Genomic DNA, 237,500 nt, shown 5'->3' on the forward strand with positions numbered 1-237,500 from the left:
AATTCTGTCAGATAGATCCGCACAACATCACATCCCGCGCCATTAAGAATTAGTTATTGCATTTCATTATATAACGTTGCATTTTAATTAGTAGTCCAATAAATATTAAATTAAAGAGCACAAGAAGCATGAAGAGGAGGAATATTTTACTGCATTTGGTGAATACTAAGTGAACAAAGAGACCCACAAAATTCTATGGAAAAATCATAGGGTCTTTAATATGGTGTTCACCCCATGACATAAGAGCTACTGCTCCTGCCTCACTTAATGAACCTGGTCTAGAGATTTGACCCTGCTGCAAAAACAACCCCATTAGGATGAATGCAACTGGTTTTCTGCAACAAAATGCCGAGTGTGAATACACCTTCAGACCTGTCGTATTAAATGTCTCTTTAAAGTGAATGCACTATTAAACCCCTTAGGTCCAGAATTCTTTAGACAGATCTCCAAATCCCCCGCATACTTAAAAATTCGGCCACCAAATAGGGGGAGCTTAGGAGCCTAATGCATACCGTTACACATTGAACGTAATATTAACACAGTATGCTATAAGCTACTGAACTCCCCCTGTTGGGGGTGCAATTATATAACTCTGTCTGGAGAGAGATAGATAGATAGATAGATAGATAGATAGATAGATAGATAGATAGATAGATAGATAGATAGATAGAGAGAGAGAGAGAGAGAGAGAGAGAGAGAGAGAGAGAGAGATAGATAGATAGATAGATAGATAGATAGATAGATAGATAGATAGATAGATAGATAGATAGATAGATAGATAGATAGATAGTTATATATATAGATAGATAGATAGATAGATAGATAGATAGATAGATAGATAGATAGATAGATAGATAGATAGATAGATAGATAGATGATAGATAGATAGATAGATAGATAGATAGATAGATAGATAGATAGATAGATAGATAGATAGATAGATAGATAGATGCGGGCGGCTCACGGGTGTCACTCCGCAACCGTCCGAGCCGCAAATCATGGTCGTGCACATGGCTACGGTCGTGTGCATGAGGCCTAAAATAAAGATAGATAGATATGAGATAGATAGATAGATAGACAGATAGACAGATAGATAGATAGATAGATAGATAGATAGATAGATAGATAGATAGATAGATAGATAGATAGATAGATAGATAGATAGATAGATAGATAGATAGATAGATATGAGATAGATAGATAGATAGATAGATAGATAGATAGATAGATAGATAGATAGATAGATATGAGATAGATAGATAGATAGATAGATAGATAGATAGATAGATAGATAGATAGATAGATAGATAGATAGATAGATAGATAGATAGATATGAGATAGATAGATAGATAGATAGATAGATAGATAGATAGATAGATAGATAGATAGATAGATAGATAGATAGATAGATAGAGCTTTTTTTCGTCTATATGGTGAATTTGAGTTGTTGAGTTGGGAAATTTCACATCACAAGTGAACCCGGGAAGCTTTGCAGGAGCAGCGATCAGGCAGAACCAGGCCGAGGTTAATATGGCAGAAAAAATGCAATGCTGGAAAACAAGAAGATGAACAGAGGAGGCGCAGGGAGGGAGGAAACCACAAAAATGGAAATCCAGAGATGGAAGGAATTGTGCTGTCAGTGGTTGCGACGAGTGGCAGTACAATGTCCTCCCTCATTAGACCTGGCGCCTCTGGGGGCCACATTTAATGCTCTGCGGGTCACTTGTTGGCATCCTATAGTGCCATTTATCACCCACAATAACACGCCTCTATGAGCAGAAAACTAGGGTGGGGGTATAGAAGCCTTTGCTGTCAGATATAGGGGAAATGTTCTACAAATATCCTCATCTTCCTAAAATAAAAGATGCTGCATGTGATAGTGAGCAAGGGCCGCAGGTATTCCTATAAGGGTATGTGCACACGTAGTGACCAAAAACGTCTGAAAATACAGAGCTGTTTTCAAGGGAAAACAGGCTCTGATTTTCAGACGTTTTTTGAGCAACTCGCATTTTTCGATGCGTTTTTCGCGCCGTTTTCGTAGCGTTTTTTACGTCCGTTTTTGGAGCTGTTTTCATTGGAGTCTATGAGAAAACAGCTCCAAAAACGTCCAAAGAAGTGTCCTGCACTTCTTTTGACGAGGCTGTAATTTTACGTGTCGTCTTTTGACAGCTGTCAAACGACGACGCGTAAATTACAGGTCGTCGGCACAGTACGTCGGCAAACCCATTCAAATGAATGGGCAGATGTTTGCCGACGTATTGGAGCCGTATTTTCAGCCGTAAATCGAGGCATAATATGCCTCGTTTACGCCTGAAAATAGGTCGTGTGAACCCAGCCTCACAGAAAAAAGGGTCAGCCATGATCCTGGCAAGGGCCGGCCTTAGGCTAGAGGGCACCCTGTGCAGCAGAATTGTTTTTGCGCCCCCTCCCATATTACATACCTTCCACACAAATAATGGCACCATATACTGTTCACATAAATAACACCTGTACGTATAAGTAATGCTACCATTTACTTTATACATAAATACGTCTGTAAAATATATACATATATAATACCACCATATACAGGACACATTAATAATACTGTACATATAAATAATACCCCCACGTACTGTGTGTGTGTGTGTGTGTGTGTGTATATATATATATATATATATATATATATATATAGAATGTTGCCATATATTGTACATATAAAGCCCAACATATGCTGTAAATAAAATTAATATAATCACTTTATACTCTACACACACATAGCACCGCTATATATTGTACACACATAATACCACTACGTATTTTTTGTATAAAAAATACGGCTATATACTGTACACATATAATACCATTATATTCACTACGCACCTATTATACTGCTGTATACTATACTCACATATAATACTGCTATATACTGCATACACCTATAATATTGTAACATACACTACACACAAAATACTGCTATACAGTCTACGCACATATAATACCACTATATACACACTATACACTCTACACGTCACAGTTTTGCCACTATTTACACAAAAGCACAGCAAAAACAGCCTTTAAATTATTGCCACAAAAATTTAATGTGTGAATATGCCCTTACAGTATCATATGTACACGAGAATCATATATATACACACATGCACACAGAATAAATATATATATATATATATATATATATATATATATATATATATATATTTATATACAGACACACACTCATACACACTTACAAACTCATACACACTTACACGCTCAAATATATACCTACACACTCATACATATACCTACACACTCATACATATACCAACACACTCATACATATACCAACACACTCATACATATACATATACGTACACATTCATATATATACCTACAGACTCATACATACACCTACATACTCATACATATACCAACACACTCATACACAAACTTAGACACTTATAACTATATATGCACACTCATACATGTACCTATAAACTCATACACACACTTACAAACGCATACATATACCTACAAACTCATGCAAACACTTACAAACCCATACATATACCTACACACTCACATATATACCCACACGCTCATACATATACCTACACACTCATACATATACCTACATGCTCATACATATACCTACACACTCATACATATACCTACACACTCATACATATACCTACACGCTCACACATATACCTACACACTCATACATATACCTACACACTCATACATATACCAGCACACTCATAGATATATCTATACACTCATATATATATATATATATATATATATATACCAACACACTCATACATATACCTACACACTCATACATATACCTACACATTCATATATATACCTGCAGACTCATACATACACCTACACACTCATACATATACCAACACACTCATACACACACTTACACAGTCATACATATATCTACACACTCATACATGTACCTACAAACTCATACACACTTACAAACTCATACATATACCTACACACTCATACATATACCTACACACTAATACATACATCTACATACTCATACATATACCTACACACTCATACACACACTTACACACTCATACATATATCTACACACTCATACATATACCAACACACTCATACATATACCCACATGCTCATACATATACCTAAACACTCATACATATACCTACACACTCATACATATACCTACACACTCATATATATATACCTACACACTCATACATATACCTACGTACTCATACATATACCTACACACTCATACATATACCTACACACTCACACATACACACTCATACATATACCTACACACTCATACATATACCAGCACACTCATAGATATACCTATACACTCATATATATACCAACACACTCATACATATACCTACACACTCATACATATACCAACACACTCATACATATAAGTACACACTCATATATATACCTACACACTCATACGTACACCTACACACTCATACATATACCAACACACTCATACACACTCATACATATATCTACACACTCATACATATACCTACAAACTCATACACACATTTACAAAATCATACATATACCTACAAACTCATGCACACACTTACAAACCCATACATATACCTACACACTCACACATATACCTACACGCTCATACATATACCTACACACTCATACATATACCTACATGCTAATACATATACCTACACACTCGTACATATACCTACACACTCGTACATATAACTACACACTCATACATACACCTACACACTCATACATATATCTACACACTCATACATATACCAACACACTCATACATATACCTACACACTCATATATATACCTACACACTCATATATATACACCTACCACACTCATACATATACCTACACACTCATACATACACCTACACACTCATACATATACCTACACACTCATACATACACCTACACTCTCATACATATACCTACACACTCATACATATATCAACACACTCATACATATACCTACGCACTCATATATATACCTACACACTCATACGTACACCTACACATTCATACATATACCAACACACTCATACACACACTTACACACTCATACATATACCTACAAACTCATACATACACTTACAAACTCATACATATACCTACAAACTCATGCACACACTTACAAACCCATACATATACCTACACATTCACACGTATATTTACACGCTCATACATATACCTACACACTCATACATATACCTATACGCTCATACATATACCTACACACTTATAGATATACTTACACACTCATACATACACCTACACACTCATACATACACCTACATACTCATACACACACTTACACACTCATACATATATCTACTCACTCATAGATAAACCAACACACTCATACATATACCTACACGCTCATACATATACCTACACACTCATACATATACCAACACACTCATACATATACCAACACACTCATACATATACCTACACATTCATATCTATACACCTATACACTCATACATACACCTACACACTCATACATATACCTACACACTCAAACATATACCAACACACTCATAGATATACCTATACACTCATATATATACCAACACACTCATACATATACCTACACACTTATACATATACCTACACACTCATATATATACCTACACACTCATACGTACACCTACACGCTCATACATATACCAACACACTCATACACACACTTACACACTCATACATATATCTACACACTCATACATATACCTACAAACTCATACACATATTTACAAACTCATACAAATACTTACAAACTCATGCACACACTTACAAACCCATACATATACCTACACACTGACACATATACCTACACGTTCATACATATACCTACACACTCATACATATACCTACATGCTAATACATATACCTACACACTCGTACATATACCTACACACTCATACATACACCTACACACTCATACATACACCTACACACTCATACATATATCTACACACTCATACATATACCAACACACTCATACATATACCTACACGCTCATACATATACCTACACACTCATATATACCTACCTCACTCATATATATACCTATACACTCATACAAGTACCTACACACTCATACATATACCTACACACTCATACATATACCTACCATACTCATACACACACTTACACACTCATACATATACCTACAAACTCATACATACACTTACAAACTCATACATATACCTACAAACTCATGCACACACTTACAAACCCATACATATACCTACACATTCACACGTATATTTACACGCTCATACATATACCTACACACTCATACATATACCTATACGCTCATACATATACCTACACACTTATAGATATATCTACACACTCATACATACACCTACACACTCATACATACACCTACATACTCATACACACACTTACACACTCATACATATATCTACTCACTCATAGATAAACCAACACACTCATACATATACCTACACGCTCATACATATACCTACACACTCATACATATACCAACACACTCATACATATACCAACACACTCATACATATACCTACACATTCATATCTATACACCTATACACTCATACATACACCTACACACTCATACATATACCTACACACTCAAACATATACCAACACACTCATAGATATACCTATACACTCATATATATACCAACACACTCATACATATACCTACACACTTATACATATACCTACACACTCATATATATACCTACACACTCATACGTACACCTACACGCTCATACATATACCAACACACTCATACACACACTTACACACTCATACATATATCTACACACTCATACATATACCTACAAACTCATACACATATTTACAAACTCATACAAATACTTACAAACTCATGCACACACTTACAAACCCATACATATACCTACACACTGACACATATACCTACACGTTCATACATATACCTACACACTCATACATATACCTACATGCTAATACATATACCTACACACTCGTACATATACCTACACACTCATACATACACCTACACACTCATACATACACCTACACACTCATACATATATCTACACACTCATACATATACCAACACACTCATACATATACCTACACGCTCATACATATACCTACACACTCATATATACCTACCTCACTCATATATATACCTATACACTCATACAAGTACCTACACACTCATACATATACCTACACACTCATACATATACCTACCATACTCATACATACACCTACACTCTCATACATATACCTACACACTCATACATATACCAACACACTCATACATATACCTACACACTCATACATACACCTACACACTCATACATATACCTACAAACTCATACACACACTTACAAACTCATACATATACCTATAAACTCATGCACACACTTACAAACCCATACATATACCTACGCATTCACACGTATACCTACACGCTCATACATATACCTACACACTCATAGATATACCTACACACTCATACATACACCTACACATTCATATATATACCTACACACTCATACACACACTTGCACGCTCATACATATATCTACTCCTCATACATATACCAACACACGCATACATATACCTACACGCTCATACATATACCTACACACTCATACATGTATAGATATGAGATAGATATGGGATAGATAGATAGATAGATAGATAGATAGATAGATAGATAGATAGATAGATAGATAGATAGATTGGTTTTCTTAGTTACATATATGAGGCAGGTGCGGATGTTTGCGGGTACGTGGGAGACTACGTCGCTTTCTTCATAAATCTGTATCTGGCATGTGGGTCTCTCCTGGGCGGTTCTATTCCCCGCATGCTGGTTACACAATTACCAGCCGTCACTAATCAGATAAACACAATCTCTTAATTACTTTCAAATAAACCAATTTCCTAAAACCTGTCTGCAGAACACTGATATGTGCGCTCAGCTAATGGGAGTATTAGTCCGGTGTCAGCATGGGTTTAGAGGATTGTTCTTTTGCATGGGTTCTGGGTGGCATCGTGGCAGAGATTAAAAATACCAGCTATAATTTCCTAATATTTCTTTCTACATCTTAACCCGTAGCCTCCCAGCCAGCATACAATATCCCCTGGAAATGTGTCTTTCTTAGGGAGAATTCAGCTGTCCCCTATGTCTGAAACTTTGCAGTCACTTTAAATGATATAGTGGGAATTGCAAAACATTGAAGGGGATGTGACAGTGGCCCCTTCATTCAGCTGATCGGTAGTAGTGTTGGGGGTCAGATCCCAACGGATTAATTATTGCTGATATTGTAAGGATCCTTAGGTGCAGACGGCCATGAAAACCTGTTGCTGCAGGGGAAATTTAGTATTACATGATGGCTATTCAAATCAATGGACGACCACATAGTACATGGATGGGTCAAATCCATCAGAGGGAGATAACCCCCCCCCCCCAAAAAAAAACATAACCAAATTTGTCCACTTGCAATAAAATTGCAGGATTACCTTGACCATTCTATCTATCTATCTATCATCTATCTATCTATCTATCTATCTATCTATCTATCTATCTATCTATCTATCTATCTATCTATCTATCTATCTATCTATCTATCTATCTATCTATCTATCTATCTATCTATCTATCTATCTATCTATCTATCTATCTATCTATCTATCTATCTCTGTTCTTATAGCAACTAACCAGATCTCTGTTGGTGTTAGTTATGAAGTCAGTGTTCCTATGATAACACTGAGCTGCCCAGTACAGAAATTGAGAAGTGTTGTCATATTCTTTTTCACACTCAGGAGGCCTGTAACTTGAGTCCACACCACCCATGATGAAAGTGATGGGGCCAACTTGATTGAGTTCATGTTTTCCATCTCCATGAAGAATACGCAGGTTCTGCGTTGAAACGCGTTGCCTATTTTTTGCAAATAAATGCTCATGTTATTATTATTCAGCCCATCGATACTTTATGTGTAGCGCTTTCTATTTATATCCTATTTTTAAATCATTTTTAATTTGCCATTCCATCTCCATGGGCCTCTAAGGAGCTGTCCCTTTGGTATTGACACACTTGCCTCTATATATGAGATGTTCGTTTGATAGAGATGCTTCTTCACACATGAAAATAATTGACATCAATTTAGAAAGTGATCCTTTAGCTCTGGACTATACGGGTTGGACACGGCACGTGTCTGTTTACAAGGATTCCAGCTTTCTGCATCTTTTGATCAGACATGAAAGTCTCTCACATATCACCAGTACTACACAGCCTTTTCCTGCCGGAGCCTCGCTCGTCCTCCCTTCAACATATGGTTGGAGTGTAAAGATGCCAATTAGATTAGTTATTTAATTATTTACAGGAACGCTCTGGCTGTGTGCCCGGCCTGGCACCTATAACGAGCAGTTTGACATTACTGGGGTGGTTGTTGTACAGGGGTTTAATGTGACGCGTTATCAGGTTATTACACGACTTTGCACTAGTAGGAACCATGTATTGGGAAGCGATTCTCAGCTTTGGCCTATTTTCGGTGAGGTGGTTTATGAATTATAGATCATACTGTATGTAAAACAATATGAAAGGATTGTCCAGCCTGAGTAACGACGTGGAACACCACCGCTTACATACATCAGACTCCCCATAGAAGACATCTTATCCTAGTACAACTTCTGCTGGCCAGACATAACCAAATATTATGGCCTAATATGACAGTCCGTAAGGCAAACCTGCCAACAGTCCGTTTTTGCAGAACTGTCCCAAGAACCGAACCACAAAATAGGCTAAGAAGATGTAGTTTTGCATAAAATGGGCGTTTCTGTCCAGTTTGGGGGTCGCTCCTAGGCTTAAAGGGTAACTAAACTTTCAAAAAACTTCTGATGTCATAGTGACAAGTTTTGATTGGTGGGAGTCCGACCACTGAGTCCTCCACCGATCGCTAAAACGAAGCAGCAGAAGCGCTTTGTTACTGATCAGCTATCCTCGGAAAGCCAAGCAATTTGTGTACGGGCTCATAGACTTTTTTTTCGAGTCCATACACCGTTACATCGTTTTTCCTAGAAAAACTGATCAGAAACGTTGCAGCTCATCGCTCACCCGAGCACTTCTGCCACTTTGTTTTAGCGATCGGTGGGGGTCTCACTGCTCGGACCCCCACCAATCAAGACTTATGACATGTCACTATGACATGTCAGAAGTTTTTTGAAGGTTTAGTTACCCTTTAAATGCCCAACCATTTTACATTCAAATGTTTAGGGGAAACTACCAGCATAGCAGATATAGCAGCTGGAAAAGCCGTCCTGTGTGTGATCATTGTGTCCCTCAGGCCTTGTTCACCACATTTTTGCTGATATTACATAATTGTGAATGGAACTATTCCTTCTATGTTGGGACTGTTGATAGGTATTTGCCATGTGTGAATGTAGGGAAGGTAATGTAAGACTCATGTAAGGATATTGCCATTCAATCATCTCGGGCCCCTCCCTTTTGTGGGCTGAAGTTTGTGAAAAGCCTGTGACATGCATGCTGCTGTACCTGGCACAGTTTGCCGCCTTTCCTGTGCCTTAGACCTGCATCTGTGGCTGTGTCGCATCCTGCTGAAAATTTGGAATGATCTATATAACTATATCTTCTGATAGATGTGATCGGGGCACATTTCCCTATATGATGACTCCACAAGGCATCATTTACCAGAGCTATTGATTACAGAAAAGACGGCAGACAGAAGGTGACAGCAGGTATACAGACCAGAAGTGACAATAGATTGGTATAAACGTATGTGAAGTTCAACAGAAAATAATCCATGTAATGACTCATATTTAGAGAGAAGATATGCTGCTGTCAACAAAAAGTCAATTAGAATGTGCAGCCATTTGATAGTTTATACCCCCTGCCCTGAGTCCAGGACATCGTTCTTACAACCTTACTTAGCATCATACGTCTACAAACGATGATTGTAAATGCTAATTATCATGTATATGGCACCAAAATGATTGAATTTTATTAACAATCAATGACAGGTCATTGTAAAAAAAACAGCGCCACTTTTGTCTATAGGCTGTGTCTGGTATTGCAGCATTTCTTTGCGTAAATCAAAGCTAACCCCTTTAAAGTCTATCTCTGTGGGTTGCACAATGTCTCCCTTTCATTAAAATAATTTTCATTCCCACACATTTTCTCATTTCTTGATTTTTTTTATATCCTGAGGCTCCATAATTTCTTCTGCTATATTCTTATGCTTTAGTAGGGGGGATCTAAACATTTCTGTGTAGCAGGGAATTATAGAACTTCCTGTGACCGCTTCAGTGTATGTAACAGGGGTATAACTGTACAGCGTACAGAGGTAGCAGTCGCATCTGGGCCCAATGGTCACTCTACCACAAAATCAAATACCAGTGTTTATTATCTGTGCTATCACTGTGTGCATTATCTTAGCTTTATTACTGTGTTTATTACCCCTATTCTCTGACATCACTGCTACAGTACTGTGACAACACAGTATTTATTATCCCTGTGCTCTGACATCACAGTGTTTATTATCCTGTACTGTGACATCACTGTGTTTATTATCCCTGTACTGTGACATCACTGTGTTTATTATCCCTATTCTGTGACATCACTGTGTTTATTATCCTTGCTCTGTGACATCACTGTGTTTATTATCCCTGTACTGTGACATCACTGTTTATTATCCCTGTTCTGTGACATCACTGTGTTTATTATCCCTGTTCTGTGACATCACTGTGTTTATTATCCCTGTACTGTGACATCACTGTGTTTATTATCCCTGTTCTATGACATCACTGTGTTTATTATCCCTGTACTGTGACATCACTGTGTTTATTATCCCTGTTCTGTGGCATCACTGTGTTTATTATCCCTGTACTGTGACATCACTGTGTTTATTATCCCTGTACTGTGACATCACAGTGTTTATTATCCCTGTACTGTGACATCACTGTGTTTATTATCCCTGTACTGTAACATCACTGTGTTTATTATCCCTGTACTGTGACATCACTGTATTTATTATCCCTGTTCTATGACATCACTGTGCTTATTATCCTGTACTGTGACATCACTGTATTTATTATCCCTGTTCTATGACATCACTGTGCTTATTATCCTGTACTGTAAGATCACTTTGCTTATTATCCCTGTTCTGTGACATCACTGTGTTTATTATACCTGTTCTGTGACATCACTGTGTTTATTATCCCTGTTCTGTGACATCACTGTGCTTATTATCCTATACTGTAACATCACTGTGCTTATTATACCTGTTCTGTGACATCACTGTGCTTATTATCTCTGTACTGTAAATTGGAAAGGGCTTGTCCAGATGGGATAAGCCCTTTGTTTATTTCTGGGACACCTAACCTTTTTTTATATAATCCTTCTCTGATTAAAAATAATAATAATTGGAATATGTTAATGGCCAGATTTAAGTGATCTTCCTATACATACTTCTTCTTATTACTCAGTCAGCAACACATCTCTGCGAGATATTAACATACCCAGCCGCTGTATATCTAACGCAGCTTTTCAGGAGTTTAGATTTACCAAATTCCATATTCATCCCCCACACATTGTTGATGTGCAGCGAGGCTTCCGTTCTCCTTTTATTTCCATTTTAAGTCAAGCGAACATGACATGTCTTTGATTAAAAATGCAAAAGACAATTTTAGTGTATGGTTCTTGTTGAGCATAAAGATGAAAATCACATTTTTTCCTGCAGAGATGCTGTAAAATAAGCAGATCCCAGAGAATTACATTGTGGTGTGTAGTAGTACAGTACAGACCATCCTCCCCTCTTCCACAATTATAAGGATCACTAGTATCCCCCTCTGTCATGTAAAATATACAAGCTGTATAAATTCATGTACAGTGAGCTCCCCCTAGTGGTGGCTGTAAATTTCCAGAATTATATAATTTATCTATTCATAAAAACAGAGTTCCCCTATACAGATATATCATGAAATTAATCAGTTCAGAATGTTTTACCTAAATACGGAATGGTGGACATTAACCATAATAAAGGTTCAGTATATTTAGCAGTCAATTCTGAAAGTTATTGTCCACTATTCCACATTTAGTTAAAACAATGTATTAATTAAATTCATAATATATCTGTATTGGGGAACGTTTTCTGAACTGATAAAATATAAAATTCCGGTTGCATGAAGCCACCACTAGGGGGAGCTCACTGCATGGATTTATACAGCTAGTGTTGAGCTCATTGGGAGCTGTATAAATCTGTACGCAGTAAGCTCCCCCTAGTGGAAGCTGCAGGTAGCTACTATGAAAGTTTCACTGCAAGCAGGGGAACAGTTCACATGCAACAGGCCCCACAGCAATTGCGGTACAGCGTATATATCCACCATTACAGGGCAGTTTTGCAAAACTGATACACTGTATTCTGTCTAGAGCAGCACATGAGGGGGCGGTGCATGACTCTTAGAACACTAAAGAGAAAATCCCTGTGTCATGCCCCGCCCCTTCAGGGCCTGCACTAGGCATGACATAATTTTAAACCAGAGTGTTCCCTTAAGAGAGACTGGAAAACTCCCTAGGGAATAATTACAATTAAAGGCTCCGATTATAATTAGCGTTCCCCTTTAAACTTTTTTTATAAGGCCTTATTTACACGAACGTGTGCTTTTTGCGCGCACAAAAAACGCTGCGTTTTTGCGCGTTGCAGTTCTGTGTGTCATCAGTGTTTGCTGCGTGGCTGCGTGATTTTCGCGCATATGGCATCCTTATGACACGCGGTTTTGAGGTTTAGAAAATTAAATGAAGGAGGTGCTTTTATTTTTCCCTTCACTTCTTGAACAACTGTTGCGCGAATCACGCGCGACACACATGGAAGTGCGTCCGTGTGCTGCGTGTGATTTTCACGCACCCATTGACTTCACTGGGTGAGTGATGCGCAAAAAACGCTAAAGTATAGGACATGCAGTGAGTTTCACGCAGCGGACACACGCTGCGTGAAAAACACGGAATGTCTGAATGGCCCCTTTGACTTACATATCTATCTATCTATCTCATATCTATCTATCTCATATCTATCTATCTATCTATCTATCTATCTATCTATCTATCTATCTATCTATCTATCTATCTATCTATCTATCTATCTCATATCTATCTATCTATCTATCTATCTATCTATCTATCTATCTATCTATCTATCTATCTATCTATCTATCTATCTATCTATCTATCTATCTATCTATCTATCTATCTATCTATCTATCTATCATAGCAGCAATTAATGGTTGTCCCTCAGCATCTGTTACACAGTTACACATTTAAGAGAAGCAAAATAAAAGACTTTACCTGACATTGATATTTTATTATGGGGGGGGGGGGGTGGATTGCTCTATAAAAGGTTTGTCTGGTTTAGAAAACCCATTTTCAAATACCCTATTAGGGAATTCTGAAGTAATACAGAGGGGCTCTCATTCTGAACCTCCATCAATTATCCGAAGCAGAGGGTGGCTACAAAGAGCGTCTCTTGCTCTGGAGGACCCAGCATGTCCTTGCATTACATAGACAACCCAATGATTTCAATGGGCACCATGTAATACTTATTTTCCCCTGTGGAGGCACTGCAGGAGAATTTAACTGCTGTGTTCCCTCGCAGATTACAGCTGATCGCCGGAGATCTCAGCAGCTAGACACCCTGTGATCAGCTTATTTTCAAGGGATTGTAAAAAAGTGGAGACCCCTTGAAGTCTGTTTTTATATTTAGCTTTCTGCTTGGGTTATGGATTGGAAGAACTTATCACCAGCTCTGCTGTGCGCGCTGTGACGACAGCTTCTCCAGACTTTGCATGTAGATTAACTGTGGTAATTTACATAAGAAGTGGGAACAGAAGCCGGTCACTGTCAGCGCTGGACCTTTACCTCCACATCTGTCAGCAGACCTATAACCTGACTTATAGGGGGGGGGGGGGGGGGGGCTAGCCATTATCCAGCACCAGAAGCCGTCTGTATTATGCTGCATAATATACCGCAACACAGCAACAAATACACCTCAAACAAGATTTGTATTAATCTCCACGACTGTGCAGATGAAAAGAGACTTCACTGGGATTAGTGCAGTGTAATAACCCAGCTGTCAAGACATAGATCGGACCCAGCAACGGTGGATTTGTCCTGCTTCCCTGAACACGAGGACAGGACGACATATAAAGAAACGAGCAAAGAAATAGAAAATATTCCAGGAGCCCCCCCCCCATATATTATAAACCCAGTCGCAGCATTATATACTGGCGATAATCATGAAAAATCTTAGTGTTTAGGGGTCCTACGGTTTTATGTAAAATGAAGGTTAATCATAGAATGGAAAGTTCTACAACTTTCTAATATACTTTGTGTTTCTGATCTCTGTTTGCAGTCACTGAATGGGAACATTCTTGTTTACATTTAAAGGGCTGAAAACTTGTACAGATGTAAGGATCGAATTACACAGTGCCGTCAAAACGCTGCCTATTGCCGACATTACTGCGAAATTGCGTAAAAGTGTCACGGTCTTACCGCAATCTCGCGTAAAAATTAAATCTTTCTTCGGCGATTTGATGACACTCTTTGAATCGACCCTAATATTTTTCACAGCTGAGCATTTGTTACCGTTCTATCCAGTCTAGATAATCCTCTCTGAGCTAAACAAATCAGCAGCGTCACAAATCTCTCCTGTCCTGATACTTTGTTACAATGTATCAGTGTAGGTAAAATGTATCAGCTGGAAGTCCAGGTGTTTAGCTTGTCTAAACTGGATACAACTGTAGCAAATGCTCAGCAGTGACGTATTAGGCCATATTCACACCTTGCTGTATTAATGTATGTGATTTTGCTGCTCTTTTGCCATGATTTTGCTTTCAGAAGCAGCCATGTTTTTAACTACTTCAGGGCTGAGGTAGATTCTCCCATTAATTGTTCTATTAGGACAACCCCTATTAGACCATTTGCAAGGAGGAACACTGGCATCAAAGGGCAACTGTGCGAGAACTGTTTGTGGGCCCCCCTTCTATCAGTAACACCTACCACACATACACATGTTGCACACACAACGGACAAGCGCAACACACACATTGCACATGTGCAGCACACAAATCATACTTGCTGCTCACACATTTCGTATGTCTCATGTTTGTATCTCATGCCCTGCACAAATATCACCAAGGACATTAAACATGCACTGTAATAAAAATTCACCAGATGTTTTTTCACAATAATGGTTTCAAGCAAGCAGAAAGCAGCTGAGACAAAGCCATGCCCCATATGTTAAGCTCCACCCATGAGGAACGCAAAAACACAACTCCCAACACAATGCAGCTGTGCAAAATCTACAGGTTGCTGCTTCACTCTACCAATACCCACAATAACATGGCTGGGGCAGCCCCTCCTCCCCTATGGACATATTGGCATCATAGAGGGATTGGTTCATTCTGATGGACCCATCAGTCTATGTATTAGATGGATGACCATTCATCTGAATGGCTGCCTGTAATACTATATTTCCCCTTTAGTGGCCACTGCAGGGGAAATGAACAGCCAAAGCAGACAAAATCAGCTGTTTGCCGGGGGTCTCATAATAAAGAGGTTGTATATGATTAGACACATGAAGGTATCACATAAAAACTCCACGTTCGATATTCAGCACCAAGATGGCAGGGGAAACCAGCAAATAACGTATAGCGCCATAGCGTGACCATGTCCCAGAGAGACATTCATTATTTGTCATATTTAATAGCTGTGTCGTTTATTTCTCTTTGCCGAGTCAGGGAGCACTCCCCATGCTGCATATATAATGCGGATATCACATAATAACTTATTACCGGCCTGTAATATATCGCCGTACAAGATTAATTTAGCTCGTACAATATGCAAATATAATGACTCGTGTTTACATTTATCTGTTTCTATATCTCTAAGCACCAGCTCCTAATTAATCATCTAATAATTTACATAGACGTCCTCAGGGTCATAAATTCCGAAAAATTGCAGCGACTTGTATGACTTAAAAACATTTTCAGAGACCCTATTTGGGAATTCTGAGTTAATAGAAAGGGGTCCCTCCTTGCAGGATGCTCATCTATTACCAGAGCAGAGACAGCTACAAACAGTGTCTCTTGGTCTGCAGGACCCAGCACGTCCATGCATTACATGAACAGCCCATTGATTTATAAAGGAACTGTGTAATACTTTCTTTCCCCTGTGGAGGCACTGCAGGGGAATTGAACACTTGCTGCTAGGTTTTCCTTACAGCTGATCACTGGGGGGTCCCAACAGCAGGATAGCCTGTCATCAGCTGATTGTCTAATTAATAGGGATTGTCCAAAGCAGAGAATCCCTTTAATTTCTTAGTCCATCCATTTACTTATTTTTTTGTTATTATTTTTACACTTTCTGGTACGGGCAGCTCCTTCTTCTTATTAGGGTTTTTCAATCTTAATAGGGCAGGGTCCTCCTCTTAGCTAGCGCTACCGGGGGATCGGAAGTCTAGTTGCACAGTCTTCTGTGATGATGATACGACTCTTTGTCATGTGACCGGCCCTGCTGTAATATATGTAATTGCTGTACTACTGATGCTGCTTGCACATAGAGTACAGCGGGATCGGTCACATGACGAAGAGTTGTATCATCATCATCATCACAGAAGACTGTGCAACTAGACATCCGGTCCCCCGGCAGTGCTATAAAAATCTATTAAAATCTCAGAATCAGCACGACGGAGGAGCGGAATGTATATTAGCGAGTGTATCACATACTGCAGGGACTACACTGATAATAATTTTTGGTCCCACATAACCCCTTTAACACCTTGTGAATGGAGCGTACGAGCGCTGATCGATGTGCTGCATCGCCGATCGGCGCTCGTTTTTCCGGCCAGAATTCGACCGTGTAAAGCCACCCTGGGAAAATGTTTTCTGGCACTTCAGTGCCACCTCTCTTTCTGGTGGATGTTGACGAAGGGTCAAAAAGTGTGAACATGTGCAATAAGACTGGATTCACACATCACGTATTTGTTGCAGATTTTGATGCAGATTTCAATTAGGTATTTTTAAACCAAAGCCCAAAGGGATTTCAAAAGGAATGGGAAATATAAAGGAAGAACCTATAGTCCCTCCTCCTGAAACCACTGCTGGCCTTGGCTCAAAAATCTTCACTAAAACATGAAACAAATACGTTATGTGTGAATCCAGCCCTAGGCCCCCTTCACAATCTGCAGATTTTGTTGCAGATTTTGTGCTTTCTGCAGAAACAACTCCATTTAGATCAATGGAACAAAATCTGCAGCGTGTGCAGGGTGCCCTAGTTTAGATATTCAGTGCAGGAGGAAGCGCTCAGTGATTCTATGATTCTTTCCAGTTACTGTATAGGAGAATGGCAAAGACAGGGCATCTGAGAAGGTACAAAGTAGAACTGTTACTACTATAAAGAGCTCTCCTCACCAGTCGGTTTTAGTAAATACTGAAGTATTGTCTATGAAATATCAATTCCAGAGCATATTTTCTTAGAACTCTGTGTTGCGCTGTCCCTCTGTTATTCCTCCTGGAAATGTATGAAAAAATTTATAAATGGATGTTATCAATCCCCTTGTCAATAGAGTGTGTCCCTGCACTGTCTGATACTTTTCTGTATGTGCTCACACTTTATAGTCTGCTCTACACAGATTTCAGTACCTCTGGCTTCATTTGCAGTATTCCCGGGGTAAAGGTATTTAGGTTCTATGTATATATACCCTGTCTATTGAGGCACTGGATGTAAGCCAATAGTGTTGCCCTTGTAGGCACCATTCCTGAGGCTCAGTGGAGCCCAATGAGTAGATCACAGTGAATTTAAAATAATAATAATAAAAAAATTATGAAAAAACCTGCGTAACTCATTTTACAGGTTTCACTATTTGAATCTTCATAAAATGGGAACTCATTTGGCAAATACTTTGCCTTACTGTTTTTGTAGAGATTTCGAGTTATTCCCTGTCATTTTCTTGATTTCTTGGTTGATTTCAAAATTCTGCAGGTTGCCGTAGGAAACAGACAGCAGTTTGGCTCCACCTCTTTGTCAGACATGTAACCTTACAGCTTAGCTCTAACTGTGTAACTGTCATCTGAGCTTCTACATTGCACTGCTATCTGTTAACAGGGATCCAACAGAACTATGAATTTAGCTTTGGATGTGAGTGGAGAAGAACAAAAGCGGACAACCACTTTAAGTGACTGAATAATTTGGCGTCATCTCAGAATAGTTTTCTGTAAGTAAACATCACTCTCAGATGTCAGAACTTAGGCTTTTTCGGCACGTCTCGCTTTTCAGCTGAGCTCTGCCATATAATTCATGTGTCACAACCATCAATTGTATTTGTCATTTTTCAGTGTTAATATGTATTTATCTGCTCAGCAGCAGCGGGCACATTCTCCTTGTTTACCTTTAGGGGGTCTTGTTTTTCTTGTTTAGGAATATTTCAGACAAAGGAGCAAAAATAAATTCATAACACAATATAATATTTTTTAACAAGTAAATTGCCCTTGTAAAAATGTTTTATTTTGCGTCTAATATCTACGTCTAATATTATTTCTGTTATTTGGTCCATTTAGTCTGAAAATAATGGAGGATGTTCAAGATCTTCATCTATTAGTGTGATTTAAGAGTGTCTCCAAAGAGCGTTTCTCACTCTGGAGGACCAGATATATCCGTGCATTACACATTGATTTCAATGAGAATTGTGTAATACTTTATTTCACCTGCGGCGGCGCTGTAGGGAAATTGAACACTTGCTGACAAGTTCTCCCACAGATCAGCAGGATATCTTGTGATCTGTTTTTCATCAAAAGAGCCCTATTGTGTCTGGTAAATATGATGGAATCTGCGATGGAGACCCCTAATGGAGCCTCCGACGTAGAGGATAGATTTGAGGATGGATTTTTTTGGATGACTTCTCTACTTACACGGTTTGTACACAGCATGTCAACAGAGTTTACTGCACATGCAGTGCATTAACCCTTCCCCCTGTGTTTAACAAGACATTGTAACAGCACTTCCCCTGTTGTTAGCATCACTGAGTAGTAATAAAATATTATGTAACTATTATATTAGGAAATTGCATTATTGGCAATTTTTAAATATATACTGCACCTACTACGGAAACTGAGAGTGAAGGGGCACCACAAAATTTTTCTACTATGCCACAATCACAGAAAATTTTAGATCATATTTCTTTTCATTAATTGCTGCTAAATGTATTGGAATAGTTATAAAGTTTAGGGGTCATTTACTTTTCCTTAGGATGATTTGGGTGTTGGGTAACTTTGTTCATTAGATTGAAGCCAGATCTGAAAACGAGTTATGCGGTCACTTTGGTCGGGTTTAAATAACCCATCGTCGAATACCCCATTAGTCAATTCTGGGTTAATATAGGGGTCCCCTATTCAGGACTCTCATTTATTACCTAGAACAGAGAAGAGCTACAAAGAGCGTCTCCCACTCTGGAGGACCCAACACGTCTGTGCAGTATATGCACAGCTTATTGATTTCAATGGGAACTATGTAATACTTTATTTCCCCTGTGGTGGCGCTGCAGGATAATTTAACACTTGCAATTGGGTTACCCTACAGATTACAGCTGATCGCTGGGGATACCTTTAAATAAAAAAGATGGTATCTAGCAGACAACCCTTTGAATGGGATGTAAATATCTTTACGACACTGTATTTGTGGGCACCAGAGAATTCTGCCGGTGATCTTACATTGGTTTTGGGTTGGCAAGGTAAAGGTACCAATGTGTGTTGGAAAACTTTATGACTTTTAGGACAATATGTGGAAGCTCTATAATTAAAAACACGATGACATAGAGTAAAATCTACATTAGTTTCCAGTTCTAAATATAAGCCCCCATAGGGCTGTACCCAGCTGGCAGTCGATCAGTCTTGAAATGCATATTTGACACAGTATCATGCACTGAATCACGCGCCTGTCCATCTTCTGTACATTATACAGCCACAGAGGAGCTCCATAACCAAGTAAGAACAAGAGGTTGCAGGCTAAGTACTCTGATCTAAGGCATGAAATACTAGGGTGACTTGTAATACCCCTGGCATCTACTCTAGGGGGCAGATTGTCATGTAGTGTCTGCAAAAGATGACATCATTGCTCTTCATACACATTGCATAACACCATTACTTACAATTTACATTTCTGTTACTATATACTGATACAGAAGATCGGCGGCTCCGTATCAGCACTGTTGCCCTTCAGCACTGGTCTGGGGGTTCAAATCACCCCCCTATTATATCAGTTGAGTGCCCTTTTTTTCCCCTATACTCCAAAATCCTGTCTAGCCTAGTAGGACTCCTTTGAAATTGACCCTAAATTGTCTATGTTTGTGATAGAGTCCAACTGGGGTCAAGATCCATGGGCCGACTAAGATTGATCTGGGCCCTTGGGCATCAAAGGTCAGGGGCCTCTCATCAACCACTACAGCCTATATACGCTTTGGGTAAAAAAAAAATGAAGGAGCCCTTATCTCTTGCATTTGGCATTGTTGTAATTGACTAAGGAGTTGTGGGTCTGGTCATGGTCCCTTAGGCACTTCCCTAATACCCAAGTGGGTAGTCCGCCCTGCTGGGTAATAATTTCATACAATATTATATTCACATTACCCAAAAAGTTATCGTTTTTGAAAGATAAGCAGCTCCTGAATCATCAGGTGCCACCACCAGCGGGTGCCAATGCCAGATAGTCATGCTTCTATGGAGATCCTGTGGCCTTACCATAGAGCAGAAGGGCCGGCGGTGTGTATTGATATGTACAGCCAATGCTTACCCTACCCTGCATTTTACAGGGAAAGATGGCCGCCGGTCCTCATGGCTGGTCCATGCACTATTAGGTGTTTTTATTTTATATTGCTAGGGCCTGGTAGAGGGGGAAGGGGACAACCGGCCGGACTGACATTATCTCTCGGCTGGAGATTTCCTTTAAATTTACACTTTTTGATTCCTTCAAATATGGGGTGACCTTCAAGTGCAGCGTTGCCTCCTTAGAATTGAATTAAAGGCCCGGGTATTAAACATTTATAATAGTGGTGGAGCATTGCAGTGGGGTGACTGGAGCTCCATTTTATCTGATTTCGAATAAAGAAGGTGAACGGATGTGGAAGTCAAAACATGAGAGATTGGAGAAAGCTTGATTAATCTGCGCAATGAAAAGAAGATTAAATACAGGGGGAATCTGTGACTTAGGCAACGCAAGGAGTTTTATTGTCTTCTTAACCCTTCCCGGACCCAAGTAAAAACATTGGGAAGCCTCGCAGCTCTTGGACTACTAATGACCCATCGTGGTGACTTATTTATTCCCAATTCATGTCCCATTGCCCCTTTAATTTTATGTTTTTGATCTATAATGTGTTAGTAAAAAAAAAAAAAAAAGATTATTAAACTGCAGCTACTAGTGAGATCATATAACTTTTACTGGATGTGATGATAGGAACTGTAGTCCATGCATCATATAACTTTCCCTGAGACATCTGGATGGACAGATAAAAATTTTAGTCCAAACCAGAAAAAAATGCAAAAATAAAAACCCTGATTTTTTTTTTTTTTATTTCTTTTAATGATAATTGATGTATTATCAGCCGGCGTCACTCTCCACGGTTTATCTGGACGCTGGCTGTGAACTGGTTAACCCTTTCAGCTGAACAGAACTCCATAGCAATTCTCGGTTAGGTATCTCCCACACAGATGCTAATATTAGCAAATATCCCACATTGAGAAAAAAAAATAAAAAAATCAACATAGAAACAGAACTGAATTATTGTCAAACTGATACTTGAGATCCAAGCCTGGGAGCTGGGTAGGAGGACTGGTGCAGGGTAATGAGGGAAGCAAAGTCCTGGTTGAAGTTGAAGAGTAGGAGTACGCCAAGGCACACACTCTATCCATAGGCATGATGGAATTATAAGGGATTTTAAAGGTATAGTAAAATTATTGGGATTCACTGCTGAGACTTGTAGTCCGCTGAGCAGATAGAGTGCAGAGCTCAGTTTTTATAATGCCAAGGAGAACATACGCCTATCGAATCTTCTATTACTCCCTCCCTAAGGTTAAAGTCAACCATGGTCTTCAAGACCACGAGACCTCGCTAGCAACCAAAGGGTTATATTTATAATTGGTTTAACGGGGTAACATGTTCCTTAGTAAATTTTTATATTCTACAAACACAAATCATATGAAATTAAACATTTATATTCTGTGAACCTGTTTCTGACCAGCTGTGGTGGAACCATTAGGACCATGAAGACCTCAGTCTTGATATATGGAGCTATACGTTAACATGACACAACATACATAATACACAATAATGCAATGACACATAAGCCCATGGTTCAAAGGTCATAATGTGTCTACTACGATGGTTAGATACCTTCAAGGCAGCAGGTTCTCCATAATCCAGAGTGAGTCATCACCTCTTCGTTCTTCTTGCTGGTTTCATTGTCATTGGTGGATTTAGCCTTACAGACCCCTCTAGAATACAGCCAATAATCCGTGCCCACTGCTATGGTCATCAGACTAAAAGCTGCAAAGGCCCCCACGGTGGTAATTAGCATCTGAACACCTCTGTCACACATCCTCATTCTTGGTCATGGTAGTTGGGCTCCTATCTTGAGAGGAACCTGGATGAAGTGAGCTAAGATTGTATTTTAGAATAATCCAGAATGGAGAACTTTTGACAGGAGTTGGGGGGTCCCCAAACAAGTTCAATGACCTTGAGAAAGTCAATGTTTGCTCCTTGTACGACCCTTGTCTGGGTAGTAGACGGAATACGTTTTAATGTTGTATTTTCTCCTTGAATTCAGATCAAAAGAGCTTGAAGTTTCCTAATAAGTAGATGCCACATTTCCAACTGCAAAGATTGTTCCTTCTTCAGTGTGACAGGTACATGGACTGTGGTGCTGAAGGGACTGTTCATATCCAGGCTCTGTGGTGCTGAAGGGACAGCTCATGGTTGGGTTCAGTGATCCGCTTCAAGGTGCTGAAGGAACAGCTCATGGGCCGGCTCTGTGGTGCTGAAGGGACAACTCATAGCCGGGCTCAGTGATCTGCTCCTGTGATGGTGATGCTGAAGGGGAAGCTCATCGCCGGGTTTTATGCTGCTGATGGGGAAGTTCCTTACTCACTCTTCATTCAGTCACTGCACAAATGTTATGTCTATCTTGTCCTTGTGCAAACCCAAATGACGCGAGAAATGTCGATGCATGATGTCAATCCCTAACACCAAACCTTTATAGTAAGTTCCAAACTGATGCTAAACAGGTTGTTCTTGGTTTCTATGTCATCTCCTGGCATGTGTATTGTCTTGGATGAGCAGCTTCCACCTCCGGCTGAAGATATCTGAGTCAGGTATTTGGACAACTATAGCATCACCTACTAAACCTTATGGCAATTCGTCTACTGGGATTCAGTGAGACCATATTTCCAAATTCTGCACCCCATTTTCTGAGAGAGAAATTAAGGCTTCCTTCTTGTGTCTAGATGTGGATACAGGTTTGGGGTTTCTATGCAGACATAACACAACCTGGTCCTAGATGTGCCCACCTAGGATGGATTCCAATGCTCATTCTCTTCCAAAAAACAAAGTTTATGGATGTTCTTCTCATTTCAGCTTCTGCTACCCTGGGAAGTCTCTTTGGACTGTAAACCTAAGTAGGGTCTGAGAGGTTTCTGTCCTAAAAGTCTACATTCAGAAGATGACAAGTGGCACCTACCTCTAGCAGCTCTTCTGGTCTTTAGAAGCTCTTTTCTGGCTTTAGATTGTCCTCCTTCCACTTGCTCATAGACTCTTGTTGTGTTGTGCTGTTCCTCAGTCTTCTTCTTCTGTATCAGATAGTGTCTCCTTCCTTTCCTCTGCTCCAATCTCTGCATTTACTCATTCCTTTCCTCTTCTCTGCCCTTCCATTCAGCCTCTCTCTATCCCTCAGCCTCACATCTCCTGACCCTGTCTCTCTTTACCCCCCCCCCCCTTCTCTCTCCCTCTAATACTTAGTATTACACAGCTATTCTCCAGATCTGGTGTCCTCTCCCCTACAACGCCACTCAGACTTTCATTATGCAAAAACTGAAGTCTACTGATGCAGAGAGAATGAGACCCTGGAGAAGGCACGTTTTTAAAGGGACAGGGTCCATGTTCTGATTGGGAAGCTGATCATCAGAGGAGCTGCATACACCCGTCCAGTTTATAATTGCCCTCATCTCATTCCAGAGCTGTGCTGCTGTGAGGACTGGAAATGTCATTTGTAAAGCATGGCTATGCATTCTGTCAGCGCATCTTCAGCCGGCTGCTCTCTATGTCACTATATAAAAGTGATGGCCAAATAGCAACCATTATCCCTCAAAATATGAAAAACAAAGCTATGTATATGTTCCCGCATCATGTGTGTAATATCATTGCAATCCATGATCTGTTATGGTCTATTCATTTAAAGGGCAACTGTTTAAATTCACTCTAGTCTAATTAAATGGACTAAAATCACCCTTGAAGGGGGTGTTCATTCTTAAATACTCTTGTAAAGAATTCTGTGTTAATAGAGGGGGAGTCCCCTGTTCAGGATCCTCATCCATTAACCAGAGTGTCTGTACATTACATGGGCAGACCATTAATTTCACTGGGCACTGTGCAATGCTTTGTGTCCCCTGTGGTGGCGCTGCAGCAAAATTGAACACTTGATGCTGTATTTCATAACAGAGTATGACAGATCATAATCTGATCAGCTCATTATTTGGGGATCCTTTTAACAAAAGGAGATTGTGGATGACTTTAACTGAGGCTGAAAATTTTACTTGACCTTAGTTAAGTGCAATTTTTGTCCTAAGTCATATTTAAGGGGCCAAGAGAGAAAATAAATCGGGGGTATATTCTGGAGGGTCCCCACAGTGGAGAGGCTTTAGCTGACCCTGGGCCTGCAGAAATAAATTGAAAGAATCAAGGTGGTCACTCTCTTTGACTCTTCAGAGCCAATGATCACCCTGTTCTCCATAGGTAAGTTCTGCAGTCACAGACAAAGCTGAAGCAGTGCAAGGAGCTTAAAGGAAAGCAACACAGACCTCATCTTCACAGATGTAGCAGAGCTGAAATTGATGCATAACTCTTTCTGCCGGAATCATTTGTACATCATTAGATATTGAAGGCTGTAGTCAACTGTCAATGCTGAGGACCTGGATAGTTGGACCTTTGTGCTATGATTTATTTGGAGTAGGCAAAACTAAGGAGACTAAAGGACTCTTATCTTCATTCTTAACCTTCACAAGGAGATATGGTGTTTGCAGAACAGAAAATCCCGGTCATATCTTTCAGAATATTCTCAGATCACAAAAGTAAGCCAAGAGATGTAGCTGTAAATCCAAAAGGGACTGTCCACTTTGGATTTATTTTATTTTTTTAGCTAATCACAGGGTGTCCTGCTGCTAAGAACCCCAGGAATCAAATGTATTGTGTGAGGGAAACCGGCTACAAGTGCTCAATCACCCTGCAGCGCCTCCACAGGAGAAATTAAATATTACACAATGACCAATTATATCGATGGGCTGTCTGCGTGATGCATGGACCTGCCGTGTCATCCAAAGTAAGAGGCACTCTTTGTAGTCTTCACTTGGGATGAGGGGTCCCCTCTCTATAAATTTAGGATTGCCATGGCATAAAGTCAGGTGAGGGGCAGGCCCAACACTGAAGCAAGGAGGGGTGAGTCTTGCTGTTCCCTGTGAAGCCATCGGCGGCGCTATTTACCACTATGACTTCATGCCGTAATCTGCCATCTTTTTAATCTCTCTCCATACGATATAACTTTATCTCCATGTCATTATCTTCCGCTCGTTCTCATCTCCTCCTCCTCTTAACTCCTTATCTCCACTGATTTCATTACATAAACTAAACCCATTCTCCATTTTTTTATTTTTAATTGTAAAAATATCCTGATCTAATCATATAAATATTTCCAGAACATCGGGCTTTATCCGATTTCTATAGCGTGTTACCGAGTGTCTGATGGAGCTCACTATTTAAGACGGAGCAATTATTTTGCAGATTTCATCTATCGTCTTGTTATTTTTTTCTTCCTGTCAATCTTATTCCTGTGAGATAATTAACTCATGTACTTTACCCGACACTAGACACAATTATACTTTGGGTGTTTTGAGGTTTGAGTGATTTAAAGGGAAACTAACGTCTGTTGTACTTACATTTACTGCGAGATTGAATGGCATCTACTGTTCCCTGTTATCAGCCATTTCAGGCTGGGGAGAGGCTGACTGTAATATTCTTAAATGTGATAACTAACAGGATGTCCGCAAAAATCCCTGCCCCTATGACGACTACTTTATCTAACATATCCCCAGTGTGGAGAACCAGATATGCCATATGCCAGATATGCCATAGCAACACGACATGGCCTAGAGGAGGATGGACCAGCGCTGGTGATTGACAGGTGGTCCAATGTTCTCGCTATGCATGTGACTACTGGTGACTTCTGCATTTGGTTCTGGCTTGGAACAAAGGGACCATGTGTGATGTAGAAGTTATATAAACCATGATGTAAACACCCGCTGATTATAAAAAAAATGGGTCTGTGGACCACAAATAAAGTTGTAGAGAAATTATTTTGTAGTTTCAGCCCACATATTATTGTCATATAGTGCCAAGATAATATGGTACTATATAGCACTAATTATACTACTACCATATAGTGCCCAAATAATACTGTTATATAATGCCCAAATAATGCTGTTGTATAGTGCCCAAATAATACTGTTGTATAGTGCCCAAATAATACTGTTGTATAGGGCCCAAATAATACTGTTATATAGTGCCCAAGTAATACTGTTGTATAGTGCCCAACTAAAATTGTTATATAGTGCCCAAATAATACTGTTATATAGTGCCCAAATAATACTGTTATATAGTGCCCAAATAATACTGTTATATAGTGCCCAAATAATAATGTTATATAGTTCCGAAATAATACTGTTATATAGTGCCCAAATAATACTGTTATAGGGGATGTTCACACGGAGTATTTTGCCGAGTTTTTGGACGCGGAAACAGCGTCGCAAAACTCTGCAAAAACGGCCCGCGAACGCCTCCCATTGATTTCAATGGGAGGCGTCGCCGTCTTTTTCCCGCAAGCAGTAAAACTGCCTCGCGGGAAAAAGAAGCGACATGCCCTATCTTCGGGCGCTTCCGCCTCTGACCTCCCATTGACTTCAATGGGAGGCAGAGAGAGCGTATTTCGCGCTGTTTTATGCCCGCGGCGCTCAATGGCCGCGGGCAAAAAACGGCGCGAAAATCGGCGTGCAGGGAGAGGAAAATCTGCCTCAAAGTTCCAAACGGAATTTTGAGGCAGATATTCCTCCCCCAAAATACTCCGTGTGAACATAGCCTATATAGTGCATAGTGCCCAAATAATACTGTTATATAGTTCCCAAATAATACTGTTATATAGTGCCCAAATAATACTGTTATATAGTGCCCAAATAATACTGTTATATAGTTCCCAAATAATACTGTTATATAGTGCCCAAATAATACTGTTATATAGTTCCCAGATGATATTGTTATATAGTGCCCAAATAATACTGTTATATAGAGCCCACATGATAATGTTATATAGTGCCCAAATAATACTAACATTCAGTTCTCAAATTAGACGACTCTATGGCGCTAAATAATACTGGGTGGATTACTTTGCTCCTGAGGTTCCTGTTATTGCCCAGTGTGTAAAGACCAGCCCAGGGTATAGGTGGAGCAGTTGTCCACAGCAACCAATCAGGTTTCAGCTCAAATTTTTTCAGTGCCGGTTAGAAGATGGAAGAACAGATCTGATTGGTTGGAATGGGCATCTGCTCCACTTTTTGTCTGCCGCAGGTGCCCTAGTGCTCAGCCGGATGTCCCCTTTTATTAATTACTTTCTCAATATTGTTTAACTATTTGAATGAATTAAACATGAGTCGGTCTTAAAAGCTTTCCTTCAATTAGGCAGGAAACCAAGCGTCATAATGAAAAACAAACAGGCCTTATTTGTAGCATTTTAACCTGATGAATATTAAATTATGTAATCAATTGAATGCTAATTCATTCAATGTCCAGACACATGTAGAATTAAAGTGACGGTACTCCTAGTGCTTTGAATGCATCATTATCTGACACATGATCAGGATGATGCACGTCCTATGGTACGTTCTGTATTATTTACATTTGCAGGTTCAGGCAATGATGGTTCGCTTGTGTATCTTTAAATAGTTGGCGCCATGAGAAACCGCCCAGATACCATGTTGGTTGGGTTGATGCCGCGTCCATAACAGTGTTAGGGACTCGTCAGCGTGCACTGCGTCCTCACCCTGGAGGCAAAACTTAACATTTATGCGCGGGCAATGCCCTAGAAAGAACTCTTGGATGTGAGTTGCTGTCAGTGCCAGACGGCGCAAGTAAGCCCTGAACCATAGTGCATCCAGGAGCATAGGCGGCTAAAAGGCCGGAGCCTTCCTGTGTGCACAACGTTGTGGTCGTGGCGGGTGATGGGCAGAAGCCTTAGGTGTTAAGACAGCGTTATTTGGCAGGTGGCTGAGCAGGAGCCTTTTCGCAGACAAGAACGTTAAAAATTGGGTACCCCTGATGGCTCGATAAGAAGTGGGGGTAAAAGTCTTCGTTAAAAAGTAGGGTCCCCTGATGGCTGTTTGGTGACCCTATCCAGCTCAGAAAAGATGGCTGGCGCAACTGTCTCCATCATTTCAATGCAAGTGTCTCCATCACGCTATGCAACTGTCTCCATCACTCTATGCAACTGTCTTCATCACTCCATCGCAACTGTCTCCATCACTCCATCGCAACTGTCTCCATGACTCCATCGCAACTGTCTCCATGACTCCATCGCAACTGTCTCCATCACTCCATGCAACTGTCTCCATCACTCCATCACAACTCTCTCCATCACTCCAATTCAACTGTCTCCATCACTACATCACTACTGCCTCCATCATTCCATCACTACTGTCTCCATCACTCCATCGCAACTGTCTACATCACTCCATGCAACTGTCTCTATCACTCCAACGCAACTGTCTCCATCACTCCATGCAACTGTCTCCATCACTCCATTCAACTGTCTCCATCACTCTAACGCAACTGTCTCCATCACTCCATCGCAACTCTCTCCATCACTTCATCACAACTGTCTCCATCACTCCATCGCAACTCTCTCCATCACTTCATCACAACTGTCTCCATCACTCCATCACAACTCTCTCCATCACTCCATCACAACTCTCTCCATCAATCCATTGCAACTCTCTCCATCACTCCATCACAACTATCTCCATCACAACTATCTCCATCACAACTCTCTCCATCACTCCATCACAACTCTCTCCATCACTCCATCACAACTATCTCCATCATTCCATGCAACTGTCTCCATCACTCCATCGCAACTATCTCCATCACAACTCTCTCCATCACTCCATCACAACTCTCTCCATCACTCCATCACTCCTCTCTCCATCAATCCATTGCAACTCTCTCCATCACTCCATCACAACTATCTCCATCACAACTCTCTCCATCACAACTCTCTCCATCACTCCATCACAACTATCCCCATCATTCCATGCAACTGTCTCCATCACTCCAACACAACTGTCTCCATCACTCCATTGCAACTCTCTCCATCACTCCATCACAACTGTCTCCAACACTCCATCACTCCTCTCTCCATCAATCCATTGCAACTCTCTCCATCACTCCATCACAACTATCTCCATCACAACTCTCTCCATCACTCCATCACAACTCTCTCCATCACTCCATCACAACTATCCCCATCATTCCATGCAACTGTCTCCATCACTCCAACACAACTGTCTCCATCACTCCATTGCAACTCTCTCCATCACTCCATCACAACTGTCTCCAACACTCCATCACAACTCTCTCCATCACTCCATCGCAACTCTCTCCATCACTCCATCACAACTCTTTCCATCAATCCATCTCAACTATCTCCATCACTTCATCACAACTGTCTCCATCACTTCATCACAACTCTTTCCATCAATCCATCTCAACTATCTCCATCACTTCATCACAACTATCTCCATCACTTCATCACAACTCTCTGCATCAATCCATCTCAACTCTCTCCATCACTACATCACAACTATCTCCATCACTCCATCACAACTCTCTCCATCACAACTATCTCCATCACTCCATGCAACTGTTTCTATCACAACTCCCTCCATCACAACTGTCTCCATCACTTCATCGCAACTGTCTCCATCATTCCAACAGACTTCAGTGGAGAGGGTCATGCGTGACCGTCTCTCCTATATGTGGCTGAGATAGAGGGTCATATGGGATCCGGGTCCCGGATGTGGCCACCAACCTTGATCCAGCCCTACACATGGAGGTCCAGTATGGGCCTATAGCAGGCTATGGCCATATATAACGGATCCATATAACATTGATCTGTAATGTGGTAATGTGCATGAAGCCTCCTCGAATTGGGGAATGCGTATTCATGGAAACACCATGATAATATTAATAATAATACAAATAAAAGTCTATACCTCATTATATGGAATAGACATTTGCTGCTTCAGATAATTCGAAATATCCTAGAAATATTATACAGAACCTATATGAACGTGGAATAATGAATTATATTAATGTATCGCTGTATTATCCTCTATGCAAGTGAAGGGTTTAACTCTGCGTTGTCTTATGGAACTAGTAGAATGTAGAAAGTTCAGGCTGAGACTTATAGTTCTACAACATCTGGCCAGCCGCAGATTGAAGCTCAGTTCTTATATTTATAATCTGCTCTAATCCAATCCACAACTTCTTTACTGATGAGGATTGTAAAACTGTGGAGTATTATATGAAAAGATGGTGGATTAGTTATAACTGCTATTATGGGTTCCATAGGGCTTGTCCATAGGGGCGATCATATCTAGCTCCCACATGCAGTTGTAATCCATCTTTCCCAGACCCCTGAATGGTTTACTATATAATTAGGTAAATGTACTGGTCAGCAGCTTGGAAAAGCTGGGTGACGGTTTATCTTCATGCTCTGTCCCTTTTGACCCTATTTATTGTACGCGTTGATATAAACTCAGCTTTTCCACGTGGCTGGGGTGCTGTGCGGTAAAGCGTGTACAGATCACAGAAGATTTCATGGCATTTCTCCCTCATTGCATTGTGGGCAAAGACCACGAAATTGCTGTAATCTCGCCATGAAATGTGACTGCTCTGGAAGTGTCTCCTCCTGCAGAAATATCTCTTCTTTCCAGCGTATTTACATTCTGTAACCTCAATTACATTTGCAATATGCAGCCATTACAGCGGAAAATAATTCTTTAATGGAATTTAAGGGCCACTTTGTTAAGTGCAAGACAAATACTCATCGGATGATCACCGGCATCTACATATTGAGAAATGTACAGGCTTAGTGTCCCAGCAAGTCTACTTATCATCAAGGTGGAGAACAACACCTTAAAGGGGTCTCCACAGGGGCGTAATATACTCAACACTCCCCTTTGCTTGTCCGTGGGGGGCCCATCCCAGATCCCCTCAGGTTGCCACATCAAGCCAAGGCACATACAAGGTCCTGAAGTTGGGCAGCACCAGAACCTTATATGTGACGCAGCACACAACCTTGTATGAGTGGCGGTGCAGGCCTTTGCATGGGCCTGATGTGGTAACTCGAAGGCATCCGGGGGCGGGTCCCCTTACCCTCTAGGCCCGGTCACAGTCACAGCCTCTGCGACCGCGATCGTTATGCCACTGGTTTTCCCAACTGAGCAAGTGATAGCCTATGGCACAGATATGTGATCCATTGCTGATCGGTGGGAATCCGATCTCTAGGACCCTAACCTTTTGGGAAGAACCGGGTGCCCTGAACCCGACTCTGCTGCATCCAGACGGGAACTAAATACATAGGTAGTTGCACATGTGTGAAGCTCTCGCCATTGAAGTCTATTGAAGCTAGTCCTAATGCAAAAAGGCTGTCGTAGCATATATATGGCATCTTAGGGTATGTGCACACGACCTATTTTCAGACGTTATGGAGGCGTTTTACGCCTCGAATTACACCTGAAAAGACGGCTCCAATACGTCGGCAAACATCTGCCCATTGCCTGCAATGGGTTTTACGATGTTCTGTGCAGACGAGGTGTCATTTTACGAGTCGCTGTCAAAAGACCCCGCGTAAAATTATGCCCGCGTCAAAGAAGTGCAGCACACTTCTTGGGACGTTTTTGGAGCAGTTTTTCATTGACTCAAATGAAGAACAGCTCCAATTACGTCCGTAAAAGACGCCACCAAAAAACGCGAGTACTTGCAAAAACGTCTGAAGTTCAGGAGCTGTTTTCGCCTGAAAACAGCTCTGTAATTTCAGACGTATTTTGCGTTGTCGTGTTAACATACCCTAATGGAGCATGGCACAATTTTTATTGTCACATTCATACAGCATTGACAGAAATAACCCCCATAGGCCTCCACATGAATTCGGACACATGCAGAGGTATAGTATGTCCTCCCATACTTCTCGGAGTACTGTATTGCTCATCGGTACAACTAAGTGTGGGAAAGATAAAGAGAATTACCCACCCCCATAAAATTCTTATGTTAATAGGTGTCATGATAGCAATATACAGGTCCTGTAATATGGCGCTAGAGTGGGACCATCTACCTCAGGGGAGTGTTGCTGGTGGGACACTAATTGTAGTGCCCACCAGGTTGCAAGGAGAAGGAAGGTCCTATACGCCATCTTTGATTCATGTTCATTACTTATTGCAGATGAATATGTGAATAAAGAATATAAACCCCTACTGCAACTCATTAGGTGTGCAGGGTATGTTCACACGCAGTGGTTTCAGGCGTATTTCGGAGCGTAAACGCCTTGAAAAACGCTACTGAAATGCCGACAAACACCTTCCCATTGTAATCAATGGGAGAAACTGGGTTTAGCACAGACGGAGTGTTTTTACGCCGCTGTTTTAAAAAACGGTGCAAAAAAAGGAGCATGTCACTTCTTGAGGCGTTTTTTGGAGCTGGTTTTCATACAGTCTATTAAAAAAACACACCAAAAACGTAAAAAAAAAAAAAAGCCTCAAAAAACGTTTTCTGCTTCAAAAAAGGCTGAAAAAACAGAGGCTTTTTTTTTCCATTGAAAACAGCTCCATAATTCTCAGCCGTTTTTACTTCTGCGTGTGAACATAGCCTAAGAGTTTATATGGAGCCGTAATACAGTACAGTGGATGAGTCCTTATACTGAGAGACCAAATTTTATAAGGGGACTATTGGACTGGAAAAAGGAAACATTGGGCCTCACTTATCAAAACTGTCTAACAGGAAAACGGTATTTGTTGCTTATAGCAACCAATCAGAAATCTGCTTTGATTTTTGAAACTGCTCAGGTAAAATGAAAGCTGAGCTCTGATTGGTTGCTATGGGCAACAAGACAGTAGTTTAGCTAAATGAGACCATCGTCTTCCACATAGATGGAGCATCTAGAAGACATTAACCCCTTTGATATTAGAATGAACCTAATGGAAGATATTAAGGTTTTATTGCTAAAGTGAATATCCATAAAATATTGGAGAGTGCGACTGAAGTTCAAAGTACAGTGGCTCAAGTGAAAATAAGCCAAAGGCCCATCCCAGCTATTGAAAGCTTTTTGTGCCTTGGCTGACGATATCATTAATCTCTACGACATTAGACGATGTGCTTGTCTATCATGACAGAAGAAAAGTCCACCTAATATCTGGTGACATGTCACATTTCAGTTAGGGGGGGGGGGACTCCTGCACCCCCTATGGATGTCATCTTCTGTCATGCCCATAGGACATGTCAGAGGGTGACTTTAGGAAGAAGAACTAACATAGATATAATAAAAGACCTTTTTTTTCTGCATGGAGATATCATTCAAGTAACAGGTGTGATGCTTGAAGCACCTCTGCACCAGTATCCCCATGCTAACACTTCCTGTCCTGTGCGGTAACAGTCCATTATTATCCTAGGGACCTTGCATGCATCCATATAGTCTTTCACATCAATGTCTACGTCCTTACTACCTATATACAAGCTAGAAGATGTAGACATTGAGTTGTGTCTACACAAATATCAAACAACCAGAGCGCAGGAAGTGTTGTCATGAGTTTCTAACTTCTATTAAGGATATTTCCTCACTCAAACGAAGTAAAAAAAGTTGTGCGGTAAAGAGTTTTTGTGGTCCTCAGTCATCTACTTAGGGATGCCCGCGGGGAGTTTGTATGAAAAACACGGCTGATTTCTTCCAGAGACAGTGCCACTCCTGTCCTATGGACAGTATCTGGTATTGCAGCTCACTTGAATACTGCAATACCACACAAAGACCACAGGGAAGGGGGGCGCTGTTTCTGGAAGGAAGCAGCCATGTTTTTCTAGTCTTATATAACCCGTTTATGAGAGCTCCACTCTCCATTATTTTTGCTGGCATCTGAGATATGAGTAGGTGTGTGGATACATAAACCCATCAGATTAAGTAATCTGATGGAGAAGTGTGAGGAGCTCGGTTTCGATGCTCACGCTCTGTCGTTCTTTCGTCGTGAAGCGCTGACGTTTACTCGTGTCTCGTGAAGTAATTCATGACCGCGCAGCGCTTCAAAGTGACCTTGTCTCAATGAGTATAAAACTCTCAGCTTCATTGTCCATTCATGATTTGTACGGGGTTTTGTCTCCGGCACGATGTAATCACCGTCTATATAATAGTCTCTTATAATAGTTGCCTGTAAAATGAACAGAGCATGAAAGTGACTGCTCTTTATTGGATATTGTGTATCTGCAGACAACGCATTCGGGGCTGTATACACAATAGATGCTCTTATAGTACACAAAAATATAAAGTACAAATGTGATCGACAGTTAAAGTGTAGCGAGGACGGTTACCACACTAGTGGCTTGTAGTTTATTATAATACTCGCCTGACTTCATGGTACGCTTATGCCAGGATTTTGAATACACACAGCATCCATTCTGAGCAAGCAGCGCTGTAGTGTAAAGCATGGAGGGCAGAGCAGTAGTCTGAGACTCTGATTAGACAAGAGGTTGGCTTCAGATTACAATAAACTCCCAATAAACTGCAGTCCATGATACCAGCTCTGTGCTAATTGAGCACAGTTAGTAGTTTTTCATAAGATGACTTCCAAGTGGCTCATGACTACACCGCTGTCCATCTGCGGCTATTTGGTGGACACCAGGGGATCTACGGGACAACTTGGGGGCCAAATAGAGTTCTATAAGGCCCCATGCACACATCCTTCATCGTTTTCACGTCCGTTGTGACATCCGTGTGGTTTCCGTTGTCACTTCGCATCCGTTCCGTTTTAAACAGAAATTGTGCTTCCGTTTGTCTTCCGTTTTAAATGGTCCGTTAAAATCCATCTTGTGTGTTTAATGCAGGGAACTTTGGCACGCCCTGCCGTTGCTTGGCAATGGATCCGTGAAAAACGGACGGCACACTAATGTCTTCCGTGTGCCGTCCGTTGTTTTGACGGACCCATAGTCTTCAATGGGAGAGGCGGACACTGCACTACAGGCAGAAGCAAGACATGTTCTACTTTTGACGGAACCGACGCACAGAACCGTTAAAACAACGGAAGTGTGCACGGCCCCATAGAAATGAATGTCCGAGTGTGCCATCCGTTAAAAAAACAGCACCCTGAGGAAAATAACTGAAGTGGGCATGAGGCCTAAGGTCTCTTGCACACGACCGTTGTGCCACTCAGGCTGTTTTTGACGACATCCGAGTGGCACCCGATAGTCTTCATGGACCCATTCGCTTTAGCGGGTGAATCGGGTCCGTGAAAAATGGTCAGAGTCTCCGATCCGAGGAAAGATACAACATGTTCTATCTTTCATCGGATCACTGACGGGACACGGACGGTGCACTCGGTCGTGTGCATGAGGCCTAACTCTGGCCAAAAGCTAACGTTTTTTGCCAATCCAGTGCTGGGTCCATCCTGCACCATTTGCTGGTGGGTATTAAATGGGACACGAGTCAGATCTGTAAAATGACATGGAGATCTGGGGGTGTCACCAGCCAGCTGCGGGCTCCGTTGCTAAGCAGCGGATAAAGTATATTAAGACCAATAACATATTGTTAAATGGATGGGTAGCAATGATGCGGGGGATCAAACCGGAGAGGGGCAATTCATAAATGGCTGAATAGATCCATTGAAAAAGTTTTAATCAGTCAGGCTCTCCCCGTAGCTGCGCGACAGTGGGTGACGCTGCTCATTTATGGGATGAAAATAAAGAATATTATATAATAATGTTAAATATTCTGCTGCAACCATCTGTTCCTGTAAATGTGAGACCAGGCAGGCACGATAGTAAAAATATTCTGCTTCACAAGACTGCCGATGCATCGATCAGTCAGCGACTAAAGAGAATATTTATAATCTTTATTTATATAGCGCCAACATGTTCTGCAGCACTTCACGACTTAGAGGGAACGTGTAAAAATCAGACATTACTGGGTAACAAACTCATTAACAAGTCAAACAAGAGGAGTGGGGGCGCTGCTCGCAAGAGCTTACAATCTATAAGGAAATAGGGGGGATACAAAAGGTAAAAAGTGCATGTTCAGGACAATGGTCCGGCCATCTTTTATAGAGAATAGGGTAGTACACATCAAGCCGCCTGAGCCCTCACCAGCCAGTATCTGTGTATGACAGGTATAAATTGCAAGGAGTGCGGGGGATACTGTTGAATGAGGTATTGAGAAATAATGAAGGGAAAAGGACAGGAGTAAATGTATGAAATGTTTTAGGCCTGTCTAAAAAGATGTGTTTTCAGGGCACGCTTAAAACTATGGACGTTGGGAATTAATCTGATTGGGGTGGCGCATTCCAGAGAACTGGTGCAGCACGAGAGAAGTCTTGGAGACGGGAGTGGGAGGTTCGGATTATGGAGAATGTTAATTCTTAGGCCGTTGGCAGAAGGTAGGGCACAGGTAGGGTGGTAAATAGAGATGAGAGAGGAGATGTAAGGAGGTGCAGCACTGTGGAGAGACTTGTGGGTGAGCGTAATAAGTTTAAATGATATTATAAGGTGAATGGGCAACCAGTGCAGTGACTGGCACAGGGTAGAGGCATTAGTGTAGCAGTCCAGTGCAGTGACTGGCACAGGGTGGAGGCATTAGTGTAGCAGTCCAGGGCAGTAACTGGCACAGGGTAGAGGCATTAGTGTAGCAGTCCAGGGCAGTAACTGGCACAGGGTAGAGGCATTGGTGTAGCGGTCCAGTGCAGTGACTGGCACAGGGTATAGGCATTGGTGTAGCAGTCCAGGGCAGTAACTGGCACAGGGTAGAGGCATTGGTGTAGCAGTCCAGGGCAGTAACTGGCACAGGGTAGAGGCATTAGTGTAGCAGTCCAGAGCAGTAACTGGCACAGGGTAGAGGCATTGGTGTAGCGGTCCAGTGCAGTGACTGGCACAGGGTAGAGGCATTGGTGTAGCAGTCCAGTGCAGTGACTGGCACAGGGTAGAGGCATTGGTGTAGTGGTCCAGCGCAGTGACTGGCACAGGTTAGAGGCATTGGTGTAGTGGTCCAGCGCAGTGACTGGCACAGGGTAGAGGCATTGGTGTAGTGGTCCAGCGCAGTGACTGGCACAGGGTATAGGCATTGGTGTAGTGGTCCAGCGCAGTGACTGGCACAGGGTATAGGCATTGGTGTAGCAGTCCAGTGCAGTAACTGGCACAGGGTAGAGGCGTTGGTGTAGTGGTCCAGTGCAGTGACTGGCACAGGGTAGAGGCATTGGTGTAGTGGTCCAGTGCAGTGACTGGCACAGGGTAGAGGCTTTGGTGTAGCAGTCCAGTGCAGTGAATGGCACAGGGTAGAGGCTTTGGTGTAGCAGTCCAGTGCAGTGACTGGCACAGGGTAGAGGCGTTGGTGTAGCTGTCCAGTGCAGTGACTGGCACAGGGTAGAGGCTTTGGTGTAGCAGTCCAGTGCAGTGACTGGCACAGGGTATAGGCATTGGTGAAGTGGTCCAGCGCAGTGACTGGCACAGGGTATAGGCATTGGTGTAGCAGTCCAGTGCAGTGACTGGCACAGGGTAGAGGCGTTGGTGTAGCTGTCCAGTGCAGTGACTGGCACAGGGTAGAGGCTTTGGTGTAGCAGTCCAGTGCAGTGAATGGCACAGGGTAGAGGCTTTGGTGTAGTGGTCCAGTGCAGTGACTGGCACAGGGTAGAGGCGTTGGTGTAGCGGTCCAGTGCAGTGACTGGCACAGGGTAGAGGCATTGGTGTAGTGGTCCAGTCTGCTGTTGTGATATGTACACAAAGATGTCTGACAATTGGGATATACAACAGAGTTTTACCCATAGTGGATTCACAGCCCATTTCACCAATAGAGAAGGTTTTTATTGATTGTCCCAGTTCCTCTTTAAACCTTACAGCAACAAATAATATTCATAAATTTGCTTGTCTCACATTCGAGCTCCATGGGGATATGTATCCCGACTTCTCGCTACCTCTCATATTTACAACGTCTGCCGGAGATGTGTCTCTCAATAATCAGACTGCCGACATCAGCAACTCTGCCGGCACAAGATTTATACAATCGTATACAAACGTTAACAAGTACCCACAGGGCCATTTTAATAAAGCAACAAAAAAGGGCATTTGATCTGGAACCTCGAGTATAAAGGGGGGGCATTATATCTAGTGTTAAAATCCAGATAGGATAGACTCTAAAATCCCAAACTCCAGGGTCCGTGAAGCACATATGTGACTTGCTTTACCTTACAACCAGCCGGCCATAGACCTTTAAAGGGCCATAGACTGACCAATTGGGCATTAGGACAGTGTGCAAGGGCTCACGGCCCCTTAGTCAAGTACAACACTTCAAACCAAGTCACTTCAACCCAGACCGAGTGTATCATCGCTATAGTGGTTGGTAAGAGACCCATAGGCCGCAATGCCCAGGGGGCCTAGATCATTCTCAGGCTGCCCGTGTTCGTTCAATTCTCTGTGTATTGTATTATCTTATATAAGGCCCAAGCTACACAACAAAGGTGGGACATGGGGTGTAAGACGTGGGGAGTGGGCCCTCACCAGACTTCATAGAAAAGAAAAACTACACAGAGGCGGCTCGACACGTCCAGGTGAACAGGATCTTTTCTATGGAGAGACGTGTGCGGGAGTGGAGCGCTGCGGCGCTTGTACTGTGGTGCTCCAGTTATTACCGTGTCGATAGTCTCATCCACAGCTCCGAGAGTTTCTCCACATCCTGTCACTACTGTCACCAGCAGAAGAATATGTCAGGCGGCGGTGACGATGCGTAGAGATTATTATCTTCACCCGTTCTCCTAATTTATATCCCAGAAAGCCGGGGGTGGGGGTCACTGGCAAAACAAACTCATGTGACGGATATAATGTTATAGATAGAAAACCAACCAGAGGGGAATATAACAAAATATATCAGATAATACAGAAACGAATGAAGAGCCCATACAACTAAGGCCCCATGCACACAAATGTATTTTTGCGGCTGCAATTCACCCACAAATCTGCCGGTGAATTGCGGCCCCATTCATTTCAATGGGCTCATGCACACGACCGTGGTTTCCACAGTCCGTGCATGGCCCAGGAGCCTGGACCGCAAAAAAAAGGGACATGTCTTATTACGCCCGTGTTTTGCGGTCCAGGCTCATAGAAATTAATGCACGCGGTCATGTGTGAGACTCCGCAACCGTCCGAGCCGCAAATCACGGCCGTGCACACCACTACAGTCCTGTGCATGAGGACTTACAGGATTACTCACTGATTGAACAGACTGGAGATCTTCATGTCAATCATTCTCATAAAGATGTTCTGCAGCAGTTTAGGCATCTTGCAATACACACTATAGCTGCTGCAGCCAGTCTTTGTGTAGAAAAGTGGGTTTTCATCCCATCATTGACATGAAGTTCAGAATTCCTCTACCAAAAGAGGTTCTGCAGTAGCTGGGGTGTCTGATATGAGGTTCTGCAGCAGCGGAGATGTCTCTTTAGGAAGTTCTGAAGCAGCTGGGGTATGTAATATAAAGTTCTACAGCAGCTGGGGTGTATATTATGAGGTTCTACAGTAGCTGGGCCCTGGGGTGTCTATTATGAGGTTCTGCCGCATCTGGGGTTTATATTAGGAAGTTCTGCAGCAGTTAGGGTGTCCATCATGGGGTTCTGCAGCAGCTGAGTTGTCTATTATGGGGTTCTGCAGCCACTGGGGTGTATATTATAAAGTTCTGCAGCAGCTAGGGTGTCTTTTATGAGGTTCTGCAGCAACTCTACCAAACAACAAACTCAGTTCTGCTGTATCTGTAGTGGCCTTCCCCTTATCTAATCATCTCCACATAATTTCTCCCCCCTCTCATATCCATGTCTATTGTGGGGTTCCGCAGCAGCTGAGTTGTCTATTGTGGGGTTTGGCAGCAGCTGAGTTGTCTATCGTGGGGTTCCTTAGCAGCTGAGTTGTCTATTTTCGGGTTCTAGGAGGTTCAGCTGCAGCTGAAGTGTCTGTTATGAAGTTCTGCAGCAGCTGGGGATTGTATTATGAAGTTCTGCAGAGGATGGGGTATCTATTATGGGGTTTTGCAGCAGCTGAGTTGTCTGTTATGGGGTTCTGCAGCAGCTGAGTTGTCTGTTATGGGGTTCTGCAGCAGCTGAGTTGTCTGTTATGGGGTTCTGCAGCACCTGGGGTTTATATTAGGAAGTTCTGCAGCAGTTAGGGTGTCCATCATGATGTTCTGAAGCAGCTGACTTTTCTATTATGAAGTTCTGCAGTGGATGGAGTTTCTATTACGAAGTTCTGCAGCAGCTGACTTGTCTCTCATGGGGTTCTGCAGCTGCTGGGGTGCATCTTATGAAGTTCTGCAGCAGCTAGGGTGTCTATTAATAGGTTCTGCAGCTGCTCTAGCAAAAAACCAACTCAGCTCTGCTATATCTGTTGCGGTCTTTCCCTTCTCTCGTCATCTCCCCATCATTTCTCCCTCTCATCTCCATGCTTTATTTTGGAGTTTCAGGCAGTGAGAGTGACATGTACCAAGTTTGAAAGTATTTTTTCTTTAATAAATATTTGATTAATAAGATTAAAAGCCATTAACGAGGCGTCTCATGCTTTCCCATGATTAAAGGAAATTAGAATATCCCACGGGCAATCGCTTCTTTCTTTTTTTCCCCTCATGAATCGGATCTGTCATTTAATAACTAAGCACAGAGCAGTTCTGGGAGTTTATAAGGGGAGGATATAGCGAATCAAGGAGTAAAACGCTGTATACTCCTAGGCCTCATTTATCAAAACTGTTTAACAGAAGAACTGGCCTTGTTGCCCATAGCAACCAATCACAGTGCAGCTTTCATCTCTCCACAGCAGTTTAAAAAATAGAAGCTGTGTTCTGATTGACTGCTATGGGCAACAATGGATTTTGCCATGTAAAGGGATTTTCCATCCTTAGGATAGGCCAGTCCAACAAAGCTGCATTCACATGGACATCGCTGTGTCGGGTACTGCTGATTGGTGGGGATTCTAAGGGCCGGATCCTAATTTATCTCACATTTTTGGCTATGATAAAGATAGGCGACCCAATGTTAAATCCTGGAAAAGCCTTAATTTTGGTTATAATCCAGTAATAATCCCATACCTCGGTTTATAATTTCTGGATGCCACAATGTCCAGAATCCCATAACAACAGCAAATGTCCGCATTGCATTGACAATACGCTACTGTAAGGGTATGTTCACACGGCAGCGTCCGTAACGGCCGAAATTACGGGGCTGTTTCCAGGAGAAAACAGCCCCGTCATTTCAGCCGTAACGGCATGTGCAGGCGCTTGAACGCCGCGTCCATTACAGACGTAACTGGAGCTGGTTTTCCCATGGAGTCCATGGAAAACGGCTCCATTTACGTCTGAAGAAGTGACATGACACTTCTTTGTCGCAGGCGTCTATTTACGCGCCGTCTTTTGACAGCTACGCGTAAATATACGCGTCGTGTGAACAGACAAACGTCAGCCCATTGCTTTCAATGGGCAGATGTTTGCCAACGCTATCGAGGCGCATTTTCGGACGTAATTCGAGGCGTAAAACGCCCGAAATACGTCCGTAAATAGGCCATGTGAACATACCCTTAAAGTGACGATCTCTACTAGCAGCTCCTGCAGAACCTCATTAAAAATCCCTACAGCCCTGAAGGTTACATGTGACTCACAAATCGAAAGACATTTTAACATTTTAAGTTCCGGCCTGTTATTATATCGAATTAGCACAAACTCTTAGGGGCCTCGCTTGGGGGCTAGTGGGACATGTTCCGGGGGGGGAGGAGGGGGTGGGCTTTGATGCCAACAAGCCACTTTGCCTTGGCCAGGATGTTTAGATACAGGAAAGCAAAGGGAACGGTTGTCTGAGGTGAAGGAAAACCTAGCTACTGCTCTGAACGCTGCGCCTTTTTGCAGTGCGGTTTACAGGACATTGCGGCAAAAATTATGGTCCATGGTCTCTATCTTTTATGTACCATGATAACCTGAACATTGCGATATTGTTCTGTACTGCGTTATGCCAAATGACAAACTCAGCTCTGCTACAGCTGCAATTCAAATTTTCTTTCATTTGTAACATCACTCCCCCCTATACATATATTCAGTGGCGTAACTACCGCGGTAGCCGCCAGCCGACACGCCCCCCCCCCCCCATATGCCCGGTGGCGCCACTAGCAGCCGTTATAGCTGCTAGAGCGGTAGCGACGCTACGACGGGGCCCGCGCCGCTGAGCCTCTAACATGTATGGGCTGGGTGACACAGGACCTCTCATGCCCGGTGCTAGTGACAGTCACCCGCTCTTGCAGTAATTGTACCTGTGTCTATAGCACGCAGGTACAAATACATGCATTAGCACTGGATAGCCGACCATTCAGCACCTTACAATGACGCTGATTGGCGGGGCAAAATGACTATGTGGGCCACTATATACAGGGGGGTCTATATGTGGGGATGTGGGGCACTATGTACAGGGGGGGTCTATATGTGGGGATGTGGGGAACTATCTACAGGGGGGGTCTATATGTGGGGACGTGTGGCACTATCTACAGGGGGGGTCTATATGTGGGACACTATATACAGGGGTGGGTTACCTGTGGGGCACTAGCTACAGGGGTGGGCTATATGTGGGACACTATATACAGGGGGAGCTCTATTTGAGGTACTATCTACAGAGGTGGGCTATACGTGGAGCACCATCTATAGGGGAAGCTATATGTAGGGCAGCACGGTGGCTCAGTGGCTATTGGGGTCACTATCTACAGGGGGAACGGTGTGTGTATGGTAGTATTATAATCAGGGACACAGTGTATGGCGCTGTTAGTGGTGCTGTGTATAGCGTTTTATTATATTTAGAGGTGTTGAGAATTTTATCTTCGTTTGTAGGTGCAGAAATGTTTTAAAAGTGAGAATCTGAAGACATCTGAGCGGAAAACTGCAGTAATGGGTCGTGGCCGGGAGAAATCCATAATAGAGGTCTGGACCGGAGGGAGAAGAAAAGAATTAGAATCTGAGACATCACCGGTGAGTCACTTAATGTAAATGTTTATTCTGCCTCTAATCAGTAATGTAGTCACTGTATGATCTGCAGCGAGATGATGGTGGTATGTTTTTTTTTTTTTTGTGAAACAGCATCTCCCAGCATATCCTTACTATTGTTCGGGCCATGCTGGGAGCTGTAGTTTTACGCCGTACCAACCTATACGGCTGGGGTTGCACTAAATTTAGCTGTATTTGTTCTGGTGTTGTATATATGTACTGTTCTTGGTTCTGATGCTGTATGTAAGTACTGCGCTTTGTTCTGGTGCTGTATTTATGTACTGAGCTTAGTTCTGGGATGTACAGTTAGGTCCAGAATTATTTGGACAGTGACACAATCTTCATGATTTGAGCTCTGCTGCCACCACATTCGATTTGAAATGAAAAAACTGAGATACTATTAAAGTTTAGACTTTCAGGTTCAATTCAAGGGGTTGAACAAAAATATCCAGTGAAACGTTTAGGAATTGCCACCATTTTTCTACACGGCCGCCTCATTTCAGGGTCTCAAAAGTAATTGGACAAACGAACATTACCATAAATAAAATGTTTTTTTTAATACTTTGTGGAGAATCCTTCGCAGGCAATGATGGCCTGAAGTCTGGAACCCATGGACATCACCAAATGCTGGGTTTCCTCCTTTGTGATGCTTTGCCCGGCATTTACTGCGGTTGCCTTCAGTTGTTGCTTATTTGTGGGTCTTTCTGCCTTAAGTTTTGTCTTAATAAATTGAAATGATGGATCGGGTGGAGATCTGGTGATTGACTTGGACATTGCTGAATATTACACTTCTTTGCCTTATAAACTCCTGGTTTGCTTTCGCAGTATGTTTTGGGTCATTGTCCATCTGTCCTGTGAAGCGACGTCCAATCACCCTGCTGCATGTGGTTGAATCTGAGCAGAAAGTTTATCCCTGAACACTTCAGAATTCATCCGGCTGCTTCTGTCTTCAGTCACATCATCAATAAACATTAGTGACCCGGTGCCTTTGGCAGCCATGCATGTCCATGCCATCACACCGCACCCACCATGCCATCACACCACCCCCACCATGTGTTACAGAGGATGTGGTGTGCTTTGGATCATGAGACGTTCCAAGCCTTCTCCATACTTTCTTCCTCCCATCATTCTGGTGCAGGTTGATCTCAGTTTCATGCTGTCCAGAACTGGGTGGCTTCTTTACATGTTATTTGGCAAAGTCTAATCTGGCCTTTCTATTTTTTTGAGGCTAATTAATGGTTTGCACCTTGTGGTGAACCCTCTGTATTTGCTCTCATGAAGTCTTCTCTTTATGGTAGACTTAGATACTAATCCACCTACTTCCAGGAGAGTGTTCATCACTTGGGTAGATGTTGTGAAGGGGTTTTTCTTCACATTGGAAAGGATTCTGCGATCATCCATCACTGTTGTCTTCCGTGGACGTCCAGGCCTTTTGGAGTTCACGAGATCACCAGTGCGCTCTTTCTTTCCAAGAATGAACCAAACTGTTGATTTGTCCACTCCTAACATTTGTGCTTCTCTCTGATGGATTTCTTCATTTTTTTCAGCCTAATGATGGTCTGTTTCACTTGCATTGAGAGCTCCTTTGACCTAATGTTGTGGGTTAACAGCAACAGCTTCCAAATGCACATGCCACACCTGGAATAAACTCCAGACCTTTTACCTGCTGAATTCATGATGAATTAATGAGGGAATAGCCCATGCAGCCCATTAAATAGCTTTTGAGATAATTGTCCAATTACCTTTGAAAAAGAGGCAGCTACATATTAAAGAGCTGTAATTCCTAAACCCTCCCTCAAATTAGGATGTGAATACCCTCAAATTAAAGCTGAGAGTCTGCACTTTAAGCCCATATTTATTATATAACTGTATATTCAACATGTTTTGGTAACCAGCTAAAATGCCAAAACCTGTGTCACTGTCAAAATAATTCTGGACCTAACTGTATATATGTACTGATCTTTCTTCTGGTATTGTATATATGTACTGAGCTTGGTTCTGGTGATGTATATATGTGAGAGCTTCGTTCTAGTGCTGTATTTATGTACTGAGCTTGGTTTTGGTAATGTATATATGTACGGAGTTCAGTTCCGGTGCTGTGTATATGTACTGAGCTTGGTTCTGGTGCTGTATATATGTAATGAGCTCGGTTCTGGGGATGTAATATATGTATTGAGCTTGGTTCTGGAGCCGTATATGTCAGAGCTTGGTTCTGGAGCTGTAATTATATAGAATATATTTATAATAACAAAATTGCAGGGCAGATAGAATTGTTCTCAATTCATTGTATATTTCATGGGAACGTGTCTGATAGTTTTAACCCCTTGAACCTCCACTACGCGGTAATACATGACCTGACAATATTTCCAAATGTATGTTTTTTTCAGATGCAGCAAAAAAATTTAAATCCACTTTTAAAACAGCACACACTATATGCTAATTACTCATTAAAGGGTCATGGGGCGGTGCCGCTATCCTGACGAGTCACATAGTCCGGCCACCAAACCCACCTTTCCATGTTTGATTGACATCCCCCTGGCTGATACAACTTTCTCGGATAATAGTACACAAGGGGGGGCTGTGTAGCACTATACACAAGGGGGGCTGTGTGCTACTATACACATTTGGGAGATGTGTGGCACTATCTACTAAGGGGGCTGTATGGCACTATTTACAAGGGGGAGTGCTGTGGCTCTATCTACAGGGGTCTGTTTGCGGCACCATCTACTACGGGGGGGGGCTGTGTGGCACTATATACAAGGGAGGGGGGCTGTGTGCACTATATACATTGGGAGCTGTATAGCGCTATATACAGGGGGGCTGTATGGCACTATCTACAAGGGGGATGTGACACTGTCTATAGGCAGGGCTGTATAGCACTGTCTACAGGAGGCTGTATGGCACATTCTACAGGGGGCACTATCTATAAGGGGGGCTGCTTGTGGCACCTGCGGGGGCCCAGTCAACAGTTTGCTATGGGGCCCAGTCTTTCATAGTTATGCCCCTGCATATATTAACTGATATATTTTTAATACCCTGCTCCAGAGACACTTATCTGTTTATAAAGGTGTGTGTGTGTGTGTGTGGGGGGGGGGGGGGGGGGGTATCCGTTTTTTTTCTCCGCTTCGTCACAGTACATTAATTTGAGCCTGATGTAAATTAGGAGTTATCTCCCTTTACCTGCAATGATAATAATGAGGCGGTGACATCATTGATCTTCTCAGGACTGATGCTTCCGGCTTCAGATGATTATATATCAGACTCCGCTCTGCCACAATTAACAATGACGTCAATTTTCTTTTTTTTTCACGGCTCTTTGGCGATATGTAAATGGCGTTATCACAAATTGCCTGAGTGAAGCCATGACAAACTTGATTGATTGAAATTGTAAAGCAAATCTCATCTTATTGTAGCAGAGAGGGGAAGCGTCAATCTGACTAACTCGCTTAGGATCGGAGAGTGGGAAACACCCCCCTGCTATTAACTCTTTGGCTACCAACCCAGTACTGTTAAAGGTACGTTGAAGAGGATTTCCCCTATGTAATCAGTGGAAGACCTACATTTATAGAATGCTGCCAGTTATTCTGATGAAAATATCACATTATATATAATGAGGCTGTACCTTAAATGGATAAAAAAAAATAGATTTCTTTAGACCACATATATACAGGGCCCCCACTGATATCTCATGGTGTATATAGCACATCACGCTCCCAATAGGCCATCAACGAAGCGCCGTATTCCCTTAGACTTTCTCAACTACAACTCCCATCATGCTCTGACAGGGCAAGTTGGGAGTTGTCGTTTTGCAACAAGTGGCGAGCCACAATTCGGGGAACACCAAATAAAGGGTTAGACATAATCTCATGAGTAAACAGGTCACTTGTACCCACAAAATCAGCACACTCTTCCACTGCTGCTGCTATCTTTCCCATGATTGGATTGGCTGTACAATTTTCTATCTCCGCCCACCTCAAAAATGAGCTTCTAATGCTTTGATCATTCCCATGATCTGATATCTGTAATGCTTAATTTCCCCTTTGGAGGTGCTGCATGAAAATTGAACGCTTGCTGACAGGTTTCTTACAGGTTACAACTGATCACTAGAGATCCTACGATATATATACGGGACATCCTGTGATCAGCTCATCGTTTGGTAACCCCTCTAATGAAAAGGGATTGTCTAAAACAGACAACTGCAAATAATGTCTTCTGAAGGCCTACAGTGGTTCTTAAAAGTGCAAGGCATAGCTATAGGGGGTGCAGTGTAGCAATGTAACCAGGGCCTCGGTGCCTGAGAGCGGCCAAATGCCCCTTTGCCACATGAAACCAGTATTTTCCATAAATGGCACATGATAAGTGTTACAAAAATTTTAATTGGGGTCAAGGAGCTTCAAGTTTCTCCTCTGAAGAGCGCCAACCAGTTCAGCAACTTCTGAGGAGCATTGGTAGGTAGTCAGTGGCTTCAAGGCCATTTAATCCCTAACTTGTTGCAGGAGCTGAAGTGGCACAGACTGGCAGGACGGCCTATATAGAATTCCAATCAGGATCCTTCTTATCGTCTTCTTCCGCTTGGCATTCACTGCTGTTCCGGGAATAATGGATGGATTTTGATACAAAGGGAATATATACAGAGGAACCTTTTAATAGCCTGACATTTTCTTGCATCCTTCATTCTCCTCCATCACAATTACACTGAACCAACAAGTGCGAGGAGCGTAATGCCGGGAGTAGTTAATGAGTGCAGAGGCTTCTCGTGCCACCTTTTAATTGATTCAATGCCAGCGCTTTGAGGGGAAAGTTAAATAAAGAATAATGAGTAGAATGGGATTATAGTGCAGATGAAACGTCTACGAGATCGCCTGCAGGGGAATCCGGCTGAAGGTCAGAGAAGGATGGCGGAGCTAGGTCGTGGCTTGCAAAACTAACGAGCTTCTCTTCTTCACATCAACTTTGATAAGCCGAGGAGCTGACAGCCATGTTTCGTCTTGGCATCTCCTCATAATCCAGTCCTCGTCATATGTTTCTGAGATCCTTTACGCTCTTCTCGCTTTATCTCCATTCTTCTGGGATGGCGTTCATGACAATAGCCGGTAAAGCTACGGTATGTTTCGCAAGGGTTCTAAACAACCCATAGTTTTGGCCAAGTAGCGATGGGTTCCTCATGATGGTGGTTCATGCCACCCCAGGATGGGACAGTACAATGCCTGTTTACTAACCCCATCCCCTATTGTATCGGAGAACAGCCGGTCCCTCTGGAATGAGAAGAGTTAAAACAACACTATAATGAGGTCAAAGAGCCCAATAGCATTTGTACGCTGAAGGGCTGACGTTTCTACATGGGTTTTCCAGGTCCAATACTTGGGATAGACCCTTAATATGTGATTGGTGGAGGTCCGACCCCCCCCCCCCGTATCCCACACCGATCAGCAGATTGAAGGATTCTCTATAGTACAGACACAGCGCTCGTCTCACCATTGTGGCTGTGTTTGGTACTGCGGCTCACCTCATTCAATAACGAGGTGAGACGTTTTCCTCCTCCCTTGTTTGCCAATGTTTTGGTACATGTGGTGAGGGGGACCCCTGCACAGATTCATATAAATAAGAATAGGGGTTGAGTCTTCCACAGGCCTCATAGTAACACGACTTCTATTATACATATAAACGATAGATGGGCAGCGGTGCATCTACCATAGATGTGGACCACACCACTACTGTGGTAAGGGGGCCCAGCACGGAACTGCTCCCCATTTTATCTGCAACCGCCACTAGATGGAGCTCACTGCATACAAATGTATACAGCTCCATATGCAATGAGCTCCCCCTAGTGGTGGTTGCAGGCAGACAGAATTTTATTAAAGGAGCCAGGTTATACTAAAAATAATTCCCCTCCTATGTCATACTCCCAGGGTGCAGGGAACCTTGATATGGAAGCTGTTTGCACCTTTGTGTGTTACACCCCCCCCCCCCTCTTGGTAGTAAATTCTCCTCTTACCTGTCAGCATTTGCGTGCAGTAGTGAGAAGCCCTGCTGGGGGGATTCAGGTACTCCCTTGCAATGGGGGATGCCCACTACACATAGACAAATGAACGTATTCCAATCTTCATATCAATCCTGCAGCAGTCTTTCCAAATTGGAATCCATATTGTGGTATAATGTTACCCCAGTGATGAATGGCACCTTTAAGGAGGTTCTTCACTTAAAGTGGTATTCCGGTTTCAGCAAATAAAGCGTATTCATTGTATACTTTTTGTACAAATTCACTTTAAGATATCTGCTTGCTGTCATTGAATGGGAAACTTTATTATTTACATTTAGGGGGTGGAAATCTTTGCTGATCATGTGATGAACACACAGGTGCATGGTTTGTTACCAGACAGCGCTCTGAATAACTGTAATGAACATTGAACCTGTGTGATCATCACCACATCACATCTGATCAACCAGGAAGGTTACCGTTCAATAACAGCAAGCAGACATCCGTGCCAATTCAGACTTTAGTTTAAGATTTGAGACTGGTTGCTAGGGAACCTCTGCCTGACAACCCCATATTAAAGGCTGTGGTTGTTAGGCAACGTATCCCTAGCAACCAGTCAAGGCTGATTTGGCCCTGTGCTGACAGGAGAGAAGGGAATTAGCAGCTTGGCAGCAGTCGTATCATGTTATTCCTCATCTAATCCGGTGATTCATCCAATGTTTCTTAGGTGGAGACCCCTTTGGATGTCAGTGGTCCTCTTAGACCAATGTGCGCAGATACAAAACTACACAGGACAAGGTTTCTTCATTTAAAAGAGTGATCTTTTATTTCATATCATACATGCAGTAACCAGATCTTGTACAGGAGGACCAAAAATAAATAGATCAGCAGACATATGGAAGACAATGGCGGTATCTGCGTACATCAAAGGCCACAGAATCAAAGCCCTAAATTCAGGTATTAGTTTGTAGTACACAAAGTTTTGGAAGAAGTTGGACAACACCCTGAAGATGTCATGTGAGTGTTATGGTCTACGGACACATCATGGTCATCTCTTAAGCTGACCCTTTAAGACCGTGTTCTCCAACCTGGGGCTCCCCAGCTGTTATAAAACTACAACTTCTCGTTTCGGGGCATGTTAGTTGTATTTTCACAACAGCTAGAGAACCACAGGTTGGAGACCACGGCCTTTAAAAGGACACTAAATGTAAAAATAAAAAAAAATAGAACAAAAATGGACATGATAAACTTTATTTATTGTGTCCCAGATTACATTCCAAAAAACGGACGCATCTATTTTGTCTTTTACTCCTTCATACAGATCTCTGATCAGACTAATCTCTGGCTGGGAGGCAGTTTTCTGTACTAGGAACCTCCTCCTGCATTGGAAGACCAGGCAATCTTAGACCTGCCCCTTTAGCTCAGCCCCGCCCCCTCAGTTTGTGGGAACCGTTTTCTGCACAAATTTACTACATGATCATTTGTTGGATGAAGCTGCAGAATGTTACTGTCCCTTTAATTACCAGTTACACATTCATTAGCTTTTCACCAGTGGCGCTCCAGCTATTGTAGAAATACAACCCCCAGCATGCTTGTATTTGTCATGATGTTGATGTTTTCCACCGTTTTTATTTACTATACCCAGGAGACGAGACCCAGACTACTCAAGGCTGGCAAAAAAAAAATTGGTTGGCACAATGGATATTTCTAAAAAAAATAAATGTAAAAATATTTTTGGCTGCACACAATGAGCCTCATGTATGAAACTGCCCTAGAGAAAAAGCGGCCTTGGTGCTCATATCAATCACAATTCTATATATTTTTTAGTACAGTTAAAAAAAATTGATCGCTGATTGGCTGCTATGGGTCACAAGGTCACTTTTTCTGATTTCGACCATGGGGCCCAAGCATAGATCTTCCTCGCAATGACTGAAGTGTACATGAAGTCGCATGAAATTCATCTTCACATCATAGAAAATGAAAATCTTATATATTTTTTTGCTGTCTTCAAGAGATTGTTACAAGCCTCAAGTGGGAAGATCTTTTCTGTGTCCCCATGACAACACTTCCTGCCCAATGCTTTGGAAGTTCAGGTCTATTTTAGGGACACTAGGCCTCATAGTAACCAATCATTTTTATACTTGTGCTAGAAAAGTAAAAGCTGGATTTTGATTGGTTACCATGAGGCCTAGTGTTCCTACAACAACACAGTATCTAGAGCAGTGGGGCAGTTAGTGTTGTCATGGGGACACAGGCAAAGATGTTATTTTAACAGTAGGTCGCCAACTTCAACCTCTGAGAACTTAAAACAGGAATAAGATATTTATATAACTTTGAGAACTCTGCAAATGGGGTCAGTACGAATATTCTGCACATTCTCCTTGAAAGTGGAAGTTTACTTTCAACAATCACTTGTTGACAGTTTCCCCTTGTAAGATTCCAGTTCCCATGGCGGGTTTTGCTGGGCGGGTCCCAGCACAAAATCAGCCGCAAAATTATTCCTCCCGTCGGCAGGAAGATTCCTCCTCCCATTTATTTCAATGGGAGGTTCGGGCAGAATCCGCCCAAAGATCGGGCAGGACGCTTCTCTGAAAAAAAACAGCTAGAGGGAAACGGAAGCGTCCGGCACCCATTGAAAGGAATGGGAGGTGGAATTTGACGGCAAAAATTCTGTCGTGTGAACATACCCTTACACTTCTCAGCTGCCAGGACCAGCTATGTGTATATATGTATATAGATTGCTATACCCAGTTCATGCATACAAGGACGTAGTGATGTATAGAAACATATCCATATCCTCAAACACAAGCCCAGTATGGGGGCAAATTCTCCTTTCCCTTTTGTTTATGGATCAAGTTTCCCATATCCAAGATCATTTTTACATATTCTAATTCATTGAGAAGGATGAGTATATCATCTAAAAATGTATTTATTTCAGGAATTCAATTCAAAAAGTGAAACTCCTATTCTATAGATTAATTACACACAGAGGGATCTATTTCCAGCATTTTTTTTCTTTTAATATTGATGATTATAGTAACAGGTAATGAAAACCCAAAATTTTGTGTCCCAGAAAATTAGAATATTCTAGAAGCCCAATTTAAAAAATGATTTTTAATACTGAAATGTCTGTCCAGTATCTGCCCTCAATACTTGTGGATTTACATGAATTACTGCATCATTGCGGCGTGGCATGGAGGCGATCAGCCTGTGGCACTGCTGAGGTGTTATCAATGTGGCGTGGCATGGGGGTGATCAGCCTGTGGCACTGCTGAGGTGTTATCAATGCAGCGTGGCATGGAGATCAGCCTGTGGCACTGCGGAGGTGTTATTAATGTGGCGTGGCATGGGGGTGATCAGCCTGTGGCACTGCTGAGGTGTTATCAATGCAGCGTGGCATGGAGGAGATCAGCCTGTGGCACTGCTGAGGTGTTATTAATGTGGCATGGGGGTGATCAGCCTGTGGCACTGCTGAGGTGTTATCAATGCAGCGTGGCATGGAGATCAGCCTGTGGCACTGCTGAGGTGTTATTAATGTGGCGTGGCATGGGGGTGATCAGCCTGTGGCACTGCTGAGGTGTTATCAATGTGGCGTGGCATGGAGGCGATCAGCCTCTATATAATAGAGTTTCACTTTTTGAATTGAAACACTGAAATAAATGAATTTTTTGATGATATTCTAATTCATTGAGAAGGACTAGTATATTGCCAGGACGGCCTCAGGTTGGATGGTTGTTGCCCTGTGAAGCACCGTTGCCGTTACCTTGTATCACATGGTGCTCAAATAACATTTATGTAAGGTGCTCCAATAACACTGCCCAATCCATAAACTAGGAAAGCCCCGGGTCATCAGTCTTCAGTAGGGACGGACGATGCGCCTTGTGCGACTGCATAGGTTGTACACCCCTAAGATTGGCCTCATAAATATAATCTTCCAGTCTATTCTTGGAAATACTGGTTCAGCCAACAAGTAAAAGGATCTTATATGAAGAGGGCGTGCCACTCAAGTCTACCCCATCTGAATTCCTCATGGGAGGTACAAACCTGCCATAGGCTCCTCCTCCCTTTAGGCAAACAATGTTATCAAATTAAGGCTGGAGGAACAGCGCTGCCACCTCTCGCTACTTCCAGGAATCAGAAAGAGCACCAGGACCTCATACCCCAGTGTGAGGGGAGGTGGACGATAATGGCTTTTCTCTATGTAGACCTCTGGCAAATATGTATCTGCCCCTCCTCCGCCTAAGGAAATTTTGGAAAGGGCGAATTGTTTGGTTTGCGGTGAATGCCTATTCCGTCCTGTTATATATCAGCAGCCTGTATAGATCTGGGCCAATAATTATCACGGCGGATATTCTCCTTGCACTAATCACTGGTGACTCCGAGCGAGAGGCAGAGCCCATTCGGATATGTGGGGCAGGGATGTTCACGTCTCCTAAGAGGCCTGTGCAATTCAAGCTTATCAGAGCAGCTAATGTGTTTAAGGGGACAATAAAACTTTTCAGACACTTACATTAGGAGGAAAGATCTGCCACGTCCACGTCTTACATAAGCGCTCGGGATGAAGGAGAAATACACTGAGTTAATCATCCCCACCGTTCAGATCCTTCTCCATGAAAATCTCAATTATAATTATATTAGCAAACACTTGTCATTCCTTTCATATATACTTGTAATGTTGCTGCCGAGCAGCCATGTTGAAAGAATATTTAGTGTTGGTATACAGATATAGCAGAGCTGAATTTGTCGAAGGTTTACCTACGATAATAACCTATAAGGGGAGATTTATGAAAACTAGTGCAAGGGAAAAGTAGGGGAGTTGTACCAATCAGATTGCTTCTTTCATTATCAAACAGGTCTTTCGAAAATAAAAGCTTAGATCTGATTGGTTGCTTTGGTGGTGCAGAGTTTTCACTGTGGTTCAGGGTACAAATCAAACCAGTTGCATGGTTTGTATGGTCTGCCGTTGCCTGCATTGGTTTTCTATGGCCCTCCTATGCTCAGGGGTGTTACAGGTAACCAGGGGTCCCACAGCAGTACTAAATACAGGGCCCGAGTCCTCGTGTATCGGAAGGTTCTCAGCGCCGGACATATGCAACATAAAAGTAGTGCTCATGGGGGCAAGGAGCGCACTTCCTATCGTCCGCCCTTTTGAAGAAAACAACCACAGCCTTAAAGAGGCTCTGTCACCAGATTTTGCAACCCCTATCTGCTATTGCAGCAGATCGGCGCTGCAATGGAGATAAGAGTAACGTTTTTATTTTTAAAAAACGAGCATTTTTGGCCAAGTTATGACCATTTTTGTATTTATGCAAATGAGGCTTGCAAAAGTACAACTGGGCGTGTTTAAAGTAAAAGTCCAAGTGGGCGTGTATTATGTGCGTACATCGGGGCGTGTTTACTACTTTTACTAGCTGGGCGTTGGGAATGGGAGTGTATGATGCTGACGAATCAGCATCATCCACTTCTCTTCGTTACCACCCAGCTTCTGGCAGAGCACAGACACACAGCGTGTTCTCCAGAGATCACGCTGTGTCGTCACTCACAGGTCCTGCGTCGTGTCAGACGAGCGAGGACACATCGGCACCAGAGGCTACAGTTGATTCTGCAGCAGCATCGATGTAGCTACTTACCTGCAAACGCTGATGCTGCTGCAGAATCAACTGTAGCCTCTGGTGCCGACACGATGCAGGACCTGGGGCAGGAAGTGAGTGACGTCACAGCGTGATCTCTGGAGAACACGGCTGTGTCTGCACTGCCAGAAGCTGGGCGTTCTGAAGAGAAGTGGATGATACTTCTCATCAGAACGCCCAGCTAGTAAAAGTAGTAAACACGCCCCGATGTACGCACATAATACACGCCCACTTGGACTTTTACTTTAAACACACCCACTTGGACTTTTGCAAGCTTCATTTGCATAAATACAAAAATGGTCATAACTTGGCCAAAAATGCTCGTTTTTAAAAAATAAAAACGTTACTCTTATCTACATTGCAGCGCCGATCTGCTGCAATAGGAGATAGGGGTTGCAAAATCTGGTGACAGAGCCTCTTTAAGCCAGAATGAAATGGCTGATAACAGAGAGCAACAGATTGAATTCACCTGCACAGCAAAGACATAGGAGAAAAGACTGCAATTTCGGCGTCCCTTTAAACCCTAAAACTTTGTTGCGTAGAATTTCCCACTTTGCAAAGCCAGACGTACAGTAGGACTGAAATGTAGGATGTAAGTCACGGCGGAAGAATCTTGTAAAAGTAATGTCACAATATGAGAAGCTGCACAGCCGGGCTGAGATTTCCACGTACATTATTAATGGCGCTGTACCAAGTTATATTCATCATTAATATCAGCATGTTAAGTATTGCTAGGAGAGCGCGGTGTTAAAAGCGTAGAACATGCAGAGCCCCCTATAACATCAGACACCCCCAGCCCTTGGCGCCAGTCCCTCTGCAAAGCAGTTTCTAATGACTAACTTCAAGGTAAAGCTTTATACAGAGCGGCAGGCGGCTGCGTACACCGCACGAGTGTCTGTCATAGAACAAGGCTCTATCCCTGGAGAAGAAACTTCATAGACCTGAATGACACCGAAGGGCAGGAGACGTTCACAGCACGAGGAGTCAACCCGTCCTACGAGGAATTCATGTACCGTTCTTTATATAGGCGGCAGGACTCATCAGATGGAAGAGGCCATTTCTGGGCTATACCATAATTATTATAGGGGTTGTATACACCTACACGGCCATGCCTGTTCCTTGGGATCCATTACCACAATGGTGCTGCTGTTAGTATGGATTTAAAACGAATGAAAGTCTTCATCAGGCCTGATGAAGACGCCAGTCCGGCATTGAAACGCGTAGCTTCTCCATCTACTTTCCATTTATTTATATATTAAATCATGAACTTTCGTTCATTTTAAATCCATACTAACAGCAGCACCATTGTGGTCCTTTTTTTCCTCCTTCAATTTCTATTGTGACCTTGCAATGAATCGACCTCAAGGTCAACATGCTACTAATGATTAAACTTCACACGCTTGCTTAAAGGGGTTGTCCAGTTCTAATTTCAGTTATTATATTACGGGTAACCCTCAGACTCAATGATTGCAGTGATTTTTTTTCGAGAACCCAGTGATAAAAGTCCAGGAAAACCTGACACACGGTCCTACCCCGCAGCCGCTCAGGCCCTGCACAAGACACTATCCGTTTTAACTAGAGTATTCCTTTAACCCCTTCCCGCCACAGCCATTTTTCAGATTTTCATCTTCGTTTCCCCCCCCCCCACCTTCCAAAAGCCATAACTTCTTTATTTTTCCGTCGATATAGTCCTATGAGGGCTTGATTTTTGCGGGACTAGATGTAGTTTTTCATAGCACCCTTTATTATGCCATATAATGTACTAGGAAACGGGAAAAAAATTATTTGTGGGGTAGAAAATTTAAAAAACTGCGATCCCTCCATTGTTTTTTTGCGCTTTGTTTTTACGGGATTCACTGTGCAATTAAAACAACATGTTAACGTTATTCTGCGGGACAATACGATTACGGTGATACCAAATATATATATATAGATTTTTTTCTATATTTTACAAGTAAAAACATAAGTGTAAAAAATACATATTATTTTGTGTCGCCAAATTCCGAGAGCCATAACTTAAGTGGTATGAGGGCTTATTTTTTGCGGGATAAGCTGTAGTTTTTAATTATACCATTTTGGGGTAGATGCAACGTTTTGATCACTTTTTATTTCATTTTTTCTGGAAGATGAGGTGACCAAAAAAGAGAGATTCTGGCATTTACATTTTATTTTTTTTACGGCGTTCACCGTACGGGTTAAAGAGGCTCTGTCACCAGATTTTGCAACCCCTATCTGCTATTGCAGCAGATCGGCGCTGCAATGTAGATTACAGTAACGTTTTTATTTTTAAAAAACGAGCATTTTTGGCCAAGTTATGACCATTTTCGTATTTATGCAAATGAGGCTTGCAAAAGTCCAAGTGGGCGTGTATTATGTGCGTACATCGGGGCGTTTTTACTACTTTTACTAGCTGGGCGCTCTGACGAGAAGTATCATCCACTTCTCTTCACAACGCCCAGCTTCTGGCAGATCACGCTGTGTCGTCACTCACAGGTCCTGCATCGTGTCAGACGAGCGAGGACACATCGGCACCAGAGGCTACAGTTGATTCTGCAGCAGCATCAGCGTTTACAGGCAAGTAGCTACATCGACTTACCTGCAAACGCCGATGCTGCTGCAGAATCAACTGTAGCCTCTGGTGCCGACACGATGCAGGACCTGGGGCAGGAAGTGAGTGACGTCACAGCGTGATCTCTGGAGAACACGGCTGTGTCTGCACTGCCAGAAGCTGGGCGTTCTGAAGAGAAGAGGATGTTACTTCTCGTCAGAACGCCCAGCTAGTAAAAGTAGTAAAAACGCCCCGATGTACGCACATAATACACGCCCACTTGGACTTTTACTTTAAACACGCCCACTTGGACTTTTGCAAGCCTCATTTGCATAAATACAAAAATGGTCATAACTTGGCCAAAAATGCTCGTTTTTTAAAAATAAAAACGTTACTGTAATCTACATTGCAGCGCCGATCTGCTGCAATAGCAGAAAGGGGTTGCAAAATCTGGTGACAGAGCCTCTTTAAATAATGATATATTGTAATAGTTCAGACTTTTACTGACGCGGCGATACCAATTATGTTTGTTATTTTTTTTACTATGCTCTAGGGGGAAAAGTTTTTTTTTTTTAACTTTTAATATTAAATTTTTTTAACATAAAACACAACTTTATTTTGCAAATGTTTACTTTTTTTATTCCAGGGAACTTCAACCAGCGATCGTTAGATCGCTTGCACGATGTACTGCAATACTAATGTATTGCAGTATATCGTGATTCTGAGAGTCTGCTATTAAGCCCTGCCGGAGGCATCGCTTAATAGGAGAACAAAGATGGCGGACCTGGGGCCTTCATTAGGCCCCCAGGCATCCATAGCAACCATCACCACCCCGCGATTGCATTGCGGGGGGCGCGATGATCTGTTAGAGGGGGTCACCCCCTCTTTCTAATGATTTAACGAGCGCTCGTTACTCTGAAGTGTCGGCTGTAACATTCAGCCGACAACGGCATCGGTGGACTCCGTGAGCCCGTTCCATACTTCCCCTACCCGACTTTGGAGTATGGATATGTCAAATGTCGGGAAGGGGTTAAGGTCTGTCTCCCTTTGAGATCAGCGGAGCCATCGTGTCCTGTGTGAACCTTCTTAAGGCCAGGGTCACACACAGTTTTGATGCAATTTTTGACTCCGGAGTGGACACAAAAGAAATGAGACGCACGCACCAGTCTTTTCTTTATACTTTTCCTTCTTTTTGGATCAACTTCTGGCTTTAGCGCAAAAACACTGAGCCAAAACTGGCATCAAAACAGTGTGTGTGATCCTGGCCTTAAGACCGGTCACCTCTCCTGATAGCAATTTAGCATATACTTGCATTTCCCTTAAAATAACAATGCTGGAGCATCTTTTCTTATAACTCTGCATTGTGCTGTTCCTCTGTTATTCCTCCTGGAAATGTGAATAAATTGACAACTGGGTGTAAACATTCCTCTGTGTGTCTCTACACACGCTGATTAGGTCAGGACTGATGGGATAGTGTGTGTTTGTAGGGACATGCCCCATTGAGAAGGGGAATGGGAACACCCAGTTGTCCATTTATTTATTTATACATTTCCAGGAGGAATAACAGAGGAACTGTACAATACAGAGTTCTAAGAAAAGATGTTTCAGAATTTTTATTTCAGAGGGAATGCAAGTATTTAATAAACAGACATGTCCGCAGAGGGGACCGGTCCTCTGTCAGTTAACTTGGGGGTCACGAATAGGTGACATATGACTAGGAGAGTCTAAGACTAGTAGACGGAGTGTCTTCACTATAAGATACCTAATGATACTTTGATTAATGACAATTATTTCAACTAATCTTCACTGACCTCATGTAAAGTAACTTGGAATTCAGATACAGAATGACTAGGATGGGCAATTCCAGGAACTAATGACATCGATAAAGTATGATGGTTTAGAAAAACAAGGCCGATTTCTTTCAGAAACAGCACCACACCCATCCATGGGTTGTGTCTGGTATTTCAGCTCCGCACAATTGAAGAGAAAAAGGCTGAGCCGCAATTCCGCACACAACCTGTGGACAGCTGTGGCACTGTCTTTGGAAGACAGCAACCGTGTTTTTCTAATCCCGGACAACCCCTTTAAATATCTTCTGCCTCTGGGATAAGTGATGTTTTGCTCTAATGGATAGCCAGAATTAGTCTTAAGGTTATGAGGCTCAAAGCTTCTTACAGCTTTAGGTCTGAGCCGGTATCCATGACCCCATTAGCCCCTAAGTATACAATAATCATTTAAGGTGATGGCTATAAGCCAGGAGGAATCTCTTGAGGACCGCTGATCATAGAGTGTGGGAATACCTCTAATTAGTCATGAAGATCAAAGTTAATCAGTGCCTAAGGCTGGGTTCACACTTCGCCGTCAAAATGCGTTTTTTTCCCCGCAAAACCACAGTGACCGCAACAAGTGAACCCAGCCTTAGGGTAGATCCAGTAGCCCGTATAGCCAAGGTGCAGCCTGCAAGCTGCACCATTGTGTGATTTTACTGCAAATCGGGATGCTTTTTGCTGGTAAAATCAGTAGTACATCTGAATATGATATAACAGGGAAAAGCGTCATCTTCCTGATCACCCAGCAGCCTGTAGTTCACCATTCCCTGTTTGCAGGCTCCCTGTTTAATAACCTCTGTCCCCAAAAAAATCCATCTAGAGTAAAACAGTAAATTAGGGAGGAGGGGGGATGCAGCTGGAGTCTCTCTTCCTCAAAGAGTCTGTGAGTCTGCATGCTGTGAGGGGGAGGGAGGAGCAGAGAGTGACATCTGATTGGCTCAGAGAACACAGCACAGTTCTGACATCACACCAGGAAGAGCCCGCCCACTCAGCAAGCATGGAGAGAGGAAATGTACATTTACAGGGAAAAGACCCCAAATATGCAGATTATGCTGCACTACATCTAATACACTACATAGGCCTCGGGAGGGGTCGTTTGCCCAAGATTGCACAGCAATATTCCAATCTACAGAGGCCTCAGGTTGGGACTTGATGTCTTGGAACTATAACTCTTAGCATCTCTTTGGGGAGGCATGCTGGAACTAGTAGTTCCCTAATAAATGAATATTGCCAGTGTATCATGTATTCTATGGAGACCAAGTCACTGCGCCTTGTGGGATAATGAAGCCGGTGACAGTTGTGAACATTTCAGGATGTAATAGGTTTAATTAGCTAGGGTAGAAATGACGGTAACGACAGTAAACAGGACGATTCACAAGTAATTAAGTCCAGCCTGACAGACCTAATATATATAGGCAGCCATTTACTGCACTGAACACATCCTATCTTATCTATGATCTACAGAATTATTAAAGGGGCTGTCCAGTATTAGATAAACAGCGCTACACTTAGCTTCGTAAATACATTATATTACTGATTTGGTGTTGATCCGGAGTTACAGCTTGTTTTATACTTCAGAGCTGTGATCAAAATTCTGCAGGATTCAGAGTAGAAATTGTCCAGCATTCCTTGCACAACGCTCTGGTGTAAAGACCAGTCACAACTGCATTATAGGAGCTCAGATAAGCTGTTTGGGATGTGTCTGAAAACAAGCTTGCTGACATGCAGATTTGAAGTAGAATACAGGGTGTAACTCAGTATCCGTATAGGATAAGTAATGTATGTACACCGTGACTCCACCAGCAGACTAGTGAGTGCAGCTCTGGAGTATAATACAGGATGTAACTCAGGATCAGTACAGGATAAGTAATGTAATGTATGTACACAGTGACTCCACCAGCAGAATAGTGAGTGCAGCTCTGGAGTATAATACAGGATGTAACTCAGGATCAGTACAGGATAAGTAATGTAATGTATGTACACAGTGACTCCACAAGCAGAATAGTGAGTGCAGCTCTGGAGTATAATACAGGATGTAACTCAGGATCAGTACAGGATAAGTAATGAGTTTACAGAGTTACTTTTTATGTAGGGTAGATCTAATTTGCCAGATGGTGCTGTAGCTTTCTGGGAGGGGGTTTTTGTTAAAGACATAGAATACATGGAAATCTTTGCATTATATCTGTTACAAAAGTGATGTGAATGTTCTATTGCAGCAAATAACGGTTAACCTCTCCTGTCAGACGGCCAAAAAGTATATTCTAATATATTAGGGAAAATTAAAATGACTGCAGAGACCCCTTATTCTAGTTACACAGCTATACCCCCACCCCCTCTTCTAATAATGTGGCATAATTAGGCATTTTCCATTCAGAGGTCTGTAATGGCAGCCATATTGGATGTCACCCACCTTTCTAGAAGTAGATCTAAGTCAGAAATGTCCGAATAAAATATTAAGACTCAAAAGAAAAAAAAAAATGCGGAGACTCAGAAAGCTGGGTGACAAACCCTGTAGAAGCTGTAACAGCAACCATATTGGTTGTCACCCAGCTTTCCCAGTTTCCGAAGGACTGCAGTCACTGAAGCACGCCCCCTACAGTCTACACATGACCCTGCTGAGACTATAGGCTTATTAAAAGAAACTATAATACATAGATACGTGAAGTATCAGGCTCCACAGAGAGGTAATATACACAGATCTGTGCGCAGCCATAGACATATATACACAGTAGTACCGCAACGTTACATTCCAACCTGAAATAAATTATCTCCTCTGTATACATCTGGTTACATGTACAGGTAACGGATACACAGAAAATGTAGACACACATTTAGAACTTCTTAGCTATCAGCTCTTAGTTACAGATGTAGCAGAGCTGAATGGGTCATTTTAAATCTTGGAAGCTGCTGTGGATCTAAATTTTTTTCTGAAACAGCACCACCTTTGGCTGTGTCTGGTATTGCAGCTCAGCCCCAAAGACGACAATGGTGCGGTTTTGGAGAAAAAAACAAAACAAAAACACACCCATTTTTTTTTTTTTGTATCCCAGACAACCTCTTTAAAGAATCAACATTTATTTCCCTTATTGCAAACCCACCTTTTTAGGGGTGAATGGAAGTTACGGAACAGAGACGCACAGCAGCCACTTCATTCATTTTCCGCCAAGCTGCTGCAGCCCCACAAGGCGGGACGAGGTCGGGGGACCCCCATTACAGAAACGTGATGGTCCCAGAGTTGGAATCTGCATGTAATAGACCTATATTGAATATTCTGTGGCTATGCCATAAGGGCGGGTTCACACGTGGCGGAATTTCACTTAAATTCCGCTGCGGACACTCCGCAGCGTTAATCCGCAGCGGAGCCGTTTGTCCATTGACTTACACTTTAATTTAGCAGTGTTCGTTTAGACGAGGCGTAAAATTCCGCTGCGGAGCATAGGCTGCGGAGCGGAATTTGGTGTCCGCAGCATGCTCTGTCTGTTGCGGAGCAGTGGCGGACTCATGGCGGAATTTCTCCATTGACTTCAATGGAGAGTCAAAATTCCGCAATGAAGTCCGCAGATCTTATGTGTGCTGCGGAGCGTATTGTTTTTACTACCATGACATTTCTTCATTCTGGCTGGACCTATGTATTTCTAGGTCTACAGCCAGACTGAGGAAGTCAATGGGGCTCCCGTAATGACGGGAGCGTTGCTAGGAGACGTCTGTAAATAGTCACTGTCCAGGGTGCTGAAAGAGTTAAGCGATCGGCAGTAACTGTTTCTGCACCCGGGACAGTGACTACCGATCTCAATATACATGTATCTGTAAAAAATATATAAGTTCATACTTACCGAGAACTCCCTGCGTCTGTCTCCAGTCCGGCCTCCCAGGATGACGTTTCAGCCCATGTGACGGCTGCAGCCAATCACAGGCCAAGCACAGGCTGCAGCGGTCACATGGACTGGTGCGTCATCCAGGGAGGTCGGGCTGGATGCCGAAAGAGGGACGCGTCACCAAGACAACGGCCGGTAAGTATGAAATTCGTTTACTTTCCCTAGGGAAAGTGCTGTCCCTTCTCTCTATCCTGCACTGATAGGGAGAAGGGAAGCACTTTTCCCGCAGTCCGCAGCAGCTAGTCCGCATCAATTTTCTGCACATTTTGTGCAGATCCGCAGCAGAATCTGCAACGCAGATTCTGTGCGGCATTGATGCGGACAGTTGCGGAGGAAATCCGCCACGTGTGGTCATGCCCTAAAGGTCTATGATAAGAATCACACTTTAGGGTATTTTGCATTTATTGTACTTCAGGTTGCTTAGCAACCACTTGCTTCCTGTCTGGGTGACCACCATTTAAGTACATGTATAGAAGTAGTGACAAGTTCTAGATACCTCTAAATGCTATACAGGCTTGTTTTCCTTCTACTCCGGTAACATGAAACATATGAATATATATATATACGCAGCTTCAAGGTGAAAATATAAAACCAGGGAGAAAAGGTGCAGGAGTTGGCACATCATTTTCAATAGTCCGATCTGTGTAGCAAAACACAAATTAAAGTGAATGTCCACCTTTTATCATGACATTCTGTGCGGATTCATTTCCTAATAGATTTTTGTAGCGGTCAGATCTGTTTGCTGTGCTACAGACATCCAAACCCCCTGTACAGCCATGGAGATAAATGATAAAACTGAACGCCAATGGTTTTAGGAAATCAACCATCACAGAATTTCGGACATATTTAGAAGAGAGTGGTGTTCAAGGGTGGACGATGGAGTAGGGTCAGCTGAAGTTCCACGAAAAACCACAGATGACACTCGTTTCACAATGCTTTGTGGCAAATAAACTCAGCTCTGCTACATTTGTGTTTTAAAATTATATAGTGACTGACAAGTCTAGACACTCTGGATATTCAAGAGCTATAGGTCAAGGATCCGTTGTGTGTGTTCGTAATATATAGAATTTTTTGGGACATCATAGCTGCCTGGTTTCTGGGGCAGGTCCAGGACTACCTTAATTGCATATAGAGTGATTAAAGGGGTTGTCGAAAATGAGAAATACATGGCTGCTTTATTCCAGAAACAGCGCCCCCACCTGTCCATGGGTTGTGTGTGGAATTGCAGCCCAGCTCCATTTAAGGGGGCTAAGTTGCAATGCCACACCCAACCAATGGATCGATGTGGTGCTGTTTTTGGCAGAAAGCAACCATATTTTCTAATCTCGTACAACCCCTTTAATAGTTAGCCCAAGTAAAATATTGAGAGCCCTGTACCACAACCCTACTGGATTCAAGGGTGAGGCCCTACCCACCAGATACTAGTTGGGTCTGAAGGTTCCGGTCAGAGAAATGACCTTAGATGTTTCTCCTTCTGCTACACATTGATAACAAACTCCGGGTTTGTGTACGAAAATCCGGCAAACTCATTCTGATCCAAGTTCATGATAAAGAGTTTGTCCGTGGGGGTGAGGTCTACGGGCTGACGGGTGAACTCCTTGTCAAAGTTAGAGGTGTCTCTCTTGTCCTTCTGCAGAAGTAAGAAGTGAACAAACTCTCTGTTATCAGGGAGATGGTGGGACAGGAGAGAGATGGATGGGATGGCAGAATATGGCCCTTTTGCAATAAATGATTGTTGGTCTATCACAACTTTGGGTTGGTTCTTCCAACCAGGCGGAAACTTTTTGAATGTTCATGGAAATGATGGGATCAAATCCACACAGTCACACCGCCTTCCGTCATCACAGTCACACCGCCTTCCGTCATCACAGTCACACCGCCTTCCGTCATCACAGTCACACCGCCTTCCGTGATCAAAGTCACACCGCCTTCCGTCATCACAGTCACACCGCCTTCCGTCATCACAGTCACACCGCCTTCCGTCATCACAGTCACACCGCCTTCCGTCATCACAGTCACACCGCCTTCCGTCATCACAGTCACACCGCCTTCCGTCATCACAGTCACACCGCCTTCCGTCATCACAGTCACACCGCCTTCCGTCATCACAGTCACACCCTGCAAATTCTCCACAAACCGTTTACATTTTTCAAAAAAACATAAAAATCGACAAAAGTCCAACAAATGTTCAGATTTCTTCGACACCAATGGCCAAACTGATCTCGAATTGTACAGCAACACCAACAGGTGTGAGGGACAGAAGATACAGCAGGACCTCAATATTGGATTGGGTCAAGGGTTGGAATTTCTGTTTTTCAAAAATAGCGAAATACAATAAGTTTTTTTTTTCCTCCTTTCCATTATTTTTTGGGATGATAGCATACTTGGGAAGTTGTTTGTGCCCGATGATGTGCAACATGGGGCATGGGTCAACAAACCGCTTATGACTCCATTAATTATAAGCCCAGGTCACAGAGATGATTCTGACAATTGTGAGCTGTGTATTGTTTTAACATATGGCATTGTCGCCTAGAACAGCCTAATAGTCATTCAGAAAGCGGCGGTCTACAATCTGTAGTGTCCGGCAGGTTAATGGTTGACTGATCCTTCCTAGCTGAATTTCCAGTTCCAAGGAAGTGATCAAGATCAACGGCTCCCAGACCAGACCTAACTGTGCTGGACAGCATAAGCCCAACCTGCCGCTGGTCAACATCAGATTAGTAGGCTGAATGGACAATAAATTGTCAGTGGATCCGTCAACAACTAACTAAGGTCTGTGAGTAGCCTTAAAGGGGTTTTCCGGAGAGAGAAAATGAATGGTCTAACCTCCGGATAAGCCATCACTATCTGATCGGTGGGAGTCACTCTGCACATATGTTGATCAGCTGTTTTAAAAAGGGGCCGCGGCCCAATGTCAAACACGGACACACTTGTATCGCCAGACAAAAGTAAGTCCATGTTCACACAGGGCGGATACGTCGTGTAAAAGTACACGGCGTATCGTCCTGGAACCCATAGGGAATTACGCCCTTCTAACCGCGGTTGGGGGGGGGGATAAAAATATATACATATCCGGTTCTCCTTTGTCATGGCAACATGTCTTGTCTACAGTCCAGCCTCCTGGGATGACACTGCAGCAGTCACATGGGATGAAACGTCATCCCAGGAAGCCGGCCTGGACGGAGAACAGAAGTGTTGCTATGACAACGTCCAGGTGATAAGTATAAACCTTTTTATTTTAAATCCCCCCCAAAAAAATTCTCTTCTAAATTGCGACTTTTGCAGCGGAATCGCAGCTTTTCCACTACAGAAATTGCAACATTTGCCTATTGGTTGCGGGTTTTACCTCCCCATTGATTTCAATAGGGAAAATCGACAACAGAAAAGCAGCGATTCCACAGCATCAATTGAAATGCTGCGGATTAAAAAAACAAAACGCACGGCAAGTCAATTTACATAAATTTTTTCGGCTGTGTGTGGATGCGATTTGTTCAAATCTCATCCCCTCTGCTGCTACTGTAATACGTTGCGGATTTTGCGCACTGAAATCCATTAAAGCCATAGCGTTTACGCCACGTGTGGACATACCCTATCACAACCTTCGCCCATTAGAAAAGGTTGCGGTGCGGTGAACCGCGGCCTCAAGTGCGTCGCGTTTGACAGTTTCGAGCAACGTGAGCGATGAAGGGGAAGCAGCACTCGCACGAGCGTCACCTTCAAAGCGGATAATTAGCGGGGGTGCTAAATCTGACCGCCACCGATCAGCTATTGATGGCCTATTCTGAGGATATGCCATACGTTTTCGCTCTCCGGAAAAAAAAACTTTAAGTAATCAAATTGGAGAAGATGCGGCCATGGGTTTGATCACTTGGGTTGTTGTGGGGCCATTGCAACTTGTTCTAGGAGGACAGGCCCAAATACCGCCCGATAGGGTCTGCCGATCGTCTCCCAAAAAACCATCTCTCTCTCTTATATATATATATATATATATATATAATGAACTCCGGTCTTATTACAGGTTCGGTTCCAGCTCGCCTTGTATCCGAGCAGAAGACCATTCCCACCCTGCGATGAATCGCCTCCATTAGCACGAAGGGTTAAATCCCTGCAGCAAAAGCAGATCTTCACCCATCTCTCTGCAAGATGCCCAGTGCTCACATGTTCTGACAGTTACCATGACAACCGTTCTACCATGCTACACAGAGCACGCCGTACGAATCTAGGCCCCGGCGATCTCTTACACGATGTAGGGATATTAGGAGTTACAGAGCGGGCGCTCCTCTACCTGTGCCCTCAGGATTACTACTAGAGCTCCCGTCAAAGATGGCCGAGCGTATTGCTGAGCTGACCCCCCCCCCCTCCCCGCTACCCAGTCTGCGATATTAACCAGTGCGTCGTTAATAGAAACCATTTGACAATCGATCTCAGGGGTTAATATAAGAAAATCCTGACACACACCAAGCAGGAGACTATTGCAAACATCTTCATACCACGTCGTCTTGTAATTTGGAAAAAATAAATTCTAAAAAGGTTTACCACCGAGCCCATATGCGCCAGCAGTCCCAATTTTTGTGGGACTCCTTCGAACTCGACCATAAAAGAAGCAGAATGATGCTAATTTGCATTAAAGGGGCGTTCTTGAGCAGATGGGGCGGGGCTTAATTCTCTAAGTGTAAAACAAGTATTTTACAATTTTTCAATCAAGACATTTAAGTTTCGCCAAATGCCTTTTTTTAAATTGACATAAGCCCCACCTGTGTGCGGTCACTATTGACGTTAGGGTAGAGTGACATCCACCACCAGGAATGCTGCTCTGTCCCCTATGCTTTACACTACAGCTCTAATTGATCATAACTCATAAAAAGTGCAAGGAGAGCTGATCTCAATTAGAATAATTATAAAACTATCAAACCACCAGTTGGGGAAAAACAATTAGGGCAGCTCAGTGGTTGGCACTGCTGGGGTCCTGGTTTTGAATTTGACCAAGTGAAACATCGGCGTGGAGTTTATATGTTCTCCCCGTGTTTTGCATGGATTTCCGCCCACACCCCAAAAAACATCCTGATAGATTAATTATCTTCATATGAAAGTGGCCCCAATGTGTGCGTCTGAGATGGAGAAATTAGATGTGGAGAAATGTACAGCACCGTGGAACATGTTGGGCGCTATATAAGCAACGGAATTTAATAGCCATGAGGGAGTAACGAAGAGCAGGATGAATTCTTTAAAAATAAAAAAAATAATTGTGTGTGTATCTATTATATATATATAAATAATCATTTAAGATGGCACCAAAAAGTCGGAACTTTTAAGTTGGTAGATTTTGTCATCCATTAAGCTCAAGTATAAACTCAAATCCCATCGTCTGACACTTCTGACGTCCACGTTAAAAAAATTGAATTAATCTTTTTTCACATATAAAAAAAAAATATATTCTGTTTCACGCTTTTAATCACGCCAGGAAGTCTAAGGCTGGATTCACACAGGACGAAATTGCTGCAGGTTTTTCCACAGAATGTCCGCAGTAAAATACATTGTGTGTATTTTTCTCGGATTTTACCCCTTCTACACTAAAAATACTGAAATCCAAAATGAACATCCAGAATAGAATGGGCATGCTGCGGGCATGCTCTGATCTCCATCCGGAAAACTTTCAGCAACACGTAGAGGAGATTCGTTCAAATCTCATCCCCGTGTCAAGATCTGTAATATGCTGTCGTTTTTCGGCAAGGAAATGCTGTACGGAAAATCTGTAGTATTTCCATCCCGTGTGACTCCAGCCTCATGGTAACCCGGGAGCGGCTTGCTGCGGGTACATCCTCTATTACAAGGCTCCTTTACTGGATACGTCCTGATCAGTTGGAAACAAATTCGGCATGAATTACATTTTTATTAGTACGAAAAATTAAACTGGCACAAGACATTAATACAGAGAATGAAAACATCATGCGCTGAAAATAGTCTATACTAAAGAAATAATATACAAATGGTAAAAAAAATTAGACTTATACTGGAAGATCCAAACCTGATGAGGAGATTCCCCGATACTCTGCCGTACTCATACACCAGTCACCTCAATCTCATTTACCCCCAACTAGCATGCACGGTACCCCAAGTCCATTCTAGCCCTAATAACTTAAAAATTAGACTATCCTGTACATTAATGGCATATTTGTAGGAAACGACGGAGTCTCACCACTTCTAAAACTGGTTAAAAATTATATTCCGATGATTTCATATATCTTTATAATGGTCAGAGCTCCATTTTTCTGATACACAGCTCCGAATCCCCTGCATAGACAAGGATTTAAAATTATAACATTTTGGTTTTGTGCAGCCACCACTAGAGGGAGCTTACTGCATAGACTATGTATTCAATAATAACACAGTATGCAGAGAGCACCCTCTAGTGGTGGCTGCAGACAACTCCAACCGCTATAAAAAATATATTAAAAAAATTGATCAGCACAGAGCATTGGCCATACAAACGACAGGAGTATAAAAGGTGGAGAACAACTTTTACTTTTCACTGGCTGAGTCACTTAGATGGTAATTCCATAATCGCCTACGTGTGCAATTCGTATTCTGTTTTACGACAGTTGAGTCCATGAACAGATTACAGTCTGCTATAAACTGCAGACATAATTGCAAGTAATCCACATGCCCCTCCACGGCTATTCGGATATCTTCGGGAATTTGTACTCTATAAAAGTGTTTTCAAGTTGGAGTGTTACATTGTAGGTGCCCTACGGCAAGTATACCGCACTTTATTCTTCTTCCATGCTCCGAGCCCTGCATCCAATACACAACCCTGTGCCATACAATGCTCCAGCAATCTTACTAACATTTCCATCCCATACACACATTTATTCTGCTGTGTTTCAGGCTTCAGACTAATTGGACCCTATGTATCTATAGGGATGAATACAGGGGTTCTGATATCAACAGGTGTCTAATAGCAGAGTATATGGAATGTTTATGGTCTGTAATGTGCACTGCATTATGGGAGGTCCCCGAGAACTGATGTGCGGGTCTGCAGCTACAGTGATGGGGGTTGTATACTTACATGCCACTTGATAGTATATTGCATTGTCCTATAGCAAAAAAAAAAAAATGCCCTGACGTGATCAGCAGCATTGTAAGGCTTGGTTCACACGAGCATGTTACGTCCGTAAAGGACGGAACATATTTCGGCCGCAAGTCCCGGACCGAACACATGATTAAAGTACGGGACAGTTGTTCCGCAGCGAGGCAGGGACTCCTAGCTCCGTACATAACTATGATGCTAGGAGCCCGGCTCCCTGCAGTGTGTTCGGTCCGGGACTTGCGGCCAAAATACGTTCCGTCCTTTACGGACGTAACATTCTCGTGTGAACCCAGCCTTACTAGAAAGGTGGCAGCCTGAAGTCTGTTGCTATGACCCAGGGCTAGAGGACTACATTAGATGCCCGATATTTGCACTACGTTTGCGTACCTACCAACTGTCCCGTGATTGTGCCGCAAAGCGGACCTTAAAAGGACAGGACGTGTGTGTGTGTGTGTGTGTGTGTGTGTGTGTGTGTGTGTATATACCTACAGTGGGTGTTTCTGGGTATTCTTGGTGGCCATACCTGGTGAAATGGGGAAGACATAAGAGGGTTTTACACAGGACGATTATCAGGCCGACGAGCGTTTATATAACGCTCTTTGCCAATAATTGCGCTGTGTAATCAGGGGAACGATCAGCAGATGAACGAGCAAACGCTCAATCATCTGCTGATCGTATCATTTTAAAAAACTAAAATCGTTGTCGGCGGTACGTCTCCCGGTGTAAACAGGGAGACATGCTGCCGACATGATGATAATGTATGGGGACGAACGATTGGAGTAACGATCGCTCGTCCCCATCCATAGCCCCTTGTGACAGGAGCAAACGAGCGCCGATCAACGATGTCTCGATGATCGGCGCCCACTACATCGGCTGAATATCGGCCGACGTAAAAGGGCCTTTAAGGACCTGCTACACAGGACACATTTCTGGCAAACAAGCGTTCATGTGAATGCTCATTCCATCATTGCCCTGTGTAAACAGGGCCATGATCAGCCAATGAACGATCAAACGCTCGTTCATCGGCTGATTGTATCGTTTATGCTGCAAGAAACAGTTGTCGTCAGCACATCCCCCTGAGTAAATTATAGAAATTTATGAGGACAAGTAATCACAGTAACAAGCGCTCGTCCCCATACATTACTGATCTTTGATCCTTCTGAAAGGAGCAAACGAGCACCGATCAACGAGCTGCCTCGTTGATCGGCGCTCGTTTACATGGCCCATGTCTGGCCGTGAAAGAGGACACTTCATGTCCCGCGAATGGGGATTCAAACCTTGGGAGGTATAAGTATGAAGTCACGTGACTAGAACAATTCGACTCAGAGGACTGTATTAAATGGGTTGGTAGGGGATTAGCAAAAGGGTCTAATTTTTTTCTCCTGGAAACAGCGCCACTCTTGGTCGTAGCTGGTATGGTATTGCAGCTCAACCCCATTTAGGTGAATACTGCAATGCCAGACACGGGCCACGGACAAGAGTGGCGCTATTTCAGGAAAAAAAAAAAAAGGGCCCTGGGTTTTTTCCCCAGAAAGGAACACCTAGATACATACAGCTGCGGGCCGTGAGATCATAGGACATATCGCATGTAAATCAACCATAGAGAATCCCAATATAAACAAGACCCCCCCCCCATGATCAATTATAACATAGCACATACTAAGAAGCCAGAGCTCTACTATTTCAGCACCGTTTATAATTGAATGTTTCACGCTGGGGTTTATGGCTGCAGATATATCCTAAAAACAGCGAACATGTCAACATTAGAGATTATTGCTATGATTAATCTTTTTACAGCATAAAAACACCGCTATCAGCGTTTTCCTCAAAATACACAGATCGTTGCATTCTGTGTACCTAATAATAGTCCTGGGCCGTAAATCGGAGACCTCGCAGCGCAAAAGTGACCTGCAACATCTCACTGTGAGCGCAAAGTCATGCTAGTATAGGTTTGCCAGTTATGGCACTTTAGCTGTTGTCGGCTGCAGGAAGGCCGCAGGTTCCAAACCTCTGTCCTAGAACATAGTGATACGCGAGTGACATGACAGCGGCGCTCAATGCGCCAATGACTGCTCAGCGAGATTTGGAAGGGGCTCTTTATGGGATTTCCTAACAATGCACCATGAAGAACGCTGGGTGTCTTGCAGATTTTGCGGGAAAGAAGAATTGGGCACGTTGGATTTCAACATGCCCGATCCTTTCTTGTGGGATAACCCAATGGCAGACATGTCTGTCAGCGGCTTCTTCCCCTCCACCCAATGAAATAAACAAGCATGCGTGTTTGTGGGGAAGTCGGGAGACCTTAGGCCTCATGCACATGACCGTAGCCATGTGCACGGCCGTGATTTTTGGGTCGGCCGGCAGCCGACTGTCAGCCGAAAGCCGCCCGCAAATCGCGGGCCATGCATATGGCCGCGGCCATTATTTTCAATGAGCCCGGACCGCAGAAGACGGCCGTAATAAGACATGTCTGTTCTTTCTGCGGTGCGGGCTCCCGGGCCATGCACGGAGCCTAAAAACTACGGTCGTGTGCATGGCCCCATAGAAATGAATGGGGCCACAATTCTCTCGTGGGTTTTCGGGGGAATTGCGGCCGCAAAAGCACATTCGTGGGCATGGCGCCTTACTGTTCAACCGACAGTTATTTAACATGTATCAGCTTTAATGGGGAAAAAACACGAATGTCAGAATAACTTTACCGTAAATTTAATTCTGCTGGAACGAGCTGATGCTGATAAAATAACGAGAATTTTGTGACCGGTTTCAAACCCATAAATAAATTGTATCGGTCGACTGATCTCCTTCCATTTAATTTTTTTATACATATATAAAAAGGAGGCCTAAGACCTGAGCACTTTCCCGGCAGTCATCTCCATGGTGAGAACTTGACATCTCTTTGGAGAGTTCCGACACTGGTCACAGCATCAAAATAAAAAGAAGACGACGTCGCCCACAATTTCATGACTGCAACCCTGGAGATGTTTATTGCTTGCGAGAGAGGTTGAACCTCAACTATCTATGGAGTTTATAGAAATCTGCGGAAAGGGGGGGGGGGGTAATACTGACGTGCACACTAGAGCAGCAGGCGGCAGTGTGGCGCCCTGCGCTCCGGGACAGGAATGTGAAGAAGGTAATGAGTTAATGGTTGGCTAAGGCTGCATGCCGACTGGCCAATTTGTAGCGGAGCCTGGAGCATTCACTGTGGTAGTGCATTATCTTCTTCACTCATGTGGAAATGATGATGATGATGGGGGTCTCGCACACAGAAACATCTGCTGAATTTTTATGTCATCTATATACTTTGGCCTCTTTGGAAATATACTGTGTAAAGTGCACACAGCTCGGAAGCCACGGAGCTGAAGAGATCAGGGAAGAAACAAAACGTAACTTTTGTTATCACCAGAGATTTGGCAGAACCCTGGTCAATGGGCGTTAAGACAGCGGAGACTTGCCTTGGGATACAGAAGAAGGTTACATACCAAAACTAAGGCTTCCAATAAAGCGTCCAACTTGACCTCCCCAGCAATGACATGGTTAATGCACAAGCAGTAGAATTGTGAGGTGCCGGTGTCATTCCTACATCCATGTCATAGGAGGGGAACCCACATGTTCTGGATATACGGACCTCGACAAGACGACAAAGTGCGCAACCACGGCTACTCAATGGTGTCGACTTTTTTTTTTTATCATCCGTTTATAGAGAAAATACATCGTCCTCGTCCCAGGGAAAAATTTGGCTTATCATGGTCTACCTCGCCAACGTGTCCATGTGACTTAACGCATTGCCTTTCTTTCTTCACATCCTAAGGGGTACACAAGGAATGGACAACAGGGCTCTGTACACACAGCAAGACTGTGTCATATATGCTGGGCCAGACATACTCGGCAAGATGGCATGGTTATGAAAACTCAACAATTTGGGGGCGAGCATGCCCTCACCCGGGATGGATTACACATGTACAGCCCCGTAGGAACTGTATGCAACTTGGGGCAACTCAAACCGTTTAGTCTTTCACCTCCAGGTCTACATATTCAGAGTTAACAAAGGAAAATCCTTCAAATTCTGACTGGTCGAGGTTCCGGATGACCTCCTGGTCGGGTGGCGTTAGCACTGGTGGATGGCGGGTGAAAAATTTGTCGAAGTTCTCAGCGTTTCGGCCGCACTATGGGAGGAGGGGGGAGAAAAGTAAACTATGGGAAATGTAAAAGCAAAACCAAAAGAAAACGTCAAAGCCAAAAAGGAGAAAGGAACATTTATATCTGGAAAAAAGAAGTCTGAGGAGAAGGTAAAAAATAAGCAAGAACATTACAGTAATGGCTTCAGATAGGAAGGACTCTAATGTGCCCCAACTCCGAGCAAGACATGGAAGCATTGGAGGTCGGGGAAAATGGATGAACACTTGTGAAAAAAAGCGGTGTTGTCCCACGCAACCAATCTGAACATTGTTTTTGTCAGGTAGTCTGCACTACTGAAACACAACAATCATTGGCTGCTATAGGCAACAGCACTAGACCCCAACACTCCAGCGTAAGGTTAAGATGACCGTAATGAAGACCGATTTTAGCGTCCGGTATTTCGGCCACAACATCTGACCCTGCTGTGGTTCTACTGAATCAATCTTAGATCACCACAGGGTTCTGATAACTTTAGTTTGGTTTGGTTGGACCACAGGGGGTTATGGAGAGTTTGGAGGACCAGGTGTTGCGGCCATAATATGGACACTAAAATACATCTACATTACTGTCGACTAAAACCAGCCTGTCTCTTTAAGAGTCCAATCTTTCCAATCAAGTTTACAATGATTGATTTGAAAGATTAGACTCTCAAGCCCAGTTCCCAGGGAGTTTTTTTTGGTGCCGATTTTGACGCGGAAACGGTGTTGGAATCAGCGCCAAGAAAGGGGCCAAACTGCCTCCCACTGATTTTAATGGGATCCGGAGGCGGTTTTTTCCACGGCGACTTTTAACCGCTCAAAGAAAAGACGACATGTTCTTTCTAGCCACAATTCAGCCTCTGACCTCCAAATAATTGGGAGGCAAAGCGTTTTTTTGCTCACGGCCCATAATGGCCGCGGGCGAAAAACGCCACAAATACTGCTTCAAGAAAGCGCAGGCAGGTCTGCAAAATCTGAAGGAATTTCGAGGCAGATTTTTTTTTTTGCCTGCAAAATCCTCCGTGTGAATAGGGTCTTAAAGAGGATGGATGAGAAAAAAGGATCTGCTTTTTTTTTTTTTTTACTCCAGAAAAAGTAGCACTTTTGTCCATCAGCCAAGTCTGGTATTTCAGCTCAGAACCACTTAAGTGAAGGGCAAGAACAGCAATACCGGACAAAGCCCAAGTTCAAGGTGGCGTGGTTTCTGGTAGAAGAAAAAAAAAAGCTAAAAACCAGACCCTCATCCAACCCCTTTAAGCGGACTATATACAGCGTGATTTCTCTGCCTGTCCTGACCATCTGGTGCAGTGCAGGGGTTTGAGGACAGGCAGAAGTCTCAACAACCATAAGTATTAATAAGACGTTTTCAATGTACAGCCAACGTAATAAGAGTGCAGTTACTCACAGGGCACAGGGAAAATATACAGATCTGAAGCCATTGAGACTTCTTGACATTGAAAGCAACAGATACAAAACAGAAAGACAACATAAAAGCGACACGAGGATGTGATCGATCTGATTGGTCACAGGGGAGCATGTACTAACCGCAGGCCAAACATGAGGAGGGTATGAAAATAAAAAAACACATGCAGCTACAAACTGGGAATTTACGGCCATGAAGTTCTGTGACAAACATGCGAGGAGCCGACTATGTGGTAAAGAGCGACTCCATGATTGAGAGAGAGAGATTTTATATATATATATATATATATATATATATATATATATATGTATGGAGGGCACTTTAATAACAAAAAAGAAAAATGACACTAGCTTACATTGCCATGGTCCTCAAGGCTCCTCATGGGCGGGTCTTCAGTCCAGAATAAGAAAATCCCAGACTCCCTTTTCTGCTATAAGGAGTAAGGGCTACAACAATCCCACTGGAAACCGCATGATGGCCCCTCAGAGTGGTGGCCACATCTTAGCTTTTCCCCCTATATAAGTGGTGGTGCCACATGAAAGCTCGGGGTTGCTCTTTAAGGTGGAACTGTATTTGTGTATTGTTAGTTGGGGATACAATATACTCTCTCTATCCAACTCTAGTCAAGAAGAAAGGAAATCTTAACTAACAGAGTGCTGCCTTAGAGATTATACACTCACATTCTTGGAAAGAGACAGCAGGTTGTTAATACTTGATGTTACTATTCTCGGGTTTTGCTACCATTAACTATATGCCACGTCAAGCCAATTACTAACGTTTCCTACTCTGAAAGAAAAAAAGTCTCTACATGTCGAAGTTCTAGAGGTTATAGGCTCTGAAAAGGTGATCCGGTGAAACCGTTCATAAGGCCACCTCTAAGAGAAGACCACCCCCGATCCTTCACCAGAATTTTCATTCCCTTATATCTTATGTATATTGGCTCTTTTCTTGGACAGAACCACCCAAGATTGTAATGGTCTTATAAGGGGTTTCACTGTATTTGTAAGAATCAGTGTGATCTGCAATCCACAATATGTGCATATACGTTGCCCCCAATCCGATGACAATACGTAAGACAAGACTTGGTTACTTCAAATTGATCTGTAGTGACCACAGTCAAAATGTACCAAACCAAAAAAGTAAAACTGCATACCAAAAAATGCAAAGTATGGACTGGGCTTTAAGGCTTAAGCACATGACTGTATTCAGGATCTGTAGGATATGGATCCTAAATATGGTAATAATGCATTTCTATGAAGACATGCCTATCGCCATATTTTAATACAGAAGTATATGGTAAATTAAAAAAATGTAAAAAAAAAAAAAAAAAAAAAAAAAAAAAAAAAAAAGGCAGCGACTTATTTCCAACTCTAATCTCCGCTAGAATCAAGGCTTCAGTCGTTCTACATAGGGAATATGGTCCAGTATACAGCACACAATATTGAACCCTATGCACCGAAATAAGGTCCATTTTGTGAACGCTAATAATGCACACAGTCGTGTAAAGGGGGTTTTATAGGATCCAAAAATTCTTCCAAGTACTTTTGTTTATGGACCCGAATTAGTCGATTTGAAAACATACTATTTCGCAGTCCTCGGTGGGTCTTCTGCCAGGTCCAAGGAACGTCATATCCCTTCAGTAATGTGTGTTCTTGGAGGGAGAAGTGACAATCCTCGTAACAGGCAGCGATGGTAACTATAATGCACGATCGAAAGCAACTTGGACTAGAACAAGTAGAAAACCTTGAGCTCCTAAATCTTGATAATCCTCATCAGAGCGGCACTGCGGATGGGAACTACAGGTGTGCCCGGTGGCCGTATCTGCCGCAGACATCTCCGCTTAGTGATCACCAGCCGGGCGCGCTCCTCCTCCTCTCCCTCTTATTTACACATTTACCTTCATGCTTGCCTGACTGTGACAAACTGTCCCAGACACCCTAAGCTTAAGGTGTTAAATGGGTGAGATGTGTAATTAGAGCAACGGAAAGGGGGGGAGGGGGTTCAGCTCTGAGACGTATAAAATGCTATTCACACTTATATATAACCTCACCACAGCCTGCAGCTTATTTGGAGTACAAAAAGATCAGGATTGATGAAATCTAACAGTTCCGATCCTTTTTTTTCCCCATCTGGTGTTGGGGGGAGGGCCGGGTGGTCCACATACACATAAGATCATTGGATGATCATGGGTTTGGCTGAGCTTTGTAGTTGTCCAGGATTAGAAAAGCATGACTGAACTGCAATACCAGATACAACCCATCAACAGCTGTGGTGCTGTTTTTTTTATAGAAGAAAGCAGCCATGTTTTTCTGATTCTAGACAACCCCAAGGGTTGTAGCTGCAGATCAGACTCTGCATACGCAATATGTCTCCATGTACAATTGTAACTACAGCAGAAAGTAATTTCATTATTATAATTTTTTTTACATATATACTGTATATATTTTTCAACGCGCAAAAAAAAATTTTTTAATATATTACATATTAGAACACAGAGAATCCTTGTGTCATCCACCGCCCCCTCAGACCCTGCGCTTGAAATAACAGTATAACACTAAGTTTACCCTGGAATTTTCCTTTAATTAGGGAATTCATAAAGACGAGTCTACCATTCAGGACCTTCATCTATTAGCCACAGCAAAGAGTGGCTACAAAGAGTGTCTCTCACGCTGGAGGACCCGGCCCATCCATCAATTACATGAACAGCCCACTTGTTTCAAAACGGAACTATGTAATGCTCCCTTTCTCCTGCGGTGGCGCTGCAGGAAAATTAAGCACTTGCTAACCAATCACACAGATCAGAGCTACTCATTGATGGTCCCAGCAGAAAGACTCTCTGATCAACTTATAGTATGGGAACCCTTCTAACAAAGGGATTATCCACAGCAGACATCCCCTACAAGACCACCTCGAATCTAAATTTTATTCACCCCTATAAGATTCCCACCCCAAAATTTGTATGACATTAACCAATGAATATTCACAATGAATCCTCCGGATGTTCTAGAATATTCATTATGAAAGGTACGAATACTGACGTTAGATGGGTAAGGCCAACACTACGCGTTTTATCTGTCAATTCCTGTAAGTAGACGAGCCAGGACCAATACGGTGGGGGGAGGGGGAGGGGGTTTAGAGCAGGACGGAGCTGGTAATCTTGGCATGTGATGCTTGTTTGGGCTGGAAGGATGGTGATTCTGTGACCACAGCCATTTGTGTGATTAAAGCCGCGGGTCGCTTGCTGCGGCGTTATAAAAGAGGCGCGCCGCATTATATACCTTTCAGAAAGCAGCAAAACAGATGGTACATTTTTAATAAATGTAACTGCAAACTACAAAGATTAAATTATTCAGACTGCTGCAGTCTTGTAAACTGTCAGAACGCTTCAGCTTCTTCTGCTCACTCTAAAATAGGTCACAGAAAGGCAAACAGGATTCGGGGAGGGGTAAGTCACGTGACCCGACCGCCGCCGCCTCCTCCTCCCTCTCATCTCACTACCCCATAGCCGTCCATATATACCAGACGAATACACGTAATATGGCAGCGATGGAGGAATGCTATTAATGGAGCCAATAACCAGCTCAGTGCTGCAAGTCGAGTAGATCGTAAGCCCCCGGAACGAGGGCAGAGCCTATAACCTCTAGATTGTTTGCATTCCCTGTTTCTTATTTCCACGGAGTCCTCCTTATCGGTACTAATCCCAGTATACGTCTTCGGCTATGTACACATGGCGGATCCCACCGCAAACTTATTCCTGCCGTTGGCAGGAAGATTCCTACTCCAATTCACTTCGATCTTTTGGGCGAATTTCACCCAAACCTCCCATTGGACAGGACGCTTCTTTTGTCCACTAGCTGAAAAAAATCAGAGAGTGGTAAAAATAAAATGTCCGATTCCCATTAAAATGAATGGGAGGCGGAATTTTGTGTCACAATCCGCAGCGAGTTTCGCTGCAAATATTCCACCGTGTGAACATAGCCTTATAATACGTTCAAGTCTAACCAGTCACAAGGACCCGGCACATTCTCCTGGCACAGTGGGTTTTCAGCTGGTGTCGGAAGAAGGCATGGAAGGAATAGCAGTCTTGTGGTTGGCAAGGATGTCAAAGAACTGGAGATGACGAGTACCGGGGCAGGACGGTTGAGTCCTACACTCCCCAGGGTTGAATATTTTTAAGTATTCCAAAAGCCAAAATATTAGACGCAACAATTTTATTGACTAACCCAAGCATGAAAATACAACCTACCAGGGAAGTGCTAGTTCTCAAGGTCTTCTCTTCCTGGAAACTGATTGGCTGGACTCTCAAGAGCGTTTACAAAATGGCAGCCTCCACTGTATGCTATGGATGGGTCGACCATAAGAGCTACTTTGAGGAACATAGTCCTTGGTTTTGAGTTAGTTTGGTCTCCAGGATCATGTGGGTTTTGATTTCTATTCTATACAATTCCATAAAAACAGGTACATAACCTGAAGGTAGAGAACGGTGGCAAGAAAATTGAAAATACGAGTCAAGGTACTGAGGGCTTTCCATTTGATCACTATCATTAGAAGTTGGCAACAAGGCTCCAACGCTGGACATCAAGCATGGCACAACATAAACATACTGTACACAGACATACACAAAACTGGTCACCAACACACACAGAGTGAAGAAACGCACACAAATGCAAAGTGCTGAAGAGACGCAAAAAGTACACGCGCACAACCAGTGTGTCTACAGAGGCACAAACACCCAAAACTGTGCACATGGACACCTAGCACCCAACTTACCGCCTTTGGCTTATATGGAGGTTGCACTTCTTTCCTTTCCAGTTTCTCCCAGTCTATGTATCGGAAGAAAGCATGGTCCTTAATGTCTCGTTCCCCTTCTGGTCCACAGCCCAGCCGCTTTCCAGGGTGCTTGGTCATAAGCTGCAAAAGAAAGGTAAAATAAGAAAAAAACGTGAAACACTTTAGACATGGCCAGATACTTTTTTCCGGGGAGAATTGCCCTAAAGACACCCAACTAGCTGGATCTCCACGAGGAGAATGAGTAACTTTGGTCATGGTCATCTCGTAATGGGTCATTTAGAAGCAATGTCCACCAGCTCTAAAGGTCCGTTTTTGAAGAAGGTTTCCATTTATTTTACGAGGCCGCTCTAAAAGAAGTCTTCATTATAAAAAAGAGGCAACCTTTCACATGACGATAGGTGGACCTTCATGGGTGTGAAGTGCTTTTTGTGGTCAGACAATCAGACTTGTCAAAATAAAATGTTCGTCCCAGAACCTTGGCCCCTGGGATTGGTCCAGCTCTGCCATAGTCACACCACAAGTCTAACTCAAAGACCCCTCCAATGTCCTTCTCCAAGACACGTCCTCAAAATTCCATGATCGATGACGACCAACCATTCATGGAGATACAATTGCAACATTTTCGAGATGAGGGCAGAAGTTTGGGGAGTAACGAGTACATTTGATTGTATAGGAAGTTGAGAGTAGAAACCAAGATTTATCAGTGATGGATAATGTTTTGATTGGAGTAATTAGCTAAATAGATCGTACTTCTAATATTATTTCTCTTTTATATAAAAGTCTATTGACAAGATTCCTAGAAATATTCCCATCTGTGCTGGAAAATGAATCAATGAGGAAAATCAATGGAACGACATCCTATTGAGGACTCCTAGGTGATCTATGAACGAGGCACGTCGCATTTCTCATTTGTACCTGTTAAATAGGGTCTATAGGTTTTTCTATATGACATAGTGCTTAGAGACTCACCCATGTGCCGGAGATGCAGGGTAAACCCGGGCACTCTGATACATATGATGTTGCAATGGCCGAGATGGCAGAAGTATTGGTGTAATGTCCGTGGCTGCGGGCTGTCAGCTCCAACCTTCCCCTGACAGCCGCAGCCACGAGTCGGCAAGCGCTGGCCCCAGCCTCCTCCTCAGAAGACGCCAGCGCTTGCGTCCACTCACCTCTGCCGGGTCCCGTAGGGTGCGCGCGTACGCTCGTGCCCGCTCTTAAAAATGGGCAGCACGCGCACCGGACCTCATGGACGAACTTTGACCCGTGAGTACCCTGGACTATAAGGGGGGCCCAGCCTCCTAGTTCTTTGCCTGAGCGTTGTTGTGTTACCTATAGTTTGTCTATGCAAATGGTCCCCTAGTGTTTCCTGTTCCTGTAACCTGTATCCTGATCTAGTGTCGTGCTGTGCTGGATACCACACCTGTCTGCTTCTACACGCCTGACGTCTGTCTACCTGTTGCCTAGTTCCTGCCAAGCTACTGTCCGTGCTGCCACAGGTACCCTATATAACTATAGACTCTGACCTGCGCCCTGTTGGCCAGCTGCCTTACCACAAGGCGGTACAGCCCAGTGGGTCCACAGACCCTTCGTGACAATTGAACAGAAGTGGTAGATCTTATATATCTTCTGTATATCCGGTCGCTGTATGTATGTATTCTGGCCTATGTTGAGGATATATCTATTTCTGAGCATTTCAGTCTGGCCATTGCTCGTTTGCTGTATGTAGCTAGGAAACTTATTGCACAACGCTGGATTGATGAGCACCATCCACTATATCAGGATTAAAAAATAAAGTGAACCGGGTAACTCGTATGGAGAAATATATTTCCAGGAATGCCAGACACACTTGACAAAATATGGCTCCCCTGGGTAGAGGGACCGGGATTTGCCTCTTCACTGGATGCTGCGGCGGTGTTAGAGTCCGGTGACCGATAGGTCTATGTTTTTTATACGGTACTGGCGGCTGTTATGATCTCATATGAAGAACTTCCATAACACTGCTATATGTACGATATGAAATGTGACGGTCCTGTATACTCCTGTTCTTACTGTATTTCATATTTTGATTAGGGGAATTTTATGGTATTGGGGCGTTATGTTGTAAATATTTGCAATAAAAAAATAAAATAAAAATCTACTAGATTTAAAAAAATAAAATAAAATGTGATTGTATAGGACACCACGGGGCATCTTCACACAGTCTCATAAGTTCTTGGTTGGATGAATGGCCGTCTTTGAGCCAGCAGACGTTCCTGTACGGTCTAAGGGCCACGTTAAAGCCATTTGTAGATACTTCGTAGCCACCACATGCCTGCGCCTCCGGTGCGTATAGGTATTCCTCACGCTTTACTACGTGCTTGCGATATGTTTACCCTAGAACTCATCACAATTTTGCGGCGAATGCTTTTTGCTTAGCAACCTATACGGTATAAAGTATAAGGCTGGGCTATGAGCAGTACAGGGAGAGGAGCAGATGCGCGGCGGGCACAGGAACAGACGCTGCTTTGTGCCACTGCAGAGCAGGAAGATTACACAGCTGTGTGTCAGGCACTGCAGCGTTAACAGGTATGGAGGGAGAATACTGATCTGCATAATAAAAAAATAAAAAAAATGAGTAAACCCACAAGATAGATCATAATCTATCATCTCTTAAAGGGACACAACCTTTAAAAAGAATAACAAAAGGTTAAAAGCACCAGTCGCAAACACGGTGGGGGAGGCAAATCTGTACCCGGATCACTTTGGTCAGCGCATGCACCAGAAGACATGACGCTTGGCAGAAAGGGTATGACTCGATGCCCTACAGCACATTGCCACTCACCAGCACTACCCAGCCATTTCCTATTAGGCCTCTGAGTGTCGGAGGAGGGGATCGATTGTAATCAGCCTCCACAAGCCCTTGTGCTGGGAGCCCTTTTCAGTGCACTGATCCATGTGTGTCTGTATATCGCCAGTGCGTGCCAGCTCGTGTGCGCCCAACATGTGTGCGTTTTTTTTGTTTTGTTTTAACATGCCCTTTGAGGTGTGAAGACTAAAAGGTGCAGTCTATTAGAATAAATCAGCAGTAACCCAACCTAATCTAACACACTACTAGCACCAGGATGCTATGGAGATATTGAGATCGTCACGTACCTTGAAGGGACGTGGCCCAAGAGAATAACAGGGAAAGGTTGGGCTTAACGAGGGAGGTGGGATTGCAACGTAAAATTAATCTGTGGCCGTGTGTATTTGCAGAACAGGACGTCGGTGTTCGTGGTTATGAACCGGAACAGGGAACTTGTCCTGTCGGAGTTACATCCATCAGTATTTACCTCCTCAACAATGCCCCTCCTGCCAGGCCGCTGAGCGCCAGCACAGGGACACCCTGAGCAGATGTCTGGATCATCGTCACTTCACTTTACATTTATGCAGCATAAAACAGACGTGACACACGCAAACCATTATAGACAAGAGAGACAGAGAGAGAGAAGAGGGGGGAGAGAGAGAGAGAGAGAGAGAGAGAGAGAGAGAGAAGAGAGAGAGAGAGAGAGAGAAGAGGGGGGAGAGAGAGAGAGAAGAGGGGGGAGAGAGAGAGAGAAGAGGGGGGAGAGAGAAGAGGCGGGAGAGAGAGAGAGAAGAGGGGGGAAAGAGAGAGAGAGAAGAGGGGGGAGAGAGAGAGAGAAGAGGGGGGAGAGAGAGAGAGAAGAGGGGGGAGAGAGAGAGAGAAGAGGGGGGAGAGAGAGAGAGAAGAGGGGGGAGAGAGAGAGAGAAGAGGGGGGAGAGAGAGAGAGAAGAGGGGGGGAGAGAGAAGAGGGGGGGAGAAAGAAGAGGGGGAGAGAAAGAAGAGGGGGAGAGAAAGAAGAGGGGGAGAGAAAGAAGAGGGGGAGAGAAAGAAGAGGGGGAGAGAAAGAAGAGGGGGAGAGAAAGAAGAGGGGGAGAGAAAGAAGAGGGGAGAGAGAGAATAGGGGGGAGAGAGAGATGAGGGGGGAGAGAGAGATGAGGGGGGAGAGAGAGATGAGGGGGGAGAGAGAGATGAGGGGGGAGAGAGAGATGAGGGGGGAGAGAGAGATGAGGGGGGAGAGAGAGATGAGGGGGGAGAGAGAGATGAGGGGGGAGAGAGAGATGAGGGGGGAGAGAGAGATGAGGGGGGAGAGAGAGATGAGGGGGGAGAGAGAGATGAGGGGGGAGAGAGAGATGAGGGGGGAGAGAGAGATGAGGGGGGAGAGAGAGATGAGGGGGGAGAGAGAGATGAGGGGGGAGAGAGAGATGAGGGGGGAGAGAGAGATGAGGGGGGAGAGAGAGATGAGGGGGGAGAGAGAGATGAGGGGGGAGAGAGAGATGAGGGGGGAGAGAGAGATGAGGGGGGAGAGAGAGATGAGGGGGGAGAGAGAGATGAGGGGGGAGAGAGAGATGAGGGGGGAGAGAGAGAAGAGGGGGGAGAGAGAGAAGAGGGGGGAGAGAGAGAAGAGGGGGGAGAGAGAGAAGAGGGGGGAGAGAGAGAAGAGGGGGGAGAGAGAGAAGAGGGGGGAGAGAGAGAAGAGGGGGGAGAGAGAGAAGAGGGGGGAGAGAGAGAAGAGGGGGGAGAGAGAGAAGGGGGGAGAGAGAGAAGAGGGGGGAGAGAGAGAAGAGGGGGCAGAGAGAGAAGAGGGGGAGAGAGAGAGAGAGAAGAGGGGGGGGAGAGAGAGAGAAGAGGGGGGGGGAGAGAGAGAAGAGGGGGAGAGAGAGAAGAGAGGAGAGAGAGACTAGATACGAGATACAAATGGATAGGATAGAAATATAAACAGATACATCGATATAAGAGAGGAGTTAAATATAAAGACTACTAGATATAACATCTATGAATAGATGATTAGGATAAAACATGTATTTGATAGATACCCCTTTGCATATAGCCACAGCTTCCTTGGACATAGACTTGGGGTATGCTACGTTGTGCTCCATGATGGACTGGAATAGTTCATCCTCATCTTCACCTTCAAAGGGGGCCTGTAATAAAGAGAAGGGTACACATAGGGTGCAGTGACTACACTACCAGTCAAGTCTCCAAAAGCAGCCATATATAATATCTTACAGAAATGACACAAGGGAGCGAGATGACACAAACTCAGATGTCGTGAAAAGATCAAAGCAAAGATGGAAGAGAAGGAAAGTAGAAGAAGAAGAAGAAGTAGAAGAAGAAGAAGAAGAAGTATAAAATGGTGAGGACCTGTCCAGCTAACATTTCGTAGAGCAGGATACCGAAGGCCCACCAGTCCACAGACCTCCCGTATGGTTGGTAAGCAATGATCTGAAACCCAAACATAAAAGTGTTGACAACTAATTTCCGATGGTGCCTAAAAATAAAAGCTCTGAAATGCAAAATCATGTTAAGGGGTTGTATGGGATTACAAAAACATGGCTGCTTTACTCCAGAAATATGGGGTTGAGCTGTAATACCAGACAAAGTCCATATAAGACAGCAGCCGTGTCTCCTGATCTTATACAACCCCCTTATATTTCACTTCTAAAGTAAACACAAGTGACAGCCCCCCCCCCCCCCAGTATATTTGAGGACGTGAGGTCCCTTTCACACACGCTCCATTAGCTATATCCATATATATCTCCCATCCTGGAGGACTATCCAACTGTGATCCGTGTCAGACCTCTATTGATTCACTATGGATGGATTATTATGCGATATATTCACTGCAGGGAAAAGAAGCATAAAAGACACGGCTGGGGAGCGGTTTCGGTTTGCATGTAATCCTCCTACCCCCCAAAAATAGCTGTGACCACCAGAAATCAATTGTAATCTGTAGGAACACTCTTTGTAGCTGCCGTTATCTGCTTATCAGACGGACTCCGCTCTATTTAGTCAGAACTCCTTAGGCTTCGTTGACATCCGTGTCAGGGCTCCGTTATGACGTTCCGTTGGAGCTTCCCGTCAGAACGGAGACCTGACTGAAACAAACAAACCGTAGGTTTCCGTGTGCATCACCATTGATTTCAATGGTGACTGATCCGGTGTAAATGGTTTCAGTTCGTCACCGATGTTTAAGGCTTCCGTCATTTTGACGGAATGAATAGCGCAGTCGACTCCGGTATGGATTCCGTCAAAACGACGGAACCCTTAGCCAAACTGAGACAAACGGAAACCATTTACACCGGATCAGTCATCATTGAAATCATAGGTTTCCGTTTGTTTCAGTCACGTTTTCGTTCCGACGGAACATCAGAACGGAACCCTGACGCAGATGTGAATGAAGCCTTGATTGGTTTAGTAAACCTGTTTTCAAATACCTGGACAACCCCTTTAAATGGTTTTGTTTTAAAAAAGGGTGTCTCATGACGACAAACCCTGTCCATACGCCGTATAAAAGGCATATGGACGTCAGAGGGGTATACCTCGCTCTGGACCCTTTATTTAAGCCTGAACGCAGACTCAAGATGTTCATGTATTACAAGGCCAGCATTCATCTGACAGGCCGCCATGTAATACTAAATTGCCGCTGCAGGGGAAATGTATTTCTGGCTGAGGCTTCCCTTAGCGGCTCCTATCTCAAAGGGGCGGCATCTAATGAGACAACCCTTTTACCTTTCAATGTCTCACTACCGGCAAGATCTCTGCTTGCTGAGAAGTGAAAAATTCATCTTGCAGTGGAGAGCTTGTTTGGTATAACTGTATCCTGTCAGTGAGCTAAATATACCAGCAGCAGATAGTTTGCTAGATTGTATCAGCGCAGGTAAATTGTATCAGTATGGGGTCCAGGCTGTTTAGCTCAAGGATTATTGTCTAGAGAGGATGCAATTGTAGCCTCTGGATAAAAACAAGAATGTCTCCATTCACCGACAGCAAGCAGACATCTTCAAAATGCTGAGGAACTTAAGCACAATGCATATTAAAAAGTTGAAAAACTTAATTATACAATGTTTGAAGGTCAAATAGAGAGGGGTCCTCTGTTCAGGATCCTCATGTCTTGGATAGAGTGGAGTGCAGTTATAAAGAGCGTTTCTTACTCTGGAGGACCTGTCCTGTAATACACAGACACCACATGGATATGAAGGGGCAGTGTAATGTTTAATCTCCCCTGTGGTGGCGCTGCAGGGAAATTGAACACTTACTGTCAGGTTTTCCCCACAGATTACAGCTGATCGCTGGGGGTCCCAGCAGGGGAACACTATGTTATCTACTTATTGTCAAGGGCGTTTTCTAACAAGTAGGTAGATTGTTCAATGCGGGGAACCCCTTTAAGCTTTATTCCCTTCAAGTACAGGGCCTGCATAAGAAAAAAAAATAGGCTGAACGTGATGGACATATCGGACTATGTAGCTGTAGATCAGATCTTTATAGTACTAAAGGTCCTGAGAATAAAACTGTACCCGATGTTTGCCCGTCCATAAATCAATACCACTGAATTAGTAAGAAGAGCAGAGAATTGCTGACCTCAGAGGACCATCACTGAAATATTATAATATTTCAGATCCTGCTCTTCATTCTAATTCAAGCTGTGCCCCTACCAGTCCGCTCCGTGCATTACATATACACATAAGGCCGACTCCAGTCATGTGTAATATATATAATCTACTGGAGAAATATATCCTGCACATTATCATCCCACATCCAGCTATCTAAGCAAAAATACGCAGTGTGAGCTCATGTGTGACAATTCTGTCAACAGGACCGGCCTCGGGGGACAGCAGCCTGGAACGCAGCTTTTAAGAGAGTAAAGAGCCCATTTGATGGCAAACCACCCACTTGCTCCCTATGTAAGGATCAGGCTTATGTCCGAGGCTCAGGAATCTCATTTTACTCTACATATTAAAATTTTAATTAGCATCTTCATGTGTATGGTCCGGTACTGGCCAGAATCCACTATATCTACCTCTGGAGCAATGTAGTCCGGGGTGCCACAGAAGGTTTTTGTTGTCACCCCATCCCATATATTCTCTTTACACATCCCAAAGTCTGCAATCTTGATATGTCCTTCTGAGTCGAGCATGACATTGTCCAGCTTCAGGTCCCTATGAAGAGAAAATATTACACAGTGGCACAGACTGGAGGGATGGTGGGGGCCGCCAGACTGTTATAATGATAGGTCAGGTCGAAAATAGGACAGGATTACTAGTGCAATGCAGATTTGCATGGAAGGGGGGGGAACTGCAGTAAGTTGTTTTGGGGTGCAGACAAAGTCAATAGATTTTTATTGAGTTTTTACAACATTAGATTGGTTTTAACCGCTGGATGAAGATGCGAATTTGCTGCGACCCTATGCAATATGTGTGGGGTACTCCTATGCCAGCAAATGATTAGAGGACACTGTTTTTTCTTAGGTGTGTACACTTTTGCAACAATTTTTTTTTTATTGCTTCAATGCATCCAAAATAAGCAAAAAAAAAAAAATGTAAAAAAGATTTTATTTTATCTTTTTGTGTATACAGCTCCTATGAAGACCTATGTGTCTCCATGGTAACAGATTACAAACAAACCCTGTGTAATCTCATCCTTCAGTCATACTCCTTTCCATCAGTCTGTTACATTCAGTAGGTTAGCTAAAAATGATTTCTTGCCATTTAAGATCTAGAAAAAGCGGACGACGTTATGGGCACTGTGTAATGTCTGCTAACAACAGTTGTCACTCAGCATTTGTTACACACATAGGAGACCAAAATTAAGCGTGATTAAATCATTAGGAAGGATCATCGTACCTAAATCGTTCTGGCACGTTAGTAAGAAGTAGTATACGACTACACAGGATTTATTTGTAGTCTGTAACCATGGTGACACATAGATGTGCATAGGAACAGTAGACAAAACGGTAGGAGGATTTAATTTTTTGCATAATTTTTTTATTCTCAATGCATTGGAGCGATAAAAAAAAAAAAAAAAATGGTTTGTAAGAAAGGGGCAAGACTTACATGGGGGTATTAACGTTATAGTAGGTCACAAACAGAAACCCTACTGCATTAAAGGGGCTCTCCTATCTGGCTGCATTACACTGCTTCTTTAAAGGCAGGCGCAGAACTAATGGGTTCTATTAGCATGAAGAAAAATTAGCAAAATAATAAAAAAACAAAAAACAGTACTGCTTCTTTAAAAAAAAAATAAAAAAAAAAATAACACTCAAAGTGGTTTAGTGTTGTGTTCCTTCACCGCACTCAACGTCCCTGTATGACCTTGACATGAAAATGACAGTTTTCAAGAGGAATGCTGCTTCATAATAGTTTGGATGTGTAGAGAGCGAGCGGTCACGCACCCCCTCGCACCTACACAACGCATTCCCAGAACACTACTGAAACCCATGAGGTCTTGTATGAACGTGTCAAATGTGTACCGATCAAGTCAAGAATCCAATATATAGATGTAGCAGAGAGGGATTTGTCAGTTACCTATTTGGAGGAGTGGGTATTTGGAGGAGTGGGTTTACATAGGCAACACTACGTGATATTACAATGACTGGTAAACTCAGCTCTGCTACATCTGTACAGGAGACTCTGTAGGCTACACCTTTACATGAATGTATTGTTTATCATATAGGAAATATTGAAGCTGCGCGGTTTGTGTTGGTGGTAGTGGGTGTGTAGTCTGCAATTTCCTTATCCCCACCAACTCTCTCTCTCTTGTGATGTACAGATGGGACCCCGTTACATATCACGACTGCATTGCGGATTCATTAATGTGCTGGATCAGACCAGTAAGCGCTGATGTGACCTAATCTACAAGGAGATCAAAGTTCATGACGAGAATCTATCTCCTATGTATTATTAGGGCGCGCAGATCTGAAGGTGGGGTTTCCCATCTGGCTCTTGAGTACTATGGACATATAATGAAAATGCCAATGTTATGTAACGAAAGGGCACAAATTACCACAGAACCCCTTCAAAAACTGGTGGAAACCATTCCCAGAAGAGTAGAGGCGGTTATAATCGCAAAAGGGGCCCAACTCCATATTAACCCCATGGATTTAGAATGAGATGTCCAAGAAGTTCATATAGTCGTGATGGTCAGGTGTCCACATACTTTTGGCCAGTTAGGGTAGTATTAACCTACATAAAAAGTGGAGTCAATTTGTACATACATTACTTATCTTGTAGTGATCCAGAATTACCGCCTGTATTATACTCCAGAGCTGCATTCACGATCCTGCAATGTTCAGAGCTGAAATCTCCCAGCATTCCTAGCTGACTATGTATGCCCAGGGCTTGCTCTGGCAATTTGCATGGGAAATCTTGAAAGACTCCGCTTTACATCAGGCACTGTACAGGAATCTGATGTAAGAAAACATCTGTCCTCTGCATTATCGGAGCCCGAACTGTTTCCAATGACAACCAGCAGAAAAGGGAGTGCAGCTCTGGAGTATAAACAGGATGTAACTCAGGATCAGTACAGGATAAGTAATGTAATGTATGTACACAGTGACTCCACCAGCAGAATAGTGAGTGCAGCTCTGGAGTATAATACAGGATGTAACTCAGGATCAGTACAGAATAAGTAATGTAATGTATGTACACAGTGACTCCACCAGCAGAATAGTGAGTGCAGCTCTGGAGTATAATACAGGATGTAACTCAAGATCAGTACAGGATAAGTAATGTAATGTATGTACACAGTGACTCCACCAGCAGAATAGTGAGTGCAGCTCTGGAGTATAATACAGGATGTAACTCAGGATCAGTACAGGATAAGTAATGTATGTACACAGTGACTCCACCAGCAGAATAGTGAGTGCAGCTCTGGAGTATAATACAGGATGTAACTCAGGATCAGTACAGGATAAGTAATGTATGTACACAGTGACTCCACCAGCAGAATAGTGAGTGCAGCTCTGGAGTATAATACAGGATGTAACTCAGGATCAGTACAGGATAAGTAATGTATGTACACAGTGACTCCACCAGCAGAATAGTGAGTGCAGCTCTGGAGTATAATACAGGCTGTAAGTCACTTTATAAATACATGACATTACTTATCTTGCACTGATCAGGGACGACGCAATCTCCATCTTTAGACGTACCGGTATACAATGCCTTTAGTGTGCAGGAACAGCAGCCCGACGGCTATCTCTGCTGCATAGAATCTAGAAGGAGAAAGAAGGAAATAAGAACGTCACACATCACTGAACTCATCAACTGAAATACTCTGTGCTGTGATGAACAATCCAAAATGTGGAACATGTCCATAGGACAGGTCCCAATAGATTAGGACACCTTTCAGATGCCATTTTGAGTACCAGTCTCCATGACTGACGGTTTTACAGGGTTATTAGTGCCTTAAACATTTATGGCATATCCAACTAGTGCGCCAACTCCCGATGAAGCCCCTGAGACAGAGGCGCCAGAGGATTTCCTACCCTGCAGATGGATTTTAGGCAAGAAGTTCCCTCAAACAGGTCTTAATGGGTATCATGTGAGACTTATGATGATCACATCTGCCCTTATGATGAATGCCCTTTAATCTAACCTGGTGCCAAGTGAATGTATAATTGTTTACGAGAAAGCAGTCTTACCAATGCACCCGCAATAATGGGTATTAAAGGAACACTGCTGGCAAAATGTATACACTGTGTTATGCCTGGTACAGGGCTTGAGGGGGTGGAGCATGACAAGGATAGAAAGAACACCAGACAGAATCCTTGTGTCATGCTCCACCCCCTCAGGTCCTGCACTTGGTGTAACAGTGCAGTAGTTTTGCCTGGAGTGTTCCTTTAAGACTCAATCTGCCTCTCAAGTACACTCTTAGGATGAACATTGGTTGCTCAAGCGATGCAGCTATAAAACGTACGAAAAAAATGAGACAATAGGAGTAAAATCTTGGTATCATGGCGCCTCTCTGCATAATACATAAATCAGCATAAAATATTCTGGACTTAAAAAGAAAAAACACTTCTCTATATTTTACAAGTTTGGCAGCAACTTCTGGATTCTCAATTCCCACGTCTTTATTTCCCCTTATAGCAATTACTTTGCCTTTCTTCTTCCAAAGGAAAAAAAAACAAAAAAACTTCAGAATATTCCCTGGTGGGATCCTCAGCCCTTCACTAGAGCAACGCGGAGAGAAGTCTTGTGTTCAAGAACAGTTTGAAAGTCCTTAGTCGACAAATCTGACTTAAGTCGGGTCCACTTACAGCTAAAACAATAGAACTGGATGGCCTTAGGGGACTTAGAGATTAGAAAAACATGGCTGATTTCTTAAAGAAACAGCGTCACTCTTGTCCTTAGGGCTAAACTGCAACACCAGACACAACCTATGGACAAGAGTGGCGCTGTGGGAGCTGTGTTGCAGGGCCAGAAACAGATTCTGTAACCAGCCATGTTTTTTCTAACTTCAATACAAAAAATTCCTTTGTTCCACGACTAGCCCCAATGACGTCGCAGACAATTGGACTTACACCGCGTGTGGTTCCTTAAATCTCCCAACTTGCTGGATCTGGTACATGAGGTCGCCTCCGTTGACAAATTCCATAACAAAATAGAGTCGGTCCTGCAAAAAAGTCACAGAAACAGGATGCACCATAAAATACTGGCACCAGAAAGATACAATACAAGAAGTCTATTGGGTGAGAAGGACAAGAGTGCCCCCGCGCTACATACATAGTGCTGCCTTGTTGTTAGACACCGTGAGTGCTGAGCTGCAGTACCAGAGACAGCCACATGGACGGTGACGTGTTGGGGGCTGCAGCAAAACATCACAGCCCCTTTGATCTACTGATTGGTTGAGGGATCAGACCTCCACTGGTCACATATTGATAGGCCATCAATGTTATATCTTGGTTGATGGGGTCCTAAATTAGGGAGGGGAAGCTGGGTGATAATTGCCGTTGTAACATCTATTATAGGAGGTGACTTCTATGAATTCAGAAGAGCTTATCTTACTCATTGAATGATGCGACTGAGGAAGGATATGGGATAGAAGCAGCCCCTGTGGCCGCTATGGAGAGAGGACCCCCAGCTTCGGTTTTTCCCCATTCTACATGGCCAATGAGCACTGTGATTATCACCAGGTCTCCGCTTCTCCACATTCTCCCCAATGTTGGCAACAAGTAAGAGCGGGTAAGAGGCCAACTGCCCTTCAGTCCTACAAAAACTCCTAAGAGAACTGATGCCACCATACAGATCACATTGTCAGAGGTCGGCACCAGCCATTTATCTCTTACCATTGTCTGGAAGCACGAGTGCAGCTGTGTGAGAAAAGCAGGCTTCCCGGCGAGGGCCAACACTCTCTTCTCCACCATAGTGCATTCAACGTCGTCGTCCTGAATCACCACATCTTTCTTCAGGATCTTTATTGCATACAGCTCGTCAGTCCCCTTCCTATCCGCTAGTATCACCTGTGATTGGAGAACACGGAAGGAGACGCCATCAGCACGCAGCCTTCATTTCAGGAGCCTCGAAGAATAAACACATTTTGTTTTGTATCAGTGTACGGGAAAGTGCCGGTAAAGCGGATAGAAATGCATTGAGGTTTTATCGGACCATTAAACCAGAAAATTGAAATGTTCTGATATGAATTCAGGAGTTATTCCACATTGTTCAGCGTTAACCTGACTTTCAAAACAGCTCTGTATTAAAAAGAAAAAAAAAATTGAATGCAGCCATAGACTAAAAGAGTATCAGACCCCCAAGGTCTGATGAATGTACTGATGGAGGAGGAGTCACTGCTCAGCTGTGTTCCTCGGGGGCGTGACCACTGCAATGCACACTGGGAGGGGACTGTACTGGTCATCTCCTCACTTGAAGATGGTGCTGATGCTTCCAACCTCAGCAGAATGAAATAACCCAGATTGCCAATTTAGAAAATAAAAGCGAGAACCCGTCAAAAATTGTATTTAAACATTCACTTTAAGCTCCCCATTTTCCCTGTAAAGGAGTTATGTGGGGACCACAAATGATCAGTGTAGTCCCTGCTGTATGTGATGCACTCGCTAATATACATTCCGCTCCCCAGTCTCGCTGATTATGAGCTTTTCATAGATTTTTATAGCGCTGCCGGGGCACCGGAGGTCTAGTTGCATGGTCTTCTTTGACGAGGATGATGCAACTCTTCTTCACATGACCAACCCCACTGTACTCTATGTACAAGCAGGCCGGTCACATGACGAAGAGTCGTATAGTCATCAAAGAAGACTGTGCAACTAGACATCCGGTCCCCCGGCAGCGCTACAAAAATCCATGAAATCCATGAGAATCAGTGAGACGGGGGGAGCAGAATGTATATTAGCGAGTGTATCACATACTGTAGGGACTGCACTGATCATTTTTGGTCCCCACATAACCCCTATAACCTTTTGGGGGGGGGGGGGATACATAAAGTTTTATGCCAGGTACCTGGAATAAAAAAGTCACATTTTGTGGAACGCCATAGTGGTGCTAAAATTTGCAAATTTTTACTTTTCGAGCCACTATCTGAAAGTGGTGAGAAAAGGGGGCAGGGTTTAGCCAAAAGGGACAGGGCCCGTCCCGGGCAACACATTTACCTTAACTTATGCCCTGAAACATATGGCGCAAGTCTACACCTGCACATGGCAGGCGTAAATTTGGATTTCTGTCTCATGGACAGCCAAAGAGGCGCCAAATTATGGCAGGAAATGCGCCAAATTCACGAAGACTATATCAGCCCCATTGTTCTTAATGTCTCAACTTAGGAGAAGGAGGAGGGGGAGATAAAATTAATGCTTCTAGGAAAGCAAAGAATAGATTCTTTTTTAACCCTTTGCATTTCAATCTGAAATCGTATAGCACCAAAGAAGAGTAGGACAGTATGTAGAGAGTGTTACTCGTATTTATTTTTTTTATGTTCGTGTTCCCTTAAATCCGGTCATCCATTCAATACACTACAGTCAGCACTTGAAAAGCCATAAAAAGATAACATCAAAGCCTTCAGGAGAAATAAAATGAAAATTGTAAATGTAAAATTTTCACTTTAAAGGTGTCAAATTTACTGCAGAACATCTCCAGCCATCATAAAATTATACCGGATATTTTAAGTCTCGGTAAAATAAGACGACCGTTATCGGTGATCAGGGTCAGAAAAGAATAGGAGGGGAAATGATAGAACGGCTGCCAGCGCGTTACCTGCAAGCTTCATACAACCAGACAATGAGCCCATCTTGCGCAGGTGGGAAGCGGCAGCTAATCACGGCTCGCAGCCCGCATCCCTCGAAATGCTAATTTGCATATTTATAATGTTCTGTCACACGCTCCTCTAGCATCAGACGAGCCTTTTAATAATGTTTTCCTTTATGTTTGCTCAATTAAAGAAGAAAATCTGGGAAACTGCTGCCATTCTTCCCCCAGCTGCTGCACGCCGCCCCCTAGCTGGCAGATTAGGTGATCGCCGGCTGCAATAAACAGGACAAGCTCCGCTGATGAATGCGCTCGCCTGCTTTGTTTTCCAGATTAAAGTGCTCCAATTCTAGCAGCGGCCTGGAGCAGTCCTTTGGCGCTACGGATTCTTTAACTCTTTGTAGGTGGGAGTCACCAGTCAAGAGAGAGAGGCCGGTCACGTGATATTTTTGTAAAAAAATTTTGGGGGGGGGGAATTTGACAATTTCATTTTAAATCTAAAATCCTCATTCTAAAAGCTCCGAGTGAACAGATGTGGGCTCAGCGAAGAACTCAATTAATGTAAGTAAATATATACACCTCATTAGAGAACCTTTTTTCTTCCCATACATCAAGAAGAGAGACAACAATAAAATAAGTATTTTATGGAAAGACAGTTGGCGTCGACCAAATCACTATGTAGCAGAGATAGAACGTAAATCCCTTTAGGCCAAATGCACACGATGCGTATTACGTGCGGATTTTCCTGCGGCAAATCTGTAGCGTATTACAGAACCAGCAAAGTAAATGAGATTTCAAGAAATCTCATCTACACGTTGCAGAATTTTTCCGCACGTAAATACCTTCTGGTGCCATCAGCGGAACACTGGCGCCATTTACAGCTCCTGTACTCTTCGTATACGGCTGCAGCAAGGTAGTTGACATGAAGAGCTAGAAAGTCCAATACATTGAGGGTCTTGACAGCCCAGACAATGGCCAACGTTCTCACCTTTTGATTATTAGTCCAGGTATATTTAAAGTGAACCTGTCGTTTTTGCGGTAGTACATGTGAATATAAGAAACTTAGTGGTCTATCCCAGCAGGGTGAAGTGGCATCTTTCTTGCCTTCCAGAAACCGATAGTTTCCCTTTTCCTGTCTGTAAATGTTCAAAAACCTCCTCAGTCTCAAAAAACCATCTAGTGTAAAACAGAAAATACTAGACAAAAAGGAGGGACTGGAGGCTGATGCAGCGGCTGTTTCTCTGCCTCAGGGTTAAGTATTCTCTTCCATCAACTTGTTAAAAAAAAAAATCTTTAGCTATTTCATCCTGGAAAAGCTGGATGATGACCAATATCTTTGTGACCCAGCTTTCCTTGACTCCTGAACAGCAAGTCTGCTGGTTTATGTACGGATAAATCCAAATACTCCAGTATTGTTGCATAACTGGACAGATTTGCCATCCAGGAGTCTGGAAAAGCGTCTAACAACCCTCTGCTGGCAGCATTAATGGCATTCATAGTGGTTGTCACCCAGCTTTCCCAGAAACACTAAGAAGTGGCTTAATAGAATTGAAGGCATTATATTATCCTCTAAAAACACAGTCCACTAGGAAGAACAATTGGGAATATCCCTGGAGCTTGTCCTGAAATTTGGCAAGAAATTCTGGATTAGAAAGCGCTGGATTAACAGATTTCTATAGTACAACTGATTATTATTTTTTGAAGACCTAAGAGAATAAAAAAAATAAAAATGAGGTTGAAGGACATCCCTTTACTTGTGTTTTGGGGACAATACATAAAATTCTCTTTCAGCGATTTGTTTCCTTACAAAGGACGCAGGAGCCGAGCTGGAAACCGTTCACGTTCATCACCTCAGCGGATTTCTAAGGATTGTGTTTCCAGTCCCCTGCGGGTGTTCAGGGGTCAAGTGAACGGCACAGTCCAAAGAACGTATTGATATTTATTTTCCCGAGCCGAGCGCTCCCTTCCCCTCTCACAGGACAACTGCTGAGAAGAACGTCTTTGAAACAGAAAATTTTTGTTTTTTTCCCCACCGCAGCCGTCTACAGACAAATCGTAAGAAGGCAGGCAAAGAAAAGGATGAGGCAGAAGACCAGCGGGAAAGAAAGAGAAAGACAGGGCACGAGAGGGAGGGAGCGAGCGAAAGACAGGGCACGAGAGGGAGGGAGCGAGCGAAAGAGGGCACGAGAGAGGGAGGGAGCGAGAGAAAGACAGGGCACGAGAGGGAGGGAGCGAGAGAAAGGGGGCACGAGAGGGAGGGAGCGAGCGAAAGGGGGCACGAGAGGGAGGGAGCGAGCGAAAGGGGGCACGAGAGGGAGGGAGCGAGAGAAAGGGGGCACGAGAGGGAGGGAGCGAGCGAAAGGGGGCACGAGAGAGGGAGGGAGCGAGCGAAAGGGGGCACGAGAGAGGGAGGGAGCGGGAAAGAGGGCACGAGAGGGGGAGGGAGCGGGAAAGAGGGCACGAGAGGGGGAGGGAGCGGGAAAGAGGGCACGAGAGGGGGAGGGAGCGGGAAAGAGGGCACGAGAGGGGGAGGGAGCGGGAAAGAGGGCACGAGAGGGGGAGGGAGCGGGAAAGAGGGCACGAGAGGGGGAGGGAGCGGGAAAGAGGGCACGAGAGGGGGAGGGAGCGGGAAAGAGGGCACGAGAGGGGGAGGGAGCGGGAAAGAGGGCACGAGAGGGGGAGGGAGCAGGAAAGAGGGCACGAGAGAGGGGGAGCGGGAAAGGGCACAAGAGAGAGGGAGCGGGAAAGGGCACAAGAGAGAGGGAGCGGGAAAGGGCACAAGAGAGAGGGAGAGTTTGAGTGAGCAGAAGCGAGCGCAACATGTAAATGCATGCACGTCTATTGCCATTATTAGAGGAACAAGTAACGTAGCGCTTGTGACTTTGTCGGGCAGAGTAATATCACCAGGTTGAGCAGTGATGTTCATCTTGTAACAAAGAAGAAACATAATAATATGACTTACCTTTCCAAAGCTTCCTTTGCCCAGCACTTTCAGAAAGTTGAAATCTGACACTTTCACGCGGTCACGGTTTCCATTACTGTCAATTTTGGCCACTGGATTTAACACTTTCTCTTCGGCTGCTTTGTTGCTGGGACCAATTTTGGCTCTCTACAAGAAACAGGCGTGTGATTCACAGCTATAAAACAGTGCAGACAAATATGTGGAAGTTACACACCAGTCACTGTCATTTCCCAACCTGCCTTAGAAAAATGAGACCTGCAATCTGATTAAGTGGTAGCCAGAAGAATTGTGAATGCAGCTCTGGAAGTGACTGCAGTATTAAACATAAAGGATATGTAAAAGTTTGTAAATAGTTTTACTTCTCCAACCTATCTAAAATAAAAATGAAGAAACTTTGCTAATAGTCTGGATTAAAACTCCCCTACCATGTTGTGTGTACAGCTCCTATTCAGGTCTGTGTGTCTCTATGGTAACAGACTACAAACAAACCTTGTGTAGTCTGATCTTTGTCATATTTCCATCCATGGGTCCCCTACTTCTCACTAACCTCCAGAACGTATGTTAGCAATAAGTAGAGGACAGATGGACGGAAATATGACTGCAGGATCAGACTACACAAGGTTATTTTGTAGTCTGTAATCCATGGAGAGACATAGGTCTGCATAGGAACTGTAGACATAAAACGGTAGGAGATATTAAATTCCTCCCTATTCTCATGATATATATATATATATATATTCAGATAAGTATCCATTCACTGAGAGCAAGCTGAACCCATGTCCCCCGATCATGTCCTCCCCATAGCACAGGCTTTGTTACATTGAATTAGTATTGACAATCCAACCTTGAATGTTTCCCCCCTCTCCCTTGACCTAAAAAGCTGTACAGGAGAATGGAGTTCCCATACGGAATGTAAAAGGGGCTTTGTCTGCACTGATACATTGTACCAAAACCTATTGGCTGTGTGAGCGGACAGTTTTCTAGGCTCTGAATGTTACGAAGAGTGTTTCCATCTTAAAGACAATGAAAAACTCAAACACACAGCAGTACATTAGAAAGTTCCATAACTTTACATTCTATAATAATAATTAAAAGTGTTATCTGGGATTTTTCAAATTTTACAGGAGGGGAGGGGAGGGTATAAAATAATAAACTTACTGCCACTTACCCTATGAAATGCCCAGTTCAACGCCACTCTGGTCCTGGAAGCTGTTGCTTTGGTCAGGTGCCGCTGCAGCCGATCACTGACCTCAGCTGCGACGCTGCCATGACCGGCACGTCAGCCCTGCAGGAGCTCCCAGGAACGGGTCAGCAGTGAACGGGGAATCAGCACTGGAGTGGGGGGCGTTTCAAAGGGTTTTACACCCTCCCCAACCTTCCTGCAAAATTCAAAAAACCCGGATAACCCCCTTTTTTTTTTTGTAAACAGCAGACTGGACAGTGCCATTTAAAGGGGACATGGTTGCCATATTGCTAGTATACCCAATCAATGTCGGATCAGTTGGGGTCCAACCGCTGGGACCCCTGACTATTGCTGGAATATAGTCTCTGCGCAGTTTATCTGGGCAGCCGTGGACTATACTGTGACAACTAGCAAAGTGTTGGTGCATCTGTGGGTTCACATATCAGCACCTTCCGGCTGTGAATCTATCTGGAAGGTGCCGCAGGCTGTCAGGGCACGCTGGGGGTTGTAGTTTTGCAGCAGTTGGTAAGCCACAGGCTGGAGACCTCTGCCGTCGGAGGGTCCTCAGAGCTCAGATATGACATTTCTCCGGCTTTACATGCAGATTACGGTCCTGTTGCCAAGTCCCGGAGCCCCTGCTGTGCCCCTCTAATTGCCTGTATGGCAATGTAATTGGCAGGCCTGGGCTTTTGGACATGGCACGCTCCTGCTTGTTTCTCTTTTAATTTTTCGAGAATCTGCCATATTGGGAAAGCAGCAGAGTTCAGTCTGCCATGAAATTCCATTAGCCTGATTCTGAGCTCTTCAATTTGTCTGTTGCTCACAGCTCCCGCAGATAACCGGCTCCTGAGCAATCTCTCAGTCACAGCCCCAGCTAATTTGTTATGGCAAGGCTGTTTGCACCCATCTCAAGGTCACCTGCAGACTCGGCTTAAAGCACCAGCGCCATTAGACACCACGCAAACAATATTCAGCGTTTGATTACAACAAATAATAATAAAAAAGGCAGGGGAGGGGGCATAGTGTTCTGGGCAGAGCGTCTTTTTGCTAGTGACCACTGGTATATATAATATACTGTATCTCATGGTCAGTTCTATTCAGTGAATAGGGACAGGCAGTTGTACCAAGTGCCTTGCTGCCTGGAAGCCACACAAGTCACTTAAAGGGATTGTCCACCCTTTAAAACGGTGTCATTTTTAGGTCCAACAGTCTGTGCTGATTCATTTTTATATTACTGAGCTCCAAATCTCCTGCATGTGCATAGATATGAGTTATAAAATTATGTCTGCCTGCTACCACCACTAGGGGGGGCTTACTGCATACGGAGTTCTTATTTAGTTAAATGGTATAAACTGTATGCAGCAAGCTCCCCCTAGTGGTGGCAGTTCTAAAGCTAAATGTTAAAATTCTATCTATGCAGGGGGTTTGGTGCTCTGTATAAGAAAGATGAAGCTTTGGCTTCTATAAAAAAAAATATATTAAATAGGTTCAAAATTCTGTAACAATTTTTTTTTTTTTTTTTTAAAGGTATTAAGAAATTAAAAGGGTTCAAAGGGCGGACATTGCCTTTAAAGTTGGCTGCTGATCTCATCCACACCTATGGAAATGTGACAAAGTAGTGATCACAGGGGCAGTGATTTTTCTTCCATTTGTCGCAATGAAGAACACGACAGGCACCCGGGGTGAACTGGCTGATAACTGTGAGCAATAGCTTACAAATCGATCTACTTTCATGTCCCTTTATCATCACCACATCCATCCGTCCTCCGAACACCAAGAAGAGGGAAACTTTCACGTATCATACAACACTCTGGTGCCCCTTCTCATGTAAGTTTGGGGTGGAAGCGATCCCCGATCCGGTCCTCTTTGATTTCCCCTTTCAAAAGACATATTCGGCTTTTGTAGTAAGCGGGGCTGTACGGAATAAGCTGCTGTAACGTTTTATGAAGACAAATTGCTTTGGAAGCCCAGATTGTGCCAGCGAGCCCTTCACCACCGGCCGCCTCTGGAGCTGCTTAACAAGGGTTCTGGTTCTTTTATTTTATATTATTTATCAAGACCGGAGCAGGGACTTCAAACACCATCCACCGCCGCGCTGCCGGGAGCCGCTGCTTAAATAATGTTCCTGGGGATTAGAGACAGAGGAAAAAACAAGAACTGAGGCTGATCTGACAAGCGGCAGAGTGGAGTCCCTAGCTGCACTTTCCCCACAATGAAATATTCATCTGTGATGACTTCTGACAGCAACTTGGAAATCTACAAGAATCCAGGGTTTCCACGCCGCAACCAGGAAGCAATATCCGCCATTATATTATCATGGAGCTGGTTTTGCACACTATGCTTCGAATGCTACGTAGTAGAGCTGAATTTGTCGTTAAACTCCTTATTTTGTCTGTTGGGGTAAGCTTACTGAGAATGGGCCATTTAGGGGGGTGTTCAGGTTTTAAAGGGGTTATCCGGGAAGTAACATTTTTTTCTATGGGGCTTCAAATTAAATACAAAAAGCAATACTTACCTATCCTTGTCCCTGGCGATCCAGCGGAAGTCCCGGTGACTGTTTACATGTACGTAGCACGTGACCGCTGCAGTCAGAGGGCTCAGCGAGGGGCTCTCCGGTGACTAATCGTATTTTCGGCAAAATGACAGAAATACAACATATGATTGGCTGCAGCGGTCACATGCTACATGCATGTAAACAAGCACCAGGACCGCCACCGGAGCAACAGTGCTGGATCGCCAGGGGCAAGCATAGCTAAGTATTGCTTTAAAATTATTTATATCCCATATAACCCCTTTAAATTCCAAGAATGGACAATCAGCTATCCAAATCGACCCCCACTGATCGCGAGAACAGGGGTACTAGACCCCCGTTCCTCCTCACTACACCCTCCACAGTGAGTAGGAGCTTAAATGGAGTGGCGGTCGAGCATGCGCAGTACCGATCCATTCATATGGGGTGGCCAGGAATGCCCATTCTTGGGATCGGTGGGGGTCCTAGCCGATCAGATATTTGTCAACTTTCCTGTGGATAGGTGATAAATATCTATTATGGAAAAGATACAAAACCTTTAAAACCCAACACTACTTATAGGTGAAGGTTTGCTGCTGATGTATTTAGCAGACAAGGGATTTCCTAGACAAGATACACTGTAGCAAACCCTCAGCTGTAAGTAGTATTAGGTCGGTACCTCAACAAGTTTTGCTACAATGTATCCAAGGCTATGTAATTCTCTGTGAGCTAGATACATCAGGGAATTCTGAGTTAATATAGAGGGGACCCCTGTTAAGACCCTCGCGGAGAGCGAGTATAAAGAGCATCTTGTTCTACAGGACCTTACATGACCATTCACTAAAGGGTCAGACCATAAGCTTCAATTGGAACGGTGTAATTCATCATTTCTCCTGTGGTGGCGCTGTAGGGAAATGGAACTGGGTTCCCCACCGATTACAACTGATCGCTAAGGGTTATTATTTGCTCAAATTTATCATTGGGAGGACTAAAAAAAAATATTAAAAATTTAAATGGAATATCATATTGTTTCTGTTTCAAACTGATTTTTGTGAACAAAAAAAAAAAAAAAAGTAAAAACTGCGAAGACTTCTATTTTATTTCCATTTTCTGAATGGCAGTCAATGTGAGACGTGCACAAAAATAGCCTTTTGATCACCGAATACAAACCGTTGGCCCCGCCGCACGCTTCTGACAATGAGCGACGTGGAATACTTTGTATATAAATTCCCAAGTATCTGGTTACCATGGAAACACTTCAACTATTCCTAAAACACGGTCCGATGCTTCAGAATAAAAACTTCAGTCGTTCTCGCTGAACCTATTAAAGATTTCCTTGCCCTCAAATGACTTTTCTCCTCAAGTAACTTTTCCCCTGAGAATACGCAGCCAAATTTCACTGGTAAAACAAATTCTGCATTATAGCCATCTATACAGTCCATTCATCTCCAGCTACTGCAAAACTACAACTCTCATCATGCTGTGAAAGCCGCACGCTTCAGCTTTTTTTTTTTTTTTCTTTAAGCTGTCCCTCTTTCACGTAGAATGCTTTAAAGTTGATCAATTAACTTAAAGGGCATCTCCATACATAATAAAAACGGACTTTGGATGAGTAGAATAAGACCACCAAGTAGGACTTTTATCCAATCACCCTATAAATTACAGTTCGAGGTCAGTTCCTAAACCTAGACTGTTTTGCTGTATTTGGTGATGCTAGTAAAAGGGGTGTGGCTGTGACAACCTACTATCCATTTTTGGTAAGAATAAATAAGTGGAATGTAATACATTATGCATACTATTCTATAGCTGCAAGGTCCTAAAAAGGACCCATCATATTGGAAATCGTTTCCTAACCTAAAATTAGGACATTTTTTCTCGTCGTATTGGGAGTTGAATTCTGAAAATGTTACATCTTATAATTAAATAAGATGACGCCCATCTGAGGGCGGTCTCCTTTACCCCATACAAATGATGCTTGAAGTGCTGATGGGATCCACCTCTGTTAAAGGAACATACCGGCCATAACCGATATGACTAATACAAGGCCTGAGTGGGCGGGGCATGACAGGGATCCACTCTTTGGTGCGCTTTATATTCGTGTCATACAACGCCCCCTAAGGCCCTGCAATCGGCATAACCTTTTTTGGTTTTTCTGTGGGTCCCCAGGGTTATTTCATACTCCCCAGCTGACTTCTCTAATCTCAAGTTTTTTTGAGATCACAGAGATCAGTGGACCGGAAAACGGCAAGTTGATATGATAATGAGCTTACGTAGCAAAGCCCAATCCTTACTGAGCTCCCTTGGCCACTCAGGAGCATGAAGATAATGATGAGTCACAATTCCCGCCCCAAAGCTAAACAACCACCCTATTTTTCAGCCCGCTGACTGATAATTTGCATGTATTTCATATTCAATTACATATATATTTCAGTAAAATGCAATAAATTAGTGTTTATAAGGAGTTACGGCCAAACGCTCCTGTCTTCCTCTTGCAGCTGGTTCAAGGAATTCACTAAGGTACAGCAGCAATTTTCACAAGTCACAGAGTCACCCAGGCTTCATAGAAATGCACAGTTCCTACCCTCTACTCTCACTATAGCTAGGTGAGTGAAACGCTGTACAAATCCGTAATGCTTATACCAGTCAAACATAGGGGAAGATTTTTTCACAATAGGAAACCTGCAGGTAGGGCTTTGTTCACAACACTTTCGGAGCCTTGTCACAGATTGAACACTTAATATTTTTGACAATAATCGGACAGACACTTTTTGCACCTTCCTCGAGTTTTGAAAAAGGGCCATGGTTAAGAGCAGTCGTAGAATGCACCGTACTTATAAATTACGTGCGCCATTCTTTTGGCGCAAAACATTGATATAAAGTACGCCAACCAACTGGTGGCGGAAGGAGGATAAATGCACCAAATCTATCATACAGCGAGCACCACTATGATGCATTTGGCACATTTTCTGCAGGTCTAGTTTCCCCCGCTCTACATTTAGGACAGAATTAAAGTTGAAGGCCCCATGCAAACAGCCGTGCCCGTAATCACGGCCCGCCATTGTGGGCACAACCCACAATGTATGGGAGCACGGCCCGTAAAACACGAAAAGACTGACATGCTCCATAATTCCCGGCACATTTCTACGGCATGGACACCCATCCGTAGTGATACGGAAAGGTATCCGCGGCCAACACAATGGGTCCGTAATTGCGGAAGAATTTGTAAGGCTCATGTGCATGGGGCCTAAGTAAAGTTTTAAAAAACTTTTGATGTGTCGCAGTGACATATCAGAAGTTTTGCTCGGTGGTGGTCCAAGCACTGAGACCCCCACCGATGGCTAAAACAAGGCAGCAGAAGGACTCGGGTGAGCACTAGACCACTTCGTTTCGGATTGGCTTTCCTCAGAGCGTTGTACGGGCTCAATAGAAAGTCTATGAGTCCGTACACCGCTCACTCGATCACAAACGAAGCGGCGTAGTGCTCACCCGAGCGCTTCTGAAGCCTTGTTTTAGCGATTGGTGGGTGTCTCAGTGCTCGGACCCCCACCATTCAAAACTTCAGACGTGTCACTATGGCCGTGTCAAACGTTCAGCAACCTTTCAATAAACCCCCCCCCCATAGGTTTTTATCCTGAAAGACATCTGAGGCTCATGTTCACACTTGCGCCGTAGATTCGGTCAGATTTAACAGAAAGAATAGCGCGGCACGCAGCGCTATTCTTCCGATCAACAGATGGAACCCGACAGACCCCATTATAATCTATTATATTATCTGTTCACATCTGTGTCCCGGTTTCAGCCTATAACCGAAATCAGGACAGCAGATGACACGGACACCCAAAGGACCCCTCTAACTTATAATGGGGTCTGTCGGGATCCGTTGCGGTCCCCGTCATTTTGACGGGATGAATAACACTGCACGCAGCCCCAGTCTCTCAAACCTGACAATCTGTGACAAAGCTCCAAAAGTGTTGTGAACAAAGCCCTACCTGTGCGTCTCCTATAACCGTGGTGTTTGGGGCACGGCACATACAGAAGAGACTGATGACCGGTCACTGCCCGCCTGACCCTGGCTCGGGTGGAGAAGCTGTGGACACAGCTGGGAGACTCGGCCCAACTGATGAGCAGGTCCCGGCAGCAACTCCGATAAATCAATGGAAAATGAACTCATCAAGGAGACGAGATTGACACGCTACCTCCAGCTGCACTTCAGCCACCGTCCTGTGACCTCCAGGATATGAGGCTGGAAAATAGTTTCTAAAATAGACGACCGGTAATCAAATATTAATGTCAATCAATCTCCGTTCAGCCGGCTGCGAGCGGGAAGAACCGATAAGGCAACGTATGCTTATATATATGTAAATCCACTGCAGGGGGAACGAAATACAAACACCGTGCTGGATATCACACTTATCTCCTCCAACAGAGCTTAGCGGCCACAGACCATAGTCACTATATGAATACAGGCAATAATCTCACCAATGCACACCTAAAGCTTAGATTCACTTTTAACACATTTTTCCTCTAGTCACATCCAGATCTGCATTCACAATACTTCTGTTTTTTTCTTGAAAACAAACAGTGGTTTATCTACCGTCTATAGTCAGGAATTAGATCTAACAACTCCGCTGTGGGTAAAAGTCAATATCAGGCAATAGAGCAGCGAAGAGTTTTGACTGCAGGAGGAGCTTTTTAGTGCAGCAGACATGTACCTAGTTCCCCATGTTGTGTCAGGAAAGAACACAGGAGAAAAAAGGGCCAGATTGACTTTTAGGAAAGAATGAGGGAGAAGAGTACAGGGAGAGTGACAGCGTGTAAGGGTATGTTCACACACACTAATTACGGACGTAATTCGGGCGTTTTTGCCCCGAATTACGTCCGAAAAATGCGCCTCAATAGCGTTGACAAACATCTGCCCATTGAAAGCAATGGGCTGACGTTTGTCTGTTCACACGAGGCGTATATTTACGCGCCGCTGTCAAAAGACGGCGCGTAAATAGACACCCGCGTCAAAGAAGTGACCTGTCACTTCTTTGGGCGTAATTGGAGCCGTTATTCATTGACTCCAATGAAAAGCAGCGCCAATTACGTCCGTAATGGACGTGGCGTTCAAGCGCCTGCACATGCCGGTACGGCTGAAATTACGGGGATGTTTCCTCCTGAAAACATCCCCGTAATTTTAGCCGTTACGGACGCTGTCGTGTGAACATACCCTAAGAATGCAGCCATGTTACGTGATCGGTGACCTGGTGACCAAATAACAGGCTCCATAGACCACTACAATGGCAGTCTATGGTATCTGCAAAAATAAGTCAGCAAGCAGATAAAAAAAAATATCCTAATCTGGTTTTTACCATAACCATTATTTATCACTTATACACAGGATAGGTGATAAATATCTGATCAGTGGGGGTCCGGCCGCTGGGACCCCCATCAATTACGAGAACAGGCTTACCGTGCCATTCCTGGGAGCCACATAGGAATGGAGCGCTAGTGCGCATTGCTTGACCACCGCTCTATTCATTTTTATGGTGCTGCCGAGCGAGATCTTCGGCAACCGCATTGAAATGAATGGAGCTGTGGTCGAGCAATGCGCACTAGCGCTCCATTCCTACGGGGCTCACCGGAAAGGCAGGCAAGGTAAGCCTGTTCTCGTGATCGGTGGGGGTCCCAGTGGTCAGACCCCCACCGATCAGATATTTATCACCTATCCTGTGTATAGGTGATAAATAATGATTTTGGGAAAACAGCTTTAATCTCAAGACAGGCCTTGACACTGCAGTAAGCTTGGCGCTAACAGAATGGGGTTTCTTGTCTGGGTGACCCATAATCTGAAAATGGGGCGGTCCAAACTTTTAAATGAAAAATGACCATCTGAGAGGTACGTGATAAGGAGGTTTCTGTTGTACTGCAGAGTTTGTATCATTACAAGGTTCTGATAATTTAACGTACCTCAAACTTTTGCCGAAGTTCCTCATTTCCTTCTTCTCCCTCGGGTGGCACAGGCACATTGAAATACTCGCCTTCTTCTTGGCTGAGCAACTTGAACCTGGAACAAACAAAATAATATTTCCCAGTATTTACGCAGCGCTGTACAGGTGACGCAGTCATATCAGTCCCTGTCCCCAGCGGGACCCACAAACAAATTATCCCACTTTATACAAACACTTTGGGCCAAATGTATAGAAAGACAAAGTAGTACTGTCAGAGGAAACCCATGAAATCAGAGGAATAATCTCCATTCAGATGATCACCGTGGTCAAATTATAATCCAGAACCCAAGTAACATTTGTCCAGAGAACTTACTCTCCAGCCCCCAGAGCTGTACCTGCGTCGCCAATAAGTGGAGCTTTCCACATCTAAATTTATACAGCTCCATTGACTTTATAAGTCTGTATGCACTGAGCGCCCTCTAGTGGCAGGCAGCCAGAAATGTTATAATTTTATCTTGGCAGTGTGAAGGTAAGCAGTGGATTTGGAGCTCTGTATCAGATATATTATAATATATAAAATATATTATAACATAATTCAGCACAGGGTTTAGTATATATACATAAAACAAAATTTTAGCGCCATTTTAACACTTATTACCGTAAATCAAAGGTCAGAAACCTACGGCGCTCCAGCTGTTGCGAAACTACAATTGACAATGACAGCCTTTGGCTGTCAGGGCATGCTGGGAATTGTAGTGTCACAGCAGCTGGAGTGCCGAAGGTTGCGGACCCCTGCCCTAGGCCACCAGGAATGTGACCATTAGCCCCTTTATTGCCCTAGGTAATACCACTTCTTTGCTGGGACCATTTTTAGGTGGCGCTCCCTTAAGTAAATGAGATTGTGTCATCTCTACACTTTGTAGGCATCATCTGTGCGTCTGTTCTCAGTCTTCCTGTTATATAGTCATTTGTGTACGGCGATGATGATGATCGCCATCAATAAGACCGCGGTCATAGAAATGATAGGGCAGGCAGAGATCCGCAGCGACGCGGTTACAATGAATAAGAGAACAGGCTGAACTTCTCGTACCATGTAAGTCAGGCGGACAATGGAGTAAAAATGATTTCCTGGAGATGAGGACAGATAAGCGTCTTCATGCACCGCAGAACCAGAGAGGAAATGAGAATTTGGAGGACGGCGCTGGGGGGAGATGAATGGAGGAGTGTGTCCAGACCAAAAGCGTGTAACCAGCAGGACCTTGACTCAACCCTTCAAATCCAATTTTATATAAATAAAGAATTGTATAAATAAAAAATTCTGCAACTTTCTAATACACTTTGTGTTTCCGTTCATAACCACTTTCAAATATATCTGCTTGCAGTAAGTGAATGTAAGCAGTTGCACTGCCCGTTACAGAGCATCAGCGCTCTCTCTTGTAAAGGAGCCGGGATGCAGTGTTGTTCAGACAGGATTTTAGCGTCTAGACTAGGGGTCTCAAGCACGCGGCCTAGTATCGGCTCTGCTCCGGTTCTCTGTGAAATCCCTGACATCGCTGTCCATATATGGACAGTTTTGTCAGGGTCTTCCCCAGAGCGGAGTCTCGGGCAGAGCGCTAACATAGCACATATGGACAGCGATGTCTAGGGCTTCCCCAGAACTAGACAGTGATGTCAGGAGCACAGCTGGAGTCCCAGTAGGAGCGCTAGTAGTTTTCTGCCCGGGACTCCAGCTCTGGGGTTGGCCCTGACATCTCTTTCCATATATGAACAGTGATGTCAGGAGCAGAGCTGAAATTCCAGGCAGGGTGCTAGAAGCGGCTCTGCTCCGGGACTCCAGCTCTGGGCAAGCCCCTGACATCACTGTCCATATATGGACACCGATGTCAGTTGCTTCCCCAGAGTTCTGGAGCAGAGCCTATACTAGTGCTCCGCTCTGGGACACCGGCTCTGGGGTTGCCCCTGACATCACATTCTGGTCCAGGAGGATCCCCTGACGTCACTGTGTATGAACAGTGACATCAGGGGCTCCTCCAGCAGAGGAATCCCTGGCCAAAAGGTCGGCAACGCTCTGGCTGGGGATTCCACTCCTAGAGGGAGCCCCAATGGAGCCATCTACTGGGGGTGTGTGTGGCAGCATCTACAGAGGGCACGGTGGCAGCATCTACAGAGGGCACGGTGGCAGCATCTACAGAGGGCACGGTGGCAGCATCTACAGAGGGCACGGTGGCAGCATCTACAGAGGGCACGGTGGCAGCATCTACAGAGGGCACGGTGGCAGCATCTACAGAGGGCTCGGTGGCAGCATCTACAGAGGGCACGGTGGCAGCATCTACAGAGGGGCTGCCTAATTTTGACATTTGTGCGTCTGCCAAACGCTGCCAACTGAGCTGCCCGACTGCATTTAGCGACACTTAAACTGTAAAACTGGATTGTTGAAATAAGCACGTGGAGAAATCTCGCAAATTTCCGGTAAGTTTAAACCTAGCGCATTTATTATAGTAATGTAGTATTGTTATAGTAGTTCAAATAACTAATTAACAATAATTTTGTAATGTATCAAATTTGAAAGTAATGCGGCCCGTCAACTTCACATTTTTTCTATATGTGGCCCACTTACCCGGCCGAGTTTGAGACCCCTGGTCTAGACGTAAGGGAATGAATGAATGTGTATCAATTCATCACAATTTTGAAGATCTGTGCTTGCCGTCATGTTCCACCCACTTGTGTCTCAAGCACTATACAGAATAGTCTTCACTTTCTCCCGGATATCAGTCCTCTGCCCCCCTTATATTCATATAGGACTCTTACCAGCCATCCACACTGGCCTTCTGGAGCTCTGAAATGCCAAATGACAGTGAACCCATGAAGTCGTTCCTGCTGGTGAGGTCCCAGTCCCAAATCTCCACCGATAACCTGCGATCCTTGTCCGACTCCTTCAAGTTACTATCAAAGAAAAGACACTGGACAGGTCACAAGGAATACGAGTTATTAGTCCCGGCCGACGGTAATGACCGGAATCATTCAGGAGTCACTCACAATTTAAAGGTCTCGTTGAATGTAGGGTTGAGGGAACATTTGATGGTTTTGGTCTTCTGCTTGCTTTCTCCTTTGGGGTCGGGGATGAGCTTCAATTTCACATATGGATCGGAGAGTCCATTAGGGTCCATAGGAACCAGATTTCTTCCTTCTCCAACTAAAGAAAAAAAAATCAGGGACTGTACAAAGTAGATTTCACTAAAGAGGATGTGTCACCCTAGTAGACTTGGGACTACATCTTATAGGACCACACCGTCCACATGACCCATGATTTGGGATGTTACAAGGGGGTTCCACCACTTAGGACCCCCCCCCCCCCACCCTCTATTAGCCAGTGAACCAGGATGCCACTGAACAAAAGTGGGTTAAACCGTGCAAGAAAATCCCCGGGAGCAGGACTCCATCGGCCCGTTCGCTGCAATGACTCCCCAGTGCGATCCTGTATAGGAAATGGTCCATCTGCGTGCTAACCAGCAACGGGAGAATTTCAATACTACAACACCCAGCATTTCCCGATAGCTGCAGTGCCCATGCTGATCAACTCCTGCAAGGCTCTTTTTATAATGAGACCAGGAAAGAACTGATATTAATTTTGTGTAATAAATGAATGCCATCAAAAGAACGAATATTAATTCTGCGTAATCGATGGATGCCGTCTGATGGGTACACTGGCAAAGCTGAAAGTCTTATAACTCCGACCCCTCCAGATAAAGAGGATTGGACTTTGACATTTAGCACAACTCACTATAAGATTACTATGAGCTATATCCGGTTTTACATAGGACTGCAGGTAACCACAGGTAATGTTTTGCATCACTACTTAATAAAGACTCCATATAGTGAGCAGAAATGTTGCATGGGTGAATACAGGATCTGTTTCTTCACGGACCGTGAGATACGGCTTGAATGCAGACGTGCAGTATACAGCAAACTAACAAACACCCAGACGGCAGCCTGCATCAGCACGACCGCTGGCTCAGCCATGATGAAAGCGAAAACTGGCAACACACACACAAAGATGACATTTGTGTTCTCTGCCAAGTTAATGTCTGGCAGTAATATGGTGCCATCTAGTGGTAAAAAGTAGGTAATGCAGCAGAGAGGGTCACATTGAATGCAGCTCTAACTGTATCCAATAATTAAAATTTATCATTAAACTATAGGACTGTAGTACAACGGCTGACACAGTATGCAGCCCCTGATTGTATCCGATCATTTATCACTACACTTAGGGACTGTAGAACAAGTGACAACTGAAAACATAGAAGTCGACCACCCGAGGAGCTTGATGGCTTTATCTGCCACCTGAAAGATGTTAATGAGTTTCCTGCCAACACAGGCAAACATTTTTTAGTAAAGGTTTTGGATGGTAGTGATTCTCATTGTGGAGATCCAGCAGGTAGGGAGTCGAAAGGACAATGCTTTCTGGGAAAGAAGTATGCAAAATAGCTATCCACCAGAAGAAAGAAAACAGTCTAGTGCCACCTAAAGGTGATTATCCTGTAAGTCAATGTCCAATTTTTTATAGAGCCTTGAAACATAACTTCGTTTAATAACCAAACCAGAGAGACAACCAATCTGTAGACAGCACTGTTTCGGAGTTGTTGCTCCCCATCAGTACAGAGAACTTTTTTCCCAGGTAACATCGTTCAAGGTTTTTTGTTCCTGTATTAAATGTTATTGCAATATAATTCAGCATTAAAAATCAGTTTTATAATTTATCTTATGTTACAAAAATGCCCCTGTTGTGAGATATTCCCTTTACTTCATTATATTAGTGCCCCCTGGTGTTCAATCTGTATAGTAATGTACAGATCTCCTGCTGAGCTGAATGAGGGAGGACGCACATGCGCAATTCCACTTTACAACTGCCAACAGTCAGTAGGAAAAGCCTTCTCTGCTTGTCGGTAAAGAGGTAGAGAAGCAGCTTTTATTTATAATCCGCTTGTAGCGAGGATGGGGACGCACACAGTAAAACACACAGGAGAGCCAGCAGTTTGCTTAGATGAAGAGAAAGCCGGCATACGGCACTGCTTACATACTGCGTGGAGCTCTCCCTCTCCCTGTAAGATGCAGACTTTCCCTCTTCTTCTGTTACATAGGGCTGGGCTCTCCCTCTTCTTCTGTTACATAGGGCTGGGCTCTCCCTCTTCTTCTGTTACATAGGGCTGGGCTCTCCCTCTTCTTCTGTTACATAGGGCTGGGCTCTCCCTCTTCTTCTGTTACATAGGGCTGGGCTCTCCCTCTTCTTCTGTTACATAGGGCTGGGCTCTCCCTCTTCTTCTGTTACATAGGGCTGGGCTCTCCCTCTTCTTCTGTTACATAGGGCTGGGCTCTCCCTCTTCTTCTGTTACATAGGGCTGGGCTCTCCCTCTTCTTCTGTTACATAGGGCTGGGCTCTCCCTCTTCTTCTGTTACATAGGGCTGGGCTCTCCCTCTTCTTCTGTTACATAGGGCTGGGCTCTCCCTCTTCTTCTGTTACATAGGGCTGGGCTCTCCCTCTTCTTCTGTTACATAGGGCTGGGCTCTCCCTCTTCTTCTGTTACATAGGGCTGGGCTCTCCCTCTTCTTCTGTTACATAGGGCTGGGCTCTCCCTCTTCTTCTGTTACATAGGGCTGGGCTCTCCCTCTTCTTCTGTTACATAGGGCTGGGCTCTCCCTCTTCTGTTACATAGGGCTGGGCTCTCCCTCTTCTTCTGTTACATAGGGCTGGGCTCTCCCTCTTCTTCTGTTACATAGGGCTGGGCTCTCCCTCTTCTTCTGTTACATAGGGCTGGGCTCTCCCTCTTCTTCTGTTATATAGGACTGGGCTCTCCCTCTAAAAAGACACGTGATGGGGGGATTTGTAAAGCTTCTTCTAGAGAGGAAGAGGCAGTGAAACAGAATAATCTGCCTATATAACCTACTATGGAGGGGAGGAGCTGCAGTAAAACGGACACGCCCCCTGAGCTGCCTGCCTGAAGAAAATCTAGCAGAGCAATCGAATCAATGAATGACATCTCTGGATCTATGTAAGATACAGAGCTGGTTTGTCAGATTGTAATGCACTATATTATGTCGGATTTATTTTTTTTAATTTTGGGACAACCCCTTTAAGACCTCCTACTAGCTGGATCTTTGCAAGGAGAATAAGTACCTTACAAGAGCTGCTACAAAGGCATCTCACTCAGCCAACCAGAACCCTACTGATGAGCAACGACTGCGAAACAGTGCTGTCTACAGATGGTTGGCTCTGGTTTGGCTATTAATCAGAGTCATAGTTCAAGACTCTATAGGGGGTCAGACATTGACTTACAGGGTAGTCACCTATATGTGTCACTAGACACAGTTTTCTTCCTTCTGGAGACGACCTATCTGGTGCGCTTTGTTGCAGATAACAAGCCGGAAGATGTGGACTAAGTAGTCTGGGCCCTAAGGAATAATGGGCATGGGGCACCGAGTGCGCACCATAACTCATCACCAACATAGTCGTCCAACTAACACGATACCCTCCAGATATTTTCCAAAATCGGGTGAAAATCCTTCTTCGATAAATGGTGCAAAGTGGACGACAAACGTCTCCGTAATGCCCATATGGATTTTATGATCAGGTGTTCACATACTTTTGCCGATGTGGTGTTATTTCCCCATAAGTCTCCTCTAAGCCTGAATTCAGTAACCTAAAGCAAAGTGACTCACCCGCAACGGTCAGCACCTCCTTGCTGATCTCCGCTTTGATGTGTATTCTTCCACGGCGTTCGGTGTGGTCGGTCCCGCAGAGGCTCGGGACGTTCATTACACAGCGTTTGTGTACATTCATCATACATGCTGAAAACAAAGAAATACACATAATATAGTGAATGCAGAGCGGTACCAGCATCGTCATGGTGGGGGGAGGGATTTTTTTCAGACGTGAACCCCTTTATCTAAGAAAAGTCCACAACCCCTTCCCCACATGATGGCCAGCTGTTCTCTCTGAGGCAAGCAACTGGCTTGTTTTAAAAAGGGATATTATACAAAGGCAACCATTTTTTTAAAAAGAAGCCGACCCAGTGGTCAGCAGAGTCGATCTTCATAAACCCCGGCAATCAGATGTACTTGCCGGGGGGACCCTGGTCTTGTCGTACATTCTTCAGCCACTTCAGAAGAAATGTATTATTACTTGGTGGCCATTCAAACAAAGGGCCGACCTCGTACAACATGGGCGCTTTAGGTCTGCCAGGGCGAGTGGGGAACCCGCCCCCCCCCCCTCTATGACGTCCATATTGTTCACGAGACCACCACTTTAAAAAGAGTCTTTATTATACAATTATCTATCTACAACCAGAAAAGTTCAGCAACTTGCGAATATACTTCGGGTTTCAATGTCTCACCATTTTCAAGATCTGTTTGGCGTCTGTGAACAGAAACATTTGTTGTGAACGTCCAGAGACTGAAAACCTGTCCTGATCGTGCCGCGTTCACACAGCTTCTAGGCTTGTTAAAAGAGAAAGCTCTGACACACTTAAACCCTGCACAGGTTTTCAGTCTCGATGTAAACAAACGTTCCTATTTACTGACACCAAGCAGAGATCTTAAAAATGGTAAAGGAATTGAAACAAAGGTATATTAGAAAGTGTCAGAACTTTATTTACATAACGCTAGAAGATATATATGTACAGACAGTAAATATATACAGCCAGTCAATTCCTAGTTTATTTTTAAAATTCATGTCATTCTAGTGGTGACCAGCAGAGGGCTCTGTACACTAACATATTCAGGAGAACTGCTGCTAGTCAAGGTCAGGATCATTTATTTGACTTTGACCCTCCATCTGTACACATTTCTCTGTCTGTACATTTTACAAGTCACAAAACAAAAAGAGAGATTTTTTTTTTCTTCCTATGTATTAAAAATAGCATGGCTGCCAGATAAACAGTCAAAGCTGTTCTCCCAAGCAATGAATGACCCCGCAGACGAGTCGGCTGACTACAGGCTGGTCACAATATAGACACAGACTGCAACGCAGGTGGTTGGATTATCACTTATAAAAAGTACAGCCGTGGTGCGATGTACACTTCTGTGTATATGGTTGATTCTGATATATAGGGTTTTTGAGTTTTTGGGAATGGGGTTGGGGGCCTTTTATTATTTTACATATATTTGGCATAAAATGAACAGTATCATATATATTATATAGCTAAAATTCAACAAAATAACATTGTGCCCATTCAAGTGAATGAGTGGCCATATAATACATGGTCATACTGAGTCCGTCAGAGTCCAAGACCCCCATAGTGGGAGGTACAAAGCAGAGGGTTCCAGAAAAATATTGCATCTATATTCTCTAATAGGGAAAAGTGGGTAACCCCTATCACTGGTGACAGGTTCTGAGTGATGTCAGCCTTGTGGAATACGATGTCACTATGCAAATGGAAAATGACATATATTAAATAAATCATCCACCCTATCCCTCTTTTGCAAATACTGTGCAAGGTTTCATAAGAATCCCTAAAGGAGAACGCTCCTCTGTCTGGACAGTCATGTGAAGAGAAGAAAAAGAGAGACTGCTGTGTTATAGGACTTCATTTCACAGAAGTTTATAAACTGTACAACAAACTGCTCTTCACATTTATGGGCGCCATTTGTAACTTGTGCCTTTTAAAAAAAAAAAAAAACTAAGTTCTGTGTTCTAAAGTGAGATCATAGGGCACAAAATGATACAAAGTGACAAAAAGGGTTCTATAGCACAGAATTCTCCTGTGTGTCACAAAGTGTTTACAATGATCATTATTTTGTGGCAGAATTTAATTACATTACAGCCGGGAAAAAGAAGAAAGGAAAAAGAAGAAAGAGAAAAAGGAAAGAAAGAAAGAAAAAGAGAAAAGGAAAGAAAGAAAAAGAGAAAAGGAAAGAAAGAAAAAGAGAAAAGGAAAGAAAGAAAGAGAAAAGGAAAGAAAGAAAGAGAAAAGTTAAGAAAGAGAAAAGAAAAAGAAAGAAAGAAAGAAAGAAAGAAAGAAAGAAAGAAAGAAAGAAAGAAAGAAAGAAAGAAAGAAAGAAAGAAAGAAAGAAAGAAAGAAAGAAAGAAAGAAAGAAAGAAAGAAAGAAAGAAAGAAAGAAAGAAAGAAAGAAAGAAAGAAAGAAAGAAAGAAAGAAAGAAAGAAAGAAAGAAAGAAAGAAAGAAAGAAAGAAAGAAAGAAAGAAAGAAAGAAAGAAAGAAAGAAAGAAAGAAAGAAAGAAAGAAAGAAAGAAAGAAAGAAAGAAAGAAAGAAAGAAAGAAAGAAAGAAAGAAAGAAAGAAAGAAAGAAAGAAAGAAAGAAAGAAAGAAAGAAAGAAAGAAAGGAAAAGAAAGGAAAAGAAAGAAAAAGAAAGAAGGGACAGCCACAGTGATATAAATGACACTCGATTGACAGGTGGACGGGAGAAGCGTCAGGGACAGCGCTGTACACGGAGGAGCTGACACACAGCAGAGTCGTCTTACTTTCACACTTCATCCCTTGGTGAATGAGGCCGTACAGCAGGGAGCCACAGTGGTCACAGAACGTCGGGCTGGAATACGTGTGGATTTTAAACTTGTGCTTACTTCTGGGATCCTGGATATAAAAGAAAGAACAATCATTGCAGGCGATAGATAATGGTCACTAAGGCCAAGATCACACACAAATTTTTTATGCAGTTTTTGGCTCAGTTTTTTTTTAGCCAAACACCGGAGAGTACACAAAAAAAAGGAGATGCGTCCGTCTTTTCTTTATACCTTTCCTTCCTTATGGATCAACTTCTGACTTTGGCTCAAACAGCCAAAAATGGCACCAAAACGGTGTGTGCGATCCTGGCCTAATGTCTTTATCATGGAGCACTGCCCCTTAAAGTCCTTGACTCGCCCTCTTTAGTCTATTCAGCCTATTCTTATTTGTATATTACCGTAAGGAGGGTGATGACGAATATGGCTGCTATTACCAGAAGGTGGATCATCCCCAGAGGGCTCGTCACCCAGCTCTCCCAAGATCCTAAATATGCCTTGTTTTGCAATAATATGGGGGGCATGTATTTTTGCACAGCAGGGTAGATTTACTATTCAGTACTCTAGGAAAGATGGATGACAACCCTCAGAGCTGCAATGGCAGTCATGTGGCTTATCACCCAACTTTCCCAGAATCAGATAGAATGATAGAAAAGGATGACTTAGACAGGTAGTGTTTTTTTTTTATCAAGAACCTTTAATTCATGCAGGAGGTGAATGATGGCGCCATTTCACTCAATAAAGGCTGCTCCAACTGTACTTGGAGAGGCAAAGGTGATCAGCGTCAAAGTCACTTTTGTGATCCAACCTCATTCCGCATCCGTCACTAAACAGTTGGCAGGAAGAGAAACGACACCAGCTGCCAGTCGCCGGGCACCACCACATGGGCACTTAACGTATCCGATTCTCAATTACACGGGAGAGGCTTCGTACAAAACTCTGTACTGGCAATTTCCCAGCCCTGTGCACATCATTCCATGACAGCAAGCACTTCATTAAAACACTCTGAAGACTCTAATTGGAAGTCATTTCAATTTCATTTTCATCTGGCAGAAGAGATGAGGTGAGGGCAGTCTTCTTATAGCAGCCCGCGAGAGATGGCGCGATGTGACACCAGGCAGTCTGGATGCCATGTCTGCCTCTTATTATACACTACAGATGCCTGCGACAAAGACCAACTTCAATGCCAGGCTGTAGAACTACAAGTCCCAAAGGGCCCTAATAGCCCTTTCCAGAAACCCTGGAGTGCCCGAGCTTACATGCACTGCATTACTAGACTATATAGAAGAGACAGGCAGACATTGCACCTAAAAATTTGTGAAAGGGGAGGACTGGCACTGAACTGTTTCCCCTGACACCATCACAGCAGCTACCTGCAGCAGTCACTAGGGGGAGCTCTCTGAATGCAGAATTAAGCAGCTCTTAGCTGTATGCATCCATATACAGTGAGCTCCCTCTAGTGGCAGACGCATGCTGTCAAAATTATATCACTTAAAGAGCTTCTCTCACTGTTATGACTATGGCCGTCCACATAATGCAAGGAATCGTAGGGTCCACCAAAGCAGGGGGGTCCCAAGCAGAAGGGGGATGAGCAGAATGCAGATAAGAATTGAACCTCCGCTATAGTTCTCCTTTCCTAACAAGGTTAAGTAACAACCAATACAGTCATGCCCAAAACTTCCAAAATTGGGTGTCATCCAGCTTTTCTAGAGCCCTGAATAGTAAATATGACAAGTTGAACGTCAGTAAAGGACCAAGAGATGTATCGCTGCCCACCTAGGAAGATTTGTCATTTAGAAGTCTGGAAACGTTGGGCGACTACCCCTGGGCGAGCTGTACAGACGGTCATACTAGTTGTCATCAAACAAGATTTAACATCGAAACCCTGACCAGAAGTGATGGGGGTTTTACTGCGCGATAAGCGTTTGCAGATGGTCTATTTTGTTGGGATGTCTTGACCCGCCAAAAGGCATCAATCTCAGACCGCCATTTATAAAACCATAAAGCGCACACTGCTGTAGTCTTCCCCAATCCATCACCAGGTTAAAAATCCCTCTGTGCCTGCAAGAGACAGATTAACAACCAGTGGCATAATGACCGCTGTAGCATCCATAGCGGCTGCTACGGGGGCCCGCGGCATGGCCCCCCCCCCCGCCCCCATGGCTGCTACAACGGTAGCGACGCCACATTCAAGTGTTTCCGTTCTTCGGACGCAGATGCTATTGAACACTATGACAGAGCAGTGAGGCTACTAGGAGCTCTACATCAGGGCAATAAACCACAACCCAACCGCGCCATTCAGAGATGCCAACAGGGGAGGGGGGGGGGGTGATTCATGGTTGTCACATGTTCTACAATTATTATCAGTAAGCACATCAGACCTCGCCTATGGACTGCGTATTGAAAAACCGCTCCTTAAAGGGACACTGAATCTAAAGTGTACTGTATCTGCACTGGCTGTGCAAGTTCATACAAACTATTGTTCCCTGTTATCAGCCATTGAAAACTAGGCTCTTTGTTACCCCTTTACGTCATAGATCTCAAGTTCAGAGAATCTCTATATGTAAGTGTGACTAAATTAGCAGATTGTCTTCCACCAATTTATAAAAGGTACCGACATTAGGTTTAGTGCTGGCCCTTTAAGAGTGACATCCTAATCCCATTTATGTGCAAGACCTTTCCATTGTTTGGTATTTGATCATATACATTGATCAGGCTGTGTTAGCATCGTGCATGTGGCGACAAAATGGCGTGGTTCTACTGCGATTTTGCGAGAGAAAATATGCAAATTTACAGCTACGTGCGAACACAGCCTGATAGATGTGATATTTATTTTTCTGTGCTGTTGGTCCTTGGAATATAATTTCCCAGATTTCCTACAAACCGAAGACAGATCCTATAGTCAGCAGGAAGTATTGATCGCCAGGAGAGAAGAGCGGTCAGAGAACGTAATCTGTGCCGCAAGCGACTCGTGACATGAACCATTTAATATATTATACGCTCGGAAGTCGCCCAGTTTTCCCCAGACGCCAGAAAGCCAAGTCAATTGTGGGGTCTGGCACATAGGTCACGGCATAAGTAGGCAGACTTGCCATTCAGGGCTCTGGGAAAGCAGAGTGACGACCCATCTAGGAGCTGATCTTCGTGATCTCCCTGCTTTCCCATAGTCAGATAAAACTTCAAAAACGGATTTATATTTTCGGTGGATTCTTTAATTCCGGCAGACAAGCCACCTACGAGCCAGAGTCCCTTTATTCCCTGACCTGCCTGTGCTCTACTTCTAACATAAGGTGAAAGACAATTTTTTTCCCGTGTGAAAATCTACCTAAACTTCATTAAAAAGGTGCAACCCCGAGATAAACGTCCCTGCGGCTTTGTATTCGTGTAACGATCGTCATAAATTAAACCAAAGCAACGGGAACTGGAGAACAAAGCAGGAATCAATGTGTGTGCGGATAGTTAATAGCAGAATATCAATGTGGCGTCTGCGGTATAAAGAACGCGGTCAGTATCGAAAGTCTGTATCGTACGAGGAGAAAAATAAATTATTTCACCCAGAGTAGAAAACAAAGTGTTGACGGGGGAACTGAATGGAGAATCAATACGGGTTGTAATAAGATACTGGAAAGAAGAGGAAACGATGCCGAGAGCCGACTGATTACATTCCCGTACGGGCAGATCGGAGAGGACTGACGATATAAACAATATATAGGGAGGCTGGGCCTAGACCTTTCTGGGTTGTCCAGGATTAGAGAAGAACAGCTGCTTTTTTTTCTAAAAACAGCGCCACACTTGTCCACAGGTTGTGTGTGATATTGCAGCTCATCTTTATCCACTCCAATGAATCCGAGCTGCAATACCAGACAACCCATGGAGAAGAAAACAGACATGTTTTTTAGAATTCTGAACCTCTATCTTTTTTAATATCTTCTTTCTATGCGGAGATATGATCACTTGAAGGTAGAGGCCCAAAGCCTGAGGCTGTACTACTGAGAGATTGAGGACTTTAGGTGCAGCGTTGTCATGGAGACCTTGCGTGGATCCAAGTCATCAAATACTACTGTGATTGAATGTCATGTGTGAATACAAGAGCGGACATACCAGTACGTAAAACCTGTGCAAACAAAGAGGCCACCTCCTAACCTTAAAATAATAGTGCTCCATATTGTCTATTATTAAGAGGCTTCATTCCCATCCAGGTCTCATGACGACTTGTTGATTCATACACCAGTCAGAGATATTCTGGTAAGCAAAGAATGAGGCCATCTTTGGTGCCCTACCCTGGCAAACAAGATATAACAAATGTCAGTCAGGCATGCTGCTCTGTGACATCATATGTGGGTTTCACTCAACTACTGCTGTGACACGCTCAAGGGAGTTTGTCTGGTAAGCTACTGTGACATCACAAGTGGCATATAAGCAGCTTTCACGTGCTAGAATGTATCAGTCGGGTAAGCTGCGGTGACATCACTAGAAGGTTACAGTCAGGGAAGCTGCTGTGACATCACTAGAAGGTTACAGTCAGGGAAGCTGCTGTGACATCACTAGAAGGTTACAGTCAGGTAAGCTGCTGTGACATCACTAGAAGGTTACAGTCAGGTAAGCTGCTGTGACATCACTAGAAGGTTACAGTCAGGGAAGCTGCTGTGACATTACTAGAAGGTTACAGTCAGGGCAGCTGCTGTGACATCACTAGAAGGTTACAGTCAGGTCAGCTGCTGTGACATCACTAGAAGGTTACAGTCCGGAAAGCTGCTGTGACATCACTAGAAGGTTACAGTCAGGGAAGCTGTTGTGACATCACTAGAAGGTTACGTCAGGGAAGCTGCTGAGACATCACTAGAAGGTTACAGTCAGGGAAGCTGCTGTGACATCACTAGAAGGTTACAGTCAGGGAAGCTGTTGTGACATCACTAGAAGGTTACAGTCAGGGAAGCTGCTGTGACATCACTAGAAGTTTACAGTCCGGAAAGCTGCTGTGACATCACTAGAAGGTTACAGTCAGGGAAGCTGCTGTGACAACACTAGAAGGTTACAGTCAGGGAAGCTGCTGTGACATCACTAGAAGGTTACAGTCAGGGAAGCTGCTGTGACAACACTAGAAGGTTACAGTCAGGTAAGCTGCTGTGACATCACAACTAGTAAGGGGCTCTACTTATCCCATGTCTCACAATAAGTGGTGGATTTGTACATCGGTGACCTATGTTTAGCACCCAGCTGTCAGAAATGCCTAGTTATGCAGTAATCCCCAACACTTAAGAAAAGCCTGGTAGATTAATTGTCCACGACTGTCTTTCCTAGACTCCGATGTAACAAAAATTAAACGGAATAAAATTAAATCTTGGCAGGAGTTCTATCTACTGATGATGTTTGGATTTTTCAGTAAATTATGACCTTTGTTCCACGGGGATACTACAAATAATGTGAACGGGAGCTGTATCTCTGCCCTGCTGCCCCCACCTTTACCTCATGAGCCACTGACATCATTGCAGAGGGAAAATTTATTTTGGAGACTATGTCGCCAGTGCCGGAGCAGCGCTGACAATTTATCACTAACGCGCGTATCACCAGGTCCGCTCTGTGCTGTGGCCATCATGTATAACATACGGCCATCTGCATTACACAAGACCGGACTCAGGATGCTGTCCATGGTGCTGCCTGCCGGGTACAGGCACAAGTGCGGATATACCCTCTGAGCTGCAATGAATAGAGACTAGCTGGAAAGATTTCACACGTCTTCTTACCGTTGTCACGTAAATAAACAAGCGTGGACAAAAAATTTAAAAGTAGTCCTGCCCGCGACAGCCAATCAGGCCGCTTTATTTCATTGCTGTATCCTGCAATTTTAGGGATCACTAAAAAGGGGCTAGATTTTGTTTTACAAAAAATAGCGCCACTCTTGTCTATAGGCCAAGTCTAGAATTGCAATTTAGTCTCATTCAAGTAGATACTGCAATACCAGACAGTCCATGGACAAGGGTGGCGCGGTTTCTGGAGATAAAAATAATCTCATACAACCCCTTTAGCAGGTTGATAGGGGCAAACACTGTTCCATTTGCCCCCTCCTTTTATTCTCCACCACCCAGACAACGAGACGCTCCTCAGGTTTCATTCATGCGCTTACATTTTAATCTCTGGCCTAGCTTCAGGTCTCCAGACAGGAGGCGACCGGAGATGAAGAGGAACGGAATTAAACAGTGTGGCACAACCTCGCACCGGAGCAACCCCTCTCCATATACTCTATTAGGGCATATAGACATCAGTATGTGGCACTACCACATAGGCCTCATGCACACTTGCGTTGCCCATTGTACGGATGCTAATGACGGATCCGTGAAGCACTGACCGCCGAACCGTTCCTATTTTTGTCAAAACGCCCACACGGTTCCGTTAAAACAACGAAGTGTGCATGGCCACGTAGAAATTAATGTGTCAGTGTGCGATCAGTTAAAAAAAAACAAAAAACAGATAGCACCCTGAAGAAAAAAACTGAAGTGGGCACGAGGCACTCATTCCTGTAAATCCCAAATAATATGGCGCATGTGCAGTCACCTCTCCTTGGACTGGTTATCCAAAACTGGCCTGTTCTAAGGATCAGCAGGGCAACAGCACTTTAAATGGATTTATACGCTACGGACTTGCTCATTTGGAACAAAAAAAAAACATTTGAAAGGGATTGTTCATCTGGTGGCCACCAGGTGTCACTGTTTCTCTATTGCCAGCAAGCGATGCTTCCGTTCAAACAAATTGCTACCTGCACGGCGGACGCCACCATTTATGGGATGAAATACTACAAAGCTGTCACTTACCGAAGGTCATGCAATTTTTTTTTTTTTAAATCCCATTTCTCCTTTTTTGCAATAGAAAGATATTTTGTTTTGCTACCAGTTACATACATAATTTTCGCAGGACTCTTTCGAACAGGGCTTTAAAAGCACCGGAATTTGGGATTCATATACACCATTCAGCCATTACATTAAAACTACCTGCCAAATATTACGTAGTTCCCCCTCATGCCGCTAAAACAGCCCTGACTCGCCGAGGCCTGGGGACTCCACAAGACCTCTCTGCAGCATCACACTGCCTCCGCCGCCGTGTCTTCTTCCCAGAATACATCCCGGTGCCATCTCTTCTCCAGGTAAGTGACGCACCCGGCCGTCCACATGATGTAAAAGAAAACGTGAATCATGGTCCAGTGTTCATGCACACATGCCCATTGACGGCACTTTCGGCGGTAGACGGGGGTCGGCGTGGGCACTCTGCGTCTACGCAGTCCTGTATGAAGCAAGCTGCGATGCGCTGCATCTTCGGACACCTTCCTATCATAGCCAGCAGGAACTTTTTCGGCAACTTGTACTACAGTAACCTCAGTGGGATCGGACCAGATGGTCTAGCCTTCATGCCCTTAGACATCAATGGGCCTGGAGCACTCATGTCCCTGTCGCCGGTTGTCCTTCCTTGGAGCACTTGTGGTAGGGACTAACCACGGTATACCAGGACATGCCGTCTTGGAGATGCGCTGGTGAATTCTGTAGATTTGCAGATACAAGGTCTCTATAATCCCTCTAAACACATCGGAGATCAGTGACGTCCTGGCAGGGACGAGCGGCGTTATCCTGCACCGCTAATCACGACGCTCAACACTTCTACAAAACTTAATTACAGACTCTCATAAACCCTTTAACAAACTGGCATTGAGCTGGGCTGTACCAGGGCACACGGTGTCTGGTCTTACGCCAATGGGCAGAGGTACGTGAGGATTTGGTAATGAGGGATCAGGACAAATATTAGTATTAGGCTTTTATACAGAGATCTATAGGGAAGAAATCAGATGTTCTGTTCATCGGTTCAGCCATTACAGAGGTGGTAGAAGAAGTTGGATCGTTTTGAAGAGTTGGGTTTCGATTGTCTGAAGGTGATGACAGGTCTAAAGAAAGGAAGAGCGTTCCAGAGGATACAGGCAGCTCAGGAGAAGTCTGACCCAAGCAGGATGAGCTTCTCATGAGACCAAAGGTATGGGAGTTGCTGTGAAGGTTTATATTAGCTCGGTTGCCACATTAGCCCTTGGGGAGCCCTACATTTTGATTGCCACTTTGGTCACATGGGGGGGGGGGGGTTCAATTGAATCCACTAGATTGCTCGGGGTGTCTTGAGTCACTATTTAAAGGGGTCCGTCTACTCACAAGGAAAAAGGCCAACGTGCATTATTTTGCATTACATTATGAATTGGCGCTTCACTATAGAAATAAATCGCCAATGTTATTCCTGTCCATTGACTGGTAATGCCAAATCCTAAAATACTCTGCGCTGTATCATCGTATCCCGGCACACTTGAGAATCATCAGAACAGACAGCAGGAGATGACATTTAAGACTGAAAATAGGCCCCTAAGCCGAAGCCGTCGAAAAAGCGAACAGTATTGTTTCACTTCTTCAAAACGCGTTTCCCATGCGGAGAAAAGAAAATCATGAGCGATTGTAACCGAGCAGTTTTCATTTTTTCCTCAAGACGTTCTATTATTTTTGCATACAGTTACAGAAGTCTAAAAATACACATCGCATAATGAAATATTTGCAAACGCACAATCCGAAGAAATCACATCACATCTGCTGGCCTTAACACCACACAAGAGAACGTAAAACAGCGGAAAAATGTAAATGCTCTATAGTACTTGTAACAAAAAAAAAAAAGAAAAAAAGAGGGACTGCACCCAATTCAGTCACCCAATACAGAGCTCCAACTCCACAGAATAAAAAGGTTAATCTTCTGGCTTCCTGCAGCCACCACTAGAGGGAGCACATGAGCTTATTGTATACTGTGTTATTATGTCGTTTAATGTATAAACCGTATGCAGTAAGCTCCTTAGCTCCCCCTAGTGGTGGCGACAGGCAGCCAGAAGATCGTTTAACTGTGTCTTTGCAGGGGTTTTGGAGCTCTATCAGAACAATGGAGCACTGGCCCCACTACAGGTATATTAAGAAATGAATCCTTACAGAATGTATGACCTGAAAACAACATGTTATTAAAAGGGGGAGATTCCATTTCAAATGACATCATTGCGGCAGATCTTGTGACATCACTAGTTTCGGCCCGGGTACACATTGTAGGATCTCAAATAATTCTGTCGCAGGCACAGGAGAAGGGCGCTGATGGGTAGAAGTATTGCCTGCAAGTATCAAACATATAAATAAAACCGACCCCGAATACGATTCTATTTGCATTAAAAACACAAGGAGCCGGAATTGCACTTGAGCGCAGCTCCGGACGTCTTATCCAGTATGGCGGCTGCATTGAGAAGAGAATCTGAAAAAAAAAATTGCATAGTCTCAAGTGCAAAGAAATTTGTACCGGTAGCAGCGCAAACAATGAATATTTCACAATCCAACGACGGAGAACGAAGGTGGGATGGAGTCCCTCTCAGCCACATTAACCCCTCGAATACCCCAGACGGAATAAAAAAAGCTTATTACTAGGAAATGTTCCAGCAGAGAAGGGGTTAAAATGTAAAGATGCAGAGCACGATGCCCAGGCATTCGCACCGCGGAATTGTACCGATCGAGTTCAGTCCTGATTGCTCGTCATAAATAGCAGAGTGGAACCGGTCAGTGAAGCAGAGTAGAGACTTCCATTTAACAAATCTTTGGATTGCATGATGTCACCAAGTTATTACAAGGCATAAAAAAACGAACTCAGCTCCGCTACATCTGTAGTGCACTTATTCACACCGTGTCGATTAAAAACCCAGCTGCATCGAAAAACACACCAAACATTGCATGTGGTTTTCGATGGTTTTAACCGACCCCAATAGAGCGGTCCATAGTGTGACTGCGCTTACAGACAAACCCCCCGCCCCCCTCTCTATGCGGATGGTGAAACGTTCTCTTACCAAATTTAGTGGCTGTCCCCGTGTTATATTTACAAATGAAAAAATCCTTAGACCAGGGCTACATGGCGACTCCGTTGCCATAAAATAAAGGACCACCATGACCATCAAGCAACCTCAATGTGTTCCTAAAAGGGAGAAAATGTCACATGACAATCGAAAGAATTGGTCGGAACTCGTTAGCGCCGCACGTTGCCTGCAATTTTACCGCAACCAAAAGTAAAAGTCCTACGTCCCATATATCAGGGATGAATGAATTCTTGCATTGCGACTGGCTGCCATGGGGAACTGGGAGAGGGAAGGTGGCAAACCCTTGATGTGACCAGGTGACCATTAGACCCATGAGCTCTAAATGTGGCTGACAAGAAGTAGTATCAGAAAGCTACTTCCGGTCTCGTAAACTGAGCCATTTCTGCTCCAATTTACAAGACTGCGCACGTTTGAGTTTTCGCTATAATTCGTCAGCCAGCACAGACGTCTATCACGGACTATGGGACGCCATTGAATAAATGCTGAACTTCAGAACAGAGTTCCTGCACAATGCTCCGGTCGCAATCAGAAATCCAGCCGCGTTGTATCGTCCCGCATTCTCTCCTCCATTTAATCCAAATTCTTCCACATCTTCAGCAATTCATTTTCTGCTTTGGAGGGATGATCCCCAGCTGTTCCCGCTCCCTTCTTATCTGCCGTCTACGCGTGCTTTGTACAATTAATTACTCGCTTTGGTTGGGGAACAAATTACAAGAGACAGCTCTGCCGCCCGCAGCTTGTGCCTCCGTCGATTAGAGCCCGTCTCCATGTCCCCATCCTACCTCGCTAAAACAAATAGACAAGCGCCGCTGTTATCACCAAAACACAGGAGAGGACCCAGAACAATTCTCATTAGATTGGACTCAATTGAAAGACAACAGCCGCGTCAGCTGCCGGATCTTCATAATCCCAGACTCCAAAGTTGCTAGATTTATTCTCATAGCCTGCTGGTAATTACACTCTGTGCAGCGATGGAACTCCCCTCCAAGACCCAGTGACCTCACTGACCCCGGGAAAATCACGAATAAAATAATGGCTCCCTCCAGAGACCTCAACGTATTGAAGAAATAACCATTTCAAGAGCCTCGACCACCATTTCCGGGTCATTTAGATGTGCTCCTGGCTGGAAGAGGGTAAATTAAAGGGGTACAGGTTTAAAAAAACGTTTGTTTTTTTTTTTCCCCAAAACAGCGCCACACCTCTCCATAGGCTGTGTGTGGTATTGCAGCTCAGCATCATTTACTTCAATACCAGACAACCCATGAATAGGTGTGGTGTGGTTTTACGGAAGATAGCAACCATGTTTTTCGGGATCTTTTACAACCCCTTTAAGATGTTCTGTAGTTTCGGATTCGATGGCACGTGTTCCAGTATTTTTCAATACTTTACGGGATGTCGTGACGGCCATATACTCCACACAGAGGTCATTGAAGCCTAGATAAAGAGATCAGTTACACCCCAATGTTACAGATCCGTATTTTATATCTACGTCATCTTGAGTGAAGTCATTGAAATAAGTCGTTTTTTCGTGATCTCGTTCCTATAACAGATTCTAGTTAGACACAAGGGAGACAACAACGTATGGAAAACTTTTCTTGCCGTTTTGGGGGGCATTCCCAGGCGTCATGAAATTTGGGACTCGAATATGGTGAAGTATGGCTACTCAGGTCCTCTAAATGCCTGTTCACACAGAGCAAAATGTACACAGATCATCCTCGATCATGAAACGGACATCTCCTACATACAAATTTGAATGCAGTCCCAGATATGAGCAGTAGACAATAGCAACCAATCAGCTTCCTGCTTTCACTTTCAAAAGGACCTCTGAAATATGAGAGCTGGAGACTGATTGGTTGTTATGGGCAACTGCTCCACTTTTCCTTTGCACCAGCTTTGATAAATCTCCACTATCTATACCCGATCACATATTGGCGCAGGAATTGCCATAAATGTCTGGCAGATGTGGGGTGCCAGCCCCTATCTCCAGAACGAGCAGGAGAGCCCAGATGTTTGCGTAACTTCCATAGAGGTAAATTAAGAAAACCCGACCCCCATTCTGGAGATAGGTGCGGGGACCCGCACCTCAGACATTAATGCTGTATCCAAAGGATAAGCCATAAATGTCTAAGGCCCTGTTCACACTGTCAAACCATGGCAAAAAGCGGCCGAAATTGCCTCCTATTCATTTCAATCGGAGGTGGAGGCGTTTTTCTTCCGCAAGCAAAAAAAAACAAAAACATGCTCGCGGGAAAAAGCAGTGACATGCTTTATCTTGAGGCGTTTTCCGCCTCAAAAACTCCATTGAAATCAATGGGAGACGGAAATGAATGCGTTTGACGCAATTTTTAACGCGTTTTTCTGCAAAGCATGCTCGCGGTTTTTCCCTCTGTCTGTTGAAGAAACAGCTAAAAAATACCTAAAAGAAAAAAAAAAAAAGGCAAAAACCATGTGTGCTGCAAAACCACCTAAAAAATAAAACCCGGAGATGATTTTTCCTGACAGAATCATCTGCCTGCAAAAAAACTCAGTGTGAACATACCCCAAGATGGGAATACTATATACTGTCACTAAAGAGGACATATCCTCAGGGAAAAAAATCAAAACAAAGAGCAATCGAGAAATTTTATTTGGGGACGTCAGGACTTTAGCAATTGCCTTACTGGAGCATGCGTGGCAATCCAGCGGGCACTCCGTAGGCACGAAGAGATGGCAAAGAAGGGCTAATGCAATTGGATGTCAGAATCCAGCGGCGGATTCACAGACCGAGCTGCATATTCCGCTGCGCCGCAGCCTTCAAAGCTCCTTAGCGCTTAAACTCTAAGAGGCTTCCCAGCTCACAGAGCACATTAAGTATGAATGGCACCAGATTTCCATCTACAAGAGAGAGTGAGGCAGCGGCGGACGCAACTACGCTGCACTGCATCACACTCCCCTGCAGGGACGGCTCTACAGGACTGCTTAGGCGGTCTGACGGATCAGCAGAGTGCGAATGAATATCTAATGTGACATGTGAATTCGGTTTTTTTATGCCGCTGCCATTATTAAATGGCGGCACCTGTGACATATTTAAGTGCGATTTTACATTACAGCACTTTATATTTCTATCAATCACTGGCCTTGGGGGGTTACTTTACATGGAGAAGCGCGTCGCAAATGACCGCCACCGTGTGGTACAAATATCTGGCGTAACGGGATGACGCAATTGCCGCAAAATAGGGATATTTTCTTTTCCAATCAGATGGCCGTTTTCATCTTCCCAAGTAATAATTCTAATCTCATTGGTCTATAAGGGTAACTCAGCAGCTCAGGTTTATTCTAGCATTCTATTCATGAACAAGGAAGCTCAGGATGAACAGCTCTATGGCATCCTCCCGGATAGGAAAGTATTGTAGCGGTCTATGCAATTGATTGAGGCGGATGAAAAGAAAAAATGTTTGGCCTACACTAGGTCTGGGCACTAGTACGGTCTTGAGATCGCAAGCGTGGATGTTTTTGGAGGTGTGGCCAGGGAGATAATGGGTGGGGCTTAGGTCTGAAAACTTTGCTGAGGCAGGTAACTCCTCCTATTAGGGAACGAAGTGATATTGTTGTCAGGGACCCGGTCAAGCGAGTCTAAAAAAAGGGACTAAAGTAAGCATACATCCCAACCGTCCCATATTTCACTAGATTGTCCCATGAATAGAACCTCAAATGGGGTGGAGCTTATGCAAATATGCGTTTCGGCTTAAAGGCCAAAGTTTCGGCTTAAAATGGGGATTCAAATGTTGGGGGGTATGTTGGGGGGGGGGGGGGGGATGAGTCTTGTTGACCACCTGTCATAGTATTACAAGATCGGTCCCTATTTGATTTTTGAGGGACGCATTAAATACGCTGTACGAGGCTTAGTACATAAAGATCATATTATCCGCCTTTCTATCCCTTCAAAGGCCCCCAAATATTCCCCTCCGCTTCCTTTTGTACCCACCAAATTTACACAATTGGGTACCAGTTAGAAGATGGTACACATGTGAAGTAGCTCAAGTGGCCCGGTCCTTTTGACTGCATGGAGCCCAGACATTACAGACTGTGGCCCTTCCCCCAATGCCACCATGATGGGGGCCCCTGAAGGGCAGCGAGTCAATATCATGTTTTCCAAAAGGCATTCAGCCTCCCATTACCACCAGTAAAACCTTCCCCGTCACTCGCCCTCTGCCTCTTTAATTTGAAGCGTTGAGATTACGCCTCCAGTTACACGCGCTTCGCCCTCTTGCTGTAATCCAAGTTGTACTTTATCGAAGGAGGGCGATCGTGTTACGTCTTCAGCGCTCCCCTGTGTCAGGCCGCTCACCACAGGTCTCCATTAAATAAATGACCTTGCAGATTCATTGCAGCAGAGATTAAAATGACAACGCTCGAGATTAAAGACTCGTCTAAAATGCTGCTTGACTAAATGTCGAGAGCCGGAGCGGCTTTACATAGGATGAGGTGCCAAGAAAGAAAAAAAAATGTTATTTTTCTAACACGAGCTTTACTAATGGCTGCCGTCATAAAAATAATAATAATCAGACTGACTTCGACCCGGTTTCCCGATCGGTATTCATTGCGGTCACGTTGCAACTTAACCACTAAATATCACCGTGAAGCAGAAAACCTATGCTGTTTACACAGCTGCAGTTGGTTTCAGTGTATCAGTACAGGCAATCTTGAGCTAAACACATCAGCAGTAAAATATTCTCTCCTGTCCTGGGGTGACAGCCCTTACCTACGCTGATACATTGTAACCAACTGCAGCTGTGTGAGCATAGGACTAGGCCTGTACATTTTTCATCCTAAATAGTTCAGCAACAATTCCCTCACCATTCGCTGAAAGCAAACAGAGATCTTGAAAGGGATGAAGAATAGTAGAACAAATTAGCTTTATTGAAAAAAATAAAATAAAAAGAGAGTCTGGAAAACCCTTTTATAACCAAGACTGCAAAAGGACTAGGGGATGCATGGCAACGACCAAGCCATGACCTGTGTCTTTAAATTGCACAACTTCCCTTTCCTCCCCCATGGAAGTCAACGGAAATGTTGAAAAGTGTTCTATAAAGTGCAGCAATACTCTAAAAACCATCTTCCATTTTATTTATAGAATTAATCTACATAAAAAATGTTGACACTTTATAAATACATTACATTACTTATCCTGTACTGATCCTGAGTTACATCCTGTATTATACTCCAGAGCTGCACTCACTATTCTGCTGGTGGAGTCACTGTGTACACACATTACTTATCCTGTACTGATCCTGAGTTACATCCTGTATTACACTCCAGAGCTGCACTCACTATTCTGCTGGTGGAGTCACTGTGTACATACATTACATTACTTATCCTGTACCGATCCTGAGTTACATCCTGTATTACACTCCAGAGCTGCACTCACTATTCTGCTGGTGGAGTCACTGTGTACATACATTACATTACTTATCCTGTACTGATCCGGAGTTATATCCTGTATTATACTCCAGAGCTGCACTCACTATTCTGCTGGTGGAGTCACTGTGTACATACATTACATTACTTATCCTGTACTGATCCTGAGTTACAGCCTGTATTATACTCCAGAGCTGCACTCACTATTCTGCTGGTGGAGTCACTGTGTACATACATTACATTACATATCCTGTACTGATCCTGCGTTACATCCTGTATTATACTCCAGAGCTGCACTCACTATTCTGCTGGTGGAGTCACTGTGTACATACATTACATTACTTATCCTGTACTGATCCTGAGTTACATCCTGTATTATACACCAGAGCTGCACTCACTATTCTGCTGGTGGAGTCACTGTGTACATACATTACATTACTTATCCTGTACCGATCCTGAGTTACATCCTGTATTACACTCCAGAGCTGCACTCACTATTCTGCTGGTGGAGTCACTGTGTACATACATTACATTACTTATCCTGTACTGATCCTGAGTTACATCCTGTATTATACTCCAGAGCTGCACTCACTATTCTGCTGGTGGAGTCACTGTGTACATACATTACATTACTTATCCTTTACTGATCCTGAGTTACAGCCAGAGACGCAACTTGAAGCTCGTGGGCTAAAAATGCAAAATCAAACCCCCCCCCCCCATAATTACCACATCATCTATAGTTCTGGTCTCATATGGAGCAGAGTGATCATAGTGGCCCCTTAAGGCTCCAGGGGCCGGGTGCAATTTCAACCTCTGAACCCCTTGTAGTTATGCCCCCAGTTACAGCCTGCATTATACTCCAGAACTGCACACACTATTCGTTTTTTTTGCTTTTTTTTCCAAAATACATCAAAACAATACAACAATTGCATCATTATATAGTAAAGATGCTATAGCAGAATGTACTTCTGGTCTTGTATACAAAGTCCAATATTATATATGCGTCCACTGAGTCATGAGATAGGCCTATTCTGTTTGTTACTTAGGATCAGTCAACAGCCTGTTGACAGACACACCCCTAACAGCTTAACGGAACTCAAATAAAGCCATGCTACACGGCTGTGCTACATGTGGCTTACATCAGTTTATACACCTCAGGCTCTTCAGCAATCGTAGGAATACAAGCTCAAGAAGGCAGGGACATTTACATCAGACCACTACCAGCTTATAATACTGTAATTCCTGTCTCTAGATCACTGTTCAAATACTATAACCCCCAGCATGCCATTATAGGGCATGCTGGAGATTGTAGTTTTGCAACAGCTGGTGAGTCCCAGGTTGGAAAGCACTGCAATATCAATCCCCAGCCAGTAGAGGGAGCAATGGTGAAGTCAACAGGGATAGAAAACAACATCAAAGGCCTCTCATCCCACTCAGATCATTGGGAAAAAAAATCAATCCTGTAAAAAAATTTAAGTGCTCGTGTTAATAAGTCGTCCAAGGAGCGGTCCCTGATGTAGGATAAGTTCGCTAAATAAAGGGGGAACCTTTAGTACTACAGCTGGAGCTGCAGGAGGGCAATGGATTGGTCCACCTTATATACAAACTGTAGTTCCCCAATCCTACCTACAGAGGGCAGCATGTGGCTTCAGCTGTCTATAGTGGAGAGGATGGGGGAGGATTTTGCACAATTTTGAGGCTTAAATCATAGATGTTCAGCTGCGTCTTAATATTGTAGGGGCCCGAGGTCATAACTGCCTACAAGACTCCATTAAGACAATACGTTATCTGTACTATGCAGTCCGAAACGTTTTACCAAGTCAAAAGCTAGAAAGACACCGAACAGATGTAGAATCGCTACCGGCATTAAATCCATAAAAATAAAAGGAAGCAGCGATATCAGAACGTATGCCAACGTGAAAATGTAACCCAATATGTGCCTACTGCTTATACTCCGCACCATCGCAGCTTTCCAAACCCCCACAACGCAAAGTGACATCATCCAGAGCCGAAAATGAATATTCATAGACTGCCAACAATCTGAATAAATTACCAAAGGCCAAATCTACATCAACAGACACCCCCCCCCCCCCATGAACTCGGTGCACAAACTTCTGCAGATACACCTTGGCTCGTAACTTGAAGCATGAATTCATCCGGTGGGATTAAAGCGTTCCTGATGACAAGTCCAGCAGCGAATAATTGTCAATGACCTTGGGTCCTCTGCATGCCGTCCATGCATCTTGTAATGAGATTTTCATGCGTTGCTCATTTGATATTGTATAATGTAGGCCTACTGTAATATAAAATAAAATGCGTTGTCCAGAATTAGAAAAACACGGCTTGCTTCTTCCAAAAACAGCACCACACTCGTCTACAGGTTGTCTATGGTATTGCCGCTTAGCACCATTGACTTTAATGGAATGGAGCTGCAATACCAGAAACAACCTATGGACCAGTGTGGCGCTGTTTTTGGAAGAAAGGCTTGTTTTTCTAATTCTGGTCAATTTCTTTAAGAACGCGAGGAGTAGCAAAGTGCTTCTGGGAACACTCCAGGTTATATGGATACGTTATGTTATAATGGATTCTGGGCCTAAGTGGGTGGAGCATGACTAAAGAAAACCAGAGAGAATCCCTGTATAACTCCGCCCACTCAAGCCCTGCCTGATCATAACACAATTTACCAGTTTTTCCTGTAGTGTTAGTTTAAAGAGACGGTCACTAGTTTAGTGATGCCCAATCTCCTAGCTATTCAAATAGACACAGTTACACTGATAATACTAGTAAAAACTGTGTCCCAAAAAGTTTATTATTTTAAAAGATATGAGCTTTTTTCTAAATATGCAAATGAGACTATGCTAGACAAGAGGGAGGTAACAGCAGCAAATCTCCGGAGGTGGAGCCTCCTCACTGCCTCTGACGCTGTCCTATCAGCATGAAGCTGCTTCACACAGTGTGAGAGACTGAGGCTGGAGGGAAGGGGGATCACTTTAAAGAGTCATATCTCCGGCTGTGGACCACCCAGAGGAGCAGTTCTGGTAGCATATGAAAGATAAGATTCTAATCTTTCATATGACATGCAGTTCTAGCTGTGAAACAACCGGAAAGAACAGCCGGGAATAGAAGCTTTATACAATATGATCACGCTGTGTTGCTGGGCGGGTAAGGGGGAGAGACTGTATGCGAATTGGACAGCGTCATACTGGAAACATTACACCGCCCAGAGTGAAAAGAAAGTCACCTCCCATTTGGCAAGTACAGACAAATTAGCATATTTAGAAAAATGCACATAACTTTGCAAATAATAGAAGTTGAAAAAAAACAATTTACACTGTAGTTATCAGCATGACACGACTATTAGGTTAGTTAGGAAACGGGGAATTAATAAACTAGTGACAGTCTCTTTAAGTAACAAGTCTTTATACTTAAGGGGACAGACCCTTTAAATTTAGGCCATATATAGGACACTCCTATAGCTGGTGGCCCTCAATAAACGGCCCTATGAAGCATAGGCAATTAAATGTTTCCTATACACACCCTGGCTGTCCGGAATCCCAGGGGGATCTTTACACATTAGTGAGCGGTTCGCAAGGAATTGTATTCTCATCTTTGTCAAATGCGGAGAACCCTTTTCAATCTCCTTTTTATTAGACGGTGCTCCTAACAATAAGATGGTCACAGGTTGTCCCGCTACTGGAACACCCAGTGATCAGCGGTAATCTGCTAGGGAACTAGACAACAAGTGTTCAATTCCCCTGCAGCACCCCCACAGGCGAAATGAAGAATTACACAGCTCCCAATAAAATCAATGGGACCATGTAATATTTGAATGTCCACGGTCCTCCAGAGAGGATCTTTTTAGCTGCTCTTCACTCGAGAAACCCTCCACTTACAATTTTAAATGCCTATTAGGGAATTCGGAGTTATTTTTCTGAACCAGAAAAACCTGTTAAGACAATGGAGACAAGAATAGGAATCCAACCTAAGGCCTCCCTGAGGCAAATACAGCTTAAAATAGGAATATGGCTGATCTAAATTGTGATTGTCCCAACAGTCAGAGGGAAGCGGGACCATAACCACATATGGGGGGGGGGGGGGGACACGATGATGACACACAAATGTCCCCGTTTATGGCACATTGTGCAGGTGTATAATAAGGAAAAAAAAAAACGTGTTTCGATGTTTCCGACTAAGTCCAAGCCATCCCGCCCCACCATTACTCACTGCCCAAGAGGTTTCCCCAGTTGGCACTTCAGGGCGATGAATAATCTGAATGTCTTATTCAGGATACTTATAGATGGCCTAATTAAAAGGGGGTTGTCTTCTTTAAAGGAACACTCCGGGCAAACCTGATACACTGTAGTATGCCCGGTCTAGGACCTAAGGGTACATTACACCGGGATCACATCTTAAAGGGGTGGCAAAGGAATCAAAGACATGGCAGCTCCCTTCTAAAAACAGCACTCCTGTCCATGGGTCGTATCTGGTTCAGCTCCATTGAAATAATTGGGGCTGAGCTGCAAATCCACATACAACCTGTGGGCAGGTGTGGCGCTGTTTTTGGAAGAAAGCAGCCACGATTTGATAATCCTGGACAACTCCATTAAACTCTGATTCCATGTGTCCTACTCCGACAACTGAAGTCCTGCTCTAGGCATAGCACAGGGTGTTAGTTTTGCTCAGTGTCCCTTTAAGATAGATTAGTGAAGAATATGAACGCAATTCACTACTCATTTAAGTCCAGTAGCTGTAACCTGGCGCAAATATTGCATGGTTAGATGGCACCCGTGTCAGAGGGCATATACTGCAAGGCTCACAATGTGACGATGCAGAGATGTACCATGCATCTGATAGAACTATCATTACATAGTCATGCAGCAGCAGAGAAATCTCACGTGTCCATCGCTCCACTGACCTGGCAAGCCTAATAAGAATGGGCGACACAAGTGGGTAAGTGTAGATCACCGCAACTGCTGCATAAGCAAAGTACAAGGTGATCAATTTCCATCCGCTACAAGGGTATAGGGCTGGCTGCACTGTACTCCCATTACCACTAGAGGCATATACAGATTTTTTTCAGAATTTCTTACCTCGGCGTCTGCAATTCAGTAATTTCATTATCCTTCTATACATGGCACACAATTACACTGCTCAAGCGTAGCCTGCAAGTCATTAATCCCCAGGATCACCGCTATGCAGGTCTGTCCGCAATGCCATACTGTATTGGTATATTAGCGGGCTTCATATATCACAATCAGTTTAAAGGGGGAAAAAAAACAACTCATGAAGACACCCCCTTTGCATATGTCCTATTATGGAATATGGAGTTTAAAAAGAGGGGGTTCCCAATTGGCACCCGGCCCGTCTATGCATTACATGGTTAGCTAATCATTTGAATGGCTGCTATGTAATACTAAGTTTCCCCTGTAGAGGCCGCAACAGGGGAAATATCCAGCTAAACCCAAACCGATCAGCCGATCATCCGGACGCTATTCAGGTAGACAACCCCTTTAACATCCATCATCACATTCACTTAATAAAAAATATATTTTTGATGAACCAACCAGTATGAGCTGCAGATCAGCCTCATAAACATTAAAAATAAGTTTTTAGGTAAATTAAGGTTAATCATCATATTATTAAAGAAGTTCTGCAACTTTCAGAACACAAGGTGTTTAATTTCTTTACCATTTTCAAGCTCTCTGCTTGCAGTCAGTGAATAGGAGCATTATTTCCATCCAATGGCTGAAAACCCCAATAGATCCAATATTTCTCAGCTACAAATGTATCCGGTCTAGACAATCGCTGTGAGCTAAATACATCAGTGCAAATCTCTCTCCTGCCCTAATAGTTTGTTACAATGTATCAGTGCAGGTAATATATTTAGTCTTCTAAGCTCACCTATGTATGTCTAGACTGGATTCAATTGTTGCAAATCCCCAGCTGTGAGAAATATTCAATTTGTAGATGTTCAAGGATAGCCTGTCACCGCGCCGGATATGTCTGTTTTAGTAAATACTTGCATTTCCCCTGAAATCACAATTCTGGACAATCTTTTCTTAGAACTCTGGGTTGGGTCGTTCCTCTATTATTCCTCCTAGAAATGTATGAATAAATTAACAACTGGGTGTTACCATTCCCCTAGTTAATGCATGGTCATCACTGATAGGACAGTGTCAGAGTGTAAGGACACACCCCCCCAACTGGGAACACCAAGTTGTCAATTTATGCATACGTTTCTAGGAGGAATAACAGAGGAAGGGCACAATGCCGAATTCTTAGAAAATATATTGCAAAATTGTGATTTCATGAAGAATACAAATAATTAATAAAATAGACATGTCAGGAATGCTGACAGGTCCTCTAAAAAAAAAAAATGAAAGTATCAATTCAATGACAGCAAGCAGGGAACTGAAAAACAAAGTATATCAGAAAGTTTGTATTTTTCTTTCTACAAGTATTAGGCTTTATTTATATAGCAGTAGATCATCCCTGTCCATTTATTAAGCGTGTGCATTGGGGCCACAAGCTTGAGTCATGCCAGGGCCCGGGTAGGTCTCACGTGCCCCATTTTTTTGGAAAATTGACATTTCTAATAATCCCAAAAGCCCCGGCAACTGTTAAGAGATCCCCCACCCGTCGTCACATGGCTGGAGTTGTGCAATGTGCAATTTTCAGGCTTAATATAGAAATGTAATGATTACTGTGAGAGCATATGCTGGAGCGTCTGTCTATCAGGATGTTTTCCGTCTCTCTGACTACTCGCATTTTGGAACGGGTTCAATTTGGACTATTTTCATGCAATACACGTGATGATCCGATTCAGAAACCCCGGGCCTCATGTTGTGTTAAATGAATCCAAAATCCGATAATCCAGAAAGACTGATAATCTGTCGCTTGGCAGCTATTGGCAACTGCTCCATTACAGCCTTCACTATGAAGCCGCCGCTTCCCCGTTTTTTTTTTACTTACATCAGATGCAGGTCCCTTGTCAGCACCAGGACAGGAGAACGTGACAAATTCATGGCAGCGCTTGTGTACCACAAAACAGCAAACTGTAAAAGAAAGAGAAGTGATGTCAAGTGTCAGATTACTAAACATACATTCTAGTTAAAATGCATTTGCTGTTAAATTGAGGTCAGTCTATTGATCCCTGTTATCAGCCATTTCAGGCTAGGAAAGGCGGACTACATTGCTCCTAACTAAAGCTTCGTTCACATCTGCGTCGGGGTTCCGTTCGTGGGTTCTGTCAGATCTTTCCGTCAGGGGAACCCACAAACGGAACCCCAGCGCAGATATGAACGAACCAGTTCAAGCAGAGTTTTTTGGTGCCGATTTTGACGCGCAAACCGCAAAAAAAAAAAAAAAAGGCTGATGTTGCCCCCCCGTGGATTTTAATGGGAGGCAGAGGCGGCATGTCCTTTCTTGCTGCTGTTTCCGCCTATAAAGATTCATTGGAACCAATGGGAGGCAGAAAAAAAAACCTGCGGTGCTCATTGTATGCTTCGTTATTTTCCTGCGGTCCTTGAATGCGATTCAATGGCCGCGGGCAAAAACGCAGCGAAAAACATGGAAAAGAAAAAAAGGCGTAAAAAACAAACAAACCCGCTCGTAGTTCAATATCTGCCTTGAAATTGCTGAAGAAATTTTGAGGCAGATTTTTCCTGCCTACAAGAAAACCACTGCCCCAGAGGCATAGCTATATGGAGTGTAGAGGTTGCAGTTACACCCGTAACCTGGTGCCAGAGGGGGCCCAGGCACTATTACACCGGCCGATAATCGGCCAGTGCAGCGAGCAACGATCGAGACATCGTTGATCGGCGATCGTTTGCTCTTGTCACACGGAGCTATGGATGGGGAGGAGCGGTCGTTACTCCAATCACTCATCCCTATACATTATCATCATGTCAGGGCAATTATCAGCAACGAGTGTTATATGAAGCCTTGTCTGCCCGATAATCGCCCAAGTATTATAAATGACTCTTGGTAGGGAGACCTCAAATTCGGACTATAAATCAGGCCCTCACATATAGGTCACAGTACATTATGACAGCTTCAGCGCCCTGGTGAAGTGTCGGAGTGCGCCCCCATAAACAGTGCAAGCCAGATACAACAAGCAGTCGTACAGGTCACTTCCAATCCTGGCATGGCCTCGATTAGGCCTTGATTTCAATGAGAATGGTGTAATACTTCCAATCTCCTGTGGGGGAACTGCAGGGAAGTTGAACACTTGCTGCCAGGTTCCCTCACAGATTGCAGCTGATCTCTGGGGGTCTAGCGGGGCACCCTGTTAACAGCTTATGGTCAGTAACCCTTATAACAAACTGTAGATGGCGGAGAACCACTTTAAATAATGGGACGTCCAATATTCGAGTAATGGTTAAGAATCACCGACCATTAGAGCTGCTGCAACGAGGTTATAATATCCTGGGATAAACAATAGATAATGGCAGCGACCAGCCAGTCCACAGCAGGGAATGCCACCCCTATATAGGACAGGTGCCCTCTGCAGCTGACCCTCCGGCGCTACTCTCCAGTTGCCTGAATTCATTGCCATTTTCTTAATTTTTTGGGGATGACGGACAAAGAAAAGGCGTCTTAGAAGTCAGCTGCCCCCCGCTAGTATAATGTTACACCCTTTCCTTGCAACCCTTTGAGCTTCCATTTCAGACTTAATAATTGAACACAACATTAAATATACATCCACATGTCACCTCCCAGCCTCTCAGGGGCACCTGGCAGCGTCATCAGCCGCGCCGCCACGTCCCAAGTTGCATGGGGAGATTAATAATTGCATCCTTACAGGAGACTACAGCTTTATCACATGCCGCCGGCACTGGCAGCCCGCGGTGGTGGAGAAGCTCTTCAGGGATCTTGGGATGTGCGCCACTAAACGGCCGTCTGCCAATGCCAATCATTAACCCAACGAGTTATAGTTGTAGGCAGGCAAATTGTATATTTACATCTTAGAGAAAAGTTTCTTAGTTTTATCTGTATCTGGGAAAGCTGGGTGATTACCAAAATGACCGAAATTACAGCGCCCACTGGGGTGGTCATCCAGCTTTTCTACATTCCTGAACCTTAAATCAGATTCCGCACGGATACCTCATCGGTTACCATATTGATGGATGACTAGGGCAGGTTTGCCATTCAGAACTAGAAAAGATGGGAGAATAGGATTCTTACCAGGATCTGCAATGGCGGCCATATTGTTGGGTCACCGCTAGTCCAGTTATGTAATAATTCCTCATCTGATCCCATGTTGCTGCATAATTAGGCTTGAAGCTTGCTTGAAATTTTAGGCTGGATCTCACATGTTGCGGTAAAAATTTGTTTGGTTTTTGCGGCGATTTTGCGAAAATTGCATTTTGACCGTGACATGTGAACACAGACCTAGGGGGTAATGCTTTTTTAGGTCTATGCAGTGTGCATACCCAGGTATCATGATAGGGATATCACTTGGTCAATGGAGACCTGTTTGCCATAGGTGTGGCCAGGGCCATTCTTTAAGCGGGGTCCCTGCACTTGCCGCCATCTCTATATACTTACCTTCTTTGCTCCAGCGTAGGGTCCTCAGACTTCTGGCACAGCGCTGGGTCCTGACGCCATGATCAAGCCGTTGCATGCGCGGCGCAGATAATATTCGGATGCTGAATGGCGTCAGGTACCAGCGCTGCACCTGGAGGAGAAGAGAACCCCACTCAAGGAGCAGGGAGGACCTACCATTAACCCTTACACTGTGCCGCAAAAAAGGGCGGCCCTGGATACGGCTGAAAGACCTGAACTTAAAAGGAGGTTCCCCGGTTTCCACAAACAAATGTTATTTTTTGTATAATTAATAGTTATACAATTTTCCAATACACATTCTGTATTCATTTCTCACGATTTTCAAAATCTCTGCTTGTTGTCATTCAGAAGGAAAAGTCATTGTTTACGTCCAGCGGATACAATTCTGTCCATGGTCATGTGATGGACACACAGGTGCACGGCTCGTTAGAAGACACAGCTCAGATACTGTAACGAGCCGTGCACCTGTGTATCCATCACATGACCATGGACAGAATTGTATCCGCTGGACGTAAACAATGACTGTTCCTTCTGAATGACAACAAGCAGAGATTTTGAAAACCATAAAGAATACAGAAAGTGTATTGGAAAATTGTATAACGGTAAATAATCCCAAAAATATTACATTTGCTGAAACCGGACAACCCCTTTAATAATAAATAATGAGGAGGGTCCAAATACATTTAGTTATACAGCGTATAATAGAGAACATATGTATAGGGCCTTATGCAAACAAACTATGTCATCCCCTCCCCCTGTAGACCCCAAGATCAGCAGATTATATGTGTGGTTATTAGATGTAAAAAAATCACAGCGCCCCTTTAAGATATGAAGCCTTCTCTGCATTATAATCTTTATTCTAAAAACGGGGACTCTCCAGGGACCTCATATATATTTAAAGACATCCCTGAATAAAATAACGGGAGCGAAGAGAAGATGTCAGACACGAGGGCAGTCACACAGACGAGACAGAAATAGCTTCAGGGTATAATGGAAGTCAGCAAGTGCAAAGCACAGATGACTGCCAGCGCCAGGCCATGGCATGAGGGGCCCCGCATACCCGCAGCCTTACAGGGCATTTGTATTCCTGCGGCACAGAGGTTTGCCAGTGTAACATTTGTCTGACTATCGCCATTCCAGTCACAGCGCTGCCCCCTTTCCCAGATTTTTTTTATACATTTTTTTTTAATACTAAATCAGTCCATGTGAACGTTATCGCTGAAGCTAGAAATATAGAATAGCAGGTGGCACCTTCACGGATGATCTGGGTAAAGATACGATCAAGTGATGGAATTACATTTACGCCATTGAAGCGGATCCCTTACTACATCCTGGAATACATATACGAGATTCATATAACCGGGGGCACGGCAGCTGTGCCAGCTTGATCACCCGTGGGAAGCGGCTATGATTGACAGCCGCCCTGAGAACACTCCATACCCCGGGCGTTGAAAATGCTGCTCACCGACCTTCCTTATCCCAGACCCGTCCGTGAATAGCGGAATGGTATAGCTCGGCCCAGTGTCAGCACCAGGCAAACCTGGGCAGATACCAAGGCCCACTGGGCATGACGAACTCACAACAGCATGCTCCACGCAAATGAAGCCAACAGAAGGGTACACAGGGGGCACATCGGGACTACTTCACCAAAGTGTCTATCTCCAGCTGAAGCCCGACCCTTGGTATAGCATAGAGGTGTTCTGTGCATTCATGGACTAATTGAATAGGACTAAACATGGCACCGGTCTCGTGGTCCCCACAGGACCTAGGATGAACTGTTCCGGTCAAACATTTGTGGATTTTACACGTACACTGCCGTTCTAAATAAAAAAAGAAAAAAAAAGTCAAGCTAAAATAAACCAATCCTCCCCGTAGAATTGGAATCGGAGCATCAGAACCGGAATTTGGATATTTCTCCGCAGTTCTGAAACAAACCTGATTGAAATTCATGAGGCAGCCTTGAACTGTGCGTAATGCGGATACACGGGGGGACGGGTAAAAAGCGCCGCTTCCAATTACCAGCGCAAAAGCCGGGCGCCGCTGCTGCATATTTGGTGGTCCAATTAGACCGTTAATTTGTAATTCCTATTATTATTTGGATAATAAAGTTATCATACAGACAATGAGGGATGCGGGCAGCCAGGAGAGAAGGACGTGATGGCACAAGAGCCCTATAATTTACAAGAAGAAATGGCCACCTGGCACGTGGAGAAGATTGGATAATTGGCATAACTGGCCATCAACTGCCAAGACAATAATCAGCGATGTGATGGAAGATCCCCAAGATGGGCCACCGGAGATTAGGCCACGAGACCGCCATTTAATAAAGCAGACTGCTCCTAGGGGCCAATAAATACACGTCATTGAGTCGTTCTCTGTCACTTTGTGAGAAAATCTATTTAGCGGTCTCTTAGGGATATCTGTATCTGGGAAAGCTGGATGACAACCAATATAGTCAGCATTAAAAGTTGTTGCCAGCTTTCCCAGACTTCTGAACGGCAAATCTGCCTAAACAGGGATATCCCACTCGTATATATTTGAGTAACTGGATAGATATACCATTCAGGAGTCTGGGAAAGCTGGGTGAGGACCAATTTGGTAGCTCAATAAGCAACCAAGCTTTACCAGAAACAGATCCAACTCAGAAATGGCTGGATAAATTATTTTTTTTAATTATTATTTTTGATCGGACAAATCAATAAGGGATATTTTATTATAGGGTTAAGTTCTCTTTAGAGGTTGTTCATTTTGAATAATCCTCTGTTAAAAGGGTCCCTAGAAAATAAGCAGATTGCAGGCTGTCCCGATGCAGCGACCTTCAAATGGAGGGGAATTCAGCAGTAAGTGCTCAATTTCCCTGCAGCACCACCACAGGAGAAAAGTAGAATTACACAGTGCATAGTTAAAATCAATGAGATGTCTATGTAATGCATAGACGTAATGGGTCCTCCAGAGATGGCTAATAGATGAGGATCCTAAACTGTGTCCCCCCTTCTACTAACTCAGAATTCCTACAGAGTGGGACGAGGGTCATTAATAAGAGAGCAGCTAGATACAAGGAACATCACAGATACAAGGATCTGATCGGGTCGCATCACTACCCATAGGATCAATCTCTCCCTCCTCCTCCAAGGAGCACGAAATCTGACATCAGGAGCTGATAATAGTGCACGGATATGAGAGGAGACGCGATTAGCACCCACAGCTACGTATGTAAAGGTTCCTGGAGGTTCTCCGCACTGTAGATCTGCTAAATAAATGAAGGAACAAGAGACTCTCAATCATCCTGCTAAAGAACACAACAGCTTCTCCCTGGCCAGAACGGCTGATAACAGGGAGCAATGGACTGCATTCAACTGCAAAGGGAATAAGGGGTTTGTGTCCCCTAGAGGAAGATTGGCGAGTCCCTCTTTCCAGGAAAACCCTTTAAAGAACAAAAAATGGGATTTTGTCACAAGACGATAAGTCAAGATGGATCCAATATGGCACCTAAATTATGACGCAATGACATCACTGATGCACACGGTAAAATTGTCAGGTGCACTTTAATCAGGCCCCATGCACATGACCGTAGTGTTTTTTTACAAACCGCAAATACGGATCCGCAGTCATCTACATATCTGGTCAGTAGTGCATCCGTATTTAAGGATCCGCAAAAAATAAAAGGGAGGCTACAAATGATGTCACCAACACGACCCAACCCCTTGTCACATGATCACTCAGGAACCATTTTCTTGGGGAATCCCCAGCAGTCGCATAGCAGCGCTTCGAAATTACGGACAGCTACAAATGCATACCCATAGCAGTCTGTAATTTTGCACACGGCGATAGACCTCTATAGGCGAGTCCGTGCGGCAATTGCGGACAAGAATAGGACTTGTTCAATATTTTGCGGATCATTTCTACGGCCCGGAAACGTATCCGTAAACATACGGAAAGGTGTCCGTGGACTACAAAAATTAACGGGTCCGCAGATTATCCATAATTACAGATAAAAACTACGGCCGTGTGCATGGGGCCTTAAAGGGTTACTCCCAACTCAGACCCACACCACTTCCGAACAGCCGCCCTGCACGGTGTTCCCGTATCTCTCATAGAAGTATATAGAAGCTGCGCACACGAGCGGCCACCTCTCTATTCATTCTACACCTGGACGCGGTGGTCGCTTTACCAAGCAGGATGGGACCGGTGACCCCTTCTTGGAAATAGCCGGGACCCGTAACTATCGGACACTTACGGCATATCCTGTGGAGGTCCGAGTTGGGAATGCCCCATTGGAACCATGATGAATTTCCAGTTTACCACAAGGGGTCAATCATTTTGGTCCCTGTCTTTCCACTTGTCCTGTGAATACAATATCCCGTCCTCATTTCCGGAATGGTTAAACGTGTAATGTGAAATAATGATCGGTAAGGCGGCGCAGGTGACACGGGTAATGGACAGCTCGGTTTTGACGCAGGAACGCTTGAGAGGTTTTCTCCCCACACCCGTGTCATCGCTAAGTGCATCTGTCAGAGAATAATCCGCTCGTCTCCAGCTCTGAGTAAGATAACCAAACCATTACTACGAGGCGCTGCGTTTACTGGTGGGCGGTGAATAGAGAACGTGTCTTTACGCACCATCTCATTCAACGCCGTGTGGGACGCATTTGAGAATAAAGAAAATGTCACTTTGTTTCTTAAAATATACGGGGATGAGACATTTGGCTTATTCTCTGCAGCTCCTACTTGTGTTGTAAAGCCTTAAAGGGGAGAGATCGGCAAAATAATCTCATAGACACATGTGAGACGTCAGATCGGTGACCACCACTGGTTTCCAGGGCTCTAGGGTGCCCAAAGGGGTTCGGGCAGTGCCAAAAGGGTTTGATTACCCTTTATAGCCCTGGTGGTCCCAGAGCACAAACTCCACCAATGTCACCTTCTCACATAGATCTATGGCATCAAAATATGACAGGAGTGCATTTTAAAACAGGGCCATCGAACAGCATGTCCAAAGCGCCAAGAGTGGTCAAAACAGAGGTACCAATACCCTAGCCCACCTGCCCTATAAATGGACGGCTCTCCGCACTCCTGGCAGAGGCATCGACCCTTAATGGAATCAATTGCTGCACAGCATCGAAAGTCAAATGCCCTGTTCACACTGAATTTTTCACAGCGGTTGTTGCCGCAAAAAGCGCACCAGAAAACATCCGAAATTGCCTCCTATTGATTCCAATGGGAGGTGGAGGCGTTTTTTTTTCCCACGAGCAAAACAAAAAAAACAAAAACGCTCGCGGGAAAAAGAAGCGACGTGCCCCATCTTGAGGAACCTCAAAAACCCCATTGAAATCAATGGGAGATGGTAATAAACCCGTTTTTTGGCAAAGAAAAAAAAAAAAAAAGCTTGTGGTTATTTTCTCTGTCTGTTGAAGAAATAGGTTAAAAAAAAACAAAAACCACCACCTAAAAAAAATGTGCCAAAAAACACGTGTGGTGCAAAACCACTTAAAAATAAACCGGAACTGATTTTTCCAAACAGAATTTTCTGCCTGTAAAAAAAAAAAAAAAGCTGTGTGAACATTCCCTAAGGGCTCATCCGCTCGACCGATTCCTCTAGTGTATGCGGATAGCACACTGGACCATTCATTTCTATGAGGTCATGCACACATCCGTTTCTTTTTCAGATCGGTGTGTTCCGCAAACTATAGAACAGGTCCTATTCTTGCCCGTATTTGCGGTCAGTCTTACACATTCCAATATATAGGTCCGCAAAGAAAACAAGAAAGCACACGGAAGCCACTAGGATCCACGTTTTGCGGTCCATAAAACGAAAATGGTCATGTGCATGATGCCTAAATCTAAGGGGCTACCTAATGGATAGCTAAAATGCTAACCATATACAAGAATCGAATAGAGTTTTAGAAAGCGCCACCCTGGTCGATAGACGGTGTCTGGTACTGCAGCTCAGCATCATACAAGTGAACACTGCAATACCAGATACAGCCTATGAACAAGCGTGGCGTTGTTCCGGCAGAAAAAAAAACCCAAAAACTAACAGACCTTTTTTAGAATATATTTGAGATGATTTTAAGAACCGGCTTCAAAGCATTTTCTTAAACTTTCTGTAAGCAAAACAACTTTTTCCAAGCACTGCAGCGACCCGCTGTTCAATGATACCCGCGGTGCCGGAACGTCTCGTGTTCCATTCATCCGGCTCCAACCTGGCGCAGTCTCAGCTTGGTGCAGATTGCGCTCTGGTCATGCTGTAGGTAGATAAATAACATCACAGCAGGAATTGGATGCCGATCTTAGCGGGGACTACTACTCTCAACTAGATCAGTCCACAGCATGTAAAGGATGGAATAGCAGCTCACGTCAGCTCTGCAAAGTGTCTGAATTGCAGGAGATTTTCATGACTCACGGGCAGATTATAGGTAATTACAGAGGTATCTGCCTTTGTTCCCAAAACGTATCTACGCTTGAAACACTCCGGTACGACTGAGCGGTGAACGTGCAGACAAGACTTCCACTTACAGTCAATTTTCACGCGTGACGTAAAGAGCCATTGAGAAAAACGAGAAAAAAAACTAGAAAAAATAAAACAACATTTACCCCAGTATTTTAGCCATCTTTGACCATCACAATAAGTGGCATTTACAACATCTGGCACTTAGAATCTGTAGGAATCTGTGCCACCGAGAGCAGGGCACAAAGTTCTACCGTTTCTGCGGAGATGTTCACACGCAAAAGTAAAAACAGCTGTAAAATACGGAGCTGTTTTCAAGGGAATGAAAAACGGCTCAAGAAGTGCCATGCACTTTTTTCGCGCCGTTTTTTCAAACGGCCGCTTAAAAACACGCCCTGTCTGAACGGAACACAGCTTTTCCCATTGAAAATCAATGGGCAGATGTTTGGAGTACGTTCAGCTTGTTTTTTTCAGGCATTTACGTCCCGAAAAATGCCTGAGAAACCCAGCGTGTGAACATAACCTAAAGAAGGTTTTTCTTTTAATACATAGGTATCAGCGATTTCTTCTCCTTTAAAAAAATTCTGATCAGACTAGTCTCTGGCTGTAAGGCAACTGGCTGCAGCAGGAGTCCTCCCCACACTGTTCTGTCTCTAACAGGACACCAGTCACACTAAGTCCCACCACCAGTAACTGTTGGGCAACCTGAATTCACATGTTCTAAGGCCCCCTTGCACATGACCATAAATTTGTTCCACAATTACGTATCATAACTGCGGATTAAAGTACGGACCCATTATTCTCTATTGGCCACGGACACCTTCCCGTATATTTACGGCAAGGCATCCGGGTCGTAGAAATCACCCATAAAAAATAGGACATGTCCTATTTTTGGGACTTTACGGACCGTGCTCCAATACTTATAATGCTCGCAAATGTGGGTGACTGTCCGCGGCCGACCGTGCCCGTCATTACAGGCACGGTCGTGTGCATGGGGCCTTAAGAGGGGGGACTGAATGAAGAGAAATATGTCCAATAAAAGGGATAGAATCCTAACTATACTATAAGTATGCAGCTACAGTAGCGGAGTCCAAATGTGCGGCATTCCGACTTACCGATTACTCCGCATGGCTAGAGCAACAGTCAGGTTCGGAGAAAGCTAAAAATTCCAGACACTTAAGCCTTGGGTGGCCACAATCCCTGAGGCCACATACATCTAAACCAATATAAAAAATAAAAATACGTTATAAACATTGAAATGAGGGAAAGAAAAAAAAATAAAAAATAAAAAACGGCTTCGCCCTTAAAGGGTTTTTGATGGCATCTGGTAAGTGGGCATGCCATCACTTCCAGTTTGACTACAGCGATCCTTAGAATGTAGGCCAGTTAATCGCTGTGGCTGCCTCACACTTTTTTCCCTGCAGAGCAGCGCTCCCCTGTGCAAGGAATATTCTCCTGAAAGAAGCCGCGTTGTAGCTCCCTACGCGGTTGGTGGAGGGGGAGCACCGTTGTGCAGGGAAAAGGCTGAACCTGTCTTCTCACAAAGTCGAACCATTAGAAATTGGACAGCGCAAATTCCATGGAAGAGGGCCATGTACTTGAGCGCTAAAACGCCGTCCTCCGAAGAAACGAGACACTCCACAAAGCGTTAATAGAAATCTTATGAGGCAAGGAGGTAATGTGACACTAACACATTCTGCAAATTGCAGCTGGTAAACGGACACCTTTAAATTGCTCTACAAAACCTCCATTTTACTGCGGCCGGCCGCAATAGAGAATATCGGAAGCCAGATACACGCGTACATGATTTATACCCAGGATAACAAGTCAATCCATTTGAACGATCATTTCCTCCAGCAATAAATCATTTTCTTCCGTCAGCCACTTTTTGAGTTGTTTTGGTCTCCTGAGAGAGTAGTAAGTACAAGGTGACAACCTCGAATTGTCCCACAGGAGTCGCTAACCAGCTTTCCATATATCCTAAAAGGCATATAAACCTGCATGGCTGTGTAGGTTGCGCATATTCCCCTCTGCTTCCTCTACCCTGTTCTCCAAGTGTCAGTCTTTACTGTAATTCTGGCATTCTACTCGTTAATACTACTGTAGGTTGTACTCAAAATACAAGGCTGGAGTATACAACATTGTTCTAAATCACAGGATTTTATTCTATGAACGTTCAATAATTTAGAAATCCCAGTACCGACCAGTTCCCATTAATACCGGATTAAAGGAATTTTCCTGGACGCTGCAAAGTGCGCTGAATTTTGACCGTACGATATGGACGATGACTGGGCGGAAAGTTGTAATACCTCTTTAAAGAAAACGAAAGAGGAAATAAAAGGACAGTGGATTCTGCAAAGCGGAGCAAAATAGTCTCCAGAACCCAGAGAAAGAAAATACTATTTATAAACGAGGTTTAGTTAATTATATACATATATTTATTTATTAATTTATATAAATGGGCATGCGGTGCGGTTTTTTAATTCGCAGCATGTCAATTTATACTTCGTAATTGCGGCTTTTCTTTTGCAGGTTTTTTCAATTGAATTCAATGGGAAGGTAAAAAGCGCAACAAACAGCAGACGTTGGGATTTTTTGCAGCAGAAAAGCTGCGATTCCGCTGCAAAAAAAACCAACTAATACTTACCCAGATCTCAGCTTCTTCGTCCAGGCCGGCCTCCTGGGATGACGTTTCATCTCATGTGACCGCTGTAGCCAATCACAGGCTGTAGCCGTCGCACGGGATGAAACGTCATCTAAGGAGGGCGGGCTTCAGGACATCAGAGGGATGCATCGCCATGACTACGGGTAAGTATAAGCTTTTATTTTATTTTTATTTAACCCGCTGTCTTCCGCAGCGGACATTCTGCCCAAAAAACTGCACCACAATTTGGTGAGGTTTTTCATACGGAATTCTCTGTAGGGATCAGGGCGGATACGCTGCGTACTCTACACAGCACAACCGCCGTCTGTGAACATAACCTAAGGCTGTGTGTAGAGACTGCACATCAAAACCTCAGACAAATGTAAGTAATCCCACAGGTAAAATCCGCACCTCTGCGTTTTTTTGATGCATTTTTATGTGCAGTTTGTACATCTTGAAGCAGAAATAGGTGCGGTTTTATGCTGCCGATTTTGGTGAATTTTTTCTATTTATTTTTTTATAAACTTGTCAGATACAATTATCAGGCCGAAATTCAAGATAAATGGACGTGCTGCAGATTTCAAAATACGTCCTGCAGGTCAATTTACGTGCGAGTACTTGAAATCTCATTTACTTTGGTTTTGCGTAACGCTGCAGATTTGGCGCAGGAAAATCTGCCTGTCAAATCTGCACGTCATACGCATAGTGTGCATTTGGCCCAATAGCCCTCAGCCTCCAGTCATACTCACAGTTGTCCATGAAGCTCAGATCTTAGTTGCTCTTTGTAGCGTTGTTTACATGGTAACCACTGAATTTCAAACAGCCCCTCATATCTCAGCTTCCTGGACCCCTGTGGGTGAGGTAGCTAAATGAAGGGGTACAGGGGTTACAGGAGATTGAATATATGCTTTTTGTCTTCCAAAAACACCACTCGTCTATTGGCTGTTTTTGGTATTGCAGCTCGGGCCCACTTACAGGAGGACCGGTCACCTCCGTTTTAGTAATTACTTGTATTCCCCATGAAATAATTCTGGAGCATCTTTTCTTAGAACGCTGTGTTGTGCCGTTCCTCTGTTATTCCTCCTAGAAAATTATGAACAAATTGAAAACTGGGAGTTACCAGTTGGAGGTGTGTCCCTAAACAGACTGATACTGACCAATCAGCGCGGACAGAGTAAGACTGTAGGGACACGCCTCTAACAAGGAGAATGGTAGCTCCCAGTTGTTCATTAAAAAAAATGTCTAGGAAGAACAACAGAGGAACAGCACAACTTTGAGTTATAAGAAAAGATGATCCGGAGCTATTATTTCATGACGAATACAAGTATTTACTAAAACAGACATGTCAGGGGAGGTGACAAATCCGCTTTAAAATAATTGGGCTAAACTGCAATACCAGGCCCCACCTAGAAATGAGAGTGGTGCTGTTTCCAGAATAAGGCAGCTGTGTTGGTCTCATCTCGTACAACCTTATAGCAATGTAAATATTAAAACTCCTAGAAAACAAAACACTTAATGTGATGATAGAATAGAATGTAGGCCGGAAAATAATTACATTCTCAAGAACACCGGAGGAAATTCGGTCAAAAAACTGGGTCTTGACCATTTGGACTGATCGTCATTACACAAATAATGACCTTAAATCGAGATAATTAAATCTGCAAGATAGAGGCGAAACTTTGCAGCTCTCCTGACGATCGTGTGCATGTGTTGCTGTACAGAGCGCGCCACTTCTTGTGACGGCTAAAGAATTAATTAGTTCTGGATTAAGTTGGCAGGCCATGCGTGAAATTAGACGGGAGAAAAAAAACAAGGAAAAAGTATTCGAGTCACCTGAGACACGGATCTAATGAGTGGCGGGTGTACAATAGCAGACAAAATGCACTGAGGTGTACGACGCTCGCTGCTAGCTGCACCCTAGCGTTCCCAGGTCTTCTATTACCCCCAGCCTCAATTAAAGAGCAGCATCTTAAGAGGGATTAATAAAAACACCACAAACCCTGAAAACGATAGCCCAATGACTGCACACACCAAGCAAATTAGTATTACACCTATGTTACTTCAGGTTGCTTAGCAACCAGCTCACTTCCTGTCTTGGTGACCACCATATGAGCACACGTAGGTACAAGTACTAAAGAGGAAACCGGATATTCTGTCTGCTATACAACAGACCACCTCCCCATGATACCCAGGCTTGATTTAGGTCCCTTACACTTAGGCAACATGAAGAATAACGCGATAAAGGATAAAGAAAAAAAACAAATTTGTCAAAAAGGAAAAAAAAAAAAAAAAGAAGTAGGAAGAATGATTGTACATATTGTTCTATGGAGAAGGAAGCTTGGAGGAGACACAGATAGGTTTTAAAGGACATTTAAAAAAAAAAAAAAAAAGTGTCTCCATGGTAACAGACTGCAAACAAACCCTGTGTAGTCGGATACTATTTCTTACTAACATAGGAGAACAGCAGAGATGCAATGACACCCCACAGTGATTTAATCACACTTAGATTACCTTGGTCTCCTATGTGTGTAACAGATGCTGAGTGCTAACCATTGATGGCAGCCATTACAGTGCCCATAAAGTCATTCGCTTTTCAGACTATTACCGGGCAACTTGTCAATAGCAACCGAATCCTCAAGCAAAGAGGTGGGGCTTATGCAGATTTGCATAAAAAGGGCATGTTTAAAGCACTTTGTGGGCAATCCCTCGCGAAATAGAGGAAGGACTTAAAATATAACGCAATATGGGACTCATTGGACTGTAGTCAAAGAAAATCCTCAAGAACTTTCTTCCTTAAAGGGGATGTACAGGATTAGAAACAGCGCCACACTTGTCCATAGGCTGTGTCTGTTATTGCAGCTCAGTTTCACTGAAGTGAATGAGTGAAGTGAGTTGAGCTGCAATACCATACGCAACCTCTGGACAGGTGTGGCGCTGTTTTTGTTAGAAAGCAGCCTGGTCCAATCATGTCACATGACGGGGCAATGCAGAAACGAGCGTCAGTACCAGTATACCGGTGAGAGAAATACAAGAATAGGAAGCGGAGGCCTATAGAAGTGTATACCCTACTGGTTCCAGTAGTTCCTACAACGGTTTCTATGGATACCACAATGCAGACCTATGTCTTGCGGTTTTCATCGTAGTCGCTGTTTCCCCCCATTCAAGGGTTTAAAAATCGCATTATTATGGCAATAAAATCAGCGATGTTTAGGAACAACTTTTACGCCAACTGGATCAAATCCAAGCATCCGGATAGCGAACGATTCCGAGATGTTGCATTGAATGCGACACAAGTAGAACATGAGATCCGGCACCGGCCTCCTATCAGATCCGATCTCAGCGCCAGATTAGACACACGGCCAGGGATGAGATGGGCACGCTCAATTTACCTTGTAAGCATCTATCATTACGTCTGTGAAACTAATTGCTTCTATTGTGCAAGCTGCTAGGATCAGCAGGTCAGCCAGATGCAGATCAATGAAGACCCCCGCCACCTCCCGTATACAGCCCCGAGCTAATAATGCCCGCGCACCTTAATGACATCCACTAATTTATCACCACCTGCTAGAGAGACAACCTTGAAATACAGGGGGTGTCCTTGGGTTTTTATGGCCATCTGCCCGAGATGGGACATGACACTATTAGACTTTTTAAAAAGTGACAGCACCATCATGGTCGTGATCGTTGTGAGGTCAGTAGAGTATCCTCAAGACCCAGATCTTGCAATGTATTTTTCAAGATTTAGGCAAAAAAAAAAAAAAAAGGTTGTCCAGGATTAAAAAAAATTGCTGCTCTCCCAAAAAGAGTGCCACACCTTTCCACCTGTTTTAGATGATATTGCAACAGGCCCTTTAGTTCAATGGAGCTGGGCTGCAATACCAGATACAACCTGTGTACAGGTGTGGCGCTGTTTTTTTTTTTTCTTTAACTTGGACAACCCCTTGAACCACTAAAGATATTCAATATACATATATACGTGGGACTGTACCTTTAGCCTCTGAACGCAAACAATGAATGTTTCCATTTACTGACAGCAAGCAGGGAGAATGAAGCATTGACAGTGGAAATAGTTCTCACCTCTAACGAAGAACATTTAAATACGTCATTGTTGTCGAGGGCTGGACGCAATTTTCGTAATCATGGCAAAACCACTCCTTTTAAAAAAAATAAAAAGCAACAAAAACGACTGATGTAAATACACCTTAGGCGAAGTTCACACTAGCGTTACTATACGTTTACACCTCTTCCGTCAGAGGAAGAGAGGATCGATAAATTAAACGGAAAGCAACTGTTACAAAAGAATTACCATTGATTTCAATGGTAATTCTTTTGCATCAGTTGCTTTCCATTTGTTTCCGTTCGCTAGGTTTCCGTTTTGCTTTTCTTAGGAAACAAATGTGCAGTCTGCAGAACGGTTGTTTCCATTAAAAAAACGGAAACCTCGCGAACGGAAAGCAACGGATGCAAAATAATTACCATTGAAATCAATGGTAATTCTTTTGTAACAGTTGCTTTCCGTTTATTGTATCGATCCTCTCCTCCTCTGACGGAAGATGTGTAAACGTATAGTAACGCTAGTGTGAATAAAGCCTTATTTAGGATCCCGAAACATTGGGATAATTTTCTACCCTGTTCCCGAGTGGGGTTGTCTAATTTACACAGCCTCTCAACTATTCTAAAACATCCATCAGGCTAAAAAATAATGGTGCACATCGCCAATAAGTTTGGTCTTTTTCTGACATCCATAGGTGCCCACCTCCTAAAAAAACCCAAAACAAAAACAAAAAAATAAAAAAAACTATCAAATAGGAAACTAGTTTGCAATTCTCAAGTCTCCGTCGCTGGTAACGCGCACGCTTTGCGTAAGACAGGGAGAAGGATGTGATCAGCCGTTGCCTCTTCCCCATTTTCTTTTTTTTTTGCCGTCGTCAGTGGTACCTGGAAGTACTCAGCATTTTACTGCTACAAGACCCAGATCCAAAACCAAGTGTCTAATCATAATGGGCAGATTTGCCATTCAGGACTCTAGGAAAGCCCTTTTTTAAGGTGGGATGGCCAGAGATGCCAATATGCAAACCCAGAACAAAGGTCTGATTCATCATCCAGTGAAAGGTGAATCTACAATACACAAGGCGGTGGCAGCAAGACTGCCGGCAGCGCTGAAACCTTCCCGTTGCGTACATACAGAAAATACTTTTTTCAGTTGCTGTAGCACTCAAGCCCCCTACTACTGTATATAAGAGGAAGCGGTGAGAGTGCAGCGAGGAGGAGGGGGGTGGGTGAAGAGATATACGCAACCAGATGGTGCCAAGATACAGAATGACAGAGGTGCAGTTATGGCTCGAGTTATTCTTAGCAAGGCCCGATATACAGCCCGATCCTCTACGGAGGTAGCATGCTTAAATTTATGTTCCTCAAAACAAATGGTTGCTCCTCAACCAGCAGAAATTGGTTTATTCTCATACAAAGATATTGGAAACCTAAGGGTATGTTCACACAGAGTTTTTTGCAGGCAGAAAATTCTGCCTGGAAAAATCAGCTCCGGTTTATTTAAGTGGTTTTACACCACACACACGTTTTTTGCCGCGATTTTTTTGGACGCTTTTCTTTTTAGCCACCTCTTCAACATAAAGATGGAGCAACCGCGAGCATTTTTTTGCCGAAAATCGCGTCAAAAATGTGTTTATTTCCGTCTCCCATTGAATTCAATGGGGTTTTTCAGGCGGAAAACGCCTCAAGATAAGGCATGTCACTTCTTTTTACCGCGAGCGTTTTTTTTTTTTTTTGCTTGCGGTAAAAAAAATAAAAAAAATTACTAATAAAAATAAATAAAAAATAAAACTCCTCCACCTCCCATTGAAATCAATGGGAGTAAATTTCGGCGTTTTTTGCTGCGATTTTGAAAAAAAACTCAGTGTGAACAGGGCCTAAGAGTAAATGGGGTCATTTCTCCGGCAAGATTGTATGTCCATGATGGGATATAATGTCCCATCCACTCCTTGACTAATCACGGCCTTTGCGCTTTTCCCTCTGAAATGTCCTTATAATATCAGTCATTGACCCGTCCTCTTCTGTCAAATACTATTCAGCTGTTTCTTAGTTACAGCGGTGTCTGGGAAAGCTGGGTGAAATGCCATACAAGTTTCTGGAATCTCAAGTTAGAAATCTTCCTAATTATGCATTAAGAGGTCCTCTGCTCAAATGCTGCGGAGTGACAACCCGGATGATGATGTAATGGCGGCCATAATGGTGGTCACCCAGCTTTTTCAGAAACAGAAATAAGAAACAGCTGAAAATATTAAGGCTCTAATCACACGGCGAGTTCATTGCTGCATACACTGGACCCTATAACCGTGTCAGACACAGCCCCCGTAAAATGATGCCCAAACCCCCCAATGTGACAGTCCAAGCCCCTCCAATGATACCTCAGCGCCTGCGCCCCACAGAGGGGACCACTGGAGATGTAGATCATGTGGTGTCTACTGATAGGACTACATTGAACTTACCTCCATCTGCTACTTGGAAGTCCTGACGACCTCTAGTCATTCCATAATTGTAAGGCTCTGTTTACATACGTGATGCGTTTATAACAGAAGCGTCCATCGATCGGGTCTAAACAGTGCCTGATGGACATCGTTGCCTTTTAATTGAGGTTAGGCCGAGGTTCTCATTGTTTTGAAGGCAACAATAGTAATGCAGACTGCACTATAGTGACAGAAACCCAGATGCAACCCCTAGATGGTGCGACCGAAAGCAGGTGTGAACATGGCCATACAGGGATAAACTTCCCGATAGGACACTAAAGCCACACTGCTGAAATTGAGCGTAAAATAGCAGATAAACGAAGATAAATCGGCAGGTAAAAATCTGCTGGGGAAACCAGTGCGGTAACAGTCTATATAATTTCTATCCTACGACGTAGTCAAAGGCCACAAACAAGTGAGTGCGTATACCTTTAAGACAATGCTTTTCCTCCATAGCTTCCCCCTTGAAAATGGGAAGAAAGAGTAGGTGCAGATTTTGCACTTATGAGATGAATTTGGTATTTTCTGTTCTCAGACAAAGAGCCCTCTTAAAACTGAAAGGAGAAGAAAAACAAAAAGCCGAAACACTTTGACGGCACTTCACGATGTAGCTGAGTTCAGAAGCTCCGCAGGGATGCCCGCCTAACACCGTGACATGGAAAATTGAGATTAAAAATAAATATTAATTTTGCATGCAAGTCGAAAAGGTGAAAAAATAAATTTGAGACGTTCCACTAACTGCTCTGGAAGATTAGACACTTGATTCCCCCTCCATGCCTAAAGACGTAACAGAAATAAGACAATCACAACATTCGTCATTGGGACCACTGGAGATGTAGATCACGTGGAGTCTACTAATAGGACTACATTGAAGTTACGTCCCTCCATCTGCTACTTTGAAGAGGACCTGACAACTTCCAGGACATGTCTGTTTTAGTAAATACTTGTATTCCCCATTAGATCTCTACATTGCGTTGTTCCTCTATTTATCCTCCTGGAAACGTATGAATAAATTGACAACTGGGCGTCACCAGTCCCAGTGTCAATAGGGTGTGATACTGGTTGGACAGTGTCACAATGTAATATGCCCCCTTGATAAGAGGAATGGCAATGATCAGTTTTCAATTTTTTTTGTATATTTCCAAGAGTAACAAGTTTACAAGTATGGACTGTCCCATATAGGTACATAGATGTCATAGCTGGGGCCACCACACGGGACGCCAGTCTATTTGCCAGAGCGTAGAGAGCGCCAAAATAAAGAACGTGCTCTTAATGTCAAGTGCTCTTCTTACGACGCCATTGATAAACTTCTGTGCGTCCCAAATCGTGGAGCATGTTAAGCCCACGCAGAAACGCCTCCAAAATGCCATAGAAAAACAAAATCTTATGCAAATTAGCATAAACACAAATCCTATGGTGGTCGGTTCCCGGTTAGACATACCTCCTAACTTTTGGGAATACATTACAGGGACATTTTAGGCCCTGACCCAAACAAAACCTATTTGGGGCACATTCGCACAAGCTCCGCCCCATTTTGAGGTACAGTTGGGAGATAGGTGGTCGGCAAGTATGCATAGCTTCACATTGCGGTTCACATGTTTGCTGGCAAAAGTGACGCAACACATTGGGCATGACCGGATGTGATGTTGCTATGTGAAAACCTTCCATCCTATGCCGCCATCTACTTCTGGCCTAGAATGGTCTGAAAGGATCACTCTAGGCTTAGATAAATCATAAAAATCATTTAATGGACCACCATCCGAGTGGGTCAAATACACTGGGCCTCAAAACTGGCCTTTAGCCCATAGCAACCAATCAGAGCTCAGATTTCATTTTATAAACTGCTCTGGAAAAATGAAAGCTGCTCTGTGATTGGTTGCTATGGGTAACTAGGCCTGTTTATCGGTTAGAAAAATAAGGCCCAAAAAAAAAAAAAAAGTCAATGTTTTATGACCGCTGATATTGTGAAACTCAGACCCCTACACCCCCATAAAGAGAGGGGTTGGGAACCCCTGCTTTGAAAGCTTAATAGGCAGTTACGATCACAAACCTCAGAAAACAAAATGGCTGCCTACATCGTGACAACGGAAAGAGCAGCTTCTAAATTAAGCGCGCGAGGCAGAATATCTCAGGCCCACATTCCATTTTTAAGGGTTTTGCAGTAAATGACAGCCCGATTCTCCACAAGCTGCTTTCCCACCATAAAGTGCCACCTTACTGACAGCTTGGCTGCTTCCAGACATGCCCATTATGCACAACGTCAGACTCCCTGGTAAACACTCCACAATAATTAACCCATCTCGCAACAGGGAGTCCGCAAAGAAAGCCTCATGAGGTTATAATTTCCAGATCAGATACCCTCTAGTCAGGGGTACCATAAATATTTGCTCACTGGAGTGGGAGGGCGCTCTGCTATTAAAATGCATTATTTATCCCCCTCCCTCCTTTCTCTTATTTTAATGGACTTTGCTTTCGACCGCATTACGCTAGAGATTTGTAACGATCTAGTTGGTCATATAAAAAAAAAAAAAAGGAAGAAGAATATTTTACCCTCGGCTTCACCCAACCCTCCATTATCAGGACATTTATTCCGAGAAACTCCATTTACAACATGTGCAGATTTCTGGAGCCAGTGGGTGTGAAATTATATCAAAATTTACTACGGGGGTAGGATGATTTGGGAGCAGGGTGGTGGGGGCAAACGTGTCGGTGTGACATTGAAACGTTCCCTAAACTATCCTCTCATCTGGAAAAGTTGGGTAGCATCCAATAAGGCCGCCGTTACAGGGCGATCATCCTATAAGCAGCACCTCCCTCAAGGACGAAAAAAAATACACCAAGATGTGTCCTCGGTTTTAATAACTTATTCAGTTTATTTTGGGCGGTTACTTTTCTTCCTGTAACAGGTGATAGATAAACTCTTAAAGGCTTCTAGAACAAATTTCACAGGCAGTGTCACCAAACTTTCCAAACACTCAGAATGGCACAGAAATCTGCATTGACCTACCGTGACATTCCTCTCTCCCACTCCTGTGTCAGTGTTCACTGTAGTACTAGCATTCTATTCCCAAAACAGGAGATCAGGATAAATAGTTTGATAAGCCCCAACAAGATGGAAAAAAAAAAGTTTCCCCGTTTTATGTAAATAAATCTTATTTGTTGTATAATTAAAAGTTCTCTTAAGTTCCTCACAATTTAAGATCTCTGCTTGCTGTCAGTTTAACTGCAGACACTGGCAAGGGCGTACGTGAAGTGAAATGGGGTTGGTCACAGGGCAGATTAGCCTCTCCAAAGCCTATGGGTAATATGGACATGTACAGGATTCCCCTTTTTCATAGCTATGAACTGGTGTAGATTTGCGCCATAATTTACACCAGTTTCTGGCGTGAACTATGACAAATGTGTTGGGATGGGGTGGCCCTGCTGCCTTCTGCTCTGCACCCGTTTTTTTAGAAAAGTGCTGCGATGAACGGAAACGGCTCAAAAGTGGAAATTTGATAAAATTCCCCCCATATTGTGTATGGAATCCACAATACAGAGAGAAACGTAGAATTCTTGTATAAAATATTCATAATTCCGGAGAATCCGAGAATGTGTTGGGGGATGGGAGTGGGGTCCCTATGACACCCCATGTTTACAAGGTTCTCACAACCCCATATATTAGCGTTTGGATGACCTCTTTAACGTAGAAAAGGATTTGTTCTCCAGCGAGATGACGGCACAGCCTGGTGTGCACACAGCCGTGATTAAGGGACCTGCTAAAGGTTTGGCATGACAGGCAATGCAATGCTCGGGCTGTCAAAAGACATTAAGCACGGCCTGTGGACTAGTGAATTAACAAATAAGGGAGAGATTCATACACAGAAGCCGGGCAGAGGCACTGGAAATATGGATCGTGTGTTTATTCCCATTACGTCAAAGGCCAAATGAACATAGATATAGCAATATTATTACACCAGGGAGGAGCGGACGGGTAGTGCCCGAATTATAAGCTCTGTAGAATTCAAAAATATCAATGTAAAAACTTACAGGGAATTGGTCTCTGGGAGATCTTACCCGACACAAATCGCCTTATATTACTAAACCAAAAGGGCACAACCGCACCCATTATAAGCCCTCAGGGGACAGGAAATTAGGCTTCGTTCACATCTGCGTTGGGACTCCGTTCATGGGTTCCGTCTGAGCTTTCAGTGAGGGGAGCCCATGAACGAAAACCAAACAACGGAAAACTGTAGTAGACTGCGCTATTCATTCCGTCAAAACGACGGCACCCTTAAACAGCGGTGACAAACTGAAACCATTTGCACCAGTTCCGTCACCATTGAAATCAATGGTGATGCAAACGGAAACCTGTGGTTTCCATTTGTTTCAGTTTGGATTCGGTTCATGGGTTCCCCTGAAGGAAAGCTCAGACGGAACACACGAACGGAGTCCCGACGCAGATGTGAACGAAGCCTTAGCTCGACACATAGGCCCCTCCCCTTGGTCAAAACAGTCAGCCAACTACAGTCAATCGGCACTTCCCTACAGTAGTGACACCTAAGAAACAGGAAGAGATCTATTCCTAGGGACTCCGGAGTATCGGGATCACTTTTTCTAGCCCTCTGACTGGCATCTTGAGGGGTAATTCGGGAATTGTAATTACGGCTTCCAGTTCAGCTTTGATAGAGCATTGTATGGATGCCCTGATCTAAAGATAAGATTCCCCTTTAAATTCATGTTATCAAGTTGGCATTGAGTCACTACATCAAGTAGCCTGCTTGCAAGTCACGCAGAGCGACAGATTATAAAGTAGCGTTCTGGGCAAAAGCCAGACAGGGGCACACTGCCGTAAGGGAACCCAGACCTCTAGAAATGGAACACAGTGGTATAATTATGACCTTGATAAAGGGAGCGCAGCGAGAGGGAATTATAAGGCTGGGATATGGCCATGATGTTGTGAGAAGACCATTAACTATGTATGAGATATACAGTATTGCGATCATCATCATGGCATGACTTAAAACATATTGGTTTATTTCCTAAAACCAGAATACCATTTGTGTTTATCAATTACGGAATTTTCAAGATCTCTGCTTGCCATCAGTGAATTAGAATTTTCATTATTTACTTTGAGGATGGAAATCTGTCCGGACCTTGTGATGATCACACAGATGCATCGCTCATTACACCTACAGTACAGTTATCAGAGGTCTGCACCTGTATAAGCATCACAAAACAGATTTTAACACCTTGATGTCATAGTCGGTCAAGAACCTTACGCAAGCAAGGCACTACAGCGCCCGTGCAATCATCGGTGGGAGGGGTGGTCATAGTGCAGTCGAACCCCCCCAGATCAAACCTGACATGAGCGGCAATATGGATAAAGTTTCACACAACGGACAAACTCTTCGCAAAATAACTTGGACGCTTAAATAGCCCCATTGATTTGCATAGGTCTGTGTGCTGTCCGATTTTTTTAACGGACAGCACACGGATATATAATACGCTCGTCTGAATAAGGCCTTAAATACATTTTATCCTGCTTGTTCCTCCGACATTAAAGGTTGTGTAGTCCTAAAGCCCAAAAATGGCTTATGAAAACAAACATGGAAGTTTCTCATTCCCTGACAACAAGCAGAGATCGTTAAAACAACGTGAAATTTATAAGCTAAGTATATTGTAGCCGTGTCCGTTTTCATGAATAGACCATTTGCTGAAACTGTAATATCCCTTAAAATCGGATCGGTCAGCCAAATATGCTGCCCTAGGTGGCATAAAACAGCGACAGGTCCGTTCGGCTAGTTGCATATATTGCACACAAAAAATATTGTGTCGTTTCACGAACAAGAATACGCCGGACTCTTAGTTAGGAGTCCGATGCATTCATGTGGAAAGCGGACCCCCCGCACTCCTCACCGTGATTGACACCTGGCTGCTATGTGACATTCTGCGGTGTATTCAGATAAGTACCGGAGAGGGGAGCGCCCGTTACGGCACAATATATTTTTTGTGTGCCAATAAACGGTTTCATATGCCGCGTGGGTATAATAGGCAGCCAGAAAAGGACAAACAGGAAAAAGCCTGGCAATATAATGAAACTGCCTGTAAGAAACCTCAGATCTCAGAGTATAGTTTGGGCAACACTCCAAAATCCTCTGCCTTTCTAAACAGCCAGCGGGCACTGGAGATACATTATTCCAATTGTCTTCTATGCCAGCCTTTGTACACACGTGCCATAATCCTCTGTGGGCATAACTACTGGCCTGCTGCACAAATATGGCAACTCAATGTATTGAGCTTTCCAAATATGCTCTGTGCAGAACGTAGCGTCCCCATGGAGAAAAGAGTAAACGGGTTGTAAACAGGAACACAATAGAAAAGGGGCACAAGTGGGCGTGCTTCTTAAAGGGCAACTCCCTTATTTATTTTTTAAACAGGATTTTGCCTCCAGAAAAGGTTATAGGGGCAGTTACCCTAAACGTTACATAAACCTAGAAATAAAAATTACTCTATCAAACATGGAGTTGTCATTTACCCCTTTTGCTGCTGGGACACTTTTCGCGCTTTTGACAAAAACAAAAAAAAAAAAAGTTTAAAAATAAAATATACCCCTATATTTTCTGAAAGTAGACACTTGGCCCATTGTGAAAACTCCACCCATCACTTAAAAATTTTGGGCACCTTCATGCAGCTGTGCATGAAAGTGCATAACAAGTCTCTTTTATGGCTAAAAGCAGAACCGGAGACAAAAACTTCTAAAAATAAAAGTTCAGGATGTGCAGAGTCAAACAATCTACTTGTGCCTCGGCCTACATGTACATAATTACCAGGACTGAACAGACCAAACCCTTTTTAATTTGAATGGGACTGAGCTGCAATACCACACACAGCCCAAGGACAAGGGAGGCGCTGTTATGAAGAAAAAAAAACTGCCGTTTTTCTAATCTCTTTCATCCTCTAACACATATGTATGTTCAAGTTGTGAGCACCGGAGATATGCAACATAAAGAAGTGATTCATGGGGACAGAGATTTTTCCTGTCCTACCGTCAGTCATCTCATTGAAGAACCCTGAACGGCTAATAACAGAGAACAATAGGATACCCTCTGCATTAGCTGTACGGACGTTGGCTTTAGTGTCCTGTAGAAGTCTACCGACCTAACCAAAGCCATATGTTGGATATGGATAGATATATATCTAAAAAAAAATTCCCAATACTGCCCCTAGTGGCTAAATTGTTATATGCAAGCGGTAACATTTTCTTTGGCATGGCCAGCAAACCTCTCACCACTCAACATTAATTCACTATATACTCAGCCTTTAAAATAATCAATTTTTCAGGAGACCGTCCATTAGAGGAGGCGATATTGCTCTATGCTGACAGTTTCCATTGAAGGAGAAGTCCTTTGTGATGAGTAAGTAAGACAATAGGCTTTTTCTTCATTAATATGACCCATTTATATAATTTTCCGGCTCAGCATTTAGCTAATAACCAGGAATCGCTATCCCGGATGTGCCCGCTCTCTAGGACGGCTTTCATTAGTCAAATGTTTTCTTTACTCCAGCCCTGCCCAGCGTAAATCAGGTTATTCTACAAAAATACATCCGACCTCCTTGAAAATAGCAGCACAAGGTAGGAACAAACCTCCAGACATTCGCTGTCCCAATTTTTTATCAGGACACAAAATATCCAGATAATAAACCAATTATATATAATGACTTCATTCCGTTACCCACAATCCGCATCAGCCCCCCCCCCCTGCCCCCCAAAAAATCAAAGCCCTTGACACAGATGAGGATAGCGACTGTAAATTACAGAACTGTTCCGTGCTCCGCCATGGAAGCCTACCCCCATAACCAAACTGCAGCAATTAAATAATTAAAGTGTCAAGGGATCATCCGCAGTAAATTGAACAAAAAAGTATCTGCCATTTAATAGAGTGAAATTACAAAGACAAAAACAAAAAAAATGGTGTCTTAAACGGAGCTGCGTACACAAATTTGATTTTTCTTAACCTCATCACAACCTGATAGGCCTTTAGGCAATGTTTTTTTTTTTTGTTTTTTTTTTAATAGCAATTTGTGCTTCGGAGCTGTACTTCTTACTATAACTGGAAAACAGAACTATGGGCCTTGCTGCCCAAAGCAACCAATCACAGTGTAGCTTTTTTAGAGCGGAGCTCTAATTGGTTGCTATGGGAACAATGAAGTTCCAGCTATACACAGCCATTTTTGGCAATAGAGTCCTCTGGTCACCGAGTTGACCTTCCTGGTGGATGCACATTCGAGGTCTATTATAGTAAACGGAAAAAATAGCCTGTAAGATCAATTCATTTATTCAAAATAAATCCTACGTACACCTTTGCAACCATTTTTAATATTGCTCCAATGAACATATTTTTTTTTTACATTGACATCACATTTTTGCCATACGTTGAGCGTATACAGCGGGAAAAGCTCCAGACGTATATAATAAACATAGGCGGTCTCAGATGTCTAACAGTGGCATCTATAACCCATTTAACGTATACGTCAGGAAAAGTTCATGACGTATACATTAAACAGATGCCATACATACAGTGACCTTCATCACCTATAGACTCCCATGTTAAGAAAGCGTATTCCCTTGCGGTATACTTTTTTTCTTGGTTCCGGCATATGGAATAGCGTAGTCTACTATGCTATCCCATACCTTTTTCCTTTTTTGTGGTATAACACATACCAGCCCTATAGAACCCAGAAGGACACGGTTTAGGCCTCTATCGAGCTAATGTAACCCTATGGACACGTTTAGCACGTACGGCGCGAGCTTTCCAGCATAGACTAAACGTACATCACAAACAGGATGAGAACAGGGCCCAACATACGGAACGTAAGTTACCAAAGAGTAGAGGACAGATGGAAGGGAGCATGACTGCAGGATCAGACTATACAGTGCTTGTTTGTAGTCTGTTACCATGGGAACACATCGGCATAAGAGCTGTAGACACAAAACAGCAGGAGTTTTTGAATCAAAAGTATATGCAAAGTTACTTAGTAAAAAAAAACAAAAAAAAAACATGTATTTTCGGAAGGAAACTACCTGACAAGATTGGATTATCCTGTCCTTAGGCCATCACTTTGCTGTAATTAGCTCCGGAATGTGATTTCCAAATTCAACCCCTTTTCTTTTCAGCCAAAAACCTTAAATGTTTTACTTGCAACAAGCTGGAACGTTCCGCCGCTGGGATAAGATTTCAGTTCTGTCCAAATAACTGAAAACCTTTAGATGGAATCTTCTTAACTATAGATCTCCAGATTCCAGTCTGTGCCCGCACTCGTTTCTATATATACGGCCGCTCTGGACACTGTGCACACACTACAAATAGGGCCGGCAGATTCCCCCCCAGCCGGTCTTGTTGCTTTTTTTTATTTTTATTAATAGAGCGCTCCAACTTCTAAAAAAAAAAGGAGCAAATGGAACTGCTATTTATGCAATTCTCTAATATGTTACAGCGGGTTGTATCAAAGTAAACATACGGTATATTTTTTTTTTTTTATTTCCTACGTTCTGCCCTCCTCCATATATATAGCAAAATTCATCTGAGACATTTCCTTTCAGAACGGAGCCACCGTGGCAATCAGCTGATCGCTGCCGGTCCAGCTCCTGGCGCCCCCAGTCACGCATTTCCAGGAAATATAGTATTATATGGCAGTCCTTCATATGAGCGGCCATCCATGTATCTTGCGAGTCCGCTAGAATGTGAGCTACTCTTACAGAGTGGCTCAGAGGGGGCACCCAAGCGGACCCCCCTATGGGACAACTTTATATTGTTAATTCAATCAGAGTTAATGATAGTCCAGGACATAACGGCAAAATACCCTGAAAGCTCACAAATCCAGAAGCGAAATGTAAGGATTGTGCTCGCTTCGGGGTGGTCTTGGTAGGATCAACCGACTAAGGCCCATAGCAGACAACTGTAGATTTCGTCCGTAATTATAAACTCATTAATTTCTATTACCCAGAGACACCTTGCCATATATTTACGGGAAAATGTCAGTGCCATAGAAAGGATCCGCCAAAGATAGGACATACCCTGCTTTGCTTTTTACGGACCGTGCTCCCATACTTTACGTGCAAATGCGGGTGGCTATCCGCGGTCGTGTGCAGGGGACCGAACTCACAGGAACATAATCATAAGACTTAGGGTCACATGACAAGATGTCTAATGACATGACCGTTTCAACCTCAGAGCGAGAACAACATTTACATCAATGCAGAACAAAGGAGATAGGAGAAGAAAAACTAAATATCTGGGACATTTCCCCCCCTGACAAGGTCCGAATATGTATTGAAAATATTATTTTTCTCTGGGGAAATCCCTTAGGAAAATTTGAGCCATTTCGGAGCCTGAATGGAGTTCTTAGCAGTCGTCATGTGACAAAGCTCCGCCCCTGGCCGCTAAGATCAGAAACTATCTACAGAAATGATGCACTATGGGAACGGAGTTAAATGATAAAGATAAAATATGGACTACTTAGGATTCTAAAAATTTGAAGTCTCCTTGTCATTGGCCTCTTGTTGGGGGTCTCATCTATGTCAAGTTAGGTTATGATCGGAGTTCTCCTTTAAGCTCATTTAAATATGCAAATTTATGACAGCAACAGATCAAAATGATTACTTGTCCAATCTGTGGCCCAGGCTTGGCGATGATTAAGTTGAGCAGATTCTTCAAAATCAACGAACATCATTAACGGAGACATGTCAAAAGACAGTCAGAGGGTAACGAAAAGATAGGCCATACATCTTCCAATTAGAAGAGTGACAGGATGCAAAATTATCAAGCTGCCATGCAGCTGTGCACAGGAAAACTGCGGGCAGCATGTTTAACCCTACAGGGACCACAACACAAACACTAGCGTAAAATCCCCTTAGGACCCTATTCACACATTGAAGTTGAGGTGCAGTTAGAACCACATCCGAAAACCAAATGTTTTTACTGCGATTTAGTGAGTTTTATCGATGCGGTCGCGTCTAACCGTGAGGAAAAACGTATCAAATCGCAGGTTCTAACCACACATCAACGTGCGAATAGACCCTTAGGCCAAGCTCAGTTGTTTTTACAGGCAAAAAAAAAGATAACAAATTTGACCTGTCTGCGCTGGAATCTTGCAAGACTGAAAGCACAAGACGTGGTAAAGCCATGAGAATTGAGCCAGTATGGCGGCACACAGGGCCCCCGTACACAGTACATATGCCATAATATGGGGCCGCATAATAGTGAACCACACTCTCCCTTTGAAGCAATGCAAATAAAAGAATAGCTTTGTAATACTGAATGCGATAGAACATGACACTTATTTTTTTTCTTACAATTTTTATTCTGTCAGCAAAAAATCTCGCTGTGATTCGGTATGAAATGGGACACATAAAGGAGCCCAGGGATTTCTATAGGTGCCGAATTACGGGTCTGTACAACGTGGATAAGTAATATGGCCCAAGGGTGCGAGGAGTGATAATCTACATGCCAATTGTCAAAATTGCCACAGGGGAGGGGCCATTCTTCAAATCTTCTTATAGCAATTCCCCATGTTAAAATTGCCCATATAATAGAAACATTCGCCGTGTGTAACTAATGACTCCATTAATCATCCCTAATAATGAATTACCGGACAATGGCCACACAGCGGGCTAAAAAAAAAAAAAAAAAAAAAAAAAAAAAAAAAAAGAAGAAGAAGAAGAAGGATCCAGGGGATTTTAAGCCAACCAATTGGAAGCCTCCAAACGCATGAGACCTCCAGTACGAATGTCAGTTTTCCAGCTGCGGTAATGGATCCCTGCTCCCCCTCCTACCAAAATATACACAAAAAGATAAAATAAAACACCTCTGAACAATAAAGGTGATCAAAAAGGTTGTCACAGCCTTTTCTTGCAGCAGTGAAGGTGAATGGAGCACTCCTAGCCTGGACAGAGGACACGCCCACAGTAAGAGAAGGTTGGATCTTGATTCTAGCTGCAAAGCATCTTGGTCCTGCTTTTTAATACCATGAAAAAAAAGTCATTTAGAGGCAAATTTTGACATTAATGCCCCAAGGATATATTCAGGTGCGGATGCAGATTCCATACGTGTATAAAGATCATGAATGTGGAAGTTCCCTTTAAGTAGTGAAGTATTGCTGACAACCCATAGACTGTACTGATCAGCAGTTTTCCCAGATATTCAGCGCTTGCACACAGAAACAACCTGCAGGAATAAATAGGTTAAAAATAGGTGGTTGCTTTACAACGGCCTCCTACCCGACATACATTATTCGTGCCAGACAATATTCATTTTATTTCAAAGCAGCCTCTCTGTAAGATCTACACGAATCCAATTTATACAGAAAGCCGTCTTCTGCCCTATGATTTATTATGTGGAAGAAATACACCACCCGGGAGCTGCTGGACAGATCATCTGCGCTCAGGAATGGTGAGGTAAATTACTCAATAAATGAATACAAAAGCTTCTCTATTAAGTTAATTAAAGTCATTAGGAGAAGATGAATTCCAACATGCAACAAAGGATTAAAAGATAAAATCTGCCCAAATTCTATTTGTAACCAGAATATTGCCACATTCAACCTAAGTGTGACGTTAAAGCTCCACGACAATATAGTAACTACATAACCATAGTATCCGTAGTAGTATATACCTTTGCACAAGCACGTTTTACCTGTTCTTGGCGCTACGGTGGCGCCACGTTGCGGTTCGGTTTAAGCGTCCTACCGTGACTTTTCACAAATGGCTGCTAAACCGCAACAATGGGGGTAGCCCCATCTTTAACATTTATGGGATAGACAAGACCAGTTTCGACTAGTGAGGTGGCCGCCACCTGCAGAGAACGACTGGTGAGGTGGCCGCCACCTGCAGAGAACGACTGGTGAGGTGGCCACCACCTGCAGAGAACGACTAGTGAGGTGGCCGCCACATGCAGGCGGAGAATGAACGGTGAGGTGCCCGCCACATGCAGGCGGAGAATGAACGGTGAGGTGCCCGCCACATGCAGGCGGAGAATGAACGGTGAGGTGGCCGCCACATGCAGGCGGAGAATGAACGGTGAGGTGGCCGCCACATGCAGGCGGAGAATGAATGGTGAGGTGGCCGCCACATGCAGGCGGAGAATGAACGGTGAGGTGGCCGCCACATACAGGCGGAGAATGAACGGTGAGGTGGCTCCTCTTCATATACTTCTATGGGAGTTACGGAAACGGTGCAGCTCAGCGAGATTTGTTGTTTCCGTACTCCCGACCGACTTGTCAGACAGTGGCGTAAGGTCAGATAAGGTAGTCCGGGTGTCCCGTTCTAGAGATAGGTGAGGGTCCCAGAGGTGGGACCTGAATCTATTGGACCCATAAAAGTCTAAGTTGTCCTGTCAGTACCCCCATTTATAAGCCAGACCGGAGATCTAATTATAAGCAGCGGCCATAACTCTGGAGGACAGAGGATCCGGCTCCCATATAAAAGAGGTGGTCTCAATAAGATAACCCTGTCCATACTGCTCTATTATGGCATATAGACTTCATAGAGGGGGGGGGGTCCACTTCTGGGATTATCTTCCTCCATTAACCAAAGCGTAGCCCTGCTAACCAAGAACGGCTCTCGTTCCGACTGAGAATTTCCAGCTATCAGACTACACACCCATCATCCTATTTGTATGCAGACCTCTCGTTGCTCCGCTCAGGAGGTCCCTCTAGGAATAGATGATTTTACAAACCCTGGAAAATAGCAGAGGAGAGAATCGCACAAGACGTGTAGCCCCAAAGCATGACTAATTCTACAGACCGGTGCCCTATAAATACTGTAAGAACACGCTGCAGCTCACAGTGCCGTGTTACTATACCGTATACACGTTTACTCTAGATACAGATCGTAACGGGAGGAATATTCCACCGCCACAAGTCAGCTGTAAATGCGAACATTAGCCACACAGGCGCCGGCCACCTCAGGCGGACGTTAGAGGGACTAGAAATTATAGGGGAAACGACAAACCTCAGGTGATTTGCCGGTGGTGAAGACATTGGTTAGAATGAAAGGCTGTACAGATTGCAGCTACAGCACACTAATGTAATATAGGGCTTATTCACACGTCAGGGTTTTGTTGTGGTTTTTTGTTTTGTTTTTACAAAACCATGGCAGTCGTGTATACAGCCATAGGGCATGTTCAGATGTGCAGGTTTTCTTGTTGCATTTTTAAATAATAAAAGTGCCACATGTATATACCCTGCATTATAGTGCCATATAGTGCCTAAATTATATTGCTGTATAGTTCACACATTAAACTACTCAACAGTGCCTAAATATCATAATCATCATCATCATCATCCAGTGCCTACATAATACTTCTATAAAAGGTGCCCAAATAACTGCCATATAGAGACTATATAGCACCATACAGTGCCCAAAAGTTTAACTAGACTTTTAAAAAGCTTTTGACATGTCATAAGTTTTGATCGGTGGGAGTCCGAGCACCCTGACCCCACTGATCGCTGAAAAAGTGGCAGAAGCGCTTGGGTGAGCACTGTGCCACTTCGTTTCTGATCGGCTTAGCGTTCACCTGTGCGCTTCTGCCTCTTTGTTTTAGCGACCGTGGGGGTCTCCATGCTCTGACTCTCACCGATCAAATCTTCTGACATGTCAAAAGTTTTTTTTTTAAAGTTGAGTGCCCAAAAAAAAAAAAAAAAAAAAAAAATACTGTATTGGGCCTAGATAATGCTGCCATAAAAAGGATCCCAAATAACAGGGCCATACAGCACCATACAGTGCCTAAATAACGTAGCATTCTGCACCCTAAGGCCCTATTCACACACAGTTTTTTTGGAGGCAGATTTTGACCTGCCTGCACTCTTTGCTGCGTTTTTCGGCCACGGACATTGGGAGCCAGTGGCAAAAAAACGTTGCAAAGAAACAAACAATGCATAAAAACGCTTTCTCTGCCTCCCATTGATGGCAATGGGAGGTCAGAGACAAACGCCTGAAGAAAGGGCATGACGCTTCTTATTCCCGCAAGAGTTTTTTCCTGCTTGCGGTAAAAACTCCTTCGCCTCCCATTAAAATCAATGGGAGGCGTATTAGGCAGTATTTTGGCGCGGTTTCCGACACAGTTTCCGCGTCAAAAACCGAGTCAGTGTGAACAGGGCCTAATAATAGACTTTATACACATATGAGCCACAAGATCTCTCATTTCAGCAGCGACAGGGCAGGATCTTCTTTGGCGGCAGGTCGCCTTTGACACGTCACTTTTCAACTAGAGAATTTAAAGTAATGAAACGAGTTTCACTTCCTACTACAAAAAGGTGATGGGTTTGGTTTTAGTTGCAGCCAAATTTATAGGAAAAAAAAGATTATCCAGCACATGTTACCCGGCCGAGCAGAACAGTCTGCACATTGTCGCAGTACAGGAAAGATGAAGGGGGGGGCATGTAAACAAGCCCAGAACATGTGGCCATAACCGCTATTGAGCAAGACCTAGTCTTACCAGTCAAGAAGAAAACACGGCAAGATAAGACCGCCGGAGTTATTCATTCCTTTACACAACGAGGAAACAATGCCTCGTATTCGGACCCCCTCACATGTTCTGATCATGTGCCGCTCACACAGGTGCACAGCTTGTTACAGTGTATCAGAGCTCTCGCTTATAATGAGCGGCGCAGTTTGGAGAGCAGAGCACATTTTCGGCCTCTGGATCTGAATAAGAATGTTCTCATTCACCGACAGACAACAGAGCTCTTGAAAATGAGAAGGTGCTCAAACACAAAGTGTATTAGAAAGTGGCAGACCTTTTCGTTATACGATGAATTAGCTTTGTTTTTTAAAGGGGCTGTACAGAATTAGAAAAACATGGCCGCTTTCTACCAAAGGGCCACACGTGTCCATAGGATGTGTGTAGTATTGTAATTCAGCACCATTCACTTAATGAAGCGGAGCTGCAATACCAGAAACAACCCAGGAACAAGTGTGGCGCTGTGTCTGGAAGAAGCCAGCCATATTCTTCTATTCCTGGACAGACCATTTAGGTTTAGTCATACGCATTGGGAGGGGTGCGGCAGAGGACTACACTATTTACATGCAATTTTGGGGTATTTTCTCGCAATTTCAGTGTCATACAGACAGTTCCTACTGTATTCAAAACATTGACCTCAGTTGCGTGAAAGACTGACAGTTCGGGTATGTTCACATGCAGTATTTTCAGACGTAATTCGGGCGTTTTTCATTGACTCCATTGAAAAACAGCTCCAAAAACGGCCGTGAAAAACGCTAGTTGTTAAAAAAAACGTCTGAAAATCAGGAGCCGTTTTCGCCTGAAACCAGCTCCGTATTTTCAGACATATTTGGTAACTGCGTGTGAACAGACCCTTATGGTTTAGTGTGAATAGACCCCCAACAGCCCCAGGAATAGCAGCAACCTGGAAATGGGATCGTCAGACTCCGCTTCATAATCCATACTGGCGGGGGTGTGCACAAGTCCACGGGAAGGGGGGAAACCTGCACCATTATTGACCCTGCTGCTATGATAGATGGGGATTGACTTTTCTCATGACTGTGCCTCCCATGCTAAACTGCACAAAGGAGGCAGAAAGGGACAGAAGGTTGGATTTTATGATATATATACATATATAACTATAACGCGGGCAGCAGTGTGATTCTTCGATTGCTCTCCTCTACTGGAACGCATGCTTCAGGATCTGATCTTGTTGACTAAGGGTGTGAACCATGGAGCAGTCTGGCTATTATTTCCCGTACTATGGATTTATGAACTGTGGAGGATGTAACTGCATTCATTCCCATGGTCGTTGCAAAACTACAACTCTAACTGCCAGGGCATGCTGGGAGTGGGAGTTGTAGCTTTCCAACAGCTGGAAAACCTAAGGTTGGAGATCAGTCTAAGGCCGAACTAAGATGAACGTGAGGAAACTCATATGTGGAAAACTTCAGTTTTTCACATCCAAGTTGCCCCTGTGCCGGTCCCGTTTTCACGGATCCACATAGACTCGAGTCTATGGAGAGATCTGTGAAAACAGAACAAAATAGGACAAGTTCTATTTTTCAACGGACCCTTCACAGAGTTGCATGAATTCGGCCTAAGAAGAATATTCCCAAAACTTACATAGACGGCCTATCTTTAGAAGATTCCAACCCACAGGACCCCCACGATAAACAATACGAATGGGTAGTGCCAGACACAGATCACTCAATTGAATGGAGCGGAGCTGCAGTACCGGGCACAGCCACATGTACGGAGGTGCTGCAGTGTTCCTGGTTTATAGGCTCGGGCCCTGTGACACTCCTAATGAACAAACACGTTTCACACTTAACAGGTCTCAGACCGCCAGAGGGATGGGAGGGAAGTGTCCTCTCCCTGTGATTGACTTCCAGGAAGAGATGACAGAGGGAGAAGGAAGATCCGCTGTATGACCGAGTGACAAAAATGCAGCCAATGATTGCCAATATGGCTGATAATAGCAATTGCCAGACAGCTACCCAGAAACAGAACGCAAGAGAAGCACAGTGCTTACAAGAGGAAGGGGGCACACAGTCACAGCACATAGGCTGGATTCACACGTCATTTTGATGCAGGTTTTTTTTTTAGCTAAAGCCAGAAGTGGATACCAAAGGAACGAGATAGATCCATCTTACATCAATGCTTTTCCTGATTTTGTATTCACTTCTGGCTTTAGCAAATGTGTATATATATAACAAAAAAAGCACTGCACTGAAAAAAAAACTGCATGAAAAATACACGTGTGAATCAAGTTAAGGATTCGGGGAGTTTTGTTCAAGATTGAGGAGTCAGGTGACGATCAGAACACTAGTGTCGTAAGACCGCACACCCTGTGTATGAACAGAGCTTTAAAGTGTAGCTAAACGTTTGACAAACTTCTGACATGTCATAGTGACATGTCAGAAGTTTGGATTGGTGGGGGTCCGAGCACGGAGACCCCCACCAATCGCTAGATCGAAGCAGCTGAAGAACTTGTGTGAGTGCTGAGCCGCTCCTTGCCTGTTCGGCTTTATCTGGAAATAAATGTATCGGTGTTTGGACTCAATAGAAAGTCTATGAGCGCGTACTCCGATACATCGGCTTTCCTGGAAAAAGGCGAACAGAAACTAAACGGCTGAGCGCTCACACGAGCACTTCAGCTGCTTCGTTCTAGAGATTGGTGGGGGACTCCGTGCTCGGACCCCCACCAATCCAAACTTTTGACGTGTCACTATGACATGTCAGAAGTTTGTCGAACGTTTAGCTACATTTGGTCATTTTGGAAAAATCTTGTCTTCAATAAAACATTTTTCTGAATTTTAATTTTAAAGTTGCTTCAAAAAAAACAAAAAAACTATTCTCACATTCTGCGGGCACACGACCGCCGCCTCCAGCTCCTAACACAGGCATGTAGTGATAAATTAGGGAATGTCACAAAAGTTAATTTTTTTATAGCTGCACATTTCAGAAACTGACCCCGAGCCACTTTGAGACAAAAATACTAAGAGAACCGCGTCCGGACAGGGCCCCTTTATATTACAGAATCTGACTCCTGCTTCATGCATAGGGCAAAGCTGTGCACAGAGCCTGTATGGCGGCACAAAGCCTGTATTACAGACATTGAGGAGTACCATCTGGAAAACTTCTTGGCCCCAATGCAAAATCCGTAACCCGGCCACCACCTATCATGTGCCATTTATTACACTGGTGTCTTCTTATGGGGCAGCGTGGACATTTGAGTCCTATACAGACCCGCAGACACTGTCACAATATGGTGGTTCTGGGAGGCACCCTATATTCTAGATGGTGCAATGGTTAGAACGGTTGTCTTTGTTTTCACTTGGACCCCTGGTGGTACAGTATGGGCCCATAAATATATAGATGGGTGCTCTATTAGGAATCCATACCACAATGATCTGCAAAACAATCACAGGCCTAACTATACTGGCACGTGCAAGATGAAGGGGGAACGCGGTAAGGCCGCATACATACGACCGTAAGGGTTTTCACTGTCCGCAAATACGGATCCGATGGCTACAGATACACATCCGTAGTCGTCCGCAATTGTGGAAGTGCCCATAGACTTCTATGGGCAAGTCCATGCCGCAATCGCGGAAAATAGGACATGTTCTATATTTTGCGGATCATTTCTACGGCCCGGAGACACACCCGTATATATTCGGTAAGGTGTCGGATTCTGTAATTATGGATGACAACTACGGTCGTGCGCGTGGGGCCTAAGAAATGAGCGTTCCAGGTCCTGCACTGCCAAGAAAGCAGTAATGTGTCCCAGAGATGAAAAGCGCAGTCACCGACTACCACATTAAGTCTCATTACACTGGAGAAGTCATCTCGAGAAGGCTCAAGACAGGACCAACTTACTACACGAGAAGCGGCAAAGTATTATTTATAGAGAGAGTCCGTGGGCCCCGCTGATCAAAAAAACTCTGCCGGGATGACGGCTTTATATATTAGACCACATCAGAAGGCAGATCCGTCCCGCAGATATTTCTTACAGTCATTCGTTCTTTCGGCAGCTTTTCCAACAGCTTATGCAAAGAATAATCTCCAGAGGGAAACTTGCAGCAGGAGTGTAACCGGCCTGAGAGCTATTGATTTTTCCCAGCAGCACACGCGTAGTTAAGTAATTACACCACAAGTTAATCCCACCTTTTAATAACCGGACCAATAACACCGTGATTAGTGACAAACGCTCCTCTACACCTGGTTCGGGGCACCTGAGACTTTATTAAAAGGGGTTTCCCGGTATCAAGTACATAAAGCTTAAAAGGGTTTGTCTTTTTTAAGAAACCCATTTTCTTATAGAACTTTATTAGAGGGGTGTCTGCCATTCATATATTAAGAAGTGGCTGAAAAGGAGATCTCCTGCCCTGGAGGACCCTGCAAGTCCATGCATTACATGGGACAGATCATTGATTTCAAAGACCATTGCGTAATGTTTAATTTTCCCCTGTGGTGGTGCTGTAGGGATATTGAACACTTGTTGTTGTGTTCCCCCACAGATAACAGGTGATCGCTGAGGATTGCAGCAGCAGACCACCATGTTATCAGCTTATCTGGGCACCCCTCTAAGGGTCCCGTTACACAGTGCGTGAAAATGATCGCAGATCAATGAGACAGCTCTTTGATCGGCGCACATTTGCCCCTTTCACAAGGTGCAATGATCGGTTGTGTATGGGGACGAGCGATCGTTCCTACGATCGTTCGTCCCCATACACTTCCATTATGTCAGCAGCACATCTCCCTGCTCGTTCATCGCTGATCTGTTTGCACAGTCCATTGATCGGGAACGAGCGTTTATATGAAGGCTCGTAGCCCGATCATCGCCCAGTGTACAAAAGCAGATAACTCATTTAAAGGGGTTGTCCAAGAAAAGGAAAACATAGCTGCTTTTTTTCTGTAAAACAGTGCCACATGTGTCCACAGGTTGTATATGGTATTGCACCTCAGTAAAATTCACTTCCATGAAACTTAGTTGCAATACCAGACAACCCATGGATCAAATAGGACACGGCTTCTGGGAAAAAGCAGTCATGTTTTCTAATCCCGACAACCCCTTTAAGGTCTGCAACTTTGTAATATACTTTCAATTCCTCATATCTATGCTTGCGGTCAATGAATTAGAACCTCCTTGTTTTTCATCCAGAAGCTGAAAACCCATACAGAGCCAATGCATACTTCTCACAGCTGAGGATTTGGTACAACGGTTTCCAATCCAGGCAATCCTCTGTGAGCTTAACAGCCCGGACTCCATGCTGATACATTGTAGCGAACTATAAGCTCCCTTCAAGTTGCTGATTGGCTGTGATTGTCTCATATAGACAAGCTTACTCACTCTACTATTGGGTGGTCAGTGTCCCCAAAAACATCCCCACCCAAGCTGCAAGTTCAGGGGTCTGGCTTGTGGGCCCGTCTCACAGATGCTCTTTTAATGAGAAGGGATCTGCAGTATCTTAGTGGAGGACTATCCAATTTCTTTGGGTCCCTTCCCATATAGGTTTAGACCTTGTATCTCATGAACACATAATGGTCACGTCATATATTTCAGGCGATACAAATTTGCAACATTCTACACACTGAGATCACATTCCAATATTTCCTGCAGACATTTTGTTAACAGAATAAAAACAAAAACGGAAATTATATTTTTTTTATTGTTTTTCTTTTTGTTACTTGGTCCAATTTATCCTCAAGCAGAAACGCGCAGGCACGTCGGCCGGCGCCAGCGAGTACCTTGCAGTTCACTCATGTGTGAAGCCAATTACCACCTTGGGCAAATTACTTTCCTTGTCCACCTGATTTATCCTGCTGAATGCAGAACAAGCGCTGCCGCGGCACATTCTATTACAGGACAGATACATTTGTCCTCGTTTTATACATGTAAGCTACACAGGTTGTCCTGATATTGTTCCCTTATTTTTGTGCTTGTGTTGCATTTACATAATGCGTAAAATGGGAACCCATCACCAGGCCAGACCACCCCTTAAAAGAGGACCTATCACCTCTCCTTACAGGTCTGTTTTAGTAAATACTTATATTCCACATATTAATTCTGGAGCATCTTTCCTTAGAACTCGGTCGTCCCTCGTTATTCCTCCTGGAAATGCATTTGAAAAAAAAATGAACAACTTTGTGTTATCATATCCTTTACTGTCCTGACAGTGCCAGATTGCCAATAGAGTATCCCTACACAAAACAGACTGGTAACACCCAGTTGTCAATTATTTCATACATTTCCAGGAGGAATACCAGAGGAACTGCACAACGCAGAGTCCAAAATCGTTATTTCATCAGGAATACAAGTATTTACTCAAATAGATATGCCAGGAGAGCTTGAAGGTTATTCAACAGATGCCATAAGAAAAGCAGGTTAGCACGTGTTCCTAAACCTGCCGCAAGGCCCACCACTATGTAACATAGGCACCCCTCACAATTTACACACGAAAGTGCCGTAGAAGCGGCCACGTGGTCCCAGCCGGCCATTCAGCTGAGGAGCATGCCCAATTTACACGGAGGGTGAGCTTTCATGCGCCATCCTGAAACGGGGGTGGCGTGTTGAAATTTGCAAACCTATTTCCAAAAGGTAACAAATACAATGGTCAGAATTGGAATAGTTGACGGGCAGGATTTTCCTACAAATCCACTTGGAACTATGGGCATAACCTAGGTGGGTGAACAATATGGCTGCCATAATGGTGTTTAGGCGATCTCTGTCTTATTTCATTTAAAGCACAAATCCTTCTAACTAAAACCGTCTAGCCGTAGTCGAGACATCTCCCCCTCCACCCAGGCTGTGGGGTAAGGGAGGGCTGTCCTGGAAACGTCACTTTTCTATGAAGAAGTTGAAATTACTCAAAAGACTTACAACATGAAAAAGCAAAGTAGAAAGAACGCAACGTAAGATTAAGCAACTACCGATCAACAGAGGAGATTAAGGCGAAGCAGGATCTCTCGCAACTCCCCAGCGTTATCTCACCATATACGTTACATGAGCCTTATACATTTTTAACACTGTTTAAGTCGCTTATCTCCTTTACTTCCGTTTTGAGGACAGCCCAGGGAAGGAAATGAGCGAGTTCCCATATAGATACCTCACAGAATTCATCTCATTATCAATGGACAGAGAAGTTGTGTTTTCCATCAACTGTATTATCCCATTAGATGGGGTAAGACACAAAAATACCAGCTACAGACACAGCACTCAACCAGGTCATGAACTTCCTACAATAATGTAGGGGTCGTCTGGCTTAAATATCCCACTTTCAAATACCTTATTAGGCATCGTAGTCCTTTCATTTGGGCCTTTTATCAATTAGCCAGAGTGGTGAGAGTGTCCTTCGCTCTGGAGGACCTGGTACGTCTATCCATTACGCTGACTGCCCATTGACATCAATGGACACAATGTAATGACTCATTTCTCCTGTGGTAGCGCTGCAGGGAAATTGAACACTTGTGTCCGATTACTCCTGACCACCAACAGGACACCCTGTGATCAGCTTATCATTGGGGGACAATTCTAATAAAAAAGGGATTGTCCAAAGAGGACTACTGCTTTAAGACATAGCTCCACTCTTGACCATCCTTTTACAGGTTAAAAGGTCCAGTCTTTTTAAAAAGAAGTTGGGTCATCTCAGGGCTGTTCTTGTATGGAGAAGCCTTGTCTGGCTGCAAAATGACTTTTTTTCAGCGATCCTGCGTTATGAATGATGTATTATACTCCAGTCACATCCAAAGCTGCATTCAAGGTCTTCTTTTCAGTCTCGGGCTGAATGATCACTCATCTCACTACAGTCCCTTGATGGTTTTGGGTCTGTATGCCCTTCATGCTCCCCTGCATTGTGAAAGATGTTGTTTTTATACCAGTTATAGATTAGTCTGATGGTCTAACACTAATGGGGTCCATAAAAAAAAATACCATCATTCAAACGTCACAACTTCAGGACAAGTCGGGACTCCCGAAATAATGGATTTTCTTTGAAAGCCAATTAAAAGATCCTGTTTATTCCACAGATGCCGGAGTATTTGATTTTATTTTTCATCCCGGTCCCTTACACTTTCCTCCACCCGTCCGATATGAATCTCCTTGAAGTTGTTAGACGTTTTTTTTATCTGCGTTCTCCTTGGAAACTGCTCTCCGATTGCATCGCGCACTTTTCCGCTTCATTGCTTCCCCACTGTGTTACACCCGTATCAGTCACACGCACATTTACTTCCCCCGTCTCCATCCTCCGCGTTCAGTCAGCTAGACGCCAGCACAATGCCACCTTATTATCTGTGAGGTGGGAAAGGAAAGATGGCTCAACGTGACGGAGAGTCGATGCGTCTGGAACACAACGCAGTATGGGGATCATCCATTTAACAGGAACAGCTGCGTCCATGTTTATAGAAAAGGGGGCCCTGGACAACTAGAAAAGTAGGGCCCCCTCCTCTTGCCGCAGTTTTTCCTCATAATTTCAGTCCACGTAACGTAATACTGCCATATAGTGCCAAGATAATACTGCCATAGAGTGCTGAAATAATAAGCAACATTTAAATAATACTCCCTTAGGCTTTATTCAGACGAACGTGTGTGAAATCGGCCCTGAAAAACACTGTGCGGGACCCGTTTTCACGGATCCTTCATAGACCTGTCTATTGAGGGATCGACATGTCCTATTTTTTCACTGGCCCTTGACACGGTCCGTTAAAACAACGGCCGTGTGAATAGCCTCATAGAAATACATGCAGCCGTGTGACGGCCCTTAGAAAAAAAAATGGCCGTCACACGGACGATTTACACGATCGTCAAAATAGCACACATAGTACTACAGTATCATTCTCAATATAAATTGGGTGGCGTTCGTTTTTCTCCAGGGGTTTTTGTCCTTGTGGGCCTCACAGGAAAAAGGAAGCCCATGGAAATTGACCACCCCCTAAAACTGAACCTGGGTGCAGCACTGAATAGAAACCAATTTAGGGACCTAAAACAAGTCTGTGTAGGTTGGAGAGGTAGTCCCTCTGCCCACTTCTGTACAACAAGCAATCAAATAGTAGTCACCCAGACAAGAAGTCCTACGATTGCTAGGCAACTTGAAGTGCCACAGACTGCAGGATACACTAGGGGGAGCTATGAGAGGAGAAAGAGACAGATTCTACTAAATCATGATTGCTGATCACACTACATGCATGCCTTTACTGCAGTGTGGTAGGATTTTTTTTTTGTAAGCTTGTTCATAGTATAATGTTTCTGTAACTTTCCAATATACTTTGTATTTCAATAGCTGAATATTTTCAAAATGGCTGCTTGCCACCAGTGAATACAAACATCCTTGTTTACATCCCGAAGCTAAAAATCTTGAAAGTCTTGAGTTAGTCCTGCAGTGGAAGCAATCCTCTGTGAGCTAATCAGCCTAGACTACAGGCTGACACATTGTAGCAAACTATCAAGACAGGAAAGAGATTTGCCTTAGGCCATGTTCACATTTGCTTAATTGTCGGACCCGTTGTGCAACGCATACCAACGGCCCAAGAAGGACTGTGCGGTCATACTGTGGGGTTGATCGGGTTCCACTGTGGTGTCCTTAGTTTTCACCAGGAAAATAGCGCTGCATGCAGTGTTTTTCTTCCTGTCAAATTTGACGGAACGGACGACGGAGGCTCCAATTTACAGCAGTGTGAACAGAGCCTTAGGATATATTCCAACGTGGCAAGTCTGTTGTCGAAATTCCTGAGACTGTCCCATTCTTCTGATCAAGACTTGTGCATGCTACAGAAACAACGCCATTCAGATGCATGAAACGGATTTTCAGTCGTTAAAATTTCTGCAACAAATCTGCGACATGTGAATATACCGGAGTTTCCTAGACTGGATAAAATAGTAACAACTCTTCAGCGGTGAGAAGTCTTAGGCTCTGGATGAAAAACATGAATACTCCAATTCACTGCCAGCAAGCAGATCTCTTGAAAGTGGTGAAGGATTAAACCCCAATATTAATTATACAGCAATTAAGTTACATAAAAGCGGACGACCCCTGAAAAATCAGGATATCTGGACTACAACCCCCACTGGGCCCATTAGCGTGCAGCCGGCTGCTTATTCCAGCTACTTCTGTAAAGTTTTTTACTGAATCTCCTGACAAGTCGGTCAACTCTTTTAGAACGAATATCTGTGGCATGTTGAAGCCATCTGACAATCTAGGACAGCAAAACGCTGCACATTATCTGCCTCCCATCTTATCGTGATGGCCCCTGCGACGATGACAAGAATTCTGACCATTTCAGAAATTTTATGATTGATGTTCAACTCCCCACCCCCACCGGGAAAAAACTTGGTTACACAACAATTCTAGTATTCCGCAGCTTCACCAAAACTGCCGTGCGCCCAAAAGACACCGCAAAGCCCTAACCGTACAGTCACACCTCCATTCCTACTTGGATTAGGGTAGATACATATACACATTATATATATATATATATATATATATATATATATATATATATACACACACACACACATGCATATAGGTGTGAAGTACAACCGCATAACAGCCCACATGCACCACAGGAACCAACAAAGGAAACTGAACACATTGCCCAGCAGATCTATAGACAGACACACATCAGACCCAGTATCCGATAATCCAGGATGTTTTATAATCCAGCACTTATTTCACAGGCCTAAGCCGGAAAAACCAATTAGGAACTTTCTCCAATTAAGTCCAGGGCTATACGGGGACTTTAGTCGCAACACAGGTCGCACGGCCAAAGATCGCTGTGTTATCACAGTGTCGCACTGGCTGCATCACAGTAGCGCAAGTGAACGTGACCACGTCGCGACCTGCAGGTTACCGAGTCACTACAGTCGCAAGGAATCCAAAGAAGAAGGATTGTCGCGGTTAAAAGCGCTGTGTAAGCCTTGCCTAAAAAAAGACTAAAATATAGTAGCAGGTTTCCTCTTTATGCAAATTTCTATGAACATCCAATAATCCAGAATGTGATAACCTGGCACCTATCAGGTGCTGGATTAAAGAAATTTTAATGTATGTATATTTAGACATCGTACACTTTTATAGACCACAATATACCTTGCTATATATACTTAGATTGGCTTGGCCAGTAGCTGTAGTCGCCAGAATGCCAATTCCCACCTGAAAATCTGGAAATACTATAAATAGGTATGAAGGACCGATGACGACATCTTCACCGCACAATCATACGGTGTAAATATGATAAATATGAATATGAATGTGTAAAATGTATAGGGGGAAAAGTGGAGCAGTCACCCATAGCAACCAATCAGATTCCGCCTCTCATTTTCAAAAGGACTTCTGAAAAATGAAAGCTGAAGTCTGATTGGTTGCTATGGGCAACAGATCTAGAGCTGTACATCCTATACGTGAGGTGGAGGAGGATAGGGGTAATTTAGCAAAGCTATCATAGTTCCTGTCCCATCATGCCTTCCATGTCGGTACAAACATAATCCACTAGTGGCGGCATTAATGAACCATCATCATTCTCTATTCAAAACCCCTCCCCCACACCTACGTTTTTATGAGCAAAACGGACTTCCTAAATAAATCTGACATGAGGAACATATGTTCTCCAAATCAACGGGAACACTGCTGGGCTTCCATTCTTTACTTGCAGGGGTTAAACCAAACGATGCTTCCTTACGGAGGCTCAGACACCACCCCCGGTCCTAGGAGGAATGCAGCAAGGCTCAGGTCGGACATATTGATCCATTTCTGCTTAACCGGGACTCACATCGCAAGCAGCAATGCAAGTCTATCATTGAGAGATGGGAGATAAGACCCTCATGTGACGTCTTGAGGAACCCCGGAGGTTACAAGAAAGAAGACAAGAATTTTATCTTAGGCTGTGTTCACATTTGCACATTCCATCGGATTGACAGACACCACAACAGAACCTGACGGACCCCATTACGTTAATCAGGCACCGGTAATATCTGTCCTATGACAAATCCGACACTGCTTTGTGGTGTGAACAGAGCCTTAAAGGGGTTTCCTGGAACTTAGATCATAATGGGTTATATTTCCTTAAACTACTAACCAAACCACTGCAATTAAAAGGCAAAGACCACCCCCCCCCATCCCCCGAAAGCTGCGGCCAAGCAGTAATGTGACATTCGACCATTTCCATATCACCCATACAAGTGTATGGAGCAGCAGTGCGCATGCTCAAACGTCAAACCATACAACTACTCCTCAACGCTAGCGAGGGGGGACCCCCATATTAGAGATTGTCCCCAGCTATCTTCATCGAGGACTTATCCTACGGATATGTGATAATTACAAACTTATGGGATTCAAACAATTTTCTTTTGAAACATGCACAGCGGATATGTCTGGTTGCTAGGGGCACACTGCCTGACAACCACAGTCTCTATAATAGGGTTGTCATGCAGCATGTCCCTAGCAACCAGTCTGTCTCCATTTAATTGTCACTTAGAGAAAAAGCAAGGAGACTCGGCAGGAGATTCTCTGTCCTTAGTGAAATAATACCCATATTTGTGTAAGAACCTATTGATTGCACGACATAATGGCAATACACCTCCATGTTATGTCTATGGGAGAAGATAAGCAGCTGTCAGACGCTCTGGCTTGGCTGATCCCGAAGACACGATTGAAAGGGAACGTATCGAAAACCTATTTATCCAATCCCAGGTTCCCCCAGCGAATGTCCCCACAGACTGTTGACTGATCCCATCAAAACCAGCGGGAACATCTGACCAATGTCTATGGCCAGCTAAAGGCTGATTATTTCCTAGTCCTATCTCCCAGGACTCCACCATATACATGACCATCCAGTCAACCCTATTATGAAGGCCTCATTCACACGAGCGTTGAATACGTCCGTGCGGCCAGCGTTGAATACGTCCGTGCGGCGAGCGTTGAATACGTCCGTGCGGCGAGCGTTGAATACGTCCGTGCGGCGAGCGTTGAATACGTCCGTGCGGCGAGCGTTGAATACGTCCGTGCGGCGAGCGTTGAATACGTCCGTCACACGGACTCACGTTTTTGAACCGGGCCGTTCACACGCCCGTTTTTGCAACGGACTATGTGAAGGATCCTTTGAAAAATAGAACCTGTCCTATTTTGTTCCATTTTCACGGATTCCCTTAATAGGCTCAAGTCTATGTGGATCCGTAAAAACGGGACCCGCACGGAGGCAACTCTGACGCGAAAAATAAATAAGTCACGTTTTTCATGTCCGAGTTTCCCCACGCTCTAGCCCAAGTCAGATCAGAGATCAGCGTTATTGAGACAGATCTGCCGACGCTTATCTAGATGAAATTCAACCAATCCAACCCTGATTTTCCCTGACGGCAGATGTCGGGGGAAGGTCTGCCTGTCACCATACATAGACCCAAGTGTTGCTGGATCTGGCAACATTAATCTCCTTTCTCCGGCGGCTTAAGAGGCAACAGTCCCTGGCAGACATTTCTCGCGAGCTATAATACAGGATCAAGCCGGCACAGTCATTTATTGTATCCAGGAACAAATTAATAAACCTGAATGTGATCTTCGCCCGTGCTGAACATTTCTCCTGTTCTGCACATCATTTAAATGGCAAACCGCCTATATCTGACATTACCATGCGATATACGGCTCGCCGGCGCGTATACACCGGCTGCGAGAGGCTTTTTAACATCATTATCTGTTACATAATTACAAACAGCGGGAGATTCCTCTGCAAAGGAGACGCCGCTCTACACAACCACAGGAAGAAGTCAATAAATCATAGCATGGCAGCTCTGCAGAAGGGACGAGTCTCCCGACCTCCTGCAAGTCCAAGCAAGGTAGATGGAGGAGAGCACTAACCTTGACACTGGAACCCCTGCTTGCCGAAACCCCTGCAAGACAAGAACAAATATTGTATTACGTAATGGCGCAACATTAAAATAACACAGATCTGCATCTAATGCACAGGAGGAAAAAAAAAACTAAAGACACGCAGAACTGCACACAGCAAACGTCCATACATAAACACTATGAGCTTTCCATCGACACCTGGGAACCAAGCCGCGTATCCCCCAAATTTGGGGTATGCAGCCAAGAACAGTGCCACCTACAGGTGAGTCAAATACTCCCTGGGCTAGCTTCTAGGTCAAATTCAGGAATTCCAGCTGTTGTAAAACTACAACTCCCAGCATGCACTGAGAGCCAAAGGCTTTATTATTCCAGCCAAAAGCTGTCAAGGCATGCTGGGAATTGTAGTCTGGAGGGCTGAAGATTGCGGACCCCTGTTGTAGGTGTTGGTAGCCAGCATAGTGCCACAATGCAAAATGTATAGGTCTTGATAAATAAATATTCCCCTAGCCTCAAATACCGCCATTCCAGTATAAATTATTTCATTATGAAAAATTCTTTCTAATATAATTTGCAACATTCTAATATAATTTGTGTATCAGTTGCTTACCATTTTCAGGATCTCTGTTACTGACAGTGAACGGGAACATTTTTGTTTACATCCAGATGATAACCTAATATTTCTCAGCTTGTTACAATTGTATCCAGTCTAGACAATGAGGTAAATACATAAGTAGTGAAAATCTCTTGTCCTGATGCTTCAGGGGTCCAAACCAACCTGGACACAGTGGTAGCAAAATCTCAGCTGTAAGAAGCACTGGATCAAGACAGGTTTTTAGTCTGCAGATGTAAACAAGAATGATTCTATTCATTGACAGCAAGCAGACATCTTGGAAACGGTGAAGAATACAAAAGGTAGATAAGAAAGTTGCAGAACTTATTATACGATGATTAAAAGGGACATTCCCATCTCAGATACTTGTGACATCTGTAGGATATGCCATAAATGTCTGGTAGGTGAGGGTCCCATTTATCAGAGAACAGGGGTCTTCTGAACGATTCTCCAGAATAGGTGGTCGCAGAATGAATGGAGAGGTGGTTGAGAATATGCGCAGCTCTCTCCATTCAAGTCTGACCTCACGAAGCAGAATGGGATTAGGAGACCCTTGTCCTCCCAATAGGTGGGGGTCCCAAAGGGAGTCTAATATAGGTAGAACCTTTTGTTTACATTAAACCGGACAACCTTCAAAGGGGAAATCCACCTTAAACATATCCATCAATTTCTAAAATGAGGGTCGGGGGATTATCTGCAAAGCAGGACGACTAAAGTCGGTCGGGAATTTGTCACTGGCGATCATGGACAACAGATTTTCATTTTATTTTTTAAAGGTGGATTACCCCTTTAAATAACACAACACATAGCGAATACACACAGTTTACAATCAGACCCCCAAAACGGATCTGCGGGAGGTGGACCAACAATGCTGCCCCAACAGCAGCGAGTGGACTTTATCAGAATATATTAGAAGTGTAGAATGACCCCCATCCTCTGCCTCCGAAAACATCACACTCATCCCGACGATTCTAGAAACACTCTACATTACTCAAGGACTTTGAGGAGTTTATAGAAAGAAAAGGAAACAATGGCACTCTACTTAGACACTATGAAGAGGTCAGCGAGCATAATAACAATATCGAAGCACAATGAGCGGACAATACTAGAACATTCACTCAACAATTGGGGTTTTAGGTATATAACGGTGGCGAAGTCACACGGAGGAGCCCGGAGTACCGATTATAGATGACGTCTATATACAAGACGCAAAACAGATCAGTCCCAGTATAACCCATTGCAGCAACGAGCGCGCGCCAATTTCATCCCATAAAAGCCAGTGTCGGCCTAGAGGTGAACGCTCCTTGCCAGCTCTCGATCCCACTGCCCGGCATCTGCTGTTGATTTTAATGACCATTCAATCTAGGGTTGTCCGGAGCTGCAGAATATTAATACGGTGCCCAGCTGGAATACAGATCAGGCACTGCAGACGGGCAGGAGACTGTATTGTTACAGGGAGCGCGATGCTGGCCGTGAAATAAAGAAGCGCTTTGAGTACACGCTGCAGTAGAAAAGAGGTTAGGGCAGGAAGCGAGTGAACAGGTGTAAAAGCCGCGTGGTATATGGGCTACGGTTTCCCCTGAACGTGGGGACGCTAAACGCAGAAAATAACTCAATGCCCCCAGAGAGGATGCCGGTATCTGAAGATCGAGCGGAGGTTAGACTTCAACGACAAGAATATATCAGGGCACTGCATAAATATCCGAATATAAACCTATTATAGGAATCCCCCCTTCAAAACCAAGGAAGCATCCCTGACTGCTGTTTTAGGACAGTCTGTATTCTGAGAACAGTTAAGTATTTCAGTTCCCAACTATGATGGCATATCTATCCGATATATCGTCCGTCACCTCTATGTCTGATTGGTGGGAACCCACTGCTGGGCAATGTCTAGTTTGGGTACCAGCGGTCAGACCCCTACTGATCAATATATCTTATAATAGAGGAGCAGTCCACTCTCCTGACATCTGTATTAGTGAATACTTGACTTCTCCTTTGTAGAGCATCTTCACTTAGGACTCTACGTTGTGATGTCCCTTTGTTATTCCTCCTGGAAATATATGAAAAAAAACGTCCGTTACCATTCACCTTGTCAATGGGGTGTCACAGTCTGACACTGACAGTTTCAGTGTGAAGGGGCACACATGGAGAATGGTAACATCCAGTTGTCCATTCATACATTTCCAGGAGGAGTAATAGAGGAATGGAACACTGCAGAGTTCTAAGACAAAATGCTCCAGTGTTGGTATTTCATAGGGAACATGATTTACACAAAAAAAAACCTGACATGTCAGGAGGGGTCAGAGCTCTTCTTTAATGCACATGTGGGGAAAGCCAACTTTAAAAAAGGGATTTTCCAACCACTACAAATATGTTTCAACTGCTGACAAATGCTCAAATAAATCAAACGGTCAGATTTTTATCTTTCGTAATTTGGCGTCGTTCTCCACGCCACCGGAACTAGAGTCCTCTGCTGCATCTTAGGGTATGTTCACACGCAGTGGTTTCAGACGTAATTTGGGCGTTTTACGCCTCGAATTACGCCTGAAAAAACGCCTACAAACATCTGGTCATTGCGATGTTCTGTTCCCATGAGCCTTTATTTTACGCGTCGCTGTCAAAATACGGCGCGTAAAATGGCGGCTGGGACAGTTTTTGGAGGTGTTTTTCATTGACTCCATTGAAAAACAGCTCCAAAAACGTCCATAAAATACGCCGCGAAAAACGCGAGTTGTTAAAAAACATCTGAAAATCAGGGGCTTTACAGCTCCGTATTTTCAGACGTATTTGGTCACTGCGTGTGAACATACCCTTACGACCATAAGTGCAGCAGTCGCATCGGTGACGTCAGCTCCTGTGGTCACATGTCGATCAAATTACTATAACAATAGGAGGCAGTGGGGGACCCCAGGACTTGCAAAACAGGAACGGCGCCACATTTAAAAGACGAGTACACGTCCTGCTTGTAAAGGGAGTAAATGCCAGACTTCGTCCCACGGTAATGAACTTGTCCCAAAACATCTGCAACGCGTCAGCGGTAAAGGAGTTGCAGCGGCAGCACCATACGGGGACACAGAGTGCCTACGGGTCTAGAATACAGAACCATAAGGTAGTCACATGCCACCGCACAGGGTCCATGCACAGAAATAGAATTACGCCACGCAGTTCGCACAGCGCAAGCCTCAAAAACTTCCTAAGATAATATAATGTAGGGCAATAAGATGTAAATCCGCATATACAGAGAACACTCATGTCATTTTACAGCAGAATCCTATAACTAGTCCATAGGGGCAAAGCCAGACACCCTCAAGAGGCAACCACACTGATCCTACTCCGTTTTAATGCCCAGCACTATAGGTGCCACTCACCTCTCCCCCACTATAGGGGTTAATATACCAATTCTACTGAAACAAACACACATGCTAAAGAGCGTCTCAGATTTTAGGTCTATGTAGTTTAATCATTATATAATGGAAAGTTCCACCACTTCTTAATATACTTAGTTTCAATTCCTCACCATTTTCAAAATCTCTGCTTGCTGTCAATGACTGAGCCATTCATGGTTTACACCCGGAGGCTGAAACAGTTTCCTAACCAAGCCTTACTCGCCCAGGAATCCAGCTTGAGAGTTTTTTCCATTCACTGAACGCAAACGGAGATCTTAAAAATGGTGGCAAATTGAAACGCAAAGTATATTAGAAAGTTGCATACCTAAGGCTTATTCACATGAACGTGTTAAACGTTTGTGCGACGGCCGTTGAAACAACGGCCATCACACGGACCTATATAATTCAATGTGGCCGTTCACACGGCCGTTGATTCAACGCACCGCGTGAAGGGTCCGTGAGAAAATAGGACGAGTCCTATTTTTTCACGCTTCACTCCATACACTGTTGTCTATGGAGGATGCGTGATATTGCATTCCGTAGCGAAGACCACGGATGCGCCTCGGACGTGAAAAACGCCCGACTTTTACGTCCGAAATGCAGAACGCCTGTCTGAATCTAGCCTAACGCATATATAAAACTATAGGGGAAGAGGGTTAGGGGGTTAAAGTTGAACTACTTAAATTACGACAATCCTTATTGGTTGATCACGTGACTGAATCTTTGAACTTGTATCTCAGTCTCGCGTAGATATCTGGTTGTATTATCACTCAGGATCTGTATTTTTAAAGGGGCTTTTCATTTATTATAAAGACGTCGGTCCTATATAAACCCCTCAGCCAGGCTAGTGATGCAGCGCGCTCTCCGACACCCCATTCATTGCCATCTATAGAGCTGTCAACTGCACTGCAGCGTCCGCGGCCCTACAGAAGGAACAGAGGGGCTTATGGGATCCAATATCCCAACGTCAAGCCTGGCTGATAACGGAATCTATAGAAACACAATGTAATCTGGAGACGTCTTCCTGTGTCTAGTTGCACCAGGAGCCGGACAAGTCCACCGGAAAGCGCAATTCTCATTAACGCCATCTCCTGCGTGTGTGTGTGTATGGTCACATAACCTCACAGCAGAACGTTACTGCAGTGCACTTACGTCCCCGCAGCGCCAGCAATCACACTCATTACACTCCGATAAATAAGCACTTGGCCTGTGCCACTTCACTGGGCAACACTGGTCATCCAGGGGGGAAAAAAAAATAGTGTGCAGATGTAGCAGAGCTGAAATGGTCATTTAGATGATGAATCATGACTTCCAGAGGTAAGAGAAAGCAGTCGGCTATGTTACAGATAACATATTGCGATAGTACCATGACAAACACAGCTCTGCTACATCCCAATAATTACACAACACATCCCGATAGGTAATACTAGGATGGCGCATGTGCATTGAAGTAAAAAGGCGCAAGGACCAGCAATAATTGGGCCATTAGGAGCGATAATTGGCACTCGTACCCACCAATAATGGAGCGCCTTCGGAGACTGAATGATTGTTTCTGACCAACGAAAATTGTATACAGAACTTTAATCGGACATGCTGCAAAATTCTTACGTTGATCTAGCCAAGGATTATCAATGGGGCAAATTATAGCCATTTTCGTACTCGGGTCATAACGAAAACTCTTTACACGTATATCAGATCTTGGAAAAAACACTTGTCGGGGGGATTTGTGTCCATAGCCAGAAAAAGCGCAGAAATAATTGTCAAACATAGCCAGACTCAGCACGCCGGCCCTTTAAAACCAGTCATGTGTTGCTTCCCCCGAATTAGCGAAACATTCACCGGAAATGACACGTAGGTGCATATATCCTACTATCATCAAATCCTACATAGAGGAACGCCGGCCAATCATGGACAAATCAGACGCGACAACCGTGTAACCAGACTACGCGTGTCGGTTAGAAGCCATATTGGCGGTATGTGGTCATTTACATTAGATAACAGTCTGCGGATCCCCCATACATCTCAATGGAATCTGCTGTCAATCTGTTGGGTGACAGGTTGGAGGTAACCAGTCTAATCGTTAGGTGATAATCGGTGTCTGATAGCCGCTTATCACCCAACCTGAACAGGCACGATCTATATTGGTGCATCTACGGAGAAGCTTGGATGAGCCAATGATTTCACATAAGCACCAGTATGATCATTAGCAAATAGATGGTGAGAGGGGGAGCAATTGAGAAATGGGAAACAAGGGGTTAACAATTGCATAAAAATAAATTTCACACATAATCCCATCCAGAAGGCTGCAGCAATGCATATAAATAATAGAAAGATCGGTCGGGATCGGTGTCCCCTCCCCCCTCACCAGATGAAGTCGGTGCAGTGGCTGCAGAAGGTCGGCTGCTTGAAGAAGCGTGCAGTGAACTTGTGGTCCTTCACCTCATGGACGTTCTTCTGGCGGAGGGCGCCCTTCCTGGCGAAGCGGATGGTCGTGTCTTCTTCGCACTCGCCGCCGCCTACAGGGTCAGCCATGCCGCTCCGGTGCTCGGTGCTGGTACCTGGGCTGCTGCTGCTACTGGAGACTGCGCGGTGTCTCCGCTCTCCCCGGGCGCACTGCGCTCTCACTGCTACTCTGCACACAGCTACTTCCAAGCGTCACCTGGGCACGCCCCCTCATCTGCATAGGCGCGCCCTTCGGAGCGGACAGTCACGCCCACAAACAAAGCTGCCGCGGCTGCGCTACCGCCGTCCTGCATCTGTCAGAAATGTCCTCACTATCCTCACATTAGAGGAATGAGGAAAAAGAACCCGGATTAAGTGCAGCCAGTGGATCCCGGACACACAGCAATGGATATTACAGGAACAGGAAGTAACATGCAAATTATATTTTAACTAAATTATATCTGTAGGTATGATTGACCAGCTATTAACTGTGAGTTATGGCTTCATTCACACATACGCAGATTTTACAAGATTTTACAAGCCCAAACAAATGCCTCCAAAAAAGTGTGTGAAGGAATTGCAGGCGTTGTTGTGTTTTTGGTGGCGTTTTTTGTACTCACACATTTTAACAACCCCTTAGGGTATGTTCACACACACTAATTACGGACGTAATTCGGGCGTTTTTGCCCCGAATTACGTCCGAAAAATGCGCCTCGATAGCGTTGACAAACATCTGCCCATTGAAAGCAATGGGCTGACGTTTGTCTGTTCACACGAGGCGTATATTTACGCGCCGCTGTCAAATGACGGCGCGTAAATAGACGCCCGCGTCAAAGAAGTGACCTGTCACTTCTTGGGGCGTAATTGGAGCCGTTATTCATTGACTCCAATGAAAAGTAGCGCCAATTACGTCCGTAATGGACGCGGCGTTCAAGCGCCTGCACATGCCGTTACGGCTGAAATTACGGGGATGTTTTCTCCTGAAAACATCCCCGTAATTTCATCCGTTACGGACGCTGCCGTGTGAACATACCCTTAAAGGATGGAAATGATGTACATAAAAAATTGCACATTTTCATTCTTTTTGTGTCTATTTTGCGGTATTTCATGTCGTGTTGCTCCATTCACACCCACAGCTGCTTTTCCATTTTCTGCTGGTTGCCCTTGGAAACAGACAGCGGTTTATCTCCACCCCGTTGTCAGACATTAGACATCTTCGCTCTAATGATGTCACTGTCTTCTGAGACCCCTGTAATTCACTGCTCCCTGGAAAATGTGAACCAGATGAATTCTGAATTTTGCTTTAGACATGAATGGAGAAGAAATGATTCTCGAGATCTGTGCAAATTAAGTAAAGTAAAAATGCTGTAAATTGAGGCTGAAAAGTGTAGTAAAATCCCTTTTGTCTATTGTATGGTGTACTGTACCTGGACGTGTTATCAGTCCTCTCCCGGCTCCGTGGTCCTGCCTAGTTCTCTATGGTAACCCCTTTGCACTTTGATCCCCATTTTCATAGCAGAGGGAACACTGGGTAATGTATTGTCTCCCTGTGCAGCATTTGGAGGATCCCTGTAGTATACACGTTTTTTTAGATTTGATATATTGGTACCAATTGTCCTGAAGTATTTGTTCGGTCCTATCAATTATCCTGTTATTACGGTTAGGGGTTTTTTGGGGGGATTTCAGAAAACCCCTTTATTGTGCCCTGTGTAGGGAAATCCACTTCCATATCTGGTAAATGATTGTTATCCTTGCTGTCTGTCCTATAGTGACAAATGACGTCGATGGTGCTGTGATGTCACGGGACTATGGCAACCAATAATGGCTCAGCACTGTGACTTCCACTAACGCGGTTCATTGCTTACCCCGCCGCTGGTTCCCTCTGTTTAGAACGCTGGGTAGTGACATCATAGTGACATCACATCACAGGACTATGCTAGCCAGTCATGGCACTACCCTGTGGAGGCAATGTCGCTGTGCCATGCCATGATGGAAGAGATGGGGCATTACACCGTTCTCTGGGCTGTATGTTTAATACTCATATGTCCCGGGTCCCCCTGTCTGGCTAATAGATGGGGATCCTGAACAGAAGGGCCACAATATATTAATTTAGAATTCCCTAATGATTTTTTTTGAAAATTGGTCAATAAAATGGAAAACTCCTTTAAGTTTTATGTGAATAAATATTAAAGAATTTTCTTTATTTTTCTATTGCTACTATGCAAAATACTTTAGAAACTAGATAGATAGATAGATAGATAGATAGATAGATAGATAGATAGATAGATAGATAGATATGGGATAGATAGATAGATAGATAGATAGATAGATAGATAGATAGATAGATAGATAGATAGATAGATAGATAGATAGATATGGGATAGATAGATAGATAGATATGGGATAGATAGATAGATAGATAGATATGGGATAGATAGATAGATAGATAGATAGATAGATAGATAGATAGATAGATAGATAGATAGATATGGGATAGATAGATAGATAGATAGATAGATAGATAGATAGATAGATAGATAGATAGATAGATAGATAGATAGATAGATATGAGATAGATAGATAGATAGATAGATATGAGATAGATAGATAGATAGATAGATATGAGATAGATAGATAGATAGATAGATAGATAGATAGATAGATAGATAGATAGATAGATAGATAGATAGATAGATAGATAGATAGATAGATATGGGATAGATAGATATGGGATAGATAGATAGATATGGGATAGATAGATAGATATGAGATAGATAGATAGATAGATATGAGATAGATAGATAGATAGATAGATATGAGATAGATAGATAGATAGATAGATAGATAGATAGATAGATAGATAGATAGATAGATAGATAGATAGATAGATAGATAGATAGATAGATAGATAGATCCTGTATGTTCTTATATGTCCATAAAATGCAAAAACTCTGTAAATGTTTAGACATGACGGTATTCTGGATACATTCCTCCTGCGGAACGTTCTGTGGCCTCGTGTTCTTATTTCTCCATGTTTACACTGGTAAGCCCTGCACATGTATGATGTATTGTCCTGGACGTGGATGATGTTTCATGTTTCTAAATATGCAATGTAATGTTTGATGTGTGGTATAAGTTTCTACACAAAATGGTTTGGCATTGAAAGAATGAAAACTCCTTCTGTGTGACCTTTCTATTCACTTACAGTAACATTCCTCCGTCAGTTGCATAAAAAAGCATGAAACACGGAAGACGCGGTAACATACCAGACCGTATGAATCATCGTGTGCCATGTGGTCACTGACTGTATTGCAGCCACTATGACAATCACAGATTGCTCCTAGATTGGCCCTGGATCCTGTGGACAATTTTACAGTTTCCATAAAGAATTATCTACATACAGAGTCGCTTTGTAAATACATTACTTATCATGTACTGTATAATATTCCAGAGCTGCATTCACAATTCTGCAGGCTTCACAGCTGCAGTTCATGATATCGCGATGTGTTATGTGTGGTTTTCCATACGATCACAGGCAAAAAAGACTAATCTTCACTAATAATTCACCAGAAGAAAAAACAGCTCAACGACAACTTCATCTCACGACGTCTCTGTCCATCTATCTATCTATCTATCTATCTATCTATCTATCTATCTATCTATCTATCTATCTATCTATCTATCTATCCCGTAGCTACATATCTAGATACTATCTTTTATCTATCTATCTATCTATCTATCTATCTATCTATCTATCTATCTATCTATCTATCTATCTATCTATCTATCTATCTATCTATCTATCTATCTATCTATCTCATATCTATCTATCTCATATCTATCTATCTATCTATCTATCTATCTATCTATCTATCTATCTATCTATCTATCTATCTATCTATCTATCTATCTATCTATCTATCTATCTATCTATCTATCTCATATCTATCTATCTCATATCTATCTATCTATCTATCTATCTATCTCATATCTATCTATCTATCTCATATCTATCTATCTATCTATCTATCTATCTATCTATCTATCTATCTATCTATCTATCTATCTATCTCATATCTATCTATCTATCTATCTCATATCTATCTATCTATCTATCTATCTATCTATCTATCTATCTATCTATCTATCTATCTATCTATCTATCTATCTATCTATCTATCTATCTATCTATCTATCTCATATCTATCTATCTATCTATCTCATATCTATCTATCTATCTCATATCTATCTATCTATCTATCTCATATCTATCTATCTATCTATCTATCTATCTATCTCATATCTATCTATCTATCTATCTATCTATCTATCTATCTATCTATCTATCTATCTATCTATCTATCTATCTATCTATCTATCTATCTATCTATCCCGTAGCTACATATCTAGATACTATCTTTTATCTATCTATCTATCTATCTATCTATCTATCTATCTATCTATCTATCTATCTATCTCTCTCATATCTATCTATCTCATATCTATCTATCTATCTATCTATCTATCTATCTATCTATCTATCTATCTATCTATCTATCTATCTATCTATCTATCTATCTCATATCTATCTATCTATCTATCTATCTATCTATCTATCTATCTATCTATCTATCTATCTATCTATCTATCTATCTATCTATCTATCAATCTATCTATCTATCTATCTATCTCATATCTATCTATCTATCTATCTATCTATCTATCTATCTATCTATCTATCTATCTATCTATCTATCTATCTATCTATCTCATATCTATCTATCTATCTCATATCTATCTATCTATCTCATATCTATCTATCTATCTATCTCATATCTATCTATCTATCTATCTATCTATCTATCTATCTATCTATCTATCTATCTATCTATCTATCTATCTATCTATCTATCTACGCATAGACACTGTGGTTCAGGGTAAACGGTGGTTATTGTAATAATATGACTACTATTTACAACCTGCACAATCTTGAATCCGGTGACAAGTGTCCTGAGGGCCCACTGGGGTTCTGAGTAGGTCGCTCATCGCAGCAGGTCTTGTGGTACAGTGTTTAATATTTGCCATCTAGAGAATGTGTGTTTCTTGAGAAGGAGAAGCAACACAGCGAGGATTTCTTGGGTATTAAGCAGCAGAACATGTTACAGTATGGTGGACTAAGTGATGGATGGGTTTCCAGCAGGGAGAACAGGGAATTAGTGAGATGTGTGATGAAATTCAACTGAGGCATATTACAATTTTTTCAGAAGTTGGCATGAGGCCAGCATAGTCCTATTATTTTTGTGTTCATAGGAAGTGATATAATAATGTTATATGTAATGTGACTACTAATAATCTGCATGCACCACGGAGAGTTAAACTGGGAGAGTCACTTGTAGAGAAGACTCTGGGTGAACTTGTTTATCATAGAATAAATAATAGCACAATGTCAATCAGCTGCCTCTAAAGCCAGCAGGATACTATTGTGTATTAAAAGGCATGGATTTATTTCTTTGCAGGCTTGTAAGGGGGGTAATACTGCCCCTTTAAATATGTGCCTGTTACTCACTAAGAGTTCTTCTTCCCCCTTGTACTAGTCCATGTCTGTAGGTCCTTTCCTCCTCAAAGACTAGGCACAGGGAAAGAGAGTTATTGCCCTGAATGAAAGTGACCAATAGAAAGAAGACTACCCTCCGAGAGTTCGCTGGCGGATATTGAAAGATTCTAAAATACCCTCCTCCGGAGCCGTAAGAACAAGTGTATTTACAAATTGCGTGTTGCATCGGTTCTGATGTATTGCAACTGAAGTTAGCTGCAGCGGTCCTTAAAGAGACGGTACCCCATTTCAAAGACTTGAACTAAGAACTTTGTGTGCACCACTTTGTTGCTTGGGACCGTTCCCTGAGTGTTGTGTGAACAGTACCTGACAGCACGACGCACGTACACGGTCGTGGGAGTCAGGATCCTTGAGCGTAGTGGTGTAGCAGCCATGTGACCCACGGAGGCGTTGGGCATTCCTTCTCCAAAGCGACTGGTGTACCCTAGTTGTAGCTGGGCAAGTTGTATGGTAGAGAGTAGCCCCTCAGTGACCCGCAGCAGCACGGTTGAGACATGTTGAGGAGCAAACTAAAATAGGAAATAAAAAGAGACGGCGCCACATGGTGCAAAGTAAAAGTGAGATAGGGCAAGGGAGCAAACTTGTTAAGAAAACGCTCACCTGGTCCAAGACACAAAAAGTATCAAAAGGGTGGTAATGAGGCTGCTGCTGCCAGATCACATCAAATAAAATTTGTTGTCCAAAGGATAGTTGTAAAACATAAAAAAAGGACCAACGGCGCTGCACGGATGAACAGAAGGATGGACGACTTAGATAACCATCAGGTAAAGTTTAATGAAAGGGCTACGCGTTTCAACACCGAACTGGTGTCTTCATCAGGCCAGTATAGACTGTGCAATACAACATGCATTTATATACATACAAGGAAATAGAAAAAGACCGACAAAAAAAGACCGCCAAAAACAGCAGGTCAAAGGTCAGGGGTCAGCCGGGTCAAACACAATCAAAAACATAGATGGTGATATCCAATTAATACAAACCCAACTCAAAGATAAAATGAGTAACGAAGATTTTGGTATCTTTTTTCAGTCCCTGGAGTTAGACATGGATAAATGGGAAAAAGAAATACAGGAGGTCAAGAAAAGTAAATTTATGCGTGATCAGAATGATGCATCTCTGAACCGTGTATATAGATGGCGCAACCCGAAACCCAAGAATAAAATTATATTTAGAACGTCGTCCGTGTCGTCGGGTAACTCTACATCAGAATCCAGTGACACATCACAGGGGATGAGAACACGAAGCAACATGGACCCTAGACGATTTAATGGCAATGGTTACAGAGGTCGTCAGAGACGTAAACAAACTGGACGCCACATGGAACCACGTGATTCTGGAGCATACAACAGGCAAAGAAGGGTGGACCCATCAGAAAACTTAATGGACAACCAAAGGCTTAAGGTAATTAACCTATCAGAACATGTTCTATCAAGTATTGATATAGGGGTCCTATCTAGGGGGATGACATTTGTGCCTGCCTCACAATTCGACACTTTTACAGCAATAAAGGACCTCCATCTATTTGCCAGGAGTCTCATGTTTAAAAGATGGTACCACAGGAGAGATGACAGTTACAATTTTGAGACACCGGAAGAAATTGAGACATTGCGTTGCCTGGAACAACTGCTGAACGAACAAGATGAATTAACAGCAGGTAGGATTCCGATCTCTATACGTAAACGTTCTACCAGATTTCCACAATTTGCTACATGCCCTCCTATCGAGCTATTCGTTAAATTGGTGACACAGGATTTGGAAAAGATTCCTGTGTCCATCAGACATGATAATCTCTCTATAGCTGAACGCAAGAGCCTCAAAAAATTGAGGAATTTAACGGATATTATATACAAACCGGCAGATAAAGGGGGTAATGTAGTGGTCTGGCCAAGAAATATGTACGAGAAAGAGGCATATCGACACTTGAAAAATTCTACCTGCTATAAAAAGCTGACATTCAACCCTCTCTCTTCTTTCAGTGCAGCTTTAATGGATATTCTGAGAGAAGCCTCAGATGATGGCATCATCTCCGCTGAATTGAAGGAGTGTTTGACCATACAAGATCCTACAATAGCAAGCCTGTACTTACTACCTAAGATTCACAAGAACCCTAAGGTACCACCTGGACGCCCCATTATTTCGGGAAGGGGAAATTTATGTGATAATCTTAGTAAGTACATAGATGCTATGCTTAAACCATCAGTTGAGACCCTCCCGTCCTATCTGAGGGATTCTGCGGATCTTATCCAAAAATTAGAGGGTATTCATCTTGACCCTGGGATGCTTTTAGCCACCTGTGATGTCGAGTCTTTATATACTAACATCAGACACCAGGATGGTTTGTGTGCAGTGGCATACTTTTTGAGAATGACTGACACAGACCCTGCCAAGATTCAATTCATACTAACCATCTTGGAGTTTGTGTTGACTCATAATTTTTTCACTTTTGGAGGCTCCTTCTACCTACAGCTCCAGGGCACTGCAATGGGGGCAGCATGTGCACCATCATATGCCAACCTATTCCTGGGGCTGTGGGAGAGGGATCTCTTTTTGTCTGATCGGATGTCGTCGGTGAGCAAGGTGGTCCTTTGGACCAGGTTCATCGACGACATTTTCTTGATATGGAATGGCACAAGGGAGGAATTTTACTCTTTTGTGGCAGAATTGAATTGTAATGAGGTTAACATCAAGTTGACATGGAGAGTAGAAGATCAGGCAATAGATTTTCTGGATGTGCTCATCAAATGTGATAATGATGGGTACATACAGACGGATGTCCATAGAAAAGAAACTGCTGTTAATTCATATTTGCATGCATCCTCGTCTCACCCTAGGCATATGATACGGGCTATTCCAACAGGACAATTCCTTCGAATGAAGAGGCTTTGTTCCACCGAAGAGGACTTTGAAAAACAGGCAGCTATTCTGAAACAGCGTTTTCTGGATAGAGGATACAATACAAAAAACATACGGAAGGCATACAACAGAGCTTGTAAAACAACTCGGTCTAAACTATTGCAACCTGTAGCCAAGCGATCACTACCCTCACAAATTAGGTATGTGACAACTTACCATGATAGGTGGGGGGAAATGGTGCAATGCTTGTCTAAATACTGGCCCCTACTGAGGACAGACCCAGTTTTATCGGAATTATTGCCCCTGAGACCTTCTGTGGCCTCTAGGCGAGCGATGAATCTTCGAGACAAACTGGTTCACAGTCATTATGGCCCTCCTACTATAAAACCTATCTTTGGTGCAGGTAAACCACGATGGGGCTGTCGTCCATGCGGACGTTGCATTGCCTGTCCAAATATCACTATGAGTGAGGAGTTTTGGGATTCAAGCAAGGAGACGAAGTACAGAATCACGTGGCCCATTACATGTAATACGAAAGGGGTGATCTACTATGCCCAGTGCCCGTGCCCCTTGATATACATTGGGCTGACTACAAGAGAATTAAAGGTAAGGATACGAGAACATGTGAATGGGATCGAGGCTGCCAGAGGAACGATGCCCGAAATGGTGGATTCATTAAAAACTTTGCCTAGGCACTTCTTTCTCCATCACAATTGTGACTCTAAGGGCCTGCGTGCCATGGGCATAGACCATACGGAGGTGGGTCTTAGAGGTGGGTCTCTGATGAAGAAACTTCTTCGTTTAGAGACCCGCTGGATTTGGAAATTGAAAACCATGCATCCAATAGGCCTTAACGAGAGTTTGGGTTTTGCGGCCTTTCTATAACTGGTGTCAGGATCTCTTGTGTGATGCTTTTAGGTGTCAAACAATGACATGATAATTTTAATATTGTAACTTTTTCTTCTTCTTGTCTTTGTTTCTGAATTTTAGGTCCTGTTGACCATTCTTTTTGATGATTCATGAGCCTGTTTGGAGGTCATTTATGTACTTTAGATGAACATCTGCACTATTATCTTCTCATTAGACGGACGGATACAATTAATGAACATTTCGTGTCCCTTTTTTTTCCCTTTTTTATTTTTTATTAATTGAATCATATATTTAGTGTATTACAACACTTTTTAGTTTATATATGTGAGTATGTATATATCATGTAGGCACGGCACTAACTCAATCATATATGTTTATTATTATTTTTTTATCTTCATATTGTCGGTTTCATATGCATGGGCATATGGATATATTGCACATTGCACGTTCTTATGCGTTTAATGTGTTTTATGTATACATGAGTGCATTATACACACATGTATATGGTTCTAACACAAAAATATGTTTTTCCTTGATATACATGTGTGCACTGCTTTTTCCACTTATGGGTACTTTTATATGCACATATGTGTATATATAGTTTAACACATTCATTTATATGTATCACTAGTAGTAAATCACACACATATAGAGAATTATCTTTATCAACATACATCAATTTTTTATTCACAATTTACTTTGCACACACTTTTTTATTTTTAATCATGTACTTTTTGTTACATGGTTTGTAGCACTATTTATTTATGTTTTTAACAACATTAATAATCTTTAGGTTTTATGATATAAGTTATGTGTATGTGTTTATGTGTATGTGTACACATTTCTTTATATATGGTTATGTGTATATGTGCATGTTCTATTCACACAGTTAATGATTAATTTATTTTATTTTATTTTATTGTACATAGTAACATGTGTGTTGTATGTTATTCATTATCTATTTATATATATTGTAAAGGTATTTTTTGTCTATTACACATATAGATATGTATATATATATGTATATATGTTAATATATTTGTTATATTTTTTGAGTACTTATTTATTTTTGTTGTTATATGTACACATGCATCTTATGTACACTGTATTTGTTATAAAATAGGGAAAGATTAGGGACAGCGCATGTATCTTTGTGATTGTATGTAATGATGTATAATGGTTCTTAGATGTGGTGTCATGCATTCATATTTTGAAATCGGGATACACAGCAGTGTATCTACGTACTTTTCTGTAGCTCTGATGTTCTCTTGCTGACATTCGCTTGATCATGTGACTTCCATGGCTGACTCGGTCATGTGATCGCTTAGTTCTGATGTCAGCTGGTCGGGCAGTATGCCTGCGGGCAGTGTCTTGTCCCGATCACTGCCTGCGCATGCGCAGGCTCCTGACCTTTCGCTTTGAACTCTAAAAAAAAAAAAAAAAAAAAAAAAAAAAAAATATGTGAGATACGATTGGCCTGCGGGCAGTGTCTTGTCCCGATCCCGCCTGCGCATGCGCAGGCTTTTGACCTTTAATCTTGAACTCTGCAATGTGTGAGATGCGATTGGCGTTCTATACGCCTCGTCACTTGCCTCATCACTTCGGTCAGCTGTAAGTGATGAGGCTACTTACCAGCCATGCACGCGATTGGTGTTCTGCTTTACATAAATTCCTCCTCTTGGCTCTCTGGCACCACCCCCGGACGAAGGCTTTTCCGCCGAAACGCGCGTCGGGTGTGACGCCAGACAGCAGGATAACAACACCATGGGTAAGATTCTCACATGTCATGTATACACCTCTCTTTATACCGGTTTGTGGATGGGCTAGGTTTTTCCGCCCCATCCCTTATGTGTATTACCATCTATTATGTTCTATGACTGTGTATATAAAGTGATATTGATTCCTTAGTCCCCCTCTCTTGTTATCTTCTGGAGTACAATACTCCTATACTTATACCATTGTGATCTACACCTGTCTGGCTTCCAAGTTTTTCCACACTGTGGCAGTCATCCTTGATTTTAATTGTGATAAATATTCTATGTTTATGTTTTGTATTAATAAAGATCATTACTTTTATTAGTAAAAGCTGTGCATTGACTCCATTTTTTAGGTTTTTGTTCTATATACTTCAGGAGTCATAGCTACCTGTTATTCATAGTCACAGGCACTATTGTACGCCCCTCTTTTCCTCGTCTATATGACATTACTTATGGATATTACTTAAGGGGAAATTTAGGTTGTCCTCCATTTTGGTTGTGTACATTTATTATCTATTGTTTTTTCAGATTCCAGGAGGTCCACCGACATGGACTTCACAGCCAGGGAAAAGACCTGGCTGACCAAACTCGATTTGGTTTTTAAGGATGATGCCACAGGGGTAGATCCTGACACCAGGGAGAATGTTGCTGCTCTTAAAAACACCTTTAGAACCCTTTTCCACAAACGGGTTAAAACTTGGTGGAATAAGGCATTCCTGGAAAAATATTTACAACGAGGCCTCCTTCCCAGAGGCCTTCGTATCCAAGTTTTCCCTTCTTTCTCAGTAGACGATGACATGTTTATGTCACGATGGGAGGATGCTTGTAACATAGCATCCAAAACTTTTATGGAACTCTTGGTCGGTCTAGATAGGAAAGGGCTTGAAAACATAGATGGTGATATCCAATTAATACAAACCCAACTCAAAGATAAAATGAGTAACGAAGATTTTGGTATCTTTTTTCAGTCCCTGGAGTTAGACATGGATAAATGGGAAAAAGAAATACAGGAGGTCAAGAAAAGTAAATTTATGCGTGATCAGAATGATGCATCTCTGAACCGTGTATATAGATGGCGCAACCCGAAACCCAAGAATAAAATTATATTTAGAACGTCGTCCGTGTCGTCGGGTAACTCTACATCAGAATCCAGTGACACATCACAGGGGATGAGAACACGAAGCAACATGGACCCTAGACGATTTAATGGCAATGGTTACAGAGGTCGTCAGAGACGTAAACAAACTGGACGCCACATGGAACCACGTGATTCTGGAGCATACAACAGGCAAAGAAGGGTGGACCCATCAGAAAACTTAATGGACAACCAAAGGCTTAAGGTAATTAACCTATCAGAACATGTTCTATCAAGTATTGATATAGGGGTCCTATCTAGGGGGATGACATTTGTGCCTGCCTCACAATTCGACACTTTTACAGCAATAAAGGACCTCCATCTATTTGCCAGGAGTCTCATGTTTAAAAGATGGTACCACAGGAGAGATGACAGTTACAATTTTGAGACACCGGAAGAAATTGAGACATTGCGTTGCCTGGAACAACTGCTGAACGAACAAGATGAATTAACAGCAGGTAGGATTCCGATCTCTATACGTAAACGTTCTACCAGATTTCCACAATTTGCTACATGCCCTCCTATCGAGCTATTCGTTAAATTGGTGACACAGGATTTGGAAAAGATTCCTGTGTCCATCAGACATGATAATCTCTCTATAGCTGAACGCAAGAGCCTCAAAAAATTGAGGAATTTAACGGATATTATATACAAACCGGCAGATAAAGGGGGTAATGTAGTGGTCTGGCCAAGAAATATGTACGAGAAAGAGGCATATCGACACTTGAAAAATTCTACCTGCTATAAAAAGCTGACATTCAACCCTCTCTCTTCTTTCAGTGCAGCTTTAATGGATATTCTGAGAGAAGCCTCAGATGATGGCATCATCTCCGCTGAATTGAAGGAGTGTTTGACCATACAAGATCCTACAATAGCAAGCCTGTACTTACTACCTAAGATTCACAAGAACCCTAAGGTACCACCTGGACGCCCCATTATTTCGGGAAGGGGAAATTTATGTGATAATCTTAGTAAGTACATAGATGCTATGCTTAAACCATCAGTTGAGACCCTCCCGTCCTATCTGAGGGATTCTGCGGATCTTATCCAAAAATTAGAGGGTATTCATCTTGACCCTGGGATGCTTTTAGCCACCTGTGATGTCGAGTCTTTATATACTAACATCAGACACCAGGATGGTTTGTGTGCAGTGGCATACTTTTTGAGAATGACTGACACAGACCCTGCCAAGATTCAATTCATACTAACCATCTTGGAGTTTGTGTTGACTCATAATTTTTTCACTTTTGGAGGCTCCTTCTACCTACAGCTCCAGGGCACTGCAATGGGGGCAGCATGTGCACCATCATATGCCAACCTATTCCTGGGGCTGTGGGAGAGGGATCTCTTTTTGTCTGATCGGATGTCGTCGGTGAGCAAGGTGGTCCTTTGGACCAGGTTCATCGACGACATTTTCTTGATATGGAATGGCACAAGGGAGGAATTTTACTCTTTTGTGGCAGAATTGAATTGTAATGAGGTTAACATCAAGTTGACATGGAGAGTAGAAGATCAGGCAATAGATTTTCTGGATGTGCTCATCAAATGTGATAATGATGGGTACATACAGACGGATGTCCATAGAAAAGAAACTGCTGTTAATTCATATTTGCATGCATCCTCGTCTCACCCTAGGCATATGATACGGGCTATTCCAACAGGACAATTCCTTCGAATGAAGAGGCTTTGTTCCACCGAAGAGGACTTTGAAAAACAGGCAGCTATTCTGAAACAGCGTTTTCTGGATAGAGGATACAATACAAAAAACATACGGAAGGCATACAACAGAGCTTGTAAAACAACTCGGTCTAAACTATTGCAACCTGTAGCCAAGCGATCACTACCCTCACAAATTAGGTATGTGACAACTTACCATGATAGGTGGGGGGAAATGGTGCAATGCTTGTCTAAATACTGGCCCCTACTGAGGACAGACCCAGTTTTATCGGAATTATTGCCCCTGAGACCTTCTGTGGCCTCTAGGCGAGCGATGAATCTTCGAGACAAACTGGTTCACAGTCATTATGGCCCTCCTACTATAAAACCTATCTTTGGTGCAGGTAAACCACGATGGGGCTGTCGTCCATGCGGACGTTGCATTGCCTGTCCAAATATCACTATGAGTGAGGAGTTTTGGGATTCAAGCAAGGAGACGAAGTACAGAATCACGTGGCCCATTACATGTAATACGAAAGGGGTGATCTACTATGCCCAGTGCCCGTGCCCCTTGATATACATTGGGCTGACTACAAGAGAATTAAAGGTAAGGATACGAGAACATGTGAATGGGATCGAGGCTGCCAGAGGAACGATGCCCGAAATGGTGGATTCATTAAAAACTTTGCCTAGGCACTTCTTTCTCCATCACAATTGTGACTCTAAGGGCCTGCGTGCCATGGGCATAGACCATACGGAGGTGGGTCTTAGAGGTGGGTCTCTGATGAAGAAACTTCTTCGTTTAGAGACCCGCTGGATTTGGAAATTGAAAACCATGCATCCAATAGGCCTTAACGAGAGTTTGGGTTTTGCGGCCTTTCTATAACTGGTGTCAGGATCTCTTGTGTGATGCTTTTAGGTGTCAAACAATGACATGATAATTTTAATATTGTAACTTTTTCTTCTTCTTGTCTTTGTTTCTGAATTTTAGGTCCTGTTGACCATTCTTTTTGATGATTCATGAGCCTGTTTGGAGGTCATTTATGTACTTTAGATGAACATCTGCACTATTATCTTCTCATTAGACGGACGGATACAATTAATGAACATTTCGTGTCCCTTTTTTTTCCCTTTTTTATTTTTTATTAATTGAATCATATATTTAGTGTATTACAACACTTTTTAGTTTATATATGTGAGTATGTATATATCATGTAGGCACGGCACTAACTCAATCATATATGTTTATTATTATTTTTTTATCTTCATATTGTCGGTTTCATATGCATGGGCATATGGATATATTGCACATTGCACGTTCTTATGCGTTTAATGTGTTTTATGTATACATGAGTGCATTATACACACATGTATATGGTTCTAACACAAAAATATGTTTTTCCTTGATATACATGTGTGCACTGCTTTTTCCACTTATGGGTACTTTTATATGCACATATGTGTATATATAGTTTAACACATTCATTTATATGTATCACTAGTAGTAAATCACACACATATAGAGAATTATCTTTATCAACATACATCAATTTTTTATTCACAATTTACTTTGCACACACTTTTTTATTTTTAATCATGTACTTTTTGTTACATGGTTTGTAGCACTATTTATTTATGTTTTTAACAACATTAATAATCTTTAGGTTTTATGATATAAGTTATGTGTATGTGTTTATGTGTATGTGTACACATTTCTTTATATATGGTTATGTGTATATGTGCATGTTCTATTCACACAGTTAATGATTAATTTATTTTATTTTATTTTATTGTACATAGTAACATGTGTGTTGTATGTTATTCATTATCTATTTATATATATTGTAAAGGTATTTTTTGTCTATTACACATATAGATATGTATATATATATGTATATATGTTAATATATTTGTTATATTTTTTGAGTACTTATTTATTTTTGTTGTTATATGTACACATGCATCTTATGTACACTGTATTTGTTATAAAATAGGGAAAGATTAGGGACAGCGCATGTATCTTTGTGATTGTATGTAATGATGTATAATGGTTCTTAGATGTGGTGTCATGCATTCATATTTTGAAATCGGGATACACAGCAGTGTATCTACGTACTTTTCTGTAGCTCTGATGTTCTCTTGCTGACATTCGCTTGATCATGTGACTTCCATGGCTGACTCGGTCATGTGATCGCTTAGTTCTGATGTCAGCTGGTCGGGCAGTATGCCTGCGGGCAGTGTCTTGTCCCGATCACTGCCTGCGCATGCGCAGGCTCCTGACCTTTCGCTTTGAACTCTAAAAAAATATGTGAGATACGATTGGCCTGCGGGCAGTGTCTTGTCCCGATCCCGCCTGCGCATGCGCAGGCTTTTGACCTTTAATCTTGAACTCTGCAATGTGTGAGATGCGATTGGCGTTCTATACGCCTCGTCACTTGCCTCATCACTTCGGTCAGCTGTAAGTGATGAGGCTACTTACCAGCCATGCACGCGATTGGTGTTCTGCTTTACATAAATTCCTCCTCTTGGCTCTCTGGCACCACCCCCGGACGAAGGCTTTTCCGCCGAAACGCGCGTCGGGTGTGACGCCAGACAGCAGGATAACAACACCATGGGTAAGATTCTCACATGTCATGTATACACCTCTCTTTATACCGGTTTGTGGATGGGCTAGGTTTTTCCGCCCCATCCCTTATGTGTATTACCATCTATTATGTTCTATGACTGTGTATATAAAGTGATATTGATTCCTTAGTCCCCCTCTCTTGTTATCTTCTGGAGTACAATACTCCTATACTTATACCATTGTGATCTACACCTGTCTGGCTTCCAAGTTTTTCCACACTGTGGCAGTCATCCTTGATTTTAATTGTGATAAATATTCTATGTTTATGTTTTGTATTAATAAAGATCATTACTTTTATTAGTAAAAGCTGTGCATTGACTCCATTTTTTAGGTTTTTGTTAGATAGATAGATAGATAGATAGATAGATAGATAGATAGATAGATAGATAGATAGATAGATAGATAGATAGATAGATAGATAGATAGATATGAGAGAGATAGATATTAGATAGATAGATATGAGATAGATAGATAGATAGATAGATAGATAGATAGATAGATAGATAGATAGATAGATAGATAGATAGATAGATAGATAGATAGATAGATAGATAGATAGATACCGGTAGATATGAGATAATTAGATAGAAGATGTGCTCATTAGAGTAATTGGAATGGGTTCATATCATCAGGAAATGTTATAACCTCGTTAGCTGTAGTAATGAACTGTTACTCAATCCGGGCAGTATAACTGAGCGCCCGCGGAGCGTGGTTGTCATTATTATGCAGCAGAGCCGGTGCAGTGGTCGCTCTCGTTTAGTGTCTACCCTTTCACTTCCTCTTTGTGAGCAGGAAGCTCAGGACATGTGTATGAGGATCTAACAGCTCCAGGATGTGGTCGGGTCAACCACAAACAGTTGTATGTAACTCACAAGCACTGTACAGTATATAATGCCTCCTGCAGGCTGTATACCCACTGCATTATAGCATGGGCAAAGGGGGCAAATTCCCCTGAGACCCCCACCATTTTGGGGGCTTCAACCACGTATCAAACTTACATCTTCTCCATTGCGTCACCCTTACATCCTGTGCCAGCTGAGGTATTACTGTGGCACTGTGTTGCGGTACTTTTATGGGCACCGGACTGGCATTCTTATGCGTCGACTGTATGGCATTATTATGAAGGCACTTTATAGCAGTATTACGGTTTTATGTAGGCACTCTATGACACTATTATTTGGGTAGTTTCATGGCACCAATACTTTTACTCCCCTCCTTACAAAAAACAATTGAGATAAAGGCCAATACCCATATTTTACTCAATGGCCCCCCCTGACCTTAATCCGACCCTATATACACCTCCATATGCCTAAGAAGAGGGCAATACCCCTGTAAACCTGATATAGTTCTCGTGTGACTAAAAAAAGAAGATGGTGGGGACTAACCAGACCCTCGATCACAATTACTACCCACCAGAGACCCCCCATTTAATCAGCGGCAGAGCTTTAAAAAGGATCGGTGACCTCTCCTGACATGTCTGTATTAGTAACTACTTGTGTTCCCTATAAAATAAAATTTCTGGAACATCTTTTCTTATAACTCTGGGTTGTGCCATTCCTCTGTTATTCCTCCTAGAAATGTATGAATAAATTGAAAACTGGGTGTTACCATTCCCCTTGTCAAAGGGGCGTGTCCCTACACAATCTCACTCTTCAGCACTGATTGGACATTGTCAGTCTGTGTAGGGACACGCAACCTAAGTGGTAACTCTAAGTTGTCAGGATTTCTAGGAGGAATAACAGAGGTACGTCACAATGTAGAGTTCTAAGAAAAGATGCTCCAGAATTGTTTTTTCATAGGGAACACAAATATTTACTAAAACAGGCATGTCAGGAGAGGGGACGGGTCCTCTTTAAGACAGTCATTTTTGATAATTGAGACCCCATGTGTTATTATAAATGTTTGGTTTGGATATGATTCAGTTTAGGGACATTGTATGTTAATAAAGAGACGTGTACTTGTCATGTATAAGAATTCAGTGAGATTTTTTAGAATTGCGCCATTGTGTTTATTCATGGGACTGCCAGATGGGGGGGCTATTCTACTACCAAGACAAACAACACGAGAGAACTGCAGCCCTCAGAATACAAATGGTTAACTAAATGGTAAAAAACGTAAATGGTCACAAAATCTAATGTTTGTATCTAGTGTAATAGAATTGTATAATGGTCATGTGGTCAGGAAATGTTGGAGGTAGTAGTAGTGTTTTATGTATAGAGTATAATAGAATTGTATTATGGTCATGTCCAGTGGTCGAGTCATGTTGGGAGTTGTAGTGTTCCATGTATAGAGTATAATAGAATTGTATTATGTTGTGTCTAGTGTTCTATGTATATAGTGTAATATAATTGTTTTATGATGAGGTCCATTGGTCGGGACATGTTGGTGGTTGTAGTGTTCTGTTTAAAAAGTATAAAAGAGTTGTATAATGGTCATGTCTAGTAATAGGGTTATATTGGGGTTTGTAGTTGTATACTATTAGATGTATAGTATCTAATTGAATTGTATTATGGTCATGTCGAGTGGTTGGGTCATGTTGGGGGTTCTAGTATTCTATGTATATAGTGTAATAGAACTGTTTTATGATCATGTCCAGTGGTTGGGTTACGTTGGGGATTGTAGTGTTCTAGGTATATAGCGTAATAGAATTGTATAATCGTCATGTCCAGTAATATGGTTATGTTGGGGGTTGTAGTATTCTATGTATAGAGTATAATCGAATTGTATTATCTCAGCAAGTTGTTCCCTAATAATAGGAAATGATTTTTCGCTTTAGACAGATGAATCCCAGCACGACACCCACTGATAATTTAGGACCTTGGCTTGGAGTGGGCGCTGGTCTTGAGCCATTGAAGAAACGTATTAGCTGAGGTTTGCACTGATGTGATCTTTCCTATGAAGCGCAGTGTCTGCAGCGAGCAGCAGATAACACAACACTGGGAATATAGAGCTCAAAGCTGGAGCAGCGCTGTGGAAACAATACAAGACACCATGCCAAACCCCGCCAATTACCAGAGGAACGCTGCCTGGCGTGCCGCCAAAAACAGCATCACAAGTAAACTCTGCAGATCTCAGCCAAAGTAAACCCCAATGCCAGCAGCCTGCGCACAAGCCCCATGCACATTTGTGTGTTTGCATACATTTAGACGGGTGTCTCTTCTATTAGAAGTCACTTCATTTCTTATTTATATACATCATTCCCACCCGGTCGGTTTAGGGCATGCCCACACGTGGCGGATTTCCTCCGCAACTGTCCGCATCAATGCCGCACAGAATCTGCGTTGCAGATTCTGCGGCGGATCTGCCCAAAATGTGCAGTAAATTGATGCGGACTAGCTGCTGCGGACTGCGGTAAAAGTGCTTCCCTTCTCTCTATTATCAGTGCAGGATAGAGAGAAGGGACAGCACTTTCCCTAGTGAAAGTAAACGAATTTCATACTTACCGGCCGTTGTCTTGGTGACGCGTCCCTCTTTTGGCATCCAGCCCGACCTCCCTGGATGACGCGGCAGTCCATGTGACCGCTGCAGCCTGTGATTGGCTGCAGCCGTCACTTAGACTGAAACGTCATCCTGGGAAGCCGGACTGGAGAAAGAAGCAGGGAGTTCTCGGTAAGTATGAACTTCTATTTTTTTGACAGGTTGCTGTATATTGGGATCGGTAGTCACTGTCCAGGGTGCAGAAACAGTTACTGCCGATCGCTTAACTCTTTCAGCACCCTGGACAGTGACTATTTACTGACTTCGCCTAGCAACGCTCCCGTAATTACGGGAGCCCCATTGACTTCCTCAGTCTGGCTGTAGACCTAGAAATACATAGGTCCAGCCAGAATGAAGAAATGTCATGTCAAAAAAGCAAGACGCATCCGCAGCACACATAACATGTGCATGACAGCTGCGGACTTCATTGCGGAATTTAGAATCTCCATTGAAGTCAATGGAGAAATTCCGCCATGAGTCCGCAACCAGTCCGCCACTGGTCCGCAACAGACAGAGCATGCTGCGGACACCAAATTCCGCTCCGCAGCCTATGCTCCGCAGCGGAATTTTCCGCTTCGTCTAAACGAACCCTACTAAATAGAAGTGGAAGTCAATGGAGAAACGGCTCCGCTGCGGATTAGCGCTGCGGAGTGTCCGCAGCGGAATTCAAGAGCAATTCCGCCACGTGTGGCTTTGCCCTTGCAGTCTCTCCACCATCATCATACTACTGCTGTAACTCGTACCCACTACTCCACCACATTATTATTCCTCTTCTCAATGGTTTTCAATTAAAGGGATATTCCACCTTCAGATAACATTGACTTAATTGTGTCCACCCTCCTGCAACTTTTACAAAAGTTGTTGATTTTAAATAGTTTTGCTTAAAATGTATTCTAATACTACAGCTCTTTTTGAGCAAGCTCTGACCTCCACTAAAAAAAATGGAAGCCTTACAAAGTAGAGTTTTCATGTTGGAGTGCCCATATGGGGGTTCATGTCTCAGTGTAGGAGTGTCCCCTGTGTTTCAATCCAAGTTGGTACAGAAAGTACAGGAGTGCAACTATGGGAGTAATCTACACAAAACTGAGTTACGAAAAGTGGAGGAGGAAGGACAATAGGGAGTTGGGAAGTGTCTATATTCCGAATCCAATGGCTTGTCTTCAGTTACAGTAGGAAAAGCAGCTATAGAAAGCACACTGCTGCTCTAATAATTTTGTAATATCCATACCCCCAGATACAAGAAGGTGAAAAGTCTAAACATATACTCTATATAGGAGATTTTATTAATCTGACAAATACCATGTGTAATAAAATGTCAGTAGCATGGAGACAAATTATCAGCAGAAATAAATCATGTTATATATGGATCTATCCGTCTATCCTCTATAGGGGGCAATATTCTAGTAGTTATATTCTTGTATATAGGGAGCAGTATTATAGTAGTTATATTCTTGTATATAGGGGGCAGTATTATAATAGTTATATTCTTGTATATAGGGGCAGTATTATAGTAGTTATATTCTTGTATATAGGGAGCAGTATTACAGTAGTTATTCTTGTATATAGGGGCAGTATTATAGTAGTTATATTCTTGTATATAGGGGGCAGTATTATAGTAGTTATATTCTTGTATATAGGGGCAGTATTATAGTACTTATATTCTTGTATATAGGGGCAGTATTATAGTAGTTATATTCTTGTATATAGGGGCAGTATTATAGTAGTTATATTCTTGTATATAGGAGGCAGTATTATAGTAGTTATATTCTTGTATATAGGAGCAGTATTATAGTAGTTATATTCTTGTATATAGGGGCAGTATTATAGTAGTTATATTCTTGTATATAGGGAGCAGTATTATAGTAGTTACATTCTTGTATATAGGAGGCAGTATTATAGTACTTATATTCTTGTATATAGGGGCAGTATTATAGTAGTTATATTCTTGTATATAGGGGCAGTATTATAGTAGTTATATTCTTGTATATAGGAGGCAGTATTATAGTAGTTATATTCTTGTATATAGGAGCAGTATTATAGTAGTTATATTCTTGTATATAGGGGCAGTATTACAGTAGTTATATTCTTGTATATAGGAGCAGTATTATAGTAGTTCTATTCTTGTATATAGGGGCAGTATTACAGTAGTTATATTCTTGTATATAGGAGGCAGTATTATAGTAGTTATATTCTTGTATATAGGAGCAGTATTATAGTAGTTATATTCTTGTACATAGGGGGCAGTATTATAGTAGTTATATTCTTGTATATAGGGGGCAGTATTATAGTAGTTATATTCTTATATATAGGGGGCCGTATTATAGTAGTTATAATCTTGTACATAGGGGGCAGTATTAGAGTAGTTATATTCTTGTATATAGGAGGCAGTATTATAGTAGTTATATTCTTGTATATAGGGGTCAGTATTATAGTAGTTATATTCTTGTATATAGGGGGCAGTGTTATAGTAGTTATAGTCTTGTATATAGGAGGCAGTATTCTAGTAGTTATATTCTTGTATATAGGGAGCAGTATTATAGTAGTTATATTCTTGTATATAGGGGGCAGTATTATAGTAGTTATATTCTTGTATATAGGGGGCAGTATTATAGTAGTTATATTCTTGTATATAGGGGGCAGTATTATAGTAGTTATATTCTTGTATATAGGGGCAGTATTATAGTAGTTATATTCTTGTTTATAGGGGCAGTGTTATAGTAGTTATATTCTTGTATATAGGAGGCAGTATTATAGTAGTTCTATTCTTGTATTTAGGGGCAGTATTACAGTAGTTATATTCTTGTATATAGGAGGCAGTATTATAGTAGCTATATTCTTGTATATAGGGGGCAGTATTATAGTAGTTATATTCTTGTATATAGGGGGCAGTATTATAGTAGTTATATTCTTGTACATAGGGGGCAGTATTACAGTAGTTATATTCTTGTATATAGGGGGCAGTATTATAGTAGTTATATTCTTGTATATAGGGGCAGTATTATAGTAGTTATATTCTTGTATATAGGAGGCAGTATTATAGTAGTTATATTCTTGTATATAGGGGGCAGTATTATAGTAGTTATATTCTTGTATATAGGGGGCAGTATTATAGTAGTTATATTCTTGTATATAGGACCAGTATTATAGTAGTTATATTCTTGTATATATGGGGCAGTATTATAGTAGTTATATTCTTGTATATAGGGGCAGTATTATAGTATTTATATTCTTGTATATAGGGAGCAGTATTATAGTAGTTATAGTCTTGTATGTAGGGGCAATATTAGGGCAAAGCCCCACGTGGCGGAATTGCTCTTGAATTCCGCTGCTGACACTCCGCAGCGTTAATCCGCAGCGGAGCCGTTTCTCCATTGCCTTCCACTTCTTTTTAGTAGGCTTCGTTTAGACAAGGCTGAAAATTCCGCTGCGGAGCATAGGCTGCGGTGCGGAATTTGGTGTCCGCAGCATACAATGGATGTTGCGGACCAGTGGCGGACTGGTTGCGAACTCATGGCGGAATTTCTCCATTGACTTCAATGGAGATTCTTAATTCCGCAATGAAGTCCGCAGCTGTCATGCACATGTCATGTGTGCTGCGGATGCGTCTTGCTTTTTGACATGACATTTCTTCATTCTGGCTGGACCTATGTATTTGTAGGTCTACAGCCAGACTGAGGAAGTCAATGGGGCTCCCGTAATTACGGGAGCGTTGCTAGGAGACGTCAGTAAATAGTCACTGTCCAGGAGGCTGAAAGAGTTAAGCGATCGGCAGTAACTGTTTCTGCACCCTGGACAGTGACTACCGATCCCAATATACAGCAACCTGTAAAAAAATAGAAGTTCATACTTACCGAGAACTCCCTGCTTCTGTCTCCAGTCCGGCTTCCCAGGATGACGTTTCAGTGTAAGTGACGGCTGCAGCGGTCACATGGACTGCCGCGTCATCCAGGGAGGTCGGGCTGGATGCAAAAGAGGGACGCGTCACCAAGACAACGGCCGGTAAGTATGAAATTCGTTTACTTTCACTAGGGAAAGTGCTGTCCCTTCTCTCTATCCTGCACTGATAGAGAGAAGGGAAGCACTTTTACCGCAGTCCGCAGCAGCTAGTCCGCATCAATTTACTGCACATTTTGGGCAGATCCGCAGCAGAATCTGCAACGCAGATTCGATGTGGCATTGATGCGGACAGCTGCGGAGGAAAACCGCCACGTGGGGCCATGCCCTAATAGTAGTTATATTCTTGTATATAGGAGCAGTATTATAGTAGTTATATTCTTGTATATAGGGGCAGTATTATAATAGTTATATTCTTGTATATAGGGGTCAGTATTATAGTAGTTATATTCTTGTATATAGGGGCAGTATTATAGTAGTTATATTCTTGTATATAGGAGCAGTATTATAGTAGTTATATTCTTGTATATAGGGGGCAGTATTATAGTAGTTATATTCTTGTATATAGGGGGCAGTATTATAGTAGTTATATTCTTGTATATAGGGGCAGTATTATAGTAGTTATATTCTTGTATATAGGGGTCAGTATTATAGTAGTTATATTCTTGTATATAGGGGGCAGTATTATAGTAGTTATATTCTTCTATATAGGGGTCAGTATTATAGTAGTGATATTCTTGTATATAGGGGCAGTATTATAGTAGTTATATTCTTGTAGATATGAGCAGTATTATAGTAGTTATATTCTTGTACACAGGGGGCAGTATTATAGTAGTTATATTCTTGTATATAGGGGGCAGTATTATAGTAGTTATATTCTTGTATATAGGAGCAGTATTATAGTAGTTATATTCTTGTATATAGGGGGCAGTATTATAGTAGTTATATTCTTGTATATAGGAGCAGTATTACAGTAGTTATATTCTTGTACATAGGGGTCAGTATTATAGTAGTTATATTCTTGTATATAGGGGTCAGTATTATAGTAGTTATATTCTTGTATATAAGGACAGTATTATAGTAGTTATATTCTTGTATATAGGGGCAGTATTATAGTACTTATATTCTTGTATATAGTGGGCAGTATTATAGTAGTTATATTCTTGTATATAAGGACAGTATTATAGTAGTTATATTCTTGTATATAGGGGCAGTATTATAGTACTTATATTCTTGTATATAGTGGGCAGTATTATAGTAGTTATATTCTTGTATATAAGGACAGTATTATAGTAGTTATATTCTTGTATATAGGAGCAGTATTATAGTAGTTATATTCTTGTATACAGGGGGCAGTATTATAGTAGTTATATTCTTGTATATAGGGGGCAGTATTATAGTAGTTATATTCTTGTATATAGGAGCAGTATTATAGTAGTTATATTCTTGTATATAGGGGGCAGTATTATAGTAGTTATATTCTTGTATATAGGGAGCAGTATTATAGTAGTTATATTCTTGTATATAGGGAGCAGTATTATAGTAGTTATATTCTTGTATATAGGGGGCAGTATTATAGTAGTTATATTCTTGTATATAGGGGGCAGTATTATAGTAGTTATATTCTTGTATATAGGGGGCAGTATTATAGTAGTTATATTCTTGTATATAGGGGGCAGTATTATAGTAGTTATATTCTTGTACTCCCACAGAGTAAAGAGAATATGACATCTTTGCTCCATCCTGTCATGATCAGACTTAAAGCCCTTTGTTTTTTATTATGAATGTCCTCAGCATTTACTGTGTCAATGATCTTAATATCAATAGGCGATTGCTCTTTCAGGATTTGAGATTCCAGTGCTTTTCTTGCGGGGACAATGATGGGATTTCAGGCAGCTTCTGGGAAGTGGGAACATCAGTTTTATCAATTAAGCATGTGACCCGGCACGCAGATGTTTCAGATTTATATTCAGCATCTGTTCTGTTATTATCTTGTGTAGATGTAGGACTAGCGAGGACATGGACTAAGGCCGCACAGCGACAGATGCCATATGAGGCAACGAGGTCGATTTATCACATCTGGTGCAAAGGAAAAGTGGAGCAATTGCCCATAGCAACCAAACGGCCCTTTAGAATGCCAGGCGCCCAAAATGTATCAAGTACAGGCCACCCTAATGAATGCATCGACACCCAGTCCTTGGCACCCTGAAGTGTTGAGTAGGGGGCCAACTTTTAGCACACAGTACATGAATATAGCATTCGCCTTGTCCCGATGAGCTCGCTTGGCCTATCAGAAGCACCAATATTGAACACGTCTATGCGATGAGCAAATCATGCCAACATGTGGACCCTCTCCAGCAAGGGCGAACTTACCTTAAAGTGTTATACTCATCTTATAATGTGATCACTTTATGATCGCTGTGGGTCTGACCTCTGTGTCCCCCACCGATCCTGAGAATGAAGGGACCGCAGCACTGATTTAGCTCAGCATCCCCTTCAAAGTTTTCCCAGCACGGCCCCTCCCAGCCCCCCGCAATGCAGGAAACTGCCGCTCAGCCCCATTAAAGTGCACAAACGAGTGGCCGGCAGCGCGGCTGTGCAGGGAAATAGGACACAGCGCTAAATTAGAGCTGTGGTCCCTTCATTCTCAGGATCGGCGGGGGTCCCAAAGGTCGGACTATCCCGATCATAAAGTGATGGCATATCCTAGAGTTATACCTATACCAAATCGGAGGGCTCAGGACAGATTTCCCCCAATGTATGGAGGGAACGTGAACAGGGCTGTCCCTCTCCCAATTTTTGGAAAAAACGCAGCAAATATTCTGCAACAGATTACGCCATGTGAATTCAACCCTGGAAAGAAGTCGTTCACACTATATGTAGATATATCACATTCTGGATTTTGGATTTCCATTTGGGCGATGTATATCAGCTACCAGTGTACCCACTGATTCACCTATATTAGGGCCTGTGTTCTAGGACCTTGTCTAGGACCCTCTAATCTGTATAATAAATATATTCATCATCCCGCAAATATTCTGAATTAATTTGTCATTGATTTGAGTCAATAAGTGATGGCCAGCCAAGGGTTAAGCCCGCCAGCTTTTCTGCTATTCACCAAACTGCTAAATCCGGCGATGGCATCTTCTGCGGGATTCATTGTCTCACTTTCTGCTGCTGATACCGCCCAGATTTCGAAGTAATCAAGTACCGGGGCTCGTAACATGCTAATTATTCTTTAAAAATAGATCCTGCTCCTTCTTCACACATTTTCTAGGGGGAGAAAGAAAACTGGAGACGATCCACGTTCTTACAGCCACAGTGAGAAAAGAAGAAGACGGAGAGATTTAACCCCATCCCTGCCGCAGAGGCTGCCGAGACGCCTTTATTATATATGATAATTGTCGGGCCGATTCTTTAATAAGGTCACGACATTCCCAAATTGCTGCCAGATAATAAGGACAGAGGAGCGCGGAGCTGTGTTTAGCATCACTGTATTATCAGCTTCATTTGTGCCAGTAAAACAGGTTTAGCATATAAATGTTGCCATATTTTAAGCCCCATTCATAACTCTATGCTTGCTGTCAGTGAATGGAAACATACTTATTTATATACAGAGGCAGAAACTCCGTATGGACCTAATAGATCTCACAGATGAGGGTTTGTTACAATTGTATCCAGTCTAGACAACACTCTGTGAGCTAAACAGCTTGGACACCAGACTGATACTACCTGCACTGATACATTGTAGCAAACTATCAGTGTAGGAGAGACATTTGTGCAGCTGATGTAGTTAGCTGACGGAGGAGTATTGTCACTCTAATACATTGTAAGGGTCTATTTATAAGTCGCGGTCATATCACGAAATCGCAGCAAATATTTTGTGAAATTTGCGGATTTTTTTTTTTTTATATGACTGCGGTGTTTGCGGATAGAGCCTCATCCTGAATGAGTAGGGAAAAGTCAGGACAGGATGTGTAACCTCTAGATGATAACGAGTATGTTCCCATTCACTGACAGCAAGCAGAGGTCTTGAAAATGGTGCGAAATTGAAACACAATGTATATGAAAAATTGACAGAACTTTTCATTAAACATCGATTGAGCTTTAGCAAACCCTTTAATTGTGGCTCCGTTTTTTCCTCCTTCCCCCACGGCAGCCAGTCACTTCAGGGGGATGTGATTTTCCAGTGACAGTTTTAGGCTGGGTTCACACGTGGCGGAATTTCACTTAAATTCCGCTGCGGACACTCCGCAGCGTTAATCCGCAGCGGAGCCGTTTGTCCATTGACTTACACTTTAATTTAGCAGTGTTCGTTTAGACGAGGCGTAAAATTCCGCTGCGGAGCATAGGCTGCGGAGCGGAATTTGGTGTCCGCAGCATGCTCTGTCTGTTGCGGAGCAGTGGCGGACTCATGGCGGAATTTCTCCATTGACTTCAATGGAGATTCTAATTTCCGCAATGAAGTCCGCAGCTGTCATGAACATGTTATGTGTGCTGCGGATCCGTCTTGCTTTTTTGCCATGACATTTCTTCATTCTGGCTGGACCTATGTATTTCTAGGTCTACAGCCAGACTGAGGAAGTCAATGGAGCTCCCGTAATGACGGGAGCGTTGCTAGGAGACGTCAGTAAATAGTCACTGTCCAGGGTGCTGAAAGAGTTAAGCGATCGGCAGTAACTGTTTCTGCCCCCGGACAGTGACTACCGATCCCAATATACATGTATCTGTAAAAAAAAATGAAGTTCATACTTACCGAGAACTCCCTGCTTCTGTCTCCAGTCCGGCCTCCCAGGATGACGTTTCAGTCTAAGTGACGGCTGCAGCCAATCACAGGCTAATAACAGGCTGCAGCGGTCACATGGACTGCCGCGTCATCCAGGGATGTCGGGCTGGATGCCGAAGGAGGGACGCGTCACCAAGACAACGGCCGGTAAGTATGAATTTCTTTGACTTTCACAAGGGAAAGTGCTGTCCCTTCTCTCTATCCTGCACTGATAGGGAGAAGGGAAGTACTTTTACCGCAGTCCGCAGCAGCTAGTCCGCATCAATTTACTGCACATTTTGTGCAGATCCGCAGCAGAATCTGCAACGCAGATTCTGTGCGGCATTGATGCGGACAGTTGCGGAGGAAATCCGCCACGTGTGGTCATGCCCTTAGGAAATTTTTGTAGAAAAAAACAACTTGTGCTCGCTTTGGGCCCCCCACCAACAAGCCCAATGTAATGGCAGGAAGGAGGTGAAGGGAAAGTGAGCCCTAATCTACCCACCGCCCTGTCCCTGCCTACTTGCAACGACCCGCCCTAGGCGACGAGGTACAACTGGGCGGCGGTCCCTACGCTGTCTAAGTGCACGGGAGAACAAACAGGGAACACGCAAGGGAATGGGCAGTAGCCACGGAACGCCACGAGGAAACGGAGCGGCGAACGAACAGTCAGGACCAGGACGAAGTGAGTACACCCGAGCGGGCACGGAGACAGAAGCAAGCCAGGGGCAAAGCAAAGCAGGTCAAGCAGAACTGCAGCAAGGCAGAAGCACGGCAGAAGCAGGCTGGAGCAAGCAGCAGTGGGGCCAGGAATCCAAAAGAATTACAAGCACTGAGGGAGAGAACAGGGCAGGTAATAAAGGACAGGGGGCGGAGCTAACTCCGACAGACCAGGCCGCGATAGGCTCTCCCACTCCTGAGCCTGCCACCCTGGTTGGTGGGAGATGGTGTCAGTCGAACAGGTCTGGCCTCAGGTGTGGATTGATTAATCCCAGGAGTATACCTAGATGAAGTACCTGGCAGATCCCTAACAGTACTCCCCCTTTTATGAGGGGCCACCGGACCCTTACTAAGGGGACCCGGTTTAGTGGGGAAGAGAAGGTGGAACCTCCTGATCAATACCCCAGCGTGAACATCACGGGCAGGTACCCAAGTCCTCTCCTCCGGCCCGTATCCTCTCCAATGGACCAGGTACTGGAGGGAGCCCTGGACCATCCTACTGTCCATAATCTTGGCCACCTCGAATTCCACCCCCTCAGGGGTGAGAACGGGAACAGGAGGTATCCTCGAGGGGGACCAGGACGGGGAGCAGCGTTTAAGGAGGGAGGCATGGAAGACGTCATGTATGCGAAAGGATGGGGGGAGCTCCAGACGGAAGGATACAGGGTTGAGGACTTCAATGATCTTATAAGGTCCAATAAATCAGGGAGCAAACTTCCTGGACGGGACCTTAAGGCGCAAGTTCCTGGACGACAACCAGACCAAATCCCCGACGACAAACCGGGGGTTAGCAGAACGTCTACTATCCGCCTGAATCTTTTGTGCGCTCTGGGACGCCTCTAGGTTCTTCTGAACCTGGGCCCAGACAGTGCACAGTTCCCGATGAACATCCTCTACCTCAGGATTATTGGAACAACCAGGGGAGACGGAGGAGAACCTTGGGTTAAACCCGAAATTACAGAAAAACGGGGAGACCTCTGACGAGTTACTGACCCGGTTATTCAGGGAAAATTCAGCAAGGGGAAGGAATGAGACCCAATCGAATTGACAGTCAGAGATGAAACACCTTAAATATTGTTCCAGGGATTGGTTGGTCCTTTCCGTTTGGCCATTAGTTTCGGGATGGAAGGCGGAGGAGAAGGACAGATCAATCTCCAACTTTTTACAAAAAGCTCTCCAAAATAAGGAAACAAATTGTACCCCTCTGTCAGAAACGATATTGACTGGGGCCTCATGGAGACGCAGGATGTGTTTCACAAACAAAGAAGCTAACGTCTTGGCGTTAGGTAGCTTCTTAAGGGGCACAAAGTGGCACATCTTGCTGAAGCGGTCGACTACCACCCACACCACCGACTTGCCCTGAGATGGAGGCAAATCAGTGATAAAATCCATGGAGATATGGGTCCAAGGTCTCTGGGGAATGGGCAAGGAACGTAGTAGGCCCGCAGGTCGGGACCTAGGGGTTTTGGACCTAGCGCAAACCTCACAAGCGGCGACGTAAGCCCTAACATCTTTAGGCAACCCAGGCCACCAATAGTTTCTGGTAATGAGGTGTTTGGTGCCCAAGATGCCAGGATGACCAGATAGAGCGGAGTCATGGTTTTCCCTGAGTACCCTCAGCCGGTATTGCAGGGGAACAAACAGTTTGTCCCCAGGGACGTTCCCGAGAGCTGCACCCTGATCAGCCGCGATATCAGAAGCTAAATCAGAATCCGTGGCAGAGACGATTATACCAGGGGGTAAAATACAAGCAGGATCCTTCTCGGAAGGAGGATTGGCCATGAAACTACGTGACAGAGCATCAGCCTTAATATTCTTGGACCCAGCCCTATAGGTAACCAAGAAATTAAATCTGGTAAAGAATAGTGCCCACCGAGCTTGTCTAGGATTAAGCCTCCGGGCCGATTCTAGGAAAACCAGATTCTTGTGATCCGTAAGGACCGTTACCTGGTGTCTGGCCCCCTCCAGGAAGTGCCGCCACTCCTCAAAAGCCCATTTAATGGCTAGAAGTTCGCGGTTGCCAATATCATAGTTACTCTCCGTGGGCGAAAACTTCCTAGAGAAGTAAGCACAGGGGCGGAGATGGGTGAGGGAGCTGGTACCCTGGGACAAGACGGCCCCCACTCCCACCTCGGAAGCGTCAACCTCCACAATAAATGGCTCCTCTTGGTTGGGCTGAATCAGCACGGGGGCCGAGATAAAGCACTTCTTGAGAGTCTCAAAGGCCTGGACGGCCTCAGGGGGCCAATGGAGGACATCAGCACCCTTGCGGGTAAGGTCCGTAAGAGGCTTAGCGACGACCGAGAAGTTGGCAATAAATCTCCTGTAATAGTTGGCGAACCCTAAAAAACACTGTAACGCCTTAAGGGAGGCAGGTTGGACCCATTCCGCCACAGCTTGAACCTTGGCAGGGTCCATGCGGAATTCATGAGGAGTGAGGATTTGCCCTAAAAATGGTATCTCCTGTACCCCAAAGACACATTTTTCAGTCTTAGCAAACAGATTATTCTCCCGAAGGACCTGGAGCACCTTCCTGACATGCTCCACGTGGGAGGACCAGTCCTTGGAAAACACCAGTATGTCATCAAGGTACACAACAAGAAAATTACCCAGGTACTCTCTCAGGATTTCATTAATAAAATTCTGGAAGACAGCAGGGGCATTACACAACCCAAAGGGCATGACCAGGTATTCGAAATGACCCTCGGGTGTGTTGAACGCAGTTTTCCACTCATCCCCCTCTTTGATGCGGATAAGGTTATATGCCCCCCGTAGATCGAACTTAGAAAACCATTGGGCTCCCTGAACCTGATTAAAAAGATCCGGAATCAAAGGAAGTGGGTACTGGTTCCTTACGGTGACCTTATTCAGGTTACGATAATCAATGCACGGCCTAAGACCACAATCCTTCTTCCCCACGAAGAAGAAGCCAGCACCTACAGGAGAAGTCGAGGGGCGAATGAAACCCTTGGCCAGGCATTCTTGGATATACACCCTCATAGCTTCACGTTCAGGACATGAAAGATTAAATATCCTACCCTTAGGAAGCTTGGCACCAGGCACCAAATCGATAGCGCAATCGTAATCTCTATGGGGGGGCAACACCTCGGAGGCCTCCTTAGAAAACACATCGGCGAAGTCCTGAACAAACTCAGGAAGCGTGTTTACCTCCTCCCGGGGAGAAATAGAGTTAACAGAAAGACATGACATAAGACATTCATTACCCCATTTGGTGAGATCCCCAGTATTCCAATCAAATGTGGGATTATGCAACTGCAACCAGGGAAGACCTAATACCAGATCAGACGATAATCCCTGCATCACCAGTACAGAGCACTGCTCCAAATGCATGGAGCCAACCAGGAGTTCAAAAACAGGAGTATGCTGAGTAAAATAACCATTAGCAAGGGGAGTTGAGTCGATTCCTACTACAGGGATAGGATAAGGTAAATCAATACAAGGCATCTTTAGAGACATAGCAAATTCCACAGACATGATATTAGCAGATGAGCCAGAATCCACGAAAGCACTGCCCGTGGCAGACCGGCCAGCAAACGAGACCTGAAAGGGAAGCAAAATTTTATTGCGTTTCACATTAACGGGAAATACCTGTGCGCCCAAGTGACCTCCCCGATGATCACTTAGGCGCGGAAGTTTTCCGGCTTCTTATTCTTGCGCCTGGGACAGGTGTTCAGTAGATGCTTGTCGTCCCCACAGTAGAAGCAGAGACCATTCATTCTGCGAAACTCCCTACGTTGTCGAGGGGACATGGAGGCCCCGAGTTGCATAGGTACCTCCGAGTCCTCCGTGGTGGGGCGAGGAGACGGGACCTCGGGGGGGATCGCAGAAAAGTCAGAGGGGAGCACACTGAAGCGTTCTAGCTGACGTTCCCTGAGACGTCGGTCAAGTCGTACTGCTAGGGCCATAACGTGGTCAAGGGAGTCAGACGAGGGGTAGCTAACCAGCAGATCCTTCAGGGCGTCAGATAATCCTAACCTAAACTGGCACCTTAGGGCCGGATCGTTCCACTGAGAAGCTACGCACCACTTTCTAAAATCAGAACAGTACTCCTCAACCGGTCTCCTACCCTGACGTAAGGTCACCAGCTGACTCTCGGCTAAAGCAGTCCTGTCAGTCTCGTCGTAAATGAGTCCGAGGGCAGAGAAAAAAACGATCAACAGAGGAAAGTTCAGGGGCGTCAGGAGCCAAGGAGAAGGCCCACTCTTGGGGCCCTTCCTGGAGTCGGGATATGATGATACCCACCCGCTGGTTCTCGGAACCTGAGGAGTGGGGCTTTAGGCGGAAATACAGTCTGCAACTCTCCCGGAAGGAGAGAAACGTCTTACGGTCCCCTGAAAACCGGTCAGGTAACTTGAGGTCGGGTTCTAGAGGTGAGGTGAGGGGTACTACTAAAGCAGCGTCACCCTGATTGACCCTTTGGGCCAGGGCCTGGACCTGTAGGGAGAGGCCCTGCATCTGCTGGGTCAGGGTCTCAAGGGGGTCCATGATAGCGTAGCGTAGGAGAAATGGTAGACTAGGTAAGGGCTTGTAATTATGTAATGGCAGGAAGGAGGTGAAGGGAAAGTGAGCCCTAATCTACCCACCGCCCTGTCCCTGCCTACTTGCAACGACCCGCCCTAGGCGACGAGGTACAACTGGGCGGCGGTCCCTACGCTGTCTAAGTGCACAGGAAAACAAACAGGGAACACGCAAGGGAAGGGGCAGTAGCCACGGAACGCCACGAGGAAACGGAGCGGCGAACGAACAGTCAGGACCAGGACGAAGTGAGTACACCCGAGCGGGCACGGAGACAGAAGCAAGCCAGGGGCAAAGCAAAGCAGGTCAAGCAGAACTGCAGCAAGGCAGAAGCACGGCAGAAGCAGGCTGGAGCAAGCAGCAGTGGGGCCAGGAATCCAAAAGAATTACAAGCACTGAGGGAGAGAACACGGCAGGTAATAAAGGACAGGGGGCGGAGCTAACTCCGACTGACCAGGCCGCGATAGGCTCTCCCACTCCTGAGCCTGCCACCCTGGTTGGTGGGAGATGGTGTCAGTCGAACAGGTCTGGCCTCAGGTGTGGATTGATTAATCCCAGGAGTATACCTAGATGAAGTACCTGGCAGATCCCTAACACCCAATGTGCCTATGTGTGCTGACGACGGCCCTGAGGCAGGACATAGCTATAGGGGGTGCAGAGCAAGCAGTCACAACCAGGTCCGGGTGCCTGAGGGGGTCCAAAAGGAGCTTCAAGATACGCCTACACCCTGGGGTGTTAAAGGACTTTACAGGGGACCTGTCACCAGCTATTTTGGGGGTAGAGACGAATGTAATTTGTAGGAAGTAGTGACATCACTGAGGGGTGAAATACATTGTTAATGGAGTTTCTTCATAAAAAATATAGTGAAATAAAATGGGGCAATATATATGCCGGTCCGGCATAATGCTCAACCGTCGCATCTATTACATGTGGCCGCCTGCTCTGGAACGTCTTTGTAGTATGTACTAGCGAATTGCTTAAAGGGGTATTCTTACCTCAGACACTTATGACATATCCAGCTCTGGGATCCGATCCTAAGTCAAGAAGGGGGGTCACCCGAACACTGGGGTGTCTCTTTATTAATTCCTATGGGAGTTACCGAAACAGCCAAGTCCGCTTGACCCTGTTCTGGAGATAGGTGCAGGTCCCAGAGGTGGGACCCACATCTATCAGACATTTATGGCATATCCTGTGGATCACCCCTTTACATAATAATCCCATAATAAGCCGCTAGCAAGGAGTGATCTGCAGGCGGTGGCCCGGCCCATGTGTTACATCATTGCCCATTTATATGAATATCGGCATCTGATACTATATTTATCGCGCAGAGATTGGGGGTTTCAGTAGCCATATGGCCTGGTTTGTCTTAATGAGGCAACTCCTTGAAATGGTGACACTTTCCACCACTGACGGGGCCAATTCAGATAATGATAGTAATATTAGGGAATTGCTAGATAAAAGCTGCTTTGTATCCTGTATCTGGCTCTGTATCCGTCAGATCAGCGGGACTGACGGGTTCAGTGTCAGAAGGTCCTGCATGACATGCAGAATCCACCTGTACTCGATCACATATAAATTTATAACTGACTGTCCAGTAATCCAGAACATTTGATAATCCGGCACCGATCAGTTCCCTTTAATGCCAGGTTAAAGGAATTTTATTTTATATAAATGCTACATATATATATATATATATCTGATCAGGTGTTTTTTGGGGGGTGTGACCCCTTTAAATTATTGTGTATGCGAGTATGGGAAGTGCTACACAAGCAGCCAGTAGATGGCACTATTCTACAAGGCAGAAATCCACAACAATCATTGACGCTGCTCACTTTACAGTCGATTTGCAGCAATTTCACAAAGGTCCAGGATATAGGGGATGAGATTGGTAAAGCTTTACATTCCCAGTCATTTGTCGAGCATGTCTTGATTTTGTTTCGTTATTTTACATAGCGTAGTTCGCATTGTTGGATCTCAGGGTGTATGTGGGCTGTCATGTGGTTGTTCCCGCCTCAGTGTTGGCATCTTCCAGATTTGAAAATCCAACCAGAGCAGAAAAATCTGCTACATATGAATACTGTGAAACGGCACTGAAAATACACAAAAACTCAGCCACATTTAAAGTTGCAGCCATTTTGGAAGTTATATAGACTTATCTGTAGTCAACCGGTCACCCACTGACCTATTCATATGCACAGGCTCTTCCCTACTGTCTCCTTCCATCTCTGTCAGTGTTGGATATGCTATTCTCATAGCCACATTCATGTATCTTCGTGTAATGCTACACAAGGAGAAGCCATGCTTATCACTATGGTAAGGCCATCCACATGACAGCCCACATGCCCCCTATAGCAATGCAAACTCAATGTTACACAAATGCGTTGTTTTTTGGTGGGTTTTTCCGGCAGTTATTTATGACAAAAAGTGGAGTTCTCCTTTAATTTGATCTCCTAATAGGACGCGTTTGCACCTTTCTTGGAGGTATTCGGAGCCCCATCTCCATTTCATTCTTCACAGCACCCGACTCGTCATCCGCAGAGCATCTTGTCAGCATTTTACTCATCGCTCAGAAAACACATTAGCTGGATTGCTTTCCTTCTCACATTTGACAGAATTGAATTTTTTTTTATGAGCGTCTGTATTCAGAAAATGTATCTCGTCTGCGTCGCACTTAGAGTAATGTGCAGTCTGCTTTATGGAGCACTGGAGGGACCCAGAGGCGAGGAGGGGAGAAGGCGGAGGACGCGCTAAATGCAGCCGCTGTATTGTCCGTGGATTGTGGGTGCCTGCAGACTAGTGCACTTATGTGACCCCGTCATGTGGAAGGCGACGCTGCACCCTCCGCAGCTGCCACCCTCATCGGGGTATTAACTGTTCCCACTACCAAGAACAACCCCTGATGAGGCTCCAACCTGTGACTCCCTAGCTGTGGTAAAACTACAACTCCCAGCATGCTGCTGTCAGGGCATGCTGGGAGTTGTAGTTTTACCCCAGGTGGGCAGTCACAGGTTAGGGACCACAAGTTTCCATAGGGCTGTTGCCCCACCACACCCCTTACCACCTGAGACAGGAGGACTGGAGGTTCTTCGTTTGCCCCCCATCTCCTTGCCAACATAAATGGCCCACTTGGGCAGGGCACCCTCTCTAGGAGCCCTCTCTCTGTGTGCGTCCTTGGTTGTCACCAGCTATAGGGGGTGCAGAGTTGGCATTCGCACCAGGACCCTCATGTATAAAAGAGCCCAAAGGCGCCTCTGCCACATAAGAAGACACCAGTATTATAAATGGCACATGGTAGGTGGGGGGCACTGTCACAGATTTTGCATTAGGGCCCAAGTTATACCACTAGTTGTCACGCAGCTTTCTCCACCTACTGAATGGCAAACTTGCTTATTTATGCAGTGATACACCCCTAACTCCTATATTACTGTGTAGTTAGATAGGTTAAACATTCAGGGTCTTGGAAAGCTGGGTGTTATCCATCATTGATATGTAATTTGTGCCATATTGTTTAGGACACATCCGCCTCACACTTTTCCTTGTTGACAATGCTACGTGATGATGTGTCTTCCATAGTGACCGTACATAACCTGACTGCTGCAGATAATTGTCCACAGTAACGCCACCGCATTCATGGGATGGACAACAGGTCATCACATAGCATCGTTAACAAGGAAAAGAATGGGACACAGAAGACCGGTGGTGCTATGGAGCTATGATCAGTAACTCCAGCTTAGCTACATTGTCTACCAGGATCTGAGGTAGTCTAAAATCAATCTGCTGCTTTAAACCCTCATGCTTTACACTGCAGCACTGCTTGTTCATATTGACTACTGCCATAAACCCATCACGAAACCAGTTCAGATCTCCAAGACAGAAAGTAGAGAGAAATTATAAACAACAAACAAGAAGTCTATAGGTAGATAGAGTATAATATGACCCATATATGTGATAATATATATTATATATATATATATATACATATATATATACACACATATATATGTTTCGTGACGCAACGAGAGAAAAACAACAGTAAATTTTATTAAAAATGTATATTTATTTATTTATTTGTGCAATTACTAATCTGTACAAGAAAGTGATGTCATAGCGCTAATAGTAATACAGCAATTCTCACTAATTGCGGCTTTCCCTAGGGCTCCCTCTGCTGGCAGCTTTATATATAACACCCAGCTGAGTTACAGATGATGCCCAATATTTCCCTACAAGTCTGTCTCTCCAGGTGTTTTGAAACTACAACTCCCAGCAGGCCCTGTCCGTATACAATTCTACATGATAAAACATAAGTGTAGGATTGTTAGGCCATACAGATGCTAATCCCTACAGCAATTATAACCACTATATGTGAACAGGAGATTATAATTAACCTTCCTTTATAGGGGTCAGGGAACATTTTCTCTATTTCGTATATTTTAAACACTCCAGCTATTACATCTTATTTAATCCAGTTCCGCAGCAGCTGAAATTTGCTCACAGAAACAAGATCTACACATGCTAAATACAAGTGTCCAAACAGACAAGGATCTGATCTGAGATAAGGGGATGCCATTTGACTTCCTGTAACTTATCCAAACCTTATTGCATGAAAATGAGTCTGAATGGAAAGTATTGCAGAAATGTAACCTAACCCGTCCATCGCCATGACCCCGTAGACAAGAAAATCAGAAAAATAATTAAAGAAACTGAAGAATAGATGAAGAATGAACCACACGGTGGTTAAAATGACTTGGTAAATCTATAGCAATGACGCATTAGCTTTTACGACATGCCTACTGCTATGTAATACTCTGCTTGCTTCAAAGGGCGTAAAGCAGGCAAAGCAATCCCAGAATCCTTTGTGACAAAGTAGTCATTTTGCATAAACTGAGGTTCATAAGGTTATGAATTTGGAGAAATGCGCAAAAGAGCCCCCCCTAGTGGCAATATTGATCGGCCTGCGGTGACAACAATGTCTGTTTCTCATCGACGTCACTATTAGACTCCTGGCATTGGTTCAGTGTAATTTGGCTGAGAGGGCGTTTTGAAGGATCCTCTCTCCATGTATTGGGAGCCATCTGGGAAAGTTCATGACTTGGAATCCGGGATTCTAGTTCTGTAGGGGTCAATGGGGACACAGCGGGAAGACTCTTCACATGACGTCATTTCAAAAAGAGGCGGATTTTGCGGTCTCCAAGAAGTAACCTTAAGGAAAGAGAAGAGGACAAGTTAGCACATGAGGTGTGAAGTGTTTCTTCATGGCATGGCGGTATTATTAGGTGACTATATGGTGGTATTATTTGGTCACCTTATGGTGGTATTTTTTGGTCACTGTATGGAGGTATTATTTGGTGACTGTATAGTGGTATTATTTGGTGACTGTATAGTGGTATTATTTGGTGACTGTATAGTGGTATTATTTGGTCACTGTATGGTGGTATTATTTGGTGACTGTATAGTGGTATTATTTGGTCACTGTATGGAGGTATTATTTGGTCACTGTATGGTGGTATTATTTGGTGACTGTATAGTGGTATTATTTGGTCACTGTATGGTGGTATTGTTTGGTCACTGTATGGTGGTATTATTTGGTCACTGTATGGTGGTATTATTTGGTGACTGTATAGTGGTATTATTTGGTCACTGTATGGTGGTATTATTTGGTCACTGTATGGTGGTATTATTTGGTCACTGTATGGTGGTATTATTTGGTGACTGTATAGTGGTATTGTTTGGTCACTGTATGGTGGTATTGTTTGGTCACTGTATGGTGGTATTATTTGGTCACTGTATGGTGGTATTATTTGGTCACTGTATGGTGGTATTATTTGGTCACTGTATGGTGGTATTATTTGGTCACTGTATGGTGGTATTATTTGGTCACTGTATGGTGGTATTATTTGGTCACTGTATGGTGGTATTATTTAGTCACTGTATAGTGTTGAAAGGTCAAAATACACAGAGCTGGATTGAGTGCTCGAAGAAAATACAGGGCACAAAATACTGTAGCATCTAGTGTCCAAATAATAATGCCATAAAGTGCCCCAACCAGACCACAATACAGTGTCCAAACAAAACCACCATGAAGCGCACAAACAACGCCATCATACAAACAATGGGTACTCTGGGCTACATTTGCGACAACTTACCCACAACACAATTTGTCATTGGTAGGGTACCACCATACAGAACCCAAATAATATAAACATAACATACCCAAATAATACAATCATGCAGTGCCGAAATAATATAACCTTACCATGCCCAAATAATACAATCATACAGTGCCAAAATAATATAACCTTACCATTACCAAATAACACAATTATACAGTGCCCAAATAATATCACCTTAACATGCCCAAATAATACCGCCATACAGCGACCAAATGATACCTCTATAAAGTGACCAAATAATACCACAATACAGTAACCAAATAATACCACTATGAAGTGACCAAATAATATGGCGGTATTATTTGGTCACTGTATAGTGGTATTATTTGGGCATGGTAAGGTTATATAATTTGGGCACTGTATGTTTGTATTATTTGGGCATGTTATGTTTACATTATTTGGGTTCTGTATGGTGGTACCCTACCAATGACTAATTGTGTTGTGGGTAAATTATCGCAAATGTAGCGATAATGTAAAGTACCCATTGTTTTTATGATGGCGTTGTTTGGGCGCTATATGGTGGTTTTGTTTGGACACTGTATTGTGGTCTGGTTGGGGCACTGTATGGCGTTATTATTTGGACACTAGATGCTACTGTATTTTGTGCCCTGTATTTTCTTCGAGCACTCGATCCAGCTCTGTGTATTTTGATCTTTACAACACTATAGTGAGTCCATGGGGCGAATATTACAATTTTGTGACGATTTGGGGCTAAGGGGGTGGATTATATGACCATACAACCTTTTGGAGCATAGATTGTTACTAACCTAACCCTGTGCCCATCTGACTACTGCAAGAAAAAATACTCAACTCTCTGGATGGAAAGTGGGAGATCAAATCCCTTTATCCACAGATGGAGGGAGGGGGGAGGAGAAAAGTTAAACCTTGGTCAAAATTGTATATTTACCTTACAACTCCTCCAACTAGCAGACCACCAATCATGGGTCCAACCCAGTATATCCAGTGATATTCCCAGAAGTTGGCTACCACAGCTGGACCAAAGGCTCTGGCAGGGTTCATGCAGGCTCCAGAAATGGCCCCTCTGCAATACACCAATGACAACATGTAAAAATCTGGAGATACAGGGGAAAGTGGGGACAGGGTTCATCCAACGCAATAGACAGAACTAATGCAAAATGGACTTGTGTGTAAAGTATGAGAACATCCACCTCAATATATTTCTATAGGGAGATATTAGTGGATAAGATGCCGGAGATATTAGTGGATAAGATGCAGTTTTTGGATTATCCTATGGCAGTGAGGAAGAGAATTCCAGAGAATTGGTGCAGCACGAGAGAAGTCCTGAAGCCGAGCATGAGAAACGATGATGTGGTAGGAGGGAAGAGGTTATATCTTGGAAATGTCAGAAGGATGTGAGGTTTGTAAAGTTAGGGCTAGTCTCATAGGCAGCCAGCTTAAAGATTTGAGCAGAGTAGAGCAATTCTTTTCCTTACCCAGCCAAGATGTCCACCGTCACAGTGAAGCCTATGCAGAACGGAGCCAGAGGAGTGCTGGTCTTCTTATTGATGGCTCCCATGCAAACAGCGAGCACCAAGAAGAATGTCATTATTATCTCAGCCCCAAGGGCACGTGGAATCTGGCTATCACTGGATACAACATTAAAAGAAGCTCCACCTGAACTTAAGTAATTGTTCTCCAACGTCAAGACCTGAGAAAAAATCGTATTAGGTGAGCAAACCAGATCTGCAGTACTTAACAGACATTACAGAATACTTTGTATAAAAAAAAGCACGTATGATAAGGAGCCCCCACCTCTTCCTTATGAATGTACTCCAGTTACAGTTAAAGCTGCATCATGCAGACATGAGCTCCTGCATATTGTTAGCAAACAGGAGAGCTGCTGATTTTTAAATGCTACTTTGGGTATGATTAGAGTAGAACACATGATCTATGTTTATGAACATTTTCTCTATATATAATACATACGGGTATTACAGAGACTTCTGACCTATTTGTGCCTATGTAGAATGTGTTATTATACCTTGGCGAGCGCTGCGCCAATCATCCCTCCGCAGAGTTGGCAAATCCAATATGGCACTACAAGTATAACATTGAGTCCT

General features: G+C 43.4%; 3 protein-coding genes across 4 annotated transcripts in view; all 3 read right to left on the reverse strand.

Annotated features, from left to right (window-relative positions):
* The window catches only part of CACNG3 (calcium voltage-gated channel auxiliary subunit gamma 3), a 57,363-nt gene extending 32,065 nt beyond the window's left edge, over window positions 1-25,298 (reverse strand). The window contains exon 1 of the mRNA XM_075830513.1: window positions 23,468-25,298. Within this exon, the coding sequence (XP_075686628.1) occupies window positions 23,468-23,678 (211 nt within the window). The 5' untranslated portion in view covers window positions 23,679-25,298. The remainder of the gene's footprint in view (window positions 1-23,467) is intronic.
* Window positions 25,299-65,856: 40,558 nt separating this feature from the next.
* On the reverse strand, window positions 65,857-195,565 carry PRKCB (protein kinase C beta). 2 transcript variants are annotated; one of them, XM_075830515.1, is made up of 17 exons: window positions 195,270-195,565; window positions 188,918-188,949; window positions 141,391-141,473; window positions 119,070-119,181; window positions 116,309-116,437; window positions 112,631-112,787; window positions 112,403-112,537; window positions 109,614-109,710; window positions 99,970-100,116; window positions 95,099-95,272; window positions 94,334-94,425; window positions 92,960-93,022; window positions 89,831-89,969; window positions 87,175-87,255; window positions 86,847-86,954; window positions 81,969-82,109; window positions 65,857-66,164 (listed from the first exon to the last, which is right to left on the reverse strand). In XM_075830515.1, the coding sequence occupies exons 1-17, from the start codon at window positions 195,434-195,436 to the stop codon at window positions 66,012-66,014; spliced, it is 2,010 nt and encodes a 669-aa protein (XP_075686630.1). In that variant the 5' UTR covers window positions 195,437-195,565; the 3' UTR covers window positions 65,857-66,011. The 2 variants fall into 2 exon arrangements, with proteins under 2 accessions (XP_075686630.1, XP_075686629.1); XM_075830514.1 differs by lacking the exon at window positions 65,857-66,164 and adding an exon at window positions 68,939-75,784 and having other exon boundaries at window positions 195,270-195,564.
* Window positions 195,566-234,366: 38,801 nt separating this feature from the next.
* AQP8 (aquaporin 8) overlaps window positions 234,367-237,500 on the reverse strand; it is an 8,952-nt gene continuing 5,818 nt past the window's right edge. The window contains exons 2-5 of the mRNA XM_075831441.1: window positions 237,422-237,500; window positions 236,874-237,088; window positions 236,327-236,461; window positions 234,367-234,448 (exon numbers count right to left, since the gene is read on the reverse strand). The exon at window positions 237,422-237,500 is cut by the window's right edge and continues 48 nt beyond it. Of these exons, the coding sequence (XP_075687556.1) occupies window positions 234,406-234,448; window positions 236,327-236,461; window positions 236,874-237,088; window positions 237,422-237,500 (472 nt within the window). The 3' untranslated portion in view covers window positions 234,367-234,405. The remainder of the gene's footprint in view (window positions 234,449-236,326; window positions 236,462-236,873; window positions 237,089-237,421) is intronic.

This window comes from Rhinoderma darwinii, chromosome 6, assembly GCF_050947455.1.
Source record: "Rhinoderma darwinii isolate aRhiDar2 chromosome 6, aRhiDar2.hap1, whole genome shotgun sequence".
Lineage (NCBI taxonomy): Eukaryota > Metazoa > Chordata > Amphibia > Anura > Rhinodermatidae > Rhinoderma > Rhinoderma darwinii.

Coding starts and splice junctions, on each gene's coding strand:
- PRKCB (XM_075830514.1), bottom strand. CDS start 195,436: ATGGCTGACCCTGTAGGCGGCGGCGAGTGCGAAGAAGACACGACCATC. Junction 141,474..188,917: donor GCAGGGGTTCCAGTGTCAAG/GTTAGTGCTCTC, acceptor TTTCTTTTACAG/TTTGCTGTTTTGTGGTACAC. Junction 86,955..87,174: donor ACGAAATGTTAGCTGGACAG/GTCCTCACCATT, acceptor TCTTTATTACAG/GCCCCCTTTGAAGGTGAAGA.